The following is a 288358-nucleotide window of genomic DNA, read 5'->3' as shown; positions in this document are numbered from 1 at the left end:
TTGCAGAGTACATGTTATTTACGTAACTACTTAGTCCAGACACAGAATACTCTGCCTTCTCTCCCAGGCTGGCAAAGAAATTCAGCCACAAAAAAAGGTTCCCCGTTCTGAAACAAAACTCAAATTTTTCATGATCATCCAGCCAAAAGAAATCAGCACAGATAGAGACAATTTTACGGAAAAGTACGTTACTTATATCTTCATATACAGAACAGCAAAACAAGAGATGAAACTCACTCTCAACTTCACCTAAAGTACGCATCAAACACATTCTGTTCTCCTCTGGGGTGGAGTTAAACCTTTCAGTCTCTAAGGCTAATGGATCTTTGTCTTTTGTTTAGATTATACTTCACGTAAGATTGTAGCTCTTCTTTATGAAACATTAAGTTCGTAGTTTTGGTTTATACCATATGTCAACACTTTTCTCCAGACATGCAAAACATTTCACTCCCAATCTCCTGTATATCACAAAGTAACGTGTTTTAAAAAATAAATGACAAGTTGTTCCAATAAAGTAATATGGTAATATGTAATAATATGTAGTAATATACAGTGAAAACAGTTGAAGAATTCTCCGTCCACATTTACAGTTGTATATAATGGCCGCACAGACCACTGCTGTCTACAACACTGCCTCTGTTTAAAGGTACAATATTACATCCTCTCCACTGATGCCTCTGTTGGGTGAACTTTTGACTCTGCCCTCTAGTGCCATCTATTGTCTATCAATTTCAGTTTTTCAATTTTATTTATTAAACCCAATATCACAAATCACAATTTGCCTCACAGGGCTTTACAGCATACAGCTATGCCAGCGTAAATGACGTTTATGTTTCAAACGGATGTCTCTATTTTTGTGCATAAAGGGAGTGCAAATGAGCCTTAAAACAAAATGAAAGGGAAACCTAACAAAACTGTCCCTGATGACACTGGGTATTTAATGGCCCGGGCATTCTCAACTTACTAATAGGTGTAGCAGGACCTTGCTAACCCATACGTATGAAGCTGATAACCACTAATAACGCCCATTTAATCGAGTGATAACATTCAAAATGGGTGCTCTCAAACTAAAGAACTCAAAACATTAATTAATAGTCAAAATACAAGAGGAGCAAAGAAAGCAAAATAGTGTCATATATATGTGATCATTTCAACCCGGCTATATGCCCCAGCTTGAATTAAATAGAGTGTATTTATATACAAGTTCTCATCAGAAAACATCAGATTATGGGGTGAGACGATCGCAGTTCCTCCACTTTATCATGCAGAAAGTATGATAAAAGAACACACTATTTCAAAGAGAAATATAAACAACATTTGGAATAATTATATTGATGAGACACTTGTTTAACATTTCCTGGGCTACAGATGTTGGCAGATTAGCAGTACTTTATAGTGGAGCAACACACTTCCTCTGTGTCAAACAGTGCCTACAGCGATGCCTACCCAACTCTTTCAAAACCCCCACATGCATTTAAACAGGAACACATTGTATAATTCATCAGATGTTTTCTTGATGGGGAAGCCCTTGAAGTTACAGTGAGAGATTTATGAATTGTAATACAATCCCTGTGTCTTGTCAAATGCTTTAATGTATTACTTGGCTTTTGAGTCACTAAGGAGCTGTTTACATAAAACAGGGGCTCTTGCTATCATTCCTGTGGTGTGTCAACAGAAGAAGAATTGATCCTTACCTTGAAAATCAATAAATCAATTGGTAAATTTATTTAGACGTTCTAGGAAAGGGCGTGCATGTATTAGGGTTCACCTCCCGGAGTGAGTCATGAGTTGTCAGTTCCTAGAAATCCTATAGGAGGACTGTATCCCCCGATGGTAAGGAGTAAATGAGAGTTCATTTCTAAATGTTACGGGGAATTGAAAAGGCAAAGATGGTCACCTCATGTATGAACTCAGCAGCCTGCCGCTTTTCTGTTTTGAATATTTTCAGTCCAGTGACACAGTTAAGTGCTGACATCTCTCTGCTTGTTCAACATGTAATTGTAAACAAGACCAAGGGTCTTGTGTGAAGCAGGGTACAGAGGTCAGGTAACTTAACTCTTAACTCCACACCCCAAGATTTCTTTCATTTTCAAACTTATAGTCTTCAGCTCCAACTGACATTTCACTCAAAATCACAAATGTCAACCTCATGATGATGCTGGAGGAAAAGTCAGAGGATCATCAAAGTCATAAAGATTCATCATATGGGGACCATAAACCAAGAATTGGACAAATTGAAATTTTTGACCTGCTGATGGCGCTAGATAAAGAGTTAAGGGATCAAAGTGATCCTATGGGGGACATGAATGTCTGCACCATATTTTATGGCATTGCATTCAGTCGTTGTTGAGACATTTCACTCAAAAGTACAAATGTCAACCTCACAATGGTGCTAGAGAAAAAGTCAGGGGATCACCAAAGTCATTACGATTGTACCAAAAATGTCTCAATGTTGAGTGTAAAACTCTGACCTACTGGTGGCACTAGAGGAAAAGTCAGATGATCACCAAAGTCATTAGGATTTCTCCTCTGGGTACAATTGATATCTGTATCAAAATTTATGCAAAACAAATTACAACGCCAGAAAAAATGTTGGCATCATACATTTCTGCAAATCAAATGCAAACCAGTTACAGTTACATTCGCACATTGTGGAGACTATAAGCCAATGGAAACACTCTGATGGGTCACGACAAAAAAAAACCATTCACCTCCAAATGACAGTCAGCACCTAGTTTACGTCTTGTTTACGTTGTATTTTACGTGAACATTTATGATATCATGGAAATGTACATTGCCAGCATTATCGTCAGGGCTGCCATCCAATAGTCGTGGAGACATTTCACTAGAAATCAAGAATGTTGACCTCATGGCGGTGCTAGAGGAGACAGTAGGATTCATCCTCTGGTGACCATGAATATCTTTACAGATCATGATATTTACAGTTATGGTATTCCATTTAAAACTTGAGATATTTTAGTCTGCACCAAAATGGTGGGCTGACCAACCAAGCAATGTTGCATCCTTTGAGATGTCCCACTAGTGTTGCTAAAAATGCTTTTAACTTGGAATATTGTCATTTTAATTGGCAGGAATACACATATTGAACTAATTTGTCTTTTTTGTTACACAAACTGTAAAATAGCATCAACAGTCAAACTGAGTATGTCAACAAGGTTCCCAGTCTGCTATGAAGTAACGTGCCCTGAATTTTGGGCGGCATTGTGTGTTATGTATCTCCACTGGCTCCAAGTAGCTCTGCCTCCACTGTGTTCTGAGATGTGTTGTCACATTAACAAGACAAATTAAGAAACGGTCTCTTTTTGATCATTAGCCACTTTGGTTCAACGTTCAGTGTCTGTGTGTGGGTGTATGCACTGTGTATGACTGACTGAACAGTGAGGAGCCTTGCAGCCAAGCAGAGGAGCTGCAGTGTTGCTTTCTGGTAAGCTCTGCTTTTGTTGGACTCAGGGAGAGCGTGCCTGGCTTAAGAGGGGGATCAGGCTGTTGTGCAATTGATCTCTTTGACTGGATATCCAAAGCTGCAACATCAACAGCAAAAAGTAGTCACAAAAGAATGGAGCAGTGCAACAAAAACTTACTATTTAAATGTTGAGAATGGTTAGTCAGCTAGTTAAAGCGTCAGAAGATGAATGTGATAGCTGAAGTTGGTTCTAGCTGACGAAGGGAAAAACAAAGATGACCTTACATCAACTCATGAAACTGAGGCTGTGTAGCATCAACTGTGACAGTAAAGAAATGCAATGCACATTTCTTTTGCAATGCATGTTCAAAACTTTTCATTTAACGAGCTACCAGTGGAGCTCGGATTTGGGAGCAAAGCTGGTGGAGGGGGGACAAATATTCCGTTGGACATTTCAAAACACAGATTATCACAACCCCAGAGTTGTGTAGTGTGAAATTGCCGAGTGGTGTACTGTGAACGATTCGGCAACTGAAAAGACCCTCACCATAAAATCATAGGACGCTCGCCTTCTTCTCTTATCCGGTCTGTGAAAATAAAATGTCTGTTGTTGCTTCAGATGATAAAAGTGCTCAAGTTCTAAGAGATACCAAACAGCAGTGAAGTGCAACAGTAAACACATTTTAAAACTCAGGCCAACGGCTGTTTCGCTTGTCTACAGTTAGTGCCTTTTTTTCCCCATGAAAGGTCATGCACAGGACTCGCCAGAAAATGGTTCAAAAAAAGCAGATGAAAAAACTGTCTAGATCTCTGTGGCATCTCTAGGGAGTGTCATTTTAAAATCAAAACAGGATCTCCATGCCACACAGCTATGCAAAACTGAAATTATGATGCAGAACTCAATCAGAGCTTGTGACACGCTACATTGAATGTGTGTTCCTTCTGCAGCTTCATCACAATACTGGAACGCGGAGTTGTCTTTTCTAAATGTTTGTCATTTTCTTGCTTGATTATTCACTGAAAAGCGCAAGAAAGAGACAAGCTTGGTGAAATGTAACAACCAACCTAAAAAACATTGAGGCCAACTTTCAAATTAAGATATTTAACTGGTGTCTGCCCATCTACTCAACCAGAAGCTTCTTTTGTCCTTCTTTTTGAAACATCTGCATCAATGACAAACAGTGATATAGTAAAATAAACTAAAGCAGATTTTCTATACTTACTCATCCTGCTGTCTTCCGTCTTTTCTCTTTCCTCTCTACAGTTCTTTGAAAGTTCAATTTACTGCCTGTCTGCATTTGACAAAAAAGCCAGCCTTGAACTACAAAGATAAAGGGACACATCTGATCTCTTATTGTTATGCCAGCAGAGTGTGTAAAAACATTGGTACTTCTGAAGTGAAACACTCAGCTGCCACAATTTCTGAAGTGTTATGAGTAAAGTGTCAATCTTTCATGAGCATGCACATTTACACCTCCATGTTCTTGGAACCCCCATGTCACAGGAAATGTGTCACAGACTGAAAGGTAAATGCTCTTCCTTTGGTCTATCCAACAGAGGAAGTCAACGTTCTGACTGTCAGTGCTCTTGGGATGCAACCACACATATCCTTGTGTAAGATAACCAATTAATACAAGGTAAACTCGATCTAAGTCCATTGTCTGAAACTAGAAAGCACCTGCGACACTGCCAAAAACGTCAGGGGAAGGCTGTATATCAAGAATTAGATGGTTTAAAACTGAAAAACCCTAGTGAAGTAAAACCTTCGATGCAATGTATCGATGTCATCCATGCTTTATTTGAATTTGCTATCCAGGGTGCTTTTCATTATGTTAAATTATGCGTATTATTTCCCTTCTGGCATCATGGAGGTTCTTCCAGTCTCTTAAATATACCTCAAGGAGATGAAGAGTGAGGAGTGGAAAGGCTTCTGGAGGAGCTTACAGCAAGGAGACACAGGTGTATGCTACACAGAAGTCTTTTATCAAGTGATGTGTAATGCCGCACCTTGACATGTGGCACAGCATGTCATAAGTAGCTGATATCGCTCAATATGAAGCCATGGCACCAAGCACTTACATCCTTGTGTCTCTTTCTCGCAGTGCTTTCTCACATCCTTGTTGGGAGGAATTAAGACACAAGGAAGAGATGCAAGTGAGGGGAGCGACAAGACATGTTGGCATAATGAAAAGCAACCTCATACCCTTGTTTTACCCAAATTAGCATGTGTATGCAGATATTTTTAAATATGGGACTCTTTCCCATTGCCAGTAGAGTACCCGCTGTGTGCACGATTATGCAGTAGATGAGTCACTCTTTTCTTTTGTTCTGTTTATTTTTTCTTGTGTGTCAAGTTCAACATCAAGGATGGGCCAGGAAACGGGGTTAGTAAGCAGTAGAAAGCAGCATGGAGACCAGCGAAAATGTTACAGTGGTATCTTCTTTTTTACATCTCTTTTATTCAGTCTCTCTCGCGTAAACATGTTGTAGACTAAATTTTGAACAATTCTTGAGCACTGCTTGGACTAGGCCTGTCACGATAACAGATTTTGCTGGGCGATTAATTGCGTCAGAAATTACTGCGATAAGCAATAATTTTTTGCTTTTAAGACCATTTTTATTATTGTTGTAATTTTGCTGTTTTTAGAACATTTTTTAAACTTATATAATGACAATAAAGGCATAATGATGCAACTACACCCTTTTAAAGAGAAATAAACATTTATTTAAAAAGAATATTTAGGAATGCAAAAAAGAAAATTTAAATATCCGAAATAGCACGTAGAAATATCGAAATAAATACGAAAAAATAGAGTCTCTCACTCTCAGGTGTGCAGTTAAGTTGGTCATATTTGTTTTTGTTGAGATGATTTTAGATCAAACCCGGCATACTGGCTCGTCCAAATTACTGGACTCTCCTCTGTCATTTGGTTTAAATCCAAAATACTCCCACACAGGGGCCGTGGCATCTGGTTTAGGAACAAGTTTCATGTCTTTTTCTTGCGCTCAATTCTTTTTTTTTTTTCACCTTGTCTCCCTCTCACGAAGATAGCACTGTGTGTGTGTGTGTGGCCCATAGCCCCGCCTCCCCCACAGAGACAAAGACACTCGATGACGAGAGCTTTCCCTCCATTCATTATGCTAATGAACCAACTCACCTGGCTGCCAGACAATGCATGGCAGTGAACGACAAGGAAAACAAACACGCATGAATATGGCAATTAATCACGGCCAGAAAAGTTACTGTCTCCATTTTAATTTACCATGCAATTAACCGACTTATCGCATATCGCGGCAGGCCTAGCTTGGACTGAGACAGATGGTAATTCGTGCAGCCCATCATATTGCAACGGAAAAGGGGGTAAAATTAGCATCAACGCCGATCAGAGCTGGAACTGATATCTTTGACTGTTGTCCCGGGAATGAATGCCGATTGTAACCATTCTCTTTACAAACAACTCAATTATCACAGGTCTATGGTAGTATTGTCTGGGGAAGAAGGGATGAGAATTCTTGGGGGTGGGGAGAACAGAAAACAACAGAGAGTAGTTCAGAAGTGGCTGGGCAGCCTTCAGTGCAGGGGAAAAAGAATTCAGCTCCTATGGTTGAACCTCATTCATCTGAAGTGAAGAAGGAAGTCAGTGAGCAAGGAAATAAGTGAGGACCATAAATATTAAGCAAAAGACTGGAGATCAAGTCAAGGCCAGATCACCAATTCCAAAGACTACGTCCTGTGAATTTGGTTCTTCTGAGGGTTTTGAAGCATTGCGTTGCTGATTTTGTATTTTTGTATTTTGGATGGAGGGCATGTATATTCAATCTCTGGATTTGGATATTTCCTTGAAGTCTGTGGTCTCTAAGTAGGATTTATTTAGTTGGATGAACCTTACAGACATTCAAGCGGACATTAGAGTTATCTTACTGTGAACTTCGTTGAATTGTGTTGGAGTATACATTTGATTTTCCTTTATTTGCATGCTGTTATCAGGAGGGCATTAAAGGAACCCAAATCCTTCATTTTTTTCTCTCAACCAGATCTTCAGTAGCTCTCGAATTATAATTCTAACTAGGCATAAAATTTGAGATAATTGCTGCACACTGACTAATGTTTATTCTCAGCACAACCACAACAGATTGTGCATCTGAGCTAGCACTGCATATTCTGTCAGAAGCTGAGAAAGAAAAAGAGCATGTGCTTTTGGAGTCTAAGTTCATATGAACTGTAGATTCCTCCATGACATTTGACAGGATCCAACACCCTGGGCTATCACAGTCAACAGCAGAACCTCAAAGACAAAGGTCACAATGTCTAAATTAATTCACATAGCTAACACCTACAAATCCACGAGTGAAGTGCAGAAGCCCTCACTTCAGCAAGATAACCTTTATCTAGTGTTACTGATTCAATGTCACACTAGATTTTGTATGGTTTTTCTTGAGATTGTGACTTCGGCTTCAGGCCAACTCTGAAGTTATAGACCACTGACCATCATGGCAGACGCAGAGTCAAAGGGCTGCCAGGGTGGTGGTGTTTTAAAACTAGCCACTGAGGAATCTGTGCTGTTAGAAATACAGTCTCTTTGCTGTAAAGCTGTACACAGCTTTCAAAAAAGAAAGATGGTACGTGCATCATTGAAACAGTGAAGACAAATACAGATATTCTCACTTCTTGACCGAGGTTTTATTCACTGTTTGTCTGTAATCAAGTTTACATCCAAATGTTGTGTAAATTTTCACAGAATTTCTGCAGAAGAAAATGTGATTTAATGCTCAATTTCATCTACTACTGTTGCATGCATGTATTAGGGGCTGTGCACATCAATATTAACAATTTATTGCTGCTTATTCTGCAGTCCAGTGCCATTAAACCACTGCAGAAGACGGGAGCTGAACAACATGTAATTAAAAAGCACCAGTGCACCTTCAAATGATAGAAGACATCTGGCATTTCTGTGTGTTTCATGTAGTAATATGAAGCTCATTACTGTGTCCTCATCGATCCACACAAGATGTTTTTGTGTGCTGCCATTTTTCATCTCATCAGTGGAGCAAAAGCTTGAATGCACATTAAAGTCACGTGCCTCGTGTATGTCATGAATATAAGGCTAAATCTGTCTCCGTTGCACATTGTCCCATTTTGTTTTGATTGATGCACCAACTTATCCACCTCAGCCAAGTGTAAAACTTCGTTATCTTGGAGCAGGCCTGCCATCAGGGACGGTCAGAGGGTACAGACTCCGGCCCAAGGCCAATGGGGGGCCCATGAAAAGGTCTATGGTTGACCATGAACACATTTCAAGGAAAATTTAGGGTACGAAAAGAACAAGACAGTGAAAGGAGCAGAGAGGCGATGACCAAATGTGAAGAAGCAGCAGGTATGACAGGCAGAGCTGAAGGTGAGATGTGAGGTAGAGTCATTTTTAGCAAATAAAACCTGCTGTAGTGGGCTGAGCTTTAAAGCTACAGTGAAGACACAGGTATCGTATTAAACTAGAGGACCTAAGGCATCCATCGGTACCAACCATGTTATGCTATCTTGTCGGAAAGGGGGCTAGATAATGCCCCAAAGTTACGCTTAATTTTGGTGAGGGTAAAAGGAATTTTGCCATTTTCAAAATGGTGTTTTTAAATATTTCTGCATACTGGGGTCCCTGAACAGTCTTGAAACTGCATAAAGTGAGTATGACTAGAAAACTGAGAGGAGACAGCCATAACTTACTTTCACTGTTTCAGTCCAGCACACAATTTGACCAATATTTGATAAAAGTAGCCTCAAGATTGAATGAATAAATGAAGGAAAAAATTAAATTTCTTCACTCCTGATTTGATCTTGTGATTTAATACCTTGCATTCATTTCCTCAATCAATGTTTTGATTTAAAGATTGTAAATTGGATTATATTCTCAGGGAGTATAAAGGGGACCCCCCCCTTGGATGTGGAAGAGGGGCCCACTTTTAAAAATGTTGTCACCCTGTCCATATTTCCTAACGGCTGGCCTGCCTTGGAGTCATTTGTATAGACCGGTGGTTCCCAACTGGTCCAATTACAGGGTCCAGATTTCTCCTCAGTCATTAGTTCAAGGTCCCACACTTTAATCTGTGCAGCGTCATAGGCTGAATCCAAATGTCCACACTCTGGACTTGCGGACTCACCCCTCACTGACCTCAGTTGCACATAGTGTGATGTATTTATTGTCATCACGTAAAGTCTGTGAGGGGAGAGACTGCTAGCGGCTGATGGACAGCTCTCAAGACTGTTTTACTTGTTGCAGTGGAAACGTTTAATTATCGCTGCTGTCATATATGCCATAAGTTGATGAATAGTGCCTGCTCATTTGTCCCTGCTGATAAAAAGATAGAAATCACATGTACAGTCTTTTTTTGTGACTTAACAAAATTGTAGGCTATTAATATCTCTATCTCTATATAACGTACAGGCTACACACATTCACAGAAATGTTTGTAAATGAGAACAGGACTATAACTCATTAATTGGGCATTACTGACATTAGAAAACCTTATTTGGTGTTCTTGGGACAATTTTCTTAGCCTATTACACTGCGCATATTATGTGGTCAAATATAATTTTTGGCCAACACAATTCAAGTAACATTTTAAAAGACCTAACTATCAATAACTGTTTTACACATTCATTCATTTTTATTAAATCTGCGAAATCTGCTGAAGTCTGCACCCCAAGCAGACTCTCTGGAAGCCTGCAGAAAGTCTGCTCGAGGCCCCATGTGGACTGGATGAATTGTGGATTTGGACAGCCCTAAGCACTACCAGAACTCCCGGGAACGTGCCCGCAAAGTCCGCGAGTCTGCAAGTGCGGTACGGTTCAGACATTTGGATTCAGCCATACTTGCGTTTGGCTATGTCATTGAGCTAGTTTGCTGTCTCTGTCAAGTAGCTGTTGGTTAGTCACTCACTCTACAGCAGGAAACTGCACTTCAAAAATTTACAGTACTTAAAAATAAGGTGTTTTTTTTTTTTTTACAAACTTGACACATTTGCAAGTCACTGTAGAATGGGCCCACAACCAATGTTTGGACCATGATCCACCAGTTAGGAACCACTGGTATTGACAGTAAATTAATTTTGTGATTCTTTTGTTTTGTTCCTGTTCTAATATTGTGGTATTACAAAATAACAATTTATACTACTGATCTGGGAGTCAACATTCTGCAATGCAGGGAAGCAGGAAGTACCTCGCTTTGTGTGTGTATGTGTGTTATGGCATATGCTGCTTATAACACTGTAATAAAGCGAACATATATTGATCTCTGGGCTCAGGGTAGTTACATGTAAGCAGGAGTTGCATAGCGTGCACACACTTTTAAGCACAATCAAAACAACATGAAATTCAGGGCTCAGTTTCATTTTGTCTTTCTTGCCAGTAGTTGTGTGAGTGCGCCTGCAGTCCCAGCCAAGAGAGAGCCTATTTATCAGGCTGCTATTTATCAGGCTGCTAATCAACCTGATAACCTGCAGCTGTGCCTGCTGCCTGGCTGAGCCACCCTTCACTCTTCACCCACAGTCAGTGTTAAACCACAGCCCTCTGCTATACGCTCATATTTCTCACTCTCATTACAAAGTAAATCCTCAAACAACCTCAAAGACGTATAATATACTACCCGACTGTGAAAGACAGATTAAAGCCTGACTTTTAGCAGATTACAGTCATAGAAAAGAGTTATGTCTTCAGATTTCTTATTACCCACTTATTTTTCATACCCAGACAGAGATCTGAGTCTTAATCCCAAACTAATGTCTGTGTTAGCTGTCTGTGGTGAACCACCTATTTGTCTTGAATCCCTGTGATCCTGAAAATGATTTGTAATGAGGGAAAACACTGCATTCACCATATTATTGCAACATTTGTCAGGGGTTGCACCCGTTTAACTGCCAGTGGACACACCATCTGACTTCATTACTTATGGTAAATTGTAGGTTTTATGCTAAATTGCAGCTTTAGCATGAACTTTGTGTCAGGCTCTACAGGTCCTGCAAAACCAAACAGGTGTTTCCAATGATTCTGGTTGGTTATAACTGCCCAGGTTATAATATGGATAGCAGTATGTTTGGAAGTGCAGACATTTTGACTTTTAGTCAAAAAAGCACAGGTGTCACTGATAAACAACGGTTTGTTCTTTAAATTGTCCCAGTAAGTCATGTCAGTGTGACAGTGAACCAGCATGCACAATTTGCACGAAACACATTGTGTGTGTCCTTGAGGTGTAACAAAATGTATTTCTTTCCTCATAGAAATACAGCTCCATAACGCTACTCAAGGTCTAAAACTCCACAGGGAACCTTTAAGCAGAGTCGGCACACCCACAAAGTCCTGCGAGGGGGTCTAATCAGCCAAAAGTGAAAACACCTGTGGGGATGTACCAAAACAAAAAGCCACAAAAGATCACGACAGATTAAACTATGATATTTATTTTCTTTTGCAGCTGCAGTCAGTTACCTAATTAAATTGTCACAAAAACACAAATCTTATCTCTGATGATAACTAGATGATTATTATGGATTAAACAAACAAATTCATTTTCTGAGCTCTTCACCTTAAAGGAGAACTTCACTGAATTTACCCATCAAAGTGTGAGGAGAAGACTAACATTACTTCTGCATATTGTGAAAGTAGTTTTTGGCTTCAGAAGCTGCATAAAATCTGATAAATTGCCTCAAGTGACATCATTCTGAAAACTACAAATTTGAAAAATATCTGGGAATGTGGATTTTTGCTGTGTACTGGTGGACTGTTTTTTAAGGTGTTCCACGACTGGGGAATAACAGCCATTTACAGCTGTGCTAACGGTTGTGCTAACTAACAGGGGAAGGCAGAGAACAGCTAACTTCGTTTGTAGTTAAGTACAGCTGATAGCTGGAATCAAATTATGTGAACCTGGTTAATACAGAGGAACCATCGAACAACCCTAAATCAAGACAACAGTCTTTGTTATTATTATTAGTTTCAACTTGTGCGAATACGTGAATGGTCATTTGTGTTGCCCAACACGAATTTGCATCTTTGCATTGACTTTGCATGTAGTCTCGCTGCACGAAATGCTCGCCAAGTGTGAAGACACAATTTGAAAGAAGTGAGCTTACTAGATCTGTGTAGCAACAAGTCCTCCAACCAATAAGACCACGACCATGGGGCGGCAGTTGTTCAGTCCATAGGTACCTGGGTTGGGAACCAGAGGGTCACTGGCTCAAGTCCCCGTCTGGACCAAGTATGGAGTGTGGACTGGCAGTTGGAGAGGCGCTAGCCCACCCCTTGGGCACCAGTGAGGCACCTCCGAGCAAGGGAGCAAACCTGCCTGTCCATTAGAAGCCCCTGCACCCTGACATCTCTCCATTTGATGCCTGTATAGGTCCTGTTTGTGCATGTGTGTATTTTGGGCCTCTGTGTGTGTGTGACAACAGTGACAAAGTTGAATTTCCCCTGGGGAGATTAATAAAGTATATAATCTTCTTCTTCACATATGTTGTTCGTTCCTACCCTCTCATACAATGGCAATAGCTCAGTCCATAGGGATTTTGGTTGGGAACCGGAGGGTCCCCTGTTCAAGTCCCCATCTGGACCAAATATGGAGCATGGACTGGTGGTTGAAGAGGTTCAGTTCAGGTTCAGGTTCAGGTGCCAGTTCACCTCCTGGGCACTGTCGAGGTGCCCTTGAGCAAGGCACCGAACCCCCCAACAGCTCGGGGCGCCTGTCCAAGGCAGCCCCCACACTCAGTACGTTTACATGGACAGTTTAATTCCACTTTTAATCGGAATGAACGGCCATTCCGATTAAAAGTGGACATTCTGATTGAAAATTAAATCCGATTAAAGGGGGTGGTTTATTCCGTTTGTCATTCCGAATGAAAGAATTTTGTGTACATGTATACACTCATTCCTCTTTAAGTTCATTCCGGTCTTTCTGCGCATGCTCGTTTCCTTGCCCTTCTCGTGCGATGACGTATATAGCGCGCATAGCAACGGGCTGCATAGCAACGGGCTGAGCTAGAGCAGTCGGACTCGTTGCAGTCACCGGTTTCCATTCGCCACAGCACGATCTTCTGCCTCCCTTCTCCTGCTCAACAGATGAAGCATTAGCAGAACAAGGTTGTTGTCATACTGCTGCTTTAAGAATATAAGCAAAACACGCCCAAAAAAGGCACTAAGAATGGCGTCGTCAAGCATCTTGTTATCCGGAGCGAGGACTACAGTGTTTTCTTCCGGTAAACGTAAACACGTAACATCTGCCCCGCCCCCTATCCAATCAGAAACCTTCCCTGCCCCAAACCTTGCGCAGACCTGAATAAAGGCGATTGAACTGATCTCCCATGTAAACCCTCATTCGGAATTAATATTTCCCATGTAAACTACCTGGAAACACTTTAATTCCGAATGATTTCATTCAGATTCATTTCATTCTGAATGAGAAGCCATCATGTAACCGTAGCCACTCCACATTTCTCCACTTTGTGCATGTATAGGTCCTGTTTGTGCATGTGTGAGTATTTCGGACATATGTGTTAATGACAACAGAGTGAAAAAATTGAATTTCACCTCTGGGGAATTAATAAAGTATAAAGAATTTAAAAAAAAAAACAAACAAAAAAAACCCTTCAGGAGCATTTCCTTAATTAGTACCCCTACTGGTTACGTTTTGAAAAAGAGTCAAGGTTGGGCGTTGGCACATTACATACTTAACTTTACGTTGTGTAACATTACATCACATAAGGTATATAACATGATGTTAAGCGCACATATAGCTTAAAAAAAAAAATACAAAAACCTTTCGCTATTGGTTTCACACGGGACACAAACAGCAATCTCCTGAGCCAAAGTCCTGTGTTTTTTGACCTATTCATCCACCCCAACAACCTCCCTATATGGACTTTGTCGCTTGTTATACCAGCACCTTTGCTTCTGTCATAACTACTGCAGCCACTAGAGGTCACACCCCACACCAAACGTAAATATGGGCTGTAATAAGCTGCTTGTACAAATGAGAAGTCTTCTCCGTAGCGTGCATCTCTTCTCTGCTTGAGACTAGCAACTTGAGGCTACATTACCACTACACACCACTAGCATAACACATACCTGACTGAAGTATTGGCCATTGAGTTGCATTGTGGGTAATGTAGGCACCAGGTCTTGACAAGGAAGAAGAAAGTGCGGAATGAAAAACATGATATATCAGGTTCTGCTGCATCACTTTTGATCCTTTGTATTTGTCCATTGTGAATCGGACTCCTAAGTCACACATTCAGAACATGTCTCCTTATGCGTGTGTGTGTGTGTGTGTGTGTGTGTGTGTGTGTGTGTGTGTGTGTGTGTGTGTACATACGTTCATGTCACATAACAGATAATGCTACATTTTCCCAAACCCAGTACATATTTTCCACCCTATAAAATAAGAGACACTGAAAGGAGACTGCAGTAAAGAATAATAGACTTGAATTTCATTAGTGACTTTAACAATGTGCTGAACAATTTGATAGGCACAAACACAATTAACCCTGTGCTATCCATACAGTTCACTTCATTAGCCTACAGAGTAATTGAGAATCAGACCAATGGAGTTCTTTTTTTCACACACTGTTTAATTAATCTCTATAGCTGAAGACTCAAAGTCATCACGGGAAGGCAAATTAAGTCAGACAAAAATCCCCATTGAGCAATTTATTAGTTTTATTGTTGTACGAGTATAGCATGATGTGTCTGGTATTGCCTGAGTGCACTCTCACAAAACAATGGCGTCATTCAGTATTCATAAGCACTATTGCATTGGTGAATTAATGGCTTTTTCCACTATGTTGCAGATCGCATGTATAGACTTACTGTTATGACTGTTAACGTATCCAGGAGGGTAATGCTTTTTACATAGCTGTTCTCAGTTCATATTAAGGAGTCTTGTTTCTCTCTCTTGCACACACACATACACACACACTCACATACACATCCATCATTGTCCACGTGCATGCATTTTGATTCAGTCCCTATAGATTCATTGTCCTTGTAAGTACCCTTGAGTCCAGTCAAAAACAATATGGCAATCATCAATTCCGCATTAGCATTCTGATGCCAAGAAACATATTTGAGAGGCCGTAATCATACCACTATACACCATCTGCTTCCTTACATACAGTAGACAAAGCATCAAACCACAGACCAACAATCAGTCCATCAGCAGACTCACAGGACTCACTGGCCAGTATAACGACATTACACAGAACACGAGTCATGTAAACCAGGACAGCTGGGAGTAAACGCAAAGTGAACAGAGCTGCTTTTATCAAATCATAATTTTGACAAACATGCAACATGCTCACAAAGACCAGCTTGCATGTCTCCAATATCTCAGCTCACTGCTCACCTGAAAGAAACTTTAGAGAGACATTATAACATGACATTGTAGAGTAATAGAATTCACCATACATAAAAGATTAATTTACCTCTGTCCTAATGTACATGATAATGGAACAGAGAATAGGTTGCCCTAAAGGAAACGGTTGTGCCTTTCTGTAATATCAAAGACTAAAATGTATGATTAATGTCTGTCAGAATAAAGTACTCTCGAATATTATAAAGGACTCTTTAACGCAGTGAACTCGGCAGTACAACCTTCCCTGTGTTTGTGTGGAGGGCAGATTATAAAGGAGATCATCTTAACTTTTTTGTGATGAATTTGATTCTAAACTTTTGTGTGAAAGATTGATAAATATGTGGCGTTACCTTGAAAGGTCACAACCAGTTATACATAAACAGAACGATTTTATAAAGTAATGAGAAAGTAGTACAAAGTGGTAGTAATAAGTGTATGTACATTGATTTTCTTGCTTTTGAAAAATGAAAACTCGGGAAAACATCTATCATGATTACTGCAGCTCACACTGCACTGCATGTGCTGCAGGATTAAAGAGGTTATAACATGGAGTATCTGTCAAATCCTAATGTATGCACATTTCTCTGCCATGCGATGTAATCATGGTATGGACTGTATTGCCCTTTTTAGAATGTAGGGCAAAGTAATTAGCTCTAATAGCGAGGTAAGTAGCTTTTTTCCTGTTTTGATTTTCATTTCAAAGAAACACGTCTTTGTTCCGTCTTCTAAGAAAAGTGGCGTGTTACTCAGGGCCTTTGTGACTGTGAGAAATACTATTAGTGTTAATCCATGTCACAAAAATTATGTAAATACCTCTCAGGGTAGGTTATTAAAGGAGTCCCATACCTCCTTTGCTCTTGAGGGACCCCAGAGCTCCAGTGTTAATGCCACTACTGTTCCTATTATTTAACTTTGTCAATTTAGTTATGTTGTAAAACATTTAAGTATTTCAGATATATTGAATTCTGGGAGAACAACCAATGTTACAACAACCAGTATTTGAACGCACCGTTGACACACTGCAGTTGGGACTAAGTCTTGGTTGGTGTTTGTTTTCCTGTAACTGTGCAGTTAGTGATGAGTATTAGCCCGGCAGCTAAAACACCAACCCACTGCAACAACATCAGCGCCGGCATCCAATAGCTTTTTCCACAATTGGCTCAAATAGACTCGAAATGGAGTCATTTGGCTCTCTTTGGCTGTCCAAGCACATGCCTGTCTCCGGGAGATGGCTTGAGGGGATTTTTAAGTCTGTCTCCCGTTCCGCATATAACGATAAAAAGTAGGCTCAATCTTGCCGCAACTTAAAAAAAGGACACATTGAAAGGGGAAGCTGTAATGAGAAGACTGGCAGATGGGGTAATCCATCCTGGTTGTCCAAACAAAAAAAGGTTAATAGCTTAAGTGTTTGGAGCTCTTAACAGGAGAAAAACTGACCTGCCACAAACTGTCTGGGGCAGCCCACAGCCTAACTTAATTTCCTGGCCACTGATCAGGATGGGATTGGATCAGCTTAACTTGATATAGGTCAAGAGAATAGCAAACATCTGGAGCCAGCGGTGGGTCATGACAGTATTAGACCCCACCTTAAGGTGCAAGCAGGGGAGCACCATCAGGAGAGGCAAAGCTGGCAAATGTTTTGGGTCCCCCTGAAAAATTTTGGGAAAAAAGCTCCTCATTGGCACATTTTACAATAACAACTATAAACCCCCTTATATCTCCCATAAAGGCTCTACACACCGCCCCTAAAAACCCTAAGTGAGGCCCCTTTGTGGTAGGGCTGGCTGATACGACCTCAAATCAATATCACCATTAATTGAACAGTTTACCTCTATTTTTTATTAAAGGGCCAGTGTGTAAAATGGGTTGAAAACCATTGAAAACAGTGACATCAGTGGTCAAATTCTAGATTGCAGGGCTCACTCGCTCACTACTCCCATCGGGTAAATGACGGTGGCCTCGTAGGGACAAAACGCCTTGCGCAGACACAAGTTTTTCAGGAGTAGGTCTATCTAGCAACGAGATGAATGTTTATTTAGAAATCTAAACCATGTTACGATATTGTAATGAATCACTCACGAGCAGGAGACCAGAGGAGCATTCGGGAAAAAGGCCAGTTTATTTGAGCACTCCAAAAACTCTGGTAACACTCCAGGGGGTAAAAGACTCCGTCCCAAACTCTGACTCTTCTAGCGTAACACACACACTCCATACACACATACTCGTTTACAATACCTAGTGGGGACCCCCTCTCCTCTCTGTTCCACCAATCTCCAGCCCGCACACTGACTGACAGCTTAGCCTGTAAACAGAGCTCAGCTGTTTATTTAGCCTAGCAATATCTCTGGACTATAGTAGCTGCAATGGACGACTTTGAATGTGATTTGAAGAGTTTCTTCTAGTGGACACAGACCCAGAGCCATACCTGTTTGAGCCGGAGCATACAGATGAGGAACTCCATGTGTTTGATGCTGAGCGGGCGAGAAGAGAGGCTGAATCCTCCGCTCCCATTTGGCTGCACAGAATGGGATGCGGTGCTACCATCACTGGGGAGATATATCATCAGGAGGAAAAGCGCCGCAGAGAGTGCATCACAAGGAGTGAAGATGCGTCGTCTTTTCCTCGCAGATGGTGGGTTGGGTTCATTCTCTCCTGTTGCGTGGTAAGTGTGGTTCATTCGCAAACTTTATAACTAAAAAAACCTTTCACTACTCTCTATCGACGAACTACTAACACTCTCTGCTGTTCTTCCTTCCTTCCGCTGTCTTCGTTGGTTCATTTATACACACGAAACGTGTTCTCTGGCTGGCTGGATTGTCCGCTCGGTCTGCCGTACATACATGGCGGCGCAAGATGGCGACTTCACTAAAGCAAGGCCCTTGCTATATATATATATATATATAAAATATGTATATGTATATAAGCATAATTATAAGGCTACCAAAACCAAACAATTTTTATTTTATAGCGATTATACACTTATATAAACATATTAATGGGTAGAATATTCAGATTCAGATTCAGATTTAAGGAACGATTATCTTGTTTTTGGTTTTTGCTCTCATAGTATACTGACAAGGTTTGTGCTATAATATGCTCAACTATTAAAGCTGGGATATTTTTTATAATGAAAGAGTGCACATCTTATCTTTGTGATTTTAAAATAATTGAGGGAAACACACACAGATGAACTATTTCTGATTATTTATTGAATATTTTGTGATTGAAATCAAAGCACACATCTCTTGAAATGAAAACGTCGTATGAAAAAGGTCACATTTTAGTTTCAATTTAAAAAAGTAAGTTCCCTAAAAAAGCAGAAAATGAATAACTTGCATTTCTTGCAAACAAAATAAATTATTTGAAATATTGCCATGTCAAAATTAGAAAGTAACTCGCATCTATTCAAGAAGTCACATTTTCGATAAAAAGTAAAAAACAAGTTCGCTAAAACAGTATAAAATGAATAACTTGCAAGTTATTTCTTTCCATTTTCTTGAATCTTTTCATATTGTGTAGCCTTTGTAAATGCTTGTGTTATTGAGAGCTGCCTGGTGGAGGCCCTTACGACGTTTTTCCAAACAACTTTTCATGTCGGGGATTCAGGACACTTGGATCACTACAGACAAGCAGTATGGAGATATTTTGTGGTTTCAATTATGTGTTTTTGGACGTTTTAATCTGGGGTCAGCCGTCAGCCTGCATTAGGTGGAGTTGTGCTGCTACCCACTCCCCCCTCAGATCTCCACAAGTGATGTGAGGACTCTAAAACTTCACCAGAGCCTCCCTCAGCATGAGGGTGAGTAGAGAATGACTGAATTGTCATTTTTGGGTGCACTATCCCTTTAATACCCATGGATGTATAAGAGAACTGGATACAGCATTGGAGGCGGCATTCATATGAAAGTTGCAGCTGCCCAGTATAGAATAACCCCACTGATTGGCACTGCTTCCACATCATTTGAGCCATAGAGCGGGTGCACGAGAGACTTCTGCCGGCCAAGCTGCCTACTTCTGGTTTAGTGCTTTGCTAACATGAATTGTGATAAAATGATTTAATCGTGCAGCATTTCTAGACTTTTCTAATGTTCCTAATGTTAAACATTACTTAAGGAATGGATCAAATCCTGATAGTGAAATGTATCATTTAGTGGGGGCTGTGAAATCTAAGTCTATGAGAAAAAAAGACTTTTGGGGCCAAATGGCATCACGTGACGGACTCGGAAGTTGCTTTAAAGTCCTGGTGCACTTCCTGGGGGGCTGATAATGTTAGTAAGGACAGTTCTCAAGCTACCTGTAAATGTCACCCATACAACTTTGCCTAAGTCCCTTCAAACTCTTGGATCATCACCGGTTGCACGCCTGTATCGTCTGCTATTTAGATGTTCTTATCACATCCAATTATTGTTTTGAATTGCATAGGAATCACTGGTCCTGCTTTCTCTGCCATCAGTGAGTCTGCAGAAAGCCCCTCATATAGAGGCTGACTATAGTGGGTGGGACTGTTCTCACAGGCAGTCAGAGGCAGTCGTGATTTCAGAGAGGAGTGATGAAGTCCTGCTTGACTTTCGCCCTTTTTTCAACTTAGCAGATATAGCAGCACACTGTAAAAGAGATGTTTGGTTCTTAATGATTATCCTCTGCTGACAAATCTCATCACGACCAAGGCCGGGATAAGATTTCTAATTTGAACTTCTAAAATAAACCTGCTGAATCATCCACAGCAAATATGTAACACCACGTTAAGGCAAATTTGTGTTTCTGTGTCTCAGAGCTTTAGTACTACAGGGAAGTATTTTGTTGCCTATTCAAGGACAAAGACTAACAAAAAAGTAAAGTGATATGAACAAATATAATCACTATCATAACTTGTGATCACTTGTACTCGGCATGTTTGGACGCTGTTTGAATTAAGGAAGCTGTGTTGTGAACTTGAAGTTTCATGTTAAGATATTTTTAAGAAAAATTGGTAGAAATGTTCCTGGTGTTAACCCCCACTGAGAAATATTTACAAAATGAAAACAAAAAAAAAAAGTTCAAACCCCTGTCAGCAATATTGCTCCCCTCCTATTTGATAGTGTTGCGGCTAATAGGATTATGCAAGAAGAGGCTGCGTGTGATGGAGAGGAGGGGAGACTTCCATGATTTACAAGCCTGACAGGAACAATTAGGAGGGCACACTCAGTGGGCTATTACTCAACACAGACAAAATGAAAAGCCTGCCTTTCATTTGCATCAATGCAGCCATGAGGGAAGCAAGTAGAAGTGTAGCTGAAAAGCGATACTCTTTGTTTCCGACTGGGGAGCCTATTAAAAGCTAAAATAGCCTCTGCTGCATTTGTATTTTTGCATGATTAAGTCGAGCATTTCTGGCAGACATGCTCTTTTTTTATTTTATTTTATTTTTTCATTGTGTGCTATCCTCATGATGGACTCTTGACACTTACAGAGCACAACATGCTACAGATATAAAAGGCTGTGTATTGTTAGTTGCTCATTATTATCTGAATGTGTGTAATTGCCATGCACTACAACTGGTGGGATGATACGTAACATTACACTGTACAGGACTGTCATTTTCTGTTTCACGCCACAGAGTCTGTAATTAAGGGCTTTTAAATGTGTTTTCTGTGAATCTGAACCAAAGGGATGAATAGGCTGGACTTTAAAGTAAAAAACTAAAAATAAGATGAGAGGATGGGCATCCATGCCACAGCTACATAATGATTATTAGTTTAAGATGATCAGCATTCATTATCATCCTTCCTATGAAACATATTCTGGCAGTATTTACTTCCATAAGAGTGAGTGGAGGTATAGATGAAAGTCTACAAACAGGACAGCACAGCAAGAGGCAATTAGAGCAGCTGCAGTATTTCTAGGCTGGCCTAATGGGTCACGTGTGAATGCAGCAACGAGGGACTTCCAGCAGCTCCCGTCCCCACATCTGCTGAATAAATGAGAGATTCTCTCCAAAAAAGCACAATGTGCGTTGACAGCTGATCAGAGTGGTGGGGAATGATGCATGTATATGTGTGTGTATGTGTGCTCGCTGAATGGCTGGAAAGAGGAGCAGCATACCGATCACTGTGGCACCCGGCATACAAAGACCTGGGCATACTGATCAGGATTCTGTGCACACGCTCATTTTTGTCATAAAGTAAGTAGAGGAGATGGAGGTTTAAGCAGGACTGTTTTCGTTTAATCCCACACCCACCTGCTCCTGCAGGATTTTGGACTATTACCGCCTGCTCCTGCAAAAACCCCATCCCACCCCCCCCCCCCCCCCCTTGTTCCCGCTGTGATTTTGATCACTGCCACCCTCAACAAAGTTTTCAGTTGAAAATCTGTCTCCCACTTCCCATAAGGAAGATTACACATTGTGTTGCCTTTATGGAAATGATGCAGTAATTCAGTAACTCTGATGTTGAACAGGTCACCTTTGGAGGAAGTGAGTTGAAAATAAGCCTCAGCAGTGGTAACAAAAAGTGGATTAAAAAAAAAACAACTGTAGATCATGTCCTCATACCTTAGCTTCAAACAGTCTGTCGTCACATGGGGTTGCCAGGCAACCAGCAGATATTACAGGAAGTCATTGTGCTCGGTCAAGAAATACACCACCGGTAAGACCCAGCACTTTCTTATACCTAAACAACAGAATAGGTTGATTTGCACTGACTTCTAAAATGACTCGTATGACTGGCCCTGAAATAGCATATACTACCAACACGTTCTCATCCCAAGTCATCAGATGTCGCCGCTTTTTCAGTGGAGTTTCATGTCTACATATTATGTTCTAGGTATCCTTCAGCTTCTGCTGTTGATGTTCCAGGATGGGTCATCAATAAAAGCACATGGTTAGGTTTAGGCAGCAAAAGCATGCACCACCCAGCACCGAGATCTCAACAAAAGCATATGGTTAAGTCGAAAGTCAGGGGGTTCGGGGTTTGTTGGACCCATCCACCTACCCTCCCACCTGCCCTATCAGGCCTTGCCAGCTCCGTATATAATGTTGTTACCGGCAGCGTTTTCAACTGACACAATCCAGCATTGTATTATACCAATGTGACCTGCGCAGTCCAGCCGCATTATGAACTGACGCCATCCATGTATTGTACTGTCATGTAAAAAGATTCTGTCCAGCTGCATTACAAACATATACCATCACGCAAGGTAGCTTTTGGCATCTTTCTCTGACGCTTAAATCACTGACAAAATGGCAGATGACTTCGAAATGAGAGCAAGCTGACATTTTAAACACTTCCTCAACATCGTAAAATGATCGCAGTTCCATTCCAAAACTACCAGGGTAGGTTTGGGCAACAAAACTACGTTGTTCATTGCCATGGTGTGGCAATAAATAAGTACCGTTGTCAGTAATGTAACATATCATGTGACATGCCTCACATATGGCATGTCACATACCTCACAAGCATAGTGTACTACACATACTAGCATATTAGGCTACATTGTTATTTAAAAAAATCAACCTGGACAGGATATGAACACTGGTCTCCTAGGTGAAAGTCCTGCACTTGTTTGATCCACCCACCATGCCTCCCGCCCACTATAGGGGCCTCTTGGATATTTGTATGACATTACTTTGTTACTTTGTGTATTGCAAGACATATTTTCAGCACTTATCCTGTAGCCATATAGCTTCACTCACTTTTCTCCATGCCCTCTCCCTTTTGTTCTGTCTCTATACAGTACTGATGTTGAGTCACAGTGCTCTGATTACCAACAAACAGAGACAATAAGTTTGTTCTCCATTTCTGATTCATGGTGATATCAGCAGAATTTTAGTGCTGACAGGCTTTTTTGCTAAAGTTGAAACAGTTCGGACACTCACACAGACAGGTATTGTATTTGTGTCTGTAGCGTCTTTGCACTGACTTTCTATGAAATGGCACTGTGCAAGAAATTTGCTTCTTGTTTTTTGTGACCACACCTTTAAGATGCTCTTAGGCTCCTACAAGTGGGTTGGACTTATTTACATGTATGGCTTAGACCAATAATTGCAGCCTCTTGTATGACAATATATCCAATTGTACATGTAAAGTGCATATGCTGCATTCATCCCACTATATCCCATTCTAATCCTCAAAGGGAGTTCAGCTCCATCATTGATGACAAATAATGCAAATGAAAGACACTCTATCCACTTATTCTAATCACCAACAGGAAATTATGCCCTTCATTTCTCCTCCAATGTACCTGTATGAAAGGTCACCAAAGTCATTGACGTAACACTGTATGATAACTACTGTACAAAGAGAATCCCACTTAGCATGATCTAAGACAAGGACTGTTAAAGAGGGCAGTTAATAGGAACCACCAACATTTATTTTTGCTGTACCTGATACAGATACACATCTTTCCTTAAAGAACTCTTCACCCATTGCCCTTCAGTAACAGACAATCAGAGTCTCTGCATGGCTTATAGACCCAAAGTTTTTTGGTGTTTGGCATTAGTGTATGCTATTAATAATCTATTAGGTGCCTTTGTTTTTTTTTTGTTTGCTTTGAATTGTACACCTCAAATATCTATGTGCCACCATTGTCATTGTTTCTAAGCAACCAGGGTACCCTAAGACCAAAGCAGTATTTTGCAAAAAGAAAGCGAGACCAATTGGATCTGGGTCTGCATGCACAATGATCATCTTCACAGATTAGAAACATATTTTTGACAGCGACCACAGTTTTTCAAAAGAAAGCCCCGGGGTGTCATGTATACAGCGGTTACAAGAGTTCTTGTTAATTTTGTTTTCGACAGAGCAACATCCATTTTTAATTCATGATGTTTAAACTCTCAAATTACAATCATTATACTTCTTTTATTGTTATCCACTAGAATGAGCATTGCCAAAGTATACTTTGTGAGCTGCAGCACATAATGAACTCTTCCAAGTAAATCAGTGTTATCAACTTGTTTTGGAAAGTTGTCCACTAAACTGCTTGTTTATGCCTTTCTTATATCCACATGTTACACACTCTCACCTCCTTGAGGCTAAAGAGTGACACTTAAAATCAGTTTGACGGCAGAGATGCTATAATTTCACAACCTGCAATCTGCCTGCTGTTTGGATATAGAACGTTGTGTAGAAAATCCATCATTGCTGAAGCACGACTCTCGACAGCTCGCACCGCCTCTCCCCAACACTTTGGTAACATTAGTAGGCAGGCTGAAGCTCACTTCTCCCAGGTTTATATCTCTGATAGACCAAATCTTACCTGGAGCACCCTTTAGCAAGACTCTGATCTGTGATGTTAGTGCTTTTCCAAATTGATTTCTCACCATTCAGGAAAACCTTAAACCTCCCAAATGTGTTTACTGTATTCCCTCTCCCGTTTGATCCATAGATCACACAGTGTCTATAGTTATGTATATCAAGCCTGATTGTAAATACACCTTCCCCTGTGTGTAGGGGCAGAAGAAAGAGGCATAGGATGGGGGAAAACACTGCTTTTATGGTTACATAATTGGAAACCTCCTGCTTCTTATGCTGGAATAACCAATTTGCCTGCGACCTGTGTCACACAGCTATAATTACCTCCATCCAATTAGAGACAGATCTTTAGCTCAGCCTACAGCAGGTACCTTGAATTTCCTTTGCCAGGAATATTCCCTTTTGATTTCGGATCTCTTTTCATCAGGATTGTGCCTTCCATCAAAATCATGGTCCCAGCCCCCCCTAAAATTTAATTGGTTGGTATTCTGCTGAGTCACAGCAGCTGGAGGAAAAATGTGTATGTGTGCGTACATCTGTCTGGATTGCAAGAGACATGAAGCAGGAGAATGATTGACTGATTTTTTTTTTTTGTCTGTTATTGCCAGATGCACATTTAGAGCAGGCAGCCTTTCCTCTGTGCCTCTGGCCGACGTGACAGACATACCACATACAGCAAGACATCATAACGTACATATTTTAGCAAGAAGGAGTCACTGGGCAGTGGGTAGTATATGTCCAGTCCATAGAGAGATCAGGGATGGGTGTTCAAGAGCAGAGTGTGTAAACCCAGTGATGAGTAAGCACTTCCACTATTGCTCTTGACAGATCTGACAGCTTCTCTCCAGTAATACCGAGCCGCAGCTTCATCTCAAGGGTGTTATGAATTGAGACAGATTATTTGGGGAGTGATTCAGAACTGTCATTATTAAGTCCTCAATGCAATCTGCTGCGTTTCGACTGGGCCGCCGTGAGCAGCGGTTCTGCGAGACAAAGTCTGAAAACTATTCCGGCTAACGTAGCCGTGCAAGCAGCATTTCCGAGAATAACCAGTGTTCCACTGCATGTGGTGCGGGACAGAGTGTTATGACTGAGTAGCAGGGAAGTGAAGAATGCAGAGAGATGGAGGATTGAAATAAAATGAAGAAATGGCAAGTCAGTTAGAAAGGTGGTGGGGGAAGCGGCTTCAACCCTAGAGCAGCTGATATATTCATGCACCACCGTGATTAGAATTTATATTCTGCAACCGCAGTCCTAACAGCAAAGTCTTCTGTTCCAGGTAATGTGTGTTTGCAGGTCTGTGTATGCACTGACTGCATATAATATGATACTGTGATGTGAATGTGGATGTGTTTGTTTGATGTGCATGAGTGTGTGTGTGTGTGTGCCTAATGCTCAGCATGTCTTAATGGCTGGCTGGCTACAGGTCATCACACATCATATTAATCGTCTAGTTAAAACAGACTACCATATGGTGAGCTGAATATTATTATTATTACAGCGGAGGCATCATATGATTTTTTTATGTTTTTTGTTTTTTGTTTTTTTTACTTCAACCACACAAATTAAAATATGCATTCACTGTGTTTTCATTCATTTGTGCAGTGTTTTTTTTTTTTTTTTTTTTTTTTGAGCACCAGCTGCTTTAAAGAAAGCAGTGCCACCCCCACACACACTCCATTGACTTTGGCTGTTGTCTGTTTCACAAAAGACATTGGAGAAGAAAACTTCCTAAAGAGTGTAATTTGCCCCAAAAAATAATTGCTGTGAGAAGCAGAAGAGCAAAGGCGATTTGTAGCGAGAGCTCGGGGGCTTATTTAAAAAAGAAAAAAAAATGTTACTGCTTCCCAGAATCCTTTTACATTTTATAAACAGGTAAGCTATAACTGACACAGTATGGTTCAGTAGCCTGGAAATACATGATAAATAACACAGAATATAAAAGTCATGAAGAAATGGCAACAATACAAATAGAAAATGTTATATCTTAGGGGTGGGATAGAATATGGATATGGGAATATATGGTATAACTTCCTCTTGCAATGCTTTGTTGACACACTAGTGACAAATATCAATATTTTTATTAAAACTTGCAGGCACTCCAAACAGATTCCCCTGCCTATTTGACTTACCTGAGTCACTACTCCATGTGACTTATCCTCATACAACAGTTATGCCTAAGTAATGTACTTAACGTCAAGATAGTGGCGATTGCTCATATGATATCCTACAAATTACAGCCCCCTAAATGACGTTATGAACTTCCATTAAGTTCCGATGGTTAGGCTTAGACAAGTAAAGTTACTATGGTAGGTTAAGTTCAGAGAAAGAAATAGGGTGATTATGTACTTTATAATGACTTAAAGTGCACATGGTTCCAAATAGGGTGGGCAATATGGCCCTAAAAGCAGTAGTTTATAAACAACAACAGTAACTCAGAGTGAGAGTCAGATTCTTTATGCAATGTTAATAGTTCAACTAGTAGCATCTACCACAAATTAAACATTTAAACAGCTCCCAAATGTCCCCTGGGATCTATATATATAAATCAACAGGCAATTTCCTTCTCTTTCAGAGGAGGGAGAGACACTGTGCTGCTGCCAGAGGAGCTGCTGAATGAGTTCCCTCTGAGCGGTAACTCACTAAAAGAGTCTGAGAAGTCCGGGGCTGTTCATAAAACATTCAGGATGCCCAGGTCTAATGACGCCACAGTTTATTCCGCACCACTGAAGCTGCTCCACTTTTTGGAACCACCGCGGGGACAATAATACTTTCACTTTCAGCTATGCCCGTTGTTGCCGTGGGTAACAGTATGATGTCAATATGTCAACAATTTGAAATATCGTGAGTATCATGATATGAATTTCTCATTCATTACAAATTATACCAGTGTTATTGTGAAAAAGATGATATGGCCAATGCCTAATGGTGATGATGTACTTTAAGTGAGTTGAAGTGCACATGACTCCGAACACTGGTCGCCTGGGGAAAGACCTCTGTTTTGTGACTTATCCACCACCCTAACCTGCGATCTTATGTGAACTGTTTTCTTCTTTACTGTCAGCACGTCTCTTGATCACAGTGCTCCCAAATCTATGGGTTATACACGGAATACTGGCTCATAATCACGTTTGATATTTATGAATTTTGGTGCATTACTTTTCGTAGGTATACGTAGGAACCGTGCAGGAGAACAGCCTGCCCCAAGACTTCTTGTGGTGGCACTTTTCAAGTGAATGAGGGTAAAGTGAACAGACGTTAACTAACTTACAGTTAAGAGTCAGTGTCAGAGACAGTGCAGAGTCGAGCTGCCAGGTAAACATATATATTGCATATGCAATAGATTACAGTGCTCAGAGCACTGAATGGAAAATGCCGACATGTCTGCATGGTCTTGAATGACATGCCAAAACTAATTTAAATACACACCCGAGCTGATGCGGCCCACAAGGTTAAAGACACTAATAGTTATGTGGGAATATTGGATTCCGTGGTAATAAAGTATCATGAATCACGGCTCAAAGATGCTGTGTCAAGGGTTAATCCCCCCATATTCCAGCTGCATACAGCACAGTCTGTATGTCTGCTTCACTAAATGGCCGGTGGGGTTAGTTACCACTGAGATAGCATATGAGCTCAAATGGAAAAGCTGATGAGTAACCGTGATTTAATTTGGATGAGCAGAGATGACATCTTCACGCATGAGGAAACTTCAAAGCCATATTTGGTGAGTCACAAATGATGGCCCACTGAGAGTGGTGTTCTGGAGTTCTTCTATTAGCCAAGATATATCAAAGTTCTAACTACACGTGTGATTACCATTTTTCCATGAACCCTATTGAATCTTGTTGGGAGCTCATCTCTTTTACAGAGTAGCACACAGTGCATATCTTTTTACTAATTCCGCATAATATGTTCTGTTCTTCTGTGCTATTCCGAGATGCATAATGTTTTCTGATAAGATAAAACCGCTGCAAAACGAATGCATATCTGAAAATATCTGATTAGTCGCAACAATATGGGCTGCCATGGAAACAAACATCTTCCAGTTTAAAGAAGTGCGTGTGAAGAGAAATGGGAACCAAGCACATCCAGCAGGGGCTCAGAGATCATTTCTCACTTTGAAGTGTGTCGTCGACCAGAGCCTGCAGTTGGTGTTGACACAAACTGGGAGCAAACAAAATCTGGGCCATTATGTATTTAATGATGGAAGAGGAGGTACAGCCCACCCACCCCACACACCCGAGAGACCGTAACTGTTACTCTCCAGGCTCTGTGGACAGCGTGTCAGCACTACTGCAGAGGCTTAAAAAATAATATTGAGGCCGATATGTGCACAGTGTGCAAATATTGAAGTGGCTGCTATGCAGTGTGATTGAAAACCATCACTAGAAAGTATACAGACCGGGTGATTGGGCTGCAGCACGTCTAAGCGTGTCTTTGTTTTGTTATGGGTTTTTACTTCTTCTTTTTTTTTTTTGCCAATATTGTGATTGGGAGCAAGTGGTTTTAAATTGTTTGCCTCTGTGAGATTTTATTGGGCATGTAGTCATATTCTGCAAAGGTATCATACCCACAAAAACTCAGACCATTTACAGAAGGGAAATAAACTGTCACATCTTGCATTAACTCAAAATGCTGGTACATTATGTTTACAAGAAAAGTAGCACTTACGTGAAATCTCAGCAGCAGTAAAAGCCTGAAATATGAGTTAATCCCTTTTCTAGCCATGCTAGCAGCGTGTCAGTCTGTCAGTGAGTCCACGACTTTGGTCCAGACTGAAATATCTCAACAGAGATTGTCATGAAATTTTGTACAGATAGTCATGGTCCCCAGTGGATGAACCTACAAACTTTGGGGATACCCTGGCTTCTCCTCTAGCACCTCCATGAGGTGGAAATTTTTGTCATAAATATCTCATCAATAAACAGATTGCTGTGCGATTTGCTCCAGAAATTCATGGTCCTAAACGAAAGTTAAAAACTCCCCTGATGTTTGTTCTGGTGCCATCATTGGGTCAAAATTTCCATATGTCCAATACTTGGGACCAAGTACTTGCAAAATTAAAAACATTCCCATCAACCTCACATGTACTTTGTGCTTAGTGCACATTAGCACATGATATCATGCTAACATGCTAAACTAAGACAGTTACCATTAAACTTGCTAAACATCAACATGCTAGCATTAACAGGAAGCATGCTAATATTAGCATTTATTAGGGGTGTAACGATCCATCTATCTGGATCGATATATTGATTCAGTGATCAATGATCCAGTATTATCAATGCAAAGTGAAAACATTGATCCATATTGTCATCTTTAGGATATGCTTTTATTTTGAAAGTCTGTGTCACCATCAAACAGCTGCAGGCAAACATCAAGCAGCTAAGAGCCAGAAAGTCCTGAAGGGTAACTTATCCCATGTGCTGTTTTATTTGTGTTAGTGGTGTCTGTTTAAATTAAACTTCTCTGCACTTAAAGGGATAGTGCACCAAAAATGAAAATTCAGGCCCTGGTGAAGTTTTAGAGTCCTCACATCCCTTGCGGAGATCGGCGGGTGGAGCGGCTAGCATACCTAATGGTAGACGGCGCCCCAGACTAATGTCCAAGAACACAAAATTGAATCCACAGAGTACCTCCATACTGCTCATCTGTAGTGATCCAAGTGTGCTGCAGCCCTGACATAAAAAGTTGTTTCGAAAAATGTCATATGAACTCTGTTTTTAGCCTCACTGTAGCCTGTAGCTCTGACTGCTTCTCTGTGCTCCGCATTTACGTGTGCGTGCTCAGGGTGATCGGTGATGCACGGTCTCTGAAGAGCAGCAGTCTCGTCAGTACTGATGTCCAGATTCTCAAGTGCAGGCATCGCCAATTCCCAGTCTGAGCAGCAAAGACTTTCCTCATCCGATGGCATTGCTTTGCATTTGAAACAGCTACACCACCAGGTTTCCAGTGCTCGACTCCTGTATTCTGCGGCTGGCTGAGGCTCATGAGCTGCGGCGGCTGCTTCGTCCAGTAGCCTGAGTTCCGCATCCGTATACTCAGGCTCAAACAAATACAGCTCAATAAAGAAATGCTGTTCCTCCTCAGTTTCAAAGTCTTCAGACATGTTGGGCTGTCCTTTGCTAAAAGACCATAGTGCAAATTATCTTTTAGCTCTGTGGTTACGTTGTCTCTCCCTGCAGTGCACGTGTCAGGTGATGTAAACACGGGTGAGCAAAGCTCATGCTTTCGTTGGTCTCGCGCAGGCGCGCACACGTGAGTGCAGAGCACAGAGAAGTAGTCAGAGCTACAGGCTACAGTGAGGCTAAAAACAGAGTTCATATGACGTTTTTCGAAACAACTTTTTATGTCGCGGCTGCAGCACACTTGGATCACTACGGATGAGCAGTATGGAGGTACTCTGTGGATTCAATTTTGTGTTCTTGGACATTAGTCTGGGGCGGCGTCTACCATTAGGTGTGCTGGCGCTCCCCCCGCCGATCTCCGCAAGGGATGTGAGGACTCTAAAACTTCACCAGGGCCTCCGTCGGCATGTGGGTGAGTAGATAATGGCTGAATTTTCATTTTTGGGTGCACTATCCCTTTAAGCAGTAACAGTTCCTTACGTTATTTATGTGTTTTTTATCTTTTATGGCCGAAAGCAAAAACAAAGGGGTGGCAACTTCTTTGGTTAGTGATAGTATTATATGGGCATTTATCGTAGGCCCCTAAATCGCATCAAATCAAATCATATATGGTTGCAGACTGAATGATATCAGAAAATATCGTTTCATTTTCCAAAGAATCAATATCGTATTGTGATGAAACTGATGATTTACACCCCTAGCATTTAGTTCCAAGCACCACTGTGCTTAAAGTCTAGTGCAGAGGTAGGCAACCTGCGGCTGTGCAGCCCCATGCAGATCTTTCGCCCCTCTCCAGTGGCTCTATGTGGCTTTTACAAAAATTATATGGAAATGAATAACACTTTATTTTTTTACATTTTAACTTAAAGTGATTCTTACATTTTCCAGTTGTAAAAATGTGTGCCTATACACAGTTTGAACATTCCGTCAACCAAAGTGTGCATCATACATCTACAACCTGGCACCTTGCCCTAAATTCTGGTGAACTTAAAGAGTGGTGGTTAGTTAGTGATGGAGTCTCCCTTGCTAGAAGAAGAGAGGAAAACAGAATTTGATAGTGAGTGGATGGATTTCTTTGCTCTCACCGCCAACACTGCAAGGTTTAGGTACCAAATAAATATAAATAGCCCACTGCAGAGGAGCCACATTGTGCTAAAACATATTGAATATGATGTCCATTTAGAACTATTTGTAATATTGCTAGGGTTTTTTAAACCTAATAGGTTGTGTTACCTTTAGTATAAAGCACAAATATGTATTGTGGCTCCAGAAAAATTAATAAAAAAGGCCAAAAATGGCTCCTTTGATAGTGAAGGTTGCTGACCCCTGGTCTTGTGTGTAGGGTTTAGTGGCATCAAGGGTGAGATTGCAGAAGTGAAACTACCTGCCACCACGAAACTGCAAATGACCCTATGTAGAGCTAATGTTTGATTTATCCGGTTGGTTTGTGGCTACTGTACAACAATGTGGTTGACTCCCTGGAAGAGGACCTGCTCAGTATGTAGATATAAACAGCTCATTCCAAGGTAATGAAAACATAAAGGTTCTTATTTTCAGCTGGTAGTAAACTAATGAAAACAATATACCATTTCTGCCAGTCGATGCCCCTAAATCCCCCACACTTGACCTTTTAAGTACAGCCTCATGGAGCTACTAGAATAGATTAAATGGACTCTTAGTGCTGTATGTATATACTATTAAGGCTGTATCAAACGACAGCCCTTGTAATGAGTGGTTTGCTAATGCCAAGCCCTCTCTCTGTTCAGTCAAGTATTACAAAAATATATTCCTGTCAATATTTCTCCTGAAAACTCCCCCAAATTATCTCAAAGTCAACAACAATCTTGTAATCTAATATTAAATCAACTTTGCGCAAACATTGAAACTCTCTCTGAGGCTGTTACAAGCTTACCCATTGTCCTAACTGAAAAAGAACATAGTCAAAAACAAATGGAGAAGCGATTCGTTCCTCATTCATGTCGGCCGTTTGTTGATCCAGTGAAAGCATGCCGCTCTGAGTCTCCAACGCCAGATTAGCTGTGTTTGAATGTGGTCTCAGGAGGGATGGGCACACAGTGCATATGCAAATAGATTTACAGACAACCAATTACACTGCAAACTCCTCAAACAAAAGTGGGCCACACAGGAAGGACCTGTCATTTCTGGATGGAGAGAGCAAAGAGTCAAAGAGTGACTCAGAGTCAGTAACACAGTGAGAAGAAGTTCTGATTATAATGTGTTGGATTATATTATAAATTGGATTATATTCTGATTGCGTTGTGTTCCTAGTATGGATCAGAGGGATGCCGATACACACCAGTACATTATGACTGATTTGTCATTGTATTCATGCACCATAATAGTTACCCAGTAATCGTCTGCAGCCAACGGGGAAATAATGGGCTATGTAACAATTCTATATTACTTTGATTATTTATTTTGTGTTTACGTGCCTGTGTTGTATAATGGGGTTGAATTAAACAGCATTAGCGTTGGCTTCTCTGTGGGAGTTTTTACAGATAGTTAAGCCAATTTTCCAGAGACATAGTGATTAACGGTGCTGTGCTTTTAATGCTATTTGTTGAGATAAAACTGGAGTGGCAGTTTGGTGAAAAGAATCCTAAAATAGACCAGGAGTCAAAGCATTAAGAACTGTTATCTCCTTAACAAGGACAGTATCATTTAACATTATGGCAGTTTGGAGAATGACCACCATCTGTGTTCAACAAGGCGTTCAATTCCTATGTATGTATGTGTGTGTGTGTGTGTGTGTGCGTGTGTGTTTTTGGAGTGGGAGGTGGATAATGTGTGTGTGTGTGTGTGTGTGTGTGTGTGTGTGTGTGTGTGTGTGTGTGTGTGTGTGTCCATGACTGCATTTGTTATAAATTCACAAATAATACGATTACTCTGCAGAGATGGATCATCTGGATGTCCACAGCCAGGCGAGTGTCTCTGTGAGGCCGTACTTAGTCACAGCGGTGCTTTGAGTTGAATGCGACCATGCACACAATGATTCCAATGTTGTGCTGCTTGTTTACGATAATCACCACCTTACTTTAGTGTGTAGGCATGCCAACATTTGCTGATTTGTACAAAATACAATGTAGAGCTGATGAGAATGGCATTAGTTTTGCTGGTATTTGGTTGTAAAAGTACATAAAATTTCTGACCTAAAGATGGTGCTTGACGAAAACTTAAAGAAGCAACAGACAGCGTTTTTGCCTACATATATATCATTATGAAAATAATGTGGGTTGCACAGGGTAGCATACACAGTAAAATCAGACTATCAGCGTTTACATAGGTTACTTAATGGCTTTTCAATCTTTGCAATAAGTTTCTGCCTCTGGGGACGAATTTTTGCGGAAAAAATCTGCTTTACAGCAGGAAATGTGTCATGTATTGCCAAACTGGTCGGTCAGCCAATCAGAGACTGGAGCTGTTCCTTATGAGGAACTGGCCGGGGCATGAGATAGCTAAATCACAAGCACAATGGCAGACGGACAAAGTTTGGAAGCAAGTGAAAAACGGCCTCCCAAAAGAAAACGAGCTAATCTGTGTGAGGAGGCGAGGATGCACAAAAAGCAGAGTGATAAAAGAAGAGGAAAACAAGAGTAAACCTCAGTCAGGTGTTCAAGAGATTGAGGGAGCTCGATTCTTTCTAATGGATCAGTAAGTAACACGGCTAAATGTTAGCTAGACGAGAGAGGACTGTACTGTACTGTACTGGCTGCTAGTTCATTCCTAGCTGGCCAGCATCGCAAATCACCGCAACCAGGGACCGGGTAGCAAGTGTTGGTCGGCTGACATCCTCATTGCCATTCTACGGCAGCCCTCAGACAGTTACTTCTGTGGCTCAGAAGGTAGAGTGGGTCAGTCGGAAGATCAGTGGGTCGATCTCTGGCTCCTCCAGTCCACATGTCGAAGTATCCTTTAGCAAGATACTGAACCCCAAATTGCTCCCAAAGGCTGTTCCATCGGTGTGTGAGTGTGTTTGAAACTGAGTAGCAGGTGGCACCTTAGCCACCAGTGTATGAATGTGTGTGTGAATGGGTGAATGTGACCTGTAGTGTAAAAAGTTCTTTGAGTAGTTGGAAGATTAGAAAGGCGGTATACAAGTGCAGGTCCATTTATTTATTTAGTCTCTCCTTCAAACTCAGTGCCGAATAATTTTGATCGATCTTCATGCGCTGCTTGGACGGACATGGACAGAATACGTGCCTAAAGATGGCAGACAGTTGCAGAAATTTTAAATGGCTGAGCAGGCAAAGATTTGCGTGTCATGCCGACTGCTTCAAAGCAGTTTGTCCCGGAAATCAATGCTGAATGTAACCTTTCCCACTTAACACAAAAGCCAAATGTAAGTTGGTGTTGATGGTTTTTTTGTCCAGTGGGAAAGGTTGGGTTAAGAACTGCGGCATCATCTGGTGTGATTTCACCAGCTATGATCATTGTGCTCAACCCCTTTTAAAGTGTGTGTTTAGTGCTGGTGTCCCATAGGCTCCACATATCAATCACCAAAAACTTTTTATCAGCAGGTGCAATCAGAATATGTGGGAAGCAACGTCTCGAGTGAGGACGTCCTTGTTTATGCATGTTTGTGGCTATATGCAGTGATCTGACTTGTTCCAATCCCCATGTGTTTGCCGCACACAGTAGGAAAATACTCATGAATAATTTAGATAAGAAATAAAAGTGTATGTTTACTGCCTTGGCTGTTTCATAAACTAATGCAACCATTTCTCCTTCACCTAGGGATGCTGTGTGGATCTGAGGAAAGCATTTGACAGTGCACACTCTCCTCACCTGTGAGATTTCGGAGAACTCAGTCGAGATTGGGGAAATCAACCGGAAGAAATAGAATAGTGTTTGTGTCTGAACCTCAATATTCTCCTTCAATCTTTTATGCAACATCTGCTGTTTTCCCGTTCACACATTTTCACTCTCCCAAGTCTTCATTCAAATACACATTTCCCCGGTTTCAGTGGTGTATGACCACTTTAAAGTCTCTGCATGTACAATCTGTCCTCAGGGATCCAACCATAATGAATGGTTAAGCTGACAGTCATCGGCGAGCAGTGAGGGTTTTTTTGCATAAATCTGGACACTCCCCTCACAGCCTTTGGCAGGTCAATAAACGGCGTAGTAGAGAGGAGATTAAGGAAAGTGGTGGAGGGGGGGATTTTCCCTACTTGTCAACTCTGTGTTGTTCCACTCATTAAGCACAGTGAGATTAAGCTGGTGTCGAGGCTGAGGGGGATCTGTGGTTCGTGGCGGGTTGGATCGGCATGCATGCAGTGGGCGCAGTCAGAAGCTCGTCATAGGCCTATGAACAGGCAGGGCTGCGAGGAAAACAGACAATTAAATCAATAACACAACAGTCAGCAGATCACCGCGCCAGCTACTGCACCCCCCCCCCTCCCTTGCTGTTTTGGAATAAAAAACTCATTTTAAAAAAGCCTCTCTCCTCTTCAGCTTCGGGTTACTCACAAAAGTAAAGAGTTGTAAAAGTTTGGTTCTGTTGTCATTTTATGACATCTCTACTCTTAAACCTACAACTCCAAAGTAATCAAAGATAACCCAAGTTAAATAGACGCGGCATGACAAACTTTAAAGTATAAAATTGACTTTTAAACACTTCAAGGTTTCGGAGCTTTATAGTATTCACTCTGCAGTACATTACCAAACTGGTATCAACAATTACTGTGAAAGAAATTTGGCAAGATTTTAGTTGGACTAAAATCTCCAGGGCAATCTCATGAAGCAGAGTGCCAAACAATGAAATTGCGTATGACTCCCCGGGAAATTAATAGAATTATTTCACTGACTTTACTGCCAGCTCTCTCAGAGTTACTTCTTCACCTTTTCACCCTGTAAAGGTTTATAGTGCGAGTACTTAAATCAAATCAAGTAACGTTTTATTTATCAAATACAAAATAATACACACTGTGGGCAGTAAGATTCTTTTGTGCCTGTAGCTCCAGAAAGCAACTAACAAATAGGAAAAAAATGAATACAACAGAATAAAGTCACATAAAATAAAACATTTTACAAAAGGAACAATAAAAGAGAATGTTTTAAAGAGGTGAAACAGTGAAACAGTAAGACCATGAGTGAGTTTCAGAAAAATTTAAATATAGTCATATGCAGTGTATGATTTATAATAAATTGTAATGATGAATTATGAATTGTGTGTAATGAGTTATTGATGCATGAAGGTCACCGGTTCAGCACCCCGATGGCCTACAAGAAAAAAATATAATGATAAATTTAATACATACAGAGGCACATATATTCATACAGTGCAGTATATGCATATGAAAGTATAGCATGTTGGAGTGGTGAAGGTCAACTGCTAGGCTGCAGACCATCAAATGAAAAAAAAAAACTGTTTTTCATTTAGCGAGTCATCCCTGTGTTCACAGCAGCTTTACAGCCACCAAACGTGGATGTTTTTCTTTCACAAAGTTGGTGTTTTGTAACACGCTTGTTAAATCACAAGTGCCCACCCCACCTGCACTCCTGACGAGACCACTCCCTTCAGGCCTGTGAGTGTCTTTTCTCTCCAAAGATGCCAGGCAGGACAAAGAGAGGACTGATGTGAGTGGTGTATGGACTTTTCACCTTTCATAATGTTTTACTCTATTCATCCTGTACCTATTATTTCAAGTCAACATATTGTTTTGTGCTTATTTTTCCAAGATTCCTGAGTTTAAACATTAGAGGCATTAATGACGTGAGTTAAATAATAACCTAATTTACTAATATTATTTGTATTATCATTATTTTTTGACATTATGCAGAGCAGTAACATTTTGTTTCAGTATTTCTTTTTATAGAAAAAAGTAATCTGACAACCACCTAAGAACTATTCACCCACCATGTCTGTAGTGAACAGCTCCCTGGATCCTGTGCTTGAATGCACACCCCAACATGTGAACCAACGTCAGCAGGTTTTTCACAGCCAGTTGCTGCGTTTCCAGCTGGGATTGTGCCAACCAAAGCAGGTATTATTGTCCAAAACATGATCTTTTCCCAGCCATTACCTAGTGGTTTCTATGCCTAAACCCAACCACACGTTAACCACAGCATTGTTGAAACATAAAGGAACATTAAGTTTCAACATATCCACTAAATAAAAACGTACAAGAGTAACTGTGGGTACACATCTTTTGGTTTGCAGAAATTAACAATGCCAAAATGTATTCTGATGATTGGGTTGCAACTATGTGACTAACTATGCAAGGGCAACTTTGATTTACTTTTAGTTTATGTTCTTTATTTAGTTCCCCAGCTCCTGGGGAAAATAACTCGGTGACTTTGGTTTGCTTAATGACTTTCTTCCTCCTCTAAAAGGATTAAATGTCTTTTGTGATTTTATCCATACTGATACAGCTTTCGTAAGGGAATTTAAGGAACTTTTATTTGCACTTCTGCTACTTTAACTGCATGAAAACAATCAGCAGTTATTTTTTATTCCTTTCGGAGATGCTAATGTGCAGTGTTTCAAGCAAATAAACTAAGCTTAGCACCCCCTTTGTTTAAAATCTTAATGTAATTCTTGAATCTGTCAAATTTTTCTGGGGCACCCACTAGCTCACCTGGTAGCGGCAGGCGCCCCATGTACAACAGCTACGTCCCTGCCGCAGCGTCCGCAGGCTCCATTCCAACTCATTACCCTTTGTTGCATGCCATTCCCCGTCTCTCCTCCCCATTTCATGCTATAGCTATCCCAACAAATAAAGGCAAAAAGCCCCAAAAATATATTTCAAAAAATCTGATGACACAGTTTTTATGTAGAAAATTGGTGCAGTCTATGTGCAGCTCTTTTTTTTAGCTCATCCATTCTCAGTGTTGCCAGGGTATTCCCCCAATGTCTTTTTGAATACTGCCTCTAGGAGGTGCAAAGAAAGAAAATTCTAAATCCTACACACAGGAACTTTAAATATAGCAAACTACAGAAGTGAAAACTCACAGAAATAGATAAATAACTGAAGGAAGCAGTATTCATTGAGGGGCAATGATGTAAACTAAAGAATGTTGGCTTTCACACAGTGGTGTTAGCTGTGCTAAGCTGTATAAAGTTATTCTCAGGACCTTTTTCTCACAGTACAGTCATTTGTTTGTGCATACCGTAGCCCTTTAACTTCCAAGACAACAGCTTGTTCACAGAGAGTATTGCCACAAACTAAAAGCTTGTTTTCCAGGTGTATACATTTTTAGTCATCTTCGTGACTTATTGCAGGTTTTTCTTCTGTTTCCATTGACTAAAGACATGTTGTAATTATTGGATTGTGTTGGGCAGTACAGGTTAACAGGACTTTATACACCATTAGGCACAGTCACGAACTTCCAAGAAACTTGGAGAAATCTAAGAAATCTGAGATGTCGGTATAATCAATATTGCTCGTTTTCCAGGGAAGTACATTTCTCTCCGTGCCTCTCACACTGTCTCACTGTCTCTATTAGGCTACTCCCTCTCGTCATTTCATTTTCTCTCTCGTCTCAGTTTCTCATTAACACTGCTGCCCTGTTGGCTCCTCGCCTCCTCTGTTCCCCCCCTTTGTGCAGCTACAGAGCCACTTCTCTTTTTCCTTTGCTCGATTCAGCCCCCTTCACCATCTCTCATAAACAATGTGTCAGATGTATGAAAGTAACGGGGGGGCAGGAGACATCCAATTAAAAGCACAATGCATTATTATTTCACAGCTCCCCCTCTCTGCCGTCTCCCGAAGCCCTTCAGATTATATAACAGCTCAGTGTCACCGGAGCCAGCCTGTGGAGGACAAGTTAAGGGGGTCTTCGCCGATGATGCAGCTCAGCGACTCTGGACTTTCCCCAGCAGCTTGCGTACTACCCCTCACTCCTCCTCCTTCTCCTCCTCCTCCTCCTTCCTCCCTTTGCCATATCCACCCACCCATCCACCCACCAGCCCACCCTCTCCCTGCCTTCCTAACACACACATACACACATACACTCAATCACGAATGCACAGGGATTGCAGCAACAGCAGCAGCACAGCGAGATGGAGATCTCCGCTGCGTGTGTGAGTGCCTATTCCCGGTGAGTGCGGGGACAAGAGCGAATGAGTGTCAGTGATGCTTGAATGAGGTGTATAAGGGAGAGGAGAGCAGAGTAAAAGGCAGGAAGGGGGATATCAGTAAGGACCCGATGAGGTTTTGAGGCAATGTCTTTCTGCTTTTTTCCCTCTCCCATCCCGATAACCTGAATCTTTGCCGGATGTGCCACAACTACTCCAGCTGTCACTGCACCGGCTGCCTCTCTCTCAGTCCTCCCGCAGCCTGTGAGAGCTGCTCCAGTGGCTGGACGGTACCCTGGCACCCACTGAATACATGGATGAACACTGGCTCTACAGGGGATCTGCGCTTTCTTGTCCTTTGCACCTCTGATCTGTTTCTCAAGGTAAGAGTTGTGCTTCCTTTTCTTGGAGTTGCACACATATTCACAGGTACTGCAAAAAGAGTGGGGGATTCATCCGGTCTGCCTTTTAAAATCTTAATTTAATCAAAGTGGATATCAGAGGCATGCGAGAATTGGGGTAAAATACTGTTAAAGTCTTTTGGCTAGTGATGCATGCATGTGTATGATCCCTGTGTGCATTAGATATGGATAAATTAGGGAGGGGGCATTTCTGCATCCAAGCATTGAAAGGTTTAATGACTAATCAGGAGAACACGTCAAGGTTTTTCCTTCACAACTGAACATGAAGATGAGCAGTGATGTAATCTGACTTTGATTTATATACTTATCATAATGCGTGTCTTTGCAGCCTTTGACAGACATGCAGTATTTATCTGATGATGCAGAGGCTGATTATCGAGATAGCTGTACTTGTGAATTGTCTGGGCTTGATAGTGAGGAATATTGATGAGCACTCACTAATAGACTATTTTATATTGTGCTGTGATGGACTGCCAGGATGATGATCATTTATTGGAAAACACCTATCGCATTAAGTGGCGTAGACTGTATGACAAATTCATATGCGATGAGTGATTTGCTCCTCAAGGCTGAATTTGATAAGAGGTGGATTCAGACTTATTATGACTAATGACATGTGCGATCCAGGAAGCTCTGGGGTGCTGCATCACATAGAGAGCTGCACTTATATTTGCTCAGTCGTTGCCTCTCTCTCTCTCTCTCTCTCTCTCCCTCTCTCTCACCCTCTCTCTGTTCCTCTATTTTCCACACGTCATTCCTTGACTACCTGAATTTACAGGAAACACTGACAGGGTACAGCTTTAAGGTGCCAAACACTCTGTGGCTTGTCTGTCTCAGCATCTTTTTCCCTTATAAATCATCTTTTACATTACACCCAAGTCAATCATCACATCGACCTGAGTACATGTATGCCCATAGCCCAGCCCCTTATTAATCAATGAACTCATCAGGGTGATGCACTACAGATGTAAGCTCTGGCGTGAGAGGCAGACACTGTCGTCTCCATCATGTTATACCAAAAAGAAAAAAGAACGACAATAGCAGGAAAGTATGCGATCACAAAAAAATGCCCCTCTGCATATCAGCCTCTCCAAACTTACTCTTCCCAAGGATCCATTTCACAGCCAGTGCTCTCATCCAGGAGATAGAGGGATGGGACCCTTTTAAAACCTCCCGCTATTCCCCATAACAGAAAGTGCTGCTCAGTGATAAATCTTTTAAGCCAATGTCATAAAGCAAACTTTCACAGGTGTAGCCGGCAGCACGGATAGATACAGATAGCTCTGGACGACTGCTGGAAGAAGATGGTGTGTGTGTATGTGTGTGTGTGCGTGACTGTGGAGATCTCAAAACAGGCTGGGATTGCTTTCAAAAATTGAACAAAAGACAATATAAAAATCTGGGACCAAAGGGGCTTACATTGTTGCAGGAAGAAGAGCGTGATGGTGTGTTGAGAAAAAGATTACTGCAACGCGGAGGGTGTAGGGGCCGGAACCTATACTGTACATTTGCACGGTGCGAAAAGGAATGCATATGACTACGCACGCACATAACCTTATGGATCGGACAAAGGCAGCGATATCTCGTCCTTTGCATTGTGCTTAGTTGGTGCAATGTCACGCTCTGTAATTTATGCAAATAATGAGAGAAAATCCCTCATACAAAATGGATACATTGCACAGCAACAATGCATACAGTAGAACACACGGGGGGATGACAAGCACAGCAGCATTTGCCTTGTGATACACACTTGATTGCACATATTAGTAAAATGATGAGCTGTAGCACTGACAACCATCCCTTGATGCACTTAGATTGAATAGATGGTGCAGTGGAGGTTACTGTATGGGGCCACTATAATACCATTAGTTAACCATTAATGAGAGTGGCTAGACAGTGTTATCCTATGTAAATATCCTACAGATGCACTTCAGTAATTATTGCGTTGATGCAGGCTGTCAAGGATGTAAGGCAATCTACGCCGCCTCTTTCTCCCTGCCTTGCAATGGGGCATAAATCATGAGTCAGCAGTGTTGTAGACCTGCTGTTGCATGGAAAATGGATCCAACCTCCCTATTAACAATTTTTACACACAACCACGTTTCAACGTTGTGGTCATAAGAAATCAATCATGATACTGTAGCGAAAGGTGCTTTTTTTCTCTCCTCCCTTGTACATGCAGCGTTTTAGCGTGAAGAACTGAAGGGCAATTGCAACAGACAACGTGGTCTGCCAGGGTACATAAGGAGATTTCAGAGGATTACTTTTGCAATTTTAGAGTCAATGCATTATTCATAATCCTTTGGATAGCTGAGGCCAAATCAGGGAAGGACCTCAGGTCATTAGCAGAGATATAGCTTGCTTTGAGAGGAGGAAGAGGAGGAGTAAGAGAGAGAAGACGAGGAGGAGAAGGAGATTCTCGCTCAACCATGTGAATATATTCATGTGTCACGTCAGCCTCTCCTCTCAGTCTGCGTCTATCTGACTCCCAACAATAATAAGTCATTGAGGAGCTTTTCTTGATTCCCTTTGTGTGAATCACCATTTAGCTGCTTTACATGCCTTACATGGCTGCATGGGAAATTGTTCGCGCTCAGACGAGACTTCCTGCAGATGTGATTACCTTTTCAGTGGTGTGAGATTGGTATTTCTGAGTGTGAAATAGTATGATCCCGTGTGAATCAGCCTCGAACAAATTTCTTTTTATCCGTGGAACCGCTTCTGACAAACAACTTGCGCTAAAATCAAAGTGCATACTAGGCTATGTTTCAGAACAAATACCACCCCCAATAAAATCCAGCTGCTCCGAAATTCCAAAACAACTGTGCGTAAATTCATGACACAGCATACCATATTGTTCTTGTATAATGAGACTGAGCTTAGTTGCTTGTTATTTTTTTCTCCTCATCTGGCACTGAATGCATCGCGGCGACTGAAGTGACACTAGAAGCGGTTGGCATGCGGTTTCTTTGCAGCATTAATGGGAAGCAAGATGAAACATGGTTGCCTCTAAATATATTCCATTTCATCAACACTTTGAGCTGAGGGTTAGGTTACAGTGGACAGTTTGCAAGGTGAAACGCATGGCAGGACTCCCAAGAAATACAACCTCATGCTTTTTATTATCAGTCCCTGTCTGCTGTTGTGTGTGTGTGTGTGTGTGTGTATGTGTATGTACACACACTCCGTAAGATGCTGGCAAGGGCCTCTCTTTGAAAATGTGACAATACGGCCCACGCACACTAATACATACACTAATGCATGTATGGACACTCACACAAAAGACAATGCAGAGTCACCAGGCACGAAGGCAGTTTTGGGATCCTTAAAAAGTGTGTATTCTCTTTATGCTCTTTACACATTAAGTCATTACTGGGACTCAACATGCGCTGCAGATATAGATCAGCTGCAGATCAGAAATTAACATTAATCTTATCTACCCGTTCCTTTCCTTTCACTAATTTCATGGGAGTAGCGAAACTGACAGTTAGGAAACGTCTCTTCAGTATGAATTTCCCCAACAGAACAATCACATTGATGGATTTACAATGTCTCCGAATGATAAAACATGATTACTTTCAGGGAAGCGGCGACACCATGAATAGCTTGCTTTTGTGTGGTAATAAATGATTCATTGGAGTTTATTTATCGTGTGGTGTCTTGTCATATGAAAATGATTAACCAGCTCTTTCTGATGTTTCCTTTCAACCATATCAGACATCATTTCATTTCCTTGTGCTGCTTGATATATTTCATGCTCCAGCTATGAAATGTGTTTCTGCGCGGATGAGACAGAAAATGCAGTATTTCTCATTTGATCGTATGGACCTTAATTTGAAACTCTGCATGGGGGGTGACTACAGCGGCAAGCTGTTGTATTACGAAAGTCAGTTTTTGCTCCTTTGTCTGGTCAAAGCAGTTTGTGATTTATTACATAATCAATATACATCAAGCTTTGCCATTGGAAATATGTAAAAATGGAGGAAAGATTTCATAATGATGACATAAAAGTGATTTAAACTATTTGGTAATGATGAATTAAACATAAGAAATTAGTCAGGCTACTAATAATGTGAGAAATTCATGTTAATGTTTGGTGCATCATTAGTCGTGTATGACAGCAGTCAAACAAGACAGATCTTGTAAATGAAGCACACTGATTTCAGCACATCATATTGCTGCATTCACAAACACAAGAAGTTATGATTGGCCATTCCTTAGCCCCGGTTGAGCAAGCTTTGAACACAGCAGTACCTCAGTCAACTTTCCCCTGTCCTGTTGTGTTAGATATGCAATGTGCTTGGCTCATATATGTTGAAAAGACGACCAAAATTTTGATTAAAAGATGCGGCTGGGGGACTCTCACAGTCTTCACAGACACATTGCAATGTATATAGTCACATCTTGAGTTGGCTGATGTTATCAGAATGCTGGCTAGCTACATTAGCTGCCTAACGCACCACATCAAGAGGAGTTAGCGTATGTCAGATCACCAACATCAGCCAGGTTTGCTTCCTCCTTATTTCTGTGGTATTGGTAAGCGATTCAGAAAAGGTCTCTGAAAAGGCTAATGACCCTTTGTATTATCACTGTAAGGCTACGTGCCGCCCAAAGTAACGAATGCAACTTCCTACAGTAAAGACAAACCAGTGTGAGGTCAGCACCATGGTCTGTATTCAGTAATAAATGCATAGAGTAGCCTACTTAACCGATCCCCAGAGGGGGAAAGGCGACACATACCTGGCTTTGCACAGGCATTATTGACTGATCGTCTTGTCATCGTCTGTCTCTTCTTCTCCCTTTTTCATTGAGACTGGAAGCTTCATTTTGCGCCATTTTGCCTTGTTCTTAATGATTAACATGGCGGCACAGTGATGCAGTGGTTAGCATTGTTGCCTTACAGCAAGAGGGCTCCTGGTTCAAACCTGGGGTGGGGGAGCCCTTCTGTGTGTGGGTTTCTCCAGGTACTCTGACTAAATTGCCGGTAGGTGTGAATGTGAGTGTGAATGGTTGTCTGTCTCTATGTGTCAGCCCTGAGCTTGTTAGGCATCCTGTCCAGGGTGTGCCCCACCTCTCGCCCAGTGTCAGCTGGGATAGGCTCCAGCCCTCCTGCTGCAAGCGGTTTCAAAAACTGAATGAATGAATAATAGTTAACAGTGTGAACATATCCTTACATTGCATACTGTCGTCCCTACTGTCGGCTTCTTGAAGCTGTCGTGCCTGACGCCCAGAAACTATCTAATAAACACTGCAGCACACAGCATCCCCATATTCCTTTTTGTCAAGTTTGTCCAAGTTAGCAACAGTAACTAAGGGCAGGACTTTGGATCAGTCAATTTTATTGATTTACCAATGACAAACAACCATAGGTGTAAATTCTTGGAGGGATGCAGAGGACATGTCCCCATCAGTATTAAGAATGTATGCATTTTTACCCCCCCAGTAGACATGAGAGTAACAGAGGACTTTTGTATTTACCATAAATCAATACATACAGTGCACAAAGTGATGCATAAAACTTTATCTGAATGCATGTGCAAGTGCAATGCGAGCGTTTGATGCTTACATTTTCTGGCAGAGGACCCCCCACCCCTCTATTTTATATGTGGCACACCAAACCTACACCCTTGTAAACAACTGTGGTTTGAATGCTTCAAAGCAATTATTTCAATTTCCATCATTTAGAAACCATATGCTAAAACATTTGTTAGAAATATGCCTCACACTTCTTGGAGACTTTAACACTCCTAAACCCATTACTGTGTGACCTGTGTGTGTCCCAAGCTGCCTGTATAATAAAAAGTTGTCACAAACAGTAATCTGTAAACATTTAAAGTTTAAGGTCACTTCAGCCGGCCAACTCACACGGAACAGATTTATTATGTGATGGCGGAGTATGTGCGGACTTTAGATGTGATGTCTTGGCTCTGACCTCGTCACTCCACTCAGCACAGCAGAGATCGGGGAGTGGAGATCATAAATTTCCCCCTGGGGACTTTGGACTCAGAGCCTCCAGGTGGATACAGGTGGAGAGGCCTCACACCAGCTATTATGCAGAGTCTAGTATGTGTGGGCCACAGCTGCTGTGTGGTCATTTGCTCTTGCAGGAACCTCAGACCACAAGGGGAATTTATTATACTAGACTCCTGCTACAAGTGAGCCAACTGCTGCACAGCTATACCTTAACAAAACATCTCCAACCATTGTGGGTACGATACTATCAAGTAATCTAAATGCTGAAGAATGCACAAAATCTTATCAAATGCCATGTAGCATTGATAAGACGGTGACCATAAGTGTGTGTGTGTGTATAGGAAGCTTGAGGTTGGCAGTGAGTGTGGTTGAGTGTATCGGTGCAGAGAACAGGAGCTCAGACGTTTAGATGTAATTATGATATGAAGAACAGTAAAGCGAGCTGTCACATGAACCCATTTGTTTGAGTTGGAATGCTTCCCTAATGTAAAGCCAAACAGGATCTGTGTGGATAAAATGTAAATGTGACTCTTCTGTGTGCAACAAAAGACTTCCCCATGAAGCCAAGAGAACTGGCTGTGTGCGAGGCCGCAGCGTGTTTAAACCATTAAAGCTCATATACAGCGTTACCCTCTAAAAGAAATTGGAGTCTGCAGTGATCTGATAGGAAACCCCAAATATGACATGAGCCGAGGGGGAAATAAGCCACAAAACCAACTGAGCCCAAAACACTTAATACTGAAACATGAGTACTGCTGTTTCACCACAGCATAAACAAGTCATACTGCATTTGTAAAACCAGAGGAAAAATAAGGTTTGCTACTCAAAGTTATCTTTCACATCTACTGGAGAGCAATAACAGCCAGCAGCTTTTGCGGTCCTATAGTTTAATGATATTGTCAAGCACACAAACATCTCCTAAAAAGCATAAACTCACATTCCCACATAAATAAATATATGTTAGAGTAACCGGCAAACACTTGAGTTGATTAGGTAAAGCCATGATCTGGCACAACACCCCGAGTTAACGGCAAAACTGTGTTTCAAGCTGGAGGTGTGTATTGGAGGCTGACAACTGACATAAGTCAGTAAACAGAGTTTCTGAATGGTGGCAGCAGGAGCAGGAAGCGTAGCGCAAACACAATTATTATTCCAAAAAGGTGTCCCGGAGCAAATGATCAGACTTTTGGCAGGCGGGCTTGCTTATGAAAAACTACTGTACGTAACTAGCAGTTGCAAGTGTTGTCAATGAGCTGTGCAGCAGAAGGGTTAGCACAGTAAAAAAAAAACTTCCATTCATTTTCAACTCGCCAAGTTGAATCATCAGAACAAAAAATTGAACAACTGTGTTATTAAATATCTGCCTCTTTGATAAAAAAAAAAATTGAAGGCACTTTGTAGCTTTGTAACATAAAAACGTCAGATGAGAAATTAACTACAGCTCCAGTGATGCATTTCCAATAAAACAGCTTAAAATTATGTGTTGCAAAAGTTACAGTAAATAAAAGTGGTGGCAGTAACATAAACCTATAGGCTGCTTATATTATCTGGAAGAGTCCTGTATTTTTTTTATCACACAACACTGAGGATGTCATTAAAAGAGACGTTTGAAATGAGAATACAGAGTAAGGAAAATAATAATCTGTGTGACAAAGCATCAAGTATATGTGACGCCCCCAGAAATGTTTCGTAGTGGTGGCCAGATGGGGCCACTGAGAATCTTCAGGTGGCACACCAAAACCAAAAGTCATAACTAATGTCAGGAAATTGCTTTTGCTCTTGAAGTATATAGGCTCGTTGAAACTTTTTCAGTATAGATTGTTAAGGAATCATATACTGATATACTATAGCTTGTGATTTTAAAGTTGATACGATTCATTATCTAATGGGCCCAGACTAATACCAGTACAGTTAGCATTATGAGTTCTACAACAGTCCTGATTTAATGTGCTGCATTGGGCAGCAACTATTTAACGGCATTTCTCAGTAGTGTGGTGGTAACGTCAGTACTTTCTGAGTCAAATTTCTGCTGCTTTGCTATTGGCTTTTCTTGGCAAGACCCGCCCTACTCTGCCTCTGATTGGCTACATTGCACTTCTTGATTTGTCTCTCATGTGTCTTGCCCATAGACTGTATATATTTAGTGGATTTGCAGTGGACACTTGAAAAATAGACACAACAAGGGCCAAGAAAAGAGCTGAGAGACACAGAACAGTAGTAAGAAGAAAGAGAGGAGAGACATACTGATGTCACGTGTTATTTGCAGGATGTGTTCATGTCCAAATGCCCCCCCGAAAAGATTTAGATCTTTATTTTTTATTGCTTTTCATTAAATGGTTTTATTGACTTAAAAATATATTTTGGAATTCTGGTTTTTAATTACTGACAGAGCCAGAGAACTGACTGAAAGAGGCCAAGACAGAGAAATGCATTAAGTAGGAAGAGGAGAGCGAAAGAGAGATGGCAATAGGCCCACTGATGATGTTGTGTTATGTTGACATGTTCAAAATGTCATAAAGTCTGTTATTTTACAATGAACAGTCGAACTGAATTTGTTTTTTTCCTGCCTATTTGTTTTTCTGACAGTTTTTCTGATCTCTGAGATTCTGCTGCTTTGACATTGGGTAAAAAAGTAAAAGTAGCTTTGCAAGTAGCAAACTACTTTTGCCATTTTTCGTAGCTTATTCATTGTAATGAAACTTAATTTTGATGTAGAGTAACTAGTAGCTTAGCTCACTACGTTTTCCATGTAGCTTCCTCAACACTGTTAATGTGTTATGTATCTGTGTATACACATGTTGCAAGGTCTTGCTCCTCAAATAGATTGGTTGTCCTTTTTCTTAAAAAGACAAGTATACAGCTTTTATATGAAGGAGTACTTTGATTGTAAGGAACAAAAGATCTACTGGGAACAAGCCTGCTCAAGATTAGGGGACTAATGGCTATCCAAAGAACCCATTTTCATTCAGATATCTTTAGGAGGGAGGTCAAGAGACCCCTCTGAAAAAGGCCATGCCAGTTGTTTCCATGACAATATTTAGCCTCGTTTTGGAGAGGAATTTAGCCCCCTTCCTGCCTACAGGATTGGCACCAGTGGGTGCCTTAGATTTCACAAGACACCAATACGAGTGTGCCACAGCCTCTTTAAGACAATATTGATGGACTCCAGTTATTTCAGCTGGGACGGGGGGGCAGTTGTATCAAGTGTTTCATATACATAACCAGATAGTTTGACTTGTAGATGAAATATGCTTTGTGTGTGTGTGTGTGTGTGTGGTTTTCAGTGTTTTACTTTTGGCACATTTCACAACATGTTTTAATAAATGCTGTGCTGTAAATTTTGGATTTGGATTGTGGATCACAGATTGTGTTTTAATAAAGGTTTATATTGTGTTACCAGAGTGTGAAGTTATGGTCCCAGATGAGAAGAGAATCATTTGTTACAGTATCTTACTGAAGCGATTTCAGATCAAATTCCTCCCCAGATGATAACAGAGTAACTTTTTTTTCTCTTTTACCGTTTTCAGGAAATATGGTGAGCAAAGAGGACACCAAATGCGTTGTTCTCTCAAATTCAGATGAATCCGATTCAGAGACAGGCCCATCACACAGCCTCGATGCACAGTCTGGACCAGAATCAGGCAAGCAGCAGGTGAAGAAGAGAAACAAGGCCTTACAAGTGCGTTTTAAGGATATCTGTGACGCTCAGAATGAGCATCGTGGAAAACGCTCTAGATCCATTTCCTGCAAAGTGACACACCGAAAGTACATGACCATGCCTGCCAGACGCTCTATTCCAAATGTTACCAAGAGTACAGGTGTCCAGACATCGCCGGACCTCACTAAGCGATACAAGACTTTCCCTTTTGAGAGGAAAAAGGGACATACATTTAAACATACTGCTTTGGTGGAAGATTATAAAGGACAAAACAATGGTTTTTTGAGTGACATAAAGACGGGAGGAGAGGATGGACAACCTATCGGGGAGTCCTCTAATTACAAGGGTAAGATTGTGGGCCAGACAAAGGCATTGCTTCACCACACTGATGACAGCAGTGATACAGAGGATTTGCTTTCCAGTGCCAACTGTGTGGATGGACCCTCTTGTCCAGACTCTTCACATTTCTCGGAAGAGTGCCATCCGAGCAGCCCTCCTTCCAAAAGAGAAACAGAGTACCAGGTTTGTGGGACAAGGACCAAACACAAAGGATTACCCAAAGAAGACATGGACGCTGGCACTTCCTCAAAGCGCCAGCTGGCTAACTCAGAGTTTTCACAGGAAAAGTCAAAGGGCACGGGCCCTGTCGCTTGGAACTCTTTGACACAGGTGGAGTCTTTAGGAAGCCCGTCTGTGAGCTGTAAACGGAAAAAGGGCACACAGCTAAACGAACAGCAGTCACAGACACTTCCCCATAGTGCCAAATGTTCTGTGCAGTCACAAGGGCAGTGTCGGACAAGGCATGTGTCAGCCTCCTCTAAACTCCAGCAAACAGTTGGGGGGGACGAGGGCTTTCCTCCAAGAGACACAGGAGCCCCAGGCATGGGGAGCAGCCAGCAGATAATGCCCTTATCTGGAGACAAGGATATCAAAGCACAGCTGCAGGCCATGGAGAGCCTCATCAGCTCAAGCCAGGAGACCATCAAGGTCCTACTTGGAGTCATTCAGGAGCTGGAGAAAGGTGAAGCGCAGAGAGAGGGGTGAGTAGAGGAAGCTTTACAGAGCTGTGACTTTATACATGCAACCAAACACACATTAGACACATGATGTACATGTCACAGTGTGCTGTCAGGAAAAACTATGACAAAAGGTAATTCCAAGTCTTGAGTCTCGTAGCTTTGGCCATCACTCTTATTGGTTATCAAGCAATGAATCGCCAAAGAATGGATGTTTACTTTGGGCAGTTTTTGTTAATGACTTCATAGGATCCCCTAGGTTTCTCTTCAAGATAAGTTAACCTGTGATGTTTGTTTAAATGCTGCACTGATGTCTGACTGCTGGTGTTTCTCAATCTGTCAGATTTCTTTTTAGCTCTATCACTGGGTTCCCAGATTTCAGCCGGCCCAGTTTCCAGTAGAAAATGTTGGCATTGTACATTTCAAACAAATCACATCAGCGTTTCTGAAGTGATGTGGTTCAGATTGCTTGTTTATGAGCAGAGTTTCTAATGAGGAGGAGGAGGAGAGGATGGTGGGTGACATGAGACCTAGGTGAGATGGCTGCCAAGTGGCAAACCACTGCTTGACACCAGCTGTGTTTGTGGTGTCGAAAGTTGGTATTTTTAACGATGCGGCTTGACATTACCAGCAGTGTTTGTGGCAACAAAAGCAGATATTTTTTTCGGAAGACGTCCCGGACATGTCTATCCAAGGTTGTGGTGACAAATCCGGATGTTCTAAAGCCAAAACGATCTTATCCTGACCCTGACCAGCTAATCATGTTAATCACAGCAATGTCACAACATAAATTTGAAAACTGAAACACAACGAAGCATTAAGTTTCAATGTATTGGCTACATATGAAACTTACAAATGTATTGTATCTGTGGTTTGCAAATATACAATGCCAAGATTTATTCTGTCAATTCAGATGTTTCGGCAATGAACATTGTTAGCGCAATGTCATTGTGAGTAATTGCAATCATAGCCTGAGCCACAAAAATAGCACGTAAGTTGTTTGGCATGTATGTTTACTATCTTAGTTTAGCATATTAGAATGCTAACACTTGCTAATTAGCACCAAAAACAAAGCACAGCCAAGGTTAATGGGAGTGGCATTAGTTTGCAGATATTTGGACATGCACTGAATTGTTGAAACAGAAATTTTAACCTTCATGATTGCACTAGATGACTGGTGTACCAAACTTCACAGCAGGTCATTGAATATTTAAAAATATGTCAATAAAACCCTAAAAAGTCAACCTTATGATGACACTAGAAGAAACATCAGGCTTCACCCTTTGGGAGCCATGGATATCTGAGCAAAATGTGCTGCCAGTCCAGTAAGTAGATGTTGAGATATTTTGCTGAAAGAGTGAAGACTTTGATCTGCACATGGCATTAGAGCAACAGTGGGAAAATTACTGAGCCATACCTCTAGCATGGCTAAGAAAAAATGGTGATATGATCAACCGTCAAGGTCTAATGGGACACTCCAGACTCAGAGCACAATACCTGTTAGCACTGTCTCTCTCTCTCTCTCTCTCTGTAAATTTAATGCAAGAGCAAGAGCACCTCCAGTGATTCTTTATGTGTCATATTTCATGAGAGATGTACCTGTAAAGGAGAAAATGCATTAACAAGCTTCATAAAGTCCTCATGCCATGTCCGCAGCCAGACTCACAAGCATCGCAATTGTAAGAATCAATGTACTCCATCTCTAAAACCCATAGCAACACAAAGCAAATTGTATTTAAGTCTTATCCATATCCAGTGGAGAACAAGGCACCCCAGTGTGGCTCTGTGGAACTTGGTTTTTAAAGGCCCAATTAGTGCAGCCTCATAACGCTTTGCCTTTCATCTCCGCAAAACGGAGCCTGCTATAGTGCCTTCACTGCGTGTTGTGTTCCTTCAGCATTATTAGAGAGGTGCAGTTACAGGATGCAAAGCCTGCCGTCCACAGTATGTTCCCAATACTCTTCTTTTTTTTGCATGGGTGGACAGACAGATAGCCTTCTGTAAAGCTGCACTTTGAGATGAATCCAACTAAAAGCCTCGCTGTTCTCACCAGGAATAAATACATGATGTCCAGTCATTTTGTAAGCCACTGATTTAAGCATACTGTACATGCAGAGTCAGTAATGTAATGGTCCAGCAAAGGTATAGGCACAATGCGTTTCCTCCATTATACTGTTTGAATGGGAAATTATATATATTACAAAATATCCCACTTCTCCATTGTTTTGAATTTTTCATGCCCATGAACTAACCACAAAAACGAAGAAAAATGTTTCCTGAAAAAGTACAACAGGAACTTAAAATGCACACACTTGTCATCTGTTTCACATCTCCTAAAGTTTTGATGAGGTCACACTTATCAATGACATCCTGCAAAAAGGAACTACAAACAACGCATTCACATATCATCTGTTTCACATCCCTTCAGGTTTGCCAAAACTAAAGCAGAAGCGGGTCAGGCACTGTTGATATTATGGCTGTTCTAGATTCTTAACTCAATCACAGCATAATGAGTATATCTGAAAAGCCCGACCAGCTTGTATGCATTATGTAAACTTTGTGTTCAAGGTCTTTGTCTTGAAGTGGTTGCAAGACAGATAACAACACAGTTACACACAGAATAGTCTGTTGCGTGACCTTAGATTTTATAATAGCAGCGCATAGCTTGATGTGTGATGCATGCCAACTCTAGGTTATACTATATTGATAAAACTGCCATAATACTGATATGCATACACAATTATACACAATAATAGGGGTGTGTACCCTTGCCAGTCACAATGCTGCATCAATTAGTCGCAAAATGATGTCTGTTGTGTGTGTATATTATAAGAAAATGTGTCTAACAGAGGACGACACACAGTATTTACCCCATATTCAAAGCAAAGCATGTCATGTTAGACAATGTGCTCTGATGTGATTATAGTTTTTGCTCACGGGATATCAATAAAAACACAAAATACCATGCAGTGCTCAGGCAGAAAGAGCAGCAGGCACGTAGGCAGGGGGTGTGGACAGTAAAACTGGAATGACGAGGGCAGGACATATCCCAGGACAGCTGACGTGGGCAAACAACACAGCAGTGAATCTGTGCCAACAAACAGTCAGCTTAGAGAACGACTTTCAGAGGTGCAGTTATTTTTTTTTCCCATGAAGCATCTATGAAATCATCCTCTGTGACATTCTGTGCTTTTTAATGCAGTGACATTATATTGGGTCATGAGCATTTTACCCTGAATGGGGAAAGGAAGTGTGTGTGTTTTTACAAGCGGTGATTATGAATTTAGGTTAATACCCTTTGATTATTAGAGCGAAGCTCTTTAAATTACAAGGATGTACATGAAAATCCGGGCAGCAGCACAGCACTAGTGTGGAGCTTGTCTGTGCAGTGAGTTACTGTCCTTGCTCACAGCTGTTCAGAGAGACTTCATTTGGGAACAGGGCAGGATGGATGAACTTGTTGACCTTGAGCTCCCATCAGCGTTTTCGATCCACGCGCTGTTCTGTCTCCCCCAGTGAGGTCACCTCTCATGTCATGGTGAGCAGTTGAGGTCCAACCCCTCCACATGTCATCCAACAGGGTGAACGGCTGCCGTGACAGCAAGCAATTACATGTGCAGCTCTAACGCAGCCCCTCCCATCGTCCCCCAGCACTGCAGCCTGCCATTGCATGCAGTGACTTATAGCGCAAATAACAACATGCGGAGCTGCATGCTTATGTCATTAGAAATATGAATGAAAAACTGCAGATATGGACGATGTGGACTGATACAACAAAACCATTGTATATTTAGTGTTTCATCTTTGACATATGGACGCATAAGCCTCCGTCATGCCCGGAGAGATGGCTTAAGTATGTCCTTTGTGGAGGTCTTTCAACATAATAAATTACAACTCTTATACGGTAAAGACAACAGACCCTCAGGGCTGTGTACCTATGCCATAAACAGAGCAGATACAATTTGTCTTGTTGATTGCTTTTTTCGAATCCTTGATGTTCATTATGTCCACGGCAAATTGAGTTGCATGAGGAATAAAAAAGATGTACAATATAGCCTCCAATGTAAAGTATCGATTTTTCATTACATATGATTCATGCAGCATTGCGTTGCTACTTGCTTCCTATTTCCTATTTCCTGTAGGATACAGACACGGAGTACATTTTAAAACTCTGTCGTGGCAAAGCAAAATAATCCTGTTATGTAAAATCAGCAAGTCTACACACTTGATTAACCAAATCTGAGCAAATTACAGGATCAGAGCCCTTGCTGCATTTTCAACTGTTAGGAAAAAACAACACCAGGTAAAAAAACAAAACAAGCTGAACAAATTTTGTCTGATAGCTGATGCCCACAGGTGTTGAAATATGGAAGCTCAGGCCTGTCACTGGAGATCACATATATCTTTTTCATCTCTCTTTTCACAGACTCACCTACCGAACAGGACAAGACACAGCGAACTGTGACACTTGTCGAAACAGTGCGTGCATCATTTACAGGTGGGCTCTTTTCACTGCCAGTGTGTCGTTAATGCTGCATTAGATGCTGTTTTCTGTGTGATAATTTGGTTCAGTGTGACGGGGAATGCTTAGAGGTGTTTGGTGCAGTGATGCTTTGCTTTGCAGAAAATGTATAGGGTAATGTATGTGTGTATCAGTATTGCATTTCCAGTGGTCTGACCAAGGGCTCATAAATGTTCAACATTAGATACGGACACGGACAGAGCCTTCTGTCTGTATTCTGCATTCATTTCATTTCACATTTGTGAATGTTTTCAGAAAAGCATATGGATACAGGCAAAAAAAGAGTGGTACCACTGAAAATTGTGGGGGTATTGTAGAGTAGTCCAAGCAGGACATGACCCACAGGGCATAACGAGATGATGAGGAAATGTTAAAAAAATGGCAAAACAGAACAAATTGGTAATATATTGAAGACAGCTGACCTTTTGTTAAGCCCCGCCCCTTTGTGATGGTCCCTCAAGCTGTCTGAGTAAGCATGGAGCCCACACTGTAACTAACTGCACTCCCTGAAGAAATATTATCATATTTTTGGAAAAATGAAACAGTGATTCCAGAGAGAAGCAGACGGAGGGGTCTACAGTCTGTGTTTGAAGGATATATCCAGGATGTCAAACTGACTCAGCAGCAACAACAGGTTAAAAAGACAAAGATAGTTATAAGCTAAAGCCGAACTATAGGCTACAGATCACAGTGTAAAAGTGAACCACCACATCACTGCTGATCGCCACACAAGACAATGGGTCTCATTCATGAAACGTGAGCAGAAGGAATTTGTGTGTAAACTGTTCGCAGATGGAAATTTACGTGCGTGTCCCCATTCATCAATATTTTAGTAGCTCCGATCTTTTCGTAGCTACTAACAAAATCTACTCCTGCTCCTGACCACTCGTAGTGCTTGTGTAAATTTAGTAAAGCACATAAATATTGCTTGTCACTATTGGAAATTACAGTTTTAATTCGTATTGCGCTCTGTTATGTACACAATACACAGATGCCTTTGAAACACATAATCTAAACATGACAAAAATATTAAAAATATAACACATTTAGTTAAATCAGTTGGCAATTAGCAGGTTTAAGATCCAGATTAGGTTCATGATTGTGAATTGTCTATGTAAATCGACTCAATAGATTACACGTTCTTTCTACACGTGAATGATGATAATAAAAAATAAAAATATCCGTAAGGACAGCCGGATCACAGCCTCTTCGGCCTTCGGCCATTCCCACTTCATTCAAAATCCCACAAATGAATCTTCTGTTTGTTTGGTGACCGCTGTATTTTTTGTGTGTGCTTATAGGCCATAAGGTGAACGCAGTTATCGTTTCATCTCGTTCCGACATCTGGGGACTACACGATCTTTACTTCATAAAAAAGATCGATACATGTTCAGCTAATCAGCGGGAGTTCGTAGCTCATAACCCTGCAAGAGTCCTGTGATCGGGGTCGTAATTTGGCACTTGTTCCGTCTGAGCGTAATGATCTGTTCCGCCTGAGCGTTATTCGCTGGGTCGGTGGTGAAGTGGCGCACATGACTCGCCACGACAGACAGCCACGTATCTTAAACAGGCAATACATCTGGCTACATCTTTCCCACATCAAATATCCATGATCACCTACACCCGCGTGCGTAAAAGTGCACACAATTTCATGTCCTCTCACCACGGATGCTGTGATTTGATGGCCCGGTACTCATTGTAGCCCACTCTTAGATGTCGGAGCGGAAATCAGTTTCTGTGAGACTTTTTCTGATTCACCTTACGGCCTGTTATGCGTTTCTTTGCCTCCAGTTTCATATCAAACCATTTACACTTCACCTCTGACATGGTTCTTTGTACCACGGAGACAACATTAACAGCATCTGTTACCTCCCTCCAGGCCTTCGCTTTTTCTGTCCCTGTCACACCGGGAACTGCCCATTGGTTTAACAGCCCATTGTTCCGAACATATCAAACTCATTGTTCCTAAGTCCGTTCCGAAATCATCATGATGCCCTGTGGTTAAGGTCTGGTTAGGTTTAGGCACAAAAACCACTTGGTTAGGGTCAGGAAAAGATCATGGTGTGGGTTAAAATGAAAAAGAAAGTGACAAACACATAAGCCGTGAGCCTGCTCCGCCTCAAGCCGGTCGCGGTGCACCATACTCCCGCCACGAGCCGTTCAGCACCGCGGACAGTCGGACTAATGGGATGTCGAACCAATGGGCTGTTGAACCAATGACATGGACCCGTCACACCACTACTAACTGAAGAAAATAAAATGTTTTTTCTTAAGTCCACTTCACCCAAAATTATTTCGATCTCCGCTTCGGAAAAATTCTTTTTTCTTTCACTCTCTTTCTTTGTTTGCGCCATGACTGACAGGTCGACAGGATGCACCTACACCTCCTTATATGGTGGTCAGTGGCTATTCATGGGCAGGGATTTATGCTAATTGCTGATTATCGGGAGCGCGCTGTCACTTTACCATGGATTGGCATTCATGATCATACACACGTGTTTACGATCAAATCTGAGTTTCCCGCGGCGTTCATGAATCCAGAGTAGGTTTTTAGTAGAGTAGGCTTTTATGTGCAAATCTACACACAGATTTACTCACGTTTCATGAATAAGACCCAATGAATGTAAAGGGAAACATTGCTGATATTGAACCAGCTGTGTGGCATCACAGTGTGTGCAGATGGACAGTATTTGGCTTCGCCCCCGTGCCACAGCCAGCACCCGGACCTCCACCATTGGACGGGCAGGGATCTCCAGGGGAAGTCAAACAACGTTCATCTGCGCACACTGTGATGACACACAGCTGGTTGAATATCAGCAAAGTTTCCCTGCTGTTATAATCATGAAAAAGCAAAAGCAGCATGTGTATACATTCAGTAGGCTATATCTTCAGTAGCTAGCTAGCTAACCCTACACTTTACAGGGTTTGATTTTGGTTTTGGAACAGGGAAGAAACTTATATATTTTTCCAGCCTCTCCAGGTAACGAATATCATTAATACACGACGTGCCCCAGGCACAACATTTAGCTCCAAATCCACAAAACCAGCCTGAAAATGAAGGAAATCTGAAACAATTGCAGTCAGTGGGCACAGCTGTATTGTTGTCAGACCCAGATGCTATGTTAAAGTTGTCCAGTCTGCATCTGGGGGCGGGACTTAGCGAAGGGTCAAATGTCTGTCAACATGATGTGATGCATTTAATGGCTTCACAGATCACCACAAATACAACGCTGCCTCCTTTCCTATGACAACCTCCTCCAGCTTCGTTGCCTTGTTTGTTGTTGTCAGAAGCATTTCAATCTGCTCTCTAGTGCCATCATGTGAAGGTATCTTTGCCAGCAAAAAGGATACATAGAAGTATGTGGGCAGTGCCATTTACAGCGTTTGAAATCTATGTAAAGGGAACATAAATTAGCCTGAAGGCAAGAAAGATGTTATAAGGAGAATTATAAAATAAGCATCAGGGATATGGAAAAAATAACTCAAAGAAGTCAGTGTGCAGCTACTGGCAGTGCTGTACATAGTATATTGGGTGTTGCTCTGTAGCATGTTTTCTACAAAGGGTGATAAAATAGATAATACCTCCAATATCATTTCCTAGGGTTTCTGGGGGATGTGTGGCCTCAGAGTAATGAATAAGTAATCACACAGCAGTGGGAAGTGAATGAGATAGGATAGGAAATACAGTTGACCCTGTCGCGGACAATATGAGGACCTACAGTTTTATCACGTCCCATAAAACGTGTCAGGGTGTTTTTTAGAAACAAAGGCTGGAGCTCTCTGGATTCTTTCTTTTTGTTATTTTTAAGAGACACAGTATTTCTGTCAAAACACACAGCGGATTCGTGTGGTGTAAGTGTTCTGATATGTTCTTGGCTAAGACAAAAAAAAGAAATGACTCGGAAGCAGGTGGGAAATCCACTTAAGCTGTAACCTCGTGTCATTTGTCACTTCAGTCCAAAAGCCTCTTCCACTGAACCCGCTTGTTACCTTGTTCTCTGAAACAGGAAACAGACAGCTGTTTGGGAAATACACTGCAGATGATTCACTCTGCACAGTGGGACTCCTGGGTTGTTTCCACATGGGTCAGAGTGAAAGTAGCTTAAAAACAAAATCACAAATTATAGATGGAAACTTTGCATACTCTCTGAAAATGAAAGTTTGCTGCAGTAAAGGGATCTTCCTCCCAACTTTTGCTTCTCTTTTTTAACATAATGTACTGCACTGTAATAGAGACAGCAATACAATAAGAGTTGTCTAGTCTTACTCTGCTGTCCTTTTGGACTATTTTGGATAGATTTCATTCATTTACAAGACCTAGAATACTCTGAACTCATATCTGTAACATTTCTTACTGCAACGAGAAGGAAAACTGCCCTGTCCTGGACACGTTTTCCAGGATTTTTGCTTTATGTAACATTTTCAACAAGATGCCTCCTCTCTCTTTTCCCTCGACGGGTGCATTGTTTCAAGCTGACCCAGATTGTGCTGTAAAACCATATTGGAACTTGAAAGCAGGATCTCCATTTCATATCAGATACAGGGGGATGAGAAATCATTGAGCCTCACAGATTTGTTCTCATGCAAGTGTCGCATGACAGGTCATGTCGTACAAGTCATGTACAGATAATCTGCCTTCCTCCGCGGAGGGAAGAGAACTTGTTTGACTCAGAAATTATAATGCCTGCATTTGAATGAATTTAAATTAAATTCTAAAGTCTGCTAAAACAAAGAAAATATAAAACCTAATTTGATATAAAAGGAATATTCTCGCACTACAGCAGCTGCCTCGGGGTTTAATGAACCTCCTCCGTTGCACCTGGCACTATAACATCACCTATAATGAAATGTATTCTCTCGTCCATCTCCATGACTGTCACATCCCCTTGACCGCCTCCCATTTAAGTCATGGACTGCTTTGCTCTAGCAGGACACTTTTTGGCATGCCAAACCATTCTTTATGTGTGACTCTGTTCAGATGACAGCTGTAGTAATATTTTCTCATGTTTGGGTCCTCTAATACCATTGACGCTGCAACAGTTTTTAGCTTTTAAACTCTAGACCTGAAGATCCTCAATTATAATTATGATTATATGACGAAGACTCAAGAACAGGTGGTATTTATCATGTTAACTTGGAACACAAGCAAGACTCAGGAGAAAAAGGTGGAAAGTGGACGATCTTAACATCGCAATGCACCTCACATTGAATCTGGGTTGCACACTAATCAAGACCTACTGGTTATGAACCCCCCAGCTGACCCAGACATGTGCTGCTGGAGCAAGACTAAACATTATTTCATGTTTCTCTCCTGAGCTTTGGTCTGATGTTGGTCTAAGTCGAAGCAAAAAAATATAAGCAAAAGGCTTTCCTCCATCAATATTTCTCCAAAACCACAGTGGGATAACAGAGACAGAGTGCTGCAGAGTGCCTGCTACTCTCACCAGTGCAAAACAGAGAGCAGCTGCGGAATGTAGTCAATAAAACTGGAAAACAGATTTAAGCCTCTACAGAATGAGCCTGAGTCACCATCAAAGAATAAGATTCAACAACCGAAGGCAAAAAAGGGAGATCACCACTACTCAGCAAGAGCTGAAAAACTGACTCAACACTCTGTGGTAATATACTACATCTCAGCAACGGCAACTTATTGGACCTAAATCTGATTCTATCCTCAGAGACAGACAGGCGTCAGGGGGAAGAATTTTAAGGCCTGTTGCTTTCCTGATGACCTGGTGTCTGACCTGATTAAAAAGATCCTTCAAATCTTGTCCGCCCACCGATCTGTGAAGACTCTTGTGTGTTTAATGATCTTTTTTAAAACAGATGGAATTCACTCAAATAGAATAAAGCTGTTCACCTTCAACCTGTTCCTACACGCAGCTGTTCATGCTGCTCCTTAAGATATTAAAGTAAATAAGGCCAAGATTAGTGACAGGAAAAGAATGTCCTATATGTCTCTGACAAATTGTGTGACAACTTTCACAGTTCAGTCAGGAACACTTTTGTCAAAGAAAACTTTATTTCCTTTTGCAGTATTATAGTTGGCGGTATGGCTCTGTTCTGGGGCCCCTCTGCTTTTCCTTGGGCCTACACAGAAAGCCTCCTCCACTCGCCTGTGTGGAAAGCTTGAGACGGAGAGAGCACAACTGTCTGCCCTTCCATGTGCAAATGAGGAAAGCCTGACTCAGAGAGAGCACACCTCTCTGCCCTTTCATGTGCAAATGAGGAAAGCCTGAGACAGGGGGAGAGAGCACACCTCTCTGCCCTTCCATGTGCAAATGAGGAAAACCTGACTCAGAGAGAGCACACCTCTCTGCCCTTCCATGTGCAAATGAGGAAAGGCTGACTCAGAGGGAGCAAACCTTTCTGCCCTTCCATGTGCCTGCTCGGAAAGCCTAAGGCAGGGAGAGCAGCAGCAAAGACACCCCCCCCCCCCCCCCAGAAATGATATTGATAAGTCAGACGTAGCATGAAAAGGAGGAGCTGGGGTAGAGGCAGGTTGTAAAGTGGCTTGCAGAGGAAGCAGCAACAGTAGGCAGGCCAGAGCAGCTTAAATAGGGTGCCCTGAATGAGATTTGCCAATTGGAAAAGAATCATGTGATCTATCAGCTGACTCCCCTCCATCAATCAGATGCTCCATCAGTTGATTGGCTTTTTGAGATCAGCTAATGTAGCTGGGATGTGAACTGAGCTTGACATCGTGTCCTGCCTGAACTAACGCTATGCTATGATTATAATCTTTGGAATTTCTACATGATCGTAACTTCTATGTATCATGCAAAAATCACAAATAATTAAAGACATGTTTTACAGGATTTCCCAAGACACAAAGAAATAGTCCCTCTCAATCATCACTTATGACCCAGTAGAGCTTTGTGGTGGAGATATTTTCTGCAGAGACTCTGCCCTCTGCTTTTATTTTCTCATTTTCTCCTTATTTTCTGTGCTCGGGACGTTTATGAGCATGTACCTCCACAACTCTTAGGCGAGCTCAGGACTTTATTAAAAGGTAGCGACCAGCTGCCAGACCCAGTGCCAAAGAAACAAACAACCAAAAAAACAAAAAAGCAAATATTGCAAGGCGAAACAGCACACGAGAATGAAACTGGGGTTGGCTTTTACTTCTTACATGCTTACAAACACTTAATGACAATCCTGCACAGTATACTTTTAATATGACAAAGAATAGAGTGTGGGGCTACATCAAAATGTTTTCTGTAACAAAGAAGTCTTCTTTCATTTTTTAAACACATGGTTATTCTCTGAAGTTTCTTACTGAAGGAGGCTCTGTCTCTTATTTTACAGCCAAAATACTGCAGTGTGCCTGTGTGTTTATTTGTGTCCCTATCGATCAGACAGGCCTTTTCTTTGATTTGTTTTCATGGGTTCAGCCATTACTGTAAGTAAGTGTGGTTTTCAGTTTGAGGCTTTAAGCAGAGTGGATCTGTAAAAATATTTATAACTATGTGAATAAATGGTCATGTAAGCCCATGATGGGTATTATTTGTGTCAATTGATTTTGACCTATTGTTTACTTATGTCGTGCAGCAGAAAAACTGGGCAACAGAGTGCATTTGGGTTTCATCTAACTAACATTATAGTTGTAACTAACAGCAACATAATTTGTAAGACTGAAGCAATGAGCCCTCTGTGTAGAGGAACAGAGAAAAGTCCCAAAGCCTATAGCTGAGTTTCTCTTTTTTTCGCCTCGCTGATCTTATCTTGTGCCAACTCTATATGTCGGCGGAGCAGCTTGGCTTAATTAACAAACTCTGAACAATTTCTGATGGCAAAAGAAGTGCCCTCAGTCTGTCGCCACTAAACCAAAGCATGTGGTGTGGTAATAAAATCACATTGAAGACGCACTCTGTGGAGCACTAATAAAGTGGAAGATTATCATTTCATCTGCGCTCTGTATCGTTGAATGTTGTTTATTTCAAACCACCCAATTGGTTTTTAAGTCATGGAATAGAGTCTTAGTTGGCAAGCGGGGTAGTGCTCCATCACAGTCCTATCTATCTCTGCCAAGGCAATTGTCATAAATATCTTAAATTCTGCAAATAGTCCTATTTAATATTCCTCGGCTGCACAAATCTTCCTAGACTGACTGAATAGTGTTTTCAGAGAGAATAAATAAAAGCATTTATTTGTTAATCTCTGCTCATATTTTCAGATGTACTTTTTAATGTCACATACAATGACCACACCTCATCACCAGCATCCCTGTTATTATAATAATGTACTCATACGGTGATTTAGACTCCTGGACAAACCACTCTGTGTGACACCATGATGTGGAGGCCTGAGTACAACGAGGAAAATTAAAACCAAGAAAAGCAAGTTGGGACCAGAAGTGACCCCTCAGAGTTAGACAGCAACTGTGTATACCAACTGTAACCAAGATTAGCGGCCCCTGAGATGCAGCCCTTAATTTCAGAGCAGTCCAGCATCTCCAGTAGCTCCGATAAATTCAGGAATCGAGCAGTTTGCTGAGCTCAGGTAGTGAATCTATGGGTCTTATCCAGACTTTGGTTCTCCCCTGGCAGTCTCCACCCAGCCTGGGTACACTGCAGCATCTCATACATCACTGCAACAAATAGGGCATACATATGGCAGAGAGGGAGGCAGAGGCTGAATATATGGACGATAAATTAGGGGAGTAACTTACTGTCCTTCATATCAGGAGACAAAAGGGATCCCTTAAAGGGTCCCTTCACCCATCTAGCAAAACGCCCCTTTCAAATGATTTCAGCTTTGTCTCTGACAAATGATGTTTTGTCCATAAATTTGGCATGGTGGACAGGTCCAAATATCAAAATACTCATGAGGTTCGGCCGCCGTTGTCATGGAGAAGAGGAAAGTCAGGGGCATGAATCAGAGTGGTAGCAAATTCAAAATGCTTCATCATTACAGAGGAGAATAAAGAACATCCCCATAATGGCTGCATTCACCCACTACTGACTCTGAAGTTTAAAGTGAATAGATTTAAACTGCAGATTGGGTTTTCAGGTTTCTCCACACTCTAGTCTTTAGCTTCAACCCACTGTTAGTGGCAGATTTTAAAAATGGTGATTGTATGTTTCTTCTCCTATTGCACCTTGGGAGTCAGCGTTAACATCCACCTTAAAGCTTTTATGTACAGAAGTTTGTATCTTTTACTTTTGATCAAAGAACCAATTATTTGTAAACAGAGTTCTTGATCTTTTGCACTAATGATGTTTCCAGCAGAGATTCATGCCCATCCAAACAGTAGAAGTGCTCTATATGCTCATGTAACATTGTATATGGGAAACCTTATTGGGACTTTGCTGGTGCTACCATGCTTCTAGCTTGCTAGGATGTTAACCATTAGCTCACCAGTTCACAGCAAACTATCAACTAGCCCTCTGGCCACACTTTTGGCGTCACCTATTTTTATCTGACGCATTCATGCAGCTTTAAACAGGACATTGTTTCTGGAAAGGCACATTATTGTTTAGATTTTTTAGCTTTCTATTCACCATCATTGTACTGAGATAAAGCTAGGAGGCTTAGATAAGTAAAACTATGATCTGCTTGGCTAGATACTGATAGGGGAAGTTTTTCTTAATCATTAAAACCCTTGAACGTCCCACTCAACCGTTGGGTAAAGCACATTTTGAGTCACTATCCTAGTGAAAAATGTGTTGAATTCAACTCAATCTGAGCTATCTCTACCATTCAGTTTAGGCATCTTATGCTAAAAAATCTACTAGATGACGCTGTTTCTTCACATAGTTTGCCTTCTCAGTTTACCTCCTTACAGGAAGTTAGTAACAAAAAAACTCACTCCAGACTCACTCCTGTATAGAGGGAATTTCAAAGGTAGGCATGTTTATCTCTTGCTAAAGAGATTTACGTAACTTTATACAAAAAATAAAAATCTAATAAGGGGCAAATACATTTTTAGACACATGGTCTACCAAACAGTTCATTTATCCTTTCATGGTAAAGGCAGTGAAGCTAAGCTAAGCTAATATAATTCCGATTGACTATTTGATAAGAAATAAAAAATCTTTTGATCATTCATCGTTGTTAAATAATACCTTTAATGTTAATGTTTAATGTAAAGTATGATTTTTTTTTTTTTACTGTCTAAAGCCATGCTCAACCGAATGGTTTAATTGTCCTGGTATGGTCAGGTAGTAATGCTAAGATAATAAATTCACATTTTCATGAAATAATAAGGGATGAATATTCATTGTTGTTAAACCATAAGTTTCATGTTAATCCTTCATAAACTTAATGAAAAAAATTATAGCAATATGATTTTTTTCACCATTCATCATTTTTTGAGATGTTATAAAGTACTGTAGTGGTCATGGAAATAATACTAGTACTGGTAATACAACAAATTCCATGGTAAGAAATTGTTACTGTACTAACATAATACCAGCATTATAATACTACATGATTTATCATTTGGATTTTTTCTTTCTGTTTTACCATTACCACGAAGGGCCATCTCAACCATAAAAAGCGATCTAGGGTCTATTAAAAATATATATTGATTTTGTCAGTGTAGCCCCAAGGACCTAAAAACACAAAGAAAAAATGTTTCCATCACTTTTTTTTTCGTAGTGAGGACTTTAAAGGAGCTCTGTATCACATTCAAATCCCTAATATGGCAGCATTGCTGAAGATACAGAGGAGTAATGGCATCCTGAGCAGAGATGGAGTCAGGTTCCCTTGGTGTGTGTTGTAATCTGAGCTTCTCTGTTTATTGTTGTGGTAGATGGATCCAGAGGCAAGCACCTGTGAGTCCTGAAGGTGTGCACCCACCCTCTGGTTCCCCCTGCAGGTTATCACTATTAGCTACGTATGTCAACTCTGTTGCTGTTGATAAAGCTGTTTATGGAGTTAGCAATGTTAGCTGCTAGCTGCTGGCTCCACCACTTGTATGTTGTGAACTGTGTGCAGACAAGCTGAACCAGAATCTTTATCATAGATATGCTCTGAACATTGTAAACAGCTACTTTAATATAAGTAGTAGTTGTAGTTGGTAACCCTGTAAAAGAAACTCAAACATGGAGGCTGTATGACGACGCTGTATCCACCCTCTGCTCTTCATATTGCCTTGCTGTACTTCGCCGCGTGTGTAGTTCAAATGAGATTTACAAGAGCATCCCTTGCAAATTATATGAGGCCTACCACTGAGTGAACCTAGAGTGCAGCAGGAAGCCCAGTTTAACAAACACGCTCGGATAACAGCATTAAAGGATTTTATTCCTATCATGCTGTGTTGAATAAAAACCAGCATTTGAATCAAAGTATACGATATAGTTGTTTCCAATTTGGAACTAACAATGACTTTGAAAAACAGTTAAGTTCAGGGAAAGGCAACTGCAAAGCAATATGATGAGACGCAAGCAGCTAATTAGCACTTGTATCCCACGCTGAGATGGCAGAGCCGTGGTTGTTTTGGTGAACAATTGTCAAGATTGCCTATTCTGTTTTGTTCTCATTAATGAGATTGGGTTTTTCTTTGTGTTTCTCTGAAGCAGAAAGCTATGTAATAGACAACAGTGATGGCTTTTATATCTGATATACATGACAGGGGAAGAGTTTCAGCTGCTGATTTACATAACCTGTGGGAAGTTTCTGCTTCAACTGTTGCCTGTCGGTGGAGGAAACAACTGTCAGTCTCTGGTGATTCAGTCTACTATGCCCCGTCATGTAGTTCTGTAGATGTTACACTGTACTGGGCCTGCACCGCACATTTTGTCAAGTGGAGAGTTTGAACTGTGAATGGCCAAAGGGGAAATCACGGGAGGAGAAATGACTTTTTACGCTGAAAGGTGCCAGCAGCAGGAAGAACAGAGAATAGCAGTGAGCAGGTATACACTACTGAATGAATAGAGTATGCCGTGCTAAAAAGACATCTCACAGCAGCAGAATCCCTCCCAGGAGCAACAATCATTGAATGGTGCTCAGCGCACCACGACCACAGACAAACAAACGGCTCGCCACTGATCACAGCAACAGCTACTCACACTGCATAGCTAAAGAGATGATTAATCTGCTTTGCTGAATGCCCTAGAAAAGCCTCCCTGTCTCCAGCCGCTTCAATCTGTTTGTGTACAGAGATGATCTTAGATATAGGGCTTTTTGTTTGCTGAAGCACCTGCTCCCCAGTGCCACCCGCATCGTACAGTGCTGCCTCTGGCTTCCCACCGAGGCATTTGTCCACAGCGTACAGTAATTGCAGTGATCTGCCAAGTGATTAATTGCTTAATAACTGCCGAGGCCATTCTGTGTTGTGCTGTGCTGCTGTGATTCTGCTGCTTTCTGTCAAGTCAACATTCTTTAAACAGCTGTAAAAGACACAAAGTTTCTTTTTATTTTACATAAAACAAAAGAATCGTATACAGATAAAAGCTGAAAGAAATTCAACAATAGATAATATGAATAAGAGATGGAAAACTAGTGCATCTCATACTGTAAGAAACAGCAGTTCTGTCAAGATAAAGACTTTCAGTTTACTCTAAAAACTGATTGTCAAGGATTCAGTGTGCACCTGCAAGAGTTAGCTTTTATTTAATGTGGGGAAAAAAGGAAAAAGCACATAAGAAAATGAAGAACGAGCAAAGTGCTGTGCAAAAAGAGCTTTTGTTTTGATACAGCAAACATGCTTAAAAATTCCTTTTTTATACCAATAATGAAGTTGAGTTTTGAGCAACTGAGACCCATGCAGGCCCCGTACATCCTCAATTTGCTTTTCATTTGAAGGTCCAGTGTGTTAGACTAAGATCATTCTCGGAACCCATCGGCTGTATTCAGCGTCTGACTTCCGGCAGACGGTGATACAGCCTCTGGGGCCAGACCCCTGATTTTTTGGCATTCCGGTTTGATTTGGGCGGAGGAGGCAAATTTCCGTTTCGGACATCCGTTTATACATAAGTAGATAAGCTGAACCATTGGGATGGATTCAGAGTTTGCAGTGACGCCAATTATGTTCCGCCTCGTTAGTTCACTGCACAAACTGTTTAACCTGGCAACAACTGCAGCCAGCTCAAACGTGATTGGTCAATATCACGCGGACTACAAACAGCCTAGCACTGAAAACCAGGGCTCTTCCGCTCTTCTTCCGGAGGCAAGATCTCCGGGGTTTGCCTATAGACTCTACATTCACTGAATGTAGAGTCTGTATATAGAGACTATACTAAGATATACTAACAGAAATGAAAAATAATATGATAAGTATGTTTTTTAGTGTATAATCACCTGAAAATAAGAATTGTTGTGCTTTCTTTACCCTAGAATGAGCCATTTATATCTACATAGGGAGCAGGTCCTTGTCCATGGACTCTGCCATGTTGCACTGCCAAACTAAACATTGGCTCTAGATAGGGCTATTCACATTTTTGCATCGGCCACGGTAATTAGCAGCCCCTTCGCGAAGACCAGTGTCAGAACATGCTAATTTTTTGACATGAAACTGCTTTATTTTGTGTTTTAAGCTGTTTAAATCACAAGGTCTGTTTGTTTTGGAAAGGAAGGGACCTCTGCAAATAGTTCGCCTCATGATTAAGATGTCCTTAATATCTGGATCCTATGTTATCAGGGGAAACAGATGAGCACACACTAGCAGGTGCTGGGCTAGCAGCCCGTCTCCGATGTGTTGAACAGCACTGGACAAGCACTAAGTTTTTAACATAAAACTGCTTTATTCGGCCCCCTATAAAAACCTCCTGAACACTGATGGAATTCTAATCAGGAGATGTTTCAGCTGGTTGCAGTCTGCAATCCTCACCACTAGATGCCACTAAATCCCCCTAAATCTTACAGACTGCTCCTTTAATCCAGCGTATTGATTCATTGGAAGCCCAAACCTGCCAAATTTCTATCCGGCCCTCGATCCAGTTTCTCCCCTGAAGGCTTTAATAGAGCTCTGTTCTCAATCGACACTTATCTTGAGGGTGAGGACAGTTCCCAGGATTCATTATGTCACTTTGAGTATAGCATATCCTTCAGCCAACTAATTACACTGCCCATCAAAGCTGTTACCCTATCAGGCCCAGCTTTGTACCTTAACGTCTATTTGTGTGCCCGCAGATGAGGAGAGGAGTACATGTTTGACCTTGGCGTGTCAGATGTCATCTCTTTCAGCAGCTTTAGTTCTCCCTTCCACCTTTAATCCTCCAGACTTTGAATGACAGGAATAAGCTTTGTAAGTCCTGTGCTTTTAAAATGCGGCGCGTTAAGTAATGCCGGCGATGAGGAAAAAAAAATAATAAAACGAGGATGAATCAAAAATGCCCCAAACCAAAATGCAACAGAACGTTTTATTATCAGGTACGGTTTGTTGAGAAGTGTCACTTTGGCAGGCACATAGCAGATGATTCATTCTCTTTTATTTCCACTCGGATGCTTTCAGAATTTATTGCATACCCCAGGAATAAATACATTAACAGAGCACTACAAATCAATAGCAATAAAGTGAAAGGAGATGGTGTATAATAATGCATTTATCCCTTGCTTGAATACAGGCAGTTAATCAGGGCCTGCTTGGCCTCTCAATGGTTTCATTTGGATGGGATTAAGCCCCACATTTCTCCCAGGCCTGAGAGATTTAATCGGAGAGAGAGTTCAACTATGGTGCCGGAACAAAATCAGACGATGACCAGCCTGGGATTATACTGGCGGATGTGGAAGTCTGATGTCAGGAGCAACCCACATTCTGGCTCTTTTTTATTTATTTATTTATTTTTTTTTTTTTGATACAAATATAATCTATGCAGGAAAAGCCCTTTGACTGCATGCATAAAAAATACAGAGATGATGCAAAGGAACTCTATTACTCGGAGGAGTCTCTGAAATGTGGATATGTGCCGCAAGAGATATGTGCTGCCAGGGTGTCTGTCAGTGCATTTGAACTGTTTGCCTCCCTCCCAGCCTCCATCTGGACATCAGTGGATTACTAATATAAAAAAAAAATAACTGAGTCATAAATGTTATAGTCATCCAAAAGATAAATGGCTAACTTTGAAGACAGATGAATGCACTTGATTTTACTGTCAATCAAGATATCTACAATTAAATCCTTGTTTGTGCTGCACAACACTGAACTGAATACTTTTCTGAAACTCTCCCACTTATGCTTGTGTTGCAGTGTTGAGCTGGACTTCAAGCTGCAGGAGGACAAGCTACAGCCCCTGATAAAGAGACTTTGCCCCCTGGACAGCCAACAATGCCCCGCTCTGCCTTACTCCAATGAAGTGTTCACCTCCACCCCAAAACGCAAGTCCAAGACAGAGTCCAAAAAGCATGCTCGTTGGAAACTCTGGTTCCTTTGAATAAAACATGAAGGCTTTTGGAAACAGCCTTTTTGTTGGGCACATTAATACCCCCGTTAATCTCGAAATGGATGAGGGAATATTCAGAGGGAGTAATCAACATATGAGGATGGATAACGGCAGAAACCGGTTCATTTGGGGTTCTGAGTTGAGACTGCACATTAAGTCAGCCGGGGGACAGCAGAGACAAAAAAAAAAATAAAAGAAACATTTTAAATTCTGTCAAACCTTTTTCTGGCATGTTTCGCTGAAGAGGATGGACACACACCTGCAAAATCTAGGTGAGCTTTGGGATACGTTTTTGTTTCTAAGCTGTGTAAAGATGGATGTTATTTATACTCTGGCACCTCTCACTTTATATTTACGTCTTTTTATTGCCTTCTCCAATGCAATGCACTTTTGGTTTTTTCCCCACAGAGCATATTGCTTGGCAACAAGAGGAGGTGCCATGTGGAGGGCCTTTTATGAGTGAAGCTATAGTCTTTGAATGGACATCAGCCCCACCTCCGGCAAAGCACAAACATTTGACTATTGAGAGGAACACGCGTAAAAGACTGAAACACAGTACAGTACATGGCAGTGTGTCAGCGCTGTTCTTATAACCCCCGTCTATTCTCTCCTCTTCCTCCTTATCTGTTAACATCCTGCCCAGATTGTCTGTCCGACTGAACGTCTGCCTGCCTTTGTTAATAACACCTGTCTCCTTCCTCTCTTTGTGTCTCTTTATCTCTTTCTGTCTTTCTCACTATCCTTCTCTCCATTTAGCTCACTGTGCAACCAACCTACTAGCCAGCCAACTTTGCCTCAGTCATCCTGTGTTTTTCTGTTGGCTACACTGACACATAATGTTCAGAATTTATATTTTAGAATATCTGCATCTTTTTAGCAAAGTACTGTGAAATGAAATTTTAAAAACAAATGTTCGGGGCTCCTCCTCTTGAAGCAGGTACAATTGTTGAAAATGCAGACGTCTTCTGGGTTAGGTCAGATATTTTTAACAACATATATAATGTTTGACTACTTCTGAGGCATAATATTTTCTATGATAACTTAAAACGTGTTTTTTTTTTCTTTTGAATTTCCAAGAAGAAGTAAAGGCTATTTTGACATTTCTCTTTGAGTCCGTTAAGAGTTTGCCTTGCCTCTCAGTCACTCCTTGTGTCACAGCAAAGCTCTCATGTGAAGTCTTGAACCGAGTCTACTTCTAAGTAATTTGTTTCATGCCCAGTTAGCTGACACTTGAAGTGTTGTTTTGTAATATTAATTTATCTTGCCGTTCAACTGCAAGTTCCATCTTGTAAAATGAAACCACTTACAGAACACCAAACATCTGTTTACCAACCCACACAAACAACTGTGCACTGAACTTGCAAGAGTAGAAGGGCTATATACGTGCAGTGCTAATGGAGTATGGTAGCAATCTTACAGCAGAGAAGACTTGTAGCCACCAGCTTTGGTTAAGTACAAAAACAAACACTGATGATGTAGCAGTGACACTGACTGAACTTGCACGCTGTTCCAAAGCAGGTATTTACTGAAGTCTTAAAGTAATTTTATAACAGCAGCTCTTATGTAGATTATGGTACTGTTATATGTCTGAGAAATGTCAGGAAGACTCGCCTCCCATCATTAGACGACACAGCAGATTACGTTATTCAGGTCACCATTTTCCATGCAAAGATCTGTACTCTGAGAAAGTGCAATTTAGTGATGTGCAATATTATGCATTTTTCTACTGTTTCTACATCACAATTAAAACATTTTCAACTGAAGGTGATTCGGTGTGCTCCTATGTCGACTGAAAGCTAGAGGCAATGGAGTTGCGAAGTAAGAGGAGGTGTTTTGGGCGCACATTTATTTTCCCCATGAACAATCTTATGTAGGTCGCAGTTGGAGTCCCTCTATGGTTGATCTTCAAGTCAAGAAATAAGTATGTTAGAAAATATCTGCTTAAAGTTAATTAATCTTTTAATTTAGGTAACTACGACTCCAAAGGTGCATTTTAGTAAGAAACATCCACTCATCTATTTTAAAATTCCTTAACCTGCGCCATTGAGAAAACCAAGTTTTGCATCAATTTTGGTTGAGTTTTGCAACTATAACACTGAACTTTGTTGGCAACTGTATTTTGAATTTCTTCGTCTATGGTTGGTGCTTCGACTAGACTCCTTTCCATAGCAATAGTGGCTAAGACTCATATAGGTACTGTGGTATTTAGAGCCTTGTCCATGCTAAAAGGATGAATAAAGCATGATATCAGGAAAACAAAGTTGAAATAAGTGTAACCGGTGGCCATAGCATAAACTTACATGATCTTTTCACGTATCCTTATATGTCGGCTTGTATTATTAGAATTAGTGGGCATTGTCACGTTATGTACAATTATATATATATAAGTTACTTAACGCTAAGTTACGTTGGTTGGGTTTGGAAGAAGAAACATGGTAATAATGTTCCTTCAAATAAGTCAAAGTTCACTTAGTTTCACACAGGACACACACACCAGTCCCTTGGGGAAAGTCCTGTGTTTGTTGAATGTGTCCTCATACGGTTTGTATGTGTCCTACGAATCAGCACCTCGGCAAATGGTGTTACATACTTAAGATAATGTTATGTACTTAACGTGAAGTTTACATAAATAATGGAGGTTAGGTTTAGGCAAGTAAAGTCACTGTAGGTAGTTTTAGAAAAAGAAACATGGTAACGAAACATGGTAACGAAATACCTTAAAATGACTTAAAGGTCAAACAAAGCTCACACAGTTTCAAACTTTGGTATTTCGGGGAGAGTCCCAGGAGAAGTCCTGAAGTTTGTGACCTATTAACCACCTCAGCTTTCCTTTTTACAGGGACAACACAGGACTGTTTCTGTCTTTACTCCCATCATTGCATTGGTCACGTGATTGCTGCCCTTGAAAATACGTGGGTTACGCACAAATTACTGCCTCATAATTATGTGAGATATATACGAATTTTGGTGCGTTACTTTTCTGGGAAAAGTATGAACAGTGCATGACTAATCCACGACCCCAACCTGCAGCTTTATGCAGACTTTAGCTCTTTTTACTACTTCCTTCTTTACTCCTGTCAGCACATTGGTCATGTGATTGCAGCCTTACTGATTATGTGGGTTATATATGAATTACTGGCTCATGATTATATTCTTGTGCATTACTTTTTGTAGGTATACACACAACAACCTGGATTGTTATATTACCCTGAAGAGCCCTGTGATTGTATGTTAAGTAAAATTTAGGATATCATTGAGAGTATAAACTGAGACACAGATGGGGAAAATACTTCCAGAGCCAAAGCCCCCCTTTTACTTTGCAACTCTATATGACAGCAGACAACTACACCAGGACTAGGTGTAGTGCAGTCAGAGCTGCATTTACCCACTGTCAAGCAGTCCAAATTTTACATCTTTTGTGCTTTAGTGAACCAAAGTTGGACGACGACTAGAGCTCAGCAGCAGCAGTGTGGTTGAGCTCCTTCTTCTCTTTTCTAATGTGATTAGTGCTCAATAGCAAGAAGGGACGCAACCTTCAAGTCAAGACCAAGAGGCTAGTGGGGGTTCCAGTCCATCAAACTAAGTGACCTGATCCCGCATCCATCCCTCTCCCCTGATCACCCCCACTGTGTGTGTCTCTTTCATTCTCCTCAGCTGATTCTCTTTCGCTTTTATTTTACCAGTGTCCTTTATCGCTCTATTCCTACAACGTTTCCTTCCTCTATTTTTTTCAACTGCTCATGGTTCTCTCTACATTTATCTGCTTCCTCTGCCATCTGCCTCTTACTCTCGAGCACGTAGGAGTTCCCATTTTCAGTTTCTGTTTACAAAAGCCAAATTAGTTTATCGATCATATGCAGTTTAGAAAAACGCTTCTCTTCCATTTGGCATTATTTCTATCATTGCATTCATATTATGCTTCTCTTCCATTTGGCATTATTTCTATCATTGCATTCATATTATAAGTGCATATTTTCTTACTAGATATAGTTTTAAAACAACATGACCAGACATTATTATAGTAACTGATAAAAATTTTATGTATTTTAAAATATTAAAAACAACAACGTTAAAATCATTTACCTCAAAATAAGATTCAAGGGTGTACAGATTTGAGGTTTTGCACATTATACATTTTTCATGGACACAAAAAAAACAGAATAAATAAAAAGAAACACTCCCTTTTTATAGCAGTGTCTGTAACTGTAACTTTTTAAAATCATATTGTGATTATTTTAAGTATTATATCAGAGTAAAGTGCAGTTTATTTAGGGATATTAAGGACTGTACGGTGGTGGAAGCCCATTTCTGCCGAAGGAAAAGTTAGTTTTTGTTTGAGATAGCGAGTAAAAAATGTACTCCCTCATAATTTTGATTTAGGATCTCATCATTCTGCTTATGCTGAGTATTTTTATTTTCATTATGCATTACTTTTTATCCATTTTCCCCCTGAAAGAAATGGGCTTCTAAAATGTAGCAGTAGTTATTGTCAAGTAAAAACATTACGTAGAAGAAAATTTTGATTTATTTCCAGGCTGGAAAGTGGTGTTTCACTGTCCTCTTTGGTTTAAAGTTTTGAGGCAGTTTGGCTACACTCAACTATGATGTCGATCAAGTACACTTAATCATCACTGTAGCAAAACAAGAAGTTAAAACATTGGAGGTCAGCAAAAATAACATTTCCATCTAATAAACAGCTCCTCATTTTCGGTTTATCTGAGGTTTTTTTGGTTATGAAAGAGCGCCATAAATATTTATGCATTAAAAGCATTAAAATACAGGAAGTTGCACATCTAACCCAGCCTAAATTACTTAGTCTTGAATCTAATAACGACAAACACAGTTGTCTGATTAGAATAATTGAGGCGATATTTGTTGATATTTGTAAACGTTTCATAAATGCAGCCTAAAAAGCATAGTGCATAAAGAGCTTTTGGATAGTGTAATATACGCTATAAATTATATTTCAGTTTCTCTTGACACAGATGGCCTCTCCAAGATCAGTGCTTTCTGAGTGGTGTTACGAACACCCTTGAGGAAGACCATGAGGTTGGATCCGCCGGTCCCTGTGGCGTTCAGTGCAGTGCCGACACCTCTCAGCGGGCAGCCCATGGCGCGAGCCTGATTACCGGGCACAATGACATACTTGGTCACAGTATTGAGGTGGTAGTTCCGTAAATCCACCAGCGCTGAGACACAGGACTTGTAGGCCTGGCAGAGATCAGAGCTGGAGTGGGACAGGATGAAGTCTCGCAGAGATGGACAGTCAGACAGAGTCTCTATCAGCTGACGATGGGCAGGAGGCATGTAATCCCTCATGCGTGTCAGGAAAGCTCCTGGATAGGCCGAATCAATGAAGAGAACAGAAAAAGAGACTTTGAGAGAAAGAAAATAACAACCATCCCCGGAAACATTTTCTGTCAGCGCAATCAACTGACTGCACAAACAGACTGATTCATTCACGAGAGACATCTGATGGGGTCGAAGGTTGAAGGAAATGCATCTTTACCTGTCTCATCCTCATGCTTGATGCACAGCAAAGCATCAAAGCACTGAATGGTTGAACTCTGGGCTGCACTTCCACCTGATAACAAAATTGGCTCATTGCTCACACCTTCATACAACAGCCCCCTTGGAAGCATGGGGTTGTCTCGCCACCTAAAACAATTCACACCACATGCATGAGCTGTGAACGTTCTTTTTATAGATGCAATTAGAAGCACATGGTTCCATTTGACATGTTATCCAGTTAAGCATACAGCGCAGAAATAGCAAAAAGTACAATAGTAGGGTAGAAGCAGAGGGGAATTTCATCATTTCATCTGTATGAGAGATAAATATTAAAAGCATTAATAACTTCAGTATGCAGAATATTGTTAGTGGCCTTAAAACTCACCCCGAGACAAAAATTCTCAATGTTCCATGAAATTCAGTTGGATCCACATGATCTGGAAAGAGCCAAATTCAGTTATTCTAATTACCTTGAATTTCCTTGCCTCCATAAAAGGCTCAGCATGCAAATCGATTAAATTCAGATTGGGATGGGTTTAATTCAAACTTACTGTGCATGAGTTTGAAAGTTTCCTTCATCTTCTTCAAAGACTGAGTCACTTTAGAGAGACCTTTCTGTATGCCGATGAGGTCTGAGATTTTCATAGCGTGCATCACCTCCAGAGCCCCCTGGTTAGAGTTCAAAAAAAAATACCATCACTGAGCGATAAGGGACAAGGACACATGCAGTATGTGGAGGGGACATATAAAAAGGAAGAGCACAGTTGGACAGACAGCATCAGGCTGAGGTTCAGAAAGAGGGTGGAAAAAATAAGAGGAAGACATAAGAGCATACAGTACTAACCATTATGCCTGAACTGGCAGCCATCTCGACCAACAGTGACACCATGAAAAATCCCCTGCAAGTCTCACCACCAGGAAAGGAAAATATCAAATCCATGTTCCTGTTTTAGAAAATGACGTTTTTTAGAATATATGTGCATCACGAGTACCACACCACAAACATCACATGAAAATGTGGTTGAGAAATTCAGAACAATGTGATAGGATATCCCTTTTGTTTTCCTTGTACTCACCCAATTTCCATGTCCCTAAAATGAAAATGAAATGTGAAATGTGTTAGTGGAGAAAGAGATATTGTTTTGCTTTAATATTATTATTATAATAAAAGAGGATCTGTGGACAGTGGGCATAATATCAAGACATTAGATAAGACAATAAAACAGCATTACTCACCCTGTGGGATCCTTTAATTTCCAGTTGGCTAAAACTGAATCTGCATAAGTCAGGATTGGTGGAAGGCCGAGCCTACGGGATACCACCCAATAGGGCCAGGCCAGGGCTTTTGGAAGAATCTGTCAAACAAGCAGCATAGTAAAATTTCAATCCAGGAGTGCTGCCTTGCTGAGATTTTGGAGATTTTTGAGTCACGCTATGTCTCAAGGGATGGCAGTGATCAAAACCACTTTGATCCAGACTGAAATATCTCGACAACGTTAAGATGGATTGCCATGATATGTTGGTGCCCAGAGGATGAATCCTACTGACGTTGATGATTCCCTCAACTTTTCCTACAATCTTTCACTTATCCTGAGAAATATCACAGCATCTACTTGATTGATTGTTTGAAAATTTATCACAGACATTCATGGTTCCCAGATGATGTATCTTAGTAATTTTAATGATCACCCTGTGACATGTCTCAACTATTGGATGGATTGCCATGAAATTGGCTCAGATGTTAATGTCACCCTCAGCACCCAATTTGGCTCTCATCAGGCCACTGAAAGGCTGTTATCAGTGGTGATATTTGCAAAGATAAGGGTTAGTAGTGGCCAGCCAAACCTACCATTACGTTGAGAAGACCATTATCAGGCCATGAAATGAAACTTTCATGGGTAACTCCACAGGTAGGGTGACTGAGTGGGAAGAGGTGGAGGTAGTGGTAGCAGGTGGGTCAAACACAGCACTTTCACCCAAGAGATTGGGGTTCAAGTCCCATGTGAAACAAACTTGTACACCCAACCATGATCTTTTTCTAAACCTAACCACTTTGGCACCTACACCACAAGGAAAGTTAAAGTTAAACCCAACAAACAGATAACGACCATTGAATGGGCTAACACCCTTCTGAACCTTACCAGTAGATGTAGCAGGCCCCTACTGACCCATTTATATGAAGCTTATGACCAGAGATGGCAACCATTTAATCAGGTGCACAACCCTGACTTTTCAGTTAAAATTTAAAGTGGCTTATGACCAAATATCTGCAAAACTATTGACATTCCCGCCAGCTGTACTTTGTGTTTGGTGCCAATTAACAAATGCTAGAATGCATTACTATTTGTACAGCTTAACAGAGCCGCTAGGATATCTGTAGACTCTTGTTCTTGTATTATGTCACACTGCAGAACACTGTTGACTGCAATACATCTCTGTTTACCCTGCCTAATTCCATTGCACTGTAGTGTTTTACCTGATGATTTATCCTAGTCATTTTGGTGACAATTGTAGCTTTAAGTGAGATGTCTTAACAACTACTGGATGGATTGTCAAGAAATTGACATTAATGTCACCCCCAGCTGCCAATTTGGCTGTTATCAGGCCATTAAAATGCTGTTATCAGTGGTGATGCATCAAAGTAGGGGCCTGCCACACCTACTAAAAGGTTGAGGAGGCCATTATCAGGCCATGAAATAAAATGTACTGCCTGTATGGGCTTTCATGGTACTTTATCCTGATCCGGGATTCTCCACAGGTAGAGTGACTGGGTGGAAGAGGTGGCAGATGGGTCAAACACAGGACTTTTACCCAAGAGATTGGGGTTTGAGTCCCATGTGAAACAGACTCTTACCCCAACCATGCTCTTTCTCTAAACCTAACCACATCACTTTGGCACCTACACCTAAGGAAAGTGAAAGTGAAACCTAACAAATGGATAATGGCCATTGAATGAGCTGATAACACCCTTCTGAATCTACCAGTACATGAAGCAGGCCCCTACTGGCCCATATCTACGAAGCTTATGACCACTGATGACAGCTATTTAATTGGGCACACAATGTCTGTACTTTTTAGTTAAAATTTAAAGTGGCTCATGACCAAATACCTGCAAAACTATTAACATTCCCGCCAGCTGTACTTTGTGTTTGGTGCAAATTAACACATGCAAGCATGCTAACAAGCTTAACCAAGATGGTGAACTTGGTAAACATTCTGCCCTCTTGGCATCAGCTTGTTAGCGTGTTGACATTAGTGGTTTGCTCAAAGCATCACTATTTGTACAGCCTCACAGAGCTGCTAGGATGTGTATAGAGTCTTAAGTCTTGTATTATGTCACACTGCAGAACACTGTTGACCCTAATTCCATTGCACTGTAGTGTTTTACCTGAGCAGGTTCACGTTGTCCTTCCTGCCACACGTATCCCATGCTGATGAATCCCAGCGCTAGGTGAGCCAGCCTGAGCTCCCGATGGTTACTCAAGAGGTATGGACTCAAGACCGGCATCTGGATTTTGATAAGATTTTCTATTTTTGTGTTTCCATTCTCAGCAGCAGTGCAACACAATCAAGGCTTCACAAATGAAACTGTATGTCCACATTTACATGAACAGGTTCTGAACTCTAATTAGCATCAGCTTTGCTCATTCTCACCTTGTGTACCAGATCCCGCAGTTTCCGTGTCTCTATCAGATGTGTGAGATTGTTCGCCAGGTCCAGCCACACCCGATAATAGTCTGGAAGGTTAGTCTAGACGATAATAAGAATAAAATGACTTGCTCGTTGATTTTTTGATTGTTTTTTTTTTTTTTTTTTTTTTTTTGCATGGGGGATTTTCATGTTGAGTGTAATCAGTAACATCATCAGCTCGTGTTTGCCATGGTGCCTGACCTGCATGTCAGGGAATGACTGGTGCTATCAATCAGAGAGAGTAAGCAATTTAAAAGAGGGAGGCAGTAGAAAACTGAGAAAATTAGCCAAGCAGAAAACAGGGGCAACCGCAAATGGAAAATCACTGTATAAATAGATGAGTAGACTTAATGCAAATCTTTAATTCCTAGTTTAAAATTGTAAAAGTAACATCAATGTTGCCATGTAAGCTTTGCAACATGACAAAATCCATCATTCACAAAGGTTGTTGACTGATTTCTCCTTGCAAAACCGTTAAATGAGACCCATATATGCCTTTTTTTCAACCAAATTTCTCATTAAGACATGAAAGACTTTGTGTAACCAGAATATCTGAAATTGGCATTTTAAGTGAAATGAACCACTAACAGGTCCAGTCATGTGAATGGCTCAATAGAAACTTGAAGAGACAGGCTTTCACCAGATCAATAGCCTTCTATAATCCAACTCAAAAACAAGCAATGTTATCAGTTTCAGCCTTGAGGTACCGCACATGCTGCTGAATACTGAAAAACAGCAAAAGATAAAGAGGAAATAGTCCTCAATGGTTAAAGAAATGTCCATGTGTACTTACAGGATTGTTATTGTCATCTTTTGACTGAGGAAATACAGACAGCAAAGGTCTGTATGAGAAAAGATGACAATGAAACTTACCAGTGGCTCTTCAAGGAGAAAGCCAAGCTCCTCAGAAATATCAAATGCATCAAAGTCTGCCTGCAGTGTGTCTGTGCTGTTAGTCTCCATATGCTCTGCCCTGTACTCTACTGCAGCAGTTTGGCTGTGAGAGGGGGAATCACTCTGTGTGTCTGACACTGATATCAGTTGTTAAACCTGCTCTAAGCCTGATTTCAGTACCTATGTCACATCCCTTTTTATTGCACACTCCCAGCAGCAAAGAGCCAATGAGATTTCTCGTATTGTAATGTTAGCAGTTCACAGAGCAAAGCTGAAATTCCCTCTTTTTTTTTACAGTGTTTAATATGAAGCGTATCTTCCTATTTTTGGCAGTAGATAAAGGAAACTGAAAACAATAGCTGCTGCCAAATAACAGAAAATGTTACGCTATACGGGCTACACTTTCTGCGAAACAAACTGCATGTGTACATGACTCAACATTTTGCAACAGTGAGGATTATGTCTGAGTCAGTTATTGAGACAAATACCAAACAAGTGCTGTCTGTTCCAAATTCAATGTACAGTGGTTAATTATTGAAAAGTAAAACTGCTTATGTTGACTCCTCATGGCTGAGAAACATATTTGACTCTTGAATGTGTTGCAAAATATCAGAAAAAGGTCTTTGTGAATACAGGCTTTGAATTATTCTCCTTTCACCCCACCATGCCTGAGACTGAGACTAACTTTTGCAAACTTAACCCAAATACTTCAGAGAGTCAAAACTGTCCCAGCAGCTCATTAACTGAAGCTGGAGTGCTTCCAAAACTCAAACTTTAATGTAGTCTGTTTTTACTGATAGTTGTGCTGGTGGATGACGACTGACCATAGAGGGTGTTAGTTTGACAAAGGTGTCTTAGACGATGTCACATCTCATCCACAGCAACAAAACACAAAAAGCTGTGATATGAGAAACCATGAGCTGAACAATCTGTTTCAATTTAATTATCTAAAAGAAGTCAGTGTACCAAAAGTGCTAGTATACTTGTCATGTCTGGATGCTTCACTGTAATATATGGATTTGTCTCCTGTGCTCCTTGAGGTGGGGCAGCATGGTGGTGCAGTGGGTAACATTGTCGCCTCACAGTAAGAGGGTTCCCGGTTCCAGTGAGAGTGGGGGAGTTCAAAGTTTACGTGCTCTGAAGACATTTTAGGTGAGAAACAGGCAATGCAGTAACAATATCTTGGTTTATATTTGGTCAGCACTGCCTGGGTAGAACTAGGCAGGTCTCTCTCGATCCACCTCCATATTCTAAGAGAGGTTTCCTGGTTCAGACCCCACTGGGGTGGGGGAGCCCTTCAGTGCAGAGTTTGCATGTTCTCCCCGTTTCCCCTGGGTGCTCTGGCTTCCTCCCACAATCCAAAGACATGCACATCAGGTTAATTGGTGACTCTAAATTGGCCTTAGGTGTGAATGTGAGCTTTTTTCTCAGTGTCAGCCCTGCGATAGTCTGGCGACCTGTCCAGGGTGTACTCTGCCTCCCGCTCAGTGTCATCTGGGCTCCAGCACACCCACGACCCCTAAATTCTTGAGGTGCAAAGAGACAGATTCTGGAACAAGAAGCACTTTATTTTTGATCTTCTTTCCATGTCCCTGTGTGACTCCAGAGTAAGCTGCCTTTGCTGCTGATGAACCTGCACAGCCAGACAGACTAGTGTTTCAGCATTTACTCTAATTCTATGAAATTATCTTTGATGTTTTTCCCACCATGAGTGGCACAAATATTATCTTTCATCGTTCAACTGATTGCAGAGACAAACATTCTGTTTGCACTGTATGTTTTTGCTCCTCCGGTTTATGATTTTGAGTACAGCTAATGCTAAACAAAGAACGTTTTTCCGACTAATAATTATCCGAGCTCTCTCTCCGCTCTCTCTCCTACCTCTGTCACAAATTCATGCGTCGATGAAGGCCTGCATCCACTAAATGCGTCTCTCCTCCGACCTGTATTTGATTTTACAAATCTCTTTCATCAGATACCAGATATAGTCAACACAACAACGCTCAGCTGGAAAAGACTGTAATATATTGACTTTAGCCATCTGAGCAGCACTTCATTTTTCAAATAATGAAGTGAATCATTTTGTGCGGAGGAAGGAGAAACCCACTTTCACACTTTCAACTCCTGGTTTAAATTGATATGTGGCATTTAAAGATCCTTGTCCTCACTAAAGCAGATAAAGGTACAACATTTGAAACAGTTTCTTCACTTCTTAGTTTTGTGAGTACACTTTAAATGTACATTCTGTTTGTTAATCTGTACCACTTACAGGTTTAGTACCTAGGATTTAGTGGCATCTAGTGGTGAGATTGCAGATTGCAACCAACTGAAACTTTTATCATGTGCCAAGCGGGTAGGAGAACTATGGTGGCTGGTGCGAAACATGTAAATGCAAACAGATTTCTCTAGTGTGACAGTGTGGTTTGTCCATTATACGCGACTGTAGAAACAACATGGCAAACTCTGTGGACCGCTCTGTATGTAGATATAAAGTAGGCCTGTCAATGGATAAAAATATTTAATCATGATTGATCACATGATTGTCCATAGTTAACTCACTTAACACATTTTTTATATATTTTATTTTTAAAGTTTTTAATACTCTTTTCGACATAAGAGTGGGCAAATGTGTTTGTTTAATGTAAATGTATGTTTATTATCATTGCAACAATCCAAAACCATGGCAAAGACTGTCCAGAATATTCTCCAGAATGACCTCAAAGGGGGTTTGATCTCAAAACCTCAAACTTTTCACAAATGTGTTTCAGCGTGTGCCCTATATTTAGCTCCGCCAGCTTGTCGGCTATTCTTCCATGGACTCTGGTTGTTTCAAGTGGCCGACTTAAAGTCTTGCTGAATTTCTTCCTCGGCAAATACGCTCAAAAGAGCCTGGACCTCGTAGCTTCTCTTCTTTCGCTCCATTTTCCAAATGATCAAAACACAAACGAAGTGAAGCTTGTAGAGATGAAATAAAGTTTGCAGCCACACTGGCACGGTAGTGCGGAATGCTTCAAGTGTGTGTTCCAGCGTTCTTCAGCACACAGCCCTGCACCTCAAGAATTCCAGGGAATCTGAAAAGTCCTACTCTCTACTAGGTACTTTTTTCAGGGAAAGTTTGGGGTTGAGGGAAAGTTTTGTTCCCCGGGTAATTTCAGTGGAAACTAGCCTAGGTTTTTCAAAATCCTGGGTAAATGATATAAGTTCCTGGGGTGGAAAAGGGGCTAATGGTACTGCTCCATCACTTCCTGATTTACGTGCAACAAAAAGATTAGTGCTGTTAAAAGGAATTTGCATTAACTCATTATTAAGACGTTAACTTTGACAGCCCTAATAAAGATGGCTCATTGTAAGGTAATAAAACACAATCATTATTATTATTTTCAGGTGATTACACACTTACCATTTCTGCCAATACACTGGACCTTTAAGTTGTGTTTTAACCTAAGCAACTCAGGGTGTAATTAGCTTATTGATGGACAACAAATGTACTAAATTGATACTTTTGTGTATTTTGAGGACTTTTCCACCAACATAGTACAGTTAAAAAGCATAAAATAACACTTGTCAAATATCTTAGTACTTAACTGCTAAATATTTATATAACATGCTATGTTTCTGCATCTGTAAAGTATATAAGTATCATATTTAGAAAACATAGCAAGATGGACATTTTAACCTCACTTCAGCCAGAGAAGGGTGGAGACTTTGCTGGTTGCCTGTTTATAGGACTCTAGGAAGTCACAATGTCTGAGCAAGAAATAGTTACAGAAGGCAGCTGCTTGTAAAAGTACAGCTTCTTGCTTTTGCATTTATGTTTTGTGTGTAGAACCTTAGAGGTGCTGGTAGCACTTCATACTTACACTTTTTCTGCTGTGGTGGAAGTGAAGCTTGAAACATACATTGGTATTCTAAAGGGATACTGTATGTACGCTTGTCCCACTGCAACATCTTCATCTGATTTCTTTGGAGCTCATATATACATATATATATATATATATATATATATATATATATATATGTGTGTATATATATATATATATATATATATATATATATATATATATATATATATTTGTTTATATATATATGTATATATATATAAAACTTAAGTTTTTATGCGCTGTCACAAATTTACAACAGCATGAAATTAAACAAATGAGAATGTTGATCTCCAGTAACATTTGTTTGGGATTTTACCATCAACACAACAGCCCCATTATGCTTCCTCCCCGGCACATGTCGCGCTCATCCCTGTTTGAAATGCGTGTATTATATGGACTCAAATGCATCGGCAGTAGCTCCACAATCAAAGCCCAGTGGGGTGTGCATGGAGATGCCAAGTGAAATTTGTAATGTTGACCGAGGCTGTGTACCAAATGTGAGCCTTTGAGAAGGTTGTGCCAGTTTCCTTGCATAACACATCAGCGTGAGCCCAGTCCAAATAATGTGGAACGTCCCATCAAGAGAATGAATTTCCAAAAGGCTTCCTCGATGCATCATTCACTCTCCCTCTGACAGACATCGATTTCCTTGCTGATATATTTTGTTCTCTGTCGGGTTGTTTATATATGTGTGTGTGTGTCTTTATATATCATTGCATATGAGTATCTGTTTGTGTGAGTCTGATCAATTTTCATCGGAACATATCAAGATGCTATGAGAAATATTGCATTCCTATAATTTAGATTTGTATCCAAAGTTTGATGACTTTCCAAAAAGGTAGTGCCATTATTACCTCTGACATATCAGATCATATCTATGAATACACTTTACTTAAAATTATATAATGCATTATGCAATATGCATGAGTTGGAACTTATCTTATAATGCATACCAAAATACTGCTTGATGTATTTTCCAGTGGCTAAACCGGTTTCATACATGTGGCTGCTCTATAGAGGCTGCTTTGTCCTCTGTCAGCGGGAGGTGCTCGGTTATGTCTTTGGAATTTGATCAGGTCAGGAGCTGAGACCCATATCTGAGCTGCTTTGTCAAACGGCTGCATCATAGAGACATAGAGCAATCGCCTCCCCCTCACCTATCATGCGAGCCCTCGCTTTCTGCCTCCCATTGTCAGCATGCTTTACTGCCATGGAACAGCAATCTCTCAAAGCGTTTAACCCTCCAAAGAGGCAGGAGAAACAGGCAAGAAGGAGAGAGGAGCAGGAGGGCGATGAAAGCTGTGGTGATCAAATTAATTTCAAGACCACTTACTGAGTCATCAGACACAGGGGGCGCAAAGGGACAGTAAATTTACTCTGTAAGGGCACAAGTGGATAAATTGTTAAAAGGGACTTGAAATCAGGGCAGCATCTGCGCAGTGTTGTACGTCAAGGTTTGAAAGGGGGGAGTGGCAGTGCTGAGGTTCATCTTGTAGATTTGCACTCTCTTTCAGTCACAAATCCTTCACACTGCCATTCCTCATTTCTTCTTCTTCTTCTCGCTCGCTGTCTGCCTCTCTCAGACTTGTTTTCTTTGCTCTCCCACATCCACGTTGTCTGGAGGCAAGAGAATGATGTCCAACTGGCACATCTACTGATGGAAAGAGAAACGCTCAGAGAAATGCTTTCCCTTTTTGCTCTCCTTTGAGTGTTTGCTGTGTTACAGCATGTATAAGAATGAGATTAACAGTTTGGGAAAATATTTAACATCTTCTATAGATAATATTTTTTCGGAAAAGTCCCAGTCATGCATACTATTAATAGTCTAAGCCTTCCTCACGATCTACATGTACGATGTATGGGCCTCTAACCCATCATGTAGCTGCTAATAAAGAACACTTTAGCATTTATTTAAATCCATCAAACGTTGCACCAGTGAGCAAAAGCTAAACCTCTCTTTAATTAGATAATCCAAGTATTTGTCTTATTAAAATGTATAATTTTTTTTTCCTCTTTGAGATGGTGTCACATTTACAGTCAATCATAAACTTGCATTTTAACATAAACCGCTATTTTTAATTAAGAAAAAGGTCCACTAGGTCTTCCGCTTTGTCATCTCATGTGGCAAGTTTTGCAAATTGCCTTATTTGTAATTCATTCAAAAATAATTCCCCATGCACGGTCACCCTGGCTTCAGGCAAGCTGAGCAAAGAAACCAAGGTTAAGGACTTGTATAAATGTTCCCTGCGAAACGTGTCAAATGATGCCCCATCCAAGTGTCAAACATAAGCCTGTTTAAGTCTGACAGTCCTCGGGGGAACTTTTTCAAATGTTGCATAATGCCAGTTTTTTATTTACCCACAGTTGGACTAATAACAAAGTCAATTTCACAGCAACTCACTCCTACACACTGCTCCTCTTGGCTTTAACCATGTTATGTGAAAGTGGGTTCTGCCTAAGAAAGTGCTGTACCATACTTATTGCAGAGGGGCTCGTTAACAAAAACCTGGCAGATGTTTTTTGGATGTACATGAGTTTTTTTCTGTAACTCATCAAACTCCAAAGCTGCTGCAATAATTGGCTAAGTTTTCAAGATCTTTGTATTTTGAGAAAGCCTATGAGAACTATCACATCCTGAGATTTAGAGCTCAGCCTTTTCAGCATGCTGAGGAACGCTTAATTGGGGCTAAACTGGGTCAAATTAGTTCAGACAAAGCATTATGGTTAAGATGTCAGAAAATCCTTGTACAATGTAATGACTGAAAAGGACCATGCCAATCATATGTCTTTGTGTCAGGGAGTATTTTTATATAATGGCACATAATTTTTCCTAGTTATATAATTTTGTATGATTATGTCGTAAAAATATCAAAAGTGTGAATATTAGAGTGGCACAAATTGTGTGAACAATGAATGTCACATGGAGCACAATTCAGATTAGTCAATTGACCGTGAACCCTAATGTCCCTTATGTTCTTTATACCTCTCGTACTTTTGCTCTCATGTGGATTTATGTAAGCAGGATTTATACATGTGCGTCAGCTCTGTGCAAAGCCTACGCCATAGTCTACACATGTGGCCTACACGGTTGTGAGGATTTCTACTTGTGGTGTGTCTGTGTCACCCAGCAGTTACACCTCCAAACCACTAGTCAGCGGTAGGGGTTTCTGTGAAGTGCTGTAAAGTTTAGTTGATTTAAACATGGCTTTCAATCACAAGTACACAAATTGGCTTCTCTATAACTAGCAGCATTAACAGACAAAGAATTTGTCTTTGCTGGACACATTTTCCCCCCAAAATACAACATACTAATGTTTTTAGTACAAGCTTATGGCATTTTACATTGTATAAACTGGCTAGCAGACTTTTCCTCTACTCATATGAAGCCAGGGACAACAGCAACATTTAACAAAGGTAACTAACAAAATTGGGTTTCATTACAACACACAAATAAAACATGCAAATGTTATTAGCACAAACCTATGGCATTTTACATTGGATGAATTAGCCTGGCAACTAGCGGAGATTTTCCTCTACCCGTATGAAACCAGGACAAATTACACACAAGACTTAAAATGCTATTTTGTGGAGGGTACAGTGTAGATTCGACACAGAGCTATAAATCCTGCTGTATAATTGCTTGAAATTTGTCATATTTTAAATAGTAGGTCCTTAATTTCAGACAGAGGTAGATAAAGCAGGCTGTTCATTTGTAGCCTGTTATCAGCTTCCAGCATCCAGGCCACCCTGCCCATGTGAGTAGGTCATGTGCCTCGCAGAATTTCTCTCTTCTTTTTTTGCCGTGCCTAAAGAGGTTAGAGAAGCCACACTGTCGGCATGAGAAGTGCTGCATAGGCCAGGCATGGCTGCTGCTCAACTGCAGAACATCTTGGGAATGAGAGATTTGCCCATTTTTAACTTGATTTACCCAAAAAAATCAAATAAATGGTCCTTTGATAGTCATATTGACATTATACCACCTTTTACCGTCTTAATCCATCACAGAGAGTAAAAAATAAAACCTTTCTGTTAAACTCAACATTTGCTGTTTCAGTTTCAAAATAAAAACTTCTGACAACATTTGAGGACAAAATCCCTTTATTTGTTGACACAAGGCTTTTACTGTGAATCATTTGTAGGAAGGTGTTGTTGACAATGCAGTGGCTTGCACAGCGCCAAAAAGAAGTGGAGTATCTGCTTTTAATTTTGGAAATACTAGCAGCAGGCAGCTCTGCAGCAGCATCACTGTCTATGTGAACACTGCATGTGTGAGCCGCAGCAGTTCAGTGAGACAGCCTTTACACACTGCTCACACTGGCAGTGTGGCCTGAGTGTAAAATGACAACTGTCCGCTGTAGCTACCTGGATAATTACACTAACATTGGCTCCATGAGTTGGTTGAAAATGCTGTCTTACCCCTAAAGGTTTCCAGCTGACTCATTTGAACACAGGAATTTTGCTAAAAGATTCTCAGATACATGCACGATAGTAACATACATGATTTCATGCTAAAGACTGAGGCTAAAGCTGTTTGTCCCAGCCAAAATGTTAGCATCCTCACCAACTGATGATCCATGTTGAAGACTTGCAAAAAGACGTGTTTGCTTGTATTGCATCACCATCAAACATCACCACTGAATGGCATGCGTCAAAACAGCCCCCCTTATTATATACGTACAACCCCACACTGGCAGCAGCTCGGCATGTGTCTGCACCCTTGAAAGTGCCACTTCAAGACACTTTACACTATTGTCCTATGTCAAGCCTCGCCGCCCCTGCAAAAAAACTCATGTTTTCCCCCCCGCTTGCTTCCTGCTTATACATCCCAGCTTCAGTAGCAGCTCTTCTTCCCTGCTCTTATGGCAGTTCCACTCCCTTCCTCACCATGGATGTAAAGAGAACTCTTACCTCTTGCTGTCACTGTCTCGCTTGTGTGTCAAAGACAGGACGATTTGTTGATGTTGAGAAATATCCCGAGCTATAGGGCCCATCCCATCATTATAAAGACAATGAACAAAAAAAGATATTGCTTGCTGAGCCATAGCTCTGGAGATTGGTGCCTCAGGAAATAGAAAGAAATCATGTTTAATTATTGGGTGTCCATGCATGACTTAAAGCTAATGCAGACGTGGAGGAAGTACAGATCCTTTAGTGAGAATAATACTAACTGTGTGTGGTCTTCTGTTGGCGTGCTGCAGTGCGATGCTTCCTATTGGTGCTAGAGGTGGTACATGACCAGTCACCATAGGCCACCATTATAAAAGAGACATCTGTTAAACTGTTGCCAGGACACCACCACTCCATTATTATTTTTTTGTTCAGGGAGGTTTAATGTTTGTAAAACTTTCTTCGAGCTAAGAAAATGGATTTAAAAGTCTGTGATGTCACAATGTAAAGTCTGTAAACTGAGCAGCAACTCGTGGGTGGGGCCAGTGGGAGAAATGCTGCAGTAGTAAACCTGGAAGCTAGGTTTTGGCAAATGCACAAAGCAAGTAGTCCTCACTGGACTGAATAGGAGCCATCTCTGGTATCTAGTTATTATTTAACATCTGTGCACTTGATGTGCATCATATGACACAAAGCAGTGCTGTTGCTGCAATGTGTTTTCAGCTTAAAGCCAGTTTGTCCAAATATAGTAGCTATAAATGGAAAAAGCTCCGACTTTAATTTCATTCTAACCTCACCCTGTTTGCCCTCTCGGCTTGTATAACATTTACTGTTCATTCACTGTTCTAAGAGAAAGGCTTTTGAGTTGAGGACTAACGGATGTGTTCAGTAAATGCAACGCTATCTGGGGCTTGTGGTTTTAATTTTTGAAAGGCTAAGAAAACAATCCTCTGTACTCTTGAAATGATGAGTATGGCTTTATACAGGCACGTACACGAATAGCTATGATTGGACAATCCCTTGGTCTAGGTATCAATTTAGCAAATGGTCAGTCAGACCTTGAGTATGCTAATGGGCCACTCTATGAGACATTGAAGCAATAAACTGCAGACCTCCAACTCTCTCTTTGTAATTATATAAAGAACAAGAAATAGACTTACATAACAAACGAGCATTTCTGGATCTTGTTGTTTTCCATTATGTACTGTATTAATAATGTATACTTTTTAAATAGATTCTTTTTAAAATAAGTTAAGGCTCCAGGCCAGGCATTCATTAAACATTGTGAATGTTATTGCATTATTCAACCCATATCATTAAACTTAGATTATTTTGTTGTAGGACCTTTAAACCAGTGTTATTATGCATGTAGTATCTTTCTATCTCAGTCGTGAAAACTGTGACTCTGCTGAACAATGAGAGGTATGACAAATTATGACAGCCAATTTATCAGTTTCCCTTGTAATCCACTGTTGCCAGTATATCTCCTGGAGATGTCACAAAGACAAGCACAGAATCCATCCTGCTTCTGGTCATGTCTCTAACATATGGGGCATGTCACCACAGAGAGAAAACAAAGACTAAACGTTTTGGATAAAAAACACGTCCACTCGTAGTTCTCGTCATCTGTCTTTGTAAGTTCGGTTTCAGCATTCACCACACAGGAATGTACACACACTTTAGCATGCATATACACAAGCAACCCCTACTAAACCACCCTCTCCGTTAATTTCAACATCCACCTGCTTCAGCTCCCCAAATGGACAACGCCAAGGGTGGGACATTAGTCAAAGCTGGGGGATGAGTTGGTGCAGGTGTACGGGATCTATTCTGCACTGGAGCATGATGTCCTTTTGTATCAGTGCAGAACTGATGCTGGGATAGGCAAAGAGTAAGCTTCCCCTTTCTGTCCCTTTCGAACTATATGCATATTTCAACTGAATTGTCACAGAGCCCAGAGCTGAGGACAATACAGCAGCCAGTCAGTCACAGTGTGAAGTTCAGCACCACTGCTGCTCCTGTTACAAAAAAATGTGGAGTAACCACTGAATGATCATTGAAATGACTTGGTGTAGTCAAACAACTCAATAAAAATGATGCAATTTCAGTATTTGGAGAGGAAGAGTTCACCATTGTGATACCACTAGAAAATGAGTGCTGAGATTTGCTCTAAGTAAATAATTGATGATTCTAGACAGAGTGAGAGCAGCGCAGATAAGCTCCAGGGAGGTTAAGGTTCACAGTTCTCCAGGTTATTGTATCGCTCATTGGGCCTCATTAATCAATATGTTCATGTGTGTATACGTCTGTTTGTGTGATGTTGGTGCGTGTTGTCATGCCTTTCACTTTATGTAGCTGTACTCTGTGTAATCTTATGAATAGAAGTGTTATGCAGTGGCGCACCTAAGGGAGGACTGAGGGGGCCCTGGCCTCCTTGATACAGATGTTGCCCCCTCCTGGCAGAAACAATTGAGGCTTACTTTGCTGTCTTTTAAAGGCTGTGGCGTACTCATTTTTAAGATAGCATGAAGATATTGGTATCTCATGAAACTATACAACAGAAGGCATCCATTACTAACAACCATGCAAATCCCCCTGAGACCCCGTGACCTCATATGAGGACATTTTGGGTTAACTGGACCTTATTCTTGATTCTGCTTAACGTAGGCCTGTTGTCCTCATTCATTGACACTTTCTTGTGCCATCTAGTGGTAGTAAGATCACAATACACTAATCCATGTAAAAACAAGATGGCATCCATCTCTACCAAGTCAGTCTGCAGCTAACCCTGAGACAAAAGTGGATAAAATCCAAAACCTGATCACATTAAGCGGTTGAAACTTGTTTATTTGTGATCAATATTTTTTGTAGTTTGATATGCCATACAAACCATTTTTAGCAAAAGTAACAAACTAAGACATTGTTAATTAGGAAGTACTCGTTTGAAAATATTGGGAATTTATTGTTAGCTTTTTGAAGGACATTGGGAATTTATTATAGTTGACAATGTTTCATTTTTTATACCTATCAGGTCCTACTGATCCTAAATAGCTAGGAGAATTTAAAAATGTATACCAAACAAAAGTTCAGGTCTTAGGAGGACGTGCTAGCTTGTCAGGAAGGGGGCTAAATAAAGCTACAAAGTTAGACTAAATTTTGACAAGGAAAAAACTGGCGTGGGGATTTTTAAAGGGGTCCCTTGAACTCCCATCTTGATATATCTGAATAAAAAATGGGTTCTATGGGTACCCATTCCCAGCTGTACTGGTATTAATTTATGCACCTCAGATAATTAGTAATATTAATCGTAAAATAGGAAACCAATGTACATCTAGTATGGGATTTCTTAACTCTCATATTGACTTTAATTACAACCAGCCTATATACTACAACAGCATAAAAGAATTCAGTTAGGATTTTTGGTTTTTGCGTGACACCATGACACATTTCTGAGGACCACTGGTTTTAGCCAACAAAAATAATTACTACAACTGCAAATATAAGTCACAGGAAAGAGCAAAACAATGCCAGATCAACAAAATATATACGCTTATTGGTGCACATCTTTAATTTCCTCATGTAGCACCTTTCAAAACTAATTTGAAAAGTGATTTGCAAAGACATATTTAGAAAAATGTAAAAACCAGAGTAAAATATTGGAAGGCAATAAAAGTACAAAATGGAGCAGGATATGATTTTTAATTTATATTACATTAAAGCAAGTCTACATTGATGTAATTTTTAAAAGAGTTAAAAAGTAGATAAAGAGCTGAGTTGCATGATCTTATTCCTTAAGTTAAAAATATGATCTCTGGTTTTTAACTTAAGCCTCAGAACCACTAACAAGGACCCACCGGAGGATCTTTGGCTGCACTCAGGCTCATCTGGGGTTATGAGGTCAGTAATGTAGTCAGCAGCTAATCCCATACACACCATAAAAACGGTCATTAAAATGTTAAAATCTTCAGTAAGGCACAAGGGTAACTGGATTTAGGGTTATGCCGTCTCCTATTAGATCTTGTGGGTCACACCTTTCCATTCAGACCACATATTTTTAAATGGATAATCAGCATAACATTGCTCAGAGGGGCACTGAGGCAAGTGTTGGTGAAAAGGTTAAATGTATTTGTTTAGATACTCCTCTTGACATTGCCATTAGCAGTGTCTGTACACTTTTTCCTTACTAGAATGGTTATGCTGCATAAAACCGTTAAACGTTGACCTTTATATTATCAGTGTGGAACCTTTCTCATAGTAGCACTTGACTGTGACACCATGTGGGATGTTTTACACTGGGCCATTTCTACCTTGCTCTTTACAGTGTCTAACAGGAGGGTGAGTTCTGAGCCTGATTTCCTCTCTTGAATGTAACTGAAATGTAAAATGTGTGACGGGCCGAGACCCCATAGAGCACGTGTTAGGTTAAAAGGTAAGCCTGCATGTTTTATTGCCACACTAAAGTGAAAGGTTTAATGGCTCTCAGTGTCTGTAGGAGAAATTAATGGTCATGTTAGCTGTAGCATTATTGAGTATCTGTATTTTTCAGTAGCTTGGATCGCATCATGTGGTTTAGGATTCATGCACATACTGAACAGATGATTAAGAAACATCACGCAATTCATCTGCTGTGCATCACATTAACACCCATAATCTCTTATTTATAGCCATTTATATGTTCCATATTCAAACCGGATCCAAGAAAATCTACTTGAGATTGTATACAGTGATATGCTAGCGAGAAAAAGTTATGTGCCTTAATTAAAGAAAACTATAATACCATGCCATATGCTTTGTTCTTGTAATTGTAGTCATGCCATCTTTGTGATAAAGACAGCATGTTGTTATTTGAATAAAGAACACACCCAGCCAACATATTGTTTGATAAACTACTAATGGTAGTGTGAAAGCCGAGGGGGCCAAAATATCTGCATGCAGAACAAAAAAAAAAGTTTTAAAAAATATGTGTAATTAATGCTCAAATGAAATTAATAAACGCAGTCTTTTTCTTTAAAGGCTGTACAAGTGGGTACAAGTCCTGGACTTTTATATATCAGAAACGCATCTGGACAGCGAGTGATTCTGCAGCGGCTGATAAATGCAGACTTAATGGTCGCCCTTGAATAAACTCCCTGATGTGCCATTTGATTAATGCATCCAGAAGTCACAGTGTAGCATTTATTGTAATCCGCTATGTGAAAAATAAGTTTCTTTCTCTGTGTGCTTCAAAAGTATTCTATCTAATGGCTGCTGGCTGTGATAAAGTAAACATCACACAACAAGATTTTGGCTGACTTTCAAAAAATGTACCTACATAGCTGCTGCAGCATAAACAGAATATAACACAAAAGCAAAGCAGAAGTTTCTGTACAAAGAAATATTAGGGTGAAACACCTCTGCATGACCTTGAAGGAGAACATAACATAAAAACACATCCAAGGTTATCCTCAGTTTTACCTTTAGAATTATCTGTTCATCCACATGGTTTTGATGTTGGTTGCTTAAATTTGGAGATGCATATCTCCTCATTGCAATGCACTCAGTGGTTGGTGGCGTTCTACATAGCAAAAGATTACATCTGACGACAGCAATGCGTCTTTCCAAATTTCGTGACACCGTCACACATGATAATCCCCAGACCTGTTAACAGGCTTTGCTTTTCTTCTGAGCTGTTTGTCTATCTGCCGGCACATATAAGAGCAAGTTTTTAACAAAATGTAAGCATTAATGTGAGCGACTTTACCGCAGCGAAACAAAGGATGACTAGATTGTGCTCTGGGCAATAAGCAGACTTTCTTGGGGGGAGGTTATTATGTTTTTTAGATGACTGTTTCTTGTTTTCATGCATTTCTCACTCTTCTTCACACAGAAACACAAAAATAAGGAGAGGAATAACTGAGATTGCATATTCTTTTTTTAATATCATCATCATCATCCTTTAACCCAGAATTGCTGCAGTCCATGATCTGCGTCACACTCACTGACCTGTAGGTATCATTTACTGGGCAGGCTGATCCTTAGTTTGTCTTTCGAGGAAACAACAGCTCTGAGCTGTTGGATAATGAAAGCTTGTTGTCTGGGATCAGCACTGGTCCCTGGAAGCCAGTTCTGACAACTTTGACGTGAAGCCTCCCAGAGATGCACTGGACCAGATATTGTAGTCTGTCTTTTCGACGTCAGGCTTGCAATGCTGCAAAACAAGTAACATTAATCAACACTAACGGCTAGTGACACGACTCGAGGAAAAGTTGCACAAGATTAAAAGTGTAATCAAAGATTTAGTAAAAAAAATAGAAATGAAAAAAGAGGAGAAAGACAAGCGTGAGCAGTAAATAATCTAAGGTGTGTTCTCACGTGTAATTGGATCAGTGGTGATTCTCATCTGTGAATCAATAACCTGAAATTCATGCATGGAAGATGTGCAAGTTGATTCTTGCGCCTCACGCAGTCCAAAGCTCTCACATGAATTTATTCATACGTTCTGTGCTGACAGCAGGTTGTAAATAATCATTTGGCTCATACAAGTGGTGGAAGCATATTGTCTGAGGGATAGATTGCTGTCTGAGATTCCTCAGCTGTCTTCCTGTTTTAATTCCCAAACAAATGAGACGTACGCAAGTTTTGACAGATTGTCTGTCATTCAGTGTGTGATAGCTTTCGGTGCGCATGCGAGTGTGTGTGTGTGTTTGTGTCTGGATATTTGGGGACAGTGTTGTCATTTCACAAGGGAATATTCCCTCAAAAACAAATGCGTAGCGTTTGAAAAATGTCGACCAACAAAGTGGTTGCTTGCATCTGGAAAAATCACCTTGGACAAGATATGAGAGAGTTTTAACACGGCATGGGCAATCAATTATTTATCTTTTATGGGTTGTCATTGTGACCCAGAACAAAATAAACACTTTATGCAAATTCTAACTTAAATGCAAAAGCATTGTGCACAGCACTTTACAGCAGATGCACGTTAGGATTGTGTGAGTCAACAGTCCTGCTACAACAGTGCTTCCTCGTTTCTTTTTACGTATTGACTTTTGTCATTACCTCACATGAGTGATGTTAAATGGAGGCAAATGGTGCAGTGAAATGTATAAGACTGATGGCCTCCCTCAGGCCATGAATAACTCAGAGACCTTCACAGTCAGTGAATCTGTCTGCAGGGTTCTCCCATATACTGTAGGATACATGGAGGGTGTGTAAATGGTAATGTGCTCCCACACTTTGCACTTGTGCACACCAGCGTGTTTATGCATGTTTTGTTAGTCCAGCTCTTCCAAATTGATTTCACTAGGTTTACACCCCAGCTCCTGTTCCAGCCCTCCTCCCTCACCAATTATCTGCCACCATGTTGGCTGCTGCTCTCTGACATGTGGGCTGCAGATGGCCGTCCTGTGTAACACTGCCAGGACAGGGGCAACTGTTCCCTGCACAAAACAATTGTCACGATTTGCCACATGACACTTTCACTCTAATGAGTCCCATTCACTAAAATTGCTGTGTCCTCGGAGGGCACGCACACAACAGGCTTTCCCGTACTTCTGCACAGAGAACATTAAAGTCTTAGTGCACAGCAGCAGGCAGTCGTGTCAGGAATCAATGTGAGAGAAAGAAGGCCAACAAATGTATTATGAATCTGTTGTTTTTCCAAGACACTTTTAAGTTTTACATTGGAGAGAAAAGCTCTACCGACAGTGGATTATCCTGTAAAAACATACTGACCACATGGGACATTCACCTGCCACGCGCAGTGTATCTTTCCATAGCTCTCTGTCGCTCTATCACCATTATAGAGCTGGAGCTATAATGTAATTGCCAACCATATGGGCAGATGGTCCCTTTACTACATGTTTATCATGTCACCCTGCACATTCAGCTATCTTTCAATTTGTGAACCCCCTGGGACTCTAAGCGATCATGATTAGCCGATTCTCATCATAGCCACAATATACAGTGTGTTTTTTATGCTTTAAGTAATAAAGGGGAGAAGGGAGAGCCGTTACTGTGATTCTGAATCACAATGTCATCTGGCCCTCCACTTCAATCCTAATAGGCTCAATACTTTGCAGTCTGTGTTGCGTGAATATGATTGTAATTCAGTCCTAAAACAGCAGACAGAAATTGGTTATGACATTGAATTTGGAAGGAAAATTATACAAACATTGTCACTTGCCTGACCTTCACAGGAAGGAAAAAGCTGTGTAACAGCCCAAAGAAATACATTTCCTAACAAAAAGCCTTCAATCTAAGATGTAGCTTTCAAATTGATTCATTTTGGATTTAAGTCAAGCAAAGAAGTACCTGTTACAGAGCTCATTGTACTTAATTTCACCACTACCTGGCGCCAGTGTCAAAAATCATTTTTCCGTGTTATATCATCACTGACTAAACTGCCAGAATTATGACAGACAGATTCTGTACTCCAGCCTCTGTGATCACCATAATAACACTGGGATAATGTGCTGTATAATATGATGGATTCACTGGCTTGGTGGTTTATTTGGAGGTTCATCAGTCAAATCAGTTTCCAGAAGATTACTTCCTCTCAGCGGGAGCAAGGTCTTATTAAGGCTGACAAACTGATTAGGAGCTCTCCTGCCTCCCTTACACCTTCAGTGTAATTACTTGTGCCACTGAGGTTATGTTTGCCGTCCCGTTTGTTTGTCATTTTGCTAGTTAGCAGGGCATCACAAGAGTGTCAAAACAGATTTCAACGGAATGCGAGTGATTAGTGTTTGGTTGGGGACCTGAGTATTTTATTATTTTTTTAGATTATTTCTTAATAATGCAAGACACAGGCGATTTGGGCCATTTTCTTAGATTGCAGTTTCTCCACATTTTCTATTATTACAACAACAAATCTAGAGGGCCGTGCAGGCTTGGCAGGGCTTTGCACTCACTCACTCACTGCTTTCTAGTATTGAGATGGTTTTTGGAAGAGCTGCTGGCCTGGCACTGACTCCTTAACATAATGTAAGAATATCAGCAATCAGCAATGCAACAATATTGTGCATTCAACATTAAATGTATTTCACATTTTTTTGACTGTTCCCAGTTAGTTTTAGTGAATGTCAGGAAGCTTTTCATGTATGACCTCAGCACTTTTTTATGAGACAGTTGAGGTTTATACTAGAGGCTGCATAAGAAGTCAACAAAAGAAAAAGAACAGATGGCACATCTCAAAGTTGTTCTCATGAAAAATGCAACACAATGCAAACCAACCCCTTCCTAAAAACAACAATTGGGAAAAGTGGAGCATCACTGTGCAATACAGTACGAAATACTGTTGTTATCTAGCACAAAATTTTAAAGATTCATCTTCAGCAAGGCAACGCACTGATAATGAACCAGAGAGCTGCCAGGGTTGAGGTGTTTGTGAGTATGTGTGTGTAGAGCGCAAGTTTCCCTCCCACATGCTGCAGGCGTGACTGTCACAGGTGAGGAGTGTAACAAGCAGCCTCCGTCTAGACAATTCAAACACATATATATGCCCTGTGATTTGAGCTGGCATGACAGCCAATCCTGTCAGCCGCTCACAGTGTCACGCTTCTTATCTGTGTTAACAACAGCTGCTCAAACTCACCGCAGAGATGAGGAGGTGTACCGTGTATAATCTGCTGAGTTAAAGCAATTACTGTAGCACTAGTTAACGAGAGAATAGAATAGAAATACCATATACAATTACCAAGGTTGATTGTGAAGCGTGGGAATTGTTTTTGACTACAGTGTAACAAATAACTATACCATCATTGGGGATGCAAAATTGTGCAATACAGTTATAAATGACATGGAATTTGCAGATCAGAGACAACTGTGCAAAAAGTGACCATACAGGTTACAAGGGCTTGTACATGTGTATTAAGTTATTGAAGAGATGTCGAAAAAATAGCTGTACTGATTCTTTTCTCCTTTTTCGGGGGGCCCAAGCTGGGGAGCAAGCACATCAATACTGGCTTTCCGCTGATGTAAAAATCCTATACAAGAGATGTATTTTTTAAATGCCGCGTGTGTGTGTTTTCCCCCATGTTTGTTTCCCTCCGTGAAAGTTCATAAGCTCGTCTCTGCCAGGGTTGTCAGGTCATTGAAGCCTCATGCCATATCTCCTCCTCGCCTGTCAGTCAAACAAAAGAAACTTCCACATGCTCTGCTATCCAGCGCGCCTGCTGTTTAGTCACGAACATTGTGCCATGGAGAGCAAATGAATGACATTTACACCACTATACCCCCACATCGGGATCTATATTAAAGTTGGAAAAGTGTAGCGACGTGTATAACCTGCTAAGCATATATTCCTGATAGCAGGTATCCAAGTATAAATCTTGTAAGCCATTCTCAGGTCATGGACTCACAGCAGGAGAAAGAATTTCTGTTTTTTTCTTGTCTCCTGCAGCCAGTTATCACGCCAGCATATTAAAAAACTTGTTCTGTGCTTTACATGATTTGCATGTTGGACCAGGAACTGGGTTTAAGGTGAACAAGAATCCATATATTATGGAAATGTTATTACAATGACAAATTGGAGGTTTGTGCAGCCTCTGTAGAGGTATGTGCTCATCCTGTGCTTTCTAGCCAAGGTTTTATCCCTTCTGTCAAAAAAAAGAAAAATTCGGCACTTTCCTGGCCTCAAAAAACTATTTTAATTCAGGATTTTAACCACAGCACAAAGATTTACAGTTTTAAATGACATACATTTTAACAATGACGGGCGAGATCTCATTAGTAGTGCACTACAGTCATTCATATTAAGCAAAAAGACTGGATAACAAAGATAGATTTTGTAGAAAATGTCCTAAATGGTTCAAATGTTGTTGGCAATCTGTCACATCAGGACAGACTGTCAACATGGTCTGTTCAGACCAAATTGACATGAGGAGTACCCCGAGGTTCAATTCTCGGGCCTCTGTTGTTGAATTTATACATGCTCTCATTGGCTCAGATTGTACAAAACAGCAACATCACCCATATTTCAGCTGTATTATCAAATAATCATTTAATTCACTGCATTCATGGAAAAGGGGATCATCTTTTGTTATGATTAACAATGTTCAATCCCAGAGCTCACCTTGAATTGCTGTTATTGAAAACTAATAACAAAGCATTCGTCAAAGGAATACTTCACCCCCCAAATGGCCATTTGTATATCATTAGTTTCCCTGTGTTATGTTGAATTTGTGAGGAAAACTTTTTCTTGTTCAATCCGAACTAACCCTTTGAAACACTAAAGGTAAGTAACATCAACTAACTACCTGATCGAGGCAGCGGTAGACAGCACCTCTGGGGATTAGCCAGGTAAAATGGTTTTTGTTAATGTAGTCTGGCTTTGAGGAGAGCTTAGATAAGTTTCACTTTAGTTCAGTAGGCTGTCTGTTTGGGAAATATTAAGTGCACGACTGGATCAATGAGACTTTTACTGCACGAGTTGTGTAAGTGTATTTACACAGTTTTGATGTAGCTTTGCTGTTGTTAAATGTGGTCGCCTATGACTTCAATTCATCAAGAATTTTCCCTGGTTTTAAATTCTTCATTCAGCATAGAGGCATGCAAGAAAACAATGTTTTCTTCATGATTTCAACATAACATGGGATGAGTAATTGATAGACAAATGGTCATTTGGGGGAGGAAGTATTCTTTTAAAAGGGTGGCATTAAAAGAAATGAAGCTGTTGTATCCAACCCACTACCAGCGTCTTTACAGATCTATCTTTAAGAGAAAGGCTCTATTGGCAGAGTTCTTACCAAACAAAAAAAAAAATAAATAAAACAAATTATTCCACTTCACAGATCACTGCACTGGCTATCGGAGTGTCCAAGAATTGATTTTAAAATTATATTGCTTGTTTATAAAAGCACTTAGTGGTTTGGGACCAAATTACATTTCTGATGACCACTACAGACCTCTAATCACCTGGGAACTGTTTTATGACTGCCAGAGGACTGAAACAAAACACGGTGAAGGGCTTTTTTTTAATCAGGCTAAAAACAAGATACTTAAAGCAAAAGGCAATCCTCAAGTCTATGTCTGTGGTAGTGAATTAATATTAAAATGTCAAAATTTACAATGTCGTTGTAGCCTCTTATATGTCGAATAGGCTTCCAACTCGTCCCCAAACACCTGTCTTTTGATCGCAGAGTGTGAAGAACCTTGTCTCCTGACTTATTAAATATATCTTATTGATGTGTGTGCACATATGAAGTCATAACAAAATGAATTAATCAGATGAATGGATGTTGTGATACAATGTGATTTTGTGCCAGCAAAGAAGCCCTTTTCAGGCCTGCAGATGAAAAGAACATGTGGACAAAGGCTTCCTCTCATCATTACCAGAAATTCTAGGCCTTTTTCACATCATTTAATCACCCTTTTCACTTTGTTAGGATGAGCAAGTGTTTGACCATGGCTGTTACGGTTTTTATTGCAATTTCCAAAGAGAAAAAATAGGTTTAACCAAACGTTATAATAGAAAATAGTTCACATCCCTCTGACTGTCAACAACTCCGTGTGTGATGAGTTCTGGTTTTGACTACTTTGTTTGTTGCTTCATTTGTCACTGTTTCATCTAGTTTGTCATTTATTCGATTTGTTTTTCCACCGAAAACCCAGAGGCAAAATGCGAGATGTTTGTTAAAGATCAATAGGCCACATACAGCACAGTGTATCTTCTCCAGGATGCATTCTGTAAATGTCTGTGGCAAGGAGTAAGGGCTTTTACTCAGACTGATAATGCTTCATTTTCTGGTCTTGATATATTAATGATATTGTCGTTCAAAGTGAACAGTGGATATGAGATGATGCAGAATGTGGAGGTGGTGGAACACACATAGCACCTGCCTACCTTGTGTTTTAGCTCCAATTTTCGTTGTTGTGTTAACCAACACTACTTTTTCTAGAGAACAAAACCACAGCAGGTTGCACTATGCAGCTAAAAAATATATAGCAATAAAGTCCAGTGCAAATGTGTAATACATTTGTGTGTGCGCGCATACACATACTCCTTTCCTGTGTTTCATACGCTCTGTATGTGTGGGGTTATGTTTGTGTTTTAACAGCCAAGTTTTAATGACATCCACTGTTCTGCCCTGAAAATCAACTATGAATTACTATGAATTATATGAAAAACTTCTGGTCTACCCTGTCAAACTCTAGCCAGAGTCGTCTGAGGGGATTCTCGTTCAGAGATGACAGCATAATTACCAAGCTCCTGGGACACTGCAGGTTTTCATAGCAGTGTGTGACAGCCTCGCATTTAAGACCATTCAAACTCCACTTGTTTTGCAATAACTTGTTAAATCCTGTCGTTTTTCTGTAAGATTTTGCAAGAACAATCAAGCGATGACAGCGCCTTGATGGGGGGGGAATGAAAAGTGAAGGTGCTAAGAACTTTAAGACTGACCCCTTTGTTCAATCCCTGGTCCCAACAACACTGTTCTTTTTGGTAAGAAGGCAAAATAAGTACATGCGCATAACTTCAGTCACTGTGTATGATGATTCACGCAGCAATATGCTTTTTAAAAACGAGCTGCGGCTAAACTTGAGCAATTAACCATCATCCATATAAAACTAAATGTTCTTTGCAGTAGAACTTTAAAACTCAAGTGTTGTTGATGCTTCATTAGAGCAGGTGCTACCAATGTCTCCCAGATCCAGGCTCTCCACATGACACGCAGTCCTGCCATCAGCTGCCTCTGTTTTTGATTAGGCGTAACTGTGAAATCAGGCAAACAATTGTGAAATCAAGTCCTTCAAAATCCAGCTGCCTCTTCTTTAAATTTCAGAAAATCAACACAAAAGTGTCGATTAGATGCCTGGAGACTGTTGACTTCCTGGTCTTTACCGTTATATTGTGTTTATCACCAGCTTGAGGAAAGATTTAAGATCACAGATTTGCAGATTTCTGGTGTGACACTCCCGCATTGTTTAACTAAAATCAGACACATTATTCGGGATAACTTGTGGAGAACACAGAAGTCAGGATCTGGACTTATGGATTAATCGACCAATTTCAAAAAATTCAGAATTCAAAAACTGAGACTTGAACACTCCTCACACTTCAACCATGTTTCCTACAATAAGGCATTTATATGTTACTAAATTGTTTTTCCACTTATGCTGTGATGGCAAATGTAATTTCTGCCTGGATTATGTTTAGAAGAGTTCAGAGAGTTTAGAAGTGATACAGAAGTTGGAGGACCCAACACATTCTCACTCCGACCTCGTCGCATATCAATGTTTGGTCACGGACTCTCCACATTGACATATGACGTGCAAGGTACACTGGGTGCATTAGTTGTTGACGTTCTGGGATGACATGTCAACATCTGCCTGTTACATGAATTACCTATTTTCAAAAATATACTTCTGTTTTCAAAGAAATACACTATGTCAGTACAACACCCCAATTAATGTTTTTTTTCCTTCAACAACAAACACGTGGTTACGTTTTACCAACACAGGCACAGGTGGTTGGATTTAGAAAAAAAGAACAGGGTTTGGCTTTACCATATTACAGAAGGGAACACAGACCTTGTACCAGACCCTTTCACCACCCCTCCTGCTTGCCCTACTGGGACTGCCGCCGGTTTAACTTTGTTGTTGTCCCGCCGTGTTTCCCCCTGACAACATGTATCATGCCGACATGAAAGCACAGCTTTTGTCGTCGGTGTCTGACCCCAGAAGTCACTGACCAAGCACTTCAGAGTAACACCCAGAGTCCTCCTGGGGCTGAGGATCCTACATCTTCTTACCCTCTGGCCCTAAACAATACTTTAGAGAGCCACAGAAGGAGAACATTTTTCTTGCATAACCAACCCAGCCATTTTATTTTCATATCAGCAGGTCTAAACTTGAAAATGAAAATGCAAACTGGACTTTTTGCAAATGAATTCAAAGTAGCCTTGGTCTGGATGATAATGATAACCCCCAAAGACAGAACTGACAGGAACCAAACAAGCCAAGCCAACAGTATTTTACAGTACCTTTCTTTTCCTGAGACATAAAAAAACAAGTCCCAGACAGTCAAATGAAAATGCAAAATCGAACCAATTTTCATTTAATGTGCTACAATTCAAATTCTGACAAATTCAAATGAGTCCTGTGGACTGAACCACAAATGGAAATCAGAAAAATGTTTTTTCTTTGTCGTGCTCTTGTTTTGGTTTGATGTGACAAATCATACTATTTTGCTGCAGTGACTGCTGTGCATTTAGTTTATATTTTCATTTAGCTTGGACACAAAAAAACTTAATTAACCAATATATTTTCTGTCCTCATGCTCTTGCTTTAAATGTGATCATTTTGTTTCTGAAATGTTTTAATATTTCACCAGTCGACAGAAATGTGATGAAGTCTGAGGTCTTACTGTGAATGCAGTTTACTACTACTAACAATAATGATCTGGCACCATGTGGTGCAGTGGTTAGCATTGTCACGTCACAGCAAGAGGGTTCCTGGTTCAAACCCAGGGTGGGGGAGCCCATCTGCGTGAAGTTTGCATGTTCTCCCCATGTCAGCGTTGGTTTTCTCCGGGTACTCCAGCTTCCTCCCACAGTCCAAAGACATGGAGGTTAATTGGTGACTCTAAATTGGCTGTAGGTGTGAATGTGAGTGTGAATGGTTGTCTGTCTCTATGTGTCAGCCTTGTGACAGTCTGGCGACCTGTCCAGGGTATTTCCCGCCTCTCGCCCAGTGTCAGCTGGAATAGGCCCCAGCCCCCTGCGTGACACCTGACAGGCTAAGCAGCTGCACAAATGAATGAATGAATAGTAATAATCTTTATGTGTACAGTAATTAAAAAAAACAGTTTTACAAAGAGCTTCACAAGGCAGCAAAATGAAACAGACAAGTCATAAAATTAAAAGGTTTTAAAGGGACATTGTGTAACATTTTGTTATTGGCAAAAATTGATGTCTGCATTCATAAATATGTCATCACTGGTGTACTATTACCTCCACCAATAATCTGACCTATTCTCGTAAAAGGAGAATTTCGGATTTGTCTGTACATTGTGCGGGTAAGTCGTCTGTGGGGTTCCATTACGTTTCGCCATCTTGAGAATACACCCGCCAGCAAGGGACATACATCACTGCCTTAGGCATTTTCGTTGAGAGCCAGGCCAGCAATGCGTGACTGAGGAGCTGAAGGAGAGGAGCAAGAGGCACTTTGCTACTACCCTGGCAAATTTGAAACAAAGTCCCACTCTTTGAGCATAATGCAGGATCATGCATATGCAGCATCATGGGAGACGGAATCCTTGTCGCCAAGAAAGCGCAAAAGGGAATAGAAAAGGCAGCGTGACCGGCGAATTAAAAAGCGGGCCACGTCGGGGTAGCCTTTCCCAGGTAGAGAGAGCTGCTGAGGGAGAATGGTAATGCAATCACAGGCCAGTGCCGCTGTTGGCTGTTAGCTGCTGTTAGCGGCCAGTCGCTAACAGCCTCATCCCTCTCCTCGCATCACTGTGCCGCTGTTAGCTGTTAGCCGCTGTTAGCCGCTGTTAGCGCTAGTCTGTGATTGTATTACCTTTCTCCTTCAGCAGCTCTCTCCACCTGGGAAAGGCAACCCCAATGCTGACCCTTGTTTTTTTAATTCGCCGGTCACGCTGCCTTTTTGATTCCCTTTTGCACTTTCTTGGCAACGAGGATTCCGTCTCGCATGATGCTGCATAATACATGATCCTGCATTATGCTCAAAGAGTGGGACTTTGTTATGTGGCAGTAGTGCCGCTGGCCACTAACAGCTGTTAGCGGCGCAGTAATGCGAGGAGAGGGATGAGGTGTGTGAGGTTGAGCCACTTGTCAGTTGTCAGAGGACAAGACGTGATTGGTTTGTTTCAATTTACATCCGCCCCAACAGTCCTACGTTGTAAACACAGCCAGCATGGTGGTTCAACGTTAGATGGGAGAAATTCCTACACACTGTGGCTTTAAAAGAAAACAGAAAAAAATATCTAGGTGTATAAAAACCAAGGAAATAAAAGAGAGTCAAAGGATAGTAAAACTAGACGCTACGTCTATAGGAGGGGCAGTGCCAGATGTCGTAAACATTCAGGGGTCAGCCCAAACCTATGGGTCAGGGGGCATGTTTTTACAGAGAGATTTTTTCCCTCATTAATGACAGCCATATGCACTATTTTAAGCCATTTGAAATCCTAAAACCTAATGAGACTCTGCGTAAGATCAATTAATAAGACTTTCTCCTCTCCCTCCCACTCCCACGGCTCCCTTTAATCTGCTTACTATGGGTGCTCACTCTTCTCGTTATCGACAATCTTTATCAGCCAATCAGGATGCTACTGCAAAATTTTAAATTTGTTCTCTCCTCTGCTGCCGTCAGCTGTCATGTTAGGCAGAATTGTCACGCCCTCTTCCACCCTGTTCACCTCCAGCCATCATATCCAGAGTCCAGGACAAGCTCAATGAAGGCTCATTCCTCTACTCATCCAGATCATCAGCACTTCTCCATCTTCTCCACACTCTCTTCTAATCTCATCTTCACCACCTTTACCACCAGCAGCGACCCCTGGGGCAAAGCATTCTCACTCCAACCTCGTCACATATCGACGTTTGGTCAAGGACACACAGCGAATTGACGACTACAAAAACACATGGTTAGGTTTAGGAAAAAAGAACCGAGCTTGGCTTTACAATCTTATGGGATGCGAACACCGCTCTCTTGCGTGAAAGTCGGTGTTTGTTGGACCCATCTACCACCCCTCCCGCCCGCCTCAGTTGGACTTTCTCCACTTTAACTTTCGTCTTTGTCTCGCCTCTTTTCCCCCTGACGCCACCAGGCACCGTTAAACTACAACGGCAACCGGCCACGTATCATGCCAACGTCAAAGGATGCCTTTTTATATCGGTTTCTGACACCACAAGTCACTGCCCAAGCGCTGGATTTTGACGACTTTGGAGTGAGACCGGGCTCCCAGGTGGAGTTCCCTATTCATGTTGGATTCATTAGCTTCCTTAAATCATACCATCTCGATGGGGTCTAATTGCCAGAGGCTTTTCACATTTTTCATTCTTATGTGCACATGTTAATAAATACTCTTTTTACTGTGAAAACGAGTCCCGCCTTACTGAAATAGATCCGGGGCTTTGAGAAAACATTCAGTGCTGAAGCCCCTGAGGCCACCACCCCCCCCGGTCTATAAGCTTACGTGTGTCATTCCAGCCCAACCTAATATAATCTGCGTTTCCCTAAAGTCCACTTAAAGGAAAAGACTTGAGACAGGAACATAGCACACATGCCAGAGATTAGAAGCTGATCTGATTGGATGAGGCTGGCATTTCTTTTGTACATACCTTTATGATCCAGATCTGCATTATTAAAATTCTTCCAAGCAGTGGTCTTAAACCAGTACAGTTCTGCATGATAAACCCAGCTATGCCATTGTGAAAACCTAACATAGCAGGCCTGAAGGGAGCTGGTGCGGTATACCCCTGGTGTTTCTGATGTAGGCAAAAGGGGTCCTTTGGGGTTAGAGAGAAGAGAAATTGCTTAGATTTTCTCTAATGAACACAGCATAGCTTTAGAGCACACTATTGATTGCACAAATCCCCATGAAACTTGAAACAGTGGCAATCAAATGAAAAGTGACATTGCTGGAAGACTTAGGGTGGACATACTGTACAACATGAGAATTTTAATAGGATTAGCTCAGAATAGACTCCCCTACACATATCTTGAGGCAGGGTGAAAAAAAAACCCATTTCACACTTTCTCTCAGGTACTTTCTCTGGGCTCTCGAACTACAGTGCTCCAGTGAAACTGCAACTTTTTGTGTTTATTTCAAGAGATCTTGGAGGGTCAGTCCAACCATAGAGAAATTTCAAACAGGAATAAAAAGCAGATTTAAAAGGTTGAGGTGGGAGGAGGTGCAAGGATGACTTAAAAAGACTTGGCTCAGCTCGATGCTCTGAAGCTGGATACAACAACTGCAGTGGTCATGTAATTTTCTTCAAAGAACAAACTGTTGTTTGAATGAAATTGACTTGAATGCTAATATACTGGAGGTTACAATGTTCAGTGCACTAAAAGCCAAATTATTTGTATATAAAATCTACAGTCCACTGTTGTAGGTACATATCTACAGTATATGCACCAAACATTGAACATAGTGAATATATTCATCACTGAACTAATTTAATGTTAATTCAAGTTTAAAGATTTCCACTGACTGCACTGGACCACACATCCAGTATAAGCCCCATGTGCGATCATTGCAAGCAGAACCAAGCTGCTCTAATACACATGTTTTGGGAATGTCCAAAATGATCTTATTTTGGCAATTAATATTTAATATGCTTTCCAAAACCACAGATAAGTCTTTAGACCCATCACCCCCTCCTGCTTTTTTGGTGTGGTTACCCAGAATCTGACTTGAAATCACAATAATCTAAATAATTTGTCTTTTGCCATGCTGGTGGCCAGAAGAGAAATGTGGATTAGATGGAAAGATTGTTATCCCTCAACATTTACACAATGGATTTGGGATGTGTTGTGTTTTATTAGGTTGGAGAAGATTAGGTTTACTATCAGTGGGTCAGCAGAGAAGTTCATATTGATATGGCAACCTCTCTTTTGCTGTGTTGATGCTTTGGGCTGTGATAACTTTAAGGCTGATTAAAGTCTTCGGTATAATATGAAACTAAGAGATAAAGCACTGGGGGAAAAATCAGCATTATCTTACTATATAATGACAAAAACTCTGTGTGTGTGTGTCTGTGTGTCTGTTCCACGTTTTTCTCCTCACTGACTTGGTCAATCCATGTGAAATTTGGCACAGTGGTAGAGGGTCATGGGAGGATGCGAATGAAGCAATATTACATCAATTGGCCAAAGGGGGGCGCTATAACAACCGATTGAAATTGCAAACTTTGAATGGGCATATCTCATGCCCCGTATGTTGTAGAGACATGACACTTTGCACAGAGATGCCTCTCCTCATGAGGAACAAATTTGCCTCAAGAACCCATAACTTCCAGGTATATAGATTTCCTACCATTTTGAATTTTTTGAAAAACACTTCAAATCGATCTCTTCCTAGGAAGTTTGACCGATCTGCATGAAACTTGGAGAACATAATCTAGGGACCAATATCTAAAGTTGCCTCTTGGCAAAAGTTGGAAAACTTACTAAAACTGAGCTTCTATAAGGCAATGAATATTGCGGAGGGCGTGGCTCATCACATAAAGGTGTATAACATCTCAAGGGTTTCACCAATCACCACGCAACTTTGTAGGCATATGACCACACATAATCTGAGGGGACCCCTCCATTACTGACCCCATCAAACAAAATGGGGGCACTAGAGAGCTAATTTCTTATCTAGGCCGAACCGCCGTATCAATTTTACTAAACTTGGTAGATATGTAGAACAGGACGCCTCAAGGTGACTGGAGAAATTTAACTCTAATTGGCAACTGGGTGGCGCTGTAACTACAGAAAAATGCTTAAAAATGGCTAAAATGCGACAGATCGCAGTGACTCCCCCTGTGGCTGAATGTTTGTTTTTTTTTCTAATTTTTGGTATGACTAAGTCATGGTATGGTATGCTGTACATAATCACAGAAACTATCAGTGTATCATTCTGTCTGTCCCACGTTTTTCTACTCACTGACGTGGTCAATCTACCGTACTTTCAATAAAGCAATCGTACTATCAAATTCACAAAAGCTCTGTCTGAATACATTGCTCTTCTTAATGGGTTCACTTGACTATTTAATCTGCAATTTCCTCTGACCTGTATCCCAAACACACACCATGTGAAACTGTACGTGAGCAACTGTGCACTCAATGGTTATGGACTAGTTAATAATATTACTATTAATCACTGCTTAGCCTGTTGGGGGTTGCGTGGGGCTGGAGCCTATCCCAGCTGACATTGCACAGGGCTGACACATAGAGACAGACAACCATTCATGCTCACATTCAGACCTACGGCCATTGTAGAGTCACCAATTAACCTGCATGTCTTTGGACTGTGGGAGGAAGCCAGGGTATCCAAAGAAAACCCATGCTGACACGGGGAGAACATGCAAACTCTGCAATAAAATAAACTTCGGTGAAAAAATATGTTTATTCAAGACATGTAATTACACTCCTCGGTTGCTCCAGCATGACTGTATGAAGATGATCAAGTAGCATGGAGATGGTTCAAAAGAGATACCAGGCTATGAAGATAAACAGCACCATGAAACAAAACTGCTGCTATTCATGATAGATTACAAAAAATGATCCCATCAATTCTGCATTACTATAAAATACATACCCATGTTTCCAACTATTTAGAAGTGTTACAGCACATGCCACAGATTAAAAGCTGGAGGTATTTAAGTCATTGATCATCACCTTGCTTCATTCAGTGTTTATATCAGCATAACCACCGGGTCATGAGTAGTGACAGGAGTGAAATATACCTCAATGTTTTTACTGTTTTAGTTGAGTAACTGGGTGATTCATCATCATGACAGTGTAAACTTACTGTACTTTACTGTGCTTTTTAATGCTACCCTACTTTGGGTGCATGGGGAGAAACAATGACTTGAATATTCAGCACTTTTTTCAGCGCTGTACCATATCTAGACGTTTATTTATAGTTTTGCCTTTACTCTTTCTGTCCTTCTGTCCGCATGCATGTCTACCTACTCCCGAGAAAATGTATGTGTCTTTTCAAAGAAGCTTTGGGGGGGACATCTGTGGAAAGTACTGGTTTGAGTAATCACAGGAAAGAGTAAAAGTGGGAGCAAACAGCCTCAGTTTTATTTTATCTATGGGTTTTTTTTCTCTTTGCTGCGTCAGTACGGCAACTGCAGAGCTGTTGAGAGCCTCTGACTCCATTAATAACTTGTGCAGTGGGGACCTCTTATGCAAGGCCTGAAACCTGAGAGCCAGTCACCTGTTCCGCTACCTGAGCCTGGGCTCTGGGGACGGATGGAGGAGAGAAGAAGGGTAGACAGCCTGGCTGAGCTGCCTGCCGGAGGACTTAACTCATATGGACTCAAGGCCTAGGGTGCTGCTGCAAGCTCCAGAGATCCCTGTTGGGTGTTTTTTAACCAGTATAACCAACCCACAGGCGTGTGTAGAGACTGAATTAACTGAGAAATACCAAGATCCAGTGAAGTGTGTCCACCAGAGCTGTTAAAGTTCTACCAAGGACACAGGATCGCGTTCTCTGGCTTGGCAGAGCATATTCAGCTCTTAACGCTCAGACGGCTAACATAAGCTCACAGGGTTATTTGTATAAACATATTGACTCAGTTGATGAGCTGTGCTTTGCTCCTTGATCCCCTGTCAGCTGAGAGGAGTTTCCAGCAGGGCTTGAGAAAAGACCACAGAAAGCTGTCGGCCACCTGATGACTGGCTGGGTGCAGCAGAGTCTGCACTGTGGCCTCTGCTGAAAGAAGTGGATATATCTGCTCCAAAGAGAGAAGCGACAGCTGATGTCCTGGCCCTGACACTCTGCTTTATCAGGTAAGAGGGCTCCACAATATGTGCTGCAAAGGCTGGGTGGTAGATTTTAGAATTACGCTTCTATTTTTTCTCTGTAACAAGTCTGTTTTTAACAGCAGTTATTTCAAACTTGTCTTAAAAATTATAATAAATGTCAGGGTAAGACGTGAGGACACTAAGTGCATTTAAGTCAGAGTTATAAAAACAAATCATATGTTTTAGATACTATGTCCACAATCAATATAATCTACCAAAACCGAGCAGACTTTTCAGCTGTTGCAGATAATTCACACAGTTGCAAATGTTTAAAACACTCATGGTTTGTTTTTGCTGTCTCAGGTGACCATAAATGTTCAGTATCAAATTCAAAAAACTCTTGGGGCCACTAGTATGTTTTCCTACTGTGAATTCACACAGATTATGGCCCATGTGACCACATTCCAGTGACCCACTGTCAGGACTATTACAGCACGCTTGACTCAGTCTGACAAATTGCTCTAATACAGAAACCAGTGTGTAACTGCTGCAGGTAACAACAAGGAGCAGGTACAGTACGTCATCTGTACTATCCGTGATTCACTGACCAATAACACACGTGTGTTAAGAAAGTAATGTGCATCAACAGCATACATATGTCTCCTACGAGAAGCAATTTCAAGTCAGTAGGTTTCTTTGTAGGTAAAATGGACATCATGCAGAGGAATAAATCGTACACAAAAAGTAAAAAAAAAAGAAAAAAAGTGAGGATTATAAGACTAGTCCGTAACAAGAATAACCTCAGCTAACACCAGCACATATGACACATCTGAATACTCGCGTTTTGTCCCAGCGCTCCCTCAATGAGCCACATTTCTGCACTGGCTGTGCTAATGGGTTTATCTCTCATATACCCCACAGCTCTGCAAAGCCTGTCTGCTTCCTAACCAGCTGTAGGTCCCATGGCCTCCCTGTCTGTTCCTGGCAGTGTCAGGAGCACAAAGGTTCACTCAATCACTGGATTCCGTGCATGCAACAATAAGCATATGGTCACATTAGCCAAGTACGAACCCTGTTCGCTCTCTGTGTGCTGTCACTGCGTCTCTCTCACAAGCACACACTCTGTTTCTATTTTCCTCTCCGACATGTCTTGCATATTTTTCTCCGTCTCTCACAGACTCTTTGTTTGCTGTATAAGGTTTACTTTCCAAGAAACAGGCTGGCTATAGTCTATATTTTTATGTCAACAAGATGAAAACCAACAATGTGTCTGTCTCTCAATGCCTGCCCAACTTTGTCTGTGTCTCTCAGCCTCAAGACGTTTTTTTCTGCCAAAGACATAAATCTTTTTAAAAAATGCTCACAAATACATAATTTCAGTTTTTAAAAAAGTTTCAGTTATTTTCTAAAACAGTAGGGCATTGTAGATTTTAGTAAATATATCCCTGACAAGCGTGAATAGTGAATTTATTGTGTTTTAGTCATGTATGCTGACCAGCATGGAAGTAGACTTACATGCATTTATGGCAGCATGAAGGTTTATGTGGGATTGACTCAATAAACTGTAGCTCCCACATCCATTCTGATGAAGGAACATGGGTATCAAGCTTTAGCCACACAGGCAATATTTGTAAGTAGGATTAATTCATATTTGACTTTAGTCCTTTCATGACAATAAAAACCATTTTGAATATCATTATTATTATTATCTATTATGCCTTTCCTTACTGTCTGTCATATACATAATGTTGCAATATGGGACATTCATACACATGGCAAAAGTTTCAAATAATGAGGTAAAAATATGTAAAAGCAATCCCTGCACGCAAAAACATGAGGCTTCAGATCATTCTGAATGCTCTGTTTCCAACATATTTTTCTGCTTTTAAGACAAGCTGATGCTGGCTTGTGATGTATTTCTTTATACAGTCATTTGCTACAGGCATGCTATTGCAAATGTTTGCATTACATAGCCTTCACTGCTACATGTAGCTACATGCTAACATCAGAGGAACATGCAATCTTGTTTGCCAGTGTTGTTAATTTCTCCCTGATTTCAGGTCATATTCTGCTGGGACATGCTGGTAGTGAATATTTAAGATTTATAAGATTTCATTGGTAAATTTTCACAATAGAAACTACCACTATACTCCGTTTTCCAGCTGCAAGTACACTGCTACATATAGCTACATCATACATGCTAACATCAGAGAAACATGCTTCTGGTTCCCGATGTTGTTCATCTCTCCCCGATTTCGAATTGTTGAAAGCTCCGCAATAATCCAATGCTATCATTCCCCCAACTGCAATGATAGAGCAGGGAAACAGTGAGCCTAGAAATGGAAGACCAATCAGAGCAGACTGGGCTTTTTCAGGAGATGGGCTTAAAGAGACAGGTGATAAAATGAAGCGCTTCATACAGACGATGAATACAGGTGTTCCAGTGCAGGCAGTTTGAGGAAAATAAAATGGTTTCCAGTAAAAACCCAAAATACAAGTATTAACCTTAACAAATGAGCATGATAAGTCTCATTTAACAACGTATATTGTTTATTCATGCATTCTTTATCATGTTACCACGACTTAAACATTTTTTAAAAAGGTGAGTTAAAAAGTTGGGAGAGAAAACGGGAGTGAATTTGTATTCCTACACATACGATACTATAACATGCCTTTTTTAATGAGGTGTTGGGCTACTACAGCTTCAATACTACTACACAGATATTTGACAAGTCTGCAGCAGTCTACCAGAAGGATCAACACCATTCTTCAAAAGATATTCCTTCATTACAACAAAGGCGTTATCTAGAGCTGTTTCCCGAATGCGTTGAGTTAGGTTGAGATCTGGTGACTGTGAAGGCCATACAGCAGCATAATTGTCATCATTTTCATAAACAATACAGCGAGCCCTTTTGTTATGTTTCCCTGCTCATTTATTCAGGTTTGTCCTTCATACAACAATATGGAAAAACCTACACACTCATACAGTCTATGCACATATATACATGCACAATTACCTATATACACAGGAGTATCCATCTGCATTTCTCTCACACACTGCAGTGTTCACACCAGCTGTTTGATGTTAAAGAATATCCCTCTCTAGTTAAAAGACTTGTGTCACCCTCTGCCTCCATTGTTTCACTGCTCATTCTAGTTATTTCGTTTAATTCCCCATTTTAAGCCATATGTCCTTCAGGCTCCTTTCCTCCCGCACAAACAAACTCCTAACCAACCCTCTTTTGTTGAGTGCAACATTAAAAAAATGTTATTCCCCCAATTACACTTGCTGGCTGGGCAAAAATAAATCAAAGGAAAAATGGGGTGAAACTGTGAATGTATAAACTTCTATTTCAGTGTGGTTGTTCGAGCCAGCATTCCCATCCCATGTGACTCACCTCAAAGTGGAACACACAGGGTAAACATAATTACTTCCCTTGTATTATATGAACTGTCCCATTCATGCAAACATATTAACAGGCAACCGACATGGCTTCAATTTGTGGGGTCTCACCGTGACATTGTGTAACACAGAATGGATGCTCTGCACGCTTGACAGATTTGTTTAGAGTAAATTATGCCTCCATTTGTTACAATCTCAGTTTTATTAACTGTTAGGGCTACATTGGGCTTTAAACCAGCTGAATTGAGAGCAGTGCACTTGGTGTATCATGATTAAAAAACTGAATTACACTCAGTGGTGAATAAAATGAGTCGATAAACCCCTTCCTATGCCTTCTGAAACAATAGGCCTAAACATTTAAGCTATTGTTTGGTGTTAAGGAATAATCAAAAATGTGCCAGGCAAGCAAAGGCAGATAACTATGTTAAGAGAGTCGTCATCAGCTGAGCTGAGCAGCAGAGAGCCAGAGAAAGAGAGAGATTGATTTTTCTTTTCAGTGCTGATGGGTGGGAATGAACATGGCTCTAAGCACGGAATAAATGATGGAAAGATAAAGTGAAGTGAATAATGCGATATTGAAGTATTACCAGAAAGACTTTTTTCAGTGACAGGATAGCTGTACTTTTGTGATGAGTAGGTAAGTCTGATAATTGTGTTTCAAGTTGCCTTTGAAGTGGACTTCCCTTTTATGTCATGTGGTGTGTGCAGCCTAGTTAAAATCAGAAGCTGCAGTGATCTAATGTACAATAAATTCCCTTCTCTGCTTTGAACCAACAGATGAGAAAATAGAAGACAGCTGGTCGATGTCAGTGGGTTTCCGCAGTCAGAGATTCCCAAGTTTATCGACACCTAACATCAATGAGGTAAACAGCACTGGGTGTACCTGTCTGTTTACCCAATGTCTTATGACCTGGAAAGTTACTTAACACTGTTTCTGCAAATACACTGCTGCACTGTCATTGTGTACCTACGCTGTTTGTTACTTGAAGATGCAAATGGTGTTTGCCTGAAGAAAGAAAACATACAGTGAAATAAAAATCTAATTTTTATGTTTTCTGGGAAAGCTTGTTCAGTAGATTTTAAAATGATTGTTATTGTGGATGTCTGAGCCAGAGCAATATGACAGTCATCACTGTCAACCAAAAACACATAGGCTATTCTGTGCACACCCCATATGGAGTGACATTAACGAGGCATTGACAAACTGGAATAACCACCTTGCAGTCAAGTTGCAGTTACAGTTTCTATTCATGTCTGTAAAAACATGGATGCTTAACACAATCGACCAGCCCTTTCTCATTCCGAAGTTATTGAATACCGTATGATACGCGGCCGGGTGGCATCAATATGTAACGCAGCCAGACGTAACCGTTTGCATTGTTATGATATACCATGGAACAGCGGGAATGGCACCTTTTGTAGTGGTATGGTAAGCCACTGATGGCAAGTTCTGCCTTTTACATGCATTGTCTATTTTCAGAATACACTTCCATTTTCACATGAAATGTAAAATTTGTATACAGGCAAAAAGAACAGGATTTGGCTTTACAATCTTATGGGAAGCAAACACCAGCGTCCCGGTGAAAGTTGGTGGTTGTTATACCTATCCACCACCCCTCCTACCAGCCCTACTGGGACTTACGCCACCTTAACTTTCATTGTTGTACCACTGTGTTTCCCCCTGATGACGCAGGGTGCCATTAAACAATAATGATGACCGGCTATGTATGCCGACGTCAGAGCACTGCTTTTTTCATTGGTGTCTGACCCCAAAAGTCACCTACCAATGGCCAGATTTCAACGACTTTGGAGTGAGTGCGGGTTGAATATTAGGAGCTGCAAAGTCCTTATAGTATCCTTATATGTGTCCAACAAAGCCTGGACTTTCACACGGGAGGCTAGTGTTTACTTCAAGAATGCTAACCAAGATGGGGTTTTTTAAACCAAAGCGTGCACTTTTGTTGACATCCTAGTGTTGTTAGCATGTCCTGGAATGTCAATAGCAGAAGCAGAGAGATACCTAGTGAATAATATGCAGATGTAAAAGTCCACTGACAAAGCTGCAACATGCAACAGTTTGGGATGAGAACATGTTGAATGAAAACAGTTTCAAGGTGGGCACCCAAAATTAGTGCCATCAATTCAGTATCTGACCAAATGTCTCTCCTTCTGTTCCTGAGCTATGGCAATATGTTGAGCAATGGCCATAAAAGTGCTTTTGCGAAATACTATGATGTCACAATGATGCTGATCTTTGATCTTTTGGATAAAAAAATGTCATCACTTCATCATTTTACTCTATAGACATGATTGGTATATGAATTCTTGAGCTTTGGCCAAAAACATGTATTGTGAGGTGACAGTGACTTTCACCTTTGACCTTTGATCACCAAATTCTCATCTGTTCATTCTGGAGTCCAAGTGGACGTTTGTGCCAAATTTGAAGAAATTTCCTCAAGGTGTTTCAAGATATAACACCTGGAAGAATGTGACAGACAAGGTCACAGTGACCTTGACCTTTCACTTATCATTTTAACACTGAGTGAATGGATGTTTTTGCCAAAATTTGGGAAATTCCCTCCTGCATTCTTCAGATATCACATTAAGGAGAATGGGACGAACAACTAGAAAACATAATGACTCCAGCCACAATTATTGCTGGCGCAGAGGCATAAAAATGTTTATAAAGCATGCGCATTATATGCACACTTGCTTTAGTAGGTCTAAGTCAGATACACATCTTACTAAAGCATCCGCATGCTCTAAGTCAGTTGTTTTATGTGCACTTCCATAAGACACACACACACATGTTAGCAACGACGACACCATTCCCCTGCCCCATGGCACTTCAGTACTCAGGTAACTGAGATTTAATGAAGTAAAAGAAGGTCTCACAAAACAGCATCCTTTCTCAGATTATATTCCACATCATAATGGACTTCATTTATATAACACATTTCTTTACAAGGTTAAAAAATGCTTTACAGAAAAAAAGACAGACAAAAAAAAAAGATAAAATAAAATATGTACAACAGAGGGGTCATAAAAACATCAAAACAGGAGGATGAATTCAAGTTTAAAAAATATATAAAAATAGCCAGTGAGGGATGATAAAACCCAGCAGCATATTAAATAGCCATAAATACTTTCATGTACAAGAAAGTTCTAACAGGGGATTTAAAAGATGCTAATGATGTAGCCTGTGTGACCTCAGTTTGCAGGGTGTTTGGGGGGTCTAATAGCAAAAGCCCAGATCATGTTTGGTCACAAGCCGAGATCTAGGAAAAACTACAATAGCAGAGATTAATTCAGTTAAAATCACTTTTTCCACCTTAGATAAAAACAGTCATTTATAAATTGGTCAGTAATTACTGATCCAGATTAGGGTGTTTTGGTAGCAGTTGAATAATTACATGCTTAGAAACATTTGTAAAGATGCCAGAAGTCGGATAACTAGTAATAATTAATAAAATAAAAGGACAACAGTGAGAAATACCTCTTTAAAAACTTTGTTGGGATAATGTCTAAAACACAGGTAGAGGATGTCATATGAGAAACAGAGTTACTAAGTGCTGAAATGTTGAGTTGAAAGAAACAAGATCATTGTTGAATGTGGGTAGATGTTGGGGATCAGGTGAAATTTGACACTGAATGCTCCCTATCTTCTGAATAAAGTGAGCACAAAAATGTCTCTGTCCAATCATTACCACGTACAAGATCTGAATTGGTTGGTCCATTGAGAGCAGAGCTCATTACTTTAAATAGGACTTTGGGGTTATGGTTATTGGATATTAGATATTCTGTCTGAAATATATGCTGATCTTGCCTCTTTCACTGCTCCCTGTTAGTTTGCTGTATATTCTTTGAGAGCGTTGTGGAAAAATTGCAGACTTTATCAACTTCATTTGTGTTCCAATTTTCTGCACGGTTGTTTCAGGCATCACGTGTGATCATTTGGCCAAAGCAGGGTGTTTGACTAGCTCTCTGATTTTCATTGGAGGAATGTGGTCAAGAATGGGAAGACAGTAAGTGTTGTAAGAGGTTAATTGTTACTGTTTATCTAGAGATTCGGATAGATAGATAGATAGATAGATAGATAGATAGATAAGCAGATAAGCAGGAAGTGAGGATTTGTAGCTTCATTATTCGTGACATCTTGGGTACCTCAGTGTGGTACTAGATTTCATCATTACTGAAGATGAGGCCTAGAATGGTTGTGTCATCTATGTGTTTAATTGTTTTTACCTCTGGCTGTATAAGAATAATGAACAAAGCTACCGTGATGTCACCTATTGATGTTGGAGACACTTCTGAAGCCTCGAGTTTGGTACTTTGGTCATTGTCATCTTGTTTTTTTGGAGCTAGTGACCATGTTTAGTAGCCTGGAAATCCAGACTCAAATCTGGAGAGATTTTGAGTCTGGCCCTCACCGATACACCCTTCCTACCCAAGAGGCGGCACTAACTGAGGCATATTAAATGCCGCCGCACGCAATTGGATAGCAGAGCAAAAAACAAGGTGATGTATTCATTGCACTAAGCCCCATTGGTTTGCCAACGAGTGGGGCTAACTGATATGCTTTTGCCATATCCCGTCGGTAAAACGGCAAAAATGTTCTTCCTGGAAGCGAAGGCTTCCAGGGCAATCTTCTGTTCCTCTCTCAAGGAAAAAGATAAGTGTAGTTGGTTTAGCGTTTCTTCCAAAGCTAAACTGAATGGACGTGGTCCTTCGGCAGCTGCCATCTTGGCTGTTTACTTTTCGACTCCTACGGCTGTCCTCATCATGTCCTCATCATGTTACACCCGCCCAGAGCACATCTGTCAGATAGACTGATGTGACTGGGCCGATGGTGATTCACCGGGCTCTGCTTGTCGGGACCAGATCCCCGTGCAGAGAAAATTTGAATTTGCTAGGGGCGGGGCATCTGGATTTCCAGGTTACATGTTTCGGCGAGAAGTTGGAGGTTGGAGATGTGGAGGAGCGAGGGGTGGATCTGACTTACAGACTGTAGTGACGCCTTGCAGGCCGCCTGTCGCTTAAGTGGCCAGGGCCTTGAATATGTGTAACGTTAAGCCTTAATAAAATATAAACAGGTGAAGAATATAACGAATGTTGAAATTAGCCATAGAGATGAAAACCATTTTTTGTAGGTTGTAAACATGTTTATTTGTGCTGTAAAAAAATGAGTTAAACATGGGGGTCGATGGGGATTGACCCGAGTCAGTCTCAGGTGGTCATTCAAGGAACTGACTTTTCTGGCATTTCCACAGTGGCTTCATTTTTCAGCCCTGGATGCTGCAGCTTGGTCAGAGTAGAGGTGAAAATTAAAGTGTTTTTTTCCAGCTTATCTCAATACTGAAAAACAGAAACTGACCTATAATATGAGGATTTCTTCGGAAATTTGCTTGGGTAGGGGGACAGCATCTCTAGCACTAAAGCATGTGTGCCCTTGAGTAAAGCATGCATGTGAAAATGAAGCCTGCAGATTGGAAACAGTGTGCGTTGCAAGTGCTGCTGGCAGATCTGAACAGATGTTTTGAGAAGTCGTGGAGGAGTGTGCATATTTATGCTTACCTTCTGTCTATATTGACTATTTGATATATAATGTATTCATATTTATTCAGGGTGGCATAGTGATGCAGTGGTTAGCACTGTCACCTTACAGGTTCCTGGTTTGTACAGGGGGAGCCCTTCTGTGCAGAGTTTGCATGTTCTTGCCGTGTCAGGGTGGGTTTGCTCTAGATATTCTGCCTTCCGTCCAGAGACATGCAGACTAGAATAACTGGTAACTCTAAACTGGCTGTAGATGTGAAAGTGAGCATGAAAGGTTGTCGGTCTCCATGTGTCAGCCCTGTGATAGTGTGGTGACCTGACCAGGGTGTAATGTGCCTCGCATCCAGTGTCAGCTGGGATAGGCTCCAGCCTCCCATGACCCTCAACAGGATACATGGTTAAAGAAAATGAACACTTAATGACATTGTTCACATTCTGTCTCCACTGGTTATCTGCTAACTGCATCCCGTTGTCCCTGCTGTGACAATAAAGTTAAATCTGATCTGAACGCCATGCATTTTTAAAACACCTGAGATTCCAACTGAATTAGAGACCGTTTTCCAACTATATTATTCAAAAAAATATAATTTCCTCAATTTCAATAGCTTGTTATTCTACTCTGATGTATGCCTGCTGTTTAAAATCATTCATGAACTCACACCGTCTACTTTTAGAGGATGCCTGGCCTATCTCATCAGTGGCAGTGGGACCAGAGCATCAGTGACCGGGTACAGAAAGACAGCTTTTGGTCAATATGCCTTCCCTGTTAAAGTAGTGAGGAAGTGGAATTCCATACCCACAATCATTAGAGACTCAGAAAGCATTACAGTGATTACAACCGACCTTAAGCTCTGGCTAAAGTCAGCACAATAGTGTCATCTCCAGTGACTGCTCTGTAATCATCACATTCATCATACTGATTTTATTCCTCACGCTGATGGACTTTTATGCATTGTGCTGTCTTATGTGGTGTATCTGCTGTTCTGTTGCTGATGTTTTTATGCCTACCTGCTCAGGGACAACAGATGCAAATTAGCTGATAGCTAACTCTGGTGCAATTACTTTTAATTGCGTGCTGTCCCTGTAAAAATAAACAAACAAACAAACAAACAAAAAGTGTACTTAAAGCGGCTGTGTGCTTTACTAAAGCATGCGTGCGACTTATACAGTGCACACTAGCTTTTTAAAAATTGCATCAATGTCACCTCCTTCACTCCATGTCTGAATATGTCACAGAATACTGTCTCCTCCATAATTATATGTTGTTTGATCTCTGATATAATGAGGTGATGTCTTCAGATTGCCATTACCACGGTTAACAATAACACTCAAACAAGAGACAAAATTATTCATTAAGCAAAATTATATTTGTGTAAAACTCTCCTGACATTTGGGTCTTGGGAATGTGAGCCAACACAAGAGCTGTTTGAGGAAGATTTGTAATTGTTTGCCCTTCAAACAGAGAGAAAGAAAAATGTTCACCGGCAAGGTATCTTGGGTACAAAAGCAGCAGGATAGAAGGTATAATTCCAGAATACTCTATAGCCGACAATGTGAACAGAGTTTGCTGGATTTTTTAAACTGATTTTTTTTTAAAAAAAAATAGAAATATTGGGAGAGACTGGTAGTGTTTTTGTTTTTGTTTTTTCAAAAGACAAATCTTGATTGTTCATTTTAAATGTCATGGCTAATTTGTCCCCAAGTGCTGCCCATCAAGTTACACATTGTCATAGCAACAGAAGTAGATCAAGAAACAAGTCGGGCAGAAAATAAGTCCCTCCAACCACATCACAGCGCTTAATATCTTTTGAATTTGTCGCCTTTCTTGGTTTAATTTGACTTACACAGTCTCTCAGTTTGCAGAGGAGTAAATTGCGCACTTTGGTCACAACTCTGATATGAAGCTCTCTTTTTCCTTTTCTCTCTCTTTTCGCAGGCCTCAAGTAAGGATGGCACTGCTTCACTGCACAGGAATGTCCTGTCATGGGGTGTGTGGTGGGGGCAAGAGGAGAAGGAGAGTGCATCTCTTAGAGCAATAACACACTCTGCCTCCGCTCAGACTGCAGATAGCAGATTTTACAGGGGAGTTTCCAACCTGTCCAGGGTTGCGAGTGTCCCAGATGTGGTGGAACGGTGGCCAAAGTCAGCATTTTCCTCCATCACCATCGCAGCCCAGAGGATTTTGCCGTCACCACAGGACCCCGTGTATCCATCCTCTCCAGCACAGCCTGTGACGGCATCAACTCCACTGAAACTACCGGAAAGTTTTGAAGGAAGAGCCTCATCCATACCCACGGGCACAATGAGAGTGTCAAACTCCCAAACGGACGTGTGCAGACAGAATCTTTCTGTCTTGAAGCCAAATGAGTTCAGACAGGCCTTCTCACCAGCTGATGGATTGGCAGTGAGAGATCAAGGGAAGAGGAAAGTACAACTTGTACAACGCAGACTGAACTGCACAGAGAGCAACAGAAAGCTGGACACGATAGGTGGCTCGTTAATGAACCTGTCCTCACAGCCTTCCTTCCGGTCTTGTATCCATCTTGAGGTGCCACTGAGGTCCACTAGCTCTGTTTTGTTTTTGGACAAGTCACTTTCCATTTCCCTTGTGGAACTAGAGGAAAGAAGAGCAGGTCAACCCCCTTTGTACAGGTCTACCTTGTCTGTTCGCCTCAGTGTCTCATCCTGCCTCAGATCCTCCACAGATAACAAACCAAGCAAAATAAATGAGGGTTACGGGAGACCCAGAGCGGCCATGTTGGGGCGAAACAAGCGCAGTGGCCAAGAGAGTGGTTCGGATCAGTGCAGCAGAAGCCCTCTATCAAAGCACAGGGGCCACAAGGTCGAGCAAATAGCACCCGCTCATGGTGTTAACAGCAAGGCTGATGATTCAGGCACACAGCGCCACAGCACTACTTTGGGATTATTGTCATTCAGAGGGCCAAGCCCCTCAAACACAAAGGCTGGCAGGCAGAAGGGGAATGCAGATGAGGCAGCCTTCCCTATCCGTAGCAATTTCAGGCACAGGCAGCACACGTCCAATATTGGCCCAGGTATGAATTTTATCCCCTTGCTTCAGAAGTGAGAATCTAAAGTACCTTTTGCGATTGATCTGTGTATTCCTTTCAGTGGCCCGTATATTCTTAAGCTATTTTAGATAAGATCACATTTCCAAGGTGTAACAGCAAGCTGAATGCGGTGCCAAGGTGGTCTTAGAGGCTGGAAAGTCTTTTTTTTTCCCAATCTGCCTCTCTTTTGATTTATACCTCATGCATTGTTAATAGACCACACCCACCCACCACACTGCTCCTACTGTACATTCATATTGTTCCCATATAAATCCCAACTGGTACACACAGAATCAGCCTGACTACAGATATAAATAAAGAACAAACACTTTCATTTATCCTCCCCTGACTTCCAACACTTCAATATAAAAATCTTAAATAATGAACTGCTGTATATATTAAGAGTGGGCTGACTAGACTGAATTTGCATGATTTTAAACAGTCTTTCTCCAGGTCTCTTGGTACAGAAGTGAGGATAGGATCGAGGTTATATGAGGGCTGTATTAAGAACTATAATTTGGTTTATGCCACTGTGGAGCTTCCGGTTTAATTGTTGTGGCAGACTGTCTTCGGGGTGATATAAATGGGAAGTAACACATGATACTAGTCCCAAAGCAACAGAATTGGATGTTACACTGCAGGTTTGGGCCTCTACGAGGTAGCTGATTAATTCATTTATGCCATTTTAACAGAGTAGTTCAACATTTTGGGAAATATGCTTATTTGCTTTCTTCCTGAGTTAGATGAGGACGTCGACATTACTCTCATGTCTGCATGCTAAGTATGAAGCTGCAGCCAGCAGCTGTAACCTTACCTTAGCTTAGTTGAGGCCGAGAGGCTGTCTGTAAATAGTGTGTTGGTCACAGGGAGACAGAGATCTGTGTGGGTACATGAGACCCTTAAAAAGAGGGTGGATCACAGGGAGTACCACCAGTTGGTCCAGGAGCTTCTCTTCCATGATTGCTGTTTCCAGGCATATTTTAGGATGACTCTGGGGCAGTTTGACAACCTGCTGACTATCGTCGGAACGTATAGTAGCGGTATCCAGCAACCACTACCACCAGTTTCTCCTCCATTGTTTACCAACTGCAAACTTGTGACCACCACAGAAGGCCCGCCTCTGGGGAAAAAGATGACTAAAAAAGAAATGACGTGGGGCGTTTTTCCACTGAGTTTCAATTCCAGGAGTTCAGAGTGCTCGGGCAAAAATGTGAGGCATGTAGAGCACAGAAACGCAAGGCACATCGTAACGCAAAAAAAACAGAGCTTGATTCTCATTAAAAACAATTACAAAGCTGCCTATAGGTGCTGAAACACGTTCTGTGCGATCAGGGCCTTAAGTTGGGGACTACCTGACTTAGCTTCTGCTGGTTGCCTGGAAATCTCACACAAGAAAGGACTGCACCTGACTAAGATAGTCTGGCTGTTTCCCCTGTTTACATTCTTTAAGCTAGGCTAAGCTAAAGGCTGCTGGCTGTAGCTTTGTATTAAATGGATAGACATGAGAAAGGTATCAATTATTGCATCCACAAGAAAATATATAATAAAAGTAAATATAATAGTATATCCAAAAATAGTACTATCCAAATTGTCAAAACCATTTCTTTAATATCAGGGTTTAGAAACCTAATCACCAGAATAAATGTTGGCATTTTACATTTCTGCAAACTACGTATAGGTTACATATGCACATTATTATGTATGGGATACATTTAAACTTCATTTCAATAATGCTGTGGTTAAAGTGTGGTTAGCTTGGGCACACAAACTACTTGGCAGTGGATAGGAAAAGATCATGTTTTGGCTTTAAATACTTTTTGGTGGCCCCACTGGATAGGCAGCGATGTCTCATTAAAAAATCCTTTTTAATGACACTGTTGCTGATGGAAGCACAGCATTGACACGGCAAAAAACAACTTCTTTTCATGGCACTATCCCAGCAGAAAACACAGTGACAGGTTACTAAAAAAAACACCTATGTTTGGTGGCTAGAAAGCCAGTTCTGTTGTTTGTTGGTCTTGAACAGTGATCTGCAGCTTGGCAGTTGTCTCAGTGTCACACCATCTATCTTGACCTACACATCCCAAAGACAAAGTCATCTGAAACATACAATTCAACCTTTCTGTAGTTGGCCAAAACATACAATGGCAACATTTTCTTCTAGCAACTGGGCAGGTTTACTGTAGCAGCACAGGTAAGCTGAATTAATTAATATTGATAAGTACAGTAAATCTACTGTACCTTATGTACAGTGAGTAGACTCATACCGTGCCGGCATTCGCAGCCACAATGACAAAAGAAAAAAAGAGTGATGTCACTGCCTGAAGCAGTTTTACCTGCCTGCCTCCCCTGTTACTTTGGCTGTCTCAAGAAAAACAACTGCAACACGACACTTTTTAATAATTAAAGCCCTCTCTACACTCATTATTTATTTTCTGCATCATCCCATACCCTCATGCGTTTTCTTCTTTAAACTTCTGTTCTTCTCACTGGGCACTTCATTTAGTCCGGTGCCTGAAGGGCAAGACATATCCTGTAGCAATAACTTGACCGGCGACATTACATTTTTGCGTGTGCTTCGTGGACCATGTAATGATGCTCTTCCTACGTGCCACATGGTCATGGCAGGGAATTCTGTGGAGATATGTATTCCACAGAAGGTAGAGGAATGGGGTTACGGGTGCAGGATGGATGCACTGTCATCTTTTGCATTATTCATAGGCCACACTCATGTTCCCTCTGGGTTTTTTCTCGGTATGAGTTGTGGGGGTAGTGTGTGTTTGTGTGTGTGTGTAAGGGTCAGTGTGAGGTCTGTTCATTTTCCTGCTTTCTGCAGATCATAAAAGCTCGGATAGAACTCGAGAACATTGCGCAAATTGTGCTATAACTGAGTGTAAGAGGAAGAATACAGTCTTCTGAATTACATTCACTCTATGTCTTTTATATAACATCAAATTGTAACAAACTGCATCACAAACTGCACAAACACACATCTATTTCAAATTATTTCTCCCTGTGAAAGTTACCAACCTTGTTCTTTGCTCTCCAATCCACTTTTTACTTTTTCTACTTTTGTTTCCTTTCTTTTGTCTTTGGGAATGATGTGACTTTCCGATTTAAAGTTTACAGCCGTTTCACTTCTCTCTGTGTCTCTCAAGTGGACTCCAGAACTTGGAGCAAGCAAGCTGGGAGAGAAAAGACAGAGGAACAACAACATGACTCTTCCTCGGAGCCTCAACATGTCTCGGATCAGACCTGTCATTCCCAACTTAAGGCCAATTCTCTGGAAGGCACACCCAAGACTCTCAGCCTCAAAGTAGGAGCCACAGTTCAAATAATATCTACCTATACTAATGCAAAATAGGAACAAGCTAGAGGCGCTCCAAGGGAAACCTAACACTGAGCTTGAACGTTCGTCATAGACCTTGGAAGAAGCAGTTTGACAAAAATATTCTTGTGACAAGTCACACATTGTCTGCAGCTTGTGGCCACCTCATGGCTTTTATTAACAGATTAAGTTTGCTAGGTTGTCATGGAGATGGACATAATTCAAGCCTGTCATGGTATATTTGGTGGACAATATATTGTTTAAGAGATAATTGCTATACACTATAGTATTGTCATTTAAAGACCATTTTATACCACTGATATAACATCAGAATAACATAATAATGCAAGTACACCTGAATAGGAATGGTGAAAAAATGTTTTAAATATCCAAGACCTAAATAACCAGAAATTACAGCAAAATTTTGCAAAATGTCTTTTTGGTTTGTTTTTTCGCTTTTTTTTTTTCTTTGTTTTATTTTATTTTGGTTTATTTTGGATTGCTTTGCTTTGGTTGGGTTCAATTGGATTCAGCTGGATTTGCATTTTTTGTTTTTTTTCTGTTCGTTTGACTTAGACACTGAAAAAAATACATAGGAGTTGCTCCCAAGTTTTATAAATGGTTGGAAAAACCCTGCTGTTTATTCTGGTGGAGTGTTGGCTGAAATGTTGCTGACATTCTTACATAGACAAACACGTATGTAAACCTAATGGACAATGTTGTACACTATATGGACATGACCTCGATAATTATGCTGACTTCGTCCATAACATAAATATCATGACCGGCCTAGTCATCAAGGGACATGAGTAGACTACTTATTACAGGATAGCATGTGATATGTGGTAGCAGTTAACTCAATCACCTGAATAAATGTTGGCAGTATACGTTTCTGCAAACCACAGAACCACAGATGTTACATTTGCACATTAATACGAAGCAGATACATTGAAACAACACTGTGGTTTTTATGTGGTCAGGTTTAGGAAAAGAAAAAACAATCTGGTTTGGTTATGGTTAGGAAAAAAAAACACGTTTTGGCTTAAAAAACCCAATGAGGGTGGCACTAACCCAACTGAAAACACAGCAACGTCTTGATAAAAAACAAACCGTTTTTCATGGCACTATCCCAGCAGGTACGCAGTAATGACTTTGTAGAAAACAATCACCTTTCATGGCACTATGCCCAGTGGATACCGAGCGATGACTTGCTAAAAAGCAACTGGATTTGTTATTTTTTGGGCTCAAACAGTGGTCTGTAATGGTCTGCAGTTTGGCAAGGAGAGGGTTTGGCAGGTGTCTCACCATCTACCACGCCATCAGCTTCTGAATGACAAAGTCAGTTCATATATTATGTAACTTCAGAAATGTCCATGATACACATGAATCAAATTAAATCAAATCAAATGTATTTATAAAGCATATTTAAAAACAACCAGAGTTGACCAAAGTGCTGAACAGTAAAATAAAATGTGTAAAATAACATAACATGGTAACAGCAAAACGTAAGAGAAATAACAAACCAAAAACATGCACATATAAACAAGTAAAAAACAAAAGAAAGCACAGAATAGTATGATCTGAAAATAAAATATGAAAGATAAAAGACAAACCTTAAGGACAATCAAAGGTCTTAGAAAACATGTGGGTGTGAGGCTTAGATTTAAACCTGTCTACAGAAGCGGAGCACTTAATTGATCGCAGTTGCCCCTTAGTCTCAATCGTAGGACTGCCAGCAGGAACTGGTCTTAGGATCTGAGAGATGGGTTGGAAGTGGGGCAGAGGAGCTCAGAGATGTACTTCGGTGCCAGGCCATGTATGGCTTTAGGAAAACATACATGTCACATATTTGTGGTTTGCAAAAATAAACAACATTTTCTTGTGGTGATTGGGCTGCAGAGGTTGTAACCTGTCTCTCTTTAGCAGTTGCCCATGGCATTGAGAACAACTCAAACATGTTATTACTCCACACATTCTTCTCCCTTGTCAAAACCTGCTGCCTACATCCCCCACAATGCCACTCAAGTGCAGCCGGAGACACTTGTGTGTTATGCTAGTTGCAGCTAAATTAGCCTTGAGCTGCTAGTCTCAAGCAGAGATGAGCAGCGTGCTACAGAGGTCTGGTAACCTCCCGTCTCTCTCTACCTTCACACCCCCAGATGTTTTTCATTTTTAAACTTTTAGTCTTCAAACCCAACTGGCAATTTATCAGATTTTGCACAGTTCCTCCCGAAGCCACAAAAGGCTTTATACAACTTTTTTTTTTTTCACAGTAGTACTCTCCAAGACCTGTAAACAGACTTTGATGTGTAAATTCTTGAGAGTTCACCTTAAAGTGGAGCTTGTGCTAAGATATTTTTTGTTGTCAAGCCCTGACCATTTTTTAACTGTTTCATATATGCATAAGGCTACAATACAATATCACAATAAACAAGTAGTTTAGTTCGTTATTCCTTCTGAGAGCATTTTCGGAGACTGTGTCAGCTCTAACAAGGAGATTATTTCACGCAGGTTCAAGCTAAAAATGAATAAAAGTCCACGGTGGCAAATTGATTTGCGATTGTCTACTTGTTCCACCGCTTTTGATCTATCAAAGTTAGGAAGTATCAAAGAATGAGCGAAGCCGCAGAGGATGCAAATACAACAAATAACGGTTCTACAAAGTACACAGACAAGACTGACAACATAAAGGTCAGTTATGTGGTTAAGGAAATAACAGGAATAGCTGCTTGGTGTTATACATGGTTCAGCCGCACTGATCAGATGTGGAAAAGTGCAGTGTCGGTGCCATATGGAACCTTTAGACCCCCGGGAATGATGTATTAGACTATTTCAATTAAGGTTCCTCACAGAGAATCTTAATGTGTTTACTCTTGGAATAAACATTATCACAACAGAAGCGGCATCTCTTGAGGGGTGATTTTTACACTTGGAGGGATTTTTGCTTTAGTTGGTGTTTGACACAGCCTCTGCCAAGTGGAGGGGGGAGGAAAAAATCTTTTAATGATTTCAGGGTTTTCCATCTTTTTTTCTTTCCGTCTTCCTCTTTTAATTGAATTTTCGTTTTCCTTTCTACCCAGTTAATGTAACAAGTTTTATCTCAGCCTTGTGAGAGGTAAAGATCCAGTGAGGTTTCTAAAGGATTCAGATTCCCCTCTGAGTAAAGCTCTCTTACCTTTATCCCCCTTAAAGCTGAGCATAGTATTACCATGTTGCCTATACCTCTCAGCTATTACGAGGCTGCGAGGAGGATTTTCCAAGGTTAAGGAATAGATTACAGATATGTTTCGAATGGATTCTACTCCAGTGAAGATTTTTTTCCCTTTCTCTTTCCACAGGATTAGTGTCTATGAGTTCTACTGTGTTCTTCCCACCAACAAGCAGCTCACTGTACATATCCCTCTCCCCCGCCCCAGGAGGCTCTGGAGCTCTTCAGGCCAGACTTCATCAGCCGATCTCAGGGTCGGGTGAGGAGGTTGGAGCAGAGGGCTAGGAGAAGGAAATCGCTGCAGAACTCCAATCCAGACCTGGTGCAGGGCCTCAGGGAGGATCGAAGCAAGCAAAAGAGGAACTGCACCACCCCAGATCCACTTAGTGGTAAGTGCAGCTGAGTAACCTAGAAAAATACAATTTCATCTCCCTGCCCAGCCATCAGAAGGTTTCTGTTCTGCTGCCAGACCACCCGTGATGTCAGCAGTAGCCGCCAGCTGGAGATCATATGTAGAAGTGAAAGTGTGACATTCAACCTATTGTGACGACAGCAAGCAATTCACAGTCTAGCACTTGAGATGGTCTCCCAGGAGCCAGTGCAGTGCAGGCCCTCGTCTTCTACATTCATCTTGTTCCCCATCTGTCGTTACATCACTTCTGCAGGGACTAACACATTCATCAAATCCACGGATGAAGGCTACTTCAGTGGGTGTATAGTTTTCTGGGGAGAAGGAGCCCCACACATACACTGGGAAACAACTAAACACGGAAGTTGTAGTTATGCCATATTGATCTGTTTCTCAAATAATTCATGTTCAACCCAACAACCTCAGCTGATGTGGGAAAAAGCTGTGATTTGACATGCTATTCTCCTCAGATTGCCGTGGCAATTATCCAACTTTGCTCTCTGCTGGCCATTATCTAGTATTGCAGATCAGTTGGAGCATTTTTTCCTCTGAAACTCTGTATGCAGAGAATACACACAAGTTGAGACTAAAAGTGTCTAGAATATAAATGTGATGTTCTCTTTTCTATTTGCTCCAACTTTTGCTTATCCAACACAAAACTGGTTTGCGCCCAGGAATTAAACAAGGTCAAATACCACAAACAAGCATTTGTCATATGGAAGAAAAGAGAACATCTTATATATAAACTCACAAATACAGAAAAAAATGAAATTAGAGCACAGAGGCACACCGAAATGAAGAACTTGGGGCCAGACATGATGGAAAGCCTTGGTCATTAACAGGGATTCGGGACCCCTAGGGGTCTTCAGAGTTACTGCAGGGGGGCTGCCAAATTACTGTTTGATAATTTTTTGAAAGTTTTTTTTTTCTTTTCAAAAATTCAAACATTAACACAGATCCAAAAATACTTTGCCTTTTGCATCAACTTATCTTTGTGAAAGTGGAGTTTCCTTCCTCACCTACCTGAAAAGCAAATACAGGTCAAGACTGCAGTCTGAGGCTGATATGGCCCTTTGCCTGACACCCTCCATCTGCCCAGTTTAATATGCAATGCAACTTTATAAGGTATATGAAGTAGGAGGTTCCCACTCCATTTCTCTTACAGCTCTCTCTCTTTTAGACCTCTGATGTAAAGGACATTAAAAAACATATTTCTATGCAAAATGCCTGGGTTAAACAAGCTTTCATCCAAGATTGGTATGATTTGAATAGTCTGCCTACAGATAATTTATACAGTATTTGTACCATTTCAACAGCTTACTGATTGTGATTCAACAATTCAGCTGTTTCTCTTTATCCTGTGGATTAGAGGTGTCAAACATATGGCCTGCAGGCTAGAGCTGGACTACCAAATGGTCCAATTTGGCCCACTGGATGACTCTGCACACCTAATATCGATGTACTTGTAAAGACTAAAAGGGGTCAAGAGCAAGTGTTAGTAGACTAATTCATGTAAGATGCAGCTTCAGAGGCTTTTCCTCTCTGACCAGAATACAGCTCTCTGACACGACAATCAATATTTAGTGTGTTTATATTTAAAGATATTTTAAAGATTGTGCAAAACTGTCAGTCAGCAGCTTCAATACAAACAAATCTGTATCAGACCTCTATCTTAAAACAATACTGGTGGAGCCAGTGGCGTAAGTTAGTTACAATGGGCCCCAGTGCACGCTAGCTATCATGCACATACCGTCCTGTCACATGATCAGAGACTTGACATTGGAGAACACCAACATAAATATTTCTCAGCAATCATCATTGCATATCAGAAAATATAAAAGAAAATATGAAATTTATTAATTGAATTTAACAATTTTAATAGTTGATTTACAGTTGTAGAACAAGCATATTTTTTGTTATAGATGCTAATAACAAATAAACATGATGGAGGCTTTGCCTTTTTCAAGGGCATATATAGCAAATGGCACTGCTTTTAATTTAATGAGAGTTCTTCTGTGAAAGCATTTACTTTTTCAAGGTGGCAGTCAATCATTCTCCACCCAACACATTGCTGGAGGGCCCACTCTACAACTCTACTGGCCCCCCTAACTCAAGGGCCCCAGCGCAAACACACTGCCTGCACTGTCTGCACGTACGCCCCTGGGTGGAGCCATATAACTAAGGCACTGCCAAAACTTTTTATCTGCATGGTTTGTAAAGCAGGGGATAACTTAACCTGCTTTGGTAACAGCTCCCACTATAGCTTGATGTTACTACACTATACATGAGTGGAAGTGTCTGGAAAAATGTGCACGTAATGTCAGTGAATGTGAAGAAATTGGGACATATTGTTTAAATTGCATATATTTTTCTGAAGAATGGACTTCTTTACATTAAAAGAAAAGGAAAGGTTTGGAGATGTTGGTTCAGCCCACTTCAGATCAAACTGGGCTATATGTGAGCCATGAACTAAAATGAGTTTGACACCCTTGCTGATGTTTAACAGATTGTCTGTAGAGATCTGTGACAAATTATAAACAACCTGCATATTCTCAGAAGTATTTCATTAAACTTCTACTATTCACTGCGGCATAGTACTCTGTAAACTATCTAAATAAAGAGTTATCAGGCAAGATGTAATAACTGCCTGTCTTCTCTGTCAGCAAAGAAGACAGAAGAATAGATTCACGTGTCCCTCTGTGCCGTTTGGTGTCTTACTTAGTATTTTTCAAAATTGTTGCAATGTTGTTTGATGTCATAAAGGTGTATATTAAGATTTCTGTGAAGGAAATACTGTTATATATTCAGTAAAACACTCTCTCCGTCTTTTTTTCCTTTGTCTTTCTCTCATACTGAAGCTGTCAGACTTATAAACTCTGACAAGGCTTTGTTCGGTTGAAGTGAGCGCGCACCACATCCAACATTTCTCTCAGCAGTTTTAACACAGCTGTTTGATTCTCCGTCTGCTTTAAGAAAATATGGGATTTTTAAAAGCGAGACGGGGAATTGATTCTCTGCATAGGTTGGGTAATACTTGAATTTCTTAAATGCTTTCTGAATACACCAGCATTAACACTTTTTTTGATACACATTCATCACAGCAGATTGTTTATGGTCATTTTTTATTTACGGTAAACTTCACCGCTCAACCATTTAGTAAAACATTAATAAAGTAGTGACTGATGATACTTCAGGTATCTGAAGCTTTCCAACTTTCGGAAGGTCACAGAGGGGTTGTGGAATAAGGAGCCTTGAATAGCTCACACTGGTCTCTGACTGAAGTCTGAAGTCTAATTATGAACAAAGAGTCTTGGTGCTGTTGACCTGAGCGGCAGCACTCTGCCAATTCACTTCAGTTCAATCTGTGAGAGACAGAAAAGTCAGACTTAATAGGACTGGATATGGCTTTGTATGGTGTTTGATATGTGTGTGTGTGTGTGTGTGTGTGGAGGGGGGGGGGGGTTAATGCTCAAATGTGTCTGAAAAAGAGAGATCACAGACAGCCCTCAGTGTTCATTAACATATTCAAGATTCATTTACATATTAATTCTTATTTGTTATTCCTGTGTGTGTTTGTGTGTGTGTGTGTATGTGTGTGTATGTGCATGTCCTAGATAACCTTTTCAAGCCTAGAGAGAGGTCTATATCAGGCAGAGAGATGCAGCTGAGGTCCAGACGGTGAGTCCTCCAGACCAAACCCACGTCAGACGATGTCACTCTGTCTCTCCTTGCTCTTTGTTTATTCTGTCTTTTTTTTAAATCCATCAAGTTTGTTTGCCATATCTGCCATGCATGCGGCAGGTTTGGGCACAAACACGACGCACAGTCACACACCTACATACTGTATGGATACAATAGATGTTTGATGTCCAAATGTCTTGACAGCAGATATGAACTACCCTCTGTATACCTTATCGTCCCCCTTTGCCTTATCTGGAAAGGCACACCTGATCAGATGATGGCTGCCCATTGTAATTTTTTTTCAGTAGTGACACTATCTGACTTGAAGGATCTCTTAACAAATTGGCTGTAGTTGTGGGAGTGAAAAAGGAGTCTGTGTGAGACCTGTTTATCAGCAGATCCAGGTTTTTGCTGGCTGTGGTCTCACTAGATAATACCTTGTCTCTAGTATGCCAATCTGCTGGCATAGCTCAGCCACCCTCAGACTTCTGATGCCATATTCCCCCTGCCCCGTATGAATTTGCCTTTTCTGTGTCTGTAGGATTTACAACAAGCTGCCAGAGGTGACAAAGAAGAAAGAGGAGGAGAAAAAGAGGGCTGTATCACAAACCAACAGATTGCGAGCAGACGTCTTTAAAAAGGTAGAGCTGGGGTTTATTTTTGGCGCAGAAATCTGCTCAAAAACGTTGATCAAATGTGTCAAATTAAAACTCAAATAATGATGCTGCGACGGGTTCACTGTTTTCTGATGGCATCCCATGCTGTTTAACACTGCACCAGGGTCACATGTTAAAATTAGAAAGCCTTTTTTTTTTTTTTTGCAAGAAATGGTGTTGATGAGGTTTATTTTGGAGGTGTGGATGTTTGTAGCTGTGGTCTAGTCACACTCATTTGTCACCCAGGATGTGGGCAGCGCTGAGGCACAACTTTTGTTTTTTTTCCACTTTATTTTCAAGTGTTGAAAAATAAAAGTCAGATCAAATAATTCACTTCACCCTAAACTTGAACATTTTATATTTGTGGGTGCGGACAGTGGCAGATCTTCCGATAGGCGCTCTAGGCAGTCACCCTAGTTTGTTTTTTTGGTCCTCTGACATTCAAAAAAAATCAGACTTAAGGGAAATGGTGAAGTGGAGTGTAAGTGGAGATAATTAGAGTAAGAAAAAAAGAAAAGGCAAAAGGGGGAAAGATGAAATTTTCAAATTTGTACATACTGTATTCTTTTATTATTTGACCTTTAATGTTATTTGTTAAGTAAGTTGTCTAATTTTTTTTGATTTCTCATTAGCTTTTGTTCTTATTAAAAAAACAAATATAATATACAAAAACTTGGCCACAAGGCACTGAAGGTCCTAGATTCATCATGGATGGGGATAAGAAATGTCCAAAATAGGTGTCTGGATCGTATATTTTATGGCAACAATATTTTAATTTATCTAGTGTCTATCTTATCTAGTCTTGATTGGATGATTTTTCTTTTGTTTGTTGATCTATGAAACAAGTCTATTTGTATAGCACATTTCAGCAACATCACAATCCAAAGTGTTCGACATAAAACATCAAAAACATTAACATTACATTACGTTATACTTTTATAATGTGTTTCTTTTGCGCGTTGAAAAGAAACACATTATAAAAGTACATTTGAATACAATTAAAAAAAAGCCTAGAGAAGAGAAAAGAAAAACAAGCTAAGATTGAATATGACAGGCGATAAAAAATACAAGAATAAAAGTTACAGTGCAGTGCAAGAAATGAATAAATATTTGATTTCATTAAATGCAGCAGCAACAAAAGAGTGTTACAGCAGACCCGCAGTTACCCTGGAGGCTGTTCCAGATATCTGATAAATAAAAACTCCTCCATGTTAAGTTTAGACTCTGGGAACAGAGAGCAGACCAGTCCCAGACAACCTGAGGGGTCTCAATGCAGGGACCACCCAGCCATGGAGTCAACACAGGGGGGGACCAAGTCTGCACCCCTGCCCCCATGCAGCACACACTTTACACTTAATGTGGTCTATCTTACAAATATAACATAATAAAGACATTAGTTGAATACACCTGTGAGCTGTGTAATGCTGGGGTATGGCAACACCACTTGGACAAACCACACACAGAACTGCAGTACACCATAATACTAGAACAGATTGTAATAATAATGATAATAATAATAATAATAATAATAATAATAATAATAATAATTTATTCACTTTATTTCTGATTTGATTACATTTTCTAAAGATTATTCTGGACAGTGGTGTGTTTGCCTGTTATAGAGTAGCAGTATTTTATTTATTTTTTTTAGATTTTTATCAATATGTTGGGGGTGGCGGGCATTTTTAGCACATTTTAATATGGGGGTAATGTGTACCTCTCAATTTATGTTTTCTAATTTCTGCCTTGTTTGTATGGTTTATAATGAAGCAGAGAACACACACCAGTTCAAAGGAAGGCTTATTTCAAACATGGTCCCAGGATGTTAAAATACAGACAAAAATATGCAATATAACCTTAAACAAGAGTATATATATATATATATATGTATATATATATATATACACTCTTGTTTAAGGTTGTTTAAGGTTATATATATATATATATATATATATATATATATATATATATATATATATATATATATATATATAAGTAACGTCAGTGCAAACTGAACCAAAAAACAGATATCCAAATTTAAACAGCAGCATTCAACAAAACCAGTGCAAATTTGGTTACTTTGGTGTTCTTGAAGAATAAGAAGTTGTTGTAATTAGATTAAATCTAGATGATAGATACTAAAGTGTATATGAAGTGTTAGGTGTATTTCAAAGGGGAGTCCCTGTGTATAAGCATCGCTCACAAGGATAAAATGAAGCATGGTTTGATCATCATCCAGCAGAGGTCACTGTTTGACTGCTAAAGTCAGATCCTCTGTCATTTATCACTCTGGATTATCAACCAAATGAATGTGCAGTCAGCATTAAAATCCATCCATTTAAGTTATATTTCATGTGGAATCTTTAACCTTTTAGTGACTGGGGCATTCTTTAAAATCAGATCAGGAAACATTAGGCCTAAAGAAATTAAAACTAAACCCTTCCTGCATCACAGCTAAACCCATTTCATTTTCTACCCCATAATTTGATTCTGGCGTTCAGTACAGTAGAAGCCAAAGGTCACACAGCCATAACTTATTTTACTTAGAGCCCCTGTTGAGGTGATGCATAGGACCTGCTTTAACAGTAAGCACCCATGTCCTGCAGCAGTGAGGGGCATGTGGCAAATGAATGATCTATTCAGGACATTCAGTGTCAGACGGATCCATTCAGCTCCACTTGAGGGTACGCCTTCACTCACACTCCCATTACAACCCATCCACAACAATGAATTATCTGTCAGTCAGGTGAGATGTGAAATATGTGAAGAGGTGTCTCCAATCTCTTACAGATAATTACACAATCGTTTTCAGATGGCGTGTTTGTGTAAGAGAGAGAATATGTGTGTGTTTTTTTACCAAGTTATTACTCAAGATGATCTCAAGATGATTGGCCTGTCTCTCGTTTACCAACGTTTAAGTAAACTGGGAACAGTTTTGCTCCAGGCCTCTGACAGTTTTCACTTTAAACAGTGATTCTACAGTGAATCAGCGCTGTGTGGTTTACTGACACAGCCAGCAATTACAGAGCATAGTGTGACGTCAAATGGCTCTGTAAGAGAACATTTTATTTCTCTGGGAAATGGAGCAGGCGCGAGTGTTACGATGCCAGTGTGACCTCGCCACCTCTCAAATGAAGCTATTAGCCGGGCTCAACCGCAGTGAGATTGGGAGAAAAAGGAGTGTGTTCCGTCACGATAAACACGGAGTCGTGTGTGCTTTAGAGGCCTCATTTTTTTTGTCAGAAAGTCAGCAACACACACAGAGAGAGGTTGAGTCCAGAGAAGAGTCACAGAGGGGTCTGATAGTGAGAGGTGGAGGGTGGCTGGGTTTGAATGCTGGCTGAAATGAGATTCCAGCTGTTGGGTTACACTGTGAGAGGAGGGTGATTGCATAGCAGTGTGTTTGGTCAGATAGCAAGCTAGAATTATTCCCCCTACCTGGGCTCGGCCACCTCGGGAGTGAGGCTGATGGAAGTGAAAGCCAATTTAGCAGCGGGAGTTGCTCCTGTGTGATGCAGAGCTGCTCTTAAGAGATTGAAGGAAGGGAGGTGTGAGTGCAGATAGGTGTGTTCTTGATCGTTTTTTTTAAGGGGGGGGGGAGTTATCAGTAACATTGTTGTTTTTCCTGTTTTGCAGAGACTTCTGAACCAGATCCTGCAAAGATAAACGAGAGACACCGAAAGGCAAATGGAGTTCATTCACTGACCATTCTTCAATTTTCTCAATATATATTGGCTTTGCAGTTAATCATCTATGCATATCATTCCCACTGCCTGTGCATGATTTAGTTAAACCTCTGTTTCATGTTGTATCTTTGTTCTTTGAAAGTAGTGCAACAAAAATATGTTTTGCTGTTCCCAGGGTGACAGGAAGACATGTTTGGTGAAGCTTACTTGATTTGTCACCAGTGTTTAAAGATATAATTTGATTTGACATGTAGCAAAGACGCATTAAGAAATCTTTGCTCATGCCACATTGGCAGATGACAGCAAAACAAACAATTTTGTTGTCTAAAATTCATTCATTCATGTATTATCCATCACCGCTTATCCTGGTATAGTGTCGGGGGAGAGATGGAGCTTACCCCGGGTGACACTGGGCGAGAGGCAGGGTACACCCTGGACAGGTTGCCAGACTATCACAGGGCTGACGCATAAAAATAGACAACCGCATATGCTTACGTTCACACCTACAGGCAATTTAAAGTCACAAGTTAACCTGCATGTCTTTGGACTGTGGGAGGAAGCTGGAGTACCCGGAGAAAACCCACGCTGACACAGGGACAACATGCAAACTCCACACAGAACAGCTCCCCTACCCCGGGGTTTGAACCAGGAACACTCTTGCTGCATAAATGCTGATAAAGGGAGGTGGGACCAAGTCATTTTGCAAGTCTCAAGTTAGTCTGAAGTCTTAAGTTAGTCTGAAGTCTTTGCACTCAAGTCCAGAGTCAAGTCTGTAGTCAAGACAGGGAAGTCCCAGGTCCTAAACTTTTTTTAGTTTCAAGTCTTAAACAAGTCATATTGTGCTATTCAGCAGATGAAATGTCATTTTAACACAGAATAACAATAAATTAAATTTACAAAAATCATGAATGCTTTTAAAATTTGTGTTTATTTGTTATCAAAACAAGTACAATTGAAATTAATCATAACAACATAATGCTGACATTGCACTTTAATAGGACAAAGCGCTCTTAAGCAGTACCACAATTAGCTCATAGCGCCCACAATAGCTCGCTAACTATGCTAATATTAACCTCGGCTCCCTGTTCTTTGTGCAACTTCAAATGTCAGATGAGATTGAATGTTGTTGCGTTTCCGTCCATAGTTCTCGAACTGCATGTTTTGCATACTGCAGTTGTCTTTTTTTGGTGACCATTTTGTAGTTTTTGTACACAAATGAAATTATATTTGGTATCATTTTTTCCAATTACCACTCACAAAGGTAAGGTTGGTTTGTCATGGTTCTCTGCAACTTGACTGGATGCTGTTGGGTTGGTTCAAGGTGGATCTGGGGGATTTAGTGCTGACTGGGAATGAACAGCATTAGTGTTGGTTGATTCAGGAAATCAAGGAAAATGAATTCGCTGGTGGCACAAGTTTATAATCTGCAGGCTTGGGGGAAGGTATCAAGTAGTTTCAAATCAAAAGTCTTTGGTGTTAAAGTCAAAGTCACTTTGCAAGTCTTCTTTGATTTGTTCAATCTAAAGTCAAGTGATCAAAGTCAAATTTGAGACTTCAGTCTGACTGGAGTCCAAGTCATGTGCCTAGGGTCCCCTCCTCTGCTAATAAGTTAATTGTTGTCTGCAGACACTGACAAAGCCCAACCTCCTCACCTACCACCAACACACTCATAATTAAGGGTTTGACGGCTGAATTATTTAAGAAATGAAACTGTAATCTGTCTTCTCCGCTCAAATTAACACCCACTGATTAAATGCAACACAGATTAATCACAGAATTTTGCTCATTTCCTTCTTAATGATTCCATTCCTTATCTACAGTATCATTTTCCTCTAATGTATCTCAAGTGTCTCGAAATGAAATAAAAGCATTTCAAGGACATTCTGTGTAGAAGTAGTGTCATTTTCCAGGAAATTGAGTCTCAGTGCTCTGAGCAAAGCACCTTGGCTCTGTCATTGGTACAGTACTGTAGGTGTTTATCAAGTGGGAGAGGGGTGAGTGGTGTTTCGTCATTGGCTGCACGTCTGCCTCCAGGCCTCTGGATCCTCCCATCCGGAACACTGGAATTCCAAGCTAATCGAACTCAGGAGACACGCAACGCCTGTGAAAGGGGGCCTTTGTCACAGAGCTCCGAACCAGAGATGACATTGTAATAAGAGAGGAGACTTCGCAGTGCTGCAGTCCACATATAGAGTCTGTAAAGGTGACTGACATCTCTGTGGCATTTAAACAGAGCCTGCTGGGATGAAGAGAGGACAGGGGAAGGACATGTGCCGCGGGTCTCAGATAAACACGCTGTATAAATGCATACTGTTAGACTTTTGGTGAGCGGCTTGCTCTGGAGTAAATACTGACAGTGTTTTAAACGTCTGACAGAGTGCTGGGTTAAATGCTAAATTTTAGTCTGCTACTGTAGTTAATTCTCCTCCAGTACTGAAAACGACGGTCCAGCTGCTGTGTGCTGCAAGGTTCTTGTATCCACAGTGGTCGACTGTGGCCCACAGCAGGGAACATGTAGTAAACAGTATTGATATCCACTGACTTTACTGTTGCCTGTGTTACCAGAAAGCCAATCTAAAAGAGTAATCCACATGGGAGAACTGCACTCCTGCCATGTGGGCTGGTTCCAGATGATGAGCACAGACTGACAGGCGGTTGTATACGAGGAGAAGGGCTCCTGTCAGTCAGTCTCTCTCTCTCTGAGGCATCATGTGTCTGCATGTCACATTGCTATCTCTGCATAATGTGGACTGTGTACTCCGAGGCCCCTCGACTGGCCTTGACTGACTCGGATGCCCTGAGGGTAAAGCTGATATGTCTGGCTTAGAGAGGAGAACACTAGCTGAGCTTGCAGGGCTAATTGTGTACATTGATGCAGAGACGCTGATTGTAAGTGCTGAGCCATTAGTCATTTCACTGGCACCAATATTATCTGAGTATCTAGCCTCGTGGACATGTCTTTCTAGCAGTGGCTTTGTGTTCTAGGATTGTGACATCATAGTCGTAGAGGCAAAATGTCCTCCTTAATATATAGAAAATGTGCATTTGCCCCTGTCAAAGAAAACAAGAAAGAAGCAGAGGGCTATAAGTTTGGGGAACTGCAATGCCTCTGGTAAAGTTGCTGATGGCAGTATGCAACCTCAAATGCAATGGCTGCAATTTACGAATGAAACAGGCAGTAGCGGGACATTTCCACCACAAACTGGTGCATAAAAAATCCCCAAAGCAGAGAAAATGAAGTGTCTGACACAAAATAGTTGAACCAAACATTGATAGTCTTTCCTTTCAAAATCCAGAGGCATCGCAGTGGGACTGATTTCGCAGGGCCACAAAAGAAGGGGGCCTAAAAAAGAGCCTTGTTTGCATTTTTTCATAATAAATTGGTGCCATAACTAAATTAAAAATGGCTAAACAAATTGTTTGGAAGCCTGAACTTTGTATAGAAGAATAGTGAAAGGCCCCTCTCACCCCTGAAAGGCGCAAAATTGCAGTCTGCCCCTGCGCTAGGATTTGTCTCTGAACGCAGCTAGTGCCAATTGAGTGGGTGCTTATGCTGCTGGAGCACCAACGCACACTGTCATCTCTTTCCCCAAGAGAGGGAAATCAAGGTTTCAAAGCAGAAAAGAGATAAAGAAAAGAAAGGGACAGAAAGCAAACTGACTCTGTCAAAAAAAAAATCAAAAGGTGCACGAGGGAGACATGGATCAAGAGAGGAAAGGCAGGATTCCACAGAGACTGCTTATTCATAGAGCACAGAATCTGGTGCTACGCCCCTGTCAAAGTCTACAGTATTTACTGTACGTGGGGCTTGAAATTGATGTCAGCAAAGAAACTTAAGGTGAGGCAAGGAAAGGCGGGGTCATTCAAAAACACCGGATAAAAAAAGAACAACAGAAAATAAGTGTTTTTTTCGAGTTGTACATTTTAATGAAACTCTTCAGAGGGAAAAGGAAGATTCACAGATGCAGTGAGACACTTTGGGATTTAAAAGACACGACTCAATCAAAGTTAGCTCCGGCAAAGCAGTTCATTTCATCCCTTTCTTTGCAGTTTGTAGCCTCAGCGGAGATGTGGAGTGAACTGACGCAGACTGTGCAGAGACATCTGTGACTTTTGTGCCTGCAGCGTACACACACCAAAAAAGATTAGACTAAACCAGACCAGGTAGCCTGTGCAAAACACAGATGGGACCAGAGTGATGACAGTTTGTCCGTGTGTGTGTGTGTGTGTGTGTGTGTATAAGTGTGTCTGGATACCGAGATAGAGAGAAAGACGACACAATCTCATCCCAGGGGTATTTCAAAATGAGGAATGACTCACCATGTTGATGGGCTGAATACTTTTTTAATATACAATATTCAAACTGAAATTAAATCATGAAGTGCTCTTATTACAGACATGACAAATGCACATTGTGCAGACAAGACACTCAGCTTTACTTTAGCTCAAGGATTTCCTAAAGAAACTTTTGAAGGTTCAACAGGTTAAAAGCTTAACATTTTTTGAAATGTCAGTGTGTAATCCCATCAGCGCACATACATAGATTCATTCTACACAGCTCATCATGGTATTTCACACTGCATTTTCCAGCAAATCACATCCCAAGCAGCCTATCTGGGAACCGCCAAGGGAAGTGCCCTTTCCAAAGTTTTTCCTGTACCTTCCTTGGTTGTGCCTCTGAGGCTGCATCCATCATATCTTACAAAGAGTGAGTTAGGAAGGGAGTCAATCATCGTAATCCACCGTGGACCCACTGGATCAAAAACAACACAGCATTTTGGCACACCAGAGAGCAGCTGAGAATAAGCCAGAAAAACATGGGGGACTGAAACAAGAGGAGAAACATCAAAGCTCTTATTAACTGTATAACATGTTTGACACTATGTTATATCTACAATAAATAGATAAATGTTCCAATGTAAAGCATGATCCATTCATACACCTCCACCCACAGCGGCTAGTAAGAAAGTACTGTACAAGAAAGAAATTCCAATTACATTCATCGTGTTTGTTATAATACTATATGCAAATTTAAAGTTTTTAAATGCAATACAAAGAAGAAGCAGCTTCTTAAAAGTTTAGCTTCTGGGAAAGTTATATTTTGTTCCATCAAATGTGGAGTCTAACAACACTCATATATTATTTGGTAAGATTATTGTGTCTCCTGAGCAAACACCACATCACAAAACACTGGCATTTACACTTTCTGATAAATATAGACTAAATCAACGTATGTTTTGAGCTGAACCGCAAAATGTCTATAATTTTAAAAAGCTCCGAAGACATCTCTCCTGCAAGGGAATATTTTGGTCAAGATTGTCAGATAGACACATTTATATGACAATTTGTTTTTTTCTCGTTTGAAGGGTTTTATTATGTTGTTTTTTCTTATCTGCTGTGACGGTCCAAGGACATGTGTTTTTGTTTATACTTTGGGTCTTAACATAGGCTACAGTAGGGGTAGGTACCCAGCAGCGCTGGAGCCACACGCTGCTCTTTAGCCTCAGTGGCTCCTTTTGGCTTTGAAAAAAATAAAAATAAAAAAATCATGAAAATTAGTTACAGTGTTTTTAATGTTCACTTATCAGTGCTGTCACCTTGGAGCGATTCTGACATTCTCCAACTGTAAAAATGTTTAGCCTATACATACATATTTCAGCAACTAAAATATGCGTCAGTTGTCTTCAGCCCAGCACTGTGTCCTCTACATTTTGCCTAATCTCAACAGCGGTGGCTACAGTAGTCTTGAATCTCCCTAGCTTGGCTAGCTATGGATTACAAATCCAAGAAAAGTAAAGAGGAAACAGAATTGAAGTGTGGATGAAGAGATTAATTTGCTTTTACCGTCAAAAAGTTCCAACTAATCATAAACAGCCCACTGCAGTGCCACCTGGTGGCAAAAATATATTAATGAATGCCCATTTAGATGTATTTGTAATTTTGACAGGCTAATTTAAATTTAATAGGTGTTGTTACTACAGCTCCAGAGAGATTTTTAAAATAATTTCTGGACAAAAATAGAGCTTTTTATAGTGAAGGTTCCCATTCCAAGAAAAACTACAGTGCGTTCCAATCAGGTTTCAATCCCCATACTACCATACTAAATAGTATGCCAGAAAAAGATTTAGTATGTCCCAATACATAGTATGCCAAAAACTCCAAAGGGTGTTCCACTACATCTGGTCCGATTTTGCATTATGCAAGCTAGCATTCTTTTCTGGCTATTCCGACCCACAATCCTCTGCATAGCAGACAATAAGTTACATCGACTGAGCCGCAAACACATGACAGCTTGACAGCTCATTGACAGCTCATTGACAACTGTCATAAGTCGCAATGACAGCTGACAGCGCATTCAAGTAACCGATGACCAGTCGAACAGTAATAATAGGAATATTAATTGTTTAAGTAAACAAAATAATCATAAATATCACAAACAGGACATAACTTTATAATTTTAAATAAACTACATTCATCGCAAAGTAACAACATCAGAGCTCTGGTAAGTATCTCCATGGTAACAGATATAAAAGTAAGAGGGTCAAAGTTCAGGCCATAATGTTATGAAAAAGTAGTAGGCCTATGTCCCGACTGCGTGCATACTGCATGCAGCAGTAGGCTATACTTTCCAAGGGCAGCTGCAGCACCTGCTAATCTGAACGCACGCCTACTCTTTTCCTCCCATGATCCTTTGCCCCTCGTTTACCGGTCTGCTTCCGGGAGGCTGGTGCTGCATGCACGACGGGAAAAAGATATTGTTTTTTTCGCATAAACATCCTCTCCTGGAGGCTTTTGACAAACTGCCGAGAAAAACTTGATGCAGCATCCAAACTTAGTGCTCCTCAGGCTCCTGTGCCTAACATTAGTCCACTCAAACATGGAGAAACAGTCATGGCTGCATGATAATGCGCATCTGCTGAAGCGCACCTGGCTGGTCAAGTAGATTGATAATGCCCCTTGAGCACGGCCTGGTAGCAAAGCTGTCCGTTTCATTACTTTGCATTCATGTAATACACTAAATATCTACAAGTGTTATTAGATGGTAATCTGCATGAGAAATGATAGAAAAAATGGTATAATCATAGTGATCAATTGGCCCACTATATTATCATGGATAATAGGTGTGTATTTTGGGCGTTTCCACATCTCACAACATAAGCTGTTTCCCTTGGATGCATTAAGTGGGTAAATGGGTGAACATTAAAATAACTGTGTCAGTATTTGTCCGGCTTTAGGACCCAGCGGAGCCTGAAGCGCACATGGCGAAGTGTGGCTGCTCCGGTCCTGGAGGGGATGGCGAGTCCGCTTCACTACTCTCCAACATCCTCTCATTCTGCCTCTCCTGCTGCTTCTTGCCATACCCTTACCACATGAGCAACACTTCCACACACACTGCATTTAACTAACACGTGCATTTGGACGTCTCTCCCCTCAAACCGCTGCCCGCCAAACGTCAGGTGGAGGAAGGAAAAGTTTTTGACAGCTTCTGTCTTGGAGTGACAGCCTGCCACATCACGTTGGGGTCTTAGTGGTGAAGCTTCTTTTTTCTTTTTCCTCCCCCTACTACTACACCACCACCACCACCACCACCACCGCGGAGAACTGCTTTGACCCGTGTCTCCACCCTGTCACCTGTGTCAAGTGGTCGTGCTGCTCTGACAGCGCAGTCTGACCGGAGCGCTTTCCCCCGGCTTCAGCTCACCGCGCCCGGGCATCATGAGAACCTGGAGGCGGCGGAAGAACTTTGCCTTTCTGCTCCTCGCTCTGCGCGTCTGCTGCTGCCTCTCCACGGCGACGGAAAATGCTGACAACACGGTTCACAATAAAGAGGAGGGTGAGTAGACAATATAAGTGTTACAGTTTCTGCTATTAGCTGGATCATTTTCATGTAGTGCTGCAGATGTGGAGCCACAGCTGAGCATGGTTTTCAGAGTGTGTGGACTGCAGGATACACACAGTGTAAATATCAATGTGTTTGTGTAGGTTTACCTTGTTGAAGTTCATAGAAATTCTAATATGTTAAAGAGGACACTTAGTTAGACTTAATTGTCTTGCTGTGCATTTTGCATCTTGGAAATTCAGAGAAGAGTGTTTTTGTTTTTTTCCAAATCCATTTTTTCTGCACAGATGGAACAATACAGGGAAGTGTCAGGATGGACAGATGAGTTTAACATCCAGGAGGATACAGCTCTATCTTTAGGGTGTAAACACAAACCAAACAGGATGTTAGTATTATTCAGCTGCTAAACTTAATCTGCTGAATGAGTAAGACACTGACAACCGGGTATTCTGTGTGTAAGACAGAGCTCATCCTAGGAGACAAATGTTTATGTGTGTGTATGCGTGTGTGTGTGTGTGGCTGTGCACGTAGCAGCAGGACTAAATGGCAAAGACGAGAGAACTGAAAACATAAATCCATCCATGTTTACGGTGGTGTTGAGCCGTTAAAGTGGTTTCTGTTGATCTTGACAAGTTGGGAAGTCAGGATCCAGCTTGCTCCAATTATAAATAAGGTTAGAAATCAACTCTAAATAACTTATTTCTCAATCTCAGTTGATTCAGATACACACAGTGCCTGCTAAAACAACAGTATGTCACGATCAGAGCGGATTGGAAGACAAAAAAATGTCCACACTATGGTAAAAATAGAAGTTTGTGTCATGTCTTAATAATTTAAATGCATTTCTCATCTAACAAAAGTTAAATGCAATCCCGGACTATGTTTTTCCTTAAGAATAAATGCACAGACTGCTCATTGTTTGTTATTCCGGGCTAACAAACATAAAGCCTGAGGCTGCATCATTAATAGCACCACACAAATTATAGCAAAGCCTCCCTGAAAATTACCCACGCTGGCAGAGAAATAGGGCGATGCAGTTCAGGAGATGTTTACCACAGACATCGTCTCAATGTGGGGTCATTAGAGCTCTCACTCAGAGGGTTAGCTGATGTATGAATGCAGGGAGTAAAAATAGTTTGAAGGGGTAGTGTGAGTATTGAAATAGGGCAGTACGAACCACCTCTTTGATGTCAGCAGGATACTGACTTCAGCCCTCTCTCTGAAATGTTTGTCATGGCCTCCCCTCTCTCGGTGGAGACAGCGCTACTTTGTCTTTATCATGCTGGAGTTTGTGAGACAGAGTGAAGCAAGAGAGGTTTTCCTCAAGGCAGATTGTCCCTCGGTTTTCCTGCAGCATTGTTTGGATCGGATTATCTAAATGGAAGTAGATACAGAAACAAGCAAAGCGTGTTTCACTTCAGAAATTCTGCTGATTATATTGGTTTAATGACGGCAAGGTGGGGACGACAGGAAAAAAAAGTTGTCCCAGCAATATTGGTTGAGTTGTATTCAGGGTCACAAGTGTATGTATGTGCATATGGCAAACTGGTTTAACATGTCCTTAAGAAATAGATTAACAAAGAGTAGTATATGCAGTACAGTAAAAAGTGTAACAAAAACACATGATCTTAAAGTACCATGATAATTCGGGATGCCAACTGAGACTGTCCTCCCAAGAACAAATGGCAGCATCAGTAATTTACCGTATGTAAGTAATAAGTCCTTCTAGTGGCTGTAAGAATTATGAAATAGAGACATGTTTGTATAAAGCCACAAAGTCCATAGAGAAAGTATGTAGAGGAAATTGGATGGGAAAAGGTTGGACTTGTACATAATAGACTGCTGTTCACTTCCTGTTTGGGCAATATGACATTATGCAATGTATGATATATTACCATTGCTGGTATTTAATCATCCCTGTAATCCCGAATTACCATCGTTGGTATCTAGGTTTCTTATCGTTGTACTCTAAACTATAATCAACTCTGTAACTTTTTTTTGCTGCTAAGAGCACTTTGTTGACTACCAACAACAACACCAGCACTTTATCTATGCACATTCCCGCTTTGCACTTTATATCAGGAGCTGCTACTTGGACTGCCTTTTAGTGTTTTGTAAGTTGTTCCTACCTGCACTGTAACAGTTTGGTTATTTTAAATGTGGAAATTGTATGTCTGTACTGTCTCTGTGCTGTCCTCTGTTCATCTGTATTTTAGGTTTCTTTGTTTTTTAGATTGTGGTCTGTGTATATTGTAAATTATATGTTGGGACTACAGATGGAAATTAGCAGTTATTGCTAGATCTGGTGCAACCATCTCCTCATCTCTTGTAAACGATTAATGCTATTGCACACTGTCCCTTGATAAACTAAATAAACTAAACTAAACTAACATCTTTATGGGAAACCCCAGGTTCTGGCATTTATGTGGATGCCACCTGACACTCTCCACCCACCCAAACACAGTTTTGAGACCAAATACACCCCCTCATGGCAACGGCACTCCCAGATGGCAGTGCACCCCCATGCTGCACCGCAAAAACTGTTCAGAAACGGCCCAAGGAACATGACAAAGAGATCAAATTCCCCAGATCAAAATCAGATCAAGAATTCGTGGAACATGCTGGTACCAAGAGGAACTCCCAATCCATGGTTGGGCCTCTTTGGACCAGACTTGGTTCTGACCTGTCAAGGCATGGACACAGGACCTCTGGGGTGTGACCTGTGTTGCCTAGCACTGAAATACTGGTGGCAGATCCTTTGAGTCTTGTGGGTTGCAAAGTGGGGTACCAGCATGTCCCAAGGATGCTCCATTGGATTGGGATCTGGGGAATTCGAAGGCCAGGTCGACACCTTGAGCTCTTTGTCATGTTTCTGAACAGTTTTTGTGTTGTGACATGGCACATGGTCTTACCCGGGGGCCACTGCTATGTGGGAGTGCAGCTGCCATGAGGGAGGGTTAGGTCTGCAGTAGTGTGAGCAGTAGTGTTTGGGTTGGTGGAGCATAGGTGGCATCCACACAAATGCCAGGAAGCCATCTATGTGAAATTGGAAAAACCATCTCTCAATAGAGGAGGAGCTCTGCGACACCACCTATCCCCACTTATAATGCTGTCCTCTCATCCTTGCCCAGGAGGTTTAACACCTCTAAAAACAGTGGTCGTTCACAAATGGCCTCATGTGACTCTAACGACTCCGATGACCACCGTTTCAACGACCGTTGTTGACACACCTTTGGAGCACTAACGAACCAATGACATCATTGGTCTTGTGAAGACCTCCTCAGAGGTTAAATACCTGGGTTTTTCCACACCAGTTTATCAGACTAGTTCCAGCCTAGTCAGACAAGCATGACTGATGAAGCCTCATGGATAAGAGGTGAAACATCTTCTAAGACAAAACTAAGTCCAGCTGCGTTCGATTCATTTCCCTTGAGAAAATGCCAGGACCCAAGATTTCCCACCAAGAGGTTGCATTGTAACAAGATGATCATTATTATTAATTACTTCACCCGCTAGTGAATTAATGTTTAGGTTGATTGGTACATAATGTGAAATAGCAGAAATCTGTCCACCGGTAGAGATTAGGCAATATGGATTTCAGCTGCATTCTATGTAGCAAATCAAGGCTGGATTCTCGTGTGACCTTGGTTTCTTGTGAGTCAAGCTGCTTTGCATGTGATTTGGGCCGACATGAAGGAGAAGAGTGAAGCTATAAACCTTCAACGCTTAAAACAATTTTTCATAGGAACCTTGAAGCTTCCATTTTGAGAGAAGGTGTTTTGAGTCCAGTGTTTTAAATTCAAGTATTGTCTCATGCGAGGCAGTTGTTTTTTTTTGTTTGTTTAGGAGTTCTAAATAAATTACATATACCATGATAGAAAATTCTGGTCCCTACTGACAGTCACATTGATTTCTTTTAACATGATGGATTTCTCCCCACCCTTTACCAATGAGTTATTTTAACCCAGACCATGATCTCTTTCCAACCAAGGCATTTTTGTGCCTTAATCTAAGAAAGAAAACGGTTTAATATTTGCAGTGGTGATTTATTACAGTTTTGGAAGGCACTGTCAAAATATTTCGTCCTGATAGAGCATCAGATCAGAAAAAAATTGCAGTGTGTGTGTGTGTGGTGTTCTGAAAGGCCATTACAAATCGAAAGGACTTGTTGCTTAATTTTGAAGTAATGAATAAAGGTGGAGTATAGGTTAAAAATACATTTATTCATCAGCAGGGATAAGAAAGTTCCTGGGACTACCGTTTACATACTTGACAACATAAACATTCTAAATGGGCCGCTTTGTATTTCCTGTTGAAGGTGACAGGAAGCAAACATGGACACGAGCTGTTTCAATGCAATGCAGCTCCAGTTAAACAGTCAATAGGCAGCTCAGGATTTATACTAAGTGCAAAGTGGCTGGTAGGTATCTATTTAGCCAAAATGACTTGGCTCCACAGTGGCCTAAATCCGGTCCAACTGGTCGCTTGACTTTAGCCAGATTTGTGATGAGTGCCCTGCCAAAATCAGCCAAACTTGGGCCAATGCCACGAGTTGACATTTGCCCAAAGCTAGCCTGAGATCTGCTAACTGAGGCAGATTCAAAGCCTAAATCGGCCAAAGTCGGCACCTCAAAAAAAAAAAAACCAAGCCAAATCTGGCAGCCGTGTATGGACCAGAGCAGACTGACATTCAGTCCATCCATCGCCAGAACACCTCTGAATGTGCCAACACTCAGATGCAATCGGCTACCTGGATAGAGCTCAAAAACTGTGTTGTGTTAGTAGTTATTGAAGTCAGTGATGCATCTGATAAGACAGACTTTCTCTGGTGTGTCTTGTCGATTATATACTGGCCTTGAAGTAAGTAATATTTGCTTTAGTGAATATTTCTACAAGAAAATTCAACAAGTGAACGCACTGTAGAAGTTAACAGGTAGTTTTCATTGAGAAAATTCAAATGAAATCCCCCATCTTATCCCCCATGTGTTTTAACACACTTCCTGCCAAAAAGCAAAGAGTCAGTTGTTGTGTACCAAATCCTATTTACTGAATTTGCTTTACAACATTTCACTTCATCATATTGTCTGTCTCCCATTGCGGAAAACTTAAAAGACAAGGTGTCGGGGACAAATCAACCTTTCCGTTCAACATCAGAAAGACTTCTTTAAATGATCAAAAGGTTGACTGACAGCTGCTTGAGCGATTCTCAGAATAGTAACACATTTCTTGTTTAAAGCTGGATTAAAGGAACCCTGTCTGTCTAAATGTTGGTGTAATTAAATTTAAGAAAAACTCTCTCTGAAAGAATCTACAAAGTTAACGTCAGGTGATCTGTAGATGAATTGGCTGTGTGCTCATTAGCTTTCAAAAACGCTAAAAGCAAAAAATAAAAGACGTCCCATAAGGGCATGAATCAAGCAGACTATGTTTACAAATCTTTGATGAATTGCTCTCTCTGTCTCCGCCTGTCTCTCTTTGTCTCTCCTCTGCATATCAACTGGTTTTCTGAGGGTCTGATCTCCTCTTCTGGGCAGAGGAAACTCAATAAATAATTAGAGACAGAACCGAATGACCTGGATTAGATTTGAGGATATCATCTGGTCAAGCCGCAGCATCAGACAAAATTAATTAGAAAGATTAGAATGTCTGTGTTGTCTAAACAAACTGGAGGAGAGGAGAATGAAACCTGCCCCAAGCCCCCTGAAACACAGAGAAATTCACTCCCTTTGGTTGCTCAGGTGCACAGCCCACCTTTCAGTACAGTTTCCTGGCATGTAACTCACACCCCTCCTCCAGTCCGTGGTAGAATGCTGACGTATGGCTGCCATCCCTGTTAAAACAACCCCTTTCTGCTAAAGCCATTTAGGAAATAGCCTCACCCTAGTCTGCTTTTTAAACCCTTAGGGTGGCTGTCGCTTGACATTTTGAGGGCAGGCTGGCATTGATTTGTTAGCCACAAGGGAACGACAGTCATAGTTAGAAACGTCTCCCTCTGTTAAGCATCATTGGCCATTATAGCCATCAGTGTGATTTAGCTTCCTTCTGCTGGCCACGTGCTGCTCTGCCCGGGGATGACAGGATCACGGATATAGTAGATAAGCCGATGTTATGAGACGGCAACACGACACATAAACCAGTGGCATGCACAAGTCAGAGATGCATACAGCTGCTGTGTGATAATCTGAGAAACCAACATGCACACACGACCTATTCCAGATTAATATTCCAAGACGGATGTGAGAGGTGTATCGTGAAACTGTGAGAAATATGGGTGTCAGACGGCAACAAAGCTGCAGACCACCACCTGCTGAGCCCTGACTGACAGCAGTCTGTCACAGTTGTGATAGATGAAGGTGGGTGCACTTCCCCACGATCTGCATCAGCCTTCAGAGAACCGAAAGAGACATAGAGACAGGTGCAAACGCAGTCACCTACCTCTCTTATCCATTCACACTCAATTTTCTCTGAAATGAAGAGAAAATATTACTTTTTGTGGAGCGAAGAGAGGAAGAAAGGAGTAATGAATAGATACAAAGTAGGAAGGGAACATGAAGTCACTGCTGTCACAATGTATCTGTAAACGGCAAGCATTGATGTTAATGCTCAAACGCAGGATGAAGGCCGATATTGGATTTACGAGAGGTGCACACATGCTGCCGCCAGTTCGCACATTTAAAATGAATGAGAGGCTAGAGGTGTAATGGAAGAAATAGGGAGTATTTTGGCTCACAAAAGAGCTGGTGAACATATGAATTCTTTAGAGCAGCTGTTTGCTTGTTTGTTTCTGTTTCTTTGACAGAGCGCCCTTCTCAAGAAATATTAGGTTGTGCTTGGATGAGAGGAAGGACTGAGCGTTTAAAGTGAACTGATGCAACAACACGATTTTGGTCTGAGACTCGCGGTTGCACAGCGGACTGAACAGCTGGGTCACCCTGCATCAATAATTTCACAACAGAGAGGTCATCACAGCTCTGTGTCAGTGTATTTACTGCAGGACATCGTTGATTGGAGTCCAGCCATGTTCTTAAGCCATCAGCCTTTATATTGTGGGGGCTTTTGATGGAGGGAATAGAGGCTGTTTTGATAGAGTATTATATGAAGTGAACATCTTTGTGAAGAAAGACCTCGGAGGCAGAGGTTGGTTGTGCTTTGCACACAGCAATTAAGGACCTTGATCTCTAAATGTGTTTGTGTATGTGTGTCTGTGTGTGTATGTTTTGTACTTGAACGAATGTCCTTCAATAACAAATTGTTATTTTATTTTACCTTTATTCCACTGGTAATATTCCCACAGAGTTTTAAAATCTCTTTTACAAGGGAGTCCTGGTCAACACAGCAGCATAATTCGATGAATATATTATTTAGAGCTGCAAGGACTACTTGATTTATCATCGGTCACCAAAAAATTGGCCACTATATATTGTTGAATGATAATTTTTAACGCAAAAAAGCCAAACATTTGCTGGTTTCATGTTTCTCAAATATGAGCATTTGATGCTTTTGTCATACACAAAAATATACATAGTAGTTTTGGATTTTTTTTATTTATCCATTTAGAGACCCTTTGGCTCTGGGAAATTACACAAAGCATGTGTCACTGTTGTCTGACATTTTATTGACAAAATAATCCATCAATTAATCATGATAAATAATTGGCCATTTAATTAGTGCTGCACAATAAATCGAACATTAATCATGATCATGATTCTGGCTACAATTAAATGATCGATCATGCTATTGACATTTGAAATGCATGCTCCACTTATAGAAAACTCAGCTGCATATTAGATCAAGTGCTCCCTAAGCTAACAGCAGCCTCCTCTTTTGAGGGGGTGTCATGCCGTTATGTGTGCACTCTACAGTGGCAGCCTGTGGAAAACTTTCCAGAATGCTGCAATGAATATCATCCGTCATCAACCATTATCATCTGCTGTCTTGAAACAGGAGAGAGCAAATGACATGCAGAGTGCATGAAGCTTGCGTCTGCACCCGCCACAAACCAACACAGCTAACTTTATTGAACCACCTGAAAAGTCAACTATCAGCAGTAATATGAATACATGACGGCAGAGGAGAACAACATCGGTAACACAACCTTACCGTTACAGTTAATCCATGTTCTTGTCCAGCATCAACTCAGACATTCAGAGCGAGCAGCATCACTGTAGCATGTCACGGTAAAAACAAACATATATGTGCAGACACATATCCATGAAATATGGACTGAATTCAAGAGAAGAAGAACCTTATTTTGATGCAAGAATTTGTTATTAAGCCTATGGTGAAAGTAAACGCACTGATCTGTTGATTCAATTTTGGATAAAACAGTTTGGTACAATTTTATTTGTAATTTGCTTCCAGGAGATGCACTGTGAATAAGACCAGTCTCTATAAAGCTGTACTTGGGCACAGCGGCGCTTTGAGATAAATGCTAATGTGAGCATGCTAACATGTTCAAAATGACAATGCTAACATTCTGATGTTTCATGGGTACAATTTTTATCATGTTCACTGTCTCAGTTTGGCATGATAGCATGCTAACATGTGCTAATTAGCACTTAAAGCGACACTTACCTTTCTGGAAATTTTACGCTTTTCTTTGTTTAGGTTAAAATGCTATTAATAAGCTGATGGCACACTAAAATGTAAGTGAATTCCACCAGAGATCAAAACTCATAATTGTACCATTCTCATATGGTTCTAAGAAAACTCAGACCAATCATTGCATTTGGACCGAATGGACCGAACAGCGTCCTGTCTGTCTTCCCCACGTGGAGGCCTCCGACTGATGTTACCGCTCGCGTAACATCCACAACATTATATGTGACTCCTCTTCTACACTTCTCTTGGCATGTTACACTCGCTCTCCTCTTCCGTGTATCTAACGTTACCTTGCCAACGCCTACATCTATCATAGACGTAATGAGGACGTAATAGAGGAGGGGGGAGTAGGCCTTTGGAGGGAGGTGGAGTTGTGGATGTTCAAATTTTTCTAAGTGCTGTGTGAAATGCAAGAAAGGTAATAGTAGCTTTAACACAAAGTACATCTGAAGGAGAGGGAACGTTATTAGATTTGCAGGTAGTTGGTCATAAACTCTAGGCACTCCATCCCATAGTTGTTGGGGTAGGATCAAAGTGATTGACCAATAAACCGAACTATCCAAACCCTGCTGCTAGCATGCTGAAAATCCATATTCATTGGAAACCTGTCTCTCCCACAAATAGCTGCTAGGTGACCCAGCATGTATGATAAGTTTCTGTTAATCCCCAAATCCTCCAAACTGAAATCCCCATCGCTCTGAGACATAATGCCAAAATCTGTGCAGGACAAGATGGGAATTGGCTTTTCCACTGTTGCTCCCACAGGATGGGAATGTGACACACAAGCAAATCTCACCCACTCTGGGAAGTCTCGTATTACCATAACTTCACTGTGAGCCACAGACCTGAGTTTACTCCATTGGGTCAATAACGGGCTGATCTGTTTGGAAAAGATCTGGGGGGGGTCCCACATCCAGGATTATCACCTTCTCAACTTCAGTGCTAATTACTCCAGTGTGTCGTCATCATCACAGGGGGAAAGAGGGTGATGAGGGAGTTGACAGAGAGAGGGATTGTTGAAATGAGGCAATGAGGGATGCAGAAGGCTTTGGGACTCTTTTTCTCCGTGCCTCTCAGCCCCTTTTCCTCTCTGTCTCTCAGCCTGGTCTCCCCCACTGTCAAAAAGAAGCTTATAATTTTGTCCCACACTGGAAGTCAAATTGTTCACCCCCTCTTTTTGTCAGTATCTACATGCTCAAAGACGCTGGTGGTAGAGGAGCCAGAGTGCAGGAGTAAAAAAAGTAGTTGTCACAGCAGAAGTGAACAAATAAGGAGTGAAATGATCATGTTGTCTTTTGTGTCATTTAATAAAGCGATAAAACAGAATAATAAGAGTTATAACAGAGTCAATATATTTCAGTTGAAAGGTCAGAGGTCTGGCACCTGGAGTGTCCTCTGTAGGTCTGACAAAGAATCACAGACTCAGTCGCATAATTTAATTAAAATTTAGAAGTGCACAGCAAAATGTAGGCAAAGGGAGGCCTCCAGTTAACTGATAACTGTCATGAAAGCAAGCCTCCATACACAATTGAAAACTCAGTTTACTTCAGGTAAAATGGAGCCTTATACACGTAAGGAAGCAGAATACTACATGTCTGTACATGGTAATGGATAATTTTGTTCCTACAGTAGTCAATTACAGTTCATTTTAGTAGAGTTAGGATATTAATACTTTGAATTGCTCTGTTTGATTAGGAGTGTAAGTTTTTTTAGCCACACTAGCAGTATGACACAGTGTCTGTTTGTCATTCTGTTAATTGGTCCAGATCCAAATATCTTAACAACTAAAGGATGCTTCATTGCCATGAAGTTTTGTTTAAACAATGACGTAAAGTCTACTGACTTAAGTGATCCCCTGACTATGAGGTTGACATTTTTAGTTTTATATTAAATGCCTTGACAACAGTTTGATTGAATGCAATTAGATGTGGTACAAATGTCCCCCGGGGGCCCAGAGGATGAATCCTAATGACAGTAGTGATGATGACTTGACATTTGTAGCGTGGTAACACTAGAAAAGTGAGTAAATAAAGTATACTCAAAGCTTACAACATGCCTACTCAATACTAGGGGTGGAGATCACCAGAAGATCCACATTATATTATCACAATACAATGTAATTGTGATTTTCAATATGTTGCGATATGCTGAGTATTGTGATAAAATATATTACAATGTATTTCCTTTTTTCAACTGTAAATTGTGTCCCCAAAGGAAAACTTTGTCAGCATCTGTTTTGTTTAAAAAATTAACTTCAGTCAGTTCATCTCACTTTATTTTTTTACAGCAGCAAAACGTATCTAGTGAACTAAAAAAGCAATTAATGATATTATTCTACTAGGCTACCTAAAGTTTGCTTTGTATTTGTAATCTTAATATTTCACATTAGTCATGGACCAAGCACTCAAACCACAAATCACAGGTTTACAGTTCAACAACAAAAAAAAAAGTTCAGGTAACTCAAAGACTTACGAGAAATGAATCAGTAGCTATGTTTCCATCCAAAAGTGATTTGAATCATTGGGAAATGCGCATTAAAAGAAATACGAATCCTGTGTGTTTCCATTAAATGTACGGATTTTGAGAACTACGAACTTGGGCGAGTTTTCCGCAGAACCGGAAACAAAACAAGTCTCGCATTCTTCTTCTACATTTTCTGGTGGTTGGCAACCAGCTTGTAAATGCATTACCGCCTTCCCGACCCGAGTGTGGATATCACCATGGAGAGAGGTGCTCTACGTCAGACTTAATTTGAACATAACTGTTTCCATCCCCCGTTTTGCGAATCAACATTTTTTCGAATCAACCAAAACCTGGCTAAAGCGAGCGTATTTTAGTTTGTGCAAATCAGGGGATTTTAATTCGAATTTTGGCGTTTCCATCATAATTTTCCAATGCAATACTTCTAGATGCGCATCTAAACAGGCTGATGGAAACATGGCTAGTAACTCACAAAAGCAAACCGTAACATAACAAAAGCAAATAGCAGAATGACAAAACAGTGTAAACTAAATGTGTGCGCTTCATCTAGACACAGTGTGTTGTCAAAATATCAATGCATTTCAAACTAAACAAACTGGAGCAATTTGTATTTCAAGTGACTGCAAATTAAAGCTAACTGAGCATGTGGTAATGGTGTGGATGAACATGGGAATCATTCAACCTTTTGTGTAGATGTGGGCACGGCGATCACAATATCATACTCAATAATTGGCACTGTGTGATGATACGATACACAAAAATATCACAATACTAAAGCTTTTTCCCCCACCCCTTGTTAATCCAGTTGAATTTTGAGCATGCTGTTGATGTGCACTATTCTCTCCCAATGCAAAATAGAAGAGATGCTCACAGTCTATTTCTGAAGTTGGACGCTGAAAACACACAAGCAGTTGTGAGGTGTAGCAAGCTGCTTTGTAATGCCGGGTGTGTTTTCAGGGTAATCGGCAGCATCACTATCATAAATTGATTTACAAACAATGTCACATTATTGTGTCATTTCTTGTTAGTAGTAGTATAAACTATAGTGATTAGTATAAAGCACATAATATATAGATTTAGTGTGTCGTATGCTTTAAAGAAGCTAAAAATAGCTTGTTTCATCAGCCCAGTAAAAGGCTGGTAGACATGGACTGAGGCAGAAACATAATTTCATAATTTTCCCCTTCTACCATCATCTCTAAATAAATCTACTAAAAATGTAAAAACATATTTAAAGAGGGCTTTCAAGGGTTCGTCTTTGAACATTGCAAGCGCCTGGAAATTACAGCCCTGGCCAGTGTCTTGTTGAATATATTGTAATTTCCATCTTGCTGCTGGAGAACATGAACTAACAGAGTGTAAGCTGGCCAGTTCATTATGCTGCTCAAGATGAAATGCAGAGATGAAAAATCCATTTCTACATTTGCTCTCTATGGAGAAAGGCAGCCTGTGTTTCAATGGATGACTTATTTTATCAGTGGAAGTCTTTTTCTTTTAAGTTGCTTCTAGCATCAAACATCAATTCACATGCAGCAAAGTAGCTGTACTTATTTTTTAAACAATGCTGTCTGCTTTTGCATGTCTTTTATTAGTCTAGGAACATCATACTAAAGATGAACTGTGTCAGCGGCAGGGCCTTTTTTTTAATGTTTATAAAAAAGGATTCGTCAGGAGCCTTTTAACAGGGGGAAGTGTAGAGTGCTCTCTTTGATGTGCTGGAAGGAAGAGTGTTTATTATGAAGGGAGACCAAGGCTTTATTTTAGTGCCGAGTTTCACTCTTTGGCAGACTCACTGTACAGTAACAACCTGTAATATGGTAGATGGTCTTGAAGATTATGTTGACGTTGTTCTGTTTCTCTGAGTGACTCCGACTTTCTGCTAATTAAATAAATGTCACGACAAGCTCACCATCTAATTGATGTCGCAGGAATAGTTACATGCCATTTTTACTTCCAGGAACAACTCTTTAAAGATAGTCATGAGCTGCATTGTGTTTCAAAGCGGCCTCATTCGCCATTCTCTTTGTCGAGGGCTCTTTATATCCGAGGGCACAACGTAGGTGTAGCATCCGTTGCTGTATTTAGGTCAGTGGTGTTTTCATACGGAATCAGTAATTGGATGTATACAGAGAGCTCCACTGAAGTGTTTGTTGAGCTCCTTTGTTCCACTTTGACCCAAAAGATGAAAACATTTTAGCATCTTTAATCCTCACGATTTCTCATGTCAGAGAATGTAGAACCTGGAGCGTCTGAGTTAGAAGTACAAAAACACCAAAGATGTTAAGATCTTCACTGAATCAGAGCACTTGAACACCGACTCTTGTACTTCCTCTCCTCAGATTCCCCCATAGATTTTTGTCCTATGTAAGTGTGTGTAAGGTGTAGATGAGCCTGGTCTTTGCATCACAAGTATGTTCACCAGTTGTATGAAATGTGCCATTGGATTACTAGATATTGATATTGGTATAGTACACCTAACAATAACCCTTACCATTAGAGCTGAAAAAACCCCCTCTGTGTCCAATTTCTCAAGTGGATATTTTGTGGTTTCTGTACTCTATTTCTTGGGTCGTGGACAAAACAGAAAAACATTTTTCAACATTTTATAGACCAAACAGCTAATCGACGAATCGAGAAAATAATCAATGAAAATAATTGTTAGTTGAAACTAGGGGTGGGAATTGCCAGAGGATTCACGATACAATATTATCACGGTACGATATTATCACGATATATTATCATAGTACGATATTATCACAATATGATATTATCACGATACAATATTATCACGATACGATATTATCACGATATATTATCATAGTACGATATTATCACAATATGATATTATCACGATACAATATACCGGCCTTTTAACCATACCACAAGTTAGGACTAAAACACACGGGGAGGCGGCATTTAATTATTATGGCCCCCGATTGTGGAACAGCCTGCCGGAGAACCTCAGTGCTGCAGAGACTGTTGATGTTTTTAAAAAGAGGCTCAAGACTCATCTTTTTAATCAGGCTTTTAACTGATCTCTTTATTTAAATTCCTCTTATAACCAATTTATCCATCTATTATCTATTTTTTATTTATTTTTTATATTCTTACCCTTCCTCTTTTTACGTTCTTATCTAATTTAACCTTTATCTTTTGTTATTTTAGTTAGCCTATAGGTTTTAGTTTTGATGCATTTTATGTCTCTGTTTTAGATCATTCTTACCTAGCTACTAACTCAATTTTATGAGCTAAATAGCTTTTTGTTGGGTGGGAGGGTTGGGTTTTCTCTTTTCTTTTTGTTTTCTGTTTGGATCTTTGTTGTTTTTAATCTCTGTGAGGCACTTTGTGTTACTGTTGTAATAAAAGTGCCATATAAATAAAGTTGATTTGATTTGATTTGAATATTATCACGATACGATATTATCACTATACGATATTACCACAATATGATATTATCCCGATACAATATTATCACGATACGATATTATCACTATACAATATTATCATGATACGATATTATCACGATATATTATCATAGTACGATATTATCACAATATGATATTATCACGATACAATATTATCACAATACGATATTATCACGATACAGTATTATCATATACAATATTATCACGATATGATATTATGTAGATATGATATTATCACAATATTACTGTGATATTGTGATAGGCTTGGTATTGCATACAAATATATTGTGATATATTGGTATTCTATTACCTTTTTTCACAACTGCAATTTTTTTCCCCAATGAAAAAATTTGTCAGTGTAAGGTGAGCCTTCAGGTTCATAGTATTCCCGCACTATTCTCATATGACACTGCTTGCAAATCGCATGTGTTATATCCAAGTCCGTGTTTCCTTCGATGTTAAAAAAAAATCCAAAATAAGTTCAGATGTTTCCAGATGCCCACAGCTCATTTCTGATTTCTGTCTCCAGTGCCTCCATCTTTGTTTTGTTTAACTTCCTGCCAAAAGCTGCTGACTGAGACCTCTGCTGACCTCACCAGGAAAACAAAACATCAGCATCATCTAGTGGACCGAAAAAGCAATTAATTTTATTATTATTATTATTGTTATTATTATTATTATTATTATTATTATTCTAGTAAGTCTAGTAAGTTGTGTAAAAATGTGTATTAGCAAAAATGAATGAGCTCAGAGGTAGAGCGGGTCGTCCACCAATTGGAAGATTGGCGGTCCAATCCCCGGCGCCTTAGTATCCTTGTAAGTAGTATCCTTGTATCCTTGAGCAAGATAGTAAACCCCAAAATTGCTTGATGGGTGTTCCATCAGTGTGTGAGTGTGTGTGTGAATGGGCGCTTTGAGTGGTCAGATGACTAGAAAGGTGCTATACAAGTGCAGGTTCATTTACCATTTACCATAATAAAAGATCGATCCTTGGCGTCTGTGTATGGATACACATTTAGGAAGCTTGAACCAGTTAAATATGTCAAACTTTTGAATTTACCTAAAATAATGTTTTGACATTTTAGAGAAAAAACAAATTTAAATGGGAAATGGCTGCTTTTATTAGCCCTTCTATCCAAAGCACTTACAATTTGCCTCTCATTCACCTATTCATACACTCACTGATGGCAGCGAGCTAGTGAAGTGCTGGAGTGACCATCATTAGCAATTTAAGGTTCAGTGTCTAGTCTCAAGACATTTTGACACTTGGACTGTAGGAGCTGGGGATTGAACCGCCAACCCTCTAATTAGTGGACAAACTGCCTTTAACCACAACTGCTGCAGCTCATTTGCTTTGCTGAGAGTTCAATTCGAAGATCAATACCACTTTAATATCTGTGCATCTCCTCATATGAAGAACTGTCCTCTCAGTACTTTTGTTAATGTAAAACTTTGCTGTACAAGTGGTTAAAGATACTCAAACATCTTAAAGCCTAATGTTAAACAATGAATAACCCTGTTATTAACAATACTTCTGTTAAAAACATAATGTAGACGCCCGTTTCTGTTGATTTCAATCTGTGATAGCTGAATCAGACCTCTCTCGACAGCTGGTAGAAAACATTGCAGACCTATTGTATTCGACTGTTTTCAAGGGCGCTCCTATTTTTTAAATTTCATTTCATGTATTTGTGAACACGAGACAAAAAAGCATTGAAAGAAAGAACAAACCTGTCCACACTGATAATAACACCTGTCTCACGTCCATGCAGTGGCTTCAGCTTGGCTCAATACTGGCCCATTTTATAATCAATATGTGTGATCAATACAGTAGGCACTCCCAGAAATGATTCTGGGTTAGAGCCAGACTTCCATCGAATCCAATCGCAACAGTTGAACTCACCTCTGCCGTGTGTTACTTGTCAGGGTTTTTGGCACAATACCTTTTTTTTTTTTTTTTTTTTTAAAGACATTTGTCCTTGTGTATAATCATAGTACCTTCATCTTCCTTTTTTCCGCTGAAAGAGGATCCTCCAGTGAGTCACTGCTGGCCAAAATTCAGCTTTTGAGGGCAGTCACAGACGCATCACAGGGCTTTGATTGGAGGGCTGTTTTTGCAGCTGCCGTGCAAATATTGAACATTAAATCTTCGCCATTTTCTAACCCATAATCAGAGTTCTTATCCTCTGATCCGCTGTTATTAAAGGTCGGCTCTTCGAAATAACTGGAAAGTCATGTCTCTGGGGTCCTATTGTATTTCCTCGCTTTCATATTTGACTTGAGTTGAAAGCTGTTGAGACCAGGCTTGTGTGGTTAGGACCAACTATGACAGAGGTTATCTGACAGTTTTGCAACATAAAAGATCTAATTTTGATTCTGGTTAAAGTAAGTATTTCACAGTTTTGTAGCAGGGTTCATGAACAATCAACAGCTTTGATGATTATTTCTCAGCTCCTGTCTGCCCATTCTCAGCAGCATCAGCAGCAAAGATGACATGCTTTAGGTATATAATAACGGTAAGGTAATGGTAAGGTGTTTAATCCAGAAGTTGATCAAGAACAATGTATCTGCATCAATTTTAATATTAGAATAGTAATTCAGTCTCTTTTTAAAGCAAAAATGCCAAAAAATATTGGTTCTGACTTCTCAAAAGTGTATGTTTTCTGGTTTTCTTACTCCTCTTTGTTAGTAAACTCAATACCTTTGGCTTCTAGGTTGTAGCACAAGATAAGTTTAAGTGTAACAAGTTTGTGTATTCACAACTTCACCCTCCTTCTCCATGTCAGCCCAAATTGTATTATCTTGCAAGGCAGCTGGATTCACAAGATCTCATGAGAATCCAGCCCTGATTTCTACATAACCTGCCCCGAATAGCTCCTGCACCAGAAATGGTATTGTCAAATCTGGACCGGTGGACTGTAGCATGGTTTATACCATCATGTCCCCTAACCCTGTTTCACATAGGTTGGTGCAGGAATGAGACCTGTAGGTTCTAGTTCCCTCGTCTCAAAGTCATTGAGTTTTTTTTAGCTTCTCACCATTTTCTGTACTGTGACGTAACATCGTTCAGTAATTACCCAGTAAGTGGCTAAATGAGACTACAGAACATCATCACAATGAACACGTCTTTACAGTCACATTTGTGTGGTGACAATGGTTGTAGCCTAACGTTTTTACTCCGGCAATTCATGCTTCAAAAATTGAAAAAAGGGGTTTTCATTTGCGAAGATTGCTTGCTGAACAGAACGTGTAAGTATCCTAAACTTTTGTTCGACGCGGAGATTAATTTCTGTAATAATCCAAAATCCATTGGAAAAATCTGATAGGCTTTTTGTCTAGGGAACCAGGGTGATGTCAATGTCTGGATTGGCCTTCAAAAAACATCATTCCTGCAGCACTTTATAGGCCAAATGATTAATCGCCAAGCATTGTCACCTCATAGCAGGTTCGAACCTGGGATTGCGGGCTCACATGCCCTCCCCGCAGCGTGGTTTTTCTCCTGGTTCTCCAGCTTTCTCCCATAGTCCGAAGACTAGATTAGGCTAATTGGTGACTCTAAATTGTCCGTAGGTGTGAATGTGAGCATGAATGGTTGTCTGAATGGTTGCATGTTCTCCCCGTGTCAGCGTGGATTTTCTCCGGGTACTCCAGCTTCCTCCCACAGTCCAAAGACATGCAAGTTAATTGATGACTAAATTGTCCGTAGGTGTGACTGTGAGTGTGAATGGTTGTCTATCTCTATGTGTCAGCCCTGTGATAGTCTGGCATCCTGTCCAGGGTGTACCCCGCCTTGTCCAGTGTCAGCTGGGATCGGCTCCAGCCCCCACGTGATCCTCAAGAGGATAAGCGGTTACAAAAAATGAATGAATAAATGAGTTCACATATAATATTTTATCTAAAACTGAAAGTAATGTTGACAAAATAATCTCACCATAAGGCCCGTTGAGTAGTTGCTCAGGAGCTTTTGATCATATTACATGATCTTCATCAGCAGGTGGAGTTTGCCAAGTTGTCATGGAATTGTAGATGTCAGAATGTTTAATGGACTTTCCATCTATGTCGGCTTTAAAGTTGGCCAAAAAAGTTCATTCTTGACTTTGGAAACATCACTCACAAGGTCCATTTTGTAGCTGTTCTGGAGCTTTCATATGATATTGTGTCAGCTGTTGTTCTCAAGGTCAAGTAGAAAGTACCTCTTATTCCTGTGGTAAAAAGTCTAAACATGTATGGTGTAATAATTTTTCTTTTCCATTCAATACACAGTATGTTGTACATAATTTGTATGCAAATGTTATTTTAATCAGCTTGCAGGAGGTCGCTGAAGTCCCACTGTGATGTTTGCTCTCTTGTACTCCCTGAACACTTTGCCTATAGATTACCACCTGTCCTTCATCTGCCTGTTTTGACCTTCCTCACACTGTTTATGCTCTTATTCATCTCAAGAGAGGGACTCCATGATGATATTGCTGATTAAGCAGATATAGTATTGGGTGTGAATGAAAAGTAGCGTATTCAGTTTCTACTATAGACCAAAGGGAGAGCTTATAATGCTGCACATGCATTTTTTAATATACTATCTGTGCATATATCATTTCCTTGATTTAATCATCCCAACAAAATCTACACTCTTATTCTCCAAAAAGATGAATAAAAGAGAAAGCAAAAATAAGTGCAAGTCCTCATGCAGCAGGTAACATACTAAGTGTACATAATGAGGTTGATTTTGAGTCCAGCAGCGTCCCCTGTTTGACTGAGGTAATTGCAGCTCATTTTGTTTGTTTATATTGTTGGCTGTGTCACTTCCCTGCTGAGTAAAGTGGACATCAGCCCCTGTTTGAACACACATTACCAGTTAGTTAGTAATCCGGCTCATGCTTCGGGTGCAGTGCTAGAGAAAAATCACCCTTGATAAATCATCAAAAGCTTTAAAAGAGCTAGCTTTAAAAGAAATCTGGTTTTTGAGGCTTTTTAAAAAGAGAAAGGAGGAAATATCTTTTTGGCTGCCAAACAGACTTGTGTTTTTTAGATGTATGACCCGCAGCTGATTTCCCCTTGTGTCCAATATGGGGATACAACTGTGGTTGGCTTAGCAATCAAGATACTCTCCAGAAAACATATGGGATTAACCCAGTTTTAGTTTGAATTTCAAAGGTTCCCAAAGAGGATAATGCCCACGAGAATGATCATGAATCTCATATTTCTTTGCTGTTTGAAGGGAATGCTTCTTTTTGGGAAGCAGTGACGGATGTTGCATGGAAACTTTAATCTTTGTCCAGCCTGTACCGAGGCCTGGACCGCAAAGTCCTTCACAAACCTTTTGTCAACCTTTGAACTTCTCTTTCAAGCTTTTATTCTCCACACAACTACTTCCTCCACGACTTTCCAGGTGAACAACATGAAATCCTTTGAAGAACGATTGTCCAGAGGTGTGCAACTCTTTGTGTCTTGCCCTCTGTTGTGGCAGGCTTTTCGGCCACTTTTGAGTGTTACTCTTCTGAACAGCTTAAAACACTTAAGTCCTCAGATGTGGAGACATCATCTTGAATGACAGGGCTGCAAGATTACAGCCAAAGTGATAATCACAATTATTTTGATCAATTTTGAGATTATGATTAATTATCATGATTATTCATTGATTTTTAGGGACAATTTATTATTACAATGTGACATTTAAATAAACAGAGCACTGCTTTTATGTTCATGTTGTGCTAAATTCCTGCTGATGTACCAATCTTTGCATTAAGATCAGACTGGTCCTTTTTCACAGTGCATCTATTGGACGCAAAATATATATCTCACCCTAAATAAAATCAACAGAGCACTGCTTTTACTTTCATGTTGTGCTACATTCCTCCTAAGTAACAAATCTTTGCATCAGAATAAGACTTAAAGTATTCAAATAAAAACACAAGACGTTTGTGCTCTAAAGAAAGGATCAGCACTCAGTGAAAAACCTCCTAAGCCCTATGATAAGCTATTATGGCAAGGCTTAACTATACAGACCAGTGAGCAGTGATAACTAACATATCTTTGGGGTCATCGGGTGGGAACCTCCTTTCACCAGTGTTTCGTCTAGTTGGTCCCACGACACCTCCAGGAGGCTAGACAGTGATCTCTGGCGTTCCAGAGACACTCCCCTAATGCCAGGTCTCACTGCTCCCCACACCAACCCAACAACCTCCTTTACCTTACTTACGTATGGCTTTCTCAGCCCAAACAGCACTGCCAACTTCAACCAAACCCAGGCTCCGTACATGCGAGCTCCAGATAGAAACTACCTTTCCTAGCACATTCACCATACTCTATCTCACACACTACATAGCATAACTCCAATAGAAGCTAAGGTTAAAGGAGATAGATAAAGTTCATCTCCTAGAAGCAAAATATCCCCTGAGACCATGTGTCCTTATTCGAGGATGTCACATTTTGGGTGGACTGGACCTTACACTTCATTCTACTTAACTTTAGTCTCTATATACAGACTCTACATTCAGTGAATGTAGAGTCTGTAGGCAAACCCCGGAGATCTTGCCTCCGGAAGAAGAGCGGAAGAGCCCTGGTTTCCAGTTGTAGGCTGTTTGTAGTCCACGTGATATTGACCAATCACGTTTGAGCCGGCTGCAGTTGTTGCCAGTTTAAACGGTCCGTGCGGTGAACTAACGAGGCGGAACATAATTGGCGTCACTGCAAACTCTGAATCCATCGCAATGGTTCAGCATATTTACTTATATATAAACGGAAGTCGGAAACGGAAATTCGCCTCCTCCACCCGAATCAAACCGGAATGCCAAAAAATCGGGGGTCTGCCGCCAGAGGCTGTATCGCCGTCTGCTGGAAGTCAGACGCTGAATACAGCCAATGGGTTCTGAGAATGACTTAACTTTGACCTGTTGTCCTAGTTCATGGACACGTTTTTTGTGCCATCTAGTGGTAGTAAGAGCACAATACACTCATCTAAAACAAAGATGGCAGCCATCTCTGCCAAGTCAGTCTGCAGCCAACCCCGACATGAAAGTGGACAAGATCCAAAACCTGATCAGATTTTATGGTTGAAACTTGTTTACTTATGATTAAAACATCTGCAGTTTGATATGACATACAAACTTTACCAATTTTAGCAACGGTAACAAGCTAAGACATTGTTTATTAGAAAGTACTAGTTTGAAGACATTGGATATTTTGACTTTATTATTATTGACAGTGTCAAGGTTTTTATCTTTAACAGGTCCTACTAATCCCAAATGGCTAGGATATACTTAAAATTGCACACCAAACAACAGTTTGGGTCTCAGGAGGTTATAATTAAAATTGTACCCAAAATATAGTCTAACCGAAAATAAATATGCCATCACAGTGCAACCAAATGAAAACAGTGTTTATTGAGCAGACATATTTGGTCAAGAGGAATATGATTGCATTGGTTATTTTAGTCTGTCTTTGAGGGCTGGATGAATACGGTGATGCACTGTGCAACATTGCTATTATATGCCTGACTCTATTGTGCATACTGTTTGTGTATTTTGGCAAGCACCTTAACAGCACAGCCATTCAGCCGTATTTCCATTTGTTGCAGTAAATGGTTATATCCAGGACTAGAGTATTGTGACTGAAGAGTTACTCACGATTAACATCACTTGACCTAAATCTGAAGTACTTCCAAAAAATGAATCATGATCAGTTTTTAGAGACTTGATCCTCGCCTTCTGCTCCAGAAGGTTTGGTTTTGCCTTTCTGCAGCTGCAAGATTCAGAATAGTTTTCACAGGCTGCCGCTTTGTGTGCACCCTGCAGAAGCAGCACGTACAAAACTTTCCTGAATGTGTTTCAGTTTAAGAGGCACTTGATTTGTCATAATGATAAGCAAAGCATGCATTTCAATTCATGTCAATATCGCAGTCGATCGTGTTAATTTAATTGTGTGAGGCCAAAGTCATGATCAAGATTAATATTCGCTAAGTTGTGCAGCCTTATTGTATTGTTTTGGGCATTCCTCTGCTTTAGCGTGCTCTCTGCATTGGTATGTTTTAATTAACAGAAGCTAATTCAGTGTCTGAGATATCGACATGAATTGCGAGGACACCAGTGGAAGTGTTGAAGTCTTTTATTAACAAGACGTCTGCCTGACTTTCCCTTTATAGCTCCTTTTTATTGGCACTCTAGCCACAGCCTGTGGTCTCAGACATGCTGCTCCGTCTGTCGAACGTGGTTTTCATGCACCACTAAAACCAACAAACTACCATCGGCACATGTTGAAATACTCCATTAAATACAGGAGGTCCCTTTTATGCCCTTGTTAGCTTATTACGCGCTGTGGATAAATGGAGAGTCTGGGGCCACACTGAGAGCACAGGGCAAGCGCCACCACAGACCGTTTGAAGTCGAAAGCAATGCAGTTGTGGTGGCGCGGGAGTCATCTCTGAATTTCATCTTCAAAGAAAAGAAAGAGACTTTTAAGAGACACAGTGCTTGAAAATGAAGACATCTCCAGCTGGGAGGAGAGAGGGAGGAAGAGTAAACAAAATATGTCAGACAGTAGTATTGCCACTCGGCGTACTACTGAACTCTTGTTGTACCCTGCGTGACGCCACACATGCAACGCAGACAAACAGATGCTTCATGTGCGTATCTCAGGGGATTAAGGAACAGGCCTAGACCTTAGACATACAGTAAATGGAGACGCAGCACGCTCTCCGAGTCTTCCTTTGGTGATAGCAGGGGTGTGAAACCTCAAACAACTTCTTCCCTCCCCTTTAACACTGCCTGCCTACTTCATCTCCACAGCTCCTCTCTGGGTCTGTACCGTTTACTGGGCTTCACAGGAAGCCTGCTGGGCCTGCTACAATTCAGACATGCTCAGTGAGGCCGTGGGAGCATTAGGGACAGCCTCTGTTGTCTGTGGGAGAAGAGGGAGGAGAGCTTGAGAGAGAGACACAGGGGGAGCAGAGGGAATTGTGTCTATGATTCCCACATTCTGCTTGAAGCCACTGATCCGGTTTCTTATATTTCATCCTATGCTATATATATACATCCCGTTTTGTTTGCCTCCCAAATGAGCAGCCTTTTAAGGGTGAATTAGCATAATTGGCTTCTAACTTTGCTAATTTAACTTCAGTAGGAGTTTAATAGAGGAGTTTAAGAGAGGAGTTTAATGATATGTTACAGAGAGAGCGTGGAGAGGAAACTGAGAGAAGCAGCACACTGCAGTGCCAGTTTCTGACCTTAAATGTGAAGTGAAAGAGTAAAAGATAAAAAGTGGAAAAGACAATTTCATCCTGCCAGTTGTTTTTCTTTTTTCTTTTTTTTCGTCTAACCTCCATCCCTATCTGGAAATATCGTAAAGGCTGAGTTCCTCATAAACTGTGCGAGAGCATCTATTATTGATGCTCTGTCTGTGTGGCTGTGGTCCTACTGCAGAAAGACCCTTTGGGGGACAGCACATCTCCTCACAGGAACAAGAGTGAGCTTTTACTCTTTCTCAGCGGCGCAGTCCACAGTCCTTAGTCATGCCCTGCTGCGCCGTGTGTCTGAGGCTTCCCTGCCTTTGTTTCAGGGTTTTTCTGTCTGAAACATTATTGGTATGTTTTAATTATTGAGGATATTACAGAGAAGTTTTGACCCATACGGCTGACCCTTTTGTCGGCATGCCAGAAACATTTTATAAGCATCTCTGGTATTTGCAGTGTGATTTTTAATTTCATTCAAGTCTAATTTGATATTTTTTTCTTTACAGGAAGTAGTCCAGACAAGGCTAAACAGCGAGGGGAAGCAATCAAACCAAACCGCTATGGGACCACCGTACCTCTGCTGCTGAAGGGCAAGGAGCGCAGACCTTTCCTCCAGCTCACGGCCGGGGTAAATACTCACAAGGCCACTTAGCGGCACTAGCTTAATGCTAATAAGCTGGCTCAAACAGCAGTGTGGCAGATGCCAGCGTGCTTCCAAGGGCTCAACCAAGTGCAGATGTCTGTCTTTTTGTTTGACATAACCACAGTATATGTCATGACTCCTTCCCCTGTCGCCTCATTCCCTGCTTGCTTGATTTTTCCTCAGTAGAAAGTCCTTTCCTTAGCTCTGTTTATCCTCTGCCAGCTCCCTTTCGTGGTCTCTCTCCTTGCGAGCTCCCTCTCCTTTGTTTGCTGAATTCACCCTGTAGGCGATACACGCTGTGGAATTATTCCTGAAACACGTCAGCCTTTCAATGGTTTTACAAGTCAGCAGCGCACGAAACTGATGCTGGGAGAGCAAGCCGACAGCGTGAAGCAGCCTCATTACACCTTATAGATGGAGTCGTTTTTTACCTGCACCGTAAGATGTACGCTAGATTACAAGATGCAAACATACAGTCAAACCAGCTCTCCAAGTCTGTGTTCTCAGGCAAGGAAAACCAGTCTGTCCTACCCACTACAGCTGGAAAAGAAAATGTTTGAAATTTGGCATCCCCCACCACAACTTAAGGAAACTTTTCCAGAGAAGGGAAATGCGTAGGTGTTGAGAACTCCCCAAGCAATCAAACTTTTTTTTGTCCTGGTGCGTGGAAGCCAACATCTGAGGAAGTCTTTTTTTTCCCCAGTCTTATGCTCCTCTCTCAGAGTCAGTCAGTAGGAGAGGGGCAGTGAAGTTAATTACATAAATTGTTTATCACCCACATGTCACACTGACTCGAGAAAAAAAGCTACTTTTAGCTTTATGAAGTTAATTATGCGCCCCGTTTTCATCTACATCAGATATGTTTAACCGCCAGCCACTGCTGACGTAAATCACTTCTGTTGCGGGGATGCAGTGGTTTTACAGTAGGCTATCTACAAGCTGACCCTTCCCCAAATTAAACTGCCTTCCAGGGCAGCTGGTGATTGTCTTACCACAGATTTCACGAAGACTTAAACCTCCCCGGATAACAGATTGATACAGCCTCTCCTTGTGCCAATAGAAGGTTATGAAGCAGTCGTAAAGTATTGCAGAGTCATTACTTACAGTGACATTGCCTCCACACACACACACACATACTTGCAGCCACGCAAACACAGACAAACTGAGTCTCAGGCAGAGCTGCAGACCGACTGGCAAAACACTGGCCTGAAGGCATCGGTCAGCAGACTTAAGAAATGCCACTGTGAATGAGGACGGAGTACGTCTGAAATATCATCTCATGATACATAAATCTGTCCCTGTTCCTCACTGAGCACATGTCTGGCAATTTCTGTCTCTCTGCTGGCGAGGATAAATAAATATGTCATGTCTTGCTTTGTCCTTTTGTTGTTTTTTTCCTGTTGGAAGAATGGTCTGAGGCCTCAGGCACAAATACACGTTGCCTCTGTCCTGCTGCAAGGGCACTTCTTCGCTCTGATAACAACTATTTTCCGGAAAGCATCAAGTCATCTCAGAGCTGTTTGTTGGGAAATTGCCGGTTTGACATTTGATTTAGGATTAAATCTCAAAATGCTATTTGACATTGTGAGCAGCATCTCCCGCATCACCCTGGCTTCTTGCAGCCATAAATCAGTGGCACTGAATTACTCACATCACATACTCATTACAGTTGCTCCTGCAATGAAATACAGTTTTTCTGCCAAAGAATCCTATCGCACAGGAGGCAGTGAGGAACAAAATACTATCCAGCATTTAGGATCATCTTTGCAGATAATAGCCTCGTCTTTACCAACTACTTTTAACAGAAAAGTGCAATTTAAAGTTGTATTCCTTCGTGCTGCTTGATTTGATGTCATTTGGTTACCGTGGTAACGGCAAGTGCGGTGTAGTCACAGAGACGAAAGAATAGGAAGGACATTGGCCTCTTTGCTGTGAACGTTTGACTCATACAGAAGTAAATGACACATGATAATTTTCTGTGGTAAGAACACAGGTCAGCGGAGCCATTAAGTGCACTCACTAGTTTGAGAACACAGTTTCAGCCTGTTCTCACACCTGTTTGCCTTGTTAAACAAAAAAATACAATGGTATATCAATCCAAGAGTTTCTCTTTCACAGAACTAAGACTAACGTTAGCTAAATTACCTTGTTATATCATTGTAAAACACTCTCCATGCGAACTTGACACACTCACCAAAACTGTCTTGGGGCTCAATTATACCTACAAAAATAAATATCCATCCATCCATTTTCAACTGCTTATCTGAAGCCAGGTCGTGGGGGCAGCAGGCTGAGCAAAGTATTCTAGACATCCCTCTCCCCAGCAATGCTTGCCAACTCCTCCTGGAGGACCCTGTGGTGCTCCTAGGCCAGATGAGATATGTAATCCCTCCAGCGTGTTCTGGGTCTGCCTCGGGGCCACCTACCAGTTGGAACTGCCCAATGAAAGTAAATATGTCTGTTTCAATCTTTGTGAACGTCACTGCCCTCATACTTATGAGTCCTTTATGGTAGTATAGATAGATAGATACAGCCAATAGATGGCACTTAAGAGCAGAGTCAAAACCTTCACACAACAGCAAATGAAGTGATATAGAGGAGGTTGTAATATTGTACCTTTTAGCGGAAGTGGCGTTGTGGACGGCCGTGGTCTGTGAGGCCACTAAAAGCATTGCAACATATAGAAGGAGAATTCTTTTCACTATATTGCCGATTCATTCCGTTCAGCTATTTTTTGAATGTCTTCATTGTCTCCTACAGTCATATCTCACGCTCATCTTTACGCTACACTGCCCACGTGATCTAGGGTGGTACTGCTCTGTTTCATCCGTATCCGTAAGCTTTAAGAAAACATCCTCAAATACTGACATCATAAATGCAGAGTACGGACAGAGGGCTCCATCCATGTCAGTATGTAACGTTGAGCATAAATGGGCCCTTAGCTAGTCTTGTTAGTCATGTATTTAACAACAGAAGATGAAAATATATGAGAAATATGCTGATCTGCACACTGTGTATCCCCACGCTCTCTGCCTCTCGGCTGTCTACTAAGCAGCGACTCTTATTCCTTTTTGAAAGGCAGCTACAAGACATGTTTCAACAAACTTGCAGTTCATGGCAACAAAAGAATCAGGGAAATGACAGTTACGGTAATGTTTTAAAAGTAGTGGATTGCTTATTTGAAAAAGTACAACTCCACTGCTCATTGGTCGTTATTGCAAAACCTTATTTCAGTGATTTCAGGACTTGGCGCACGTCAGTTTGTTTATATGGAAGTTAGCTCACCACAGCAGTAGCAGTAGCAACTGTACATAAAACAGAGATGTTCCAATACCATTTTTTCCTTTCCTATACTGATAAGGATTACTGACCTTGTGAATCAGCTAATACTGAGTACCAATCTGAACAATTAAAAAAAAAAAAACAACAAAACTGTATACTGACCCTGTATGGATGTTCAGTGATTGCTGTCATTGTTGTATGGCAACATGGTTAAAATCTTTGTTAAACCTAAAAAAAAGTACATACAGAGAGCATACGTTTGTCACTTTGTTTTTTTACTGATGGGACTTTCCAGTGTAAATATTGTGTTCTGAAACAGTAGATACCAGCTGCACAGCACACAGGATCTCTACAGGCCTTTTAAAAGTCTTATAATATCTTAAATTTAATGTTAGGCCTTAAAAGTCAAGTCTTAAATTTGAATTTTGCTAGGTCTTAACTCCTACAAACATTTTGTCTAATTTCATTTATCCATTTTTGAATTTCTTTTTGTGAAAATGAGTGAAGCCTTTCTATAGCCCTTTTTAAACAGGAATTGTGCAAATTTGCAGGAAAGCCCAATCAGTCTTTTTTCAGCATTGGCAGTATAAAAACAAAATCGGGGAGTGCGGCAAAATGCCGCCTACCTACTTTTGTTTATACAGAATGTGCCTTTTTCGGGGCAATGGGGGGCGTGAGCAAGTAACAAAACGTGTAGCTCAGCGTGTGACGTAAACAGTGACGTGGGAGGGAAGCCGCGGCTAGTCAGGCGGCGATTCTCCCATAAATCAGCCCGTCCTTCACTGTTCCCGTCATCTGACAGTTAATGGCCTCTTCGTTTGCGAGGGCAAGGAGGGTGGGCAATTCCTTGTCTCTCCAGTTGCTCATCTTTACAGTGTCTGTCAGGTTTGCGTTTTCCTCTTGCTACTAGCTGCTCGCTAATTCCTGCTATCAGCTGTTTCCTGTTCATCCACCATCAGTGGGTCACACATGCGGCATCATCAACAGCTCCTCCTGCAAGTCATCAACAGCTCCTCCTGCAAGTCATCAACAGCTCCTCCTGCAAGTCATCAACAGCCCCTCCCATTGCGGAAGGCCGCCTCGGTCTGTTTAAACTAAAAGGGCTCCGCCAATATGACTACCCTGCGAGGCGGAAAATTTGGCACCTCGGATCAACTCGCCAATCCGGCTCTGTGTGTCTAAACACTCGCAGCTGATTGGCAAAACGGCCCAACATTCGTGGAAAATCTGGCAGTGTAAAAGGGGCTTATGTTACAAATCTTTAAAAAAAACTATAATGCTGTCATTTTACTTCAAAGTTTCGCTTAGCTGTTGGCAAAATGTAGATTGACTTAACTCACTCTAATAACCATATTCCCACATAACATTTACCTCTGCACAAGACCACATATATACTACTTGCCTGCAATGCTTACTTGCGGTTTTTAAATAAGTAAAACATGATTTGTCCAAAAATCGGTCCTATATTTGGTTAAAAGGTGTCTTGAATGGGTCTTAAAAAGCATTGACTTTAACCGTCTGATACCTGTAGACACCCTGGCACAACTTGCTTTGTAGGCTACTGTTTCAGACAGAGTGGCAAAGAAGAATTGACTTATTGGAAAACTGTCATTTTATTTGGCTGTGAAACTAAAAGTTTATTAATAAATTACGTGGCATTGGATCTGTGCACAGGCTTGTGTAGTCGCCGATACCCGACCCATAATTTTAGGCAGTATCGGAGGTATGACTGATGAAAGAATAATGTTTGTTCTACTGTCAGTCTATTTCTATGGGTGAAGTGCTCCACTCATGGAGCAGCTTTCTTGTCAGAAATATAACAGAAGAACGGCTGTTGTGTCTGTTCACAGTGCAGCCAAACAATAAATGCTGCTGACCATATATAACATAGAAAATGGGTTTTGGTTTCATGACTGTGTTCAGGATTATAACTACAAAGAGACCGTATGGATAGAAAAGTTACATTGGTTGGTTAAGCTGTGAAACTAGTCCACTACACTTCCTTTTGTGTGGTGCACAGAGTGGGTAAGCGTAGGATGTGAAGGCTTTCTTCCTGTTCCTCCAACACTATTGTGCCATGCCACATCCTTCCTTGTATACAGCCTGTGTGTCAAACTGAAGGTGAAGCTTCACACACATGCTGATGCACAGGCAGGATGGGTGAGATCCGGGCACCACCTTAACACTCCCATCATCTTTTTGTCTTTCAGAGTTATCCTGCGTCACTCCAGCTGCTGGTACGTGCGGAAGGTGAACAGCTGATCCTGTTGCTGGAGAAGAATGAGTGAGTTGTCCTCTGATTTATTTTCAATTCTCCTTCCAAAGTCATTGTCAGCACCAGGACAGAGGAAACTAGATATTTATTATGTTAATCACACACAGAGCCAATAGATAAACCCCGGCTCGCAGCTATGGCTGGCTGGAGTTATGAATGCAAGAGGAGGAGAAGTTGTATGGTTCTGGGCTATGATATAGTATATTCAAGGAGGGAGAAAATAATATGTCCCCTAGTGATTGGACTCTTTTATGGTTCAGTCTCTCTGAAGGGCCGAGAGATGAAAGCTGATAAAGAATAAGGAAGAGGAGAGCTCTGAGGACATGCTTGTTCTCTCCTGCTTTGCTTCTCCTCTCCTCTCATCACTCCACTCCCTTCCAGACTGCGGAAAATAACACAGTGAACTGTGAAACGAGGGGTGAGGATCATTTGGAGTTCATAAATATGCAGATACACACACACGCATTCTCAACTGTTTCATACAGAGAGGAAATACTGCTGTAAGGCCAGAATAAAAAGCACGTAAAGGCCAGGTTACATGTCGGGGGAAATTTATAATCTCACACCAATGATGACGACGCCGTCTCCGGTCACGTTTCTGCTAATGTTTCTCATTCAGTCGGAGCAGAGACATAATATTCTACCCTGCTGCTTACAGGTACAGATATTGACACTGGAGTGATGGATTTGTTCCACAAGTGGTCAGACCTCCGTCACTGGTAACTTGAGAGAGTAAACACAAATTGGGCCACTGAGATTTTCTTGTTGCGTCCCCTTTCCAAACTGCAAAAGTGTGGTGGGAGTTGGGAAATGAAACACATCTATGGTTCCTGAGATTGAGAAGTGAAACTGCGGCTATTTATTCACATATTCAATCTCTCTTTTCCACCTCTATTCCAGCTGGAAGTCCATTCATTGCTATGAGAACTTTTAGGATCTGCGATGTGTTTGCGTAACTCCTTATGTTTTATTTATTTATTTTATTTTTTCGGACTTGAATTTCTCCAATACATTAAAAAATTAGAATTTTTGTGACAGATCGTTGAAGGTGATTCACCTCTATTTATGCATTTTTTCTGAGTGAAAGGTGTAACGGCGGCGGCATGTTTAGCTGGCTAACATCGGTAGCATGCTAGCTGTGTAACGAATCAAATGCATGCATAGTAGATCATACATCTTTCAACAAAGTGTTTTGCAAAACTGGTTCCACATCTGACAGGCCGACCTACTCACGTATTTGTTGCTATGGATTATTGGTCCTGTTTTGTCTCTTACTTGCTCTGTGTGATATTCTACAAGACGTGATGCTGAAAAACACTAAAAATTAACTTTTCTACCATTTCTACAGTGGCATTTTTATCCATCTGTGCAGAGATGCACTTCCTTGTGCTGAACACTAGGGGTGTGCTCCGTAAACTTCACGCAAATACCAACACAAAGGAAGACTGTGTTGAGATGAGGCGTTAGGGCCAGGTCAGACTAAAGATTTGTGACAAGACAAAGAAAAGTTGCAGCGGTGTGAACTGGCCCATCAAGCTGGGTGATGGTGCCACCTGCAATTAAGCTTCTAAAGTCGCCAGTGGTTGGTTTTAGAACATAAGTTACATCACCTGCTTCAACAGCCAGTCAACTTGTTGCAAAGTCAGCTGGTCAAGTCAGTTATAAAAAGTCAGCAGACAGCGTGTTTGCTTGTTATGGCGTTCTCTGACAACAGCCCTCAGTCCTTGAATGAGCCCATCTCATCTACATCCACGCTGCTGTTGACACGTATGTTGGTTTATTCTCCTCAGATGTCCTCAGTGGTTACTCTTTCAGTCATTACTTGTACTTGAAAAGCTGTGAGTTTGACAGATGTACAGAGCATTGGCATGGCATTGGTGCCAATGGCAGGTTTTTAGGCACACAACGAGCAGTCACAGGTTTCAACTTATCTCGTTGTAAATCTTTGGTTGGTCCATACACTCACCAGCCACTCCTGTACACCTTGCTAGTACCAGGTTGGACCCCTTTTGCCTTCAGAACTGCTTTAATTCTTCGCGGCACAGATTCAACAAGGTGCTGGAAACATCCCTCAGAGATTTTGGTCTATATTGACATGACAGTATCACACAGATGCTGCAGATTTGTCGGCTGCACATCCATGATGAGAATCTCCCGTTCCACCACATCCCAAAGGTGCTCTATTGGACTGAGATCTGGTGACTGTGGAGGCCATTGGAGCACAGTGAACTCATTGTCATGTTCAAGAAACCAGTTTGAGATGATTTGAGCTTTGTGACATGGTGTGTTATCCTGCTGGAAGTAGCCATCAGAAGACGGGTACACTGTGGTCATAAAGGGATGGACAGTCTGGCCATTGTCCTCTGACCTCTGGCATCAACAATACATTTCCGCCCAGTGGACAAACAAATAATATATTAACCCCCCTCCCCCTGTCATATTTCCCCTCATGAATAGCTCAAGGTAACCTGCTAGCCCTCAAAAACACAATTCAAATTACTTCACAAACAAACTAAAAAAAGTTCTATAAATATATTGTCCTTGGTCAGAAATTACAAACTCCCTAGAAAAACTCTGTCCTGCCTGACCCATCCATTCCCTGTTCTCCGTGTGACCCCCAGTGACCTCAGCATCAGCTGTGAGTCATCCGTCACCAGCCTGAGGCCCGGGAGCACGCTGCCATTCCCATCCGGCCTGTTCTCTGTCAGGCCAGATGTGTCCTCTGATATCGCTTCACCAGTTCAGCCAACTCAGAACAGGTGGTCTCTGACCTCTGCGCAGGTCTGTTTTGTCGAGGCTGTGACCGTTCAGTCTGGGGCAGAAGGGAAGATAAGGGCACATGAGGATGTCGCAATACTTCGAATTTTTATTGAATCACTCACTGTAATATTTTCCAAGCTGGCAACATTGAGTCCTGCTCAGATTTGTAATTTTCCAACATTAAATATATCCACATTAAACCAAGCCAGTGTCGCTGAGATATGCTTGACAGCTCAATTGCTCAGCATTAATAAAAAATGGTTCCTTTTTAGGGTTTAAAAAGCAATTTTTCAACAGCAGGAACAAAATATGGCAGTTAAAAGGCAGTTTCATAATAATAACAGCACTTTAGAGGTGTGCAATGCAAAAAAATTTTTTTTTTTTTTTTTTCCACCCAAAGCTGCTCTCCTGGCTTCACTCACTGATGCATGCTCTCAGTGTGGATGTCTTCATTGGATATTCTTCATAGCAGCGTCTTTTTTTTTTTTTTTATGAAGCCACTCTACAGTTCATGTTTAATGCCTCAAGGCTGCATGGAATAAGTTTGTGTTTTAATAGAGCTCAACAGGGAGCCAAGGGGTCATGTTTTACTACTTTTATACCATAAAAAAGTCTTGATTGGATAATGAACTTGAGCTCGAGTATGCGATGTCCCTACAGCAGCAACAAAATCTCATCATATATGAAGAAATATGTCGAATATTTTAATTAAATCTCCTAAACAGCACCAGATCTAATAACTAGTCAGTAGTTCTAGGTCAGATCATGACATTTTTGAATGGAAATTAAGTGGGAACATGAGGAAATTATGTCCAACACATCCCCAATTTCCTATTTAATATAATAATCCAATATGGCATCTAATATTTGAGTAACTCAATAAAGTGTGGAAGTTATTCAACTTTAAAGCTACTTGAAGGGAACTGCGGTGAAAACATTTAAAAGTTTAGAGGTAAAAAAAGTACAAGCAGCCGTTAAAATGTGGAGGCGAGTGGATGTGAATGCGGGGAACTCAAGAGCTTAGTAAGTGGTGGCTCTTTGTGCTGAGTTATGGCAGGTTTTCCGTGAAGGCTCATCCTTTTTTGCACGAATCTGCTGAGCCCGTGCAGTTTGCTCATTTGGCACCGCTGCCGAGCACACCTGCTCCAAGGCCAGTGTGAAATGATCTCAGTCCTCACCAATATAAACACGCTACCAGATCCAATTAATAAACTGCTGTTTGTTAGGCGCTTGGCCCCGGGCCAGGAAAAACTTGGCTACAGCAGGACGAGTACAGATCTACTGAGGAGAGAAATCAGCGGGGGGTCTGCTTTGTGTGTGTGTGTGTGTGTGTGTGTGTGTGAGGGGAGTGTTTCTATAGGTGGCATACAGCAAGACTGAATGTGTTTAAGAGAGCTGGAGTCTCTTTGTTTTTGTACACGCTTGAGAAGGATTTGATTTTCCTGGGTGGTACAGGCCAGCTCTTTTGTGTCCTTGGCAGCCAGTTGGATGAAAGTGTCTGAATAAAAAGCATATCGTATAGGCAGTGAGATGCCTCTGTATCCACACACTCTTACATTTTGTCACTTTTACAAGGTCAACAAAAGTGTATCACAGTTGCCAAAAGAAGAGCCCTGCAAACCTCAGTGAAACATGTTCCTGTTTGTTCGGAGTAAATGTTGTTTTGCACTCTTTGTTAGTTTGGATTTTGTTTTGTCAGCTCTGCGCCCGAGCAGCACTTTGGGACGTGACTTAGATCGGCTTCTGTTCTTGATTTCAATTGTTACAGCCTCATATGCCGTTACACATTAACGTCTTTGTCCCACATGCCACTTCAATTAAAATAAACAGCTTAACATGGTTAAAAGGGGGAAAATGTTTTCCTATTACTCTGTCATATCTTTTTTCTTGTAAGAGTAATGGGAAGGGCTGTGTCGTATACAATATTTAAGGCCTGGTGTGTTGCGCGGTGCAAACAGAGCTGGACAGACATGCAGACTTGTGCCAGCAGCGGCTGCTTTGATGTATAGCATTGATCAATGGCACAGTTGGCCAGCTTCAAATGATTAATGGTGGCTCGTATGGGACATTCCACATTAGTCTTGATTAAAGACTTCAATAGCACTGTCTGGGAGACCAAGGTGCTCGTGTGTGCGTGTCTGTGTGTGTGTGAGAGAGAAAGAAGTATTAAAGATGTACAGCTTGGCCCATTTACTGAAGTTTAAATTTAATATCATAATTTCTGGTTTCTAAGGAGCTTTATTGTTTAACATTGTTCAATACTAGTGCTGACATTTTCATTTAAAGAGATACTATGTAACTTTTAATGACCACAAGTGACAATATTGCCAGGCTCACACCAGAGGCACAGACGATTTTCCAGCTTTCTTTCGGAACCAAGTCAGCTTTTAGAAAATAAATACAAGAATGGCAACACTTCTCTTTATATTCATTATCATTATCTGTGTCTGTATCCGTTCAGACAACAATATTCTCAGTCTATGCAAATATATTCATATACAGGACAGGAAGTGGGCGTGGTTTGTACAGGAAGTCATGTTAAAATGGGCAAATGTTGTATTTTCATACCTTTTTTTCATTGCCAATAAAACTGTTGTGCCGTCAAAGCATCAAATGGATTTCATAATGGCATGTAATTAATTATGAAATATATTTCCACATCCTCATACTGTGCTTTTCATCTGTCTTAAATTTTTAAATTTTCTGAACTATCTATATGCCTATGAAATAAATCCAGAAATAAATGAGGACATAAATTTATAAATAAATGGAAGTATAGATATGTAAATGAAATAATTTAATTAAATAAATAAATAAATAAATAAAGATAAAGGTTTTTATTTTTAAAAGAGAATGATTTTCAAAGAACGTCTTTCATTTATTTCAGACTTTGAGACTTTTAAATTTTTAATGCCACATATATTTCACAGCTCTTTTTATTTCCGTGTGTTTATATTCCCATGAGATACTGGTTAGGTTGTTAGTGGACACATAGTCAAAACTCCATGAACATATGGCTGATACATAGACATCTTAGATGGATAATTATTGCCTGAAATAATATTTTGACTGAGAAAATTAACACTGATGGCTAAAAACTGCTTCTGATGCGCTCTCATATAATAATATAGCGGTCACTTTTCAATTATATGTAGTAATTAAAATGATTTGTTAGAAAATAAAAGTCTTGCGTTGCATCTTAATGATACGATATTTGATTTAAAGAAACCTAATGTACAAACATGTCGGGTTTCTTTCCCCGATAATGAGCAAGTCTCTTTGCATCACATTATTTGTGCCCTTCCAAAATATGTATTCGGATTCAGCCACATCCCAACGAGTCACATTTTCATTGTGCGTCGCTTTAATCTAATTCCAAAGGACACTGTTTTTATTTTTATAAAAAGCTCTTTTTTTTTTAGCTTTACTCCTTGTAACACAGCGAGCTGCATGTGTTCATAGTGCAACGAGCTCTCTTCACAAGACCATGCATTTCCCAGTGAGGACATTTCCTTTCATTCTTCTATGGCAGGAAAGAAAAGAGGAAAGAGCCCTTTTGAAACACATGGCCACATCTAAACAACGTCATTATGTTTTTGGCAAAAAAAAAAAATCCCCATAGCAACATCCTCAGTTTGTTTTCTATGGGAAAGAAGATGCACTCCATTTCAATAACACAGCTGACAATGCCAAGATTCGTGTCAATGTGTGGTGCCACAGAGGAGGTTTAATATCGCCCAGTGTGTTCAGTGAGAAGGAGCTCAGACAAACAAAGAGAGATCCCAGGTTTCCTTTGCACTTTAATTGGATCTGTCAAGAATACGAGATAAGTCAAAGAGCATGTGGCTCTGTCTTTCAGTGGCACAATGTAGAAAAGTGTTGGCTCTTAGCTCGTTTGGGTTGTAAAAGGAACTTTTATGCGTGTAACTATTCAGTGATGATGGGTTTCCATGCTGTCTATATAAAGCCACGCTGCCTCGGTGACCTGCATGAGGTCAGGAAGTAGATAGATACTGGATGTTGAGCAGCAGCAAACTTCATAAGCAACACTTTGACTTGTTGTGATGCTCTTTTCCTGTGACATGCCTCACTGTCTTTCCATCTACATCCAGGTTTTTCAGCCCCCCCTCCCTTATCTCTGGCTGTCTCTCCCGTTCCCTTCCTCCCACGCTCTCCACATGCATGCTTGTGTTTCCACTGAGCAGCTCTTCTGTCACCATGCAACCTGAGACTCTGTCAAAGCCACCAGTGGGGAGCGTTGGACCTCAGGCTGCTGTTTGGTGCCAACACATGTGTACTCGGACTTCGGTGCCAAGTCTCTGTGTGACTTTACTTCGGATGCCAAGGCGTTTTGTTCTGCCTGTCACAATCAATTCAAACATTATTACAAGGTTAAACACCAGTCACCTACAAGCAAGGGGGTTTCTATTAGCTGCTTCTCTGCACTTTGCTTCATTGTGTATGCCAATTATTCTGTGATTGCCTGTTGTGACACAATAAGGCAGAGAAAATGATGTCTAATGTACTTTTTGCGTGCTAATTGCAAGAAGGCTGCGTTGAGACAGATATCAGCACTGTGTGAAAAAATAGCCTACCACGCACTAGAAGACTTTGAAAAGACTTTAGAAATATTTAAAATACTTGAGTCTGACATGCTTTCACATCTGAAGACAATGTGAGTTGTTAATCTTTGAAAAGACTGGGGATCATGCAGGGTCACTATTTGCTAGACTGTAGCTAGACTCCTCTTGAGACTTTTTCCCATCCTGCTCCTGGTGGAAGATATTGCGCCAAACTTCCTTTAAGAAATACAATACGTTAGCAGTTATTTGCTTGTCTGCAAAAACACACAACTCTAGAACCACAAGATAAAAGGCATCATATGTTGAACAGACTTTGTTGCCTCAACATGCGACCAGCCTCTGTTGGTTAGCTGCTCTACTTTAGTGGAAGAAGACTGTGGGAATGCGAGGCGAATCATTTCAAAAATTAAGCTTTCTCACTAAAATAAGTTCCAGTTGGTGGATCAAATACACGCAGAATTACAGCGACTTGTATTCACTCCACAACTCCACCAGTTTCTCCTCCTCCACAGATCAAGAACACTGAGATTTGTTCATGTTCTTGTGCGTCCCTTGACTCCCTTCCATGTTCACTGACTACCAAGTTTGCTGCTTCTTCTGTGGTGCCGGAGAGACCGCAGCTGTTGGTTTTAACAATGCTCCAAGACCGAAAACGTACGCTAATATTTAATATGTTTGAATACGAGAGAAAGACTGACTTAAGATGGCTCAAACACAGTTTCATGACCACATTATACCAAACAATCAAGATCATGGGACACTGTACCAGCTGAGGTAAAACTGATTTCATTTTGACGATTGAATTTTGTCTGTGACAGTGAAGTCTCTTGAGAAGTCATTTGGTGTAAGGCCAGGATAAAGGAATAGTGTAAGAGCCACTTAAGCTCATATTAATATTTGGTAAGAATATCGTTGCTGATATGACATACCATCCAGGTTCTGATGGTATTTAAGTTTACAAAACAGTTTCTGTATACTTTGAGTAGTGTATGGTAGTGGACTATACTGAGGTTATGTTTATATTAACTTTATTTATGTGTTAGAATACGGGAACAAGTTATTGACTAGAGTTGTACCGATACCGATACTGCCTAAAATGTACAGCCTATGACCAATCCGATACCACGTAATGCCTCACGTCATTACGTATACACACGCTACAGGCAGACGAAACGGAGCAGAGTTTAAAAAGCATTCTACTGTAGCCTTTAAAATGTCTTTTTTACCAAATTGTGTGGCTGCACTTTAACCTGTGTCTTGATCTATGTCAACACTGGATAATAATAATAAAAAAAAAAAGTTTTATGGCATTCATTCTACTATTATGTATTATTTCTTAATATTTTACATAGAGTTTAGGAGTTGAGACATGCAACAATTCATATCCCATCCATTTTTATTTTACGCGCTGGTATCAGATCAGTACTCGGTATTGGGAAGGAAAAAGTGGTATTGGTACATCTTTATTATTTACGCCATGTGTTGTTCCGTAAGAAGTTTTAGTGTGCAAGACAGAGGGAGATTGTGGACAATGTCGTGTGTAAAGACTACTCGTTAGGATTTTAATGATTCCGATTCCTTACCGATTCCTTCTTAACGGTCCGATTCCTTACCGATTCCTACGTTATATTCATTATACTTGCTATACTTAAACAAGTATATAATAAACACAAATGCAATCAAACCATTACAAAAACTTTATTCTAACTGTTGCACAGTAGCCTACAATTAGATGAAAATACACATTTGTGTGTGGTGTGTATTTCAGATTTAGAGCTTGTATCATCTCCCTGAGAATATATAACAACAAAAAGTGATTCTCTGATTTCTACAGTAACACTATTACCTCAAATTAACCACAGCAATGTAATAAAAATACTTATATGCATTAATGCTTGGGCACTGTTATTTACGTGACAACACCTGAACATAACACACACAGACACACATTGGCTGTTTGTTTCTCCCCTCGCTGGAAGTCTCGGACCTCCAGCCGCCCGCCTCCGCCTTGATTAAACGCTGAAAATTGAATAAAAGAGGGAGACAGGTTTCTCCTATTTTATTTTAATTTGTTATATTTCTCCTTCTCCCCTCGCTGGAAGTGTCGGACCTCCCGCTGCCCGCTCCCGTCTCAAACAAGGAGGTCTGTGTGACACAAATTCAGTGCTTTAGTAATTAAATAATGTCGGGCTCGGTCGGGTTCGGACAGAAATATGCGGCGGAAATGACAAAAAGAAAAAAGAACCAGATCCGGATTCCCAACCCTAGTAAAGACGACTTGAAGTTTGTGTTGATTTGTATCCTAATTAGTTTTTGACTGTGTTATGCAGTGTTGAATTGTAGTAACGGTAATACGATGAGAATATGTAGACAGAGAACTTCAAGTCGACAGTGGACCGCACAAGATGTAATTTTGGAAGGACTTGGCCTGTCATTTTGTTTACTTTTTGGGATTCTCAGTAAGTCTCGTAAACTTCTCCCTGCCTCATGTGAGTACTGTGGAGCTCCAGAAAAGGAACAGAAACACGAGTCAAAACCGAGACACCTGACAAACTAAGCGGCCAAGGAACTTTGGTATGTTGAAATGGCCACGACAAATAGTCTACATTTTGGGAAACACACTGATTTGTTTTCTGGCAGAGAATGAGTTGAGAAGATTTAAACCACTCTCAGTGTCTGTTTGTTATAAGCCCACAGCCGGTTGGCTTGGTTTAGCACAAACACTGGAAACACAGTCTATTTCTTGAGTGCAACCAGTAACATCCTGGAGTCTCCATGATGCCAACCGAGAGAGCTCTGACCAAAAAGATTAAGACAGGACAATGCAATACATTGGCCAATCAAATTTATGCTATACATGCACACGTTACTTTATAACAAGAGCAGCATATTTCCACTGTTGACATGGTGATTTTGGCAACATGGAATTCAATTATTGAAGCTGTTTTACTTTCCAAGAGTTATAAAAAATCCTTCTTCACAGTATTACAAACCACTGTGCAGGGTTTTGTTGTCTGATTAGCCTTGAAAGTCATTGATCCATCCCTCAGATTTACTGCATTTCTTTGGTATTTCGGTATCACAAAATATCAGTTCCCACCAATAATACAAGAGTTTCATACAGGTTAACTGCAGTGGGTAGAAGTCCTTTACCTGCTGCTAGCTTTTTGTCAGTGTCAGGTTGAGAAACAAAATACTTTGACAGTCAGACCTTCCTTTCACTTGAGCATATGTGCAGTGTCTTGTCTGGAAAGATGAGATGTAGAGCACACTGTTCTAACAAGAGTTTTCACACGTCCTGTCTGTTTGAGTATTGATGCGAGTGAGTTTCACCTCCTTTTCCCCTGATGACATTGTAGTTGTAGTTTTTGCTAAGCTTTGAGCACATACTAATCGCATTTTGCCTCCTGCCATCTTTAATTAGTTGGCTAAAGAGTTTGTGGATAATGCAGAGCGCCCTTGGGGAAAGTTGCCCAGTCCTGAAGGACAATAAGAAGAGAAAAGAGAGCGAGCAAGAGAGTGAGCAGTCTTAGGCGTTGCTTGGGGAAAAGATTAGAGTGGTAGTTTTTTGACCGGTTGGATCAGAGCCAAGCATCAGAGCCAAGCTAGCTCAAAGTGTCTCAATAGTTCATTTTTTTTTTTTCCTCTTTTCAAGTCTCTCCCTATCTCAGGTTCACTTTCTCTGCCTCTCTCCTTCCCTAAAAGTGTGATTGATTTTCCAGAAACAAAGATCTCTGGGGAAGATATGTGTTAAGCCAGATTTTTCTTCACTAAACAATAGTTTCAGTTGATTTGGCTACAAAGAAAATCACATACTTTACTTCTGACTTAGGAACAAGTGTTAACATGATGTTATTCACATATTTATGTGGTTATGTAGCTTGAGGGTGCTTTCAGACCTAGAGTTGTCTTGCTTTGGTCTGAATCAGGGACTAATTTTGTTAGAAAGTTGCACAATTGCCTAGAGTTGGTTCATGTTCTCATGGCAGCATTTACAAGCGGACAAGATCAAATGCCTTGATCTTGATTGGTCAGAATTTCCATGCGGGAAAAATCCAGGAAGTAAACAAAGCGTTGAAGAAGAGTGTCACATTTATCTTGCAAGTGTGACACTTTGTAATGTCACAGTGGAGGGACAACTACGCAGGTTGATTTCAGCGCTGCTCATCGTGGACTATATTGCTGTCATTGTTCATTTTAGTAAAACCATACAGTTTGAAAACGAGGCGCGGCTCCAACTAGAAAACAATGTTTTGATGCATTGGATGTGCTGAATGTGCATATTAAGGCGGTGCAGGTGGAGGTGCACATTAATAATCCTCCAGGACTGTAACATGCTCATGTTTGTTTATCCCAACGATGCGTAATGCAGCTGCAGTTGGTTCAGATCACACATTCTCACCACAAACGAACTGCACCAGAGTTCATTTGTAAGCAGACCAAGACCTCCTCTTCAGAAAGGTCTCGGTCCGGTTGTTTTGGTACGCACCCGAGTGCGATTGTTGTGTTCACACCTGCCCAAATGAACCGCGCTTAGGGGGCAAGTGAACTTGAGTTTGATTTAACCGAATCAAACATGGCAGGTGTGAAAGCACCCTAAATCAACCTATAATTAAGATTATGTTTGACAATACAACTACATTAAACTGTGGGTGGAGTACAGCAAATAAAGTTGAGAATTCTGAGGGCTTGTTCCAGGCGTTGTGATCATTTTGCTTTCAGTGAAACAGCTGAATACATTAATGCACTAATGCAGTATGTCAGCATATGGCATCATCTATTTGTTCACTGCTACAGACCTATTTTTAGGGGCCTGCGGCAGCAGCAGAGAGGATGCTGAGGGTGTTGCCACAGCACTTAGCCAATATAGTCAAGTTGTCTCCCTCTCCATATATGTTCATTTCTCATTCATGCAAGGGAACATTGAGTGGAACATCTCCCAATTTAACTGCTTTTAACCTTACATATACTGCGCAGAGTGTGGGTCGCCTATCAAAGTTGCTAGCTAGCAGAACAATGAGGACCCTGTGAGTGCGAGTGATTTTCTCTTTCCTTTCTGAGCACTTAACATGCCAAATGAGAGCACAGATGTGATGCATTTGCAGCCTCGGTCACACACTCCTTATAAAGGCTGCGGCTCTTTTTATTTTAAATCAAACTGTGTGATATACGCTCAGTGTGGTGTCAGCAGAGTGAACTATTGCCTTGGTGTAGGTGAGCAGAAAATCTATTATCTGCGTTGGAGTTTCTGATATGGACTGAGGCAGATGTTGATGGTGCATAATATCCATATTTATCCTCAGCATCATTTATCTGCATCGGCAGGAAACACTGCTGTAAAAAACCCGGGGAGTGTGTTACATGAGTGATTACATCACCTCGCTGTACATAAATAGATTTCTCAAGATAATGAAATTCATGTGAACTGTGCATTACTGTATAATGCACTTTCATGCATTTGTCTGTGGCAGCATACAGCCATTAGTGCTCAATTTCTCATCAAATTACAGTTCCAAGGTCAAGGAATCAGCCCGCAATAGAGTGTATAAAAATCACTTTTCACACACAACCACACCATAAAAGCTCGATATAAAAGCTTTAATGAGAAATCCTTTTCAAAGTAGAAATTACTTTGTGTGTGGTTCACATCCTTTTCTGCATTATATCTCAGCACGGCAAAGAGAGTGGGTCATTTGTAGTGGGCCCATGAGAAATAAGGACTTCTCTGTGCAAGACCGCACAGCTTAGCAGCTGTCTCACACTCTTAGTGGCGTTTATCTGATATGGTTAATGCTGGCAATATTGCTCACCAAGCTATCAGACCATACAGGTGATATAAGACACAGATTATAGGGATTATAGAGATTGCTGGAGATGTTGCTCTTGAGCCACAGTCACTGGGCTACAGGTGTTATCATGTTATATGTCTCAGATCCATTCAGATTACAGTCTACCTGTGCTCAAGCTAAACATAACAAACACATATAACCACGCATGTATAACACACGGCAGCCTGTAAGAACTCTGGCAGGTCAACACAATGCAGGTTGCAGCACAGTGTGACAAACAGCTTTATCAGTGAACACGTCTTACATTCATCAGTTCACAAGGTCAGGGTTGTTTACGTAAAGCACACACACACAAGGTAGGTCGATACGCACACACACATGAAAGGAAGTGTGTGTTCACAATAAATCCAGATGTGCCTTGGAAAACAAGGTAGAGAGGAAGTGCATCATGTGACATCACTGATTGAGGGGAAGTTTTTGCCGTGCTGGGTTCATGTTGAACAACACAGGGCAGCAGCACAATTAGTCCACAGGCTGTGTGTATAAACAGAGAAGCCAGAGGGAATTTTTTTTCTATGGACAAAAATACAAAGACATGCTGTTGCTGATTTGGTTCTGAATCTGCAGAGAAGCAGATGAATGGATACCTAAAGAGATAAATATGTTGTTATCTACAAGAGATCATTTATGGTTCATCTTTTTAATATGGGAAGGTGATTATGTGGTTAAACTTAAAGGGATATTTTGCTGATTTTCAACCAGCTTTGTATCATAACAGTGTCATAACAGCGCCCAGATCTCCCTGCTCATCTCCCACCTCCCTTCTGCTGGCTCTAGGGTGTTGCTCAACTACAGATTGTCCTTCCACATTTTTGTATGCTCGCCACCACAGACAGAGAAAGAATAGAGGTGGATCAGGAGAGAGAACTTTCTCTCTCTCTCTCTCTCTCTCTCTCTCTCTCAATATGCTTTATTGGCATGACATTTTACATGTGGCGCCAAAGCACAATTACAATGTAAGACTGTGAAAATTAACAACAAATTATTAACACAAAGTCATAGACATAATCTTATTTCCTCCAAGTAGATGTTGCATTTTAGTGGGACTGCCCGGGACAAAGAAATTTTCATTTAGGGCCATTAGTCGACTAGTCACCCGCATGTTTACGATATTGATTCAATTATTAAATGATATATTCTGGGCGGGGCAACACAATGGTTTGAGTTGAAGGTGTGAGAAAGAATAGTATCAGTAACATTGTTAACACTGTGCTACATTACAGAGAAATACAAAACCGTGCTAATGAACCTTCATTAATATAGGCCTATATTTTATCTACAAGTGCACGTCACACACTGAGCGAGCCGCCTGTTAATGACGCTGTGGGCTAATGGGCATGTAGCTACTGACATGTTTCAGATGATACGTCATGTTTGTAGTCGACCAATGAAGATGAGTTTACATATCACCTTGGGTTCGTCCTTCACCTTCTCAAAATGATCCCACACTTTGGATTTCCTGCCCGACATGTTATTAACTAACTAGCCTGTGGAATAACTGCAGGTACCAGCCCTGGAAATTAACGTGACTCCTATCTACCTGCTGAGCATGGCCACTTCCTGTGTCTGTCCTTTCAAATTAAAAACCTACATGGTCCAGACATATAGGTTTTGATTTATTGTGACAAGGCGCAGCTCCTAATAGAGTTTCACGTTTTTTTTTTTTGTTTGTTTGTTTGTTTGTTTTTTCTGCAGCTAAGCGAATAAAATCTTGCCAACTAATTACCTTTCTGGTCGACCAACCTTGCGTCGACTATGAGGGGGCAGCACTACGTTTTAGTCTGGTCAGAGAGTGAATCAAAATCTCAGAGTTTACATTTAATTTTTGTGTAGAACTTTGTTCTGATGTCTTCATAAGTGCCACAGTGTAGCAAAAAATCTTCCTCTGTCTCCGCCTGTCTCCGAGGACAGAGCTGACACAGCCTGTCTTCTCTAGGCAGCCAGATCTGCTTGTGTCTGCCAGTCTATGGCCAGGCAGCGATCACTAATATTCTTTCTGTCTTTCAAGCTCAAACCAAACTCCGATCAAATGTTAAAACTGGCCAAATATAAATCAAGATTCAGTCACTGAATTACCTATTTTGCAACTAAAATGTCTACAGAATCATATTTTAGTACACTGTTTGGCTGCAATACGAGAACTGTAAACATCAAGTGGGTGCCATACTGTTTCCTGTATCGTAAAAATGGAGGCTGGAAAAACTGACAACAAACAGTAAATTGAAGCAGTGCTGATCAAATGTAACATGAAAACAGTCTGCACGTTGTCGCTCCCCTAAGTGCAATTTATTGGCACATCCTCAAGTGACGTTTGGAGCTGAATGCTCCTCTCTCAGTCTGAAGAAGAGCATTCAGCTCCAAACGTCACTTGAGGATGTGCCAATAAATTGCACTTAAGGGAGCGACAGACTTTTTTCATGTTGTTTATTGCTTTTCTTTTTGTACCAATCCAAGAGTACTTGTGTGAGCCCAGTTTTAGGAAAAGACCATTTCTCTAGCAGTAAAATGCTTCCTCGAGTAGTCTCAAGGATAATATGTACAAGTGGGATTTTATTTTTGCTGTTTGGTCATATTTTTAACAGCTGTGATAGGCTAATATTTTCCACACCAAAGTAATTGCTGAGATCAGGGAACATGTTGACATTATTTCAATGAAGTCTGACAATGAGAAAAACAAGAGCAGAGGAATGATCAGACGGCTGTAAACAAGCGTCTGAACCACTTTATTTGGAGGTAAAACTGAAAGTAAGCACAGCTGGAACGCTACAGTCCTTAATTGCACCGAAAAACTGTGTGAATGCACAATTAAGACAAGTACAGTAGGCTAAAGCTGAACCAGAATTCAGTCTGTAATGTTACAGTTCATCTTTGTGCCTTTAAAGCGTTTTCTTTTACTTGGTTTTGAGTTCATGTTGTTATTGCCAGAAAGAATGATTGCCAAACCCAAGAGCCAAGTTGGAGTTATTCTTTAAGGTTACCTCACATTGTGAGGATATGCTGTGCAGTGACCTGTGCAGCACATATTGTCTGAGCTTCAGCTCTTGAAGGTCAGTGACATTTTTTGTAATCCTTTTACAGACCTTATTGAGAGGCCACTGGCTTTATGACTTACGTATCCTGTGGTCAGTGGGTAAATAAATGTAGTGCAGAATTGTATTTTAGATCGCTCACACTGGCCGTAGCTATCAGAGAAATGTCAGGTGTCTTAAAGCTAGAAACCCCAAAATCAGATCTCTGATTAACTTAAAACTCTTTGTTGTTTTACCACCCGTAGCCCGTTCAGTAATTGACATCTCCCGCTCAATACCCAGCAGCCATGACGACTCACGTTATACCGCACCAGCATGAGTGTCAGAGTGCTCACCCTGATCCTCATGTTAAAATGATACATCAGCGCCAAGTGAAAGTTTCCATCTCCACCATGTTTGCAAGGTAATGGGGTGGAGAATGACAGATTGTGTGCTATTATCTTATTGGAGAATCAGCGCAGCATCCATGAAAGTGTAAAGACTGGGTTTAATGACGTGAGACATTTTTTAAGAGGAGGGGAAGAATGCTTCACGCAATCTGGCACCAGAGAGCTGATGTTCTAGGATGTGTGCAGTCAGTGGAGCGACGGCGTGTTATATTAAAGCAGTTTTAAGTGCTCTTTACAGCTTGAAGTTTAAAGTTGTCTATTTTGTCAACTTTCAGGGTTTCAGAAAAGATGTCATGGGTGTGGGAGAATGGGAGATGATTCATACTGATATGCACCAGTTATTCTTTCTTTTTTTTCTAGGAAAAAAATGACAGTAAGAAAAAAAATCTACCTTTAAAGCAAGAACTCTGTGTCTCTGCCTCTCTGTCATTCTGTCCTCCGCATCTTGAGAACAATTTATCCGATCTCCTACGCACTTGGCAGGTGTATTGCTGGAGGACCGAGGACCTGTTGAGTTGAATTTACAGTTTGGACACGCGTCAATATTAATGAACTTTGAATGGAAAAAAAAACACTCTGTGGCTCTCTGCAGCAGCGGGGGCGGGGCCTTAGGGCTCTGCAGACTGAGTCGAGCATGTCATCCATGGCGTGCCTTTACATGCCGCAGCTAATTGACTGCACTTCACCTTTGCTGCTGGATGCTGGATATCCTAACGTTACTATCAAAAACTTCACTGTCCTGTCAACAAACATGAGCACATAGCCCACAAGAGCAGCACTGCTCTGCCATTGCAACTCTTTAAGTTTGTCATACTAACTTATAACCCTAAAAAAATGAACTAATAAAAAACATTAATTAAGCCATGGACTACTAGAACTGCAGTGGTTATGTCAAACCAAGTGACTAATGCAACTACCCCGCTTAACATATTTCATCAGTCTCTCTGACTGTGAGTAGCCACAACCTGGGTGTGTTTTTCACGGGCTGATTTAGTGATTTGGGAGTCCCAGACATGTTGGGCATGCTGGCATAGGCAGTGGAACAAGAAGTACTCCAAACTTTTTTGTTTTTCAAAAGTAAAATTAATACTTGTTAAGAGTAAAACTATTTATACTGCACTGTATAAGTCCTACATTGGCATTTTTTCTAAAAGTGAAGAGTAAAAGAGAGGCATTGTCAGCATAATGTACTTAGATTTACTTGAAAGGGTACTTTGCAGATTTTCAACCAGCTTTGTATCATCATAATGTGTGCAGTATGTGTAAATGAACTTTGGTAAACATCTGTCCATCTAACCAATGCCTAGATCTTCCTACTCCGACGATGCATTTCACAGGCTCTCGTGCTGTTGCTTGACGTACAGGCTGTACTTGCGCATTTTCATTTGCCTGCCACCACATACACAAAGCGTATGAGAATGGATTAAGAGACAGACCTGCCCCTCTCTCTCTCTCTTTCTCTCAAACTCAGACCAAGCTGCGATCAAATGTTGAAATTAGGAAGTGCTTGTCAAACATAAACCAGGATCTGTTACTGTACTGCCTATTTCTCATCAAAGATGTCTTTTAGAAACATATTTTAGTGCACTGTTTAGCTGTAGTAACAAGAGTTTGTGAACAGGAAGTGTGCGCCATACTGTGTCTGCATAGTAAAAAAAACAGAGGCTGAAAAGAAACTGCAATCACACAGTAAAACTAAGCAGTACTGATCAAACCTAAACCAAGACTCTGGTTCTGCGTTGCCTGTTTCTCATGTCAGATGTTTTTAGAAACATATTTTAGCTTACTGTTTAACTGTAATCATTTGGTACCAGCTGGCCAGCATTGTGTTTAACGAACAAGTTTGAGTGTTTGTAGGAGTGCTTATTGGTTCAGTGTGGCACTGTGCATTCTGGTAGATGTAGGTTTTCTACTTCTTGGGCAAAAGTGAATGCCACAGTCCTTTGTCTCTGTTTTCTGTAGTCATGTAGCATCAATTTAAAAAGCATTTATGTCTTTTTTTCTCTTAAGACAGACTAGTTCTACGAAAAGACCATCTTTTCAATGGTGAAATACCTCAAAATCTGCTCAATGTGGAGCGTTAAATTCTAATATAATGCTGGATAGCTTAATGAATAAAATTGCATCATGTTGTAATTGTTATATTTCATGAGTGAACTTGAATCTGCACTGTAAATGGTAACATGTCTCCGTCAGGTAAATATAGTAGTACAGTGTTACCTCTGGTGTCATATACAGTTGAGTTGCATATTTTTTAAGTGCTCTGGGGACAGTTTAAGTTATTTTAGAGTACAATGAGCTAGAATAGCAACATAATTCAATATGTTTGATGGGACCCTTTTAGTCTGGGCCCCAGGCAGTTACCTACCTTGCATAATGGTAATGTCTGCCCCTGGCATTATTTCCTGTGAACCAGAATGTACTTCACTGTTGTTCCTGACCCCGAAAAGCTGTGACTTGGGTGTGTTAAGCAACTCTGTCATGGCAGGTGTATCGCTCAGGACTCAAGGAAGAACAGCGTCAACTGTGAAGTTGTTTGAATGAGCACTTCGTGAGGAGGCTACAAGCAGCAATATCACTAGCCAAGTAATCAGCCCGTTCTGAAGAGGCATGTTTTGAACTGGCACTGCACTTGTAGAAAAGGGAAGGGAAGGAAAATGAAAGACAAAAACATCTTTGATATTTTTTTCTGCTCAGCTCTTAATTGCATATTTCCCCTGAAGACACAAAAAAGTATGGCTGAACAATGAGGCTGCCCAGGGGAGCCACCATAGATTAATTGGACAGATAGGAACCCTCTGACATTAACATTTATGCATTTGTTTACTCTTTTTCAATGAATAATAATAGGCCACCTCCCTTGAAGATCCCTAGTCACTCATTAGTTCCGGTGTGTAGCTTGTTATGGATGGGAATATTGAAGCAGCAAAATACAGTTCATCTCAGTAGTGGGCAGGCATACAAAAACTATTTCTAGAGGTTGTTTAGAATACTTCTTTCTCACTAACTTTTAATGAAGATTTGATGCCACTGCACACACTTGTTACCCATACATCAGCTTCACTATGCAGGAGAACATTACAGGAAGTAAAATGGTAAGCATGTAAATAATATTGGGCAAACTCTGCAAAAGATCCAATTTACTGTATGATATTTTTTCAGTATTTAATTTGTAGTGATTCATTTTTGAAGATTTATTAATTCATTTCAAGTATTCAGGCACGGTGTGCAATTTTTTTCTTATCATTGTTGTTATTATTTTCTTATTTGCCAAACATAAACTCTGTGAGATGTGTATTTCAGATTTTACTGGCACTGTTAGATAGCAGGAAAAAAAAATGTTTTTTAGGAAACATTGATAACTGGCTATTTATTGAGGCTGGTATGCTGTAAACTTTGGTTTCATTTAGAACATTTTGAAAAAGCCATAATTTATTTTTGTAATAGAAGATCCACATTGACTATAGATGATAAATTATTAATGGTATTTTTCCAGTGAGAATTAACGCTGTAATATAGAGGAATACAACTGCACACTTATTTTTCTTAATGGACAGTAAAGTGGAAGCAGACGGCTTGTGCTGATATTATCCTCGTTCACATTTAACCCCACAGCTGCGTGACTCCCCATTACCATAAAATGAAAATAAAGAAGTAGACCAGAACTATAAATAAATTAATGAATAAATGCTGTAGAAATGGTTTAATACTGTTTTCCTGACACTTTGTACTCCACTCAACACAATCGTTGGCAATAAAAGGCTACCTGAGTTAACATTTGACTCAACATAAGTGATTACAGATAACCATCTCTGACAGAACGTATCAGTAGGACCTCTTTAAATATTTTTTTTTTTTTATGCCTCTGTGCCGGCAACAGCTGTGGCTGGGCGCATTATGTTTTAAGGTTGTCCAGATGTCCATAAGTGCGTACGCCCCCTCGTGAATGTGATATCTCAAGAATGCTTGAGGGAATTTCTTTAGGTTTGGTTCAAATGTCCACTTGGACTCAACAATGAACGGATTTTTGTGGTCAAAGGTCAGGGTTACTGTGACCTCACAAAACATGTTACAAAAACAATTACAGGCAACGATCTCTTATAGAACTCATCAGTAGGACCTCTTCAAGTATATTTATATTTATGCCTCTGTGCCAGCAACAGCTGTGGCTGGAAGCATTATGTTTGAAGGTTGTCCATATGTCCACACGTCTGTTGTATGTCCCGTTCTCGTGGATGTGATATCTTAAGAACGCCTTGAGGGAATTTCTTTAGACTTGTTTCAAATGTCTACTTGGACCCATAAAATTGACTCATAAGATTTTTGTGGTCCAAGGTCACTGTGACTCTGTCCATCTCATTCTCATTAACACGATATCTCAAAAAAACCTTGAGGAAATTTCTTCAAATTTGGCACAAACGTACACTCAGGCTCAACAGTGGAGTGGTTAGATTTTTGTGGTCAAAGGTTACTGTGACCTTGTTCTCGTTATCACAGTATCTCAAGAAAACCTCACAGGAATTCGTCAAAATTTGGCACAAACGTCCACTTGGACTGATTAGAATTTGGTGGTCAAAGGTCAAGGTTACTGTGACCTCACAAAACATGTTTTTGGCCTTAATTAAAGAAATCATATGGTAATTATGACAAATTTTCACACAGCTGATCACAGTGATGATATTTTATCCAAAAAGTCAAAGGCTAATTTCCCTGTGACATCAAAATGTTCTGCAAGAACACTTTTTCTGGTGATAATTCAGCGCCATAACTCAAGAACAGATGGGGAGACATTCTGTTGGCACTGAAATGGTAACGGTAATCTTGAAACTGTGGTTGTTGTATAAATCTTCTGTGCTGCCAAGTTGAGAATGTGCATAAAGCATCCATGTTTTAGAATTTGTAGTTTATTTGCAGCAACATCCATACTGAAGTATTGTCAACTGTCATGGCTGCATATAAGTATGGACAGACATGGATATAAACTATAAGTGCAACTTGACTGAGGCATACAATGTGAGGCGGTAATTCTATTTCCCTAAATGAAGAAAAGATATTGAATCCTCAGGCCAAGAGGAGATTGAGGATGGAATTATACTCTTCCTTGGTGATTAAAGATAATCAGTATAAGATCTCCGTAGATTTGTAACTGTTTGCATTGTTACTACAATAGATTCATCATGCATATATCATTATGTTCAGTGCTCTGCTATGAACAGCATATTTTTCTAACAGCTCACCACATAAAGCGCTTATGGTTCACTGCTTGTTAGTGGTGGTGATGTTGCCTCCAGGCGTTTTGAGTTCATACCATCGTCATCCGGCGCCCAGAAATATTCTGTGCTGCTTTGTTAGGGTAATAAAGAATTCATACACTCCTTGAGCCACACATCTCACATTCATAACGGCCTAATGTTGAGCTGTGAAAGCTTGGAGCGTTACTTACCACAAACAGTCTCGGTGGTGCAATATGTGGGGAGGATACAAACGCCAACGGCTAATTTTGCACGGAGATGGACATGTTGAGCCTGCCTTACAGCATCTGACCATACCCAGAGAGAAGTTAGACGATTGGCCTGGATTCATGTGCAGGGTTCGCTTTAACTGTACTGTAGATGAGCGCATTTTCCCTTTCACTGATTTGACAAACTATTCCCTTTAAAGGGCGCGTGGGGAATATGACATCATGCTCTTTGTACAGTTATGAGGAAAAATATGTTTAGTGTGGGAATCGTTTTATGGCGTTAAATATTCCGGACGTGTAGGCCAGCAGCTATGAAACAGTTCATTCTTTAACAGCTCTGCTGTACCTCACTGCTGTTTGCTGTGGTGGTAACCGTTTAGTTCACAACTGAGAGAAATAATAGCATTGATTTAGCTTTGGTTCAAATTGCAGTGTTTCACAGCCACCAGACGTGTGCTTTCGTTAAAGGTATGAAAAGATTTACGGCTTGACAGTGTTTTTAATCTTTGTTTCGCACCTGCAGCCTTGCATTTTTACCCAAATTTTGTTATCAAGTCTTTTTGAGACTCTATGATAGTAAAAAGCAGTGCCAGTAAAAAGCAATAGGTGGCAAAAAAAAGAAGAAATATCTGGAAGCATAAAAGATAAGGTTACCATTGGCGCGCTATAAAAGAAAATAAAACCCTTTGGAGATGTAAAGAAGATATGTCAGAGGGAGGAGGCATACCCAGAGGAAAGAAATGGACTCCAGTGATCTGTGAGCTCTTAAGACTCAAACGCTAGAAAAATGTCTGACAGCTGATGCACAATCCCGTGCTATGGATACCTACATTTACCTTAAGGCGTTTATGTTATACAGTAACACAGTCACCTTTCACTGTGTGCTTTAAAGTGATTGGGAGAGTGGTACACTCCAGTGTGGATACATTAGCATTATCAAAATGTCTCCTTCTAGAGGGATGTTGTCTTTTTTCCCCTGACCAGCAGAAGCCTCCTATCCCCCAAGGAGAAAAATCATATGACCTCACAGTCACTTGCTATCATTTTCTCTTATTACTTTCTGTCAACACTCATTTGTTATCTTTCATGGGGCATACAGTCTTCAAAGATAACAAGTCAAGCAGTCATGAAGGAGATCATATGGTCAGTGATGTAGCTCAAACAGGAAAATGTCATTTATTATCATGCATTTGTGTTTTCCCATGAATGCCTGTGATTTTGTTAATTTCAGAGAGTGTGTGAGACAGACAGTCTCCCCTAACTGTATTATTACACCGCGATTTATTGTTCACGTCTGCTTTCTAGTGCAGAGAGCCTTGTCTCTCCCTCTGCAGTTTGCTTTACTGATGTGATGACTTCACTCGCCTCGGGCTGCACATCACACACAGAGCTGTGAAGCCCGAGGTGAGGGACGCAGACGGAGAATGTTCTCTGAATGAGTGTACCGCTCTCGGTGATTGAATGGCAAAAAGGCAGGCTTTCATTTGGGTCTGAACTGAATGTCAGCTATAAAGTGGACACAAGTTATAACACTCATCACTGCGGCTTGTAAGTTTTGAGCCTGAACACTCATAGTTTGAGTCATTGGTACATTTGTATCTGCAGGGCTGTTCTAGGACTTTAATCTCTATAAACAACATGGTAGAAAGGACTATTTGTTGTCTTTGTGTCTTTCTTTTCTTTATGATCACAATCGTATTCTGGGAAAAGTGTCATCATCTGGACCTTTGAAAACTCTCAGCAGAATCATTTAAAAGTGAGCAAGCTGCTCGGTCTGTGACTTCTAACGAAGCAAAGAGGGATCTTGACTCATTAAGGAGCTATCTTTGCTTTGGTTGGTCAATATTTAAGTAGGCTCAGCCGATCAGCCTGCTTGTTTGATATTGGTCTGCTGCCTGCTGGAGTGTTTGTATTGGAAATTCTTATTCTGCTCTCATTAATGTGACTTTTAAGTCACACTAGCAGCGGGACTCAGGCGCTTGGTCAGGTGGTCAGTCAATCCATCACTTGGGTTCAGACTGAAGAATCAGATGTGTGGATGTATCTTAATGACTTTGTTGATCCACTGACTTTTCCTCTACTGTCACCATTGGGTTGGCATTTTGCTTTTAAGGAAAATATCTTAACAGCTGTTGGATGGATTGCCATGAAATTTGGTGTAGGTATAAAGACTTTTAAAGACACTTTAGTGATCCCCTGACATTGTATTAAGTGCCACTAGCTGATATTCAAATGGTTGATTTTCCAGTGAGCCATCTCCACATCTGTTTGATGGATTGGCACAAAATTCGGTGCAGGCATGTATTGTTCTCAGAGGAAAAATCTGTCTGCCTTTGGCGCTCCACTGACTTCTCTTTCCATCTTTTAAAAAATACATTTTCAATTTCTATATATAGTACTTCCATTCATTCATTTTCCATTGCTGCTTATCCTGTTGGGGATCATGATGTTGGCATTGGACGAGAGGTGGGGTACACCCTGGACAGGTCGCCAGACTATCACAGGGCTGACACATAGAGACAGACAAACATTCACACTCACATTCACACCTACGGACAATTTAGAGTCACCAATTAACCTGCATGTCTTTGGACTGTGGGAGGAAGCCGGAGTACCCGGAGAAAACCCACACTGACACAGCAAGAACATGCAAACACCACACTGAAGGGCTTCCCTACCTCATGGTTTGAACCAGGAAGTACATACACTCAATATGTATGTTCGCTGTCATTACAATAGTATATGTTTGTAACTGACTCCCGGCACTATGGGAGTCAGAGGGAGGATAAATGTACAGAGGCACATATAGGTTACCTACACAAACAAATAAATACATTAAAAGTAGAAACACATACTGATAGGTGATCCTATACGAGCCTTTTCAAGCCCCAGCCTCATGACAGGAGGACCAGTGTGACACATCAACACATTGCGCCAATAAACAGGTTGTGAACAAAATCAGTCAAGGGCAAGAAAAAAACAAACAAAAGTAATTATGATCACACCTCAGGGACCTGGCATCCTGGAACAGAGTGTCTACAGAGGTAAATACTGCATTACTCAGACACGACTGTGAAGAGTCAAGCAAAAGGGTTACAAATAGACCCAAATCTTTGTCTCCGATCCTTGCACTCTATCTTCTCCACTTTTAAGCATGACAACATGTCCTTAAGCCGCTGGGATTCTTTGGATGGGGCAACCTTCTTCCACTTGTGTATAATTACACAATGTGCTGAAATGGAGGTGAAAGCAATGGTGCCATGACCCTAGGACTGGCAGTCACATTTCCTCCAGGGGAACTCCACAAAGAGCGACAAACGGATTTAGCTCAATTACAGTTGTTAGAATTGTGGAAAGGGAACACAGTCTTCCAAAACTGTCCTAATCTTGGGCTCCCCGGGCTTTTCCGCTTTTTTTGGCTCAGTATGAAATGTCTCTGCAACTATTACATGAATTGCATGAAATTGTGTACACACATTCATGTTCGCCAGAGGGTGAATTGAATTAACAGTTCCATGACATTTAATAAAGCGCCATCATCCAGTCAAATACAAAATTTCTACTGTATTTTGGTTTATTCAAAGCAGCAACCACCGAGGTTGAATGCCAGCCGATGCTGGAGGGCCAGAAACTGCAGTTCTTCAACCTGAAGCTGGCTCCAAAGGCGAGTCAGTTCCCATAGACCCCCATGTTAAAATGGCCAACTGTAAAGCAAAAATGACCATGTTTACATACTACTACATACAATGGCAAATGCAGATGGGCTACAGCAGCAGAAGACCACATCCGGTGCCATTCCTGTCAGCTAAGAACGGGGAACTGAGGCTACACTTTGAATGGGCTCACCAAAATTAGCCAACAGAAGATTGGAAAAACGTTGCCTGGTCTGATGAGTCTGGATTTCTGCTGCCACGTTCAGATGGTAGGGTCAGAATTTGGTGTAAACAACATGAAAGCATGGATCCATCCTGCCTTGTATCAACAGTTCAGGCTGCTGGTGGTGGTGTAATGGTGTGGGGGATATTTTCTTGGCACACTTTGGGCCCCTTAGTACCAACTGAGCATGGTTTAAACACCACAGCCTACCTGAGTATTGTTGCTGAGCGTGTCCATCCCTTTATACCCATCTTCTGATGGCTACTTCCAGCAGGATAACGCACCATGTCACAAAGCTCAAATCATCTCAAACTGGTTTCTTGAACATGACAATGAGTTCACTGTACTCCAATGGCCTCCACAGTCACCAGATCTCAGTCCAATAGAGCACCTTTGGGATGTGGTGGAACGGGAGATTCTCATCATGGATGTGCAGCTGACAAACCTGCAGCAACTGCATGATGTTATCATGTCAATATGGACCAAAGTCTCTGAGGAATGTTTCCAGCACCTTACTGAATCTATGCCACCAAGACCAAGGGGTCCAAATTGGTACTAGTGGCCAGAGAGTGTATTATACCTGCTTGACATTAGCATTTTAAAGTTGTCATTGTGAGCATGTTAGTATGCTGATGTTAGCATTAAGCTCAAAGCAATGCTGTGACTAAATAGAGCCTCAAAGAGCTGCTAGCATGGTTTGACACATGAACTTTTAGTGGGACAACCTAGTTCAGTGCACATTTAGGACAAACATATACTAGGAGGCCTGTTACTAAACTGATGATATAGTTACCGCCACAGGAAACAAATTTGTTGTGTGACTTACTGTATTCTCACAAGCTACATTTATGTGGTTGGTTTTAAGAGAGGCACAAATGTACTTGAGTAATCTTTTACAAAGCCAGAGAAGTAGAGTGAAGGAAGGCACTCCTTTAATTCTGCAGTTCAGGGGATTTTTCTGTTTTGCTCCCTCTGCTCCTCCCACCCTCATCTCCTTCTCTCCCTGTTATTTTTTTAATTTTTTTTTTTTTACTGGCTTTGCTGGCTTTGTACACTTCAGTGCACCCGCTACAGCCAAGCCTAAGCTGAAGGGACACTGAGCTGTATGTAAATCAATTTGGAACGCAGCCGTATGTGGAAATAGAATTAGACTTGTCAGCCACACCTCTTTAGTTCCTCCTCTCTTCTTCATCGCTCTCTCCTTCTGTAGTAGTGCGCTCTTTTTCAAGTTAGGCGTACAGTACCATAAGTAGCAGCTATAGGAAGGCTTAGGGTCAGGCTCGTGGGGGAGAGGGGATTAAAAGAAATCACTGAAGTTAGCAGTCTTCAAAGGAAGCAGAGAGACTGCAAGTGGAGCCACATTTCTCTCAAATGGTTTCATGCTCAGGGGGCTTTGTGTAATGGTGAATTATTACATGAGGCATGGAGTCACATATATGTAAATGAGGCCCAGCGCTTTAAATTTGCACCGAGCATTGTACTCTCTGGACGCCCGAGAAAAGGATGATATTAAAAAACACTGATTCATGTAAACAACGCGTGACACATCCACTTTCGGCTTCATCGATTATGCCGTCGTAGCGAGCCTGTGTCTGCTAGGTTTGATTTGTTCTTTTCAAATAAAACTCATTTAAACACGTGTTTGGTTCGGCAACAACAACAGTTCTATCTGCTGTTATTTCAGATATGATAGAAAGTCATATCTGACATGTTTTTTTTTTTATGCAGCAGAAAGAGGAAGAGGGATTTTGTATGGTGCACGGTAATGAGTTTTTCTGCAGTGGCCTCGTCTGTTTGGTCCCTGCATTGTGACAGTCATATTTCCGGGAGCCATTCATTGATCGTTGTGTTGGATGTTCTGTGTGACAGCAGTCCACTTATGTCAAGGGATGGAAGGGGAACAGGAACATATGTTCATCTGAGACATCAGGGATCAGAGGTTGAAAGGTCGACAGTGAATCACAAACATGTCCCTGAATGCTTTTTAGGCTATAAAGCAAAGTGTGGAAAGCTCCTCATCTGGCTTTTAGAAACAATCACTAATTCATGCCATACTGTAAATTAATTTGCAGAGAAATTCAATTAATGCTGAAGAGCTAGAGATGCTAAATTAAAAAAAGGAGAGGTAGGAGATTATTTTTTAAGACAAATAACAGTGCTTTCCACCTCCCAGAGGTGCTATTAAAGAGCCCCTCATTCATCACAATTAACCTGAGTGACTATTAGTGAATCGTTAATTAGATGTTGGACTGTGTCTAATGAATCGCAACACACGCTTAGCAGCATTGAATCAATGGTTATTGACTCAGGCATTTATTGGAGATTTTTATAACAGTTTTGGAAAAGAAAAATGTAAAGGTAGATAGGTAGTACGTTAGCAAAGAAGCTCACTGTCAGTTCACAGTGCACTTTATAATACATGGTACAAATTAATCCTAGTTTACACCAAAGATTCTCAGTATGATGACTTGTAGCTTCTAACTACTTGCAAACATTGGTCTGCAATGTTCTGAAAATCTGCCAGTTTGCATCAATGTAGTCTCTATATACAGACTCTACATTCAGTGAATGTAGAGTCTGTAGGCAAACCCTGAGAGATCTTGCCTCCAGAAGAAGAGCGGAAGAGCCCTGGTTTCCGGTTGTAGGCTGTTTGTAGTCCACGTGATATTGACCAATCACGTTTGAGCTGGCTGCAGTTGTTGCCAGGTTAAATGGTCCGTGCAGTGAACTAACGAGGCGGAACATAATTGGCGTCACTGCAAACTCTGAATCCACCGCAATGTTACAGCTTATTTACTTATATATAAACGGAAGTTGGAAACGGAAATTCGCCTCCTCCGCCCAAATCAAACCAGAATGCCAAAAAATCGAGGCTGTATCGCCATCTGCCGGAAGTCAGATGCCGAATACAGCCGATGGGTTCCGAGAATGACATCAATGCAACTTGACAGGATGGTATATTATCTCCATAGCAATGACTCTCTCTAATAGTGATAGTGAGATACTTGCAACAGTTGCATTTCTACAAGTAGTACTAATTAAATGACGAAAAGAAACGAAACAACCTAAGCTTCGTAGTCTACCACGAGAAATAGGCTCAACTCATGGCCCACTGGGTTCATTTGGCAGCCATTTTGAATTGATGTCCACGCTTATGGCGAAAAACGCAGATTTTCGTAACCCCTGAACCACACAACATACAAAGACAAATATACCCACTTTTTCATATAATTTGGACACCAGGAATTGAATGGAAAGGTCACTGACATGCTACAACCACTCTCTATTGGTAAAAAAGGGCAAATTACACAATTTAGGCTCATAACAATATAATTTCCTCTATTTTGTTTCGCAGTTGTTTCCTGCAGTTACCAAATGTAGCTACTTTATTATCTTACATACATCTCAAGGTTATTAAATGGATGAGGTCTGTGACACCAAGGTGGGTCAGTTTGAGGTTGGTGAGGAGGACCTGGAATCAGACCAGGTACTGGAGGAAGTGTAAATAACGCTGCCGCATGTTAGGTGTGGCTTATGTTAAATAAGCTTAGATAAGTTTCCCAATCTTACATATGTATAAGGTCACAGCTTTGTTCAGTTTTGACTGTCAAAGGTGAAGAACAAGTCTGCCATGTCCCCATTGTGCTTAAGGGATCGCGCCAGATCATTGGTCTTCACAGAGAAGAGGAGCTTGGAAACGAACCGCCTGCGGTCCATGACAGACAACAAGAATACCACTTTCTTGCCGAGATGGGATAGACTATCAGATGGATAATAGATATGCCAAAATCTTACAATAACCAGCGCCCATTGATCAGTTAGTATGTGTGTGTAACATGCACATATGCAGCAGGCAGCAGGCAGCAGCAGCAGCGACACAACCTGAGGACGGAGACTGACATACATGTCTACAGCAGCAGGGATGTACCTGACTGACAGGACTTAGGCTGGACAGGGATGGAGGGCTGTTTTCAGAGAATGCCACAACAAGCGAACACGCTGTCTGCTGACAGTTTGTAACTGACTTGACCAGCGGGCTTCTCAACAAGCCAGTTGGTTGTTGAAACAGGTGACCTGCCTCCTGTTTTCAAACTAGCCACTTGCAACTTGACATGCTAAGTTGCTGGTGACACCATCAGCTGGCTTGAGTCCAGCTGAGACAGGCCAGTTCACACCGTTGCAGAGGAACAACTTTCCCCTGCAACGTTCTAAAACATTTCGTCTTGAATCTTTGGTCTGATCTGGACTTGACTCTACAGTTGCAGTTGTAGAACAGATTGACAGTTTGAGGCTGAGGAAGTTGATGATCTTCCACACGTGACTAATTTCACACATCCGTCAGAAACTCTGCATGCCGGTTCCATTCATAAATTTCACCACCTGTCTCCTACAAAATACTAGAGGAAAATTTAAAGCAGCACTTGAAGAATTCACACCGGCTTTTCTGCTGAGAAGAGCTGAGGTGAATATCAGACCTTGTCTCGTGTGCCGCTATGACTCTAAATTGCATTTGATTGGCTGCATGTTCCTCTTGACAAAAATAGGGATGGAGGTGAGGAGTTGCTAAGAAAAGAGGTATAATCACATAAAAGTATTTTGGTATTCGGGGAGAAACTCCCTCCCCTGCACTATTTGGGTTTAGTGGTAAAACACGACTGACACGTCTGAAGTGCGGTGAGGATGACATTGTCTATCTGCTCTCTATTAAAATGCCAAATCTTTTTTAAAAAACACATATCCTCGAGATAAAATAAAACCAAGGCCTTTTTTTTTAAAGGGTTGTAATCCAAAAGCTCAGATTTATTTCTTTTTATTGCGACAGTAAAAAGCAAAGAGGGAAACACTGGAGCCGTAGAGAAGCGAGAACCAAGGGCATTTGATCAACAGCAGGGTCATTCTCAGCTGTGAAAGATGCACATACCGACGCCACGGAGCAGAAAGGTAACAAGCAGGGGTAAAGAGAACTCTTGTCAAACACACAGTAAACATTCATGGCCTCATAAACTGTGTACTCTTGCCAAGGAGTTGATTACAGGCAGATTCCATCATGTAAAACCCGCGGCTTTACTTCAGTATGTGTGATAGTACCACGGGCCACGCTGCCCTAAGCTGGCTCTCCCAAACATGCCTGCAAAATCCAGCACGTGAGCATTTGCTTGGAATTATCGCTCACATGATGCAAATCCTATCCTTACTGTAAACTGTATCAGAGCGTTTTCAATTTGCCCTCCTTTCAACAAAATACTATAACATTGCTGTTTGTCACTTTTTAAACACTGCTTTTGCAAGTTCAGTATAAAGATGCATATTTGGGGGTTTTCCATAAAGCATCCTCTGCCCTCTGATGTGTCATCCATTTTTAATGAGACATACCGGGCTCTTTAAAGTGATTACTGGCCGCTGGCTTATCAGATTTGTTTAAGAGCTTGCTAATGGCGTGATAAGGCACATTAAAGCGATAATAAGTATTTAATGAAGTTAAATGTGGTCAGGCTCAGGCCACGGAGGATTGATCCCTTTTTAAACAGGTCATAAAAAATGAACTTTGAATGCACAGATAAGATATTAAATGGTCTGGAAGTATGGGAAAAAAAGTACATTATTGGCCCAGTCCACTCCGGTCTAATTCTGGTTTTCAGTCCATGCAAGCTGTGTGGGATGGCAGAGCACTGTGGGATATGAATGATTTCCACTGTGATTTGGATAAACACTGCGGCGTTCTAGTTTTTAAATCCTCTCCAGCTCCTCTTCTGTCTTGTGAATCCCGTGTTTTCTGCAGGAAAAAAGTCAGATTTGTGAAACTTTTTGTTTGTCTGTTTGTGTTGCTGCATTATATTCACCTGTGGTGCATTGATAAGTGAGTTTATTAGAATATTTCAGACAGAAATCACGTCATATTTGAAGGTACAGAAATAAAATAATCACTTCTCTGCATTTTTACCTGCTAGTGCTCCCTCTTTCTTTCTTTCTCTGTCTCATACATACACACACATTCACACACACCCTGAGATCATCCTGCCTGATGTCAGTGTGATTATGCAGCTGCAAAAGATGGGTGTTCCTGCTGCTCCTTTGCCAATGCTCGGGGTGGGGCTCACTGTGTCCATCTGCTTGTGGCCCTAGGAGAAAAACGCACGCACAAATGGCCACACAGTTTAAAATACATCCACACACACATATGCACAGAAATACACATGCACAAAATAATTACCTCAGCAGGGAATCTAGTCAGTCATGCTGAATGCCAAGGGATTCAAGGACACATACAAATCACCTAATAAATTCACAGCAAATCAAGTCTCCCCTTGCCTCAGAATGCTAAGTATTTCATCCACATTATCCCCCCAAATTCTCGCAAGCAACACCGAATCTACATAAAAAGTCAACTAAGGGTCGAGTTTTCTTAGTCGTCTTAAAACACAGACTCTTTTTTTTTCCAATTCAGATTTACAGTGTTGAAAAAAGTACCTGAGTGTTTGATGTTTCTGTTCTCTCTCCCCCTCTCTTTCTCTCTCTCCCTTCTTAGGGGTCTTTTTGCAAGCCATTACACTGAGACACATTACCGGGAGGATGGAAGTGCATTCACCGGTGCTCGCAACTTCACGGTACGGTGGCACTCGAGTGCTTTTGACATTTATGGTCCAGTTGACGTGCAGTGGTGCTCCGCAGTCATGCTGTAAAAACTGACCCTTTAAAAGTGTTCAGGAAGGCAGATGGTTTTTTTTTGTTATAACTCATAGAGGATCAGTAGTACAGATTATACTCTACATTGTAGCTTATGCATTAGTTAAAAATCAAATTAAGGATTGAAAATTAATAGTTCAATTGTTTTTACCACCACAGTGTGACCTGGTGTGTATTTGAAAGCCTGTTGCCGAGCGGGACATCCATCCTGTGGCCTACATGATGATAAGCTGTGTTTTATGCTGGCTGTGTTTCAGCCAACATTGCCATCAGGATTTTATTATGGAATCCCCTTTCAGCAGATGATCTATCCCTGAGTACTTTTTTTTTTTTTTTTTTTTTACTTTTTATTCTGTGTGCATGCTCGCCGTGTAAAGCAGAGAGCCTGCTCCCCCTGAAAATGAGGAAAAGATTGATGTTCATTTTGAGTACTTACCGAGGCTCACTGTGGCACAATTGATTCTTCATTGTATGATGAAGGTATTTTAACTTCGAGCCAGGTACAAATATGGTTGCACTGCATTACAGCATGTAGGCATTTTTAACAGGCATTGTAGAGGAGGGATCACATTTCTGTGGCGTTTCGAAAACAGGTGATTTGTGTGCAGGATTTAGTGACATTAGCTGTGAGGATTGCAGATTGCAACCATCTGAAACGTCTGCCATGTGTCAAACGTAAACTCCTGGTTAGGATTCCTTCAGTGTTTAATGTTCAGGAGGTTTTTACCAGGAGCTGAATTATCCACAGAGGTCTCTTCCTCACCAGAACAAACAGACCAGGTGATTAAAACCGGTAAAAAACACTGAATAAAGCAGTTTCATGTTCCAAATCTGTGTTTCTTTGATGGTGTTTGGCTCATCTCAGATGGCCGTTGGCACACCTGCACACACATGCTCACCTTTTTCTCTGATAACGTAAGTACTAGTCCATATCCATTGGTAGCTTTGTCACCTTCTACCTATGCCAATCCTCAATGCCTATGTGCAGTTTCACATAGATTGACCACGTCAGTGAGTAGAAAAACGTGGGACAGACAGAATGATACACTGACAGTTTCCGTGATTATGTACAGCATACCATACCATGACTTAGTCATACCAAAAATTAGAAAAAAACCCCAAAACATTCAGCCACAGGGGGAGTCACTGCGATCTGTCGCATTTTAGCCATTTTTAAGCATTTTTCTGTTGTTATAGCGCCACCCAGTTGCCAATTAGAGTTAAATTTCTCCAATCACCTTGAGGCGTCCTGTTCTACATATCTACCAAGTTTAGTAAAAGTCAATATAGCGGTTCGGCCTAGATAAGAAATTAGCTCTCTAACGCCCCCATTTTGTTTGATGGGGTCAATAATGGAGGGGTCCCCTCAGATTATGTGTGGTCATATGCCTACCAAGTTGCGTGGTGATGGGTGAAACCCTTGAGATGTTATACACCTTTATGTGATGAGCCACGCCCTCCGCAATATTCATTGCCTTATAGAAGCTCAGTTTTAGTAAGTTTTCCAACTTTTGCCAAGAGGCAACTTTAGATATTGGTCCCTAGATTACGTTCTCCAAGTTTCATGCAGATCGGTCAAACTTCCTAGGAAGAGATCGATTTTAAGTGTTTTTCAAAAAATTCAAAATGGCGGAAAATCTATAGAACTGGAAGTTATAGGTTCTTGAGGCAAATTTGTTCCTCATGAGGAGAGGCATCTCTGTGCGAAGTTTCATGTCTCTATGACATGCGGGGCATGAGATATGCCCATTCAAAGTTTGCAATTTCAGTTGATGCTATAGCGCCCCCCTTTGGCCAATTGATGTAATATTGCTTCATTCGCATTCTCCCATGACCCTCTACCACTGTGGACACATGGATTGACCAAGTCAGTGAGGAGAAAAACATGGACCAGACACACCCACAGACAGACAAAGTTTTCGTCATTATATAGTAAGATCAGACGTTCCGTAAGATTTTACCAGGAGCTAAATTATCCACAAAGGTCTCTTACTCTACAAAACAACTGGAACTGATGATTTCACGTTAAAAACTCAAAGTTTTCCGATGCTGTTTGGCTCATCTCATAGGGGCTGCTAACTAAGGTGGCCATCATGAAAACATGATTGTCTCTTTCTAGAACCATTGTTTGATTTGTCCGTCCTGCAGAACAACATGGCAGTTTCCGTGGGCTAGGACCTGCTCCCTATGTCGATATAAACGGCTCATTCTCAGATATCAAAAACACATAGATTCTTATTTCCAGGTGATTATGCACTAAAAAAAACATACCTCTTAAATTATATTCCACGCCTGCCAATATATCCCTCTAAATCCTACACACTGGACCTTTAACATATTTAACATTCTCTTGCCTGTTTGCGGCTAAGATGGATTGAAATCACTGTTTAATTGAACAGCGGTGAGGACAGTTTGACAGGTCGCTTACAGCTCGGAGCAGAAGTGTTTGGTAATTCGGCAGTGACTGACAAGTCAATTTCCTGCAAAGTTATGCAAACAGCATTTTCCACTCTCTGTCTCCCACCTTTAATTCTGAGTGGGAGGATGTTACAAGCGTTGCATCAGGCTGTCAAACAGACATACTGTATTGTCTTAGATAAGCCTCGCACAGCTGCACACTTTCAGTACCTGCTGTCACTGAACTCAGCAGTCAGCCATGTGTTAATCAGGGATCAGTGGAAAGACGTGCGCTCTAAATAAACTCTGCTATCTTGTGAATTATCTGGTAAGACAAAGAAGTCAGTGAAAATGTAATGATTTTGCTCCTCAAGCATACAAGTCAACACCTATTAAAAACAAAGCAAAACAGGAACTGTAAATCAAGACAATTTTACCAACCCTTAAATGGGATATAAAACAGGAGAACTGGATGTTTAGCGGCTAACCGAGATGTGTTCCATTTTTATTCTGCTTTTTGTAGCTCCAGGAAATCCAAGAAATGAGCTTATGTCTAAATATTTCACTTTGAATGCATTTAGCTACTTTAAAAGTCACAGACACATTGCTGAGGAAGACAATCACATCCCTGCTTATGTTTTCTTGTATGAAAGGTGAACTAATCTAGGTCAAGCATAGCCTCAGCACAGAGCCTTTGTAGCTGCTCTATTTTTATACTTAATGTAATGAATCTCAGTTCCATCACCACCTGGCTCAGTTACTTGTACTGTACTTGCCAAACAGAAATCGTTGGAAACGACTGTTTCATGCAAAAAAAAAAAAAAAAAAAATCTCACCTCAAAGTATTTCCTCCTGCAGTTCAATATTTGGGATGAGAAATGGTCAGTGTAGTGACTAATGTCGGTTGATTTAAGAGGGCTGGAGTGCAGCTAGACAGTAAATGGAGGTCTGTGCTCCCTCTTAACGAGAGTCACTTCCTCTGCTCTCCTTCTGTGCAGACAACAGTGTTCCCAGTGTGTCTGAGGAGTCTTAAAAGTCCCCTTCTCTTTCTTCTAGACCACTCTGGTGGAATGATGAAGGAAAAACAATTACCACTTTACTGTCACCTCCCATCCGTGTCAGTTCTCCGTCCCTCTTCATCTGTGGAGGTTGCATTCGTTTCAGAGAAGCCTGTTTCTGTGAAGAGGGAAAGACTGTAACCAGCAGCTTGTTTTTTTGTTATGATACGTTTATTATTTTATCTAGTGAGTGAAGTGTTTTTCTCTTTTGTTTATAAAGGCCTCTTAAATGAACACTGTACCTCTTTCAGAACAACTGCTACTACCATGGGGAAGTCCAGGCGCATCCAAACTCTGATGTCACCCTCAGCCTTTGCTCGGGCCTTCGGTAAGAAACATACCCATCATTTAGTATTCAAGCAGCATCTCAGCACTGCCCTTTAAGTGCTATTTGCCTCTGCAATGTTTATATTTACTCCGCACCGCACAGCAGCCCATCGCTCTTAAGCCCCTTAAGCGCGCTGTCAGTAAGTTGGTGTGTGGCTCACAGGAATAGGAGAAAATGTCACACCTCATTGTCTTTGTCCACAGAGGAATCCAGGAAATATCTGCCCTCGTTTTGGCAGTAATTGGCTTCTTGCTGTTGCTAATGACCAAGCAGAATTGGAAGATTCAGGATATGGGCAACAAGTTCAACAATGCCATATCTGGCTTAATTGACCCTTGGCTTAAGCCCCGCCCCTTTGTGATAGTCCATCAAGCTGTCAGAGCAAGCATGGAGCCCACACCTCCACTTCAACTGTACTATGTGAAGAAATATTAAAAAAAAAAGACACGATTTCAGAAAGAAGCTGACAGAAAACTACAATAGGGATTTTAACGATATATCCAGGATGTCAAACTGACTCAGCAGCAACAACAAGGTAAAAAGACAAAGATAGTTAGAAGCTAAAGCCAAACTATAGGCTACAGATCACAGTGTGAAAGTGAACCACCACTTCACCCGTTGTTGGAGACAGAAGACAATGAATATAAAGGAAAACACCAATTTTCAACCAACTATGTGTCATCGCAGTGTGCGCAGATAAACGTGTTTGGCTTCCTGAGTGCAACCAGCGCTTGGGCCTCTGCCAGTTAATGGTTGGGAGCTCATGGGGAAGCCAAACATCTTCATCTGCGCACAATGTGATGACACACAACTGGTTGAATATCAGCAAAGTTGCCCTGCTTCCCTTCACTGGTTCCTGTAAAGCATGGTCGGGTTTGATTGACTTTTACAATCATTTAAAAGCAAGAGCAACAGTGTCATTCAGCAGCCGGCTAACTAGCTTACCCTACACTTTCTAGGATTTGATCTTGGTTTTGAAATGGGAAGAAACGTAAATCTCCCTCCAGCCTCTCCAGGTAACAAGTGTCATTATTGCACATGCCACAGGCACAATGTTTAGCTCTAAATCCACAAAAGCAGCCTGAAAAAGGAGAAATTCAGAAACAATTGCACAACTCAAGAAACTTAATGAAGCACAACCATGTAGTTGTCAGAACCTTTTCAGAGCCAGCCCATGTTACTCTATGATTGACCAGTCTGCATTCAAGCGGCGGGACTTGGAGAAGGGTCAGTTAAACATTTTTGGAAACAAAAGAGTTTACTTTGCCAATGCAATTACAGCTGTTGACAAAGAACATTTAAGTCCCTATGAAGCAGCAATTAGAGCATCTTTAGCTTCTGCACTGTGACATATTTCCCAGTGTAGGGGAATATTTGAACCGTGTACAATTACAAGAGGGATCTACATCAAATCCTTCGTATTTGATTAGAACGCTAAAAAGTGGGCAGGCTAAGGGTCTAGTGGGACATGTGGCTACAGTGAAGCGACCCCCACACAGGCCTCCTTCGCCATCATGTCAGTAGGACGAGTGGTGAATGACTCAGTCCTCCGTCACATTGTTTTGGAAATGAAACCAAAGGTTTTACCCACTGATATCCAAACAACCATCTCTTCCCATCTCTCTCCACATAACTCTGTGAGCTATTACAACCCACAAACAGAAATGCAGTTTTATATGACTGGTGTGGCTAGCTAGGCGCCAAAAGTCTCATTTAATTGGATTAACTTTTGTAAAAGTTCCTGAGTACTGAATGAGTCATCAAACATTTGAAACCCTTGTACAGAAGCGCATATATTTGGCATATAACAAGAGATAAATGATGAATTAACACAGGGACACAGGATTAACTGGCAAAATGTAATGTGTATTTCATAGTGACTTTAAAGTTACCAACAGTTTATGAATATTAATGATGTGAGAGGGAGAGGGGATCATTTCAATAACAAGAAGAAGGCTGATGTATAAGAATACTGAACTAATATAAGGCAGGATAAGAAGTACTTTTTTGTCTCCAGAGGGAAATTTTGCTTGGGCAATACCCCTATGCCCAGCTGTAATCAGCTTTCAGTACAGTGGTTCTCTGCTGACAACAAAAATAAGAACAGAAGATACATATACTGTTCTGCTCATAAGTTTATATACCCTGGCAGAGTTTATAATATGTGCACCATTCGTTAAAGAGAACATGAGTGATCAGGCAAACACATTTCTTTTATATTTAATGGGATTTAAATTAAACTATAAGGCATCACATATTAGCACGATCACTACAAAGATCATTATAAAGATATTGAGTGGGTCCCCGTTCAAAAGTTTGCATACCTTTTAGCTGACAAGACAAATATTATTGGTAATTACTTTAATATATATTTAATAGGTCTAGGAGACTTGATTATTGTACAGCTTTATAGTGATGGGGAGCTATGTAATTGACTATATGGAGAAGGGGTGGGAATAAATAAATGAATAAGTTTGTACTTTCACACTGCTTTTTGGACATGTACATCAAAGCATATGTTGTTTTCAGTTTTCATGCTTACTTCAGTAAACTTTTTTTTTATGTCTGTCTACCACTGTATGACTATTTCGTTTATTTACATGTTTGAAATAAACAGCTAGTAACTAACTAACTAAGTTGTTAATAGTGTGTATTGCTCCCTTTAGCATCAATGACGACTTGCAGTCTTTTGTAACGGTTGTAGACGAGGCCCTTCATTTTATCAGGTGGTAGAGCTGCTCATTCTTCTTGCCAAAAAGCCTCCAGGTCCCATAATGTCCTGGGTATTCCTGCATGAACTAGTTTGAGATCCTCCCAGGTCAGGAGACTGTTAATGCCACTGTAGAACATTCACTTCTTCTGCTGTAGCCACTGAAGGTTCCACTTGGCCTTGTGTTTTTGATCACTGTCATATCGGAAGGTCCAAGTGCGTCCCATGTGCAGCTTCTAAATTTATAAATGCAAAGTATACAGTATTTTCCGGCATTTTGACATTCACTCCCTCCCTCTAATGTCAGCAATCCACCTCATTCCCTCACAGTAGGAATAGTGTACTTTTTGTCACAGGCCTTGTTGACCCTTCTCATAACGTAGTGTTTGAGGGCCGTGAACAAAGTTTTTTTTATCTCACCACTCCAAATGACTTTGTTCCAGAAGTTTTGAGGGCTGCAGTATCAGTCACATTATCAAAAAATGTCCAGGTTCACACATTAGCCCAGAGGTGTGTAAATATATGTATTATTCAATTTTCAATTCAATTTTATTTATAAAGCCCAATATCACAAATCACAATTTGCCTCACAGGGCTTTACAGCATACGACATCCCTCTGTCCTTATATTACACAGTAGTATTACACATGCCTTGAGTAAAGATATAAAAACATAGGCATTGTAGAAATGAAAAGTCATTAAACCATGACAAATATGAATTACATAGAGCTTTTGTGCATAAAGCCATGAGGAGTTTTAACACTAACAAGACTAGTGTTTAAAGCTCTGTGTGGTTTGGCCCCTCTGCCGAGATTTAAAAAGATCTTTTATAGTTTGTCTTCAGTAGAAGTCGGCCTGTAGGAAAAAAATGCTGCCTCAGTTGTAACATATTCCATTAGACAGAGCCACATTCAGTCAAATTCTGCGTTTGAGAGATTGCTTATGCTTGAAGGCTTTGTTTTCAGACTTGCGCTGCTGTCTCTGCAGAGGTTTCATCGCGCTTGAAAACAAGACGTTTATCATTGAGCCAGCGCCTGGACATGACAGCGGTGTTCACCTCATCTACCGAGTGGAAGAACTCACGCTGACCCCGGGATCCTGCGGCCACGGCTTCAACATGTCCTCTGTCGCCCCTGAACACCACATCAAAAGCCCCTTTCAGTCCTTCCACACGAGGGTGAGATCAGAATTATGTTTTTTATCATAAAGCTTGCATCAGAGACAGTACATATCACAGTTCAAAGCTGTGTTGTCATCGGTGTTAGCAGATTTTTCTTGTTGTATTTAATTTTCAAACGTTTCTGGAGAGGGTGAGACTGACATTCACTTGATGAAAGATAAATGGGCTTTTGACCAAAGATCAGAAACTGGCACGTGGACCACTTTGGATGAGTTCCCAGAGGGTGTTGCCATGGGCTTGACACATTTTATCTGCGCTTAGAGCCCAAAGTCGAGGGCCCATGCAGGTTTGGCCAACGATTTACATGGTGCAGGTGCAGCATCCATCTGCCACTATTCCCAAGCATTAAAAACTCCATCTGAGTCAGGAAGTGAAACTCACCAACATACAGTAGTTAATGACCCCTGAGTAATAGCTGGGCTTTGCCATTTTAGAGGAGCATCAGTTCTGTCTCAGCAGACGGGATATTAAGCAAGAGGATCACTGAATATGGATGGATGACACTGCATGATTTTGTGTGATAACTATACAGTGCTGATACTGGGATGAAGTAAAGTTACTGGTGGCTTAGTAGCAGCTTTCTGGCACACTTGCTTATTTGCTTTTTTTGCCAATAGTTAGATGGAACCATTGATACTACCCTCATACCTGATTGTTAAAAATGAAGCTACAGCTAGAAGCTTAGCTTAGCAGAACTTAGCAGGACTGGAAACAGGAAGAAACATTTACGGCAATTACATCACTCCTGAAAGTCACTCAGCCCAAGAAATGTCACACCCATGCTCTCATCAAGTGTGATGCTGAAAACTGTGGCTTCTTTCAAACCTGCTGCACTTGCACTTTGATGGCATTGTTCAGCACTTCTGGCTGACATGGGAATGTCTTTTATTCTTGATTTCATTGTCCCTTTGTTTGGTAAATCCATTAAATAAAATCTCTGAGCTTCAGAGGAAAGTCTCCTTACCGTGTTCGCCATAAGCAAATGACTTTCCACATTTTCCAATTCAGTGAGCAATGATAGCGCAGTGGTTCCCAACTGGTTGTCGTGGTCCCAAAGTGGGTCATGGGTCCATTCTGAATGGGCCACAGGTGACAGGCAAATGTTTCAAGTTTGTAGAAAACAAACAAACTTTTTTTTTTTTTTTTTTTAAGATATTTTTGGGGGGCATTTTCAGCCTTTAATGGATAGGATGGACGAGTGTGAAGGGAGGAGAGAGCGAGGGAGTGACATGCAGCAAAGGGCCACAGGCTGGAGTCGTCTCAAAATGGTATTTAACACTTAAAGGCGCTGTATGTAAGAATGTGGCCAAAACGGTTACTGCACTCAAATTGAAAATACTGCTGCGAGTCGTGTCCGCCCCCTCCCCTACAGATCGGAGTTTGCTGGACAGCGGCACACTGGAGACTGATTTGTTTGCCCACGGGTGGCTGCCGTGGCAGGGCCGCGTCACCGTGTCTTTGATCTTCGGTTTTCCAGCGAACCGTTCGAGCAAGTCGGGCTTCTCTGCTGCTAACGCTGCTGCCGGGATACAGCGGAGGAGGAGCTGGCTGCTAATACTATGTACCGGGACACTGCTAATGCTGCTTGCCGTGCTGCTAACGTTTGTTTCTCAAAAAAATCAGTCGGGTTGATGACCCACCTGCACATGGGCTACAATGTATGATCGAAAATGAATGACAGTTGAAAGTATTCGAAATGTCCATCCCAGTCTGGCTATGATGCTAGTTAGCCAACTTTGGGTAGAGCTTACTTGTCGAGGAGATGAGTAGCCACTTGGACATCCGATTTCAAATTCTTCTCCGCTTTCAACCGTCTCCACCGTTCAAAAGCATCTCCTATATAGACCCTCGCTTTGCCTCGAGTTTTGTCTTGGCGTTTTTGGGAATCATAACGAGGTCGTTTGGGTTCGTCGCACCATCTGCCATTGTAGCTCAGTCGTAACTGTAACTGATGCTGAGACTCTACTGACTGTGTGACGGGTAGACGGTGGTGGGTGGCGCAACAGGCCAAAACACAAATTAAAAACATAAACATGGGGGCACCAGCTCACCTGGTAGAGCAGGCACCCCATGCACAAAGGCTGTGGCCTTGCCGCGGTGGCTGCATGTGAGCTCAATTCCAATCCGTTGCCCTTTGCTGCATGTCATTCACCCTTTCATGCCATAGCTGTGCTATCAAAAAAAAGGTTAAAAAAAAAAAAACGAAAAAATATCTTTAAAAAAACAAAAATTTGGCATGCACATGAGAGCAGTTAGCATTTCCATAAAACTCTTGCACACCATGTGCCACCATTGACATGCTTGCCTAAGGTTGCTGACCCCTGGATTAAACAAACAACATATAACATATCTTGTATGTATAACATGATGAGCTTTAAAGCTACAGGTTGTTTTTTTGCCTTTGGCCTGAGCAAGTCAAGTTGTTTCCCTCTGTTTTTAGTGTTTATGCTAAGCTAAGATAACCAACTGCAAGCTGTCTTATAATTAACGTACAGATATGAGATTGGTATTGATTTTCTTCTCTAAGTCTTTGCAAATCTTTTTTCAGGTATTGCAGGCTTGAAAGGGTTTATCTTTAGGCTTTTAATATAAGCCAACAGGAAGCGATAGTACATCCATTGTGTGTCTATGATATTTGCCAGTGCTTGAAATATAAAGTCACCTGATCTTAAGGAGGATCAAGTGGATAAAAGTACTTGAAAAACATTTTTTTTTTAGCAAATCTCAAATCATTTACTAACAAGCAGCATCTCTGTTTTTACTACAGCATAAAAGGCACACTCAGAAGACAACCAAGTACGTTGAGCTGATCATCGTTGCAGACAACAGAGAGGTAATGCACCCACTTCACCTCCATTCACAAATGCCATGTTTGAACAGCAGAAAACAACACAGTGGAAACACAGCAGCCCCTCATGTCATGGAGCAGAAAAAAGCAGGGTAAGCTGTAGTAACAGCAGAGCAGGTCCCGCTGGGGCTGCAGAATTAGGTCAGTGTGCAACAAGCAGTGTGGTCTTGTGGCAGAGGCTTCGTTTTGACAGGAAGTGCTGAACGATTCCCCAGCTGACCAGACAGGAAACAGGAAAAAGTCGTGTGGATACAGAAGAGTCCCCCGTAAGCACTGACAAGCTCATTGTGGGGTTTCCTCTTGGCAGCCCTTTGCTAATGCCCCTGACCCGCATGGAAAGAGAGGAAACGGTGAAAAAAAAGAAAGGATAAGGGATCAAGAATGTTGTCAGACTCAGATTTGAAGTACAGCACCAACACAGGTGGATACACAGTAGGGTGGAAATAGTATGTTTGACTTTGCTGCAATTTGGATCAAAAGCTTTGCAGGCTGTCAAGATCTGCCAATATACCTGCTCCCTGCGGCCACGCCATTTGTCTCTGTAACACTAGGAGATTTTTCTAGATCCAGATGGTCACAGCTTGACAAGCTGCCTAACACTCAGTAAAACGTATTGCCTTTGCGGGTGTCCAGCGTTGTTTCATGCCTTTTAGTTCTGAAGATGACTGTAACTACAGTATTATTCATGTCTTCATGCAACTCAACTACCTCTGAGCGGACATGTTCCCACGTCTACCGCTGATTACATGTCTTTGTGTTTTTAGTTTCAGAAACAGGGGAGGGACGTGGAGAAGGTGAAACAGAGACTGGCAGAGATAGCCAATTATGTGGACAAGGTAAAACATCCTCTCCCCTTTGCACAGAAGGGATAAATCACTTTTTTAAAATAGAAATATTGCTGGCAGCGGAGATTAATGGGATGACTGTGTGATGTATTAATGTCCTACTGGAACAGCTGCTTTTAGTCTGTCTAAAAGCTCTGCTGCCAGAGCTGTGGATCTATAGCCAGCAGATATAGTAGGCAGATGGATTTGTTTAAGGGAAGCAGAGATAGAGACAGGAAAAATACATGCTTTCATCATGTAGAAAACATGAAAAATTCTAACACAGAAGGTTTCATTCATTCAACTGTTTCTTCTGTGAAATACAATCTAACTGAATTGAGTAACCAAAGGTGACAGTGTCTTTGATCATTCATGTAATCTAAGCTCCATAAGTCTGCCGACCTTTCTCTCCACACCGACTCTCTCTCTGCTTATCAGTTTTACAGGGCCCTGAACATCCGGGTGGCCCTCGTGGGTCTTGAGGTGTGGAGTGACTCTGATAAATGTCCCGTCACCCAGGATCCCTTCACCACCCTGCACGAGTTCCTCGACTGGAGGAAGGTCAAACTGCTGCCACAGAAGCCTCACGACAACGCTCAGCTCATAAGGTGGAACTTTAATTTAACAGGAGATATCGAGTCCAGAAATGAACAGAAAAATGTTTATATTGGTATGCAAACATAAGGCCGTACTAATGTTTACATGACTCAGCCCATCAGCTGCTTATACTTTGCATTATTGCGAACCATTTTCCAGAGGATGATTTCCGACCCAGTCAGCAATTGTTTTCCATTAAATTTCCTGTTGGGTGTGAATCATGTTGCTGTAAGTTAATTTTCACAGCAAATTGGAAATAATTAAAAATATGCTGCTACCTGAATGTTTATTTGGATCCCCATTAGCTGTCGCCTTGGCAACAACTACTCTATTAGGGTCCAATTGTACAATCAACAAATGTTTGCACTTACACCACATACAGTGAATAAAACAGTTGCAATATCACCATCATCTAGAACAAAGCATTTGACAGTACAACACAGTGCTTCCCCTGGGATGGAGTTATAGCAGGGAAGGTGCTACAACGCAAATAAGAAAAAATGCACAAAACACATGTGCAATTTTATTATTATTTTAGAAAATCTTAATCTTTATATATCAATTTTTTTATTGTAATTTATTTATCCATTTATTTTATTTTATTTGTCCATTTTTTATTTATGCATTTATTTTATTTTATTTTATTTATTCATTTATTTTATTTTATTTGTCCATTTTTTATTTATGCATTTATCTTATTTTATTTATCCATGTTTTAATTGTATTTTTTATCACTTTTTTAATTTTATTTTATTTATCCATTTTTCAAATTTTATTTTACTTTATTTTATTTTATTTTATTTTATTTTTTGTCAGTGTCCGTGTGCCTTGCCAGGAGGTTTCTATCAATGCATGTGGAATACCTACTATATACTATACCCTCTACATCTGTATCCAGATGGGTCTTCCAAATGCTATTTATTTCACAAATGTTTCCTCGCGTATTTATATCAAGTAATTGCTTAAAGTTAACGTTCAGTACTCGCGTGAAGTTGCAGAACTGTTTTCCCTTTGGCGAGTGATAATTCTTAATCCATGATCAGCATTATTTGCTTCATTGTCGACGTCTACCTGGTGCTTGTTGTTGTAATCGTTGTGCTGACCATATTGGGCCCACAGTCAATGTCCAAGTCCTATGCCCAAAGTTCCTCATTTACATGTTTTCCTCACAGATGTGAGAAGTGACCGGTGCACAAAGCATACTCAGTGGATATTAATGTAACGTTAATTTCATAAGATAAGACAAAGCCCTCTCCTTTCCTCTCTTCCCCTTTCTCATCTCGGAAAAATAAATAAATAAATTCAGCAGCAGCAGCGGCGGTCATATTTCAGTACTGGTGTGATGCTGCTGCCAGATGCACATAGGGGGAAAACTGAAACATGAAATCTCAATTCATAATGCAAAGAAAGTTAAAGTGTTTTTTACTTATTCATGTTTTAGGCTTGTTCTCAAAAATACCCGCTTCAGTTGACAATCCCACTGAAATATGGCTCTGTGCATTTCCTGTTCTTCCATGTGCTGGTCTTTGAGGTAGTGTTATGTTACCTCTCCTCACCTGTTTGATAACAGTGCGTACTTCTAGAAATTAAATATGTTTAATTGCAGATAATTTGACTGTTTTAAAACCACTGCATTTGTCAGCAAAGTTCATCTGCTACATCTAAACCTGGTAGGACATTAATCTAAACCTTACTAGAAATCCAGCTGCAATAATAATAATAAGTGGGTAATAAGCTTTAAAAACATACAGCTGGTTTCATCCTGTACATTCTTATCTCCTCATCGCCATACTTCTGTCCCTTGCAGCGGGGTTTACTTCCAGGGCACCACCATTGGCATGGCGCCCATTATGAGCATGTGCACAGCTGAGCAGTCTGGAGGCATTGTCATGGTGAGTATAAAACCTTCGTGCCGCTCCCACCCTCCTCTTCCTCTGTGCAGCCTGATTGTATCAGTGTGGACATTGTTCAGATTCAGCAGGCTAACACAATCCAGACATGATTTACACAGAAAAGGTGTTCGCCTTTTTCTGGCAGGAAGTCGTGCTTTTAAACATAATGATATTTGTGCTGGCGCTGCCTCAACATTCATGGCCTCATCATTACCACAAACACCAACGTGCACAAAGGAATATGTAAAAATAGACTCTCAGTGGTTATGCACCCCCTTGTAAGGTCATTTTTAGTCTTGCTATCATTCAATCAGGCTTTCCTTTGACATCTCTAAAAGGCTTAGTGGGGCAGGGGGGTAAATCAACGGCCACGGCGTTTAAACAAAACCACATTTACATTTTTATGAGATGTGATAAATTGTTTATGCCAGCCCTTAAAGAGCACACTTTCGAAATTTTTACACACAACTGCGCATCACCCCTGGTACACTGAATTATTGCACATAGAAAATTAGCTGCCTGTTGGGCTCCTCTGCCGGCTGGAGCACTTGACATCTATGCCAAATCACAAAGTGGATATCAGCCCAGTGCCATTACGCTCCAGCCCAGATGTGTATCCCCCATTAATAGATATGTTTTCTGCTGGCCGTGGCTGTGGTGAGGCATCTCCAGATGTTTGTCTTCCCCATTACTTAGAGATGGCAGATGGCTTGGACGGAGATTAAAGGGCCATGTTACCAGTCAGAAGGCGGTCAGATGAGATGAACCATTTCTCAAACCGTTCACTACCACGTGTGTTAATCAGCCTCAAATCCTTTATTTGCTCCACATGGCCTTTCAGTTTAAACACCATAATGCTATTTATTTTTCCCCATTAAACTCACATGAGTCTTTCTATGTGAGTGGTTTGGTTCAAACTGTGACAGCTCACAATATCCACTTTTTTATAAGGTATTCTTTGCAGGGAGTTACTTTCTCACATGGATGGGAAAGATATCAGAGAGACTATCGGAGCATTTCTTGTAACCAACACTATCAAATTCTCACCATCACAACAATGCCTTATAGCTGCTTCAAAGTAATGACTGTGGCTTCCAAGAGTTTCATCCATTTCTGCTGACTCTGATATTACACTTTTTTTGTGAGGAAGCGCTCAGCTGTGAATTGCGCACACACGCCGAGACACACACTGATAAACATGACAGGAGCAGGGGAAAGTTTTCCCATCCTTCTTGTTAAAAGGCGGGGTGCAGCTCCCCACGATGCCGCTCTGTAATCAGAGCAGAAAATAGCGTGCCCTCAACTGTGACGTCTGACCCCGCCTTCAAAGGAAGCGTGTGATTTTCTCATGTGGAGAACTTTTGAATAATGCAGCGAGATATACAGTAGCTACGTGGGCGACTTCTTTCTCAGGATTCTCAGATTTTAAATGCTGACTTGTGCGTAATAATAAGAGTGGGGGCGTTTTGTTATGTATCGATCAGCTTTGTTAAATATATAACCAGCATACCATCAATTATACAGCATTTATCTGGCTGGAACACGCTTCTCTGGCATGGCTCTTTTGAAGTCACAGACATTTGTGTTTGGATTTAGCCAACAGGCTGCTGGCAGTAGCTTCATTAGTACTATACATACCTGAGATCAGTATCAGTCTTCTAATCAGAGGCCTTGTCCACACAGGTTTCATTACAAATACAGCTACGCGTTTTGTTTTTTTTCCGGCCAAACACATTTTACGTCACTTAAAACAGACCTTTTCTAAAACTTCATTCAGGGTGAAGATTTCAGAAGCTTTTCAGTGTTGACATGCAGACAGAGAGAAATTAGTTTTTGGCTTGAGACGTCAGAGTGTGTGCCGTTATCTTCTTTATGAGGCGTCACAAATGAGGTAACTTTTACTGCAATGGCAATGGTGGCCAATATAGTGCTGGCTCAAACCTTTCGAACAGGGCTTTTTACATATTTACACATAATGTACAGTCACTTTTCACTATATGGAAGAACAGAGGCGTCAGAATACCAACAAGGCCAACATCATCTTGTCAGTGAAGATTCTTAGTCATCCAGGTCATGATAATCTTGAGTGCTATATTGTAGGCAACTGGACTTGCTTGAGTTTCTTGAAGATGTTTCTTCTTCTTAAGTTCTGATGGACTGGAGTGGAGTCGTAGGCTTTAAAATCTGTGTGGGCGTGAACCCTTACAGGTCACGTGTGACTCAGAGCTCACGTGACCTCAACGACTATGTAAGGGTTCACACCCACACAGAGTGTAAAGCCTGCAACTCCACACCAGTCCATTATATCTAAAGAAGCCTCTTGGATGAGAGTCTTAAAGAAACGCAAGCAAGTCTAGTTGCCTATGATGTAGCATTTACAGTAAAATCAACATCTTCTTCTTCATCTTCTTTGTGTGGCTGTAGGGTTTGGGTTACGTCACCGCCTGTTGGTTTGGCATGCTCTTACCAAACCAAGAAGGGGGGTGTTGACTTCAATGACAGGCCTTGTGTGGATGGGAATTTTTTTGAGAATAAAGGAGGGGAAAACCCTGCTTTCAGAAATACCCCTGTCAGTGTGGACTAGGCTTAACTTGCTTATTCACCATCTGGCAAACTATTCATTTAATGTCGCAACATCAGTAAGAATATTCTCCCAATATTATTGTGGGAAGTGTTTGCAAAATCACGAATGAGATGATAAGAATTGATGGTCAACGTGTTAAACTATGTTCTGCTGTTATGCATTACATTAATTTCATTTAGATAAATGTCTGATCAGTCACTTTCTATCACCGAATGAGGAAACAACAATGGTGATTGAACCCATGGCCCATTGATGAAAGCCCATGCATTTGCAGCATAGTATTACATCATCACACATGACAGTGGTGATTAACATCATCACATATGAATACAATTGGGCTCATCGAATCCACAAGAGTCTCAGCTCTCTAGTCATACCCAATTTATGCAATTCCAAGACTGGTTAGGGACCCTGTTATACAGAAGTATTCAAATAAACCATTTTTAGGAAAAGAGAAAGATATACATTTGTACTGCATGCAAAAACCTGCATGGTTTTGCCAAAACTGCATGAGATTAGCACCAAGTGGGCATGTCTGTAAAGGGGGGACCATTTATAATTTGATATCTTGAGATGAGAGTTCAAGGGACCTCTTGAAAATGGCAAGTTTTTCCCTTTGCCGAACTGTAGTTTAACTTTGGAGCATTATTTAGCCCCATTCCAGGCACAATTGGATGCCTTCGGTTGTCTAGGCTCATAGGATACCACTACCTTCATGTCAGCTGAAAAGAACGTTTACTTTTGATTATTGACCCACCCACCCATGATACTCTCTAGTAAGCTTACCCAAACCCGCCCCATCCGCGGGTTGTGGGTCGACCCGTGCAACTCTGTCAGCCTGGTTTCAAACCTTAGTCTGCAAACAAACACCGCAATTACTGCTTATCGACATAGGTGCCACCAAAAGGAAAGAAACAGTGATCTCTGAGATTGTAACTTTACCAACTCATTGGGTAAACCTCTTAAATTTCAATTTGCTCAGAATAATGTGTTCAAATATCAAAATTCAGCTCAAAAATGACACAAAATGATCATATCATCACAAGACGATGTGGATAAGAAGCTGTCATTTTGCCATTCATCTCCATCTGTCCTTGTTCCAGTCTCACCTTGGCGTATAGTACGGCACTAACTTCATCTCTCAGTCAACCCATCAAACTCTCCCTTGTCTCTGTCTGCATCTCAACCCGTCTGTCTACAAAACTAGGTGAAACCGAAACTTCCACCACTCCCTCGTCATTCTCCGTCTCTGTCTGGCATTTGTCTTGCTTATCAATGCGGCAGCGAGTCATACAGCGCTGAGTTTATGGAGCTTACTGCAGTCGCAGTCTCCACCAGCAGCGGGTATGATTGGGTCTGCAGGGGTAATGGAATGGCAGATGAATTCAGGCCTCCATGAGGAGAATGAGTAATAGAAGAAGGACGAGGGGCCAGATCGGACAGTTATGAAATGTTTTGGGAATTGGGCATTTAAAAATTGTCTTCTTTGAACTTTGCATTTTCTTTCTTCTCTTTTTCCCCCTTTTTGTGAGCGATGGTGCACCTTAGTAAGGCTTGGTTACAAAGTGTGACTTTGTGTGAATTTCATGTCACTCACAATCAAACATACAAGATTGCACATAACTTACATGTTCTCACGTTCTGGTGTCCCTTTTTTTCTCTATCACAGGATCACTCTGAGAACCCGTTGGGTGCAGCTGTGACTTTGGCTCATGAGCTGGGACACAATTTTGGGATGAACCACGACACTCCAGAGCGCGGCTGTGGCTGCAGGATGACGGTTGACCGTGGAGGCTGCATCATGACCCCGTCCACTGGGTGAGTTTCTTGTGATCTAGTTCATACAAAACAGTTTCCATGAAGAGATTAAATGTTTGCAATCAAGGTCAAGATTAATGTGATCCAAATGTTCCTGCTGCTGGACTGATGGAGACAGCTGTAATTTGCAGCTAGATTTTAATTAAACGCCCAATTCACCACACTATTATTGCAATTATTACTGTTTTCTTAAGTGTTTCACTACTATAATGTATTTAGATTGTAGCTTCAGGCTGATATGGCTTATAATTTAAAAATACTAGCTCAGACATGGGTTAAAATTCTGCACTTTAGGCTGTTTACCTCTGTTGTGGGTGCATCGATTTAAAGCTGTTAAACAATTACCCTTTTAAAGCCTTGTTTCACACAGCTGCGGGATTAAAATGTTTATTAGTTTTACTTTTCTGAATAAATTAGGACTTTTTTTTTTCACCTGAGCAGTCAAAAAAGATTGATTAAGCTCCACAGGTTGGATCATGTTCATCTGTACACGGTGCTCCATTGTTTATGTGTTCTTGTATGAGAGGAAGCTCAACACACGCACACACACATAGACACACAGTTTGGCCTGAGACTAAAGCAGCTGCTCTGGTATTCTACTTGTGTTGCCTGGGTTGCCGAGATAACACTGCTGCTGCAAGTGATGGACTCTGTGACTGTTGGTAAACAGCGAGCAGATAAGGCGAACCCAGAGCGCAATACCAGATTTCACTCTTGGTCCGGTGCCAGTTTGGTTTGTCTGATGGTGAGTCCCGCAAGCCACAGATGAATGTGGTCAGGGTGGATTCCATAAGACTGTGAGGAAGACGACGATGACAGAAAGCCGCGAGACACAGTTACAGTTGGTATTTGGATTTTTTTTTTTTTTTTTAGTCTTCAGTGTACAAAAGAATTTCTCACACAGACCCACCCACTTCTTAGAAAACCATCATCTGTCGTAGCCTTCATCTGTCCCACACATCAGTGATATTAGTGGTGTTAAATCATGCACGTTGATGGGGATTTGTCCAATTTTGAGAATATACTGTAGCAGGAAAGGTTGCCAGCCGGGCCGCTGCTGACTATTTGGGTGCCCTGAGTGTAATTGCTTTGTGGTTATGTGTATCAAATAGCTTATAATGGTTTAACGGTGCCTATTGTAGTTGTGCTTAATCTTAACTTTAAAAAAGTTCATCATGATTGATGATCAGTGGCTGTTTGGGTACCCTCCCAACACTTGATGCCCTCCACACAGTGCATGATGTGCACGTAGTGGCAGCACTAGTTGCCAGATCTTAAAAAACGTTGTGGGTGAGCCACAGCTTCAGCTGTTTGAGTTTAAGGCCAGTGTTTACGAGATGGTGGTGGTGCAGTGTTTTCCAATTTGAGGTGAATCAGTCATCAAGCAAGCAGATTAGAGACGTCCTTGACTGTAGGTTGGTTAGCGGCGATCTACGCAGGCTGTCAGGGCGAGGATCAATAACAGTGCTGCAAGCACTTGAAAATATATTAAAAACACCTGTTCAACAATCCAGTAGCAGACAGGACCAAAACATATGGCTGTGGGTTACCAGGTCACACCCACATCATAAGCAATTCTCATCTACTCCTGAAAAAGTTTTGCAAGTTTGCAGCGGGTCAGATGGAGTAAGTATTCTACGCCTGAAGCATGTTTATGGAGAATGAACCATAGCTAGACCGATGAACTGGCCAGGGATCTGTATCAAGGTTGTTTGTGTATGTCATGTGGTTTAGATTACTTTAAGCCAATGTATAGTCATAGGATTTTCTAAACTCCCAAACATTTATATCAGTTTTGGTCAGCAGAACCCACATTGCGAGGTGCCCACAAGCTCACCTGCTGGAGCGGGCACCCCATGTACAAAGGTTGTGTCCTTGCTGCAGGGGCCATGGGTTTCGATTCCAGCCCACAGCCCCTTCCTGCATTTCATCCCCACTTTCTCTCCCCCTTTCATGGTAAAGGCAGAAAAGCCCCAAAATTATCTTTTAAAAAAGGAACCGTATTGGAAAGACTATACAATGAACCAAACCAATTGCGAAGACACTTTTGATATTTGTGAGTCGAGCTTCTCTCCTATTGCATTGTAACAAGTCCACGCAGTTAAATACATTCGGCGTCATACATGCCTTCGGCCATATCTTTGAGCTAGTTTACTGTGTCTGTCACTTAGCTGCTCATTAGTCACTTACTCTACAGCAGGACACAGCACTTCAAAATAAGAGTCCTGTGCTGGAAAGTCATTGTACCTAAAAATACAGTGTTTTTAACAAACTTAACACGTTTGTAAGTCACTTGCGGCCCATTCAGAATGGACCCATGACCCACTTTTGGGCCGCGACACACTAGTTGGGAACCACTATTCTTAGGGAGAAGATGCACAGATGAAAGACACAGTTACAATTACATCACAATCTGTCCCTGTGGATTTATGATTTTGCTTGCACTAGTTGTGGTTATTGTCATTACACGCTGACTGAAAATGCAGAATAAGGCTTCAGTTATGTTCATAAATCAGCAGAGACACAAAGGAAGAAAACCACGGGTGGCGTGTGAGCACATTCTATAAAAATGCCACAAAATCTGCTGAAAACACATAAATAATATAACGTACTAAGAATTGTCTCAGAGATCTTGAATGACCTTTTACTACACATAAAAAAAAGAAGGGAGGGGGAGGGGCTGTCAAAAACTGTGCTTATTTGTGCAGCCGCTGGCAACAGTGAGCTCATCCTGCTGTTCTCATACTACAACATTTATTACAGAGGAACACCACGGGATTTATGCAGTGTAGTTTTATGCGCTCGACGTCCTGACATGACGACTTTCCCGCAGCTCGTCAACGGCCAAAGATATTTAATGATGTCATGCAGAGCGTTTAGAAAAATGACTTCATGATCTAAATGGGTGAGAATGAGTCAGAGTGGTATTGAATTCTCTGCAACAGAACAGGTTAATGAAGCACAGTCTCTGCTTTTCAGCACTCTCTGCTGTGTAATTATGAGATCAGACACATTAATAGTTGAGTGAGGTGATCAGTGACCTTTCATTCTGAAACTCGCTCCTCTGTTTGCTAAGTAAAGGCTGGGATAAATCCATACACAGCGGTACGCTGACATTTTGCCTGGCAATTTTGTGTTCATACCCCGACTCCAAGTATCAATATTTCCATGTTTAATTATCAATATTTAATTGTGCATTGACCATTGCTCACTGCGGTCTGTATGTTTTGCACAATGAATTTAATGGAGTTCATTGATTTTTACAAAGCTGTTGATCAGTCAAAGTCTCACAGCGTCTGCAACAAAACATACTGAGGTGTGATGAACACAAAGAGAACTGCAAGATAATGCAGCACATTAACAAGTCACACCCTGAGTGACTGCTTTATTACGTACACCTTTACAATTAGGTGAAGTCCAGTACAGCTGTGCTGTTAGCTTATCAGATTTAGTTTTTCAGTGATACTGAATCAGACAGTCTGCGCAAGTGTTTGCCAGCTGTTTAATTTTCTACTGCAGAACTTTGGCAAAATGTTGCACGTACACCTGGGAGATAAGGCCAAAAATGTCATCATGATGAAAGCTTTTGTATCAGTAGATTAGAGCTGCCCCCGACTAAGACTTTTCCTACACCACCAATAGTCGTCATTTAGGGCCATTAGTCGCCCGCATGTTTACGATACTAATTTAATTATTAAATTACAATACACTCACACACTGGAAAATAAACAACATAAAATTAATTTTGAGAAGGTGAAGGATGAACCCAAGGTGATATGTAAACTCATCTTCATTGGTCGACTACAAACATGACGTATCATCTGAAACATGGAAGTAGCTACATGCCCATTAGCCCACAGCATCATTAACAGGCGGTTCGTTCAGTGTGTGACGTGCACTTGTAGATAAAATATAGGCCTATATTAATAAAGGTTCATTAGTAGGGATGCACCGATCCGATATCTGGATCGAATATCAGGATATCATCAAAATAGATGGATCGGGTATCGGAAAATGCAACCTATACCTGAGGCGATCCTTTCCTTTTAAATCTATTGTGATGCGAGCTGCGTTGTACATCATGGAGCGGAGGAGAGAATCTGCTGTGTGGAGGTATTTCACACTATTTCAACTGCTGTTTGTTTTTTTTTTGTTTATTTTTGTTAAAGGTAGATAGCTCATCATTGCATTAATCTGTTTCATCTTGTTTCATTTTATCGTAGGAAAGAACTGTGTAGTCATCAATGCCTGCTGCCTCTAGTCTTTTGTAATGTAAAGGTATATAGCTTTTTAGGTCAACCATGGTATCGGATCAGTATCGGTATCAGTATCGGAACTGAAAAAGCTGGATCGGTGCATCTCTATTCATTAGTACGTTTTTGTATTTCTCTGTACTGTAGCACAGTGTTAACAATGTTACTGATACTATTCTTTCTCATACCTTGAACTCAAAACATTGTGTTGGCCAGCCCTAAATATATCATTTAATAGTTACATTGATATCATAAATATGATTACTATTGGTTGACTAGGAAAATTCTTCATTGGGGGGCAGCCCTAGTCGCCCAGCCAAAGTAAAACCATGAATCTATGGATCATTTCAACATCTTTTGACTCATTGTTTTGGTTTTTCAAACCATAAAACTGAAATGTTTCAGTTCAACTCTGCCACTGTCATTAAACCCAGCAACTAGCTGGTGAACAGAGTGGAGCGTTTAGCAGGTAATGAGCCAGATATTTCCCTCAGGAGGTGGTGGAGATAAAAACAGCTAAAAGCAGAGTAAATATCGGACTTGCATTTGTTAGGTGAACACAAACAAAACTCCAAATGAATGCTAATGTTGCTGTGTATCTGTCGGATGTGCAAATAGGCAATTTGTTGTCTTTACAGCTTATTTTTCTGTTTTCAAGGGGCCAAGAAAATGAAATCAATTACCGCTGCTTTAAACCTATATTAATGTTCTTCATGTACTTCCTTTGTTTTGATGCTATTAAGGGTGAGATATCCAGTGTGTTGTCTAGACAGTGTTGTTGTCTTGATGGTATCAGTCCTGCTGCGTCAGGCTATGAGCCACGAAGCTCAAAGTCTGGAGTTTGTCATGGGAAACATTTCACCACGTCTCTGAGCCAGCTTGAAAGATGAAAATTATGACTTTAAGTTCAAGCTTAACTACTTGTTTCCCAAATTGAATTTCCTGGACTGTCAGCCCGAATTCACAATTTCCTGTTGACAGAACCAATAATTTCACACAGCAATCTAGAACTAATTTCCCCCATCACAGATCTGGTTTCTTTTTGCTTTATATTAGCAGCCTCCTTTGACCCTCAGCCCAGATGCCTTGAGAATGTTAAACACATTGTTGTAAAGCAGTGTAGCTCGTTTGACTGTGTGTTTTGGATATTCTCAGCTTAGACTTGCTAATGGTGGAGAGGACAGGCTGCATCTAAATGACGTGATTATCAGTGACGCTGCCAGCTGCAATCAGGGCCAGGGCACACAGAGAGAGATCCGCAGAGAGGTGCTTTATGCCTGGATAGACAGGCGGAGCAAGGAAGCGGTGGTTTTATTTGTCTTTTATCTCTCTCAGTGGTAAAGCAGGAAGAGAAACACAAAGAGCGATAGAGGTGAGAGTGAGAGACAAACGGGAGAAAGACGACAATGAAGGCATTGTTTGGGTACACATGGATGTCTATGACATGAAGAGTGGGCACGGGAGATTTGTGTCATAACAATAAGTGGAAATTTGAGGGGCAGAGGTGAGGAATAGACTTGGACGTTTTGAAGCAGAGATGTCTTTTAGAAGTTGAGCTAAGAGTTGCATCAGAGGAACGTGGGGAGAAAGCTCAGAAGTGCTTTCCTGTGTCTATATGTGTTGCTGGGAAGAAAGGTGAAGCCCAGCAGGGAGCTGTGGCTGGACTTTGAGGCCAAGAGGTGAATTCTTTGTCAACACAATATGAAATACCTTGTGAGTCTTGTTATTTTCTTGCGGAAATGACAGAGTGCAAGCGAGGTGAGAAAGTACAAAATATCATTATCTGTAGACATTCTGCTGAGGTGAGGAGGGAGAGAGCTGCTTAGGTTGCCGGTGGATGAACGTTTGCAGTAAATTTAGGTTGTGTTTTGCTTTTCCTCCTGATATTTAATCACCATAGGCTTCTGCCAGTGTTGCAGCCTAACATTTACCGAAAGGTCAGACATGTCTCTCCTGCTTAGCTCGGACTAAATGCATGTCAGTCTGTAGAGCAGCTTAGAGAGCAGCAGAGACAGCCTGATGTCAGTCAGAGAGCCTACAAATAGAAGAGCCCTTCATAGCTCTCGTGTGACCAATGTGCTACTGTGTCTTCCTCCTCTGAACCCGCTGGCCTCACGTGCTGAGATGATCAAACTGACAGGACTCGTATGCACTGCACATAAGGCTTTAGATCCAGGAAAAGCTGCTTGGTGCACAAGAGACTGTACCTCTGCATCTCTGTACAGTGTGAAGGCTTTTTCGCTGAATGCATGCATGACAAACAGGAGGTGCAGGTTTTTGTAGGATTTCATTTAGGAGGCAGGGGGAGTGCTTTGACACCTGCCCTGTTTGGTTCAGTTCAGTGGATCTCAAATTCATTTGCCCCCTAAGTGTGGTTCATTTGAGCAGGTGTGAACACAGCAATCACACTCAGGTGCACACCAAAACAACCGGACCAAGACCTTCTTTAAGAGGTGGTCTCGGTCCGGTTACAAATGAACTCTGGTGCAGTTTGTTTGTGGTGAGAACGTGTTCCGACCTGGATCTGAACCAACTGCAGTCGCATGACACATTGTTTGGGTTAAACATGAGCATGTTACAGTCCTGGAGGATTATTAATGTACTTAATGTACTCTTCTTCAACGTTTTGTTTACTTCCTGGATTTTTCCCTGCATGGAAATTCTGACCAATCAAGAGCAGTTTTCTCGCACAAGGCATTTGGTCTGGTCCGCTTGTAAATGCTGCCGTGAGAACACGAACCAACTTGGCAATTATGCAACTTTGGAACAAAATTAGTCCCTGATTCAGACCAAAGCAAACTCTAGGTCTGAAAGCACCCTCAGGGCCAAATTCACAAAAGGATTGCATGGCTTTTGCGGCCGCTAAACCGGTAAAAATGGAGCAAACAGATACCGTCTAATTCACAAAGCATGCGCTGAGGGTGAAATGCTCCACTAACTGCGCTGCCAAGCAGATTACGTCTCGGTGCTCCAGTGTTATTTGCACGTATTTAAATGAGGTAATATGTATATATTTGGTGCAAAAATTGCCCCTTTCTATGCAAATGAGCCTCATTGATAAACAACGTCTAATTCACTAACACCAGCGCTAATAGCCACACGCAGTTTGAGTGAAGTAAATAACGTCTTTAGAAAGCTGATGCAAACTGGGCGCTCCTCTGTGGAAGCCTCTCGCCCAGACTTTCCAGTGATCGTGGCAGCAGTGATCGTCTGTTAAATCAGTCTGTAAATATTATTTTGACATTATTATTATAATCATTATTACTTTAATGGCATCCGAAGATATTGATGCGTTGAACAGGTGACAGTCTGCGGTCGTTCTCAAAACGCACTTCTGTCACGCGCTTCAAAAGCAACTTTCAATAATTTATTTTACGAAACGGGGGAAACAAACGTGAAGAAAAACGGTTCCATAATTCATATTAAATTCAAAAGATAACGAAAAAACAGCTCCAAGTGAGAGGGAATAGTGATAAAGTGGTCAGACTTGGTCAAATCCACAGCCTCACCCCATCCGACATGGTTAGACTGACTCACCAGCAGACATCACTACATGAGGGTATACAGTATTCAGTACTTTGACAAACACTTACCATGTCATGCCATGTGGCTAACTGCAGTCAGGGGCAGATCAGGGGCAAACTGCACTCAGCTGCCAAACTTTGTGGGCGTGTTTGCGCTGGTATATCATGAGTGCAATATCCTTTGTGAATAGGACGTTAAGACGGAGCAAACTGCGGGTGCAAGTGAAGTGCAATTCAAGGTGCTATCAGCGTCCGCAGTTCATTCTTTGTGAATTCGGCCCTCAGTGTCTTTGAAACCAGACCCATACTGGGGGAAAAAAAATCTAATACAGTGGTTCCCAACTGGTGGGTTGTGGTTCCACTCTGAATGGACCGCCAGTGACTCATGAACATATTGAGTTTGTAAAAAAAACACTTTATTTTGAAATACAGTGAATTTCTGCCACAGAGCTTTCTACTTTGAAGTGCTGTTTCTCGCTTAAGAGTTAGTGACTAACAAACAGCTGCTTAACAGAGACAGCAAATTAGCTTGATGACATGGCCAAACACAAGTATGACACTGAATGTAATAAATTGTGCGGGCCATGAACTAATGACTAAGGAGAAATGTGGACCCCATGGCTGGACCAGCTGGAAACCACGAAAAAAAAAAAATCTTAACCTCTGTTGCTTCAGTTTTGATCGTTATCTTCTTAAATGTGTCTCTTGTGAGTCTCCCAACTGAATGGAAGTGCAATTCTAAATCACTGTTGCACGCCTTTAAATCATCAGTCATTTCAGGCCAGTGTTTCAGCTGATAAGTGAGTCTGTCAAATCGCAGCACATGGGCTTGTTTAGGTTGAACAGTTGTGTAGCATTATGATTATTTTTTTGTTGTTCTCTTTGTGATGTTGGTGTGCATCATCTGCTCAATTTAAGATAGTGAAAACAGCTTTGAGTGTCTGTCAAGTGGAAGGAAGGGGAAAGCTGTTCTGCAGGAGGTGCACTCGTGTGCACATATGTGCCTTTAGATAAACTGTTGTCATCAGCAGTAACTGAGAGAAATTAGTTTAACGCTTTGACATTGTTCGTTCTTTGAACGCTTTGTTAGCAGTTTAGCTCACCTTGTGCAAACCTGAGCAGATGGTATGTTCTGAAGCTGTGAGTTTTTCTTCTTTCCTTTACATTGTTTTGTTGAACTTTTTCTTTTATTCATGGATTTCTGCGCACGGTTCTGCTTTCTTTAACATTCTATTAAAAGTTGTCCAAAGTACATTTACTAGGGGAGTCTCCAGGCACCTCAGAAGTTGTTTTAGGGAGTCTCCAGGCACCTCAAAAGTTGTTTTAATTTGATTCAAAGGGCTACACTAGGACTACAAAATTATGGATGCATTTTGATGCATCAAAATTTGTTATTTCTACACATGCTTTATTTTTCTCTACTTTTAATTCATAGTGTATTTGTAATGATCCATGATTAATTAAAACAGAATTTACTTGCATACAGTGTGGCTCTTGTCCAGGTCTCTTTTTCCATCAGCTTCACAGCCACAATGCTGCCATACCCAAGCTTTTAAACCGGGGGTTGGCCGTCAGATTGTATCCATCTGCGGATGATCACGTTAACCCATGGATACTTATGCCAGTGTAGTGTTAGGTTTTTGCACACTGTAATATTTCACCCAGAAATAGTACTATGTACTGTTGGTTTCATACTAAGGTTTGGGACAGACTAAAAAATCATTCTTACTGTTTTAGCATTGTGATGCACCCAAGAATCGATTTTTCCCCACCCCCTGACATTTACTGTCCAGATGAAGACAGGGCTTCAGTCATTATGAGTGTATAGGCTGTTTTAGTATGAGTAAGTTAACCAGGTGAATGAGAACGCACATGTACTGTACATGAGTGACAGGATACACATTCCTGCCGGTGGTTTCGCATTGTGGTAATGGGGTGGCTGTGGCTCAGGAGGTAGAGTGGGTTGTTCACTAATTGGAAGATCGATCCCCCTGGCTCCTCCAGCCCAGCATCATGGGCAAGATACTGAACCCCAAATTGTTCCTGATGTCTGTTCCATTGGTGTGTGAGTGTGCGTGAATGGTTACTGAGCAGCAGACTGCACCTTGCATGGCAGCCTTGGCCACCAATGTGTGAATGGGTGCTTTGAGAAGACTAGAATGGGCCATACAAGTGCAGTCATATTTACCATTTACCATATTCCCTGACCTGCAGGTGGTGGTAATGTGCCAAAATATGCTGCAATGCAGCAATAAAGACGAAACAAAAAGAGGACTGCAAGCTTGTAAACAAAGATTGAAATACTTGAAAATTAGCTTTGCAAATTCTTTATGAGCATAGAAATAACTTCAACATGTTTGTAAGAGCTCCAGGATACATGCAGTGCTCTGTGGTGAGAAACACTGGTTGCAAACACAACTTTTGTTTGTGTACAAGAAAAGTCCAGAGGGACCCTTTAAGCAAATCCCCCCTTTCTGAGAATCAGCAGACATGGCAACATGCAAGGGGGAAATTTCTGTTTTTCTTGCCTTTATACTGACTACAAATGGAAACAGCTGAAATGTTATATTAGATTTCTTATTGATATGGCCAATAAAAAAGCAGAGCAGATATCGCTGAATGTTTTCTTCTGTCTCTGTTATTTGGCAGCTGACTGAGTCTGCAGCTCGTCAGTGAGATAGCACCACACATTTTCCTCTGACAGCATCACAGTTGTGTGAGGCTGTAAGACACTGATGAGATTCTGATCGTTAACAGTGTGCTATTCACATTGTGAATGGCATATTTGCCTTTCAAACATTACCAACCGCCAGAAAGGAGCTGACTAATTAAATTTTGTGTAACTGTTGTGCACAGCCAAATTAGTTCCACCCCAGCAAACTACACCTGGAGAGGGTGCAGGGCTTTATGCTAATATTATCCAGGGAAACCTACACTCTCTGCTCGGCTAATTTCCTGAACAGCAGAGCAGCCGTGTGGTCTCAGCTGTGATAATACACACCTTCAGCGAGGGTCTGTTCCAGACTGAGATCTGCACATTTGAGCTGTTGCTACATTATTAAATGCTGATTTATGGTGCTTCTGTCTAGAGGTTTATCAGAAACTGTGACTTGTTTTCATGGTGGTGCAAACGTGGTTGACTTTTCATTTCTCTCAACTGAGGCAGTGTTTTTATAGCGCTCCTCTAAATCTATTTAGAATTAAACACAAAAATGTAACTGAAGAAGATATACTTTATTAATCCCCGAGGGGAAATTCATTTTTTTCGCTCTGTTTTCATATAAACTGAGGCCTGAAATACACTCACATGCACAAACAGGACCTACACATGAATTAAATGGAAAGATGTCAGAGTGAGGGGGCTGCTAATGGACAGGCGCCTTAAGCAGTTGGCAAAGGGCACCTTGGCAGTGCCCAGGAGGTGAACTGGCAACTCTCCAGCTACCAGTCCACACACTATACGTGGTCTGGATGGGGACTTAAGCCAGCAACCCTCCGGTTCCCAACCCAGGTCCCTAGGGACTGAACTGCTTCCCCAAAAAACTGCAGACATGCATTAAAAAAAACACAGAAAACATCAAAAGCCTTAAAAACAATTTTATTTATCAGCTTCCTACTATGATGACAGTTTTCTACAAAGGTTAAAGCACTTTTGACTTTTGTGGAGGGTTGTCCCCAACTAAAAATTTTTCTAGTCGACCACATTTAGGGCCATTAGTGGACTAGTTGCCTGCATGCTTACGAAACTAATATTATTAAAATTAATATTATTATTTTTATTACATATTTTGGGCAGGGGAACACAATGGTTTGACTTCAAGCTCTGAGAAAGATATGCTACAGTAAGTGGCTAATGGGCATGTAGCTACCTCCATGTTTCAGATGATACGTCATGTTTGTAGTCCACCAATGAAGATGAGTTTACATATCACCTTGGGTTCGTCCTTCACCTTCTCAAAATGATCCCACACTTTGGATTTCCTGCCCGACATGTTATTAACTAGCCTGTGGAATAACCGCAGGTACCAGCCCTGGAAATTAGAGGCCGTATACATGCAGCATCTTTAACCACCTAGGTCTGGCGCTGGGTGCTACTTTTAGGCGCCTGTTTAGTGCCAGCTTTCAAGAGCACGGCGGCAGGTTGCATCTGAGGTCGCTAAGCAACCTTAACAAGCATCGTACAGCCTATTTACCTAAAATCCTGAGTGCAGAGCTGATCTTCTTCCAGGCGCTGTTTATAAGTGTGTAGGCCTATCGTCCGTGGGACAGATGTAAAGCTCTGGGTAGCCCTGCACTAACATGATCAACTTTTCCGTATTTATCAGACTGAATATTTACAGAAGAAGGGAAAGATATCTGTCGGCTGTGATTGGTTTGTAACGTGACTCCTGTCTGACCGCTGAGCATGGCCACTTCCTGTGTCTGTCCTGTCAAATTAAATTCCCACATGGTCCAGTCCTATAGGTTTTAATCCATTTGACAAGGGGCAGCTTCTAATAGAGTTTTATGTTTGTTTGTTTTTCTGCGACTAAGCGACCAATGAAATCTTGCCGAGTAATGACTTTTCTGGTCGACTAACATTTGGTCGTATATTAGGGGATATGTTGCAGTTCACCAACAAGCCATTGTCTAGCTGCATAGCCTACTGCACTTGAAACATTCTCCATACTTCCACAGTCAGTGTCTGAGCAGTAATTTAATGTTGTCTTTTCCTGTTCACTAAATTAATTTCCATCCTCCCCCTGAAAGCCGCAGACTTTCAGCCGATGGCACAAAAACACTTGGAAAGCACCACAATATATTCTGGCCTTTACTTTGCATTTGTGCTAATCAGTGTCTGGACAGTAAACTCCTTTGGTGTGTCTGCTCATTGTCATAAAGAACCACACCAGACAATGGGTGACAGAGAAGCACGATATTCTTGCAGCATCCCTTGACACCCTTTGAGGCTGACACGGCATCTGTTATCAGGAAGGAGTGGGCACCTGTTACCTGCGGGGATGTCAGCTGCAAATTAGGGCTGCAGCTCAATTATCAAGGCCCTGTTCATACACAATCACCGGCCACATTAGACATCAGTTAAAGATAGATCATTTAGAATGATTCCTTGGCTGCCATCATGGCTGCTCGAGGTGCCCTCTGCTTTAAATAGTCGAGCGTATAAATGACTGAGCACGTCTTAATCGCTCACTTGTAGAAAGCAGCGTTTAATTGGATGTAAATGTCATTTCACAGATTCAAAGCCCAATCAGTAATATTACATCACTTTTATGTTTTTTGTGTGTCAGCTTTGGCATTTACTAGCATAAATTGTTTTTATTTTACATCATGAAACCAGTAGGAGGGGTGTGTAGTGTATTAGTGATGGAGAACATATGCTTGGACAGGTTAACCCTGGTGATTAAGTGTGTTTTTGGTTTATGCTCAGAGACTGTCAGTGTTTAAGAAGATAAATCATTCAATAGTCCGCAAAAGGGAGTTAACCCAAAGCAAGGCTGTGTTCATAGACCTGAATTTATGTTGTTTTTAACACACATATATCCTTTGGATCTTGTTAAAACTTTCCATGTGGGTCTGATTTGGTCCAAAGAAACTGATTTTCCTCAGTGAAGAAATCTCCAACTCCCCAACTTTAACCATTAATGCCGGGTTATTGAGAACAGACTTTGTTTACCCCTTGTACACATTCCAGCCCCTTGCGCTGATCCCACAGCATGCCTGTGTTTTGTTATCAGTGGCAGCCCATGCTATTTACAAGGGGCTCGGTCTGCTCCGTGACATGGCTTGATTTGCATAGTCTGTCTATCCTTGGTTTTGTACATGGGTCTCAGCACACAGGGCAGCAAAGCTCTTTTTCTGTTACGGTGGTGAAGAGACTCTAACAAGTGGATTATGGGAGCAGACGAGGGCAGGCAGAGACAGGTAGATTGGCTTTTGGTCAGCAGGAGATGAGAGCAGCCAAGGTGGACAGTGTGAGTGAAGTGGACGCTGCGGTTTCACCCAAGAGTGGCCGTTAGAAAAGGATGTTTTTCTGTGTTCCATGTTCCCAGGAAATGTGTGCTCTCTCGTGGGGGGGGGGGGGCATATTTCTTTCCCATTGAATGCCTCCACCGTTATCGCCAGTCCCCTCAGGAGGAGCTTCACCATAGTCAACTAACAGCAGTGAAATATCCATGCAGCAGCAACAGCCAAATCCCCCTCAGGCAAAGGCAAAGCATCACACACAAACCTCCACCTCTGTCCAACGCCAGGCTCCATAAACATATTCTGTGTAATGTTGAATTTTCACAAATCTGTCCCGTGAAGCTGCGAGCTTTGCAGACAGTCTCCACGCCCCGTTGCGTTTGAAGACCCCAGTCAGTCTATCGCCGCATAAGTATGTGTGTGACATGTCTGTGTCTGAAGTCGAGCTTTTCAAGCATCCGATGCCAGCTGCCTCTCTCTCTGTGCCATGTCTGCCAATCTTCTCTGCTAGCCATTGCTCCCTGCCGCCCAACATCCTGTACGTCCTCCCAATGAAGCTAGACTATGTCCCATTATGACTGTGTGAGCTGTGAGATACTCATTATACAGCCTAAAGCCTGCTTTACTGTGTCTTGTGAGGCTGCTCTTGTTTGTAAGCTGGCATGAAGCATGAGGCCGAGGCTTGGTTATGTTACTCTCTTACACTGGGATGTAGTACTGGATGCCCTGTGGCTTTTGTTTCATACTGCCAGTGTGTTAGAAAGACCAAAGCAGGACACAGGTCTTAGAGGAGGTTAAAGCACAGAGGCCGGTTTAGAAATGTTTAATGTTAGAGCCTTGGTTCTTGGCAATACCCAACCAGTACATTATTTGTAGTTAAATATAGGGCTGGGTGATATGGCAAAAAATATTATCATCATCTTTATTTAGTTTCTTGAACCCATCTTTCCCCACGGTGCTCATGGGTATCATGACTTTGGCTAGAAAGTATGACACTGCATCTGTTATATCTCTGCTCCTTTTCGATTGCTTCTCATACGGGGTTATGGCAGCAAAAGAGGACACTTTTGTGGCTGTTCTGGTGCAGCCCCACTAGCACTGCCCACAGCAGCAAAAGTGCTCGGCCATTGAACACTTGTTGGTGGACTTACTGCAGTTTTGGCCTGGATTTTCATGCTCTCAGTAGGGCTTCAACTAATGATTATTTTCATTGTCGACTCATCTGTCGATTATTTCTTCAATTAGTCGACTAATTATTTTATTGAAAAATGTGTTCAAATGTTGAAAAACGTCAATCTGTCTCGCCCAAACCCCAAAATTATGTCATCTAATGTCTTGTTTCGTACTCACACCAAATGTTTTTAGTTTACTGTCATGGGAGAGTGTGTAAAGCTGCCGATATTTGAACGTAAGAAGCTGCAATAAGAGTATTTTGAGGTACTTTTATAGTACTTCTCTATGAAAAATAACTCAAACTGAGTAGTCGATTACTAGAATAGTCACTGATTATTCGTTGCAGCCCTAGCTCTCAGTGTAGTCACTGGGATGCTACCTTTTCAGGTAATGCACAAGGTGTGTTGTGTCTCCCGTCCTGGTTGGCACCAACCGACAACATATTTTGCAGACTGTCTTTGTCCGGGCGTCGTCACCTTTCAAGTAGCCAAACCACTTTCAAATTATTGGAGACGTGTAACCTTTTTTATCCACAAATTCATCTGTTTTTGAGGATAGCGCAAGCTCTTTTTCAGGTTTACCTCCGCTTTGCTCCTTACTTCCACTCATTGTCCCCTCTTTTCGTTATGTCCACGCTACCTTCGATTCGTCCCTACCTCAGCTCACTCACCTCAGCACAAACTTTGCAGTGAATGACACGAATCCCCAACACTGCAGACTGGCGATCCTGTTTCAAGATCGTTTTATTGCCCAGCCCTAGTTACGTTATTTATTTGGTGCAATAAATAATGCCAGATAAACAACTTGAGATATTCTTAGGTGAAACAATATCAAGAAATAGCTGGCATTTATAACTCTGAATAGCCAATAGCCATGGATGAGACACCAGACCCCTGGACACACACACATGTAAAGGCCTTTCTATTTCTCCTACACAGGCACAAGACACCCAAACTGCAAGATCTCTCATCATCTCTTTATGGTAGTTTTTACACCATTGTTTTCTTGTGGTTGTTTTGGTTAAGTAGCAAGATATCCTTCCTTTCTGATCATTTGTGGTAGTTGTAGTTTTTAATCATTAGCCATATTTTTACCTTTTTTGGTCATTTTGCCTCTCAGTTTTGTATTTGTGTCTCTCCTTGGGTGTGAATACCCAACCCGAGCCTGACAGAACCAGAAGCGTCAGGCGGGGTTCAGATAAATATTTGCAAAAGATGTTTGGGTTGGGTCGGCGTATGGCTGACCTGCTGCCTGTCTTGGGCTACTTCTTGTTCAGTGTTGGGACATGAACACGTGATCTAATAGAAGAAGAATGTCTTCTATGAGGAGGCTGAATAAAGACTGTAAGAGAAAACAAAGTCTTTTGTGTGGTTTATTCTTTCGAGAAGAGCAGTCAGGTCATACAGAGACTTCAGTATCTGTAGAGTGAGAGCTGAAAACAGTAACTAACAGTCAGACATTTACAGACAGGGCAGAAAGGTCACACAACAGAGGTATCCAGGCAGTTGATAAGAAATACTGGTTTGAACCAGTTTTGTGTGATCTGACCAAGGACAAGATGAATCTGTTACAGGGCACTGTTGCTACAGTAACAATCATACAGGCACCTCTGTTCTCGTGGTGTCCATTGTCGTGAGCATAATAAGACAGTATGCAGAAATTTCCGTTACATTGACAACACATGAATGCAACACAAAGGCTATTTAAGGTGGTAAATATTTAGGAGCGTTATCGTCAACATTAACAGTGGTCGATATGAAACGATAATTCGTCACCGACCGTTACCCAAAGCTGAGTGTACTTGCTCGAAACATTCTGGCCTTTTCCAGTTAGCAGCAGCAGCAAACAGGGACAAACTCAGTGCTTCAGTAATGTTAAGCGCAGTTCAGAACAATGATTTGCGACGAGACAAAACAGTTTTAGAACGCTGCAGAGAAAAGTTGCAGCGGTGTGAACTGGTCGGTCTGAGCTTGACTCAAGCCGGCTGATGGTGTCACCCGCAACTCGGCTGGTCAAATCACCGGTGGCTGGTTTTAGAATGTAAGGCATGTCACCCGTTTCTAGAACCAGTCGGCTTGTAGTGAAGTCCACTGGTCAAGACAAAATGACCGCAGACGGCATGTTTGCTTGCTGCAGCAGGTGCACAGTCCCCTCTGAGCCCTCTGTTTCCATCCTCATGGTGTGCTGGTGTCGAACAGTTGATCACTGATGCTTGCTGTATGCGTTTACACTAGGGCATTAACGACTTTGATTTTTTTCAGGTCGACTTATCTGTCAATAAAGTCTAAGTTGAGTCGACAAGTCATTTTATGACATCATCACATTGACACTGCAGAGGAAAGTGAAGTATCTCCACACTTGATGTGTGTCTGTCGCTCTCAGGCCCGAACATACTCGGGCGTACTATTAGCGGAGCGGACTCTGCAAGGAATGTCCGTAGTCATTCGGGCTTTCATAGTCGAGCGCACTTCCGCATTGTAGTTTCCTGTAAAAATGTCCGTGAAAAATCCCCGCGATGTGAAAAATACATGTCGAGCAGTCACTGGTGTGCGGAGCAGAGTCCTCGTGGTCGTAAATCTGAGCTTTGTGCACACAGGGCTTGCAGACGTCCACTTTAAGTCCGCGCGGACCTCCATGGAGTCCGTTCCGCGTACATTCCGCCCGAGTATGTTCGGGCCTTAAGCCAATCAGAGGCAGCGATTGCATTCCGTACACAAGCACAGACAGAGAGAGAGAAAGGGAAAAAACACACGACTTGTCGACTCCTCCCGGGGGGTGTCGACTTGTGCCACTGACGTCGACACGTCGACAAATCGACTTTTCTGTTAATGCCCTAGTTTACACCCCCTCACACACCCACACACATTCTAATTGACGGATTAAGTAGAAAGCCTGAAAAGCTGTAAATCAGAACACAAGTACAGAGAGCCGTAGCACAGAGATGATGCACCATCTCATCAAGTGTCATTGGTGTGAACCGGCAGGTTTATAGAATGTTGCAGAACGGCGCATTGTATGTAATTGCCTGTTTCATCTTGTCTTGTCGTGAATCTTTGGTCTGAACTGGGCTTGACATTAAATGCGTCAGGCTCGGGTCGCATTCAGACAGAAATATGCAGCCTGTGCCACCCTTGACCACCAAACTGGCATTAACTCTGGTAGAGCAACCAGACTTTGGCTGTTTTCTTGTTTGGTCCATGTTTTCATCCATCCCTTTTCTCTTCATGGATGGTTTTCTGTCTTTTTATCTAAGCCTTGGGTGTGTTTTGGTCTGTCTCTGTCCCCAATCTTTATATTCAGTTTCTTTTTCCTGCTTATCTACATATTATATTTGTTTTTCACTCTCCATATCTCTTTCCCTATTTATTTCTGGTCCTTGGTTCCTAGACTCACAGAAGCTCACTCTAGCAGGAGGACCATTCCCTTGGGCCTCACAGCTGTTACTGGCATATCACACAGTTTCATCTTTAAAGTCATAACATTTTCTCGTTTTCAATACGAAATCCAATTTCTTTCCTCACTAAATTAGACATTAGTCAGCCCTTCAGGTAAGCGATACCAGGGAGTGAAATTAATGTGTTAGAAATGATGTGGTTTCGGTCTTGCTATTTTACCAAGGTTCCACATACACACACGTGTGCTCACACACACAAGTTATCCACATCCAACATACCCCTCCTCGTACTCTTCCCTCCAGTCAGTTGCTTAAACTGTCCCGGTGTATCCAGGATATGCCTCTTGAAGATGTAGCTGCCAGAGAAAATGTTTCTCTGGATACTTGATGGGCCGTTTATGTATTGAGGAGGATTGAAAATCTATTGAACTGGAGCTCATACAGTACAACGTCAGTAGACCATTAAATTTGTGTGAAGGGCCTCTTGAAAGAGCAGATTGAACAAAGGTCTCAGTGAAAGCTGTGTCTGTGTTCTGGCTCAGCGGAATGATTGAGTCCACCCACTGCAGACCATTTTGATTTCAGACCAGTAAAAGCACACAAAGCAGGATTTCTTCCATCTCCTGGTATTTTTCATGTCATGAAATCTTGTCTTCATTTCAGTCAACCTTGATATTCCATTCTTCTTGTAGGTATCCATTCCCAACAGTGTTCAGTACATGCAGTAAGAAGGACCTTGCTGCCAGTCTGGAGAAAGGTGTGGGCATGTGTTTGGACAATATGCCAGAGGTCAAGGTGCTCTATGGAGGCCAGAAGTGCGGCAATGGATATGTGGAGGAGGGAGAAGAGTGTGACTGCGGGGAGCCAGAGGTAAGGTGGAGCGCTATGGCTGCCATGACTGGTCGACATAATCGATGACTTTGATGCTTACAGTGTGTCAATATCAATACTTTAAACAAATGCTACAGTTTTAGAAAGTGGCAGCTGCAGCAGAGTCTGACTCTTTTGCACTCTAGAATCTGGTTTTGTTTTAAAGTCATTGATGGTCCTGACTATGTGTGTGTGTTAGTGTGTAATCAATGATCAGTATAATTAAAAGGAGTAAGATGCCCCAAGGTTGACAATGTCCTTTAAGACATCAATGTACTTACTATTCTTAGAATACTTACCTCATATGTGGACATCACATTTTGGGTTTGCTGCACCTTAAACTTCATTCTGCTGAACTTAGACCTGTTGTCCTCATTGATGGACACTTGTATGTGCCACATACAAGTAGCAAAAGCACAATGCAATAATCTATGTAAAAACAAGATTGCAGCCAACTCTGTCAAGTCAGTTTCCAGTCGATTCTGACACAAAAGTGGACAAGGTACAAAACCTGATCAAATAACATGGTTGAAACTTAACTTATTCATGCTAAAAAAAACATTTGTAGTTTGACATTGCATACAAATATGACCAATTTTAACAATAATAACAAGCTAAGATGCTGTTAATTTGGCAGTACTTGTTTTAGGACATTGGGAGTTTATTATTGTGTCATGGCAGCATTTCACACAGGCCAACGAAGTGTGACAGACAAAAAGGACCTTCCGTGATTGGAGTATGGAGCAAGAAAAATTCATACGAGTTACAAAACAAACAAAATCACCTTGCTTGTAGAAATGTTGCATTATTTGCAGTTTTGTTTTTGCAAAGCGATGTTCAGGCATTGAAATTAACAGTTTTGAACAGTTTTAGACCTGAACAGTGACCACTCAGAACACTGAAGCATCGTCGCTTTGTTCAGGCACTGAAATAAACAGTGTTCTACTTTATTACATACTTGGGATTATTAAAAATAAATCCATCGTCCTCATAAAAGGACATACTTTTTCTCAAAACTACTTAGTGTTCAAAGACAATGTTAGTTTTTTTAAACTTATCAGGTCCTGCTAATCCCAAATAGCTAGGAAAAATTAAGAATACCAAGCATACCAAACAAAAGCTCGGGTCTCAGGAGGTTAATGGCCTCCATTTCACCATTGTAGCTTTCCACTCCGGTGCGATCATATCGCTTTCAGAAGCCTCTTAATCCAGCACGAAACAGCAGTGCTTTTGTTAAGTCTATATAAAACCAATAAATCCAACAATGAATGTCTTCTGTGACTGTTTATCTATTGATATGTGTTAAAAGGAGTTATTGTTGTTGTCATTAGCTGTTAACTGAATCCTACTGAGGACAAGAGTCCATCCCATGATGCACTGGGTTGAGTTTGTTGACGAATCAGAGGCTGTGTTGCTTACTGGGCATGAGGCATTATCCCAGAGGCCATGCACATTGGAATAACATGACACTGACCCCAGTAATAATGACTGAATAATGAACAAATAATTGGGGCCTTGGAGGCAGAACCTGTGTACACTGTAAGTTCGCACCACTGACTAAATAATAAGCTTTCTTTTTTAATTTATTTTGACGTTGCCTGTTTACACCTACAGTTTTGTGCTTTAATATGTAAACACACTATACAATGACAACAGTTTTTTAAAATTAAATGAACTCACATAAAGTGGTCAATTTGATTTTTTTAGAGGAATATTAATCGTTTAGATGGATCAACTGTTTGGTAAAATTGTCAATAGATTATTCAATAGAAAAATATTGTTAGTGGCAGCGCTGTGAAGAGCAGGGCCTTCATCCTGACCTGCTTCAGTAGAGTGGATCAGTCTCAAACACCATGGTTGTACTGGGCAGCACTCTGTAACTACGTGATGGTGAAACTGTGTAACAAGAAAATGTTTTTGCTGGATAAACAAAAGTTAAAACACAAAAGAAAATCAATTTCAAGTCTTTGGTGAGTCAACATTCAGCGAAGGGTAGTTAATTTGATTCAGGAGAATTCAATGGGTGGTCCATTTCCCAAAAGTATCCAAAGAACAGGTCTGGTTTCTATTAAGATTCTCATCTCTACTTACAATGCACCACCCACTCAAATCAATATATTAATACGCAAACGTAAGGAAAGACTAGATAGAAACAAATCATGAGAAAAACACTCAGAGCGTGCACTGTTGTAACTTGATACTCCCTTTACAAAGCCAGGCGTCCAAAGAAAACAGCACTAACTGTCCTGTAAGCAATCATCCAGAACCACTGAAAGTCTCAACAGCTCCCTCAGACCTCCCAACAAAACACAACAAACTCCAAGTTAAAACTTTCTGTTGACACTGACGTTGTGTTTGCGGCTTAAAAGCATCGAAACCTGCCGTGCAAAAACAAGCCTAAAAGCTCAGCAAATCGCCCGAGGCCTCCAATATAAGTGTTTTATTTACATCACACCTTCTCTCAGCGTCCCACATGTGCCGAGCAGCGCTCTGACAGGCTGCCACGGTGATGTCATGTCCTCATTGAAGGCCCATTAATCAAACCACTGTCCAACTGTGTGACAAAGGAAACAAACAAAAGCGTAATCGGGTCGAAGCTGAAATAAGCTTACTTTGGCTTTGCCATCCAAACAACTGGGCACGCTCTGATGCATGCATCCACCCACACGCGCTTTGTTTCTGGCTCGCACACAGTGCAGGGCGCCTTGGGAAGTGGAGTGAGAATCACATGTGGGAAGCAGGTATCACTCAGTCACAGCCGGGGCAGCCGTGTGGAGAATTGACAATGAATAGATATCTATACTCAAAATCCCTTGAGGTTGATGGGTTTCTTGGAGAATTTTTGTCGGTGAAAACTAGTGAAAAATAGTCTTTACAATTCTTTAAATTGCTTGTTTGCCCAACCAACTTCTAAGACCCATAAATTTATGATGATACAAAACAGAAAAACAGCAAATCCTCTCATTTGAGAAGCTGCAACCACTGAATGTTTGGCATTTTTGCTTGAAAAACATCTTTTAAACCTTTTTAATTGATTGTCTCAGCCCTTCATCAGACAGATATTCATACTGCCCCATCTGATTATCTGCGTCGCCAATCGGATCCTCTCAAATTCCTTATCAAATGTAATTAAATTTAGCTTTTAACACTTTCAGGTAACTAAATATATAAATAACTCAAAGATCCAGAAACACCTTAATTAATATTTACAACCTGTAGAGAAGACCTGAAAATGAGATCAGCAGAAGATATGAAATATTGATTAAATATGCATCTGATAGAATGAAACAAGTTGTTGCCTCCTGAATTTTACACCTTATTATTCACGAGCTGTTTACTCAGAATACTGGAGGTCATGATGCAGAGCTATTAAGTTAATAAGCTTGAAATATTGATATGATAAGCATAAAAGTTTAACCAGGAGATTTAGCTGGAATTGAGGTGATGCCGTCAGCGAGATCATTTCTCCTGAGAGAAGTCGTCACTCTGTTTGAGCTACAAAAACACACTTGGTGTGACAGAGTGATGTTTCCTTTCCCCCCACAAATGATCCTTGACGAGTAAAGATGCCTGCTTGCTGTGAGCACATAACAGCAACAGACAAGTTTTATTTTAGCCATTACTAAATTATTGTTACTTAGCTGCAGCTGATACGGTCGGTGTAGGGCTGGGCAGTATGAAGAATAAAGAATAAAGAATAAATTATCTCAGTATTTGTGACCAAATGCCTCGATATTAATGTTGTGACGACATTTCAGGGTTGACTGTAGGTGCTTTCAAAGAATATTCAGATTTTTGGTAAATAATCATCAGTAATGTGGCAACAGAACAGCTACAATATTAGATCACTTATGGTATCAAAAATCTAAGACAATATTTAGTGTCATATTAGCCTTAGGTCGGTGCCGTTTGTCATTTTAAGCGATCAAAGGGACAGTCAGCGCCAGCCAAAATGAGCCTGCTAACTTTATTTAAATGAACAAGGAAAGAAAAAAGGCTTGGTAAGAGATTCGTTAGCATCAGAGCTTAAAGAACCCCTCCTGTTAAAGTCAAGTTTTACTATTGTTAAAGGGCCAGTGTGTAATATTTGGCATGGTTTATTGTCAATCTGATTCTGAATCTGAATATTCTACCCATTAATATGTTTATACAAGTGTATAATCGCTATAAAATAAAATTCGTTTGGTTCGTAGCCTTATAATTATGCATTTATATATATATATATAGCAAGGGCCTTGCTTTAGAGAGGTCGCCATCTTGCGCCGCCATGTATGTACGGCAGACCGAGCGGACAATCCAGCCAGCCAGAGAACGCGTTTCGCGTGTATGAATGAACCAACGAAGACAATGGAAGAAAGGAAGGAGGAGGAAACAGCAGAGAGTGTTAGTAGTTCGTTGATAGAGAGTAGTGAAAAGTTTTTTTAGTTATAAAGTTTGCGAATGGACCACACTTACCACGCAACAGGAGAGAATGAACCCGAACCGTCATCTGCAAGGAAAAGAAGACGTAACTTCACTCCTTGTGATGCACTCTCTGCGGCGCTTTTCTTCCTGATGATATATCTCCCCAGCGATGGTAGCAGTAGCACCAAATCCCATTCTGTGCATTCAGCCTCTCGTCTCGCCCGCTCAGCATCAAACATATGGAGTTCCTCATCTGTATGCTCCGGCTCAAACAGGTATGGCTCTGGGTCTGTGTCCGCTACAAGAAACTCTTCAAAATTGCGTTCAAAGTCGTCCATTGCAGCTACTATAGTCAGAAGATATTGCTAGGCTAAATAAACAGCTGAGCTCTGTTTACCGGCTACGCTGTCAGTCAGTGTGCGGGCTGGAGATTGGCGGAGCAGAGACGGGAGGGGGGTCCCCACTCGGTATGGTAAACGAGTATGTGTGTAAAGTTATGGAGTGTGTGTTACGCTAGAAGAGTCAGAGTTTGGGACGGAGTCTTTTACCCCCTGGAGTGTTACCGGAGTTTCTGGAGTGCTCAAATAAACTGGCCTTTTTCCCGAACGCTCCTCTGGTCTCCTGCTCATGAGGGACTCATCTCATTACAATATCGTGTCACTGATGTCACTGTTTTCAACCCATTTTACACACTGGCCCTTTAACATGTCCATATGGTGTTTTCTATGCACTACAAGACATATTATGAGCAAAATGAGCAGTCAGCGTCCATGGTTGAGCATTTCCGCCTTGAAACTGCAGTTTACCAATGACATTCTCAAAAAAACGGATTCAAACAGACAGGGTTTCTTACGGCACAAACACAAGGGAACCAGTCCCAAGGCTTTACATATCATTAGCATAACGCTACGGCAAAACGAGGAGTATCAGAGGAGAAGCCAGGTGCAGCTGTGTATCATATTTAGCAAGTTAATTTTCATTGTCCCCTTTTAAATGTCATCACTCAAGCAAAGTCATCATCAGTAAAAGACACACCTTCCAGGGTTTTCCCTGGGTTTCTTCGAGACCAAGGTGGCAAAGGCCTGTGGCGGGGGGGCATCTATGAAAGGATGCCCCCACATGCTTGAACTTTACACTGCTGACTTGTATCATCAGAACAGACATGTCCTGTGATTTTCAGCCTTCTGTGATTATATTTACTCTTTACAGCAGGCACATCCTGACAGCTGAGAATATTACTGTCAGGTATTGTCCCCCCTCTATTAAATATGAAAGGATGCTGAAAATCACAGGACATGTCTGTTCTGATGATACAAGTCAGCGGTCCTGAAATGTGTGTTTCTCTTCTATAATACACATTCTACATCTCGGAGGTGACGTCTTTCCACATACAGGCTTCCTTCGCCTTTCAAATGGGGCAGTGGGAAACAGTAGGAGAGACACAGCCTGAGGGAGAACTGGGATTTGACACAACACAGAGGGAGAAGCAGGTCCGTGGAGCTGTGCACCAGACGAGGAAAAACAAGCGCGTCGCACTGAATGCGTGCTGCTATGGCGTCGCTTTAGGTTGTGAGCAAGCATGACTCGTGTCTACATCTTATTTTATACAGTCTATGGTCTACATTGAAAGTAATGAGTTTGTGCGCGCAAAAGATGCTACATCTGAACGCCCCCCATGCACAAACACGTGCTTTTACCAAGACGGCGGCCAAAATCACCCAGTCTTAGATAGGTAGGGAAAACCCTGCCTTCAAGTGGGTAGCCCTGTTGTGATGAAATGCAGATCCCTGCTGTGCTGGGCTGACGGCCCAAACCAAGCCAAGCCGAGCCAGCCCATGACTGTCAAAATGGGGAACTGGTCGCTACATTTTTAAAGCGTCCCAATGTAGTGCTGCTATTGGCTATGGACTTCACACCCAAAGGTTGATACTCAGAGGCATCCTGAACAAAGCAGAATACAAAGAAAGTAAGAAAATACAAGCAGAGGACAGGTTCTTTGGAGATACAGACACCATCTCACACTGCTAGTGAGTCATAAGGGATGATTGAGAGGGATTTCTTTATTTATTAATTTGTTTTTGTCTTGCATAGTATAACTTTAACAAGTCTGGGTGTTTTGTCAACCGAGAGCCATATCCAAAATGGGACCAGCTATCAGAGTCCATCCCTAATCAGGATTAACCTGAGCTTTGTTTCTGATAAAAGTTTTGGTACTTTTGCTGAGCTACCTCTTTAAACTGACTCAACATTGTGTTTGATTATTTAGCTAAGTGGTGTTATGACTATGCACTCCATCATTTACAGACTACTGTAGTTAGGATTTGTGGAGTCATTGTGTTTGACCACCAACAAACCAACTGTAAGATTTACATTTACCAGCGTGCCCCTCCATAACCTCTGTGATGTCACCACAAAGGGCCTGCTTGTTTTATCTGCCGGCCCACTCAGACCCAGAGATAAAAGCAAACCTTTTCTCCTCTCTCTAAACAATAATCTTACATCAGGACCAAGAGGTAAACAGCCAGACTCATAAAAAAAATACAACAAAACAAAACAAAACACATCAACTGAAAATTAGACGTCCAACAAGCCAGCCGCCTCCAGGTCCCAGCCTTCAACACATCTTATCATTACCTTAGAGCCCCATGAGCGCAACAGCCACGTTGAGAGAAGATAAATGATAGTGGGAGTTGTTTTCTGCGTGATAGTGCGATGCGTGACACTACTTGGAAAACAAAGCTGATGTGTTTTGGCATCCAATGAAAGATAAACATTGCAACACCCTCCCTGAAGTCTTTTACAGCACTATTCCCCTTTCGACTTCTCCTTATGTATCCGCTCTCTTGTTGTCGGTTTCTGCCAGCAGCCAGCTGATCTTGTCAATGTGGTGAAGTGGCTACAATCTTCGCCTCTTAAGGGCTTTCAAATCCCACTCCAGCTGCTGTCCACGATACCCTAATAGTCAGCTCTGCCACGTCTTTCCACTATCTACATCAAATCAGAGTCGAGGGTGTTAAACATACACCCTTCCAACTGCTGCACTGGATTTTTATCTCTTGCTCCTCTGCTTCATCGCATTAAACACGCTCCTCTTAATGTTCGGAAGTCTCCAGAATTCCCAAATCCAGAACATATGAGCTTCAGTTATTGGTCTCCACTCAAAGGTCTCCAGGTCAGGGTAAGTAAGACGGGAATTCCCGCACAGGAAGTGCACTCCCCTGACCTGGAAGTCTTGATCTGACAGGGACCAGCTGAGAGAGTAACTCAAGAGAGATGATCAGGTCCACATGTTGTTAACTATTTTGTTTTTTTCCCAGGAATGTATGAACCCATGCTGCAACGCCACCACGTGCACCCTCAAAGGAGACGCTGTGTGCGCCCACGGACAGTGCTGTGAAGACTGCAGGGTAAGACTTTTAATGTGGGCCCGAGTCTGTCTTTCACATTCTCCTTCCACTTTAGATCTCTTTTTCCATCTGAAATGGCCTTCTGTCATTCACATAGCTAAAAAGATCTAAAAATATTTTCTCTGCTTCTCTGAACATGACAAAAAGATTTGCTCTGCAGAGGTGAACATTTTTCATTTCGAAACTCAAGTGCAAGACCTTAAACTTTCTGAAATGCTGTTAATTCTCTCTGGTAAGTTATTAAGGGACTCATAATAGTGTGCCCTCGTGTATAATTTGGTAACTCAGGTCAGCTCATTCCAACTTTGTATATTTTACCTCAATAGGCCGATTTCAATTATGGACAAGGTCTCAAGTTGGATTGCATGAAATTCACTTTCACCGAGCTATTAGTGGAATCTGCTTTGACATGGAAATCTTTTTTCTAAGTATCTTAGATGTGTGTTCTCTTTTTGAAAAGGAACATTTGTTGAAGATGATTAAACACACTCACTGTGTCCTGAAACATGTTTCTGCAAAGACCATTTTAAGTCAAATTAGTCCATACCTGTGCTTCACACAAAAGCGTGTTTGACCTCATGGCACTAGACATCAGTATATGTTTTACATAAGGTGGAGCCCCGTGTCGAAGGTGCTTTTTTTTGGGCATGAAAATGGTTATTTTATTCTCATATTTAAATAAGCCCTCCAGTCACTTTTCAGTTAAAGGCATGATGGCGGTCTTACCGAGTCAGATCCAGTAATGTTTCCATAACAATTCCAATACAGCTCAAGTCTGAATTAACATAAAGGCCAGACAAGGACGAGGTTGGTTAGGTGGAGAGATAATATGTTAAATATGTGTCTGCTTCTTAAGAGCTTATTTGTTATGCACAATGAAAAGAAAATAATAATCACAAATAATGTTGGGGATTTTCTAACTTTATATCTAGCACAATCATCAGGTGAAAATTATAATTTGTCCAATACTTTGGTTCATGACCAAAATCCCATTAGCCTCAGCTGTGCGTTGTGTTTAGTGCTAATTAGCAAATGCTATTTAGCCTGGCGACCAGACAACTCTGCAAGCTCATGTTTCATTTGCTCAGGCAGATGTGTCTGATCCCTCTTCCGTTCAGATAGATTTCCAGGCCGGGCCAATCACAACTGTTCATCCAATGCGGGCAAGGTTACAATTAGAGTTGTACCGATACCAGTATCGGAAATGCCTCCGATACTGCCTAAAATGCTGTATCAGGTATCGGCGAGTACAGCCTATGACTAATCCGATACCACGTAATGCCTCACATCATTACGCATACGCACGCTACAAGCAAACAAAACAGAAATGAAGCGGAGTTTAAAAAGCATTCTACTGTAGCCTTTAAAATGTCTTTTTTACCAAATTGTGTGGCTGCACTTTAACCTGTGTCTTGATCTATGTCAACACTGGTTAATAATAATTAAAAAAAAGTTTTATGGCATTCATTCTACTATTATGTATTTATTTCTTAATATTTTACATAGAGTTTTAGGAGTTGAGACATAGAACAATTCATATCCCATCCATTTTTATTTTACACGCTGGTATCAGATTGGTACTCTGTATCGGCAGATACCTAAGGTTCAGGGATCGGAATCGGTATCAGGAAGGAAAAAGTGGTATTGGTACATCTCTAGTTACGATCATTGGCAGAGGAGCGTCACTGGTCCAGATTTGCAAATCTCTGATTGGTTGTGATTGCCTCCAGTCTGTTTTGTCCAGTGCAAAAAACCTCACGAAACTTCCAACTGTCAAACTTGAATGTAAATTCTGTCACTGCATTTCCTATTTCCCACCTCAAATGTTTTCAGAAACATGTTTTAGGGTACTGTCTAGCCGTAATTTGAGAATGTTTGTGACCACGCCCACATGTTTTTCCTGCTTGGAAATGGACCAAGTACAGCCCCAACTTGCATATGACGCTCAGCACTGTGTCACACGTTTCATGCTCTGATTGGTTGTAGGTCTATCCAGCTACATTCAGAGGCATTTTGTGGCTGCTGATAGTGCCCCCTAGAAATGGAAAATGAACTGCGAGGTGATGTTAATTTTATCATGCTAACACGCTAAACATGCTACAGGGTACATTATACCTGCTTAGCATAAGCAAATTAGCATTTTTGTTGTGAGCACGGCTGTAGACTTTATGGTCTTGTTTCTCATTTATCACTGTCAGTGCCTCTACGTTTAAATAAAGACATAACAGAACATTTGTCAAAAAGGATTGTCCTTGACAGATAGATGGAGTCAGCAATTCTCCAAATTCATTGTCTGAAAGGGTTTACTGTAGCGTATCATGTCATGTGTCTACAGCTGAAACCCGCTGGCACCCTGTGTCGAGAGTCCAGTAACTCCTGTGACCTGCCAGAGTTCTGTACTGGTGCCAACCCTCACTGCCCAGCCAACGTTTATCTGCATGATGGACACGCCTGCCACAGTGTTGAAGGCTACTGCTACAACGGCATCTGCCAGACTCACGAGCAGCAATGCATCACTCTGTGGGGACCAGGTAAATCAATGGCTCCTGATAAGTTTGACGGTGTACATCATCCTCACTTTCATACGGGGAATCTTTCACTTCATTATGGTGATTACATTTTGTATTTTGCTTGTTTTTCTTTGTGTGCAGGAGCCAAGCCTGCCCCTGGGATATGCTTCGAGCGAGTCAACTCTGCAGGGGACCCTTACGGGAATTGCGGGAAGGACTCCAAAGGCTCCTTTGCCAAATGCGACGCGAGGTAAGACGCTGCAGCTGCAGTGATGTGGTAGAGGTGCAGAGAAATTACTGTGCAAAACACAACTGATTAGCTTAAGTGGTGTCATTAGCAATCTTCATTACGCTGTGGAATCTGACATGTGATCTTCAAACAAAAGTTTACATGGGTGAAAGAATGTAATTTGAGGAAGATAGCAGCTAATTACTGTCTAGGAAAGTATTCATGAATCATTTCATGCTATTCTTGTAAGCTAATTGTTCTAAAGATCTTCTCCCTTTGGGTGAATTCTGTAATCAAGCTCTTTGTTAATTGATGTAATTGCTTTAATGACCGGAGGACTGAAGCACTGCAGCTCTCCTCAGCAGTCTTTCATCTGTCTCTACAGTTACTTATCTGTGTCTCTGATTGACAGGCCTTTATGTTTAAAGCTTTATTGATCGTTTTACTATGAGTCTTCCAACGTCTGTGTGCATGTGTGTTTCTATTTGTGTGTGTGTTGCATGTAGGGATGCAAAGTGTGGTAAAATTCAGTGCCAGGGAGGAGCCAACCGGCCAGTGATTGGAACAAATGCCGTTTCCATTGAAACCAACATCCCACTACAGGAAGGAGGGCGTATTCTGTGTCGAGGAACGCATGTTTATCTGGGCGATGACATGCCTGATCCTGGGCTGGTTCTGGCTGGTACGAAGTGTGGAGACGGCATGGTGAGTGATCAGTTAGTGATTTATTTTTTGTGACATTTTAGGCCCTGCCTGCACATATACAGATATTTTTGAAAACTGATTTGTCCTGCTCTGTATAGGGGGAAAAAAATCATCAAATTATTCATTATACAAAATAGCTGTGTCCACACTAGAATGCAAAAATACTCCAAATGCTCACTGTTGATTCCTCTTCAATGTAAGGCCAAAATAACTCACTAAAAGATACAAGTAATACTTTGGACATGCAAACGTTTTCCTTTCACTCCTTATCAACAACAATCCCATTCTCAGAATTGTCCCGCCATCTGCTGGTTCGCCTGGATCTGATCCAAAAACATTGTTTCATCAGACATTTAACCGCAGATGCTGAGGTGGACCAAAAAACACTGGACGCAGCAGACGCCTCCGTTCATGCGTGAAGTTGTTGAAGTTTAAGTGTAAAGAAGTCATTAGACCAAGCAGTGCTTGCAAAACATTAACAAACCAGTAGTCTGCCATTGCTGTTATTGTGTCTGGTGGACGCTCATTACACAAAGCAATAATGGGGATGTGCAAATTGAGGAGATGATGTCATCTTTCCCCACATGCTCTGTTTTATGTGTCCACACAGATACACAGAAATCAGATTTTTGATAACTCTCTCCATTTGGACGGCATTTTCAAAAAGTATTGCTTTAGTATCCTAAAATTCTGTTGCGTGTATACGAGGAAAATATATGTTTTTACACAATATGAAGGATGCTTTCACACCTGCCCTGTTTGGTTAGGTTCAATTGAACTCAAGTTTGTTTGCCCCCTAAGTGCGTTTCGTTTGGGCAGGTGTGAACACAGCAATCACACTCCAGTGTGCACCAAAACAACCGAACTGAGACCTTCTTGAAGAGGTGGTCTTTGTCTGGTTGCAAACGAACTCTGGTGCGGTTCATTTGTGGTGAGAACATGTTCCAACCTCGATCTGAACCAACTGCAGTCACATGACACATTGTTTGGGTTAAACATGAGCATGTTACAGTCCTGGAGGATTATTAATGTGCACCTCCTCCTGTACTGCCTTAATATGCACATTCAGCACATCCAGTGAATCAAAACATTGTTTTCTAGTTGGAGCCGCGCCTCGTTTTCAAACTGTATGGTTTGACTAAAATGAACAATGACGGCAATATAGTCCACGATGAGCAGCGCTAAAATCAACCTGCGTAGTTGTCCCTCCATTGAGACATTAGAAAGTGTCACATTTATCTTGCAAGTGTACTCTTCTTCAACGTTTGGTTTACTTCCTGGATTTTTCCCGCATGGAAATTCTGACCAATCAAGAGCAGCTTTCTCACACAAGGCATTTGATCTGGTCCTCTTGTAAATGCTGCCGTGAGAACACGAACCAACTCTAGGTCATTATGCAACTTCGTAATAAAATTAGTCCCTGATTCGGATCAAAGCAAGACAAATCACGTGTGACCAAGTATATACAGACCATCCAGCTTCCATCTCTGCTGTGTTAGTGTTGTTTACAATGTCAATGTATATGCACTTTTTATAGCTTTTGAAGTAGCTGTTAGCTTATTGTTTATTGCTCCATAACCACAGCATGCAGCTATATTATCTGTCCTCTAGAGACCCCAAACGGCTGACAGCTGTATGAGCCTACTGAAGTATTCCTCTGAGTGCTGAGCTAAGAGTACTGCAGTACCGGGTGAGGCAGAGACAGACAGAGAAGCTGCCCTTCCTAAAGAAACGGGCTAATAAAGTTAACTCCCAAGTGACTCCAGTGATCCATATATACACATCATGTTAAGGGCCAGGAAGACCCTTATGGTAACCAGTTATTTAATTAGCTGTGCCTCTGAACTTTTCTCCCTCCATATGCTGCCCTCAAACCCTCTCTCACCACACCAGTGACATCAGGACCTTTACTGCCAAGAAAGAGCAGAACAGGAGCTTTGGGCAGGAGCACTTGACTTCTTAATTGTCTCTGCAAATGAAATTCTGTTCTCAGTCCCACATTTTTGGCAAACTGGCTGTGAGAGCATCTGATGTGGGGCTTATAGGGTCAGTGTCACCAGCTTCCTTTTCTGCTGTATATCAGTGAGTAAACAGATAAACGTTACAGGAAGTTAGCTTATCGGTCCAGTAATGTAATTTCCCTTATTTGCAGTGTTCACTGGCCTGTATACTCTCTTTATGGTGCCAGGTGCATAAACTTTGCGTAGGTAGGGTTAATACTCTGTGCCTGAGGAGTCCTCCGTGCAGCAGCCCTCCTGGTTCTCCCTCTTCGAAATGTTAAAAATATCAGCTTGTGCAAGACATTGTTGTTTCTCCCCATTTCCTGTAACACACCAAAAATATTACACAAGATTTGACACATCGCCCAGACCTGGTCAGGCCATACTTGCACCTTTACAGATACCCATGGAGTCTCTTCAGTAGATCTCACAACTGGAAGATTGCATGTGCCAAACCCCTCGCAGCTGTGGGTTTAGCTTGGGAAAGGCCAGAGCTCTGCCTACGTGGTTGAAATTTGTCTGAATGTGTGAGGGCCGGGTCATGTTAGAGAAGACCTCGTTCCGTATGATATGCTGTCTGACGGGTCCAGCTTTAGGCTGTGGAACCAAACCGTGGTGCCTCGCAGTCCTACAAGTCCTCATAATCTTTTTCAGCTACCTCTAGGGACGTGCCCTTGGAGCTAAAAGGCCTTTGAGCTTTGTGTGCAGAATGGCTGTCTGCCAGGTTTAGCTTGTCTCCTGGCAAAATGTGAGTGAGCTCCACACATTATCTGGAAATGTTGCTGGCCTGAAGGTGGGTCTTTGTCATGGGCCTTTGTTCTCCTCAGAAAGGTTTCCTATTTTCCATGCCAAATCAGGGCGCTAAGTTGGCAGCACACAACAGTGGCAATCTGAGGAAGATGAGAGCTCGAAAAGGCTTTGCCTAATGCAGGCCGTATTTTCTACAAAAAAGCAACAGATGGCTTTTTCCAGTTTGATGTTTTGTTTGTTTTTAGGGGATGTACAGCATATTGTGCCTTTTTTGCGTCTTTGCCATATGAAGTGCATTAAGGGATGTGATGTGTGTGGTACAGCTGACTCAGTGTTGGGGCTGCACAATATGTAAAAAAAAATCGGATTGCAATTACTGTGAAAGATATTGTGATTGTGATATGAGGTGTGATTTCATTGGGAAGTGTAGTTTTTGCCTTTTGATTTCACTGACAAAAATAGAAAAATGAGGATGCTGTTATTTTTGCTGGGGTCAGTACCAAACAAGGATGTTCTATTACATCTCTAGAATATCACTTGCATCTCTGGAGCACAAAAATGCTTCATTTTTAATGGTATGTTGTGACACATTTTACTTGATCAAAAGATTGCAGCTGATTTGTTTTGGATATTGCACTTGGCCATATTGCAATTTTGGTTATACGACCCAAATTCCAAAAAAGTTGGGACGCTGTGTACAACATAAATGACATAAAGCAATATTTGGCAAATGGTTTGTGACCTATATTCAACTGAATATGGTGCAAAATATTTAATGTTCAAAATGATAATCTTTATTATTTATTTATTTTTATGTTGTTATTTTTGTAAATATGCACTCATTATGCAACACGTTCCAGAAAAGTTTGGACAGGGGCAAGTCAAACTGGTAAAGTTGTGGAATGCTCAAAAAAGCCTTGTTTGAAACATTCCACAGGTGAAAGGTTCATCCTCAAAATGCTCACTTGTTCACAAGCAAGGACAGGGTGAGGTTCACCACTTTGTGAAAAACTGCATGGAGAAAAAATAGTCCAACAGTTTAAGAACAACCTTTCTTAATACACAATTGCTTTGCTAAAGACTTTAAAAATTTAACCATCTACAATCCATAATATCACCAAAAGATTCAGAGAATCTGGAGAAATGTAAAAAATGTCTGCACGTAAGGGGTGAGGTTGAACACCAACATTGAATGCCCTTGACCTTTGATACCTCAGACAGCACTGCATTAAAAACACACACGACTGTATAGAGGATATGACTACATGGGTTTAGGAACACTTTGGCAAAGCACCGTCAGTAAACACAGTTCGTCGCTGCATTGACAAATGCAAGTTAGGACGCTTTCATGCAAAGTGAAAGCCATATATCAACATCCAGAAACACTCCTAACTTCTCTGTGCTCGAGCTAATCTGAGCTGGACTGACACAAAGTGGAGTAGTGTCCTGTGGTCTGACGAGTCCACATTTCAGATTGTTTTTGGAAATTATGGACGTCGTGTCCTCTGGGTTAAGAGTGCAAAGTTCAAAGCCAGCATCTGTGATAGTATGGGTAATATTGCGGCTTCCAAATAAGTTCAGAAATAGCCGCCCTCAGGTGCCATAACGGGAGATATGATGAACTAACTGTCTTTGGTTTAATTTGACTCACTGTTTCATGATCTAGGGTGCTTCGGTTGGTTTAAGACTTGATTGATTTGCAGGATGTGCGTAGAGTTGCAGAATGACGCCATGAACTGATTGTCTTGACTGTCGCATTTAAAAAATGAAAACAAGAATCCCCAAACAAACATTTCCCAAATAAACAGGCCTTTACAAAACAAAGTTCAAATCAATGGGATATTAAATGACTTCATCAAACAGTAAAAACTAAGATGAACCAAATAGGCAGTGGTTAAAGACTGTCATTTTTTTCAGTTAAAATTGTTATTTTTGATTATACACAAAATCAGACAACCTGCAAATGTAGTCTTTCCTCTGAGTAGATGTGCAGCATCTACATGCAGCAGGCATCAGTCATGCACCTGCCACTAAACCAGTGCACATCCAAGACCGATATGATCCAACTGTGGACACTTTTTCTTGGTCTTTGTCTTCATCTTCTTTGGCTCTTCATTTCTGTACTTCTTGAAAAATGCCTAATGATGCTTCCCTCTTTATAGGTGTGCCTGAATCGCCAGTGCCAGAATGTCAGTGTCTTTGGTGTGCATGAGTGCTCTGGGAAGTGCAATGGACGTGGGGTGAGTGCAAAGTACCTACCAGCTCAATATTAGTGTTAGATTATACACTGTAGCCTGTAAAACAGTGCAGCATCTCTGTAAGGACCCTGTATTTATCTATTTAGTCACTTTTGACCGACTGATCAGAATTAAGACTTACAGCCCTGTAATTGCACACAGTGGCAGAGCAGTGTATTTACAGTCTGTGAGTTATGGCAGATGCTCCTATTCTGCACAATCAATCTTCATTGTCCCACTGAGGTTAAATCAATCCCATTTAACAGCATCATTTATAGCCTACTTAAGGTGTTGTCCATCATCTTGTGGCTGCACGGTGAGAAGATACAGTGCAGCTCTGCAGGGAGAGACCACAGCTGTAGGAAAGTAACACTTCCTGCCAAGAAATGATCACCTTTCTCTCTTAGTGTTTCTTATCAATAATTCAGCACGGGTGCTTTTATGTTTTATTTATTTTGTTGTTTGGGTTTTGGAATCAAAGGCTCACCTGGGGCTAGTTTAGCTTACAGTAACCTCCAACCCTCATCGTCAGTTATGGCAATTTACGGTGCAGAGATTATTTGTAATGAGAAAACCGAACCTGTGATCCTCAAAATTGCATCTTGTATCTTAAACTTTTTCTTATTATCTCGTAAATGACCCCTGAACCAAATTAGTCCATCAATAAAAAAAAAACATTTTTATGCTCAGCAACAAAGCTGCGAGTTGATTGACTCACTGCAATAAAAATAATCACATAGAAAGTGCTTTGCAAGAGAATTGAGGTATAGAGAAATGGTTTCCCATTAAGAGCGTGGACTTGAGCTGCATCTTCGCCCCTGCAGAAATATCTGCCAAATCAATTTGTCTGCCATTTTCTCAGACACCTCGCGCAGTACGAGACCTGACTGGAAAAGTAGTGATTATCTGAATTTACTGTGGGGGTTTAAAGAATCCTGTTTGCCTGCAAGTCAACTCACTTTATCTTGCTGGGCATGTATTGACTGTAGGTACAGTGGTGTCTATATTTGTTGCTTTTCCATACCTTATATCCATAGACACCTTCGACAAATAAATACATCTAAATGCGAAGTGTCATCTTGTTTGACATATCAGATATGATGACGTGAGAAACTGAAGACGGAGACAGAGTGAGCATCTCATACAGTATTCAGTGACTGACTGCAGTTCCATCTTATTACCATTTCAAATATACGAGATACCCTCAGAAATTACTTTTACAAATTAGCATTTTGGATATAATCTGCCTCGTATAATTGTTTTTTGTATGCATCCTCCGCTCAACAGGATTTTGAGGAATTAAGTGCCTGCTAGCATTTCACATTAAGTGTTGGTGTTTTCCCCTCACACACACCTAAAGTCATACCTCCCTCCGAGTCCCCCCGAGTCTCCCCCCCCCCAAGTGCCTCTTAACCCCGTCAACCCGGTGCGAAGGAGTGTCCGTGGCCTGGAGGCAGGGAAGGCACTTGACTGCACGTCTGTGCTAAATGTAAATCCCCCACAGCTGCACAACTCCCTGTGCACCTCCCTCCCTCCAACTGACAGCTGGACCGTGTTACCTCGCCAGGGAATCCTCCTGGATCAAACTTCAGCACTGGAAACCTGAGGCTTTACAGGATGGACTCTCCCTTGCACATGTTTTATCTATTACTACTCTCAGTACACACACACACAAGTGAAGCCACTTAGTCTAACGGCATCAGAGTGGTTTATTTGTGAAAAATAAACCAATTGAGTTTTCATCTTGTTATTTGTGAACAGGCCCATACATCATTTATATGTGGAGTCCAGCTGGTGGGAATACAAATGCCTTTTGATACTGTTTTATGCAGGAGAAGAGGAGTATCAATATTGCATGTAATTTACAGTAGAACTGCTTTGTTTGCAGGTGTGCAACAATAAGAAGAACTGCCACTGTGAAGCACACTGGGCCCCTCCGCTCTGTGAGAAAGCGGGCTTCGGTGGGAGCATCGACAGCGGGCCAATGAGACTGGCAGGTAGGGTGGACAATTTAATATCCATCCTCACTCATCTAGACATCTCCTTCTTGCAGAGTCAGTGCTGGATTGATGTGTGGTTTGGACTGGAGTGTAACTTTCCTAGAACAACACAACTCCCCCTCCACACAGCAATACATTACACTGTGTGCAGTCTGCAGCTTTAACAGAGGGAGAAAATGAATTTTAGTCCTCAGAGTGAAGAACAGATAAATGTGAATCACAAAGTGTGCTGCTGACCGTGGCCTAGCTGTAACGGTCTTTGCGTCATGTCCTGTCATTCTGTGCTGTAGATGTGCGTGTGTGTGTATTAATGTGCGTGTTGTCATATATGGCATCAGCCGACAGTGTGGTCATTACTGTGGCAATCCTGGTTACCCTGGTCAGCCTCCTGGTAACCACCGTCATCATATTTCTGAAGAGGAAGACTCTGCTGCGCCTCCTCTTCACCAATAAGAAGAGCACGCTGGAGAAACTCAGGTGACATTTCTCTTCACGAAACACACACAGAGCCAGTTTGATTGTGGCTCAGTCTATGTCATGAGGCTGGAAATGTAGAAATTTAGATTACTGGACCACAAGTTAAAGGTCCAGTGTGTGGGGTTTAGGGGGATGAATTCGCAGAAACGTAATTAAATATAAGTATGTTTCCTTGAGCGTGTAATCACCTGAAATAAGAATCGTTTTGCCTTCGTTACCTTAGAATCAGCCATTTTTATCTGCAAAGGGAGCGGGTCCTCTTCCATGGAGTCTGCCATGTTGCACCGTCATGTTTCTACAGTAGCCCAGAAGAGACAAACCAAACACTGGCTGTAAATAGGGCCATTCAAGTTTTCACGTCAGCTACCATAGTTGGCAGCCCCTCCACGACAATAAGTGTCAGACAGACACAGATTTTTCTTAAAGTAAAACTGCTTCATTCAGTGTTTTTACTCATGTCTTGGCCAGGACTCCCTGGAAGAAGAGTTACTGTAACTCAATGGGACCCTTCTTGGTTAAATAAAGGTTAAATTAATTAAAATTTTATACCTCTGCTCTTGCTAAAACCCCCCTAAACATCTGGGGTCGTATTCACAAACATTCTGAGAACAGAGAGCTCCTAACTAAGCTATACATTTTTAGTAAGGAGTCTTAACTTAGGAGTGATTTGGGAAAGTTCTCAGAGCAACTCTGAGCAAGGAAGGGACAGAGACTTCTACCTTACTGAGGGGGTGTGGTTGACCCTGTTGCTAGGGATGACGCATTATTTTAACAGGTGTGATTGGTTGTCCTTTTGTGAGCTTGCAACACCCAGTGGAAACACCCAGTGGAAATGAAATGAACTAACTGTGAAAGTGTTGTCATTGTTAGTGTGATTGCTCTGCTGATGGAAGGTTGAGACAGACTCAAGTCATCACTGCTGCACTGTTGCATTTTTCCCCTTTCTTAGTACTGTGATCATTTTATTTCTGGCATTATAGCATTATTACATTTGGTATTATCCCCGCACGATTTAAAGAGGCAACAGATAGGATTTGTTTTTTTGTTTTTTTAGCTTGGCGCCACCTAGCGTCAGCAGTGTTGCTCGCACTGTCGCAAAGACCAAATTGACCGTGGGGATCAGAGATAATCAATAAAATGTAGGCTGTAAAGCCACCACTCTATGTATATGTAGAATGAGAAGGTGTGTGGACACTCTACTAAATAAATGAATAAAGAGACTGAGCAACAATTGTCAGATTTATCTGAAGAAAAAAATAAATAGTAATGCAAATAATTATAGCAGAATGCACAGTACCAGTACAAACAGCTCACAGTAAATGATACCAATATGCACAGTATCAGTTCAAACAGCTCACAGTAAATGATACCAATATGCACAGTATCAGTTCAAACAACAGTAGACATGTAAGGGATAATGTATAGTGAGCCGGTGACTGTTGAAAAATAACTCCCGACAGGGGAATGGAACCCCGACGCGCGAGGGCTGCCGTAGAATGGCAACGAGGATGTCAGCCAACCAACACTCGCTACCCGGTCTCAGGTTGCTCTCTCGGCTAGTTAACATTTAGCCGTGTTACTTACTGATCCATTAGAAAGAAAGCTAGCTGGACATCGGTGTTGAAGCCTCTTTGGTCACGGAGCTCCCTCGATCTCTTGAACACCTGACTGAGGTTTACTCTTGTTTTCCTCTTCTTTTATCACTCTCCTTTTTGTGCATCCTCGCCTCCTCACACAGATTAGCTCGTTTTCTTTTGGGAGGCCGTTTTTCACTTGTTTCCAAACTTTGTCCGTCTGCCATTGTGCTTGTGATTTAAGCATCTCATGCCCCGGCCAGTTCCTCATAAGGACCAGTTCCAGTCTCTGATTGGCTGACCGACCAGTTTGGCAATACATGACGCATTTCCTGTCGTAAAGCAGATTTTTTCCACGAAAATTCGTCCCCGGTGGCAGAAGCTTATTGCAAAGATTGCAAAGCCATTAAGTAACCTATGTAAACGCTGATAGTCTGATTTTACTGTGTATACTACCCTGTGCAACCCACATTATTTTCATAATGATATATTTAGGAAAAAATGCTGCATCATTTAATCACTGTCACCCAGCGTTTGGAGAATATTTCTCCGACCTCTTTGTGTTTCTGCCATTTTCTCCTCTGATTAAGAAACTCTTCAATCCCATAAAAGTCCTCCTCCCTGCTCCTAGTAGTTAATAGCTAATAGTTTTTCACTTTAGGAGCTCTCTCAAGGTCTAAGATGCTTTGCGAATAATCTGTACAAGGACTTAGTCTTAACTTTAAGGGGAAATTCTTAGAAAATGTCTGAGAATTTTCTTAGAATTTCATCACTAGGAGCAGCTCTTAGTACCAGGAAACTTTGTGAATACGGTACAAGGAAATTAACTTATCAGAGAATCAAGGTGAGCACACATTAAGTTATAAGAGAAAAGAAAAGAGGTTACCACATGTTAGGAGGTGCTGGGCAAACAGCCTGTCTGCAACGTGCCGCACAACATCGGAGAAATGCTGATTTGTAACTTAAAACTGCTTTAGTCAGTGTTTATATTGGTTTCAATCACCGAGTCCACTTGTTTTGGAGAGAAGAGACCTCTGCGGATAATTTGGCCAAAAACCTTCTGAACAAGAACACTGAAGAAATTCTAACCCGGAGAAGTTTCAGCTGGTTGCAATCTGAAATCCTCACCACTAGATGTCACTAAATCCCCCTAAATCTTACACACTGTTCCTTCATAGCTGAAAGTCACTGATTTGAAACCTTTTCACTGTAACTTACATCTTACAGTGTGGCACCTACACCTTATCTTTCAATGACACAAGTCCCTTTATTAATATATTTTAATATTTTATCATGGGTGCCTCTACATAACATTAGACAAATAATGTAAATGCTTGTTTTTGTGTAGCTAAATGATTTCTCTTGCTTGATCAAAGCACTGTTTCAAAGGTTAAGAGTGAACTTATCTGAAACTGTTGTTTATATGAGTAATATTTATAAACAGGGAAAAACAAGTCTGTATTTTTAGTTATGATCAGCTGAGAAATACAGAAAAACCCACAAAAATCTGCAGTGTTTGTGATTATACATCATATGTGAATGTACCAGAGATGCTCTCTAAATATAACATATACGTATATATGTTCAAACAAACTATATTTTTGGCCTTTAAAGCCCTCGAAAACTTGGTATTGAAGTATTTCTCTATAACATTAATCATTCATGACTAAAGAAGCAAGGATCAAAGTTAAGGTTGGAAAAAACACACCATTAGATAACATCTATGAAGAGCTAAACGCTCAAACACCCAGCTACTGTGCGTCATTAGGACTGTGTGGGTTATGGTTTGATCATGTTTGACTGACAGTGGCCTGGCAACATAAACAAGCAACACACCAACGGTCATCACGGTCTGACTCACATGTTCCTCAACTTTGTTTTTTCTTCTGAAGCTGTTAAGTTCTTGTTGATATGAGTGATCATTTTAATCACAGGGTAAAAACAGGCCAATATTTTCTATTATGATTAGCAGAGAAACACACTTAAATGCTGTGAATATACCCCAAATTAGTGAGGTCTTGGAGGCAAGCGAAAATTTTGGTGATCCATCCTGCAAGTGTGATCTAAACTATTTTCTCTCCTGTGTTTATGACTGAAGAGCAAAAATAAAAGTTTCTTTCCAGGATAATCTCAGTTAGGTTTTCAGTTACTCTTTATTAACACGCTCACTGCCAAAAGTAAAAACTAACCCCAGACTTAGTGTCATTTGGCTTTTCCCCTCGCTATGTGTTGGACTGTGGGGGTACACGTCCATTAACATCCTGAGCACAGAAAATTAGGAAAATATAGACAGAGGGCAGATAAATACACTGCTACACAGTTCTAGGAGGTCATAAGCGATGATTGAAAGGAATTACTTCTGTATGAGTTTATAAATTGTGTTTTAGGAAAGTCCTGCATTGCATTGTAGATGAAATATGTGAATCAGGTGGAATATATGGAGCCCCCTAAAGTTGATATTTTTTATTTTCTGCGTACAAGTTCATTATCCTGTGGGAACAAGTTAGCCTGTTATTATAGAAAATATCACCTTATGGGACTTTAGGGGCTCTGTAGGAGAAACAAAAGGTTTGCCAGGTGGAAAAAAAAGCGTTTCCAGGATAATTCTTCTAAGTTTAGCTTTTTGTAGTAAAATAAGAAGGTATTGTCTACCTAACCCTTCATTTTAACTTCACAAATCAGCGGTTCTTTGTCCATTGCGGTGCGCTCAAAGCGAACATTCGGAAAAACTAGTAACAGGGCATCCGACAGAAGTTCGGCTCAAGGTCAGTGAGGACATTCCAATAGAAAACAATGCAAGGTGTTTTCACACTTGGTCCTTTTCAGCACTCTAAATGGACTCAGAGTGGTGAGCCAGTATTTTTTGGGCATATGTGAACACTTGAAGAGAACTCAGACCCCTTTGAAGTGAACCAAACTCAGGCCACCATACTGTTCGCTCCAAGTCCGCAGTGCCGTTGGCTTAACCTATGCATTGTGAACACAAAGCACTCTAGATTCACTCTGCTCTTAGCCCTTTAGATCACATGCCATCTGAAAATAAGATGAAACCACGTCGGCCTGTAACAATTGCAAGGACGCAGGACGAGGAGTAGTTTGGTCCATGAAGATATTGTGCATCTCCAGATGTGGAGTGTAGAACTCAACAAATGGCAACAGTCTACAGCTCAGAAACACTCAGGTTTTCCTCCAATTTTAAGTTCATCTGAAAGCGAGGGGCTTCATAACCGCACTGCAGTGCCGTGTCAAAGTATAAATAAAATAAACTACGTCAGTATAAATATGTATGAACAGAAAGAGGACTGAGGCCCCATCAGAGCTGAAGTGGACCAGAGAGAGAACTGAGTCCTCTTTCAAGTGAACTGGGTGCACTTTAAGAGGACTGAGTTTGGTTTGTTTAAAAAGGACTAAATGTGAAAACACCCTTAGTTTCACTGGACATTATGAGCAGAGAGATTTAAATATGTTTGACTTCAGCTGCATTTCTGGTTAAGAAAAAAAAAAAAAAAGCAAAGTTAATTACCTGATAATGGAAACCCTGCTTGTATCGTGCTTATAGATCTGTGGAGGCCAACAGGCCGACCAGCCCCATCAGGAATCAGTCCATGTACAGGCCCACCCCACAGCGCAAGCCTCCACCCAAACCCTCTGGAGCCAACATTTATAAGGTGAGTCACTCCCGACAGTATACGCCGCATTAATCAGCGTGTGTACTGTATGTTTATATACACCCATATGTTTACTGTACACGTATGTGTTTGTGTGCTCGTTTCTGTCACGGCCCATTTGATTTGATTTCTTTTGTAATCACACTCTATTAGATTCCTTCACTAACCTCCGAGCTTCAGTTTGGAGTTGTCATGCTTCCAGGCTTGTTGACAAAACCGGATACCGGATAATTGATTCAGCCTCTCAATCTCTCTCCCTCTCTTTCTCTCCTAGAAATATTAATTACAGTGCTTTTGTTGACAGGAGGCAGAGAAAGTGTAATGGAGAGATTGCTCCATTTAAATGAGACTCAGGATGTTGTTATTTGAGCTCCTTTTAATGCTTAGTTTGTGATAAAAAAAAAAAAAAAAAACAGATTTTTGTGTGAGAAGGGAGCAGAGTTGATTGATTCCGGCAGAGGGAGAAAGCAGGTTTTTGATTTGTTTGTTGGAAGTGATAAGCACAGCGGGAGATTACCTATCATTTGTATGTATGTGACAAGACTAACTAGGTACATGCATTTATATTCATGAGTGTGTGGATGTGATTTGTGTTTGCACTGGTCTGGATCTGCGGCAACTGTGTGTATAAAAATTATATTTATATTCTAATTGAGCGTAGAGGTTCATCCAGTTTATGTGGAGTAGTTTTCTCTCCACCAGAATGAAACAGCCTGTCTGTTCTCATTATGGTGACCGCTTCAGCCACTCGCTGATGTCCAGATGTCAGTCAGCATCAGCAGCTCTTTTTGAATACATCTGCAGTGTGTGTGTGTGTGTGTGTGTGTGTTGTCCAGCAGCCAAATCCTTTCTGGCCATTTTAGGCGGCGTTATTGGTTTGTTCTGGAGCGGAGGGGTAACAGCTGGTCAGGACATGTGGTCAGACTCTGGCTTTTACAATTTCAGCACGTCATATCTAATAATGTTGTTTTCCAGTTTTACGACTGATTCTGACATCAGCTCTTTCACAATAACGAGAGTTTTACTTTTTTACGCCTGCACTGCAGTGGCTACACGAAAGACAAGGGCTGCTGCTAATGATTATTTTCATGCTTATTTAATGTGTTTATTATTTGTTTGGCTGATCTGATAATCATTTCATACAAATAATATTTGAAATGTTTATTTTCACAGCAGAACATAGTTAGAGTTTGGCCTCTGGACTCTGCAGATATGTTTGCATGAGGTGTTGGGAGGTGATGATTACATGCCTGCTGCCCCCCATCTTGGACCTGCAGGTTGATTTTGGGGTGGAGGTGACGCTGAAAGAGCAGGCAGCATTGACGAGGCAGAGGGAAATTTCTGCAGCTCAAATAGGCCGCTAAGTTTAGAGGGTGTGTTCTGTAGATGACCTATGGAGAGTGAGGTATGACACATATGTATGAATCAGTGCAGTTTGAGTTGACGGCCTGTACTAGCTCGCAGGCGTTGCTCCATTTAGTCTACGAGGTGTCAGAGAAAAGTGAAAAACACACCTCAGAATTCCCCAAAGGCTCGTCGGACATCTTTAAATTAAAGGTTTTTGTGGGACAGACTTTTGGACCTGATGTGAAACTTGTGAAAGACATATTGAGAGTCAGGATCTGAAAGGGAGGCACAAACAGTAAGAAATCATCTGAATGGGCTCGGGGAGGGCTGCACCCAATGACCTTTGAAGCTTCTGTCGAGGTTTTCATGTGCTTCAAATGTCTGTCGTCATATTTTATGATGTCATCACGTTAAACAAAATCCTCAACTTGAATAAAGTGATTCATCAGATTAGATATTTTTCAAATTTAATCCACTTTTTTATTGAATACAACCCGTCAGTTTTGTCAGTATAAATACATGTAGACAGCAGGCTGATCCAATAAGGGCATAAACAGTGATGAAATAATGATCACACCCTCAGGCTTATAGCAGCATTATAATACAATCAAGAGAAATGGCATTTAAAAAAAGTCAGAACATTTTAAATTAAATTGTTTTGAAATCTGAACTGTTTGGTGCAGACGTTAGGTGTGACCAGTATTCACTCGTTGTAGAAAACACAGGAGCTGTAACCTTGGTAACAGTGTTGAAATGTTTGGATCATACAAGTCAGAAACAAACCTACGCAGCGCAGCCACAACTGGATGCTATTTCTACAAATAGTTTAATAGTAATAATATTAGTGTAAGCTAAACTTTATCTGCAGCATAAAGACAAGGTTTAAACAGAATGAATGAACATGGGGGGAATAAGCTGCGCAGCATTCAAATGTAGGGATGTTGTACTATCGGCGCATCATCGGTATCGGCTTTAAAATGAACCATCAGAATCAGCAAACATGCTTTTTCTTATTTTGCACAATGAATAAATATCACATACAGTGAAAAGTATGTATTTCATGTCTCCATCTGCTGGTGCGTCATCACGATAAGAGTTTACATGCGTAATATGATGTTAATTCCACTACAGAAGAGACTTGATGATCACTAATTAGGTGGGTAAAAAGAGGGATATATCAATAACGGTTATCGGCCAAATAAGTTTTTATATATCAGCATTTCGGATATCCCTGTTCAAATGTTGATTCAGAATTCAAATGTCAACTTTATGAACAAAGCTTTGAAGCTTCAAACTATTCAGTGCAGCCTTAATAAATAGACCTATTCCCAAACAGAAAGGACACATCAGAGGTGGCAGCAGCATGATGCAACACCAATCAACAAGCAGCCATGATTGAAAAGAGTAATACAGTCAGTGGTTCTCAATGCTCTTTTGTATCAGGGAGCCTTAAATTGATACACATAAGGTCATGGTCAAGATTTTGCTTGTTAGATATGATTAAGACCAGAATTCTCTACTTGTCTACTACAATTGAGGAGCGAAACCAGAATAGTCACTCTTACGACTGTAACTCAGTGGTTTTCAAACTTTTTTGAAACGCACAACAAAAGGGCAAGCCAAAATCTCAATCTCGCACACCTGTATTTATATCTGTGCACAATAGCCTCTGTAACCTGTGTTACCACTCTTATCATGACATAAAGATTTGTTTTTATTTGCTAATATCGAATAACAGTTGACAACCAACTGTTATATTCAATATTTATTAACAAAATGATTCAATAATTAATTTTAAACGTTAGAAAATTACATAAAGCACCAATAACATCCATTTGAATGGAAAATAATGTAAGATAATGTGATGTATAATACACTTATTATTCCCTTGTGCAAACGGTGACAAATAGGTTCCCTGTGAAGGTTTATTTAGGTAGATTTTGCCTCTTTATTAGGAAATGGGTGAGCACAACATACTGATACAGTCCATTAAAAATGAATTCGTAACTTCAGCTGAATATTGCAGTAACAATGTGTGGTTATCACAGAATCCCACGGCACACCTGGACTTACATCACAGCACGCCATTTGAGAACCACTGCTCTAACTCACATTGGGATCACTTCTATAATGAATTGAACAGTGAATATAAACTATACCACATTTTTTGGGGTCCCTGAACCCCTGGTTGAGAACCACTGATAACGATCACATACCTACTCATATTGACACAGATAGATGACCCGCACCAGTACAGTGCAACCCTACCCAGGTACGTCATATTTGCTTGTTTTGGCTGACCAACAGCCTAAAACCAAAGAAATATTTAAGTAATATTTAATACAATAATGTAAAAGTGAGAAAAGCAGAAATTCCTCACATTTGAGAAGAAAAACAGCAAATCTGAGTTTGATAAAAGATGAATAACGTACTCAAGATATTTGCTCATTAGATTTCAGCTCTGCATAAAAAATTCAGAGGATACAAGATATCTGGAGTTGTGAGCGTGGAGGAGAAAAGGTGTTGGCGGTGTCACATTTTAACAAAGTGCACATAACTTTAAAGACTGGTATTGTAAATGCTGGCTCCATGTCACGCTGCCATGGCTTCGCTGGGGCGCCTGAATACAACAGAGATTGTTAGTAACACCTATAACAAAAGTCTGTGTTCTGCTCGCATAACACGGAACTGTAAGAGCTCCTGAAAATAACTTCCTCTCCTCCTCTTTACAGCCATCTCTCCTGAGTGCCGAGCCTCTTCTCCCCCCGCACAACTTCCACTCTCACAGCCTGCGCAGACTGCCCCTCTACCAGCCCTTACACATCAGCCAGCCCATGCCGGTGTCTCTGAGCGTGGGCCAACCCACCCTGCCTCCTCTTCCAGCGCACCACAGGGTGCTGCCCGCCCACACCTCCCTCTCACCAACTTCACCAACTCGAGTGCCACCTTTCCTCAGCCTGCCACGCCAGCAGCCATCGTACAGAGTCGACCAGGTTTGTTTGACTCAAGAGTTCATAAATTCTACAAAGTTTGTAGCTTTTACTTTGACACAAATCGTCTTGTAATGTGGGAATGGGAATTTATTTATATGCCCACAGCTTTAATGGACCATGTATATGGTATGGCCCATTAAATTCAAGTTGTGTCTATGTTCCTGTACATTACTTCTGACCATTTTCTAAACCATACCACAGGTTTGACTGTCTCCAGAATATATTATAGGCAACCATCAACTGTATTTCATTCTGATGAAGTATGAAAATGGACCTGCTGTGACTTGAAACTGCCTTGAAATTGGTCACAGTGACCATTTTTCTTTTGTTTAATGTCAAATTTAATTCTCATCATATTCCAATCAATCCTCAGTGGTGCATTTAAGGACATTCTGACATCTGAGGTTTGAGACATTTGATAAAAAAGCAGTGCAATTACAGGTTGTGTTGTTGGCAAAGCAGTCTCACTGCTCTGGAGCTTCTTGTCGAATCACATGATCTGTAGATGTTCAAATCTCCATTTTTCTGAACAAGCGTCCATGTTGGCTTAAAAGTTCATTCTTGATCCTTGGAAACAGTCGCTGACAAACAAGTTTTAAGCCAATGTGGACAAGAAGTCCTTAAAGTTTTTGCTGCAACCATCATGAAGTAAATGTTGATTGGACAGTGTAATGGTTATAGAGTATTGACGCCATAGTGGCATTTCGATTTTATTACCTATAAGCCTCGCTTTTACTATGCAGTTCGGTGCCACCACATGCGAAATCTCCTGGGGAAAATGGAGAGAATTTTTGGCACAGAGGACATGTTTCAACCATTGCGCAACCAAAACAGAAAGAGACACAAGCAGCTATTGGTAGCTGTTCCCAGAGTATCCAAGTTCTTTGCAGTAATTATCCCCAGCAGCGGAAATGGCGGACAGTGGAACAACCAAGTAACTAGGGAAACTGTACCAGGCAAAAGAAAGAGCTCAGTTGCTAGGTTATGAAGAGAAGAAAACAGTGGTGTCGACAATAGCACCACTTTGAAACACCAGAGGGGGGAAAGTTGAATGTTCTTTCTCCACTTTAAGACCCCGTGTCCACCGAAAGCACTTTTCTCCCAGCTGAAAACACCAGGCACTCCTCAAAATTCACCTGGCTGGGAGCGCTTGGGAACACTGTGGAGGTGCAGCATTTTTTCAGCTGAGGCGCTTTGGTTGTGGACACAACCCCTAAAGAAAAATGAGAATTGTAACATCTATATCTCCATAAATACTGTGTAAACTCCATCTGCTGAGGAAGATTATGCGATGCAATCGAAAGCTCCAGAACACCTTCTTAGTTGAAACTGTGGCGAGATGATTTTGTCAACCTCTGTTTTCAAAATCAAAAGCAAACTCTTAATCTTAAGAGATATCTTGTTGGGAAATCAGACAAATGAGAAACAAACAACACGTGTAAAATGTTTACCCGTTTGTCGGTTGTCACTGTTTCCTTGGACACATAGAAGACACGTCTTAAAATCAGCTCACACTGCATTACCACATGACAGTATTATAACTTTAACGATAAATTACAAATGGTCAGTGTGATGGACGATCTGTGTCAAGCAAATTTTAAGTCTTATGATTTTCACAGTGATATTAATAGAAACCAGTGGAGGGAAATGGAAGGTAGGAAATCAATCTGAAAGCCGAGGCACTCTTTAAAAATGGTGTGCAGTAATGTAAAATATATGCAAATTGCAGTTAATGGTCTACGACATGTACAGCCACTTGTGTGGTCATTTTTAAAGGTTGTAGCGAAGCTTTGAGAGCCGGAAATCACTGCATTTCTGCACTGCAGGTCGACTCACGCGTCCACATATCGACAGCAGAATTCAATCCGTCTCCTTCCCTGTGACCCAGCTCCTGAGTAAGGCGCTGCTTTCTGCTGAGCCAGCGGTATCGGATGCAGTGTAGATAGTAAATCCATCTGTCTGGTGGATTTGGTGGTGCATCCAAATCCTGATACCTTCCTGCAACAGCGCAGCGAGAGGAGCTGTGCTGGATGTCGGCGCTCTGTGAGCCGCAGCAGGGGGCACTGGAGGATCGAACGACGCGTGCTGCTTAAAAAAAAGAGGAAGACGTTAGCTTTATGATGTGACACTTTCTCTCTGTTGGAGAGAGAGCATAACATTATCCCAGATGTAAAACCAGAGCATGAAGGACTTAGAGGGAGGCGTGCAGGGGATCAATCCTTATACCCTCAAGGTTAATCATTCAGGTGAGCAGCAGCAGTGCTGAAAAATAACTAAGTACATTTACTCAAGTAAAAGCACAGTTTTGAGGTACCTGAGTATTTCCATTCTCTGCTCCTTTATACTTCTACTACACTATATTTTGGAAGCAAATATTGTGGGCTGCTTCACTGCACTACATTTATTTTACATCTGTAATTACTAGTTTTCACTTTCAGATTAATAATTTTTTAATAATTAAAATTAAAAGCTTATAAAATGCAACACTCTGGTAAAGATGAAACCAGCAGTTCGCAACATTTTGGCTTGTAAGTTGTCTCAAGAAAGTCATGTCTAGTTGCAGCCTCTTGTTACATTCCAGATGTATATAAGTTGTTAGCATTTCCATCAAACAGTTTTCGTTTAGACTTTCTCAGATGGTTTTATTTAATTAACTCTTTGAGGCCCAATGAGGTTAAATTATTCAATATTTTTTAAAAATAAAGATAAAAAAGTCCTAAAATGTAATTCACAATTTTCTTGCAGAATGTCCTCTGTCTATCACCATTAATCATCTGAATGTAAAGTAGTTGAAACTAGCTCCAACTCAAACCATTACTTTCAATTTTTCACTTTGAAGTTGAGATGAAATGAAAAATGTCTTTTTAATCCTCCAACCCAAACCCAGAGACACATCCCTGGACATATTGTGCCCCTGTTTAACAATATATGTGGGAAAAAAAGAAGATCAACAGTATTCTTAAGTCAAAAATCCAATCAGGGTTTTCCTGCTAAAGAAAACATGACGTGTGCTTATGTAGGCAAGTACCAAGTAATCTCAGTCAATATCATGACATCCACCGCATAAATTAATCTGCAACTTTTAGCCACAGAGAGCTAAGAATAAGTTAGTTAGTTAGCAACAGCATGTCCACAGGGCTGTAAAGGCACACTGACAAAAATTTGTTCACTTTTCGGAAAGAGGTATCTGGGACAGCTCCAGATTGTGCGCAAAGCATTTTACATCTCTCCCTGATGGACTACTACTACCAGTGGCGGCTGCTGGTCTTTCAAACAGGGGAAGCTCACGTTCAGTTTATATCATAAAACTTGTCATATTGTAGCGAGGCAGTAACTTATAACAGCAACATTTAATTGAAGTCGTTTTCAACCACATTCATGCCATAGAACCACACTCCGGACGGCACTCTGTCAGAAGACTCCACTTGCAAATATCCGCATGGGACTAAGCTCGAAATGCGAAGCACTGTCAGTCACAAAGGGGTTCAGCCTTTTAGACAGTTCCTCCAATCATCATGCATACACCGAGCGTCCTCTCCCGCCTACCACTCCATTAGGTCCCAGGAAAGCTGAGCTTCCCTGGAAGTGACGATTTTGTCGCATTTATCCAATGACCGTCTCGCTTTGCTGCATGAAAAAAACCTGCTCAGCGCTGTCTCATAGGAATGCTTGGAGGCTCTGCGTCCACCGTGCTGACACGAGAATGTATGACAGGGAGGTCGCGTTTGAAAACTGGTGATAAACAGCTGACGTTTGAACATCATAGTCGTGATGTTAAACGCATCCTAGCGCACGTTTAATGCAATGTAATTCTTATTTTAATTGCATGAAACAGTATCCAGTACAGATCATGTATTTTTAAGAAGTACGAGTATTGTATGAGTAAAACATGTCATTTTCTGTACTCGTGATGAGGGAAAATAGCTGTGTTTGATTTGTTATTCTCAGCTCAATGCTGAGGCTGTTCTGTAAATACTTTTCTCGCAGGTAATAAATATTGCAGATTCTCATTAGTTCATATAAATTTGAGGCTTAACATAGCAACTTCTGATTAGGCCCAAGCTACTTTCGATTTAAATCCCATTCACTTCTGGGATAAACTCCGGCCATTCTAAGTACAAATACATATAATTTAGTCGGTTAAACAGATACAGACACAGATACAGATAATGGTGTACTCACTCATCCATAGTTGGTACTTTTACTGAAGCAAAGGGTTTGAATACTACTTCTACCACTGAGCAGCAGAACCAACTGGCATCATATCCACTTCTTGATGGTCTTGCTGGGGTCCATATCGAGCATTGCAGCACATCAACCTTGATTGATATGAACGTGTGCCAACGTGATGCACTTTAGCTGAGAGGCCGCTGCTTGCTTTATAAAAAGGCAGCTCTCTGGCCTGCCAAAACAATGAAACTGCACTACCTGCTAATATCTACCAGCTCATTTCGCTGTAATGAAGCAGATGGAGCGAGTGGAGTCGGCACTTGTAGGTCAGAAACAGCAGAGGGGATTCTGTTGAGATTTAATAACAGTCCAGCAAGGACGTACAGGACATCAATCCCTCAATAGAAAGTGTATTACAAGCTCATTGTAAAACTTGACACAACCTCGCCTGCTGTCTGAGCCAATATGTCTCATTTTAAAAGACTTTTTTGCAGGCTATCTTATTCCTGTGTGCCAATTGCACTCCATTAATGTTGAGGTATTTCCGGGGAAATAAAGCCGATCATTCATCTATTACAATGAGGCAGTGCATGAAAAGAAAACAGTGCGGGAGCTGGGAATTTTCCCAAACACACCTGCTGGTTATTATCTTGAAAAATACATATCACAAACCTGTAGAGTCGAATAAATGTGATGCAAACAAGCTCAAACCCTGTTCAGCTGCACCACAAAAGCAGACTGCAGCATTGCACTGTTGAGGAGGGAAAATCATGCCTTTCCAAAATGTCATCTTTTCAGGAACCTCAGAAAAATAGCTTTGCTTTTGGCCAGACGACCACGCATTTTTCAGCTCCTCCGGAGGGTTTTGAAAGGTGCTTGTAAGCCCAACGCTCATAGATCTTTCTCAAGCCACGGAGGACAGTGCAATCCTTCATTTTGAATTAAGACATGTGAACACCACCAAGATTCCAGCTACATTGCGAGGTTTGATGCCAAAAGCGGCATTAGAATGCACATGGGTCCTGGATTGTTCTTGCATTTGAGTGGATGCATCTGTCCATTTACATCTTTGTTTTCCTCTGTACACTCCTCTGAGAACAAGCCTGCTTTTGTATGTTTCTGGAGGAGTTATTCTTCACTTTAGCTAAATCATCCATAACTTACACATGTAGGAGTTTGTCAGGGACGAATCTGTGCTTAAAGATCACAATGGGTGGTGCACTGTATGTGAAATAATGTTAGCTTCAGTTAATACTCACATACACTTTGCCTAAATCATAGAAATCCCCTACTGTGTAGATTTTATTACCCCCAAACTCTCAGCAAGTATAGGAACAGTATCCACGTGGGACCAGGATGCAGATTCAGAGCACAACGGACCTGCTGTGCCGTTAACGGAGCTCAAATTGATTAAAGCATCATAACATTTCAACCTCCGCGGGGCATCTCGTGTTTTTAACTGCGTCTGAAGAGCTTTGGGCTGTCGTATGCAGAGAGTTTTGCACATTTTGCAGTTTGTAAAAATAATTTTCTCTCAGTAAAGAGGCCACTTCGGTGCACCTTGGCTAATAAATATTATATGGCATGAATGAATTGTTGCTTTTTGTTGTTTTAATAACTTCTTACAGACCATCAGTAGACAAATAAATACACTGTAGTGTGACTTGTGATACTCTGGGGAAGATGTAACCTTGGATTATGGTTGAAATATGTCTCAAGTTATTAGTTTGTAACATCAATGAATTTCAGATAAGTTTTAAGCAAAATGGGCCAAAAAGGACCTTGCTCTATCTGCTCAAATGTCAGTGTTTTCTGGGTTTTCTTAGTCCTCTATGATTGTTAGAAAGGCCTGCCTGTTGTTCAAATAAAACAAACAATTCTAAGACGTTAGCTTGGGCTGTAGGGGAATTGACCTTTCGCTAAGCCCTGCCCTTTTGTGATGGTCCGACAAGCTGTCGGAGTAACTAACTGCACTCCCTGAAGAAATATTATCATATTTTTGGAGAAATGAAACAGTGATTCCAGAGAGAAGCAGACAGAGGGGTCTACAGTCTGTGTTTGAAGGATATATCCAGGATGTCAAACTGACTCAGCAGCAACAACAGGTTAAAAAGACAAAGATAGTTAGAAGCTAAAGCCAAACTATAGGCTACAGATCACAGTGTAAAAGTGAACCACCACATCACTGCTGATCGCCACAGAACACAATGAATATAAAGGAAAACTTTGCTGATATTGAACCAGCTGTGTGGCATCACAGTGTTTGGCTTAGCCCCCCGTGCTGCAGCCAGCACCCGGACCTCTGCCGCCAGATGGGCAGGGATCTCCAACATTCATCTGCCCCCATGACGCACAGCTGGTTGAATATCAGCAAAGTTTTCCTGCTTCCCTTCACTGGTTCCTGTACAGCAGGGTCGGTCTTTTTTTTTTTTTTTTTTTTTTTTTACTGTTATAATCATTAAAAAGCAAAAGCAGACCCTGGTCTGAGCCGGCCTGATGCTTCGCTATGATTGGCCAGTCTGCGTCCAGGTATGGGACTTAGCGTAGGGTCAGTTGTGATGGGGTTTGATCTGTTTTCCAGCAGTTTATAGACCAAAGCCGAACTGGTTTAATGGAGAAAATAAACAGCTGATTAATCACTAATTAATACAGTTATTATTTGCAGTTCTAATTTGATATTTCTCTCAATTATTTCAACTAACATACAGGGCTAGATGTAGACAGAGACCGAACCACTGAGTGATAGTTGGTCATGCTACAGCAGAAATAGCAGATATCCAGGTCATCACAAAGGTGTTGGATAGTGTTATGCCAGGGCTCTGTCTGTGCAGGCCAGAGTCAGTCATGTTGAAACAAGAAAAGGTCTTCTCCGATCTATTGCCACACAGTTCGAAGCTCAAGCTGCTGTCTAAAATATCATAGTTTGCTGTAGCGTTAAATAATTGAAACCAAAGGGCCCAAAGACTGTTTGAAAGTAATGCATGTAGCCACTGTGACGTCACCTACTGGGTTGTGGACTCCTGTTTTGAAGCCTTATGTTTGGCATTTTGACTGTCGCTATCTTTGATTCTTGAAACCAGACCATTTTTTGACAATAGGGTGGAGCTAATCCTAATGTTAGCTGCTAGCTTAGTTAGCATGGTGCATTTACAGTCTTTGGTTAACTGTAATAATGCTAATGCTAATTTCCCCTAGCTAAAAACAGGCTTAAAACCATTCTTACCAGAAAAAGTGAACATCTGACTTCTGAAAGGGTCTTTAAGTACAATTAAATGCTGAACAAGACTTTTTTTTTTTTTTTGGGCGACCGAAATGTTACAATTAAACTTTGATGAATTGAAAACACATTGGAAAAGCGACGGCTAAGCCTTTGCTCTGTGAGTTTGGGGTTACACCATAGTTATGTTACCTACCCAACTTTGTCGGCGTGGTAGCAGCTTGTCAACAGATGGCACCCAGCTTTCACTCAGAGCGACCACGCCCTTAATAATGCATAACTTTAAGTTTTAATAACACTTAAACAGGTGAGATATAAATAACCACTCACACAATTGTCATGAAGGGGGGAATTAGCTATAGAGGCCAAAAGCATTTTTATATCAGGCTGTAAACATGTTTATTTGCTGTAATGTTTGGCATGTTAACGTGAGGGTCTATAACAATTGACTCGATTTTTGAGCCAGCCTTGAGTGGCCATTCGATGAACTGCAGTTTTTGGGCACTTGCGCGTTGGCTACATTTTACAACTTCTGATGTTGCCACTTGGGCCCAAACGATGAAATACAGCTCCAGTATGTAGACAGGGGTCTCTACATACTTTTTGCAGTGAAGAAATAAAAGTTAGGATAAAAATCTTCTTTATGCAAAGTTCTGCTGATGTGAAACTTTTCTGCGTGTGAGCCCTCAGTGTCACACAGCACTGAACACTCACAGGTTTGTAACTGTAAGTCTGCATGTTGATGTGACAAACTCAGTCACGTCTTGACTGCGCTCATGAATGTTTTAAACCTTCCAGCACTCTAAGTCTTATCCATGCATGATGTGGAAAACTTTTTTTTTCTCTCTCCGTGTGCATATTACATTAAATTTATCCATGTACTCCTCCAAGTGTGTGCTGTGCTGTGGTGTGGGTGGGTGTTGGGAGGATTTGCGCATACATATGTGTGCGTGTGTGACAGTAGCCCTGGCTGCCGGTAGCAGATGCTTATCACTGCCTCGCCTCCTTGCTGTAGATTAGTAACACATGATGGCACCTCATTCAGATAACCTTCTACACTCACACAGCACTGCCACAGAGGTGGCGGAGACAGAGGAGGGGGAGGTGGTTTGGGATTCATCTCGTGTTAGCTGTGGAAATGCAGAGGAGATACTGATAACACAGTGCCCTCTAGTGAAACGTGTCTGTCTTTGTCTCCAGATAGCTGCCACACAGCTAATCCATATTCAAAGAGAGGTAGAAGGTGACGGTTTCCATACGCCATGGCTCAAGATAAGAGTAATTTGATTTGTGGTGTTTTTCAAATTAACGTCAGTTAGCAAACGGGGTATTTCACGATGCTTCAAGACCAAGTTAGTACAGTGCTATTCTGCATTTAAAAATCAGTTAATTCAGAAACAAATCCAACATTCCACAAGACACCTAATTCTTGATTGTGCACCTCTGTGCAGTAAATACTGGAGAATTTAAATACATTTTATTGTATATATCAAAATGTGTTTATAGAATTGACCTGAAGGACTGAATTTGAGCTCTTCTTTCTTCCTCAGGACTTTGAGAGACCCAGTCCACCCCAGAAACCCCTACCTGCAGACCCACTCGGGAGGAGCTCTCGGCTGGGTCACAGTGTCACAGCAGGAGGGGTCCACCTCCCCGGAACTGGACCCCTCCCCATACCTATCCCCACTGTGCCCAGGCCACCACCCACCATCCCTTTACCCAGCAGGTCAGTGCAACATGACAGAAATGCCATGTCTTTGTAGCCCTTTTCAGACATGGAATATATAACACTGGCTTCTTCTGTCTGTTAAAGTGATAGTTTATGTGTCCATTACATAAATATTTGTCCCAGCTTTATTCAGATATGAGATACAATGCATGCTGTTTGTCACCTGGTTCATAAGAGGAGGAGATGACACTGAGGGAAAGTAGAAATATCAAGGACACAGGTTGCATCACTGATGGATTTCAAGGTTTTTTTCTACTGAAGCCTGAATTGATGACCAGTGTGAGTGAAAGGGACACTCGTCCTCTCCTCTCACTAGTGAATCTCATAATACATTTTGTTATTTTTGATAATTTTTTGATTGATCTGAGAAACCCCTCCCCAGCAACTTGGCTAATTTGTCGTGTCTCTTGGTTTATCAAACTACTTTTGTTTTGTTTGTGCATTAGAGGAGATAGCTTTGTCTAACCTTGGTCTGCTGTAGCCTTTACATGTATCGAGTAGCATTTAGTTTGATCAAAAATGTCACCACAATTGAGCCGTCCTAACATGATTACCTTTGTGACTTGAAAGTTGTCTTTTAAGAGACTCGTGCCTATTTAAATAATTGACTGACATGCACAGATGGATCACTGAACCTCTCCCTGGCCACTACCTGCAAAATGTCACTCAGGGAGACAAGTACCAACCACAAGAAGACTCACAATAACCACAAAGAAGCATAAGATGACTACAAAGATACACAAACAACTACCATGAGATGCAGAACAGCTGCAAATACACATAAAGAGAATCATGACTACGAAAAGGGGCAAAACAACTACAAAGCTGCATAAAATGACCCCAATAGTTATCTATTGATAACTATTGATACTGATATTATATCTAGTGACCACAATAGAGGGCAAAACAACCACAGACAAAAAATAACTACAAAAAAAATAACACAAGGACCCTCAAAATGACTACAAAGACACAAAATAAGCACAAAAAGACGCAAAACAACAATAAAAAAGAGGCTAAAGTTGGTGGGGCCTTCTGCATGTCTGTGCCCAGGGGCCCATTGTCTCATTATCCGCCCATGCCGACTTGTAAAATTGCCATCAGATTAGCAAAACAAGGTATGTCCAAAAGGGGATATTTTGCAGTAGTATAGTGCAGTGGTTCCCAACTGGTGGGTCGCAGTCCAAAAGTGGGTTGCAGGTCCATTCTGAATGGACCACAGGTGACTCGCAAACATGTCAAGTTTGTAAAAAGTACACTTACTTTTTAAGTACAGTGAATTTCCGACAAAAAGGTTTTACTTTGAAGTGCCATTTCCTGCTGTAGAGTGAGTGACGCTACTTGACAGAGACAGCAAACTAGCTTGAAGACATGGCCACATGCAAGTATGATGCTGAATGTATTAAACTCTGTTGACCTTAATCTAAGGAGAAATCTGGACCCCATGGCTGGACCACTTGGGAATCACTGCTATAGTGTATAACATGAATTTGTATTTCAGTAAAATAAACTATTATGCACATGTTGCTGATTGTATTTGATATCACACATTTTATCTATACGGTGGTGATGACATCATGTTTTTTGTTTCAGACCCGTGCCGATGTTGCCCTACAGACCACCAAAGACTAATAAGGACTGCTGAGCTCTTGTCGTCGTGGACAAGTAAATGTCCAACCAACAGACGAAGACTTTCTTGATTTGCACTAATTACTGAGACTCTGTACGACCTCTTGGACAGTCGGAAGCATCACAGAGTTTCCAGTAAAAGGGGGCTAACATCACACCTCGGTGCTACGCCTCTATAAGGTGCTTTGTTGTCCTTGCTCAGGTACCAATGAACTATTTATCTATTTAACTATTTAACTGCGGTATTACCAGTTTGTGCACAGAACACTCTGATCAAGAGTGATTTTCCCCCACGGAAAAGTTCAGAAAAGAAGGAATCATGGTGTGATTTAGAATATTTCTTTTGCATTCTTTTGTGATTTTTATACTTTTTTTTCTCAATGAAATGCTGAAATATATGATGTTTTTATAACCAGTTAAGTTGCTTGAAGAAGTGAAGCGCTAAAAGAGTTTGTCTTTGGGCTAAAATGAAGATAAAGGGAAATGGAGCACAACTCAGCATGTTGCCAGTGCAGCTTGTGGGCCATCGAGCAGTGTTAATTATTCAGTTTTTTATATTTTTATGATGTATTCAATGCCAAATACATCTTTTCTATCATGTCACCACGGTGCTACAAAGTAGATATTAATCAGATCTTGTTTTGAAATGAAATACATTGGACTCACGCTATGTTTTTATTGTGGGATTAATCTGATCAGCTCATTTCACAGCCTCACAGTCAGGCTCTTTTATTCCCTTATAAGTTCACTTTCGCGGTAGAGCACTAAACAGGAAAAGTACTTTTCACACATTTCAGGCCGGCTCTGACACACTGCTCGGGGCACGCGTTGGACGCTCCACATGCTCTCCTGATACTGGCAGACGCTGCTGCGGAGTCTCAACAGATTTGACAGACTGATTGTGATCCAGAGAATTACACCAACACCAAATAATTCACCATTAACTCTGGTGTTTGTACGTTTAACATTCACTCTCACTTTGTCCTCGAGTGGGCGAGCCAAGCGGGATGACTTCAGCGCTGTGAGCTTTCCAAGCTCCCCCTCGACCGTGTCCAACAAGATGTTTTTACCATATCTGTCCTGTCTTTTTTTTTTTTTCTTGCCTTCGTAACATTCCATTTGGATTTTGTAGGGCTTTGTTTTTCTTGAACGCTGAGATTATTCATACATTTACAGCTTTGTGCATCAGATTCAGAGCTTGGCATTGCACTTCATTTCTTTGATGTTATTTGTTGTTGACTTGCTGTTATACCAAGAGGGATTCAACTGGTGAAATCTTTACAGCGCAGTTATGTTTTACCTGTGTCAGTGTTCACTTTGGATGATGCATTTTATATTTGTAGTGTGTCCAAATGCAGTGCTTGTCTCCTGACTGCTGCAGAATGATTGAAGTCCCTGCAGAAGTGTGCAACTTTCTTGTTTTGGAGGTGTTCAGATGTGTCCGACAGTCCGAGTAAGCGCTACCCGCTGGAAAATATTTGTTAGTGCTGTGTCGATTAGTCGTTAAATGTTTATGCCATTTGTAAATCCTAAATGTAATGTGTTTATTTGCATAACTGTAACATGTTTAAAGGCCATTGTAAAGTGTAAATATTGTATGTCACTATGTCACTTATCATTTCTTCTTCTTTTTTTTTTTTTTGTTCTTTGTTTTGTTTTGTTTTTTTACGAGCACAGTAATATAAGAACTGTTTTACGGTGATGCCCCGTTGACACTGGGTGGTAGAAACATGATTTTAACCTGTACCTTGTAAGCCAGAGATGGATGTTTCAGGATAACATTTAAACTGAGAGATTTTATTGAAATGATATCAGAGCCAAATAAAAGTTCCTTTATGACTGTTTATAACAAGTTACTTTAATTGCACTCGTATTTTGATTTTTTTTATAGTTATTAAAAAATATCTTCACAAACTGTAACAAAGAAATCACTTCAGAGAAACTTTTAAAACCACAAGTGACTTTTAAAGAGATAAAAAAGGGTTAAAAAAAACCATATTCACCATTTGAGAACATGAATCATTAACTGATGCCATTTTTTGTTGTTTTATCCTCTGAGATGATGAGTCGGCCTGAAGCTCAGTCTTCAAAATGCGAC

The 288358-nt window shown here is 41.1% G+C and overlaps 4 protein-coding genes across 6 annotated transcripts; 3 read left to right on the top strand and 1 right to left on the bottom strand.

Moving 5' to 3' along the window:
- Window positions 1-37795: 37795 nt before the first annotated feature.
- Window positions 37796-72930, top strand: LOC125903625 (inhibitory synaptic factor 2A-like). The gene is made up of 8 exons (XM_049600661.1): window positions 37796-37910; window positions 38073-38181; window positions 39884-40237; window positions 40435-40597; window positions 50137-51307; window positions 55710-55781; window positions 70939-71403; window positions 71540-72930. The coding sequence occupies exons 5-7, from the start codon at window positions 50142-50144 to the stop codon at window positions 71120-71122; spliced, it is 1422 nt and encodes a 473-aa protein (XP_049456618.1). The 5' UTR covers window positions 37796-37910; window positions 38073-38181; window positions 39884-40237; window positions 40435-40597; window positions 50137-50141; the 3' UTR covers window positions 71123-71403; window positions 71540-72930.
- A 3072-nt stretch (window positions 72931-76002) lies between these two features.
- On the bottom strand, window positions 76003-81298 carry LOC125903634 (indoleamine 2,3-dioxygenase 2-like). The gene is made up of 10 exons (XM_049600671.1): window positions 81206-81298; window positions 80297-80392; window positions 80031-80150; window positions 77879-77997; window positions 77719-77733; window positions 77487-77586; window positions 77194-77311; window positions 77028-77079; window positions 76641-76789; window positions 76003-76467 (listed from the first exon to the last, which is right to left on the bottom strand). Exons 1-10 carry the CDS (start codon window positions 81293-81295, stop codon window positions 76091-76093), a joined length of 1236 nt encoding a protein of 411 aa, XP_049456628.1. The 5' UTR covers window positions 81296-81298; the 3' UTR covers window positions 76003-76090.
- A 30834-nt stretch (window positions 81299-112132) lies between these two features.
- On the top strand, window positions 112133-141265 carry LOC125903624 (uncharacterized). 2 transcript variants are annotated; one of them, XM_049600660.1, is made up of 8 exons: window positions 112133-112452; window positions 116588-116673; window positions 123300-124416; window positions 127590-127747; window positions 131176-131356; window positions 134991-135054; window positions 135599-135698; window positions 139350-141265. In XM_049600660.1, exons 2-8 carry the CDS (start codon window positions 116614-116616, stop codon window positions 139377-139379), a joined length of 1710 nt encoding a protein of 569 aa, XP_049456617.1. In that variant the 5' UTR covers window positions 112133-112452; window positions 116588-116613; the 3' UTR covers window positions 139380-141265. The 2 variants fall into 2 exon arrangements, with proteins under 2 accessions (XP_049456617.1, XP_049456616.1); XM_049600659.1 differs by lacking the exon at window positions 112133-112452 and adding an exon at window positions 116291-116447.
- Window positions 141266-146639: 5374 nt separating this feature from the next.
- On the top strand, window positions 146640-288096 carry adam12b (ADAM metallopeptidase domain 12b). Of its 2 annotated transcripts, none has more exons than XM_049600643.1 (23): window positions 146640-147233; window positions 171476-171597; window positions 177105-177178; window positions 209643-209721; window positions 213507-213583; window positions 217281-217470; window positions 220241-220306; window positions 221086-221157; window positions 221584-221753; window positions 223550-223634; window positions 227888-228036; window positions 247037-247214; window positions 254936-255025; window positions 257361-257556; window positions 257677-257785; window positions 258271-258469; window positions 263382-263459; window positions 265345-265453; window positions 265747-265933; window positions 271067-271175; window positions 275255-275515; window positions 284453-284628; window positions 286225-288096. In XM_049600643.1, the coding sequence occupies exons 1-23, from the start codon at window positions 147116-147118 to the stop codon at window positions 286274-286276; spliced, it is 2946 nt and encodes a 981-aa protein (XP_049456600.1). In that variant the 5' UTR covers window positions 146640-147115; the 3' UTR covers window positions 286277-288096. The 2 variants fall into 2 exon arrangements, with proteins under 2 accessions (XP_049456600.1, XP_049456601.1); XM_049600644.1 differs by having other exon boundaries at window positions 146642-147233; window positions 265795-265933.
- The last annotated feature ends 262 nt before the right edge of the window (window positions 288097-288358 follow it).

Source organism: Epinephelus fuscoguttatus, linkage group LG16 (genome assembly GCF_011397635.1).
Source record: "Epinephelus fuscoguttatus linkage group LG16, E.fuscoguttatus.final_Chr_v1".
NCBI classification, from domain to species: domain Eukaryota; kingdom Metazoa; phylum Chordata; class Actinopteri; order Perciformes; family Serranidae; genus Epinephelus; species Epinephelus fuscoguttatus.
The sequence above is the reverse complement of the archived record's forward strand: the minus strand, read 5'-3'. Positions and strand labels throughout refer to the sequence as shown.

Excerpts from the sequence above, each read along its gene's own strand:
- LOC125903624 (XM_049600660.1), top strand. The coding sequence starts at position 116,614 with ATGTCAGTGGGTTTCCGCAGTCAGAGATTCCCAAGTTTATCGACACCT. Across the intron at positions 116,674-123,299 it reads CGACACCTAACATCAATGAG|GCCTCAAGTAAGGATGGCAC; the intron begins GTAAACAGCACT and ends CTCTTTTCGCAG. Across the intron at positions 135,699-139,349 it reads GAGCAGACGTCTTTAAAAAG|AGACTTCTGAACCAGATCCT; the intron begins GTAGAGCTGGGG and ends CCTGTTTTGCAG.
- adam12b (XM_049600643.1), top strand. The coding sequence starts at position 147,116 with ATGAGAACCTGGAGGCGGCGGAAGAACTTTGCCTTTCTGCTCCTCGCT. Across the intron at positions 171,598-177,104 it reads TCCTCCAGCTCACGGCCGGG|AGTTATCCTGCGTCACTCCA; the intron begins GTAAATACTCAC and ends TTTGTCTTTCAG. Across the intron at positions 257,557-257,676 it reads CATCACTCTGTGGGGACCAG|GAGCCAAGCCTGCCCCTGGG; the intron begins GTAAATCAATGG and ends CTTTGTGTGCAG.
- LOC125903634 (XM_049600671.1), bottom strand. The coding sequence starts at position 81,295 with ATGGAGACTAACAGCACAGACACACTGCAGGCAGACTTTGATGCATTT. Across the intron at positions 77,998-80,030 it reads GACAACGTGAACCTGCTCAG|ATTCTTCCAAAAGCCCTGGC; the intron begins GTAAAACACTAC and ends CTTGTTTGACAG. Across the intron at positions 77,312-77,486 it reads CTGCCAGTTCAGGCATAATG|GGGGCTCTGGAGGTGATGCA; the intron begins GTTAGTACTGTA and ends AACTCTAACCAG.
- LOC125903625 (XM_049600661.1), top strand. The coding sequence starts at position 50,142 with ATGGTGAGCAAAGAGGACACCAAATGCGTTGTTCTCTCAAATTCAGAT. Across the intron at positions 51,308-55,709 it reads GGTGAAGCGCAGAGAGAGGG|ACTCACCTACCGAACAGGAC; the intron begins GTGAGTAGAGGA and ends CTCTTTTCACAG. Across the intron at positions 55,782-70,938 it reads AGTGCGTGCATCATTTACAG|TGTTGAGCTGGACTTCAAGC; the intron begins GTGGGCTCTTTT and ends CTTGTGTTGCAG.